The sequence below is a fragment of the Tiliqua scincoides genome, chromosome 2 (assembly GCF_035046505.1).
Source record: "Tiliqua scincoides isolate rTilSci1 chromosome 2, rTilSci1.hap2, whole genome shotgun sequence".
NCBI classification, from domain to species: Eukaryota; Metazoa; Chordata; class Lepidosauria; order Squamata; family Scincidae; genus Tiliqua; species Tiliqua scincoides.
The window spans coordinates 127,780,198-128,068,555 of NC_089822.1; the positions used below are offsets into that span (position 1 = coordinate 127,780,198).

The window sequence follows — 288,358 nt, forward strand, 5'->3', positions numbered from 1 at the left end:
AGCATGCATACCAGTATTTATTTGTTGACTGGATGTTGGTATGCTTAGAGAAAGGGTAGGCTAAGGCTACGAAGGGAGCTAAAGCCCATTCCTGGCTCTAGCTGCTCCACCAGAAGGGGAACCACAAGTGCTGGAAGAGCTCACAGTCTCAAAGACGAGAAAATGAATCTTGGATCAGGCAGGCTCACATTGTCTGGAAAAATTATGCTCATTTTCTCATCTGTGAGACCTGGTGGGGCATGCTATAGGGATTACTATCCATTGCTAGGGGCTCACTGGGGGGGGGGAGGAGGGCCGCTATAGTAGTACAGGAATACCTTGCACTTTCATCTGGTTAGGGACCAGAGCATGGATGAAAGTTAAAAAAAATGGATGAATGTTAAAGCATAGCCGTATTTAGCTTGCAAATTTATTTTGACCAGTAAAAAACATAACTAGCTATATAACACATGCAAATGCATGTGAAAAACAAATACAAGAAAAATAAACATAACATTAACATTGTGGAAGATTGGATGAAATTGAACAAACAAAATAGGAAAGCATGTGGACAAAAATTAAAATGTGGTTATAATTGAAAATGGTTGAAAGAGCAAAGCAGTGAAAGTCAAGCAGATGAAAGTCAGGGTATGCCTGCATTTATACAACGAATAGTTGTATAAATTGTATACAACTTATACAATAGTTTATACAATAGTTGTATAAACTACTATTGGTTGTTATACAACCAATAGTTGTATAACAGTACAACTACTGAGGGCCCATCCTCTTTAACTTTCCAGTGCTGATGCAGCCTCAGAGTAAGCCCCCTAGTGATGGAAAATGAGCATTATGTAATCTAAAAGAAGGGGTGGTGAGGGGCTACCAAACCATACCTAGGGAGGGTACTGGTTTAAAAAGAGAATTCCAAGATAACCAGCTGTAGAGATGCAAGGAAACATGATTTAGACCCACTCTTAGGCATGGCACAAATGGGATAAGTTCTCTTTTATTCCCACAGCACAAAGACTCTTACGCCACCCGCCTGCTAGAGCAGCAGTTTATCTTGCCAAGACAAGAACCAGAAAGAGCAAATCAATGATGGAATTTAATAAGATATTCCTACAGTGCAGTAGAAACATAAAGAGATTTCAGCAGATCTTCCAGGATCAGACAGACATACAGAAGCAAGAGAGAGAGACAGTACAAAGACAGACATCCAGAACCACTGAAGAAGCCAAAGTAGCTGCCAGGCTGATGCGAGAAGCATTTCTTACCCAGGCAGCAGCCACTAACAGAGTTGCAGATGCAATAAACAGGTATTGTGACCTGCTCGAATGCTTCAGTTTGCAGCTAAGCCCACAGAGGGGGAAAACCGAACTTCCATGATGACAGCAGTGTGGTGAACAGAGCAGCTGGACAAGAAGGAAGCTTGTTTGCCTGCTGACTAGTTTAGTTAGGTGGAAGATGAGTCCAGGATGTACCCCATGTGAAAATCCCCTTCATGGAATAGCAACATGATGATGGCACACAGATGATATGGTGGGGTTGGCCTGTTTCCACCCCAGTCCTTCTCTGCCCCTTTGGCAGGTGTTCAACAGGTGTGGCCTTGTGGGTGAATCTGCACTTGTTGAATTCCTGGCTGTTAAGGGCATGGAAGCATTGCCAGGTTTTTTAAAATGGCAAATTAGCAGCCCTAATGACAGGGAAGAAATATCTGCATCATCATACATGGCTGTGGATTAATACACAGCCAAAGCAAAATAAGTGGTTATGCCCAAGAAATACTTACTCTGGTTGAAAAGATTGGAGGTGTGTACACACACCCAAATGTATGAGTGCTGTCAAATGTTCTGTGAAGGGTCCTCCAAGAGTTTCTTTTGACTTCTCCCCACCCCTTTGGTAGCTCCAATCAGTGGCGATTTAACTGGGAATGTACTTTAGTTTTTTCTTAAATGACCTGGTTGGAGCTAAACAAATCAGCAATTGTGTCATGCACTGTTTGTGTATTATCTCTTTTTTCTTCTCTTGCTTACACATTCTTATATGGTTTAAATAAATTTGCTAAGTTTTACACAGTGCTGATTTAAAGTCGTACATGAAATGGTTGGGGAAGCTGGACTCGGAAACTACATCAAGGTCAAATGAGCCTTGTTCTCAGAAATACTCATTAAGTTTCAGTGTCCAGTATATAGTCTCTGAATTGCCACTCTTCTATATGGCCACATACCAGTATCATAATAGTAAGTACATCAGATGCAGCCACAGAACTGATAACATGCAATAGAATTCCACACTTGATGGAGTGAATGAGATTTCACAACTGACCTTTGCCAAAATCATGATGTAGCTGTTGGTGTCTAAGATGATCCCTGTTCAGATCTCCTTTTGGGCATGGAGCTTCCTAGGTGACCTTGGGACAGTTATTAATCTGCCCTCAAGCTAAATGTACCTCATAGGGTGAATTTTAAAGATAAAAATGCAGATGTGGAGAGGGCAACCATGAGGACCATGTGCACTGTTGTGGGCTCCTGTGGAGGAAGGCTGCGATAAAAATGTTACAGATAAATAACTGGAAAGAAAAGCAAAACTAGTGGTTTGCAGAAATGGAGAACCTATCATTTGAACTAAGGCAGGAAGACCTTAGCTTAGGGTGTGTGTGTGTAAATATATAAAAAAGGGAGGAAAAGGTTGTGAGCACCTGATCCAGGGGGCTATGGGAGCAACAGGTAGCAAATTACAAAATAGTTTTATCTGTGAGGATTTAGGCTGTGTCTATGCAAGCAGCAAAATGATGTGCAGCTAAAAGGGTAGAATGGGTGGCATAGTTTCAGAGGGGGAGGCCATGACACAGGTGTGGTGAGACATGGTTTAAATGTCTCATTCCCACACAAGGACCTGTCCAGGATAAATCTTGGCTTTGCAGGCATATAGAAATAGTAGTAAGAAAACAGTTGTTTATTTCTACATCAAATCATCATACATCAAATCTAATGGTATTTTTAAAGATGAACAGACTTCACCTATAAGTGTTTTTTGATTATAAAGTCCAGGGGTGTCCAAACCCTGCCCCTGGGGCCACTTGCAGTTTTAAGGTGCTCCTAGATGGGGTGTTATCACAAAGTAAACTGAGCAGTCACTTATATGGATGCAGTTAAATCTTAAACATACCGTGAGCTATGGAAACAGAATAAAGCACCTGCACTTCTGGACATCACCCAGGGCAGTATCAGTACCATGTTGCAGAGGACTATAAGGGGCAAAGCTCTGCACTTGATGCCAGGGGCACCCTACTTGCTCCCATTGCCCAATACTACTACTGTCTTTGTTGCTGAGTGTTCAGCCCACCTAAATGGGCCCTTCGATGGGGGTAGGCCCTTGGTCAGAACCCAATTTGGCTGACCCTAGGCGTCACCCTGAACTTGGCTGAGGTGCACTGAGTGGCAGAGGCATTTTTCTACAGAAAAGAATGCTCCCTGAAGGAAGATGCAATCTCCAAAATGACTGTACTCCACACACTGGCATCAATCACCATTTGGGCAGTGACAGAACTCAGAAGAAAGTTAGATAACAGCTCCATCAAAAAAGTTATGGTCTTGTATTTTGGTCAGTGTAAGACAGACAGGAAGAAAGGGTGACTAAGGACACAGTAGGTCTATGGGGCAGGACCATCTTTGCTTCTCATCGCAGTAGTGACCACTTGATCTGTTCTTTTGCTGACTGCAGCACCTACAAATAGAGGTTCAGGAAAAAATTGTCAGTCAACACTTTCCCATGGATACAACCCTCTTGTGGTTATTTGGAAAGCATTAGTGGATAGTGCCAGAAATTGCAGAAGAGGGATTTACAGTGATAATGCACACAGGCAAATTTAAAACTTCCAGGGCTAATAAGATTTCTATTCCATTTTTCACATTATGCTTACCACATGATAATCACTTTCAAATTCTGGGTGCTGCATAAAAACAAGTATCTTTTGCTGCTTCTGCTACCTTTGGGAAGGGACAAAAAGCTATGTGGAGCACTGAAGCCCTGCTCTTTGACCACTGCAAATCCTGCTTAGATTCCTTTTGTCTCTGTGTAATTTTATCATGTGCTGCCCACATGACTTCAAACTTATCTCAATAGCCTTAGGAACTAGTAGCCTGGAGATGTATTGTTTTAAATGAAAGCATTCACAGCATATTCAATTCTACATCAGATTCCAAAGTACTGTACCATCCTTGCATGGTACAATCACTGATGTGCACTATGGGGACAAACTTGAGAATATCTTCTCAGCACAGTTCCACCAATGCCTTCCGATGCAATATGCAAGGAAGGAGGAAAGCAGAGAAAACAAAGTACCAAGCAGGATTTAACAAAGGATACCTAATAGGACCAGGCTAGAAGACATACCTGTGAAACTGTCTGCTCTGTAAGAGGAACGTCCTCTCCCTGAAATAAGAAACAAAAGTTTGGAGCACGGACACTTACACAGACATTTCTGAAAATAAAACTTCTATTTCCTAAAGGAGATTTCACCCAACTCTCAACTACATTTAGGTCTACTCTAAATTTTCAGCTCGTATCCAATACTTTAATTTCAGAAAGGACATTTAATCTAACCATCCCCCAGGGCAAGGCACATTTATCTGCCCTCCACCCTCAACATATCCAATCTAAGGGAAGGTTCCTTAAGTGCACACAGAAGGTTCAATCTTGTGGCATTTCCAAGTAGGGCTGGGAAAGACCTGTATCTGAAACCCTGGAGAGCCATTGCCAAGTCAGCATAGACAGTACAGAGCTAGATGGGCCAGTGGTATGACTCAGAGAAAGCAATTCCATAAGCTCATATATACACCTGCAGCTAGGTTCCTTGCTGTTATGAAGATCCCTGTACATCTGAACTGAGGCCTGGTCCTGCCTGCTAGACAGAAATGCAAGAAAGAAAGGAGGTAGGACTCACCCGCACTGCAACTCTGTGTAGCACCTGCTGGGGATCACTCTCAAGAATCACACTGTAAGAGATGAAGAACAATCACTCCCTGAACTCTGCTAGACTCCAAGATGGCTCTTGGCAGCCCAGAAGCAGTGCTGGGGCATGCATGAAGCTGCACCATCCATTAGAAACATGCATATCTACCAGAGAAACACCCAGGTGGCACCAGGTAAGCTCACCATATGAGCTTATCACTGAGAGAACTTTGGCTTCAAATGGGAAACTAGATACAAAATTTCTGGCTCTTGCTATGTGCCATAGTAGCTGGACTCACCCCCCATCCACAATCTCGTCCACTGCCAGGAAAAGCCCCTCCATGTTCTCCAGCAATGCTCGTTTCTCCACGTTCTTCCTGCAAGAGGAGGCAAGAGATTCTGCTCACTGATGATTCTGCCCAGTTAAGTGTATGTATACTCCTAGCATCCAAAGCCCCTCAGACTTGGTTCATCACTGGAGTCCTAAGTACAGTCATAGGGCACAATGCTGCTGGGAACTAAAAGTCAATTTTGGCACTACAGTGTGAACACTTGTCTTCACAACCGTATCAATTTGCTCATTAGCTTGTCACACAGCTGAAAAGGAATGACACCTGCTTGCAAGAGCTCAGGTAGTTTGGACAATACCCAAATCCAATGCCTCTCTTCTGGTTCAGCCAAGAATACCTCTCTTCAGTCATCTCATATATGACTGTAAGCTAGAACTCCCCACCTGCCAAACTGACCCTCAAGGGCAGTGGTTCTCGAACTTTTCCAGCCTGCGGCTTCCCTGATCCTTGTGGCCATTGGCCACGGCTCCCCATTACATCACCTCACCTCAGTTACCCCCAAAATGGGGGTGAAGGTGTTATAACTATACACTGGAAACAAAAAAACAGCTGCCAGCACTCCGAGGCTGCAATCCTAACCACACTTACCTGAGAGTAAGCCCCATTGAACAAAATAGGACTTACTTCTGAGTAGAACTGGTTAGGATTGTGCCCTGAGTTTGTTAGCAGCACACCTGGAGGGGTTTGGAAGGGGGGGAAGTGATGAGGGGAAGACTTTGTGTGCATCTGCTAATTGCAAACGGATGCAAACTGAGACCCAGAGACTGTGGCTGCAGTCCTAACCTCACTTTCCTGGGAGTAAGTCCCACTGAACACAATAGGACTTACTTCTGAGTAGACCTCGCTAGGATTGTGCCTTTTGTCTTATAATAGCAGCTAACATGGGAAGTAACCCCCCCCCCCAAAAGGAGGCAGGAAGAAAAAGGGGGGTGGCTGAAAAGGAATGGTGTTTTTATTTATCAAGAGTGGCTTTTTTTCTTTTTTGAAGAAGGAGGAAAAAAAGAAAGGTGAAGATCCTTGGTTAACCAGAAACAGACTCCAAGCTTATGTAGGTCTATTCAGAAGTAAGTCCCATTTGAGTCAATGGGGCTTACTCCCAGGAAAGTGCAACTAGGACTGCAGCCACACAGAGCAAGATTACAACTCACCCCCGAAGTACATGCTCACACACATACACCCCAACATGCAGATGCCACCCCTATTCCCCCCAGGAAGGATGCAGGCTGGGCATTTGGACACCCCCCTAAGAGCAGGCTGGGCTACCTCCTTCCCAAGCAGAGGAAAGCACTTTGCTGCTCTTTCTAGGTCAGGCTTCCCTCCCAGTTTGAAGCCTGCCAGCAGTAAGCCCTGTGCTGATGAGATGCAGCACCTCCTCCAGCCAGCCAGCCCCCACCTCCCCCACCACATTTCACATGCCCTCCCCAACCCACGCTGCCCTGCCCACCTCATTCAAGCAGGAAGTCAGGAGGCAGCATATGCAGCTGAGCTGAGCAGAGCTCAGTAGCAGAGCAGCTGCTGGCCACCTCTCTCCCTGAGATGCCTGGTGATGCCCCTGGAGGCTAGCCACGCCTCACTAGGGAGGCAGGACGCACAGATTGAATACCTCAGCTCAAGGGAGTGAGATTTTATTTATTCTGATCCCAGCTACCAAACTGCATGCACCCATAAGGAGTTGCAATCCTAGTCACATTTACTAGAGAATAGATCTGACTGAATTCCATCAGTAAATATGTTTAAGTTTGGGCCACATGTCACTTAACCCAAATTTCTAAAAATGAAAATGATTTGGGCCTCTACCATTCATTTAGCTGTGTAAACTGCTTTGTGAACTATTTTTTTGTTGAGAAGAGATATGTATTGTTAATAATAAGTAGCTCATATTGCAACTCAGCACAACCTTGAGGAGGAACTTCAAAGAGTATGTTGAACCAGGTTTTGTCCATGTCGACATTTAAACATTTGCAAGACAGGTTCCATTCCCATAAATCAAGAAGCCTACTTATTTCAATCAAAATACATTTAACAAAAATGGGCAAATGGGTCTGTTCTCAATGGTGTACCAAACCAGAATCTGAAGATTTATGGCAAAAACACTCCTTGTAACCAATCCCAATTTTCAACATGCTCTGAACAATGGATTTAAGTAAAAAGGGATTCCTACCTTAGCATTTGGCTGAGTGAGTCAAAGAGGCAGTTGAGCACAGCCATTAGCATTAACTGGAAAGGAAGAGAGGACAACATTACAGGGGAAAAGAAAACACACATTAACACAAACACCCCTAGGTACAGCTAGCTCAGCAGCAGTTGGGGACTGTTCCTAGAGGGGTAACAGGATCATACTAACAGGCCACAAACAAGGGCATGGTAAGCTAGGCTCTTTTTTGCCCAGTTGACATCCTGCCCTTTCAAGTGGCACAAGGGCCATCAGTTCCTCCTTTTTCTGGAGGGCAGGGTCCAATGAATCCTTCTTACCAAAGTATTACAGTGACAATCAGCATCACAAGAAAGCTTTGCACACAGGAAAGGCCAAAGATCTCAAGCAAGGAGTGTGGACAACACAGTCTTCAACAGAACAGGCAGGATGGTTAGAAAAAGAACTACCTCCACCCATGTGTGTCTGTCCACCAATTCAGATCATCAACAGAAGCCTTCCTTTATATCCTGCCATTGTCCACAGGGACAAAGTCTTCTCAACAGAGGATGTGAGGGCAGGAGGTCTGGTCTAGAGGGTAGAGCCTCCCTTTGCCTGAAGATAACATCTGAAGGTCGCCAGTTTGAGGCCACTGGCACCATGAACTGCAAGACCTTGAAGCAGCTGACAAGCCTAGCCGAGTTATTCCACCTGCTCTTTGGCCGCTGTCAGCCTGTGTGGGAGGAAAATGGAGGCCAGAATGTGATACCAGATCATTAAAGATCCATCTGAAATGTTGTAGTTCTTGAAAGACAGAACTTTCTTCAATTGTAAAAATCCCTATTGGGATTTAGTATTGCCTGCCTATGTAAACCGCCTTGAATTAAAGTCTGAGGAGAAATCTGACGACCAAGAAAGGCGGTATATAAATACCTGTATTATTATTATTATGTAACTCCCAGTTCAAGGCCCACTTGGCTCCCACACTATTGGTTCTGTGACCTGAAGAACCATCAGGTGTTGTCCTAGGCTGAATTACGTATCTGGCTAGTTGTATGCTCTCACACAGTGTCTGCTGCTACTGCTAGACTAAGGTTTATATTTTCATCTTGTTTTATTGATCTTGTTTAACCATAAGCACCTTCGAAGGTTTTTTTAAGTGAAAAAGCAATCCACAAATATTAAAACTATGACAAACAACAATGTTTCTGCAAAAGTAATGCAGACAGTTTTTTTGCCATCTTAGAACAGATGAGAAAACGTACCTCATTCTCATGGGAGCTGCCGATAACATAGAAATACAAGTCGATACTGCTCTTATACACAACTGTCAGTCCCTCTAGGAGGGCAATCTCACCTGAGAAGAAAGGGGAAAAATAAAATTAAGAAGAACTAGAAGACAAACATTCCTAATTTTGGAGAAAGGCAAACTTTTATTACTTCTACTACAATGGGACACTGCTTTTCTAGCCAAAAAGATTTCCAGGTGGCTTACAACAGCACTACTCAAAGGGTCCACTGCTGCAGACTGGCTTTTTTTCCTTTCTGATGTGTTGCAGACCAGAAGAAGCCAGAAGGAAGCAGGAAAGACCAGGTAAGCCTATGGGCTGCAGACCAGCGCTATATACATGGTGGTGTCAAAAAAAATGTACCCACATTTTAATGAGCCCTAATTCATACATACTTCATTGTTGAAATCTGCAACACTTGAACATCTACAGCAAGCAATTGAAGAGATGTGTGAAACCATCCCAGCACACATCTTGGTAGATCCCTTAGTCAACAACACAGAGACACCAATGGGGAGCATTTCAAGCACTTGTTGTTGGCAACCTTCAGTCTTGAAAGACTCTGGTATCGCGCTCTGAATGGAGGTTCTGGAACAGCATCTAGTGTGGCTGAAAAGGCCAATTCGGAAGTGACAATCCCTTCCACACTGGGAGCAAGTGCAGTCTGTCCCTGGTCTGTCTCCCTGGCTATGGGCCTTCCTTCTTTGCCTCTTAGCCTCAGACTGTTGGCCAAGTGTCTCTTCAAACTGGGAAAGGCCATGCTGCACAGCCTGCCTCCAAGCGGGCCGCTCAGAGGCCAGGGTTTCCCACTTGTTGAGGTCCACTCCTAAGGCCTTCAGATCCCTCTTGCAGATGTCCTTGTATCGCAGCTGTGGTCTCCCTGTAGGGCGCTTTCCTTGCACGAGTTTTCCATAGAGGAGATCTGTCAAGCACTTGATCTAGTTAATTAACTTCGTCAAGCAATGGCTTCTGTGTACAACACGATACGTAGTGTAGGTGTGAATTATAGCATAATAAATTTGACACTATAAAGCTTGTGTACATTTTCTGAGACACCCTGCATGTGTGTGTTGGTCAACGGCACATAGGCTTAACTGGTCTTCCCTGATTCCTTCAAAAAAACCTGAATCCCAAGACATATCAAACCCAGCACAGGTAAATCTTCCTGGGACAGCCAGGAAACAATGAATTAAAAGGCCCTCTCTCTCCATTCACCACTTGTCTCACCTCTGATGGCAACATGGAATCCTGAGTAGGGCCTCAGGGGAAGATCCTAATAAACAGGCAGGTTTACATGGGAGGTGGTTCATAAGGCACCGAGACTCCCCATTTATGGCTTCAAATGTTAACACAGAACTTTGGATTCTGCCCAGAAACAGACTGGGAAGCAAGCCTGCAGTGACATGTTCCATATGCCCAGTCCTAAATGACTAGTCGGTTATTTAGTTGCTCTGTTTTCTGTGAGCTGCTGTTTCAAAGTGTCCAAAGGCAGCCACATATACTTGGCTCCATGGCTGGCACATCAGCCTCAACTGATGTTTGCAAACCCCTCCCCCCAAAAACAAAAAGCAGGGGAAACTAATTATGAGGGTTGCAGAACCCCTATTAATTTCTTTTGTATATTATTCATAGCCTGCCATTAACGGGGAGAGTGCTGCCCAAGGGAAATGAGAAGATATTTCAGATCCAGAGATCCAGGATGGTGTAGTGATTCTGGGCTTGGATTTGGACACAGAAGATCCAGGTTGTTTCCTGCTCACCCATGAAGCTTCCTGGGTGATCTTGGGCCAGTCACCATCTCTCAGCCTCACCAACTTGTTGTGAGGACAAAAGGAGGGAAGGAATCAAGTACACTACCCTGAGCTCCTTGGAGAAAGGGCAGTATAAAAATGTGGTAAAGAAATAAAACTGGTGAAAGGTGCTTTGTACCATGGAAGGTACTTGGGCCTTCAAAGACAAGTCTACATTTAATACTACTTTCAGGGAACATAAGAACAGCCCCACTGGATCAGGCCATAGGCCCATCTAGTCCAGCTTCCTGTATCTCACAGCAGCCCCACCAAATGCCCCAGGGAGCACACCTGATAGCAGACCTGCATCCTGATGCCCTCCCCTGCATCTCACATAGCCCATTTCTAAAATCAGGATGAGGCACATACACATCATGGCTTGTAACCCGTAATGGATTTTTCCTCCAGAAACTTGTCCAATCCCCTTTTAAAGGCATCCAGGCCAGATGCCGTCACCACCTGCTGTGGCAAGGAGTTCCACAGACCAACCACATGCTGAGTAAATAAATATTTTCTTTTGTCTGTCCTAACTCTCCCAACACTCAATTTTAGTGGATGCCCCCTGGTTCCGGTGTTATGTGAGAGTATAAAGAGCATCTCTCTATCCACTTTATCCTTCCCATGCATAATTTGTATGTCTCAATCATGTCCCCCCTCAGGTGTCTCTTTTCTAGGCTGAAGAGGCCCAAACACCGTAAAGCAAACCCCATCCAGATTAGAATGACAACTGCTTCTCAAGACAGATGAACCACCCACCAATAGTACCTCAGTCTTGGCTGGGTTGAGTTTCAGTTGCCCTTATCCAATCCATTGCTGCCCTTATCCAATCCATTGCTGATTCAGCACCCCCAAAGCTTCACACAATCCAATGGAAAGGAGAAACAGAGTTGGGTGTCATCAACATATTGATGACAGATCTCTCCAAATCCCAAGTTGACCTCATAAAGTAATATATTGATGTTAGAGAACATGGGAACATAATAGAGTTCCTTAAGTCCCCAGGTCATTTCTCTCATCAGTTGCTATCTGGCAAGAAGACAAGATCCTATGCTGTCACAAACCTGAGAATGAGTTTAAGCTGTTGTAGGAAGAACTGCCTCATGGAAGCATTTTGTCTGTTTAAAACTGAATGCTACGGTGCACTAAAACACAAGTGCTGCAGTGTGGACACTGCCTTCACAACATTAGCAATTGTGCCCATTAATGATGCATATTGCACAAGTCATTTGCACACTACTGCACATCCAAATGTAGAATCTATGCACTGCAGTGCATCAGCTCTGAAATGTAAACAATGCAGCTTCTTTAGGAGCAGTAGATTTAAAACGCAATGTCTTACAACTGTTGAATAAGTTGTTTTATTCAGGAGTAAGACAGAGGAGACGGAGTACAATCAAAATAGCATTTCTTAATTTAGATGTTGAGCGGTTCCACTGAAGATCAACAGTGATATGCAAAATGCACTGGGAAATTTCAAAATCAATTTCTTAACAAATTTCTCTTGCATCCATTAGTTTCAACTTCTCATCCCACTAGTGCAGATCTGGTCATAAAAATGGAGTAAGGCCATACTACTCACAGTGATACTCCCAATTGCAAAAAGATTTAGCCTTGTGCAATCCACAGTTGCAAAACTAACTTCTGCGGCCAGCATTATGAAATGAGTACAAACCCAGATAAAGGGTGGGATTCAGACAGAGTGTGGTTTGAAAGGGAGACAGATGGCCAGTGCGTTCCCAATGCCTGCAAACCACATGCAGCCCCAAATGGCCACCCAACCCAGGCACATCACAAGTGACTCTCGTGGAGGGACAAACATAGCTGTGAAGTCCTAGGTGACAAAAACTGCCACTTCAGCCCCCCCAAAGAGATACATCTTGGTTTTGTTTAGCTTTAAGGTAGCTACTTTGAAACACTACTTTTATTGTCTCCCTTGCTCCCAGGCACCCCAAGAGAGTGTAGGGCCTGGTGTACACAGGTAGCAGAGTAAAGTGGTAAGGAGATGAAAGCGTTCTGAGCTGGCAAAATGGACTGCATCACTTCAGACTGCAGGGGGTGAGTGATAACATTTTTGAAAGCTGTACAGCATAAAACAAAACAGAAAACTCTGTAGAAGCAAAAGGTGAGCAGAGTATGGAGAGGGCTGGGATGGAACTTGACTCCCTGATATTCTAGTTCTTTTCTTGCTGGGAACTTGGGCACGGGAAAGCAATCTAAAATGGCATATCTCACTACAGTCTGAAGTGGTACAGCTCACTCGACAACCTCACAATTCGACCACCTCATTCTCCTGCCTATGTAGATCTTGTGATGAAAAATGGAGAAGAGGTGGGCACAGAACACACCAGATACTACTTTGCAAAGTCAGGTTTTCAAAACTCCACAGAATTCCAGGTCTATTCTTTCTACCACAGAAACCAAATGATTTCCCCTCCTCCCGCATCATGCTTCCCAGTCGAAACGTACTGTCTGTCCGATGGGTCTTGTTAAAAATGTTTTTCTCAAATGCCTTCTGTTCTTTGACAGTGGGGTAGGTGTCGTCATAATACTGTTGGAGAAAAGAAAAGTTTGTAACTACTTGTCAGCTGAAAGAGTCACAAGTGTTTCAGCAATAACAACATATTTATTCATGATTATGGATTAAGGTCTGCCAAACTCCTTTGGTTTGGGATGCTTTTCTATTACACTGCACCTCATAGTCATCATGAGATATAGGTAATTCTACATGAATTGAAGGAGAGAGATAGGCACTTAGTCTCTGCTAACTAGGTAAGAAGCACTTTTTCTAGTGGGTGCTCCTCTTTTATTCAGCATGGGGAGAGCAACTGGCCCTTCTCACCCCAGCAGTGTCTTTTCAAGTGGCTGCCTGCTGGTATTCTTCTGCATCTTTTAAATTGTGAGTCCTTTAAAGACAGGGAGACAATCGTTATTTGATTTTTTTTCTGTTAACCACTTTGTGAATTTTTAGTTGAAAAGCGGTATATAAATACTGTTAATAATAATAATGTTAATAATAATGTTTATCATCATGGCATGGCCCAACCAGTACTTGAGACCATATCTCATACACTACCCTGTGTGTGCTGGCTTTGCTATGGGAAATGGGCAAGGCAACATCCTTCCCGAAGCTCAGGGAGCAGGTGATGAACTGGGAGTGGTAGCACAGTGAAGCAAAAGGAAAAACTCTGCATTGGAATTCCTCAGTAGACACTAATTTGGTGAGTGGGGCAGGCCAACAATCCTGCGGCTCAGTAGCTACCAAGGAAGGCGTGGAAAAATCTGACAGCAGTCACTCTTACAAAGGCTCCGGGTGAATGAATGCAACCCAAGAGACAATGTGGAGAGCTCCTGGTGGAATAGGTATCAGACACTGGAGAGGTATCTTCTAGCAGAAGGACTCTTATGGCCTCAGTGGACACAAACTGGCAGGGCACTGCCCTTCTTGCTCAAAGAGCAGCAGCCTAGTTCACTGTCCACAAAAGTGTTCTAGGACACTAAGATGCAGCTCTGCCAAACCCCTTGGCCCTTTCTTGATGCCAAGGTGGCTTACCTTGGCAAACAGACGGTCTCCATCATTGTCCAAAATAAGGATGACTTTTACCGTATAGAGAGATGGCTCCTGCAAAAGAAGGCCCAAAATCAAGTTTCATTCCAACGATACAACACACTGCACCCTCCACTCACAACCTGAATCTAGGCATCTAGGATATTCTATTAGCCAGAGAGAGGGTCAAGATATGCAGGCTACTGAAATTCCACCTGCTAACCACTGCACAACCCACTCCAGCTTCCACATTTCCATGTTGCTACCTACATGTTTTCAAGCTAATTTCTGCAGTCACAAGGGCTAGAAGCTTGCTTCCCCCCCCCACTTCAAGATGAAAGCTGTGATTCTCAAGAAGTTGAGTTCCAGTTCAGATATTCAAATGCCATGCTTGCTTAGCAGAATTTCAAAAGTACACAGTCTTACATATGAAACACTGAGAGGAACAGCTCAGATTGCATACTAAAACAAAAGAAAAACAACCCCACAGCCTCTGTACCAATTATTCCTGACCCATACAATCTGAAACCACTGAGCCCTATGTCATTCACCAGCCACATAGGGCTGCTCGATACAACTCTTGGAACTGCAGAAATTTCAGGAACTGCACAAATGGGATAAGGCTGTCAGGCACCTGGAAGGTCATGTATGATTGGTGGGCTGCTTTCTGCTTCGCTATTAATGTGACTGGCCTGAATTACTGAACGTAAGGGGAAAGGTGGGATATGAATGTTTTAAAATAAATATTGCAGGTCTGATTACACAGGTCTTTCCCACTCAATTGTCACCCAGTGGGATAGTAAACGCATGGTGCAGACCATGGGGAAACACCCATCATGTTATGTATCACTCATAGTTCTGTTCCACCTTTCCTCCAAGAAGTATGGGGTGGCATATATGGAGGGAGCTACCATCCCTGTGAAGTAGGGTAGGCTGAGAGATAGTGACTAAGCCAAGGTCACCCAATCAGCTTCATAGGCCTTGGTGAAGTATGAAGTTAGGCCTCCCCAGTTCAAATCCAACACTCTGATCACTAAACCTCACTGGCTCAGTATGCATGTGCACTTCTGCAACATTGCATCACACTACTGGAAGCATGTGCAATGACAACCCACATCCAAGAGAGAATAAGCCACCTATGAGAATGAGATCTCAGTATAATGTCCTCCACAGAAGAACTCATTTCCATGCCTCCTCTGTTGCATCTGAGACTATGCCAGCACCATCAGAGGAAGACTTGCTCAGTCTTCCTTAATTTAAGAATGCACCTGTTTTAAAATAACAGAGCAGTACAGCAAGGCACTCGCTGCACACTCAGCATAGTCTGCAGGGCAGGAAGAGCCCAGAGATGTGCAAGCATAAGGTATATTACACCTGTGCAAGTTTACTGGGACAAGTGACCAAAGCAACTGAAAGACAAAGTATTACCCAAGAGGTAGCTGTCACTAATCTAGGGTGTCCTGAACATTTTTCTGTACCAAGAAGAAAGATTCAACAAGTCATACAAGTATACCAATGGCACAATACTAATACAGATTGTGTGACTGCTCTAACCAACCCCTTCAGCATTTAAACCAGTGGTTCCTAATCTGTGGTCCGGGGTGGTCCCTCAGACCCTGAGGTGGTCCACAAGGGCTCAGGGGAAAAAAACGATCACCTTTGATCACTACCAGTATCTCGCCAAGTGAGCGCTCTCCCAAGGACCACTGAAGTGTAGGCTGTGGCTGTAGGTAGTCCATTCTCTCCCCTCTCTGGTGGTCCAGTGCTTGCTGGGGTGCCAGCTGTCAAAGGGTCCATTCTCCACCCGTTCTGGTGGTCTGTGGAGGAGCGCTCACTTGGCAAGATGCTGGAATGGTCAGGGGCTGGGCCCTCCCGCAGCTGGCATTTCCAATATCCAGCACTCCTCTATGGGCTACAAAATTGAATTGTATTTTTTTGTGTGGTGGGGATAGAGGGGTTTGCATATGGTCCATGACAATTCCAATGTTTGGCTCAGTAGTCCGCAGACTCCTAAAGGTTGGGAACCACTGATCTAAACTCTGACCTTGTCCACTTCTAGCCCTTCACCACAAGGGGGACCCCCAGGATCATGGTGGCTAAGCAGTAAGGCTGCTTAATACAATAGCAGGTACCCTCTATTTAAAAGAGAGAGAGAGAGAATACAGTATAACAGACATAACCTCTACCTCACCATACTACTGTCATCCTCTAAGCCACTGGTCTTTAATGGATGGGCTGGGATGTCCATATAGATTGCAGCAGTGGTGCAACTACCATTCATTCATTCATTCTCTCTCTCAAAACACAGAGAGAGTGGAAGACAAAAGGATGACGAGATGTCATGGGATGGTTCCTTTATCTTTAACTGTTGTGATGAAGAATGAGTTTTGGCAAGTGTAGCAATTCTCAGTGTTGCATGACAAGCTTCACCTACCAACATTTCACTTTTCTATACAACTACTAAGTGCACAGGAGCCCTGCCTTCCTTTCTACCTGGCCACCCTAGCCAGGAAGGAGAAAGCTAGATGTATGCAGTAAAAGATAAAGAATGGGTCCAGGGAGGTCCCATTTCCAAATGGCTACTGTTCTACACCCCACAGCAGCACACAATGCGATCCAGCCACAGCATGTATTGGAATTGCGGAAGATATTACCGAGGAGATAGGGTGTGGTGTCCACAGTGCCCCTTGCTCTGAGTAAATGCAGGATTAAAGCCCAGGTGGTAGCTGGAGGTGTGCTGCACAGCTGCAGCCACTAGAGGCTAAAGGAGATCCCTCAGGATATAAGGAGCACCTGAGATAGAAAGGATGGTGGGTGATAGGAGTGCAGGTTGGAGGTAGGAGAGGAGACTGACTGGGTTTATGGAATTGGGAATCGGATTGTGACTGGACTTTGGCTTTGAACTTTGATTTGGATACCCTGACGGATTGGACTGACCTACCTGGAACCTGACCATTGGACTGGAACTTGGCTTATTGGCAACTCTGATTGGACTGGCTTGCAAGGCCCAGTGGATTGGGATTTGGCAAAACAATTGGTACCAGGAGTGGGGTACAAGCCCAAGGCAAGTAGTATCCCCTTGTGTAACAAGAGAGCAAGCAAATGGATCTCTGGCAGATCTGGGAGGCCCTGGACCTTGCTGTATGGAAAGCAAATGCTCCTGCCCTATTATGGAATGTCTGGGCTACTTTGAGCATTCTTTGGACCATTTTCCAGCTGGTGCAGTATATGGGTGGACTCATTAAATATGGCATCCTTTCCCTGAAAAGGCTCAGGGGGTCAGGTGGGGAGGATGTGGAAAAGAGAATTCTGAGGGAGGAAGTTGCCAAGTTAAAAGGGCTAATTTGCATTGAAAGAGAGAAGAATCTCACATATGTGAAGGCCTTTGCAAATGCCCAGAAAGATATAAAGGCTGCAGAGAGCCTGTATAAGGCACAGGCAGGACGCCTGGTTGAACTGAAGTGCCGGTCTGGACTAGAGATAAAGGGGTGGGGCTGCAGGAGCAGCAAAGAGGGCCTCTTTGACTCTTTTCAGGCTGGCAGATTGGGAAGCACTGTGTTTGTTGCCAATTTGAAGTACAAAGTTGGCTGGAAGAAACTGAAGGATGTGTTCAGCATGGCCGGTGTGGTTGTCCGTGCAGACATTTTTAAAGACAAAGATGGCAGAAGTCGAGGGATTGGCACTGTGACTTTTGAGCAAGTAATTGAAGCTGTCCAGGCCATCTCCATGTTCAATGGACAGTTGCTGTTTGGTAGACAGATGCACGTGAAGATGGATGAACGAGCCTTACCAAACAGAGACTGCTCTCCTCCAGAGCAACCCCAGCAGCTTCCTCATGGACTTGGGGGCATTGGTATGGGGCTGGGACCAGGAGGGAGACCTATTAATGCAAACCACTTGACCAAGGGCCTGGAGATAGGCAACTTGGGACCTGGAACAACGGGTATGGAAGGCTTGAATTTTAGGATGAACAAAATGGGAGGAATGGAAGGCCCTTTCCATGGCATGGAGAGTTTGGGCCATTATCCTCCTAGAATGGGGCTTGGCAGGATGAATAAAATGGGCTTTGCTGCTGGAGGGGGGTTTGAAAGAGATTCTCCAAGAAATGGAATGGGAATGCCTCATAGTATTGGGGATGCCCTAGAGAGGGGAACTGATGGAAGTGGAGGAGCCAGCATGCCTGCAATTAATAGGATGGCCTCTGGACTTAATTGCAGGACCACTGGGATTGATAGGCTGCCCTCTGGGATGGGGCATGATATAGACCAAATGGGCACCAGAATGGATTGGACTGTATGGGAGCTTCAGCAACCGATATGGAAAAGATGAAACAGACCAAGGGGTGGATGGTCCAAGAAAAAAGAGCAATTGATCAAGGGAACCACTGTGACACCAAGGGGTGGATTGTATTGGAATTGCGGAAGATATTACCGAGGAGATAGGGTGTGGTGTCCACAGTGCCCCTTGCTCTGAGTAAATGCAGGATTAAAGCCCAGGTGGTAGCTGGAGGTGTGCTGCACAGCTGCAGCCACTAGAGGCTAAAGGAGATCCCTCAGGATATAAGGAGCACCTGAGATAGAAAGGATGGTGGGTGATAGGAGTGCAGGTTGGAGGTAGGAGAGGAGACTGACTGGGTTTATGGAATTGGGAATCGGATTGTGACTGGACTTTGGCTTTGAACTTTGATTTGGATACCCTGACGGATTGGACTGACCTACCTGGAACCTGACCATTGGACTGGAACTTGGCTTATTGGCAACTCTGATTGGACTGGCTTGCAAGGCCCAGTGGATTGGGATTTGGCAAAACACAGCATCAGCCTGCCTGAACAACATATGGCGTCTGCCATTGGGTCAAAATGCAGTGCAAATGTTCCTACTGCAATGCACAAAAGATTAGCACTTGCACACAGGGTCAAACTGCAGGGACATATAGGTACCACTTCCATGGCATATTGATAGCTCAATCTCAATAATCAAATCAGGTGATGTGGATTAGTGCTTCTGGTGTATATGTGTTGGTGTGGAGGGTAATTCAATAGCCCCCTCAGATCAAGAAAGAAAAGGGACCAGAAGAAATGCAGCTTCCCCCTGCCAGATGCTGGAAAACTCTTGAGACAAAGTTCTGTGATGCACTGACTTCCACGTAGCCACAGTCGGAGTGTATAACAGAACTTCACCTCAAGCGCTGCAACAGCCCCTCTCCAGGAGCAGCAGGCGCATCTATGGAGTAGGTTGGCAGGCGGATCCACTATTCCACAGAGACTCAGTTTGATCCTCACTCCCCCCAAGTCACTATCACACCAAAGCAGACCTAGTCCAAGTCAGCATGGTATATGCTTTCTCTCTGTTTGGAACATGGATGGAAATGGCAGGCATTCTCTCCTTCTCCAGAGCTCTCATAACCCAAGGCCTAGCATCCAAATTTTAAGATGTTCGATAGCAGCAGAGGAACCTGCCTCTGTTCAAGGCAGTCTTTTAGCACCACAACAAAAGAGAAATTACTATTGGCCATTGCAGCCTCCCATGGTCCTGTGCTTGAAAAGGACCCAGCATGACAGCAACAAGGTTAACAGAGACTGGATAGTGGGAACTGGATATTGGGAGCATATCTCACTAGTGTCACAATTAGAGGAGAGGTTGAAGGCCAGGAAACAGAGAGTGAGTGTCAATGGGCAATTTTCACAATGGAGAGAAGTGAAAAGCGGTGTGCCCCAAGGATCTGTCCTGAGACCGGTGCTTTTCAACCTCTTCATAAATGACCTGGAGACAGGGTTGAGCAGAGAGGTTGCAAAGTTTGCAGATGACACCAAACTTTTCCGAGGGGTGAAGACCAGGAGTGATTGTGAGGAGCTCCAGAAGGATCTCTCCAGACTGGCAGAATAGGCAACAAAATGGCAGATGCGCTTCAGTGTCAGTAAGTGTAAAGTCATGCACATTGGGGCAAAAAAAATCAAAACTTTAGATATAGGCTGATGGGTTCTGAGCTGTCTGTTACAGATCAGGAGAGAGATCTTGGGGTGGTGGTGGACAGGTCGATGAAAGTGTCGACCCAATGTGCGGCGGCAGTGAAGAAGGCCAATTCTATGCTTGGGATCATTAGGAAAAGTATTGAGAATAAAATGGCTAATATTATAATGCCGTTGTACAAAACTGTGGTAAGGCCACACCTGAAGTATTGTGTCCAGTTCTGGTCGCCGCATCTCAAAAAAGACATAGTGGAAATGGAAAAGGTGCAAAAGAAAGCGACTAAGATGATTAGTGGGCTGGGGCACCTTCCTTATGAGGAAAGGCTGCAGTGTTTGGGCCTCTTCAGCCTAGAAAAGAGACACCTGAAGGGGGACATGATTGAGACATACAAAATTATGCAGGGGATGGACAGAGTTGATAGGGAGATGCTCTACACTCTCACATAACACCAGAACCAGGGGACATCCACTAAAATTGAGTGTTGGGAGAGTTAGAACAGACAAAAGAAAATATTTCTTTACTCAGCGTGTGGTTGGTCTGTGGAACTCCTTGCCATAGGATGTGGTGATGGCAACTGGCCTGGACGCCTTTAAAAGGGGATTGGACAAGTTTCTGGAGGAAAAATCCATTATGGGTTACAAGCCATGATGTGTGTGCGCAACCTCCTGATTTTGGAGGTGGGCTATGTCAGAATGCCAGATGTAAGGGAGGGCACCAGGATGAGGTCTCTTGTTATCTGGTGTGCTCCCTGGGGCATTTGGTGGGCCGCTGTGAGATACAGGAAGCTGGACTAGATGGGCCTACGGCCTGATCCAGTGGGGCGGTTCTTATGTATGTTATGTTCTTATGTAGTGTTCAAAGAGCTACACTGGCTGCCAATCTATTTCTGGGAGGCTCATCTGGCACCATTACTGATGTCCTTTCAGCCCCTGGCAAAGAATGTTTTATCCTCAGAGGCAATAAAAGTTGGCTTTACTGCTGCTTCATCATTGTTTTACAGGGTTGTTTTTGCTTTTTATTTGCTTGTATGGTTCATGGTGCTTTCTTAACCACACTGGGAACACTACTGAAGGGCAATATAGAAATCTAATAATTAAAACAAACAAACAAAAAAAACCTCTTGCCAGAACCTTTTGCAAGAAGTAGATCCATGGCAGAAGTTGCTAAGGTTCCAAAGCAGACAAGACAATTTGGATAGAAATATCCATAAAACTAGGAAGTTTGAAACTTGACTGCTTTAAAGAAGGTTCAGATGGATTCATCAGAAACTGTGCATTCCTCTGGAAAGAGGGGGGGAGAAAATCAATCTGAGGACTCCCGTGGCTCATCTATTTTCAGCCCTACCCAGGGCTCATGCATTTTCAGGTGAATGAGTGACAGCATAGAAAAATTTAGATGCTCCTTCTGTTACCTTCATCCTCATTCAAACATACACAAACATAATTTTGCCTGCCAAACCTGGTAGGCAGGCAGATGTGCAATGGGAATTTCCCTTCCCTGGCTGTAATATTTCATCTGCCCCCTGGGCAATACCCACAGGTCTCACTTTGAGAATCCTGATTTTCCAGCAAGATAGGTAGTTAAGACTTCCCCCTAGAGCCATCAAACTGCAAGAGCAACAATGGAATATTCTAACACTAACTGGCTTATCCCCCCCCCCCCAAAGACCATCAAAGAAATATTCAGTTCCCTGGTCAGGATCAAAAGACTGCATTTTCCTCCTGCCTTGCTTTGAGAGAGTTAGAAGAGATGCTTACCATATAAGCAACACAGGAGGATTTATACATCCTTTTGCCAGAGAAACAAGCTTCCACTGGAGAGACAGCAAATAAACACACATTTTAAATCTATAATGAGTGCTGACTGGAGGGCTAGAAGCAGCATAAATTTCTCTCCGGAGGTTTCCAGTTCAAGCTAAGGGCTGCCTCGAGCAATCAACCATTAAAACAAGACGTTAAGAGTTACTGCACAGTTTATTCTGATCATTTAGTTCTGAAGTTTCAATAAATTAAACTTCAATCAATTAAACTAGGTGTGCAATGTCCCAGATGGTCAGCATGATAGCAGGAGCATTGCCATAAAGATTTTATGGCTGCCAGGACCCTGTAGAAGGGGTGGGGAGGGGGGCTCAGCAAGAGAGGCAAGAAACATGTCAGTGCCTGTATTATCTGCAAGGCAATTGGACAACCACATGGCTGTCAGGCCGCATGGGGATAGCACAGCTCACACATAAGGCAGACTTTCCTGGAAAGAGAGGAAGTACATCACTTGGATACAGATACCCCAGTCATACATTCCTCTAGACCTGCCTGTGAGAAGAGACACATGCTGCAAAGCAAAATGGCTCCCTGCATTTTTTTTGACCTGCATTTCTAGTATCAGTTGTAGCTCATTGGTTTTAGAAAGGGCCTTTTGGGCTCTTCCCACTACCCTAGAGCAGGGGTGCCCAAACCCCAGCCCGGGGGCCACTTGCGGCCCTCAGGGGCTCCCAATCAGACCCGTGGGGAGCCCCAGTCCCCAATGAGCCTCCGCTATTCCAGATTATTAGTTCCAGATAATTAGTCCAGATAATAATTCCAGATTATTAGTTCTCCCTGAGGTGGTCAGCCTGCTTTTGGGTTGCATAGATTAAAATTTGCAACTCAAATTAGCCAGGTCAAATAAAACACATTCACACCACGATGAAATCAGATTCCTTCTCTGCAAAATTGCTTTTGGATTAATTCTTAATAACATCTTTCTCACAAATTGGTCCGTCCCCCCACCCAGCCATGGAAAGCCATGAGTTTCTGGATCACGAAGACCACACTTTCAATGCCAATGGCATCAAGGCAGAAAAATGGGATGATAGCTGCTAGGTGATATCATAAGCACAGCGAAGATAGAAGTTAAAGGGAGTTGGTGCAAAAATTATAATAAAGAGGTAAAATCTTAAAGCTGATCAGAAAAGATGTGGGCAGATTGGTGGTGCCAATAAAGGGCAGCAAATCACAACGTTTTCTACTTATTATTATAGATTTTACCATAAGAATTAATTACAAAGATTAATTACTAATTACTATGAAGGATATGAGGATATCATTTGGATTTTCCTCCTCAGGCTTCATAGTATCTTGTGCTTGCCCTATAGCAGACTTTAGAAATCCTTCCTGGCATCCACAAGATGGTTAAGGCATTTCATTGACACTGTAGAAGCAACTGGCATTTATGATAATAGCATGGCATATATTTTAAACAGACTTGATTGATAAGCAGATGAATCCTTATAGCTGGTTCTTCAATGGTCAGAACTGGTCAGAACAGAACAAGCCAAGAATCTATGGCTTGGAGGCCATATCAGATGCTTCAGGGTTTCCAGCCCAGCCTGCAAAGCAACTTATAAGGCAAAGGAATACCAAAATGAAAATTGGACTCATTCACAAGATATCAGGAGAATATTCTTCAAAGTCTCCCAACAGGTAAAATTGTTTAAAAGGATTCTAAAACATGACAGATATAAAGGTATTAAACTTTCAAGCAAGATTAACTAGTTGCATAATGCCACTGTACATTACACGCTGGCACATCCTGGACCTAGGTGCACACATTCACCTAAATCCATAGCTAGTGAAAGTTTACCTTCCCCAATTCATGAGCTATGAGAGAATCACAGCAAATCAAGAGTTTTGCAAAGAAATTTCTTGACAATCTTGAAAGACTTGTTCCACATTCGAATGACAGATTCAGTGTCAAAAGGTCTATTGGTGCAAATTTCCAGTACAGGCCATCAGTGACAGTGTTTATCAAAGTCTATTTGCCATGAGGACTATATGTCACCTATATGTCATTCAAGGATAGTGTTCCACCAAATACTTGTTGCTAGAAAGAGGACAAGTAAAAGATGACTATTGCCTTCAAGACCTGCTTGGGGGCTTCCTCAAAGCACCTTGTTGGCAACCAGGATGCTGGATGCTTTGCTCTGTTCCAGTAGGGTTATGGTCTTACCTGACAACTAAAGTTGCCAGCTTTTTTTTCTTCCTTCCCCGACTGGTTCCTTTAAAACCTACATACAGAAAAAACTTAAAGCTTTTCCCATTAGTTCATCTGCATTCCTGTCTGTCCTGCAGCTGTTAATGGTACAGACCTGTCAGGAAGAAGAAAAATGCAGCAACCCTGGTTTGGGTTTGTAGGAACCTAAAATTACAAGTAGGGGAAACTGTATTTATAGTGGTCAAGTAAGTTTTTGATCATGGAACCTCTTTCACAAACTCATTCTTCAGTTATTTTCAGGCCTTCTACCTCCAGGGAATCTTTTTCATATGGACCTCAAAGGAGCCTCTATATTTTGCAAGGGATTCTGGGAGCATGCCATTGTGCAGTCCTATGCATGCCTACTCAGAAGCCCCATGGGGCTTACTCCCAAGAATGTGGGTACAGGATTGCAGCTCCAGAGTGCACTATCATTCGTGCAGGACCCTGATCAATCTTATTGAGCCTCACTACAGCTGGGAGAGAACAAAGAGGGCAGCCTAACACAGAGAACTCTCCAGCAACTGTACACTGCACATAAAATTGAAAAGCCATGGACAAGACCGCTTATTAGGAAATGTACGCACCACAATCTTCTCATTGAAACACTAGCTGAAAACCACCCTGTATAAGGGGGCAGCCCTGTGTGCAAATGTATTTATATTCATGGTTACCAGATACAAAGGGGGACAGAGTACCTATCCCTTTAACCATTGTACAGAAGAGGGAATTTGAGCAGGTGCCGCTCAACATGGAAGGGTTTGAAAAGTTGCACCTGCCAACATTCCCTCTTCTATACAATGGTTAAAGGGAAAGGCATACTCTGTCCCCCTTTGTATCTGGTCACCCTATTTATATTAACCCATTTCTGCCCAGCCCACAGGTGTACATATTTGATCCCTGTTACATATATGCACCTTGTATTGTATTGGCAACCTTCAGTCTCGAAAGACTATGGTATCGCGCTCTGAAAGGTGGTTCTGGCACAGCGTCTAGTGTGGCTGAAAAGGCCAATCTGGGAGTGACAATCCCTTCCACACCGGGAGCAAGTGCAGTCTGTCCCTGGTCTGTCACCCTAAACCCCACGCACCCCATGAGGTTAACGGACCGTGGCGAGGCAACACCTTACTGGCTGGGGACTGCCCAGCTTAAGGCGGGCGGTAGCTGCCCAATGAGATGCAATGATCTCTCCCACCGTCGGAAGCAGCCCCTGGCGTCATGCTCTACGCCAATCGAGCAAAGACTTATAACCGGTAAACTGCTGCTTCCCGTGTTGTGCCGACGCCGTATGGCGAAGTTGGAGTGTCCTCTCCAGTGCGCGAAGCCTGGGTAAAGAAGGTATGGAGGATAGGCTGTTACCCATGCAGCAAATCCCCCCTCTCTACGTCACTGGAATGGTCCAATGGAAAGGCAGAAGCCAATACGGTTGGTTCCAGCGGCGTTGGAATATATGCACCATTGGGCAGAAATGGGCAGAGAGAGTCTATGGAACATCTCTGTAGGTACCCAATCAGCAGCAGGTTAAGTATTCTTCTTATCCTGTGTTTTCAAGTAAGGCTGAATATTATATATTACATTACAGCAGTTAAGAACATAAGCCCTGCTGGATCAGGGCAAAGGTCCACCTAGTCCAGCTTCTTGCATCTCACAGTGGGCCCCACACACAAGAGAACGTTGGCATTGTCATAATTCTTCAGCTACAATTAAATTTCTAGAAGCATCTCTGCACCTAAAGGTTTGATTCTTGGTGGGGATGTGGCTCACTGGAGGGGATGTGGCTCAACCATCTTTTGGGGTTGCCAACCCAAAGGTTTGCCTGCCTGCGCATGCCTATATGTCCTGCCTATGGTTGGCTGACTTAAGAACAGCCCTGCTGGATCAGGCCCAGGGCCCATCTAGTCCAGCTTCCTGTATCTCACAGTGGCCCACCAGTTGCCTCCAGAAGCACACAAGACAGCAAGACACAACCTGCGTCCTGGTGCCCTGTCCTTAGAGCTTACTTGGGAGTAGATCCACATAGGATAGGCCTAAAAGGCTCATCCCAGCCATTTCACAGGCTGCAATCCTATCCAGTCTTACCTGGGAGTAAGCCCCATTGACTACAATGGGCTTTACTACTGAATAGACAATCCTAGGATTGGGCTGTCAGCTGATGCCACACAGACTAGAGAGGCGAGGGAGGGAGACTCAGAGGCAGCCCTGGGCTCCTCTGTCAGGCCCCAAGTGAGGGAGGCGCCCCCCGCCCCACGAAGGGAGCAGGCCCGAGGAGCCTCCAAGGGCCGCCTGGAGCTCTTCCCCGCCTCCCACCAGGCGCCGAGGCCCAGCCCAGGCCCAAGAAGGTCACCTACAGGAACCTGCCCGTCTCCATGGCAACGGCGCGCGCCCCTACAGTTCTCCCTCGCCCCTCCAGCTCCTACCAGGATCACCGCCTCCATCTTGGTCGCCCCGATGCCGACGTGGAGCAGCAGCAGCGGCGGCTTCACAGCATTGGCTGACCCCACGCCAATCCTTTCCGTAGGTCCCGCCTCCGCCCCTCCAGGAGACTGCTCATTGGCCGACTCCTCACTTCCTCGTCTGACCTGCCCGTCCCGCCTTCGTGCCTCTTGTCAGCTAGGCTACCGCCTCTCCCCGCCCCGCCCCCGAGAAGGCCGCGAGCTTCCAGCGAGAGGGCGTGGCTTACCTGGAAACCCCGCCTCTGTCCGTGATTCGAGAACAAGGCTGTCCGTCACTTGTTTCCTAGGAAGGCAGTTAACGGAAAAATTCGAGCGGTTTCCATGGTGACTAGGGAAGCGCTCAGGCCGTTCTGTTTCTGGCTAACGATTGGGCGAGCCGTAGGCACGTGATCGGAAAAGCAAGTCCGTTTCCTGCAGACGTGGAGCAAGCGTGGGGGCGGGGCTATAAAAGATGGGGGGGTGAACTCTGCCCCTGGGGGTTACCCTGGCCTTCAGTGTCTCTGTTTCCAGAGTTAACAGTTCCTAACAGGAAACTAAGGCCACAATCCTATCCACACTTGCCTGGGAGTAAGCCCCATTGACTGTAAAAGAACTTACTTCTGAGTAGACATGCATAGGGTTGGGCCCTGAGGCTGCAGTCCTATCCACACTTTCCTGGGAGTAAGCCCCACTGACTATAATGGGATTTCCTTCTGAGTAGACATGGATAGGATTGGGTTCTGACAGCCCAATCCTAGCCATATCTACTAAGTAGGAAGTCCCACTGTAGTCAATGGAGCTTACTCCCAGGTAAGTGTGGATAGGACTGCAGCCCCAGCAGATGGGGGCCTCCCAGTTAGAACCTGAACCACAGCTACCCGTAATATAGATCAGGGATGCCCAAACCCTGGCCCTGGGGCCACTTGCGGCCCTTGAGGCCTCTCAATGCGGCCCTCAGGGAGCCTCCAGTCTCCAATGAACTTCTGGCCCTCCAGAGATTTGTTGGAGCCCTCATTGGCCCGACGCGACTGCTCTCAGCCTGAGGGCAACTGTTTGACCTCTTCTGTGAGCTGTGGGATGAGGGCTCCCTCCACTGCTTGCTGTTTCATGTCTGTGATGCAGTAGCAGCAGCAAAGGAAAGGCCAGCCTTGCTTTGTGCAAGGCCTTTTATAGGCCTTGAGCTATTGCAAGACCTTCATTCATTCATCGGGTAGATGGGACTCGTTAGCCTGGGAAGGCAGCTCATCTGAGAGAAGGAAAACTCTGATCCCAAACCTCCACTGCCTTGTGGCTACATCCAGTAATGGAAAAGGCTTCAGGAGTCAACCTTGAGGCAAAATCCAGAGGCAGTTCATGGCTGAACACAGTCACATTCTGGCAACTCCTGCGACGCCACTGGAACCAACTGTATTGGCTTCTGCCTTTCCATTGGACACCCCTGATATAGAGTACCACTATATTATTACTGTTGCAGTCAGAACTGTTTGGGCTTAATGTCCATGGTCTGTGACAGTGTTTCTCAACCAGTGGTTCTGGTTCCACTGGTGGTACTGGAGGTGGTGTCTGGTGGTACATCTGGGACCCCCAGATCCCTGCTGCCCAGCAGCGAGACTAGCATCAGTAGGAAGCTCAGCTCAGCAGGCAAGAGCTCCAGCGTGCTCTTTTTGCGTGCTCAACAAAGCCCTCCTATCTACCCTCATCTTCTTACCAGTGTTTGTCACATTGTGTCTGACCTCCCAATCTAAAAGTAACTGGTGATGACATTGTTGCCAGTTACTTGTAGTTGTACTTCCCATAGGTGGACCATGTGAAGTGGTGTAGTGGGGGACAAATGTTGAGAAGCGCAGGTCTATGAAGATTTTCATTTTCCTAATATTTTGCTCGCAACTATGGTGGGCATTTTCAAAGGACTAGAGGTGAGAATCAGTCTGTTTGTCTCACCCCAGAGCAACTGACAATAATTGTCCACTTATCTTGTTCACCAGGTGTTCCTTAAAGGACTATGATCCTTTATGATTTATTTATTACTGATCAAGAGATCAATGCAATTCCACTGGCAGAATGTTTCACAGGCAACAGAACAGTTTGATTCAAGGATAAAAGTATTCCCCCCAATAGATAAGGAATGTAATGGACCACATAGGTAGGATTCTGCAGAAGGCAAATTTGAGACCAATCTTTAAGCCCAATTAGAAAATATGGCAGAAATTACAATCAGCAAAAGACTCAACGGACCCCCTCTCCTTGGCAGGGGTTTATAGAATCCCATGTGGTTGTGGTCAAGTATACATAGGCACCACAAGAAGGAGCGCAAACACCAGGGTAAAAGAACATGAGAGGCACTGTTGGTTGCTACAGGTTGATAAATCAGCAGTGGCTGAACACGTGGCAGAGACAGGCCACAGGATGGATTTTCAACATACACAAATATTGACTACAACTACGCAATACCACTCAAATTTACAGGGAAGTGAAAGAGATACAAAACACCATAACAGAAAGGAGAAGACTTTGAGCAACTTTGAACAGTTATTGTCAGTTGCTCTGGAGTGAGATGAAAGGTCTGTGATTCTCATCTCTAGTCCTTTGAAAATGCCCATCATAGGTGTGGATGAAACATTAGGAAATGAAAATCTTCATAGACCATGCCCAATAAGCCCAAACTCTTCTTACTACAACACTAATAGTACCAGCCATGAAAGGCTTAGCTCAGGGGTGTCAAACCTGTTTCATATAGAGGGCCGAATAGCATTCATCATGCCTGCTGAGGGCTAGAAGTGATGTCATTAGGTCAAACATAAGCACTTTTTCTCACTTAGGAACTCATTAGCTGCAAGTAACAGAAGAGAAAATATGAAAATCTTGATCATATTCCAAGATATGGGAGAACCTAATTTTCATGTACCTGTAACACCTCAGCACTGCTCAGCAGCCGAGAGAGCCAGATAAAAAACTTCCATGGGCCGCATCCGGCTCCCGGGCCTTATGTTTGACACCCCTGCCTTAGATTATAGTGGTTTCTGTCTACTGGGGGACTTCTTCCTAGGTTCACAGGAGTACATACTTGGTAAATTAAAAAGAAGTTCAGAAATAAAGGTCCTGTCAATTTGCAGGACTTTACCAAATGCTGAGTGCATACAGTAGTTGACACACAAAATTTTTGAGTGTCAGCTGCTTAAAAGAGCAAAAACAATGAGGCAAATGGAAGACAGGGAGAGAAACAGCATTTTCAAATCCTTAACAGTTTATAGTTTGGGGTGGTGGTGTTGTGAGGTTAACCTCCCCCTGCGCTATGGTTCATTATGGAGCAAAATATCACCTTTTTCCTTTTCAAGAAACTTCTTGGCACTGCTGCAGTCCAGTTCAAAGCTGACTACACCTCTAAGCAGGAGAACTCTTCTTAAATGTTGGGATAAATAAACAGAGTTGTTGCAGTTCCCTTTAATCAGAAATGCTGGTGATCTCATTCCTGTGGGTTTGGAGGCACAACAGGGCTTTATGAAAATCACAGAGTTTCTGTATCTTTATTTATTTAAAGATTTATATGCTTTCCCCTCTTAGCAGGGAGGTGCTCAGGGTGGCCAACATAAACTAAAAGGAAATACTAAATGCTAGAAACAAAAAAATGCAAAAACATTTAAGCAGCATAAAAACAAAGCAGCTTACTCAAAAAATATTGTTACTGCAGGAACTCCTCCCTAGGCACCCAAGTATAGAAGTTAATAAACTTTAGAAAATTAACTAAGCTTCTAGGACCTATGGAATGTTGGGGGGTGTCACCAGGGAGGCAGAGAAAATTGATCTGCTTGAACCACTAATAGTAGTTTGGGGCAAGCGGCACAGTGAGATGTGATATGTTCCAGAAGTTAGAACACTCTCCTTCCTAATTGTATAAGTATAGAGCACTCAGGCTCAAGGCAGGCAGCAAGCTCTAATGCTGAGGTGCACTATAAGACAAGTAGAAGAAGGGTGGGAAATGAAAGAGGTGTTCTTTCACCCTTCCTGAAACCTTGCTGCCTCTATGAGTCTCAAACAGTGCTGTGTGTCCAATTTCATACTGACTAGAATTGTTCACGATACAATTGCAGATTCTTCTTTGAATAATTTTATTAGGGCTGATTACAAAGTCAGAGTAAGGAGCAAATTGTGGAGTTCACCACAACACAGCTTCAGTCTGAATGCTGAATTAAAAAAAAATAACAGAACAAAACATGAGGAAAAAAATGTTTCAAGAATGATGTATCGTGTTGCAGCAGTATTGAAGTGGGATGAGGGACTTGTTTGTGCAGACATGCAGTACAATCTTATGCATGTTTTTGGAAGTTCCAGGTTCAATGGGGTTTCCTCATAAGTAAACATATATAGGATTGCAGCCTGAATTGAGTGAGGCTGTGTCTGCTTCAAAAAGATATTCAATAGCTGTATTTGCAAACATGAGACTAAAACTATATTTGGTATTTCTGTTATTCTGTAATGCAATTGTAAAGCCACCTGCAGATTGTGTGTGTGTCTGTGTTTTAAATATGGCTCCATTCTGGTTTATATCCAGCACTAACATTTACCCAAGAGTACAAGTAGTGGAAAAGAAGCTCTTATAGTACCACATGTGAAAATGCTCTTAAATGTCATCATGTTGTTTTTTAAGGTCTCCTATGCTGGTACCAAGCGACAAAGCCCTCCTTATTCTAAGAGACTACTAGACCAAAACAAAGTCTCTGACAATGGCACAGATGTCTCCCCAAGAACCATCATGAGAGCCTTCCACCAGGGGGCAGATGACTGACTCCAAATGGAGAGCCCCTAGAAATACTTCTAATATCCTTGGTTTATTGGAAGTGATGTGATTTTTGGCAGCTGCCAGAAACATTGGAGACATTTCTAAAACTCACTTTTTTCACCACAAGAGTTTGTGCTAGTGGTATCTGGGAGTAAGTCCCATTGAAGTTAATGGGCTTACTTCTGAGTAGACAAGCCCAATTGTGCAGTAAGACTGCAGTCTTACAGCCCAATCCAAACTAATTTTCCAGCACTGATGCAGCCACAGTGCAACCCTGAGGTAAGGAAACAAGTGTTCCCTTTCCTTGAAGAGACCTCTATGACTGCTCTCCTGCTGGTATGGCTGCATTGGTACTGGAAAGTTAGTTAGGATTGGGCTGTCATACACCTACCTGAGAATAAGGTCCATTGAATACAATGGCACTTCTGAGTAACGTGTATAGTATTGTGGAGCAAAACTTATTGGGTGGTAAAATTTATGGACCAGGGCCCCGGTCATCATTTGGGCTCTAATCCACAGAGGTTTATGCTCCAATAAATCTGTTAGTCTTCAAGGTGCCACAAAACTCTGTAACTTCTGAACAGGTGGCAAAGTAGATCTACATCAGTTCATGCCTGAAAAGATTGAATTACAGTTGCTTTGGAAGCCCTAACAATGGCTCCAAGCCAGCACTTTAAACCAAAACAGAAAAATGAGATTGCAGTGGTTTTAGCGAACTTCACCTGGACTCTCAGAAATTGTATTCGCAGAAATATGTGAATGAGAACAGTACTGGAGAAAAGGGCTTGTGGGGGAGAAACATGCTGGGTATGGTATCATAGCTAAAAGAGGATGTTGTTGCGCGGAGGGGGTTGTCACTGGTCCAAGTGCATGGCAGGACATGTGGTTTTGTCAACAGTATTACTGGATTGCAAAATGGAAGAAGAAGTACAGTGGATTCAATTGCACAATGCAGTAGAAAAATAAAGACTGTTGCTTCCACTTATAAACAGCCACAATTTGGTTGCTGTGCTTCCCACATTTTCAACAGAGAGGGAAGTCCCAAGTTTTGGAGCAGTATAACTTTCCGTGTCAAGTGTTATAAAGACCTTTGCTTGAAGGTGTCTTCAAGCAAACTGCCTCAAGCAAATTCAGTGAAACTGCCTCAGTCCTCCTTGACAGAAATAGTGGCACAGAATGCTCTTCCATGCTCCTGTCACATGCGCCTGATCCACACTTGAGGCTCACTGACCGATCTTACCTACCCTTCGTCTGCTGCTTCAATGCTAGTGAGTTAGGGATGCACATTTCCAATTAGTTCCTATGTATACTGTCCTCTTGAAGGTCTTAATACACAACTCAAGAGACTAGGCTACTGTACTTAGTTGTTCTAGTACATCCAACACACAAGGGTCTGAATAAACACCAGGAGTGGCCAACACAGTTGTTAACAAACCAAGCAGGATTTCTCAAACTGTGGGTCAAAACCCACTTGGTGGGTTGTAACCTAATGTCCAGTGGGTCCTCCCATCTACCCACTCTTGTGTACAGTTGGCTGTAGCCCTCTGGATGCAATTGGAGGCTGTTCCAGGCTTCCAGAAGCAACTAGAAAGTCACTTCTAGTTTACTTTCGGGTTTGTGAAAGTGACTTTTGGTCACTTTGGCCCAGCACTGGAGAAGGAGATGGATCACAGCATGGGTAAGTCTGAGAACCCCTGAAATAAACCAAAAGCAGAGTACTGGTCCAGCCTATTTATACAGGGATTTGACTCAACAGGAATGGCCCCTGCAAATGAGAAGGAATGTGCTGATCCCTGGAGAAGGGGAAAAATGCACCCCTTTAAAACAAGTTTAAAAAACTGAGCAGTCCTTTAACAATAGCCTCCTTAATGAGAGAGAGAGGGCAGCTGGCTGACAATCCATCAACCCTTCTCTCTCCAGCGGCCCCTCCCTTCCCCCTGAGCACCTTTTGCATTGGTGAAGGGAGGGGCTGAGTGAAGCTGATTGATGGATTGTCTTCTTAATGACTCTTATCTTACATCACAAAGGTCAGCAAGGCTGTTTTTAAATCACTGGAACAAAGAAACTTTGTTTTTTAAATTGATTTGCTATAGTGCCTTTTTTGCCATCCACTTAAGAACAGCCCCACTGGATCAGGCCATAGGCCCATCTAGTCCAGCTTCCTGTATCTCACAGGGCCCACCAAATGCCCCAGGGAGCACACCAGATAACAAGAGATCTCATTCTGGTGCCCTCCCTTGCATCTGGCATTCTGACATAGCCCATTTCTAAAATCAGGAGGTTGCACATGCACGTCATGGCTTGTAAACCGTAATGGATTTTTCCTCCAGAAACTTGTCCAATTCCCTTTTAAAGGTGCCCTGGCCAGACTTCTGAGTGCTTGGAACCCACAGGAATAATTAGTCTCAGCCTGTACAAGTTTCTAGTGGATATCACCTGATGAGCTCAAACACATATAGGGAGATTATCTGAAACCAGATAGGGATGATTTTGTTTAGATCAATTTCCCCCCCCCCCCATGTCAGTATACTGCCACTGCTCTTTTGAATTAATAGCCAATCCTTTAGCCCCAGGAAAGACTGAAGCCTTACAGGCTTCCCCCCCCCCCCCCAAGTTCTTGCAGATTCTGGGCTCCCTCCAGTCTCAGAGACCCAAGCCTCCTCCCCCTCCCCCAGACACAAAATCAGGATGGCCCAGGGCTGGGGGGCGGGGAGTGGAGCCATGATCCAGCACTTAGGCCAGACCCTACACAGCGCCTGGCTGCTTGAATCTGCACCACCTCTTTAGGTGGCTCAGGTCTGAGTAGCCCTATTGGGGCTGCTGTGGTGTTCCCCAAGGTAAGGGGAATCAATTCCTCTTGCCCTGTGTTGAGCTGCAACCAGTCCCAACCCCAGGCTGGATTTGGGGCCGGCCAGCCGACCTGCCCATTCCAGTGCTGGTTAGGATTGGGCTGCCCAGTTATCAGTAGTTCAAAATCAGTCTTGACAACCATAATGCATGAAACATGGTTCTCTGAGTGCATATTGGCATGCCCTAGGCAAGAAGCATCTGTCCTGTGCTCAAATATTTAACTACTAGAGATATAGTAAGGGTGGGCTAAAACAATATGGAACAACTCCAGCTGCCCTCACTGTCAATATTTGAAGAAGCCAACTCTCAAATCGTACCCAAGTAGGGGCCAGATATAGTCAACAGCAGGGTCTCTGAGAGGAATTTTATCAGGGGGTACAAAGTTTCTTTTGGGCCCCTTTGCAAAGGGGGAGGGGTGAAACAGAGTGGGGGAGAATGGTGACTGGTGAGCAGAACAGGAGCAGGGAGGGATGAAGCAAGGTGAGGGGAAGGTAGAGATAACTGGAAAAGTCTTTGGAGCCCAGGTCTACCCACCCATATGGCATCAGTAGTGTCCCCAGCATCCCGTACATGCAACAAGTCTGAGTAGATAGGAAAATGGCAGATCCAAGGAAATTTCTGGGGCCCCTCCTTTGGCTCCTGGACCCCCCTTTGGACCCTGGGCCTGGGTACAAATTACCCCCTTTACCCCCCTCTCCTAGGCTCTGGTCAACAGCATATAGGGACTGCCACTGATCCTCACAGTCCATCTGAAACTGAATCACATGTCAATACCCGTTGTACACTGTGGTGTGAACAACGTGCTGTGGTTTACTGATTAAGGTAATGTGGAAGCAATATGGTGCATAATACAAATCCCAACTATTACAAGGAGACAGGGTCTATACATTTAATGCTTCAAGGTGCAGCCAACCCAGCCATGGCCAACCTTTAACTTTAGGGTTTCTGGACTTTTAACAATTGTGTAGAGGAGGGAATTTCAGCTGGTGGCTTGCCATGACCACCTCTAGAGCAGAGCAACACCTCCGCTCTAACCTCTGTCCCTGGTCTCACTTATTTTTTTCAACTGCTGTGAGACAAAATGGAGTCATCCTTGCCACAACTTGGGAAGAGAGTCACAGCCCAATTCGGAGCTGCCTGGCACCCAAGGCTGCTGCTGTACCGAAATGGTTGCCGCTGCATCCTGTGGATGTTGGGCAGTCACCGGAGGACCCCAACACCTCCTCGGGGAAAAGGGACATTTGTCCCCTTCTTCTGAGTAAGGGCAGTGGCCTCACAATGGGGCTATTCAACTCTGTGCTGGCTAAATAGCCAGCACAGGGCAAAGAAGCCCCATGTCGGGCCAGGAGGCTGGATGTGGGGCTTTGGATCCAGTGGAGCTGAGCACTGCTGGTTCTGCCCCCTTCCACCCTTCCTGCCATGCCTTCCTTCCCCTGCCACAGAACACCTCTCCCCATGCCCCACTCACCACCTCTTGGCCCTCTCCTGGAGCTGGAGCTGGGGGGGGGGGTTGTTGCCCATTCTCCACCTGGTGCTGACTCAGCATGGGCTCACACTGAGCCAGTGCCACACTGGCCGGGCAGTAAGTGTCATAGGTGTGCCTTATGGCACATGTGCACACTGCGTGCCGGCAGTGAGCTGGTGCACAATGTTCAGGATTGGGCCCTTAGTTCCTGCTCAAATAGCCTTAAATGAAGCCAGATTTTGATAAATTCTATTCCTAACAACCTAGAAAATATTATATTTTCTATTCCTAACATCCATGCCAGGAAAACCTTCACTTATTTAAGTTCTGAACAGCAAAGTGATAGTTCAAAGTGCAGGGCCACTAAACGTAAAAATAATGGCAACACTAGGTGGCACCCCTATTCCCAATGCAGCAAGTTAGATTTTTTATATGATTTGATTATATAGTGTCTATCACTCAGAATAAAAAGTCCAGAGGAGTAGCTGTGTCAGACTGTTGTAGCATAAGCAAGAAAGAGATTATCTGGAAATGAAAATCAAAAGCAGGACAGTCTTATTCAGAACCCTCCCTAACAGTAAAAGGCAGAGCTTATCTTGGAAACCAGAAGGAAAATAACAAGGACCAATGCTTCCTGGCAAACTTGGAAAGTATTTGTGCCAACTAGGGAACCTCATAGTCCAGAATGGAAAAATATCTCAGATAAATGTGAAATTTATCCAGTTGTTAGACACTGTGAGCCAAGGGGAAAATAAGTGTCCTCCATCAAAGGACAACTAGCACTGTTGCTAAAAATCCCACTTTCTATTCCAGTTTAAAAACAGACATCGCAGTATAAATGAGTAAGCTATAATAAACAATATCATTAAACTAATATAAAAGAAGCAGTCTAAAAATATATAAATATGAAAGCAGTAGTCTAAAATCCTAACAGTGATACCAATACTGACTATCCGTACTGTCTAAAAGATACTGTATACTGTGTATTTTTTTAAAGTGTATTTACATACAGTGTATTTACAAAAAGTGTATTTAAATACATACAATGTATTTAGAAAAAGTATTTAAATGCATACAGTGTGTTTTTTTAAAGTGTATTTAAATACATAGTGCAGTGTTTCTCAAACTGTGGGTCGCGAGCCAATTTCAGGTGGGTCCTGAAATATTCATTTCAATATTTTATTTTTAATATATTAGACTTGATGCTACCATGGTATGTGAGTGCAGTTGGGGAAATGTTACAGACCTGTACTTTTTACAAGCTACTGTGTATATTATTTTAACAATGATACTAAATGGGACGTACTCCTGGGTAAGAGTGGGTAGGATTGTTAAAAAATTTCCTGCTTGATGTCACTTCTGGTCATGACATCACTTCCGGTGGGCCCTTACAGATTCTCATTCCAAAAAGTGGGTGCCGGTGCTAAATGTGTGAGAACCACTGACATAGTGTATTTACCAAAAAAATGTATTTAAATGCACACAGTGTATTTTTTAAAAGCATATTTAAATACATGCAGTGTATTTACAAAAAAGTGTATTTAAATACATAGAGTGTATTTTTAAAAGTTTATTTAAATACTTAGTGTATTTACAAAAAAGTGTATGTAAATGCATACAGTGTATTTTTTTAACAGTATATTTAAATTTATTTATTTATTTATTAGATTTGTATTCTGCCTTTCTCCCGGAAGGGCACCCAAGGCGGCTACAATGTATTTACAAAAAGTGTATTTAAATACATACACTGTATTTACAAAAAAAACCACCACTCATCTGCTAAATCTCTGTTAACTCACAGCCCAATCCTATCCACACTTTCCTGGGAGTAAGCCCCATTGACTCTAATGGGACTTACTTCTGAGTAGACATGCACAGGATTGGGCTGTCACATGGGAAAAAAAGCACAGGAACAGGAGAGCAAAGAGGCAGCGCCCTAAATGAAACAGAAAGCAAGCTGCCCTAGTCAATGCAAGGAAAACATTAAAAGCGAAACTAAAACTAAATCTGCAAAGGAGCACAGCTTGATGGGGTCCTGGGATGCCTCTAAACAATGCAAAACAGGTCAGAAGATTGGCAGAGCCTGGGGTCTATCATGAAGATAGGAAATCGTTTCAGTGGCCTGGCCAGCTCTAAGCACCCTTTGCAGCCCAGCCCAGCCCTGGATTGTGGCTCTGCAGTTTGCCCGAGATGGCAGAGAAGCCAGACTGCAGAGAGCAAAGTCCCAACTCCTTGCAGGACGTGTTGCTGGGGGTTCCAATCCTGCAGCCGCCTATGGCAGAAGACACCCCTGCATACCACGTGCATCAGAAGGATAGAGTGCTGATCTGTGACCACTTCCTACTAGGGCATTGCCCATTGCAGGAGCAGTGTCCATGCCATCACACCCCTTTCCCCTACCACTGGCAGTGGCAGCGTCTGAAAGACCACGTGTGGCTCAGTTTCAGCTTCTCAACTCAACACCACTTGGAGAGACTCTACTGCAGCAAGAGATTCACCCAAGTGCGTCTGCAGAGTAGGTGAGGACTTTACATCTTGCTTCTTCCAGCTTTGACTAGCAAAGGGTTTGGGGGCCAGGCTTCACCCTGGACCATGATTTGAACCCCACGGTCTCCCTCTTGAAATCGGTGAAGCAATAATACAAGTGAATAAGTTCATGCCTCTCACCACTCCCTGAGCCATCAGAGACTCAACACATCTGAGACTGCAGAGGCAAGAGAGTGCAGTGTGAAGCCTTCCTCAACACCTCCTTTTTTAGAAATAACTTGTAGTTTAAGGATTTTCAGATTGTGCTCAAGGAATGCTTGGAGTTCCTCAAATGCTCATCAGTGGTTCTTTGAGAGGTCACTTGGCCACTACTGCCAATTTTCTTTGGTAGTGTGCAACTGCAGGAGAGGGGCAAGGTAGGCTGATTTCAGTCCAGCGTTTGTGTGTATGTATTAGAATCCTCATGACCCACCCATGTAATTTTAATTTACAAAGCAAGCCTGCATACTGGATCGCATTGAGGCTGCAACCCTAACCACTCTTTCCTGAGAGTAAGCCCCATTGAACAAAATAGGACTTACTTCTGAGTAGACCTGGTTAAGATTGTGCCTTAGCTAAGCACCTCTGTGTTAAATGATTCTGAGTATGCATTCTTACTTAAGTGTAACAAGGGTCTTGCTGATTCAGACCAACATCTCCCTACTTGGGAAGTCTTTGCAAGAATCCCAGCAATCAGTAAGCCCAAGGTGCCCTGCCCTAGCCCAAGGCAGGGTTCCTACAAGCAACAACTTGACCCCACAGAGCTCCAGCTGAGGCTTTTTAAAAATCTCTTCTGCCCTCTTGGGATCCACCCCCACTGTCACAGAATGAGGACTCTGTTGGAGGGTAGCTTCAGGGCTCAAAGCCAAGCACTCCACTACTCACTCACTTAGTCCAAACTCCAAACTCACTTAAGAACATAAGAACAGCCCCATTGGATCAGGCCATAGGCCCATCTAGTCCAGCTTCCTGTATCTCACAGCAGCCCACCAAATGCCCCAGGGAGCACACCAGATAACAAGAGACCTCATCCTGGTGCCCTCCCTTGCATCTGGCATTCTGACATAGCCCATTTCTAAAATCAGGAGGTTGCGCATACACATCATGGCTTGTACCCCATAATGGATTTTTCCTCCAGAAACTTGTCCAATCCCCTTTTAAAGGCGTCTAGGCTAGATGCCAGCACCACATCCTGTGGCAAGGAGTTCCACAGACCGACCCCACGCTGAGTAAAGAAATATTTTCTTTTGTCTGTCCTAACCCGCCCAACACTCAATTTTAGTGGATGTCCCCTGGTTCTGGTATTATGTGAGAGTGTAAAGAGCATCTCCCTATCCACTCTGTCCATTCCCTGCATAATTTTGTATGTCTCAATCATGTCCCCCCTCAGGCGTCTCTTTTCTAGACTGAAGAGGCCCAAACGCTGTAGCCTTTCCTCATAAGGAAGGTGCCCCAGCCCCGTAATCATCTTAGTCACTCTCTTTTGCACCTTTTCCATTTCCACTATGTCTTTTTTGAGATGCGGCGACCAGAACTGGACACAATACTCCAGGTGTGGCCTTACCATAGATTTGTACAACGGCATTATAATACTAGCCGTGTTGTTCTCAATACCCTTCCTAATGATCCCAAGCATTGAATTGGCCTTCTTCACTGCCGCCGCACATTGGGTCGACACTTTCATCGACCTGTCCACCACCACCCCAAGATCTCTCTCCTGATCTGTCACAGACAGCTCAGAACCCATCAGCCTATATCTAAAGTTTTGATTTTTTGCCCCAATGTGCATGATTTTGCACTTACTGACATTGAAGCGCATCTGCCATTTTGCTGCCCATTCTGCCAGTCTGGAGAGATCCTTCTGGAGCTCCTCACAATCACTTCTCGTCTTTACCACTCGGAAAAGTTTGGTGTCGTCTGCAAACTTAGCCACTTCACTGCTCAACCCTGTCTCCAGGTCATTTATGAAGAGGTTGAAAAGCACCGGTCCCAGGACAGATCCTTGGGGCACACCACTTTTCACCTCTCTCCATTGTGAAAATTGCCCATTTACACCCACTCTCTGCTTCCTGGCCTCCAACCAGTTCTCAATCCACGAGAGGACCTGTCCTCTAATTCCCTGACTGTGGAGTTTTTTCAGTAGCCTTTGGTGAGGGACCGTGTCAAACGCCTTCTAAAAGTCCAGATATATAATGTCCACAGGTTCTCCCGCATCCACATGCCTGTTGACCTTTTCAAAGAATTCTATAAGGTTCGTGAGGCAAGACTTACCCTTACAGAAGCCATGCTGACTCTCCCTCAGCAAGGCCTGTTTGTCTATGTGTTTTGAGATCCTATCTTTGATGAGGCATTCCACCATCTTACCCGGTATGGATGTTAGGCTGACCGGCCTATAGTTTCCCGGGTCCCCCCTCTTTCCCTTTTTAAAAATAGGTGTGACATTTGCTATCCTCCAATCTTCTGGCACCATGGCCGTTTTGAGGGACAAGTTGCATACCTTAGTCAAGAGGTCTGCAACTTCATTCTTCAATTCCTTAATAACTCTAGGGTGGATGCCATCAGGGCCCGGTGACTTATTGATCTTTAATTTATCAATGAGGTCTGAAATATCTTCTCTCCAAACTTTCTCCAAACTGGAAGAGTGGGCAGCAAAATGGTGGATGCATTTCAATGTAAGTAAGTATAAAGTAATGCACATTAGGGCAAAAAAAAATCAAAACTTCACATTTAGGCTAATGCAGTTGCTCTCACACTTTTAGAATTAGGACCCACATTTTAGAATGAGAATCTTTCAGGACCAGTTGGAATTGATGTCATGACCAGAAATGACATCACCAAGCAGGAAATTTTTTTGCAATCCTACCAACACATACCCAGGACTATGCCCCACTGACAATCATTGTTAAAAGCATATAATAATAATGATAAATAATAATAAACTTTATTTGTATCCCGCCCTTCTCCCTGAAAGGGACCCATATACAGAGTAGTCTGTTAAAAGTACAGATCTGTAACATTTCCCCAAATGCAGTTACATACCATGATAGCATCAAGTCTAATATATTAAAAATAAAATATTGAAATGAATGGTGACCCACCTGAAATTGACTTGCGACCCACCTAGTGGGTCCGGACCCACAGTTTGAGAAACACTGGGCTAATGGGTTCTGAGCTGTCTGACCGATCAGAAGAGGGATCCTGGGGTGATGGTGGACAGCTCTATGAAAGTGTGGACCCAATGTGCAGTGGTGGTGAAGAAGGCCAATTCTATGCTTGGGATCATTAGAAAAGATATTGAGAATAAAATGGCTAATATTATAATGCCATTATACAAATCGATGGTAAGGTTGCCACATCTCAAAAGGGATATAGTGGAATCGGAAAAGGTGCAAAAGAGAGTGACTTTTGCACAATCCTAACCAGGTCTATGCAGAAGTCCTATTTTGTTCAATGGGGCTTACTCTCAGGAAAGTGTGGTTAGGATTGCAGCCTCAATAGATACTGGGCTGGGGCAACTCCCTTATGAGGAAAGCCTGCAGCATTTGGGGCTCTTCCCTTGAGAAAAAGGCACCTGAGGGGAAACATGATTGAGACATACAAAATTATGCAGGGAGTGGGTAGAGGGATAGTCTTTTCATTCTCACACAACACCAGAACTAGGGGACATCCTCTGAAATTGAGTGTCAGGAGAGTTAGAACAGACAAAAGAAATATTTCTTTACCCAGTGTGTAATCAGTCTGTGGAATTCCTTGCTGCAGGATGTGGTGATGGCATCTGGCCTAGATGCCTTGGGGATTACACACATTTGTGGATAAAAACTTCTTCACAGGTTATAAGCCATGATGGGTATGTACAGTCTGAAATTAGCTGGTCACTCATAATGAGGGCTGGGTAGGAATTTTTTTCTGTCATCCAAATTGGCCATGGATAGCAGTTTTTTTCACTTACCCCGGACTGGCAAGGGAGGGAAAGTATGTTCAATAGGTTTCATGCATTAAAAATTGGTCACTGTGGTGTCTTCTTTGGGTGATGTGAGGGTAAACAGAATGCCAGATGTTCGGGAGTGGCAGCAAGATGCAGGTATTTTGTTGTCTTGTGTGCTCCCTGAGGCATCTGGAGAGCCACTGTGAGATACAGGAAGTTTGACTAGATGGCCCTGGGCCTGATCCAGCAGGGCTCTTCTTATGTTCTTATATCATGTGGACCACCAATAGTAGCATTTCCAGGTTACATGCATCCAAAAATCTGAGATTCCTGAAGCAGAGTCTGATGATGGGCATTGCCATACCAGCAGTATCTCAGAAGCATCTTAGAGCCCAATCCTGTCGCAAACGTACCATAAGGCGTTTGCGAGGCTCACTGCCGGGCTCTCGCCCATGCTAGCCCAGCGCCAGCAGCTTCTGCGGCTTGGCGGTCTCCCGGACCACCGAGCCTCTGTACGGTAGGTGGAGCGGGGGCAGGGAGGAGGCGTTCCGGGGAGGGGGGAGGCCAGCGGGGAGTGGAGAGAGGGCAGGGAGGTGGTGTGACAGGAAGGTGTGACGTGGGGAGGGGGCAGGCTGGAGGCGTGCCTGTTGGGAGGGAGGGAAGCGGGTCCATGGAGCTCTGCTCTGCAGGATCCAAGGCGCTCATGTAGGGCTCCGCACCCTACATGAGTGCCTTTACCTTACGGTAAAGTGAGTAGCCCCATTGTGGGGCTGCTTACCTTACTCGGGGGAAGGGGCAAAAGTCCCCTTCTCCCAAGGTGCCTCTTGCAGCAGCCCGGGAGGCACAGGATCCGGCGGCAACCCTTCTTGGTGCCACGGAGCCTGGGCTCAGGATTGGGCTGCCCTTGACTGCATTCTGCACCAGATAAAATTTACAAAGCCATCTTCAAACACATCCCCATGTAGAGCATAGTTAGTAGTTCTAAGAAAAACAAGCACAGGAGAAAATGATTCTTCCTGATTTCAGAAAAAGCTGGTTTATAGAGTGCTAATTGGGGTGTGTGTCTGTGTGTGCGCATGAACGAAAGGAATTCACTTTTTCTTAAGAGTACCAAATGCATGTTTAACTCACAATGCTTCTGCTACTTACCTTACAGAACACACCTTTTTCAAGTCTTAGACTTGGACACCATGAAGCTCTCAGGTATTCCATTATGTCGTCAAATACGGCGCCTGTCTAATAGCAGCAACCCTGCACTCAACCCTTACTTTCCTGTACACTGGAAGGTTTATAAGAAGATTTTAGGTGAGCCTGATGAGATAGATGAGTGGGAAGAATACTGTCAGGTAAGAGAGTTCAAAGCTATAAAGCTTTTGGATAAATCACACGATGTATTTTGGATACAGTCTTGGGGGGGGAGGAAATGGGATTTAGGCGCATTTAATTTTCTCTGGATTGCATTTGTTATACTGTATACCTGAGGTTCTCAAACTGGGGTGTCGCAATGTCACTTCCTGAGCGCCTCAGCCCTGGCCCCTTAAGGGGTGGGGGAAGGGGAGAGGCAACAACAGGATCCCCAGGATCATGTAGGTGAAGGGGAGCATTTTTACTTAGTGAGGGCTGCTTGCAGGAGTTGCGGGGAGCCCCACCCAGCCCTCCACAGGGCTCCCTGAATCTTAGAACACTGAAAAAGTGCGATTGCAAACCACTTCCAGTTTGCGATAGCTTATTTTCAATATTTTAAGAGTTTTGGAGCCCTGAGGAGGGTGGGGTGGGGCTCCCTTCAACTCCTATGGCTTGCAGCAGCCCTCAGTAAGTAAAAATGCCCCCCTTCGCCCCCCCCCGTTAGTGATACGATCCTGGGGGATCGGATTGCGTCGCTGCCCTCACCCTTTCTCCCGCAAAGACTTACCTCAGGAGTTTTACTCCCAAGAAGTTTGAGAACCCCTGCTGTATACTATGCAGCACTGTGTGTTGCATCGGCTGTAGCCAGTTAGTGTGCCTATGTTCAATAATGGAGGGTTGTACAGTTATGGAACAATGGCTGAACCTGAGTCCTGGATTGCACGGTTAATTGTGATGGCTTCTTTTCCCTTGAGGATGGTGGAAATTGTAGTTTATTACTTCTTGCACTTTTAGGTTAGCACTGAAGTGCAGAACCAGGACTGTGGGAAGCTCTCATGTAAGTCTTATACCTTTACAGAACAAAGAGCCTTCCCTTTGACACTTCAGCTACTTTCTGAGCCCCATCCATTTCATGGGTAAGCGCATGACAATCTGTGCACACAGTGACATGCATATTTCTGAATTTAGGTATCTTTCCCCCCCTCCCATCTTACCTGGTGTTGTCTTATCTCTTTATTGGACTAAGAAAACTCAGCCTCCTTCAAGATTCTTTTCCTTCCTGCTGCCAACTACGCCACAATAAGTGGGTAGGACCCAAGCCTTATGCAGATGTTATCCATCATGTTTAGGCAAATAAGTGGAAGCCCTCAAGGACCATGCTGCACTAACCCCATCTGTGTGGATGACATGTACTTCACCCATTGTCCACATATTCAGCATTTGTTTGCAGTAACACATTGTGCAAAGTGAGGTTGGAGAGCAGAGGTGATAGAATCCTGAACTGTTTCACAAGTATCGGAAAGGTGTCAAATTTTAGAACGCTCCCTTATGTGTAAGGTGGTCTGTATAGTAATTAAGCGCATTGGATAAAAGGGTTATTTTGTTTCAGCAGATGCAATGCTGTGACCCCTCTTTAGTTCTTCTTCCCTGGGACACAGTGGTGCCTCAGTGGGTCACAATTTTGAATTTTAGACATTAAGGTAATGTGAGAGTCAAATCAGATATGACATATGTATTTGCTTTTCAGTCTCCCTTTTTTTTTTTTTTTTTACACTCACACACACTCAGACACAGTGCAAGCTTTTGGATAAATCTGTCCCTTACATCTCTCTTACATCTCTCCCTCACATCTGTCATCTGACGAATCAGCCACACTGCAGTCAGTATTGTATTGAGTTCCCTGCTGACTTTCCAATCACAGCTCTCAGTTAAATAACTTTTAACTACAGAGACTACTGAAGTGCATATAGAGATGCTCAGGAATGCTACAGTTCAAACATACATGAGAATACAAACATGGGGCAAACATAACAGGATGGCTGTTCATTCAAGTGGGATCCCAACGTCATGGCCTGTGTGGTTTGGGCTCCGGAGTGAAAGATTACCTCCAGGTCTGATAAAGTCACAGACAGAAGTGATACGACCACTGTGTCCTAGTCCTTGGCATCCTTGGAAAATTGCGCCCATTTTTAAAATTGCAACCTGGACATTTATGTTCTATTGCATGCATATTTATTTAAAATATACTTTTTATTTTTGAAAGACAAAGGTAGGGTTAGGGCTGGAATAAGGGGTGTAGCATACATAACATTGGGTTTGTTTGGGACACAAATAACTAAGATGCAAAAGAAACCGGACACAAATGTCCAAGGACACATTTAACTGGACACAATTGTCTAGAATGCAAATACTCTAGTAACAGTGACAGAGAGCAAGGAAATAAGAGTTTGGAAATGTTTGTGTCTCTGAAAGATGGAAGAACTTGTGTTGTTCTCTCCCCACAGCCTGTTGCTGACGAGCTTGCCGCTGCTTTGGAGAAGGGCAAGTGGAACCATGCTTTTTATGTGCATGATTGCCTCTACAATGTGGATTTCAAATGCTTGACCCAGTACTGCCTAAAGACAGGTGTCACCATCCCTATCAAATACCGACCATTCCTTTATACATATGATTCTCTTGCGCCCTATTTACGGTGAGTCTGAGTCTCCAATTCTGCTTGTGCTGCACTAGCCCCTCTGTCGCGGACAATACATGCATTTAATCCCACTTCCACCTTTCCAGCATTTGTCAGAACCTCTGAGGTGAGTTTTTAATCCTTCAGTTTGTGCATTACAGAACTGTTTATTCTGCATGACAACTTTGGCATTCACTTAACAACACACAAGTTGAGACTTATTCCCGTGGGTTCCCTTCCAAGCACTCACCTGGATGGCAAAAAACACTATAGCAAATCAATTTAAAAAACAAAGTTTCTTTGCCCCAGTGATTTAAAAACAGCCTTGCTGACCTTTGTGATGTAAGATAAGAGTCATTAAGAAGACAATCCATCAATCAGTCCTCCTCTAAGCACTTCACTCAGCCCCTCCCTTCACCAATGCAAAGTGATCATCTTTCTTTCACATGCTCAGGGGGGGATTGTCAGCCAGCTGCATGTGTGTGCTTGTTCTCTCTCTCTCTCTCTCTCTCTCTCTCTCTCTCTCTCTCTCTCTCTCTCTCATTAAGGAGGCTATTGTTAAAGGACTGTTCAGTCTTTTAAAGTGATTTTAAAGGGATGCATTTTTCCCCTTCTCCAGGGATCAGCACATTCCTTCTCATTTGCAGGGGCCATTCCTGTTGAGTCAAATCCATGCATAAAAAAAGCCATGTATAAATAGGCTGGACCTGTATCTTGGTTACAGCTAGGAAAGCTTGAAAACTTCCATCACCCTCCCCATTTCTCTTTGAAACCCATTTCATAGTTTATCAGTGCAGAATTAGGGGATGTCCAGGTGACAACTTCCTTATCTTCTCAGTTCTGGACTTACACACTCCACCAGAAGAATGAGAAAATAGTGCAGTGAGTAGTGCACAGTACTTTAAACACAGGCATTGTTTCAACAGTTGTTTGGGGGTGGGGCAGCACTGTGCAATGTTTACTATTTGGGCAGCCAGGCTATGTCAGCTGTGCAGCTCAACCACACTCATTGATCCTGCTGATGTGGACAGGCACGAAAGCAATGTGGGATTCAGTTACTGCCATGTGCTGTGGACTATGATTGTGTACTGGATAGATTATACAAAAATTAAGTAATATGCAAATCTGTATGAAACACACTGTAGGATTTGATGGTGGTGGCAGTGATCCCTGTAGCATTTTTCAGCAGAATTGCCCCAATAAAACAGAGGGGTGGAGCAGGCAGCTTGGCTGAGGTCCTTAGATGCTAGAGGAATGGAGGACTGGGACAATGGCCTAGCTAGGGAATGATTAGGAAGGGGGTAAAGAACATAAAATAATCATATAGCCTTTCTTTGTTTTCCCTGCCTCTCTTTCCATCCTGTCCTTCTGTTATTGTCTCTCTTCTGTCTTTTATTAGATTGTGAGCCCCCTAAGATAGGAAACTGTCTCCTAAACTGCCATACACACAGACTGCTACATCAATAATAAAGAAGAGGAAAAGGCAGCCAGCTAGGTGGGACTAGTAAAGCAGGCTTGGAACAGAGGAATGAGGACTGGAGGAGATTATCAGAAAGCATAGGATAGGAAAGGATAGATTATCAGAAACGAGCTGGGAGAGAGAATGGGTAGAGAGGAGAGTTGCACACAGACAAGACCAAGCACTCAGGAGTAAGGAAGGCTGAGCTTCAGATATCCTTCTCATTTATTTGTTTGCAGGATTGTAGTAAGCTTACAGCACAATCCTATGCATTTTTATTCTGAATTCCTACTTTCTTCAGTGGGATTGACTAACAGGAATGGGTGCATAGGAGTGGAGCATACATATGTGTTAGTGGTGCTTTCCATTCTGTTTGGAGGCATTTCTTTTATTTTAACATCCATTACCCATAACCATGATGATGATGAACTGGAGCTCACCAGGCCTCATGGCCTGGCACCAGGTGTATCTACCAAAAAGGCTGAGCTCTTCTTGTCTCCTTTCCTTCCCAGGTCAATTCCTCGACCCCGTCACACTGCAGTCATCCGTGGGGAACACCCTCTGGATTTGTACTGTGGGCCTTATCCAGCTGCGTGGGTCCCATCTCCACAAGGGGATGCTGCCTTTACAATGACAGAGGTGGCTGTGGCAGAGATGGCCTATTACGTGGTGAGCAAGCGCTTCTACGCCACATTCTCTGTACATGAGGTTTTAATACTGGCCATCTACCGTGTACGCAATGACCATCTCTGGCAAGCATATGTGAGGTGAGAAGTGTGGCATAGTATGTGTAGTTTGCTGTAGCACGTTGAAGGTGACAATTGCAGTGTCTCTGATTTTTTCAGTTCTCTTCAGTGTGACTGTTCATCTAGTCTTGCCTGAAATCGCTTTCAAGGGCATGGAAATGCTACAGGCTGGTTGAACAGTCATTGCCTCTGCCAGGGAAATATGGGAACTGTAGTTCTGTGGGAAAGGAGCTATGGCTCTCAAACAGGATATTCAGTAAAAGGAATTGAGAGATATGATATAAACAACCCAGTCCAAACTGTCACTTGAGCCAGAGCAGACCTTCCTATGCTGACTTCAAGTGTTGCAAATTTGTCATAAGGCATGTTTGTGCTGACTCAAGAGCCAGCCAGGCCAGTGCAGAGGCCTGCACCAGCTTGGCTGGGCCGGATCATGACCCTGTGCTGGCCGGAGCAGATAAAATTATACCAGACAGTGCAGGTGATGAGAGAGGGTGTTGGGAGGGCGGTTTGGAGGTGGGGAGGGGCATTTTTGGACATGGAGAGGGTGGAACAGGGGGAAAATCAAATGGGGTGGATCAGGCCCAGGAGCAGAGTGGGATTGGCCGTGGCAGCCCACGCCGTATCCTAACGACCCTCTGGGCTGGCCCAGTGTTGCACTAGGCTTCTTGGATTTCAGAAGCTAAATAGCTGGCGCAAATTCAAGAAGCCCCATAGGGACAGATGGAGTATTACAAAGGGTAAGGGGATATACCCTTAACACAGTGGTTCTCAAACTCTCTGGGAGAGTTTGAGAGCCACTAAGTTCTTGTGTGGGTGGGAGGGGGGAGGCAGCAGGGGTGGGGGAAGGCAGGATCGCGCCGCTCAGGGGGACTGCAGGGACTTGGGTACACATTCCCAAGCCCCTGCAGCCTCCTGGGGGTGCGGGGAGCCCGGCGCAACCTGTAGCTGGGCTCTCCGCAGCAGTGAAAGTAGATGTGGAGCGATTGCACCCCGCCTCTGCTAAAGCAGAAGTGGAGCGCGATCGCTCCGCATCTACTTTCACTGCTGCGGAGAGCCCTGCTGCAGATCGCGCCGGGCTCCCTGTACCCCCAGGAGGCTGCAGGGGCTTGGGTACGTGTACCCAAGAGCCCCCCTGAGTGGTGCAATCTGGGGGATCGTGCCACTGCCTCCTCCCTGCCTCCAGGCTGCCCCCACCTCTTAAGGGGGCAGGGGCCAGGGCCCGCAGGCTAGGGTGTCGTGACGCCCCAGTTTGAAAAGCCCTACCTTACCCTGTGGGGTATACAAAGGGTAAGGGGATATATTTCCCCTTAACCTGATGTGACCTCCAGCCACCTCCTAACCTGTGCAGGATACAGTGCAGGCCAAACAGCCTGGCTGCACCAGCACAGGGTTAGGTTTGTGTTGTAACTGCTTTACTTACTATATAAGGCAGCCATTTTCAACCACTGTGCTGTGGTTGTGCCGCAAATGGTTGTGCCACACTCTGTTGTGCCGCAAATGGTCCCAAGGTGTGATGCGGAATTTTGAGAGAGGGTCCTTTATCAATAGGACCATTGGGGGATGTGAGCCCCCATTGACAGCACAGTGTGCCTTGCCAATTGTCAAAAAGCTGATGGTGTGCCTTGACCATTTTAGTGCCTTCCCAGTGTGCCGCAGGATGCAAAAGGTTGAAAATCACTGATATAAGGACTCAAAAACACGGCTGTAATATTTCTGTGATCTGGACAGATTTAGAGTGCAATCCTGAGCTCGGTGCGCCAGCTGACCACCTGCACAGACTGTCAAACATGCCATAAGGCACATTTGCAGGCCCCAGCACCAGGTAAGCGCCGGTGGTAGCCCAGGGCTGACCAGCGCTGGGCTACTGCCGGACAGGTACCTGACCTCTGCCACTTGGCAGTCACACAGACCGCCAAGCAGCAGAGAGGTAAGTGGGGGCATGGGGGGAGGCGGGGAGGAGACATTCCGAGGAGGTGGGAGGGAGCGGGGAGGGACCAGTGGAGCAACACGCCACCAGATCCAAAGCCTCCGTGTTGGGCTCACCACAGGACACGGAGGCTTTTGATTTATTGCTGACCTTTCCGTTGGCGGTGAATCGAGTAGCCCCATTGTGGGGCTACTCTCATACATTCATACATACATAAATACATACATAAACCTTTATTGGCATTAAAAAAAACAATATAACAGCAATAGCCAGCACAGTAGCCACATTACCAAGAGACCAAAAAACAAAACAAAACACAACAAGGGATTGGTAAAGGGAAGAAAACAAGAGGGGGATATAAGATCAGGGTGGGGGTTTTAACTTAGAAACTGCGGAAAGAAATTCTGCTACTGCAATGGTAACATCCGCCGAGTTATCACTCAAAAGGGCATGTAAGGGATCGACAAAAATACCAGAGAGAGAAAACAACAAAGGTTTCAGATGTTGATCATGGAGAGATTGGTGGGCCAGGCAACAAAATAATATGTGGATCACTGTATCCGGTTCAAGAGAACAAAAGGGACATAATATGCGGTCACGCGAAATATTAAGGAATCTGCTAAAGTGAACAGCTGATGGAAAGATATTAAATCTCGCAAGCATAAACGCTATCCTCTTGCTAGGGTTAGTTAACGTACTGAAAGGACGCCCAAGTGAAGGGAGAAGACCAAAAAACCAGGGAGAACAGGTGGGGTTGAGATTAGAAGAGAGTTGGTTAAATTCAGATTCCCAAAGTTTGGATTTGATAATTGAATGGGCCCTATGAAGATTAATGTCTGCAAGGAATTCAGGGGACAAGTCTAATGATAGAAGTTTAGAATCAATAAGTTTAAACCATTTGGAAAGATAAGAGTCTTTTAATAGATCTTGTAAAAGGGACTCAGAATGTGAACAAGTGCAAGTGGAGCCAGAACTTGAAGGTAAGGGACCACAAGATGGTAGAGGGGAGGTGGAGCCCTAGTTCAAGCATGAGGGTAGATAGTCTAATTATATTGGGAACCCCCAGAATTCGTCTAAGGAAGGAGGCTGCCACTTGATCCAGATCTTGATTCGCAGCCTCTATCCAAGTAGGGGCACCATACAACTGTTGAGAGAGAATTTTGGTTTTGAATATATGAAGGGCAGCAGGGACATACCGATTGCCACTAGAATAATGGAAACGGGCAATCACATTTAAGTGGAGTGAAGATAAAGAAATAGCAGATTTTCTATGAGGAAGCCAACTGTGACGAAAATGAAAAGTGATCCCCAAATATTTAAAGGTTTTGTTGAAAAGAAAGATTACCTATCTTCCAGGGGTGCGGGGCCCAGGATTTAGCGAAAACTAAGATTTTAGTTTTCTCAGAGTTAATTATTAAATCGTTGGATAGACAGTAATCTTGGAAGGAGAACAATGAGTGGCGTAGGCCCAGTCTTGTGACAGACAGAAGAACTGCATCATCTGCATAAAGAAGAATAGAAAGCGGGACACCATTGAGGAAGGGAGGGGAATTCTGACGGCTAGATAAATGCGGGGGTAAATCAGCCAGAAATAAATTGAAGAGGAGAGGAGCGAGTATACAACCTTGGCAAACTCCTTTATTGATGGGAATTTTATCAGAAGTGGTACCCAGGCCATCAAGACGAACCCTATGAGAATTAGATGAGTGAAGGCGGCCAATTAGAAAAAGGAGACGGGGATCAATCCCACAGCTGACCAATTTATTCCACAACGTGGCCCTGTTAATAGAATCAAACGCTCCGCGGAGATCTATAAAGGCCGCAAAGAGTTTGGCACCATGAAGGACCACCATGGGGCTACTCTCTTTATTTGGTGGAAGGGAAGTCCCCTTCTCATGAGTAGCCAGCGACAACTGCCCAAAGTGCTCAGGATGTGGTGTAAGCCACTTTTTGTGCCACTGCAGCCCTGCGCCCCGGGCAGCTCAGGATTGGGCTAGTCATGTTCACACACCTTCGGTTTTGGAGCAGAAATGGCAGTTGCAGTTCTCAAACACTGTGTTTAGTATCTGTCCCACAGAAGAATTTCAAGACACTTTGAAAATCATATTATTTTGTATTAATAACCCATTTATTTTAGCTTTGTGTTTTTTCCCAGTGATAGTTATTGGTGTTTCCTTTGACTTTTTAAAAAGATTGTGAGCCCTTTTCAGAAGGGGAACCACTTTCCTTTTCCATTTCTCAGTTGTGTAAACCATTTCGTGAACCTTTTCTTTTAAAGTGGTGTATAAATAAGTTCAGAACATTGGTGTGGGAATGCAGTCCCTGCCTGGACCCTGCCAAGCAGTAAACTGGGCGTAGCCAATTCCCTTTACGTGCAATCACAAATGCAAATAATAATGAACAGTAATAAATGGTCAGTTTATTATAATGCTTTTTTGCAGCATTGAAGATGTTTCACATATATTGTCTCCATAATTTCTGTAGCAACCTTCTAATAGCCCTTAAAGGAAAGGTTGTGATTTGGTAGCAGACCACGTGCTTTTATGCAGAAGGTTCCAGGTTTGACCCCTGGAATCTCCAGGCAGGACAGAGAAACACCCCTGGAGGGTTGCTGCCCATCTTTGTTGACAATGCTGCTCTAGGTGAACTAATAGCCTGACTCAATAGGAAGTGACCTCCTACAATAGTGGGTCAGTATTTTTTATCCCCAAATGGTGAGCTAAGGCTGAGAAGTAGTGGTTTACCTAAATTATTGACCTTCCAGCTCATGCTCTCAACCTCTACATTACACCGGCTCCAAAATGTTTCTTCCTCAGCCTTGCTGCCCCAAAAGCAGTGCCTGTCACCATACCTTTGCTAAAGTCCTGCTTACCAATGGTGCCTTGCCAAATTTTCTGGGAATGACAACCATTTTCTGGGAATGGTTGTTTCCATTCCTTGTCCTTCTACTTGACTCTTTTTCTATACTGTTTAGGACTTCATGTCTGTTCACACAGTGTACTGCGATGTGATTAATGTTCAGATATTGTGGGGTTAGGGGTCTGCTGTCCAGGCTCATAGAAATCTAGTCTCATCATTCTCTTTCCCACCAGACAGAAGGAAATTATGTCTCGGGGTCGCATGCTAAAGGACCAACGCACCTTGGAGCGGCATCTTTTCCATGGCACGGGAGCTGCTGAGATAAAGTCTATCTGCACTATGAACTTTGACCCCCACTTGGCAGGGAAGCATGCTGCAATTTATGGCAAAGGCATTTATTTCGCTAAGAATGCAGCCTTCTCGGATTGCTATGCCAGGCCAACAGACGATAACGTGTGTCACATGTTCCTGGCCAAGGTGTTGACAGGGTACTCGAAGCGAGGTGCAGAGAGTCTGAAGAAGGTTCCCAGGAGGTATGACTCCTGCACAGACCGCTTTCACCACCCCAGCATATATGTTGTCTTCAGGAGCTGCCAGTGTTACCCCTACTTTGTGATTCGCTATAAGAAAGTGGACACACCTGTAGCTATTGACCTGTAAGTGAGGAGGCACCTCCTCTATATCCTCCATGTCTACACATGATGCTCAGTTACCTGTAGGAAAAAAATAATAATAAAGTCATGCTTCCTTATCCATGGGGGTTCTGTTTTGGAACCACTACCACCTCCCTGCCCCAAATAGCTAAAACCATGGATATGGGCGAATGCCCATCCCCACGGTTGTGGGGGGCTGCCCCCCAGAGGCAAGGGGAGTTCTGCTCCCCTCACCTCTGGAGGGGCCTCTGAGCTCAGCAGGGGCTGAGGATGTCCGTCCCTAGCCTCTGCAAAGCTCAGACTGAGCTCTGAGACTAAAAAAAATGGGACTTCTGCTTTCACAGAGAAACCGGAAATGATGTTTTTAATACCTGGTAAAGCTTTAGGAGGCCTGGGGAACTCCTCCCTGTTAAGTCATTTAAAATGTCACTTCCGGTTTCTCTGTGAAACTGAAGTTGCTTTTTTTTTTTTTTTAAAGTCTTAGAGCTCAATCAAAGCTCAGCAGAGGCCGGGACTCAGAACTCAGAGGCTAAGCTCAGAGACCCCTTGCCTCTGGAGAGGGTGTGTGTGCTGTGGAGGCCCATATCCAATCCACCGATAAGTGAATCCACTGATACGAGATCTGCAGATATGGGGACCCACTGTAATAAGATATACCCATGAAGGCTGCCATCTGTGCAGAAGACCTGAGGGGTGGGGAAGCTTCTTAACCCTTTTGCCTCCAGGGTTTATTCTGCTAAACATCATGTCCTACCCACTCCCAGGCAGTTTTACTCCCCATGGGGGAAAAGATGCAAGTAATACAGGCAACAGAGCATCATGTGTAATTTGTCCCTGAGGAAACCTCATAATCTATAACTACCTTGCTCATGTTTGCACATCCAACTCCATGCAGTGGCAGAGCCATGTGGAGCTGGTCCCTGCTTGGTTTCTGCCTCCATCCATGACAAGGGAAAAAGAGGCCTGACCATGTCTAAAACAGCTGGCAGACAAGCCAGCAGTCTTGCTATCTTTCTTCTCAACTCTGGCATCCCCTATGACATGGAAGATCTAAGGAGCTCTGCCTGATACACCTTCCTTTGATCTTTCATCCAGCATGGGATTGGTCTCCACCCAGAGGATACAACCATTAACATTTGGAGTTTGGACAATGAAGATAGATTTGTTTGTTTTATTAAAATTCATTTTCTCAGTACCATCTGTTTCTCCCATCTGTGTTCTTGAGATTCCCTCTATTCCACTCCATTTGCAGTCATGCTGCAGATTCCCCCAACCCACTTCTCATGTACAATTTCTGTCTTATGTCATCTTTGTAGTCCTTCAAATGTCTAATGGTCATTTTGAATTTCTAATGAGGCCCCCCCCCCGAAATATTTTGGGATCTAAGCAAACTATCAGTATATGGGCTTCTACACCCTTCCTCTCTTACCATTTCTAGGAGTCAGTACATAAGAACATAAGAACAGTCCCACTGGATCAGGCCATAGGCCCATCTAATCCAGCTTCCTGTATCTCACAGTGGCCCCACCAGATTCCCCAGGGAGCACACCTGATAACAACAGACCTGCATCCTGGTGCCCTCCCTTGCATCTGACATAGCCCATTTCTAAAATCAGGAGGCTGCACATACACATCATGGCTTGTAACTCGTAATGGATTTTTCCTCCAGAAACTTGTCCAATCCCTTTAAAGGCATCCAGCCCAGATGCCATCACGCATTGAGACCCCTGATCTCCGCCTGCCTAGCTGGCCCTGTGCGTGGAACAGGTAGCACTTCAGAGAACGCTACCTTTGAGGTCCTGGCTTTCAGCTTCTACCTGTGCAATCCTTCATTAAACTACAATTCTAGTCATGCTTGGAGTGTCCTCTTAAATTCTGTGGCGTTTTCCTTTAAGCAGACCTGCAGACGATTGTACCATCTCTCTCCCACTATCCTCCAGTTTCTGTTCCTCTGAGTTATGGGATGAGCTTCAGATTGCCAGGTCACAACATGGAAATTTATCTGAGCCCTTCAACAGCCCCATAGCTGCAAAAGATACATTTGTAGCTTCTTTTGTCCCATTGCTCCTCACTGGACCAACTGCCCCATTTTCCCCTCCCCCTTAGAACAAGAGTACTCTCATTTTGTTCAAGAGCAGGTGGGAAGGTTGTGTGGCAAGGAACAATGAAACCAAACCAGGAGTGAGAAGGGAAGAACTGCAGATGCACCCTCCTTTGTAGCTGAGGGCCTACTGAAATACAAAGTAGAAGAGAGGTTTCAAAATCTGACTGTACTAGGAGAGGACACTACAGAAGTTCTGGCCACATACCCTCTTGAGTTGGGGAAGAGGAAAGACAAGATAAAAATAAAATAACAATCATAAAAATGTGGATTTTCCCAGGTATGTATATGTGTGTATGTTCTCATGGTAAACTTTTATCTGTCAATGCAGCCTTTTAAGGTAAAAAGGATGTCTTCTCTCTCTGTTGAACTGCTCAGCAAGAAAAGAGGATAGGCGCTGCCAACTGACCCAAAAAAGCCTGACATATGCTTGTGCTTTAGCTTTAAGAAGAGCTTGATCTACAGAAATCTGTAAACAAAGCTTATCATGAAACATGGGTAAGCCTTCTCACCAGCTAATACCTACAGATCAAGTTAAAAGCACAAGAACAGGGATTAGTTTAAAAAGTTGACAGAAGGGAAATCTTGAAGCATGCAGTTAGACACCCCCACCCATTGAGGGGTCCTGAGGAATCTCTACTCTCTTAGAATCATTCTGTGGGGTGATGATCCAGAGAGGAAAAGATAATGAAGTGTAACATTTTTTGCAGATCAAAAGTAAGAGTGTTCATTCAGGCCCTAACAGTATTTGCGTACCTTTCAGAGTTTCATAGAAGGGCACATTTTACAGTGGCTTTTCCCATTGCACTGCTGCAGTGATGGGGAGAAGCCACACCTAGTGTAATGTTCCTTTGCTATTCAATTGTAAAAGGAAAAGGAACCATCTTGGGATCTGGAACCTTCCTTGGTACCAGGAAATTAGGATCATACGGACGACTCCTATCCATATTTACTGAGAAGTACGTTCCCATTCATTTTGAAGAGACTTACACCCCAGAGTTCCTAAGAATGTAGCTTTAAGAATTTTCCTTTATCTGTTGCAAGGACATGGGTAATGCAGAGCAAGCCCCCCCTTTTGTGTATGATGTGGGGAGGGTATTCAGATGGGTCTCTCGGGGATCCTGACTGTTGGTGGGGGGAAGTGTCTGGCTCAGGAATAACTGCCACAGAGGCCTGTCAACCAGTTACACAGGAAGTTAGGATGCATTGTGAGGAGCTGATAATTCAACACGAGGCTCCTTCCTGGCCCTGCCAGCTGTCTCCCCTCTGCTGGTTTCATAATATCCCGCAGACTGGGGAGTGGTCTCAGTGGATAGAGAGGGTTAGACTGGGCCCCTTCCAGCTGCCACACTGGCCTTGTGTGGCCTCTTCAGGCACTGTCTCCCATCATTGCTGCAAGAAGGGGTTGGTTTGGGTGGAGCAAAATTTGTTGGTGTGATAAAGTCAACACCTAAGGAGTGCCCCTGAGTAGGTGCAAAATGTTTTCCCCTTGTCACAGCTCACTTTGTGGCACCTGGGGCTGGAAGGAGGACATCCACACCAGAAGGCTGAGTACCTGCCTCTCCTCCAGCTGCTAAAGGGACAGAACCTTCCAGAAAAAAGCTGACGATGCTATATGTGAGGCAGCAGCTCAATGGCCATACAGCAGACTTCCAAATACTAACTCTTCTCCACCTTCACCATCCAACCCCTGCCAAAATCATTCTCACTCTGGACTTTTCCTATGGGCCGTTGCCCTAAGGTGAGGGAGTGAAACCCTTGACAGCAACACCCCTCTCTATCTGAATGACATCTGCCCCAAATTCCTTGGCTTCAGGAGAAGCCTGCAGGGAATATCCAGAAATAGATCCAGCCCCTGAGGGTTTTGAGGTGTCCATATGGCAGAGAGAGACAGGAGGAGCCACAGAAACCACAGTAACTGCCTTCCTGTGGTGGGCAGTGTTGAGAGATGTGACTGTGGTTGGTAGAGTAGGATGGGAATAGGAGAAATACATTCCAGGCTTTGTTTTCTCCTTCAGTTCTGTGTTCAGGGCAAGCTGCAGACATTTCTGATGCACTGCCTCTATCCAAATCCTATTGCCTTTTCATATTGTGACTGCATGCGGTTTCATGAATGTGTTGGCTGCTAAGGGAGACAGCCTAAAATATGGATGTCATATGAAAGCTGCCATTCAACTTTTCCTGTGCGAAGCATGTTGTAGGCATGCACTAGCATGTCATTAAATGGGGTGAGAGCAATGTTGTTGTACAATGGGTGCCGGTTTACAATGGGTTCACTTTACAGACAAATCACTTCACAATGGACTCTCCATAGTAAAGCAAGATTCATTATAAATATGTTATTCACTTTATGATGGGCTTGCAATTGCCACCAACAGGACCTTGTGGCTAAAAGGTAGGCCAAGATGTGAATGGAAACATTTGGTAGCATCTCAGCCAACAGCAGCGTTCTTAACATACATTGAATTTCATTAGCCATACTTTTGCCCAATAAACCAGTTTGGAGAGACCCGTGTGTCCTGGGTTTCACTGCTCTGAATAATTTGGTGCAATCTGCAAACCTGGCTGCATCACTGTTCACTTCTGGCATTGGATGGTTTATGAACATTAAACAGAATACAGAATAGAATTACTTTCCTCCAGTATGAAAACTGTCCATTTACTTACTCCTACCCCTTGCATCCTGTTCTTCAGCAAGTTACTGTTTCATAAGAGGACCCGCCTAATATCCCATGAGGAGGTGGGAGGCCATGCTGGTTCTTCCTCTACAAGTGTATTCTAGTTTGAGAATATCTTACACTTTACCTGAGATAGAAGTTACCCTGATGGGTCTCTAAATTTTTGGAATCAATGTTTGACTTGACCTGTCTTCTAAATGGGTCTTTTCAGTGGGACAAGGAGATGGCATCGTATTTCTCTGTGGCATTGCAGTTAACCATTAAAATATACTAGACTAGGTTGGGGGGGGGGGGGTACAGGTGAGCACACCCCTTTAGTACCTTTAGTTTTATATCACTGGAAGCATGACTTATGGGAATAAGTGATGTAGAATAAGCAAACATACACACATAATTTGCTTAATATAGTAGCCCTAGGGTGCATGACATCATTCTGTCTTGCTAGGACTCCTGGATGGGAGACTATATGGTAATCCTATTTTCTGCCAATGTCAAAGCCATCATGTGTTGCATTGCCCCACCAGAAATGAATAGCACCAGGAACAGCAGTATTTTAAACAGAAATCTACCTGCCCTCAACTCTTTTACAAGTTATATGGAAAAGGGACCATAGTTAGTTGGAGGGGTGTGAATGTTTAAACCAAAGATCCTGGCCATTCAAGCATCTTGCTCTCATCCACCTGCCATAGAAGCCCTCTTCCCCCCAGGGGCCATCCCACTAATGGAAACAAAGGCCTCTTTATCACCCCAGTAAATACTTGGGAAGTTTGCAGACACAAGCACCTCTCTTAAAGGCACAGACAGCTCAATATGTTTTGAAAGTATTTTCCAGTGGGCAGAAGAAAACCTCAAGTCAATTCTCAGTGCCTGCGCAGAGAAAGTTATATGTACAGGCAACAACTTATACAGTAAAATTCTGATAATTATTATAAAGTATTATGAAATCACAATATATGAAACCATGACTTAAGCTATAAAAATTACATAAGAGTAAATATTCACATCTGGATCTTTTTGCAGGATATTCTACTCATGTACATTCCTGAGCAGAACACATCAGAAATCACCAAGTAAGGCATGGAAGTCCCATACTTATCAATTAGATACCCTACTCATTCTCTGCTTTTGAAATGGTTGGCAACCTTCAGTCTCGAAAGGCTATGGTATAAGCCTACAGCACCCGGTATTCCCAAGTGGTCTCCCATCCAAGTACTAACCAGGCCTGACCCTGCTTAGCTTCCGAGATCAGACGAGATCGGGCATGTTGTCAGTTCTACCCTTAAGGACTAGAAACTTGCTTTAAACACAGCACAACACCATAACACACACAGAGAGAGAGCTGAAATTTACAGGAAGTTGAATTATGTGCTAGTTGAAATTTCTGCGCTGGAATGTTGTGATAAACACACAGCAGATAGGGCAGTGTCAAATGGGGGAAGGCGGGGGGGGGGGAGAGACCAGGGGAATGGTCATATGGGAACTATGGGGACAAGGTATGCGCAAACAACTTCCCCTCTTAAATTGCTGTACCAACACTTGGCACCAATTCCAGCTGTTTTGGAGGGTTACCTTAAAGCTATTTCCTCTTCTCAATAGGTCTGGTGCTCTTGCTACAATACAGTGATGCATTCCCAAGGAATGCAGACAGTGTATCTATATGCTGGGGGGGCTCTGCTATGTACTGAAATGGGCGGAAATATTCTTATCTCCTTTGCTTTTGTGTGCAGGAGGTGCAGCTATTCGCATGAGTATGCCCCTCATTAGAAAGGACATTCTTGCTTTTGACCTGCCTGAGATATGTAGGCAGGAAGGGCAACTGTAAACTATCATTGCTAGAAGCATTCTGCATTTGCAACACTTGAGGGAGATCTTTGTGAAAATGTATGACTTTGGGGGTTGACTTTGGGGGAGGCACTGTGAAAAAATTGAGAATGACATGGAACAAAGTGGATAGTATCTGTATGGCCAGGCTAGTGATGTAGGGCAAATGTCATGGCTTCCCCTGGAAATTGTCATTCATAGGATCATAGCCGCCTTATCCTGAACCAGACTGCTAGTTCATCAATACAGTATCATCAATACAGTCCAGCAGCTCTGACTCTCCAGGGTTTAATCCAGGAATTTCACTCTGCCCTACCTGGAAGTGCCAGAGATTGAATTTAGGACCATCTGCATTCAAAACATGTGTTCAGCCACTGCTTCTCTGTCTACGTTTTTGGCAGTGTCACAAAGCTTATCATTCCCAGAGGTCTCTGAGGGATACAGTGAGGACAGTGATTTAAACCAAAGATGGGCGGTGTGTTGTGTAGTTTATGCCCTCTGATTCTTCAGTACGTGTGACAGTGTTCTAGTAAGGATGGGCCATGTCTGTGAAATATCTTTTCCTTGGTGTGCTGCCCTGTGTCGTTGTGGGGCTCTTTGCTGTGAGCATATACCAACACTGAATTAGAATGAGCAGTGTGCTTGAGTTCTTTTGGGAGCCCATGAGTTGCATCCCAGTGTGGGTGTGCTGTGCGCATACCTGTCAGGTTGTAGCAGCAGTGAAGTCTAGTCTTGTGCATCTTTTTGTTCTTGCAATGTTGTTCCATTCTCAGGCTTCTTTGCATGTCTGGTGCTGTGCATTTTTGTCTAGTAGTGTCACTCGGGCAACTGTGGCTCTTTAGCTTTTTTCCTCTTTGACAGCTCTGCGTGCTGCCTTTCCTGGAGTGCTGTGGGTGTAGATAGGCCACAGAATGCTTGCTTTTCGTGGAAAGGCTGGGTGCAGTGTGAGACTTGTGGGAGGGAAGAGAACCCTTGGGCCATCTCCACCAACGCCATGTGGTTTCCCGGCCCCTTGCACAGGGGCGGCTCCCATTATGTAATATCAGCAGCCCCCAGTGAGGCGAGGCGGGGCACTAACTGTACAGCTCTTGGCCACCTGAAGTCTGAGAGACTGGAACAGAATGGAGACACCCTGAAGTTCCTTAGCAACCCAGCCCAGTGAGGGGAACAGCGCTCGCCTCTTGGAAAAAATTTGGGTCCTTTCTTCTACACATCCTGGAGGAAAGGCTTTTCTCCCCACCCCCACCTATACACCTGGCCAGGCGGCTAGGCATTCCAGCAGGTAAGGGACCATGCCACTGCCTCAAAGGACAGCATTGTTTCTGTTCCTCTTAGGGAAGGGGGGCATTTGCATCCTTGAATGTGTGGCTGGATAGAAAGGGGGGCTGAAGTCTGAGGTTGGATCAAGAGGGGCTCGTTTTCAGACTGAGCCGCTCTTTATTAAATTAGCTTTCCTTCCAAACATGTTATTGAGCTCCATGGCCATCCGGTTCTTTGGACCATAGGAGTACGCACCGTCCTCAGAGGTTCTCTGAAGAGAGTCCTGAGGGGCTGTCGCCCTGACCTTAGGCTTTTTCTCCATGTTTGTCCTTTTCTAACTATGAGTCAGTACGTTCAGAGGATTGGAATAATGCAACATGACTCCAGAGCCCTCCTAGGAGAGCTGAATATGAAGCAAAGGAGCTTCTTTTTCTCCTGCCAGTTCTGATCCAGTGCTGAGGTTGCAACTGTATTGTTTATGATCCTCAGTGTTAACAACTCAGTCTTTTTGAGTCTCACTTCCTAGGTTGCATACATTTAATGAGAAAAATGTAATGACCTCCTAGAGGGGTCTCACCTTCACTGGTGCAGGGGCAGATCACACATGTGGAACACGCAGGATGAGGCAAACACAACAGTCTTTTGTATGGGCAGAGGCACAACATATGCAGGTTCACAAGTCCACTTGCACACAACCCAGCACATAAGTGCTCTCATGGGTAAACACGACTCTGCAATATACAGATGCACAAGTGGAAAGAATCCTGCATGCCATTAAGCTTTTTGCACATATGCTTTTGTTGTGAGTGCATGCAAGAAGCCAGTGAAAGTGTAACAAAGCTGTTGCTGCAAAATAAATAAATGAATGAATGAATAAAAGAAAAATCAAATATTGGGATATTTGCAGCAACTTCCTTCCTCCTGCAGTTGTGGTTATAATTCCATTTACATGCATGTTTGTATCCTGGTTGTACACTGTTTTGAATATTGTTGGTTGGCAACCTTCAGTCTTGAAAGACTATGGTATAAGCCTACAGCACCCGGTATTCCCAGGCGGTCTCCCATCCAAGTACTAACCAGGCCTGGCCCTGCTTAGCTTCCGAGATGAGATCCGGCATGTGTAGGGTAACAGTTGCTGCCTGTTTTGAATATTAGAAAAGTGGTATATAAAACTTTTAGTTATGGGTCCAATCCTATCCAACTTTGGAGCACCAGTGCAGTGGCAATGCAGCCCCAAGGTAAGGGAAAAAATTTTTCCCATACCTTGAAGAGGCCTATGTGACTGCCTCCCCACAACAGAAATGTAGCACACACCCTATTGACACAGCTGCACCAGCACTGGAAAATTGGATAGGATTGGGCCCTAAGTTAGGGCCAATGGGAGATGTGAGCCCCGCACTAGCAGCATGGTGTGCCTTGTCATTTGTCCAAATACTGATGATTTTGAGCCTTGACAATTTTAGCGACTTTCCAGTATGCCGTGAGATTCATTGAAAATCTCTGGTCTATAGTATATATGGTATAGGATATGAACAGCTGATGGACTTCTCTTCAGCCAGCCACCCAGACTCAGAAATGGGTTTTGGATGTTATGGTTCAACCTGGAAAGATGTGAAGTACAGTATTTGAATTAAGTGTGATGCAGCAGCTACATTCTTTAGGTCAGGATGTTGGGAAGCTCTAGTTAAAATCCTTGCTCAGCTCTGCTGTTCTATAAAATGAGATGGGCATGAAACCACTTGGTTAAGTTGTCACCTGGGGCTAGTACAAGATGAAGGTGGTGGTGTTGTTTTTTTCCAAAGAAATGCTGGTTTGAAGGAGAGATTGATGCTTGTGTCATGTTTACGTATCCTATTTTTACCTCTGGTAAAGAGGTTTTGCAGGACTTTGTATTATTATAGAAACCTGCACAGCCTGTTTGACCAGAGGCAATTGAGGGGCAAAATAATTGTGTGGGAACATCCATGGGAAGTGAAACTCTCTCAAATCACTCTAATCTCTCTCTGAAAACTATTGCCTGTCTCCAGCTCATATCACCCTGAGAAGTGAGGAGTTTTTACCAGGACATTATTTCTCCAGACTTTTTTGATTGGCTGTGGATGTGTAGTATTGCTCGGCATAACCTATTCCATATGGATTTGGGAAAAGTTAAAAAGCCACTCTGAGCAATTTGGAGGCTGGGTGGGATACAAATGTTATAAAAACAAAAAGAGTACATTTGAGCATGTGCAAAGTTATCTTTCCTTCGCTTATCTGAAGTTCAGGGCAAGGGCTTCCCAGGTATGATTTTAAGCTCTGCCATCCTTCATTGTAGAAGCATGGTTGCGTGTGTGTGCAGGGGGAATGCATCTTGCTTATATCTCCTCTATGATATCTGGGACACGAATTTATGTTAGCCAAGCAATAGAATCTGTTATGAGCTGTTATGGGTGGGGATAGGAATTAGTATATAGAATGTATTGTATTAGAAAGGAGATTTTAAACAGGCAGTACATTTGGGGTTTTTTTTCTTTGAGCAGTTCCCTCTTGGTGATCTATGATTACTTTATAAGCCCTTTCTGCAATGCTGCTTCCTCCTGAATTTACTTGTGGTAAACTTATAGCACCACTCCTCTTCTAGCCCATGTTGCCCAAGAGGTTATGTAGTTGCTGGGGGTGGGGGAAAGAATGCAGCATAGACTGTGTAGTCCAGTAGTTCCCAACCTGTGGTCTGTGAGATCCTGAGAAGTGGTCTGCAAGGTTTCATGGAAAAAAAGATGATTGCCTTCTGTCACTTTCAGCATCTGCTGAAAGTGAGCACTGAAACTGAACACTGCTCCCCCATGGACCACTGAAGTGTTGGCTGTGAGTGGTCCATTCTACACCCTCTCTCATGGTTTGTGGGGGAGTGCTTTCCCATGGACACCAGAGAGGGTGGATAACGGACTGTCCACAGCCACAGCCAGCACTTTCAGTGTCTTGAGCTCCCCCATTATTATTAAGAATATTTATATACTGCTTTTCAACAGGAGTAGTTCACAAAGCGGTTTACATAGTAAAATAAATCAATAAATAGTTCTTTGTCCCCAAAGGGCTCACAGTATAAAAAATACAGAAGAGGCACCAGCAACAGTCACTGGAGAAGATGCCATGCTGGGGTGAAGAGGGATAGTTGCTCTCCCCCTGCTAAATATAAGAGGGTATCACTTTGAAAGGTGTCTCTTTGCCCATGGACTATCACATTTAGGGGCAATCCTAACCCACTTTCCAGCACCGACATAAGGGTAATGCAACATATGGGTAAGGGAACAAACATTGCCATACCTTGAGGAAGCCTCCGTGACTCCCCCCCCCCCAACTGCAGGATGCAGCACATGCCCCACTGGCACAGCAATGCCAGCGCTGGAAAGTGGGTTAGGATGCAGCACATGCCCCACTGGCACAGCAATGCCAGCGCTGGAAAGTGGGTTAGGATTGCGCCCTTAATTGCATTTTTTGTGTGCAGGGGTTGGGGGATTGCATGTGGTCCATGATGACTCCAGTTTTTGCCTCACTGGTCCAAGGGCTCTGAAAGGTCCAGAACCACTGGTATAGTTCAAGGCCATCCTGCGTAAGTGAGCAATAATATTGCAGCGCTACAGCAGAGTAGTTGATGGTCCATACAACATGGGCTGGATCTGCCAAGCTGCCCACTTTTCCCCTTCTTTATGGAATAACACCATTTCAACCTATATGAAATGTGTGTCAGGCTAAGAAACATAAACAGAGAACCATCCCACCCTTCTGAATATGTATCAATTGGAATTTGTATAGTGGCTCTTACACTGAGAGATTCTCAACAGGTATTATGTGTGCAGTGCAGAAGGGGATAGAGTTCTGGAAATTATTTTCAGTGCCAGGGCTCAGCCAGAGCCAGAGCCCTGGTTCATCGAAAAAAACAGGAGCAGCAGCAGCAGCAATACTAATAGAAAAACAAGAACTCTTGAGTGTGTGCAAAGTTCCTCATTTTTGTATTCCTCCCAAACAGTTCTACAGATCTAGGATTACTGCTGTGGGTTTCCAGGCAGTTTTGAATGCCCCTGCCCTCGCCTTCTAGAGGTCTGTGTATGAAGTGTACATGTTTTTCACAATGCTGCAACTTGTGTAATGCACTCTTTACTAAAATGGTATTGGCTCAAACCATCAGTTGGTGAATAACCGATGATGGGACTGGCCAGTATGGTGTATCATGCATTCTGCACTCCTTCTTTGGAGTATGAATCAGAAGAGAATTTGAGACATGGCTCTTCCAAGACTACACCCCAGACTTTGATGTGGAGATGAGAGTGGCTCTCTACACACACGCACATATATAAATATAGAATTATCACCCTTGGCCCCATTATCACTGTTGTCTGCTCTGCAACCACATATTTGGATTTAGAGAGCAGCACTGCTAGGTGTTTGCTGCAGTCAGGCAGAAGGAAATGGACAGAAAGTGGACTTGCCACCTTTACCACTATGAAATGGCTGCTATGAGAACATGGCAAATAGATTAGATTGGTTTTTTAATTTGTATGCTGCTTTCCCCACAGAGGATTACATTGAAAGAGGCCTGCAGTATCCAGAAGAGAAACAGTTAAAAAAAAAAAAAAGAGAGAGAGAAAATAGTAATAAAAATAAGTATACCCTTACTTTCAACATGTTGGTAACGCTATCTCAGTGAGATTTCAATATCATTGTATTTCTAAACAGAACCCCAACATTTCAGTATCTGTTCACAGAAAAATATAACATAAAAAAGTCAAAACCTTCACATGCATTTCAAAAGGCCAACATATAAGAATACAATCTGAAGTATAACAAATAAATACCACATAACAACCTGGTAATAGGAGTTTAAAACAAAAACAAAAATCAACCACAGACTGGTGTGGTTGCCCTTATCTCTTGAGGGGCAATCTTGCATTTCATGCCACCTCATCATACCATGGGCACATAAGAATGTGTGTATGTGCATATGTATGTGTGCGCACACATGAAGCATGGATGCACATGTGTTCTTTATTTCACTGCCCTCTCCAGAATAAATCCAGAAGTCTTTGCTTTGTGCCCTGGACTCTAGAATACAAAAGCTATCTGAAACAAACTTCCCATGCTGCCCTAGAGACAGAGATGGGAATATCTTCCTTCCTATTACTATAAATATGTAGAGACATGTGTCCCATGCATGCATTACTGAGACCCCACAAATTCACAAGGTGTCCCATATACGCACATGTCACTCAGACCTCACACCGAATTACCCAAATCCATAGGCACCATGTAAATACTATACACACTATACATGTGTGCCTATGAGATGTAACTTCCAGTGGGGTATGAAAAACATACTCTGCCTGCAGCTGCATTATTGTGGAGCAGTGTTTGCTTGCTTAAGTTGGGAGGTGGACCAGTTGGTGGATCTGTCTCCTGCTGCCCTCGGTGATTGCCAGCCCCCCCATCCCATCCTGGCTGCCACTTGCAAACACAACCACTGGCATCCTGGCAGCCACCACGGTTATGAAAGGTGCAACATTAGTAGCAGTGGGAATAGCTGGATTCAGAAGGAGGCAGAAGTTTGATAGATCTCAGCAGGAGTGGTGTGGCCCACTGAACCTCTGTAGAAAAATGAGTTGCAAATATTTATTGGGGAGGCTGCATATTCAATTGTCAGCACCTGTACCTCTTACATTTCATAGCCATTTGATTCCACTGCTTATAATTTTTCTCTTCCTCTATACTCAAGTGTGTGTGTGAATGCATGCATGTTTGTACATACGACCTGTAAGTTCAGGATAACATTTCATGCATCTGATGACATGGGCTGTAGGCCATTAATGTTTACACTGAAATAAATGTGTTATTCTTTAAGTTGCCACAAGACTTTTTGTTGTTCTTGCATATATATTGTGGTTGATGAACTTGCCCTATTTGGGGGAGAGTTGGTCCAAATTGGTCTGCTTATTATAACACATGACTGCTTCTGTGAGATCAGAACAATCACTTCCCGTGCCCTTCCCAACATGGCACAATCCCACGCTGTGGAGGGAGGGGGGCACTTATGAGAAAAACAGACACATTGACAGGGCCATTTGTGTGGGTGTGTCCCACAGAATTGGCACACATTTTGTAGGAAAGACCCACAAAATCTACCCCTCCCACATGGCGGTGTGATTCACACACAAATGTCTGGTTGTGTGGGTTTGCTGCAGCACATTGAACTGACTCCCATGTTGCTAAGCATGTGTGTGATCTTGGCCCTTCAGATCAAAGACCCATCTTAATTCAGCATTCTGCTAGCCAGATGCTTCTGGAAGCCTCTAAGCAGGTCATATAGGTGATGGGACCTTCTTTTGTCTGCCTCTGAAAATGGAGATTCATTTTAACTGTGGCTCACAGCCACCAACAGCCCTCACCTCAATGACTGTATCATGGATAATCCTTTTTGAAAGTCACTTAAGGTAGTGAATGTCTCCACAGCTTGTGGCAATGAGATTCACCCATTAATAAACATTGCCTTGCTGTAACTAGTCCCACAATCTATTTCCAGTGGAAGGTTTCCACAACTTGAGGCAATAAAATTCATCCATTAATACTGCCTTGCTGTATCAAGTCCCACATTCTGCTTCCAGCAACTGGAAGGTTATGCTGGTCATAAGCAGGGCATGATAGAAGCAGGGATTCTCTGTTGTTTGGCCATAGCAACTAGTATTCAGAGATAGACTCCATCTGCACATTGAGGTTCCATTTAGCTTTCATCATAAATAGTCAGGGCAAGCATTTTTCTCATCTGCCTGATAGTGTATCTCATGTGCCTGATGATTTGTTTTTGGGATGGGAGAAGTAAGCTATAGTTTTAAGGATTAGTAACTCTCCTAGAACACTGTACATATGAAAACATTTCCCCCCCACTGTTGGCTTCACTAAGCCAGAGGTGCACAAGAAGCTCTGGGTGTGGTTTTCCTCTTGTGCAACATGCCAGCAGAGGGGGAGGAAATTGCAGGGACAGTGTCTGTCGAAACATGGACGGGAAAAGCAAAGTGTGAGAGGCGATAACGGACCACAGAGAGAGTATGGGGAAGAAGGGCTGGGTACATTAGTTTTCAGATCCTTGAGACTACCAAGAATAGCCATGTTTTGTCTTCTAGAGTATAAAGCATCAGAATTGTACCAGGAGGAAGGAACATGCCACAATTACTCTGGAAAGCATGGCCAGCGGTGGAGGGAGCAGAAGAAAGGTGCCACAGTTCAGATATGCTTGGAGCCCAAATGCTGTGCCCTGAAATGTGTGAGAAGGAGCACCATGTTTATACATTTCTTCCAGGGAACTTCTCTCAGAGAACTTCAATAATCATAACCCATGAAAGCAAAATGACTGTGCTCCATGCAGAGGCACAGTATGCTGTTCTTCTGAATTGGAGATGCAGGGGCCCAACAATGGGATGGCTTTTCCCAGGGAATCCTGGGAATTGTAGTTCAGTGAGGGGGTGCCAGGGATCTCTTCCAACATAAGAAGAGCCCTGGTGGAATCCACCAGGGCTCTTCTTATGTAGGCCCCCTCTAGCTAGCTCATTATCCTGTTTCTCACAGTGACCCAAAAGCGGCCTTTGAGAAGCCCACAAGCAGGAGTGAAAGGCAGACTGCTCTCCTTCCATTGCTCCCCTGCAACTGCATACTGCCACCGAACCTGGAGGCAATCCATAACCATCATGACTAGTAGCCAATGATAAATCTGTCCTCCATGAATTTGTCCATGGACACTCTGCACACTTATGAAGTACAATTCCTAAGCTTCTTTGAAAGAGTCCATGATAGTTAACCTAAGTGGTATAAAGCCAATATAAATTGCAGTGCCGTGTCAATATGCCTAAGCCAATCTGAACTGTTCACAGAAAGAGCAAGATACAGCTGATAAATCCTTACTGGGCCCTTAAGCTTATTTCATGGGCTAGTAACTTGTCTCTCAGCTGGACCTACCTCACAGAATGGTTGTGAACATACAATGAGAGTAGAACCTGAGCTCCTTGAAGGAAGGGTGGGAGGAAAATGAAACAATAAAGCAAACCTTCAGCTCTTTTAAGAGCCCGACTTGCACGGACCAGTTAGAACAATGTTTTACACTCTTAGCCAGTATCACCAGGTATCTAGATGCCCAGGTGTTTGGGTACTTGAGATATTCAGTAGCTTAGCTAGGGGGTGGCAAAACGGTAAGTACTGCAGGTGCCAAAACATGCCATGTAAATGGCCCCTCCACTCACCATTGGAGCCATTCTGGGCAGTGACAGCAATGTGCAGGCACTTGCTGAACCAAATAGCGTCTTCTGAGCATTGCTATCCTTACTCAGAATGGCTCTGACAGTGAGTGGGAGGGGCCGCTTACACAGCATGTTGCGGCACCTGCAGTACTTACTGTTTTGCTCCCCTAGCTATGCTAATGGATATATTATTAGCGCTGCTAAGTGCGTTGACGTGCCCTTCCTCTCCATGACTCCCTGCACACTGTATTAAAAGCTAATACAGTATGCACATCTTGTGCCCTGACAGTTCATCCAGTTCTTGCAGCACATGCTTCCCCAGGTCTACCCGTGGTGCTGGTTGGTGAGATGAAGCCCAACATCTTCTCTGACTCCATCACCTCGCATGGGGAAGTGAGCAAGACTTGTGGCTGTGCAGAGGTTTCTGATCTCACGGTTTGTGCACTTCTCACTAGGCAGATTGGTGTGCCTGGAAGAACAGAAGCAACCAACAGGGAGGCAATGGACATTTTACAGTTATCAGAATACATTTCCCTTTCCAGCTTCATCCAAAAAGAGAAACAAATGCTTAACATTGCCCAAGCCTCTGGAGTCGGTAAAGATTCAAACCAGCTGGCACAATCTAGCAAAAGCTCCTTGTAACCAAATTCAGGGGTGTTGCCAGGCTAAGGTCCCATGTCCATCAAAGAGCCCACCTGAGGCTTCAGTATTATTTATCAAAGTGCCAACAGGGGCGGTCATTGACAGGGGCCCAGTGCATGGGGCCTTCAGCTCCAACAATGCGCCATCAATGCTCCATCAAACCATTGGTCCTGTTGGCCAGCGTTGTCCACTCTGATTGGCAGCAGCTCCCTAGCTTTTCCTCATTGCCTGCTACCTGAGTGGAGATGTCCGGCACTGAAGATGGCAAACAAGATGACTCATAAGATCCCTTGTGTTTTCAAACAAGTGTAATGCATAAATCTAATATGAAGCAAGTCTTCGAAACAGGGATCAATCTGTGAATAGGCTCCCCTTTTAATGTGGGTCTGGACTGAAGAGTGACACTTTTGTGCTGAGCTTGATCGTCTGAAAAGTTTCACATCTGAACTGCTGAGCTGCTGGGACGAGAACCTGATCACAGCCCTTTTCACAGAACAAGACCAAAGAAAAAGGATCCAAACAGAGCATGTATTTGTGATAGTGCTGGGTTCAGAGACTGTGTGTTTGCCCATGTTTGTGTGCCACCATGAAAGTTAAAAGTTTGAGTTGGATCATGCAAGGAGATGGAAAAACAATTTGGATGTTGAACAAGGGAGAAGTGACTGTCCTCCCTGGTTACTTTCCTGTTGGGCAGGGGTCTCCAAACCCCAGCCAGATGTGACCCAAGGTGAGCCTCTATTAGGTCTCTGGTCCGCTAGAGCCTCTGGCCCACCTGACTGGACATGAATGGAGTTGTGCTTCTGTTGAGTCCAGAAGAGAGTGTTCTGAGGGCCGGTAAGGCTGTGCATAGCCTCACCCGACCTCAGAAAGCCTTCTAAAGGCCTAAAACATCACTTCCAGATTTTCCTGAAAAACCCAAAGTAACTTTTTGGGTTCCCTGAAGTCCAGCCTTCTAAAAGTGAAAGCGTGGTCAAAATTTGCAATGCAAATGCAAACATTAATTTCTTTAGAATGCATTCTCATATTTAAATCTGGGTTCTCACAGCATGGATGAATGTCAGCTTCAGCTTGCATATTTCATGTTGCTGGCAGGCAGAGCCAACTATCAGAGAGCCAGGTGGTGTAGTGGTTAGAGTGTTGGACTGTTGACAGTCTTGCTAGACTCTATGTCTGGCAAGATAAATTTGATTTCCAATCACTGCTTGGCCACACTCTTGAGCGATTGTGCTCCGCCTCCACAAAACTGGAAGTGGACCACAATCCGCAATGAACTTGAGCCCATCACTATTCTTATAATTAGGAGACGGAGAGCAAATTTCCCTCTTCACTACAGTGCAGCCTTTCTCCTAGTGGCTGTTTGCAGGCCTCTTTGGGACAGGGGACTGTCAAACTACTTTATGGTCTTTGTTGTTTAAAGAAGATCATATGATTTAGGGTGCAATCCTGAGGCACCCATGGGCCAGCGCAAGTCCCGTAAGTCATGTTTGCACCTCCTCGGGAGGAAGCCGGGCCAGTGCATGGAGGTGCGCCGGCTTGCGGAGGCTGACACAAGCCTCCGCGCCGGCTTCCTCAGCGAGGCTTACGTCTGGGGTGGGCGGGGAGGAGGCGGGAGGGAGGCATTCCGGGGGGGGAGGCTGGGCAGTGGGCCGCCCTGGGGGTGGGTGGGTGGGTGGGTAGTGGGAGGTGGGGCTGGGATCCAGCTTTTATACTGGATCCCAACCCTTGTACCTGGGGAGTTTGGAGAGGCGTGAAGCTGCTCCGCTCTCCTTGGATTTGTGCCACCTCAGGAGGTGGTGCAAGTCTGAGGAGACCCATAGGGGAAAGGGTGCCTTACCTGGAGGGTAGAAGTTTCCCCTTGCCTCTGGCCAAGCCACCTTGGGCCCCTATCCTGCGCTGGATACAGCGCAAGCCTCTTGGCTTGCCTGTTCCAGAACAGGGTAGGATTGCGCCCTAAGATGTATATGAGATATACATATAAGATGTATATGTATATGCGCTCTCAATAATAATGTGCCAGGTATGGCACCTTGAACTGCGAAAGAAGGGTGTGATAAAAATGTAATTATTACTAAAGAATATTAGTGGATGACATACTCCCCAAACATGCATGTCTATATGAGTATTGTAGAAGCATTTACTTCTGCTGAAGAATGTACCTAATTTCTCTCACACTGACTATTTACATCAGCGTGAGTATTTTGCACTCTCTTCTTCAGGTTGTAGAAAATGGCACCTTCACTAGGTCATTTTCCTGTGGAGATGAGAACCCTGGTTGAAGACTAAGTAGGTGGAGAAGACATTTTGGGAGGGGTGCAGCAGCAAGCACACAGTCAGCACATGGAGCTCCTCACTGCTATGCACAATACACAATTTGAGGCAAGCAGTACAGCTGCTAAGTGGGCTGTTATCTTTGCCTTGCAGGAGCAACGCGGGCACCCTCGTGGCTTCATGAATGTCTGATCCAGGCAGCTGCACGCTGCAGATTCACAGAGCCAGCTCTGAGGTGAGAAGCGGGAGACGGGACAGGCGGGTCGCTTATCAAGAGCCAGATGGGCAGTCCCACCCATGCCATGCTGGGACTGAGAACCAGAGTGCAAAAAATGGGCATTCTTGGAAACCAACCTGAAGGGAAGGCTGCTGGCTGCCATTCAGCCCCACTTGTTGCTTTGCTGCAAGTGTGGGGTCCTCAGAGTTTTAGAAGTGTGTTCACACCTGCACCTATAATTCTTTTTCTTTCTCTTGCCATTCACTGCATGGTGCTCACTGCATGTTCCCCATATGCATGCACTTCTCTGTTTTAATGATGTTTCTCCAGAGTAATTGTGGAATTTCCCACAATTCTATCTATGTGCTGCTCTGTATTTTTGATGCAGCAAACCAGGAGTTCTTCCTGCATCAATATCCCCACGCATTGGCTAGGGAATGTTATATAATGCACACACTCAGTTCACACAGCGCTCTTGCTGGGCCTATTACACCTTGCTGTGGTGTTGCCCTGGACCTTCATCTTGTAAGTGAAGACTGGCATTGATGGTCTCCGAGGGAGAAAATGAGCATAAGAAGATGCCTTACACTCAGTCAGACCATTGGTCAATCTAGACAATTGCTGTCCACTCCAACTGCCAGGACCATTCCATGGTCTCTGGCAAGGTCTTTCCCAGTCCTGCTTACCTGCCGAGATCATTTAACTAGATATGCCAGGAGCTGAACTTGGGGTCCTTCTGCATGCAACGCATATGCATTGTCATTGAGTAACAATGCCTTTCCCCCGAAAAATGTTGCATGCTTCCAAGTGCAACATTGAGGGCACAAGCCTAACCAGGTCTACTCAGAAGTAAGTTCTATTTTGTTCAATAGGGCTTACTCTCAGGAAAGTATGGTTAGGATTGCAGCCTCAGTTTGGCCCCAAGCAGAGCATTTTAGGTGCTGCTGCTGGATTGTTTTGTGTTGTTTCAGAAAGGTGTAAAGAAAGATTGATTTCAGCTACAATCCTATCCACACTTTCCTGGGAGTAAGCCCCACTGACTATAATGGGACTTACCTCCAAGTAGACACACATAGGATTAGGCTCTTAATGGGGAACTTGTTTTCCTGTAATCGTTCATGAGTTTTAACCCATTTTCTTTTTTGACTGAGTTTTTATTTTTATTTTTTGTAGGCATGCTAAGCCATGTGGCAGCATATAAAATAGATTAAATAAATTGCATTTAAATATATGCAATTTTAAAATTGCAAATTGACAGACCAAATCTCAACGGAAAGTTTCAAAAACCAAACCACGTGGGAAGTCTGCCAGACTGAAATGCTAGATGAAATCAGTTAGAATGGTTTGCTAGACCAAGCAAAGCAGAGATACATAGTTGGCTAATAGGGCATCTTCCTCCCTGCAAAGCAAGTGCCTGGTTTCTGAAATCTTCACAAGTAGTAGCTGCCAAAATCTGAACCTGAGAATTGAACTCAGAACCCTAGGATTCTTAGGAAAGAGGAAATATTCACAATACAGAGTGGTAATATCAGCTCAGTCCCATTCTTTTCTTTTTCACATTGCAGAACTTTGCTGTCACGGCTGATTTTGGGGGGACTCTGCTGGAGCAAACGCTGGGCAGGGTCCGGCTTGACAAAATGCCACCCTGCCCACCCCAGCAAGGATGGACTCGGGGTACCTTCCTCCCCTTGTACAATCCTCTGGCAGGGGGAGAATCTGGGTCACAGGGGGAGATGGAGCTCACCTGGCAAGAGATCCTGTCCATCTCAGAATTACAGGTAAGCGTGGGACTGCCACGAAGTCAAAGGGTTAAGAGCAAGTAATAGGGACAACTTTGTGGAAGGAATGACGTGCAGTCACTGCCATTAACTAGGATCTGAAGCTAAAAGGAGAGTTTTTTTTTTTCTCTGCATGTACCACAAGCATAGGAGCAGAGGTGGTGAGGAAGGATGAGCAGAAGTGTTTTTTATTGCACTCCTCCCTTTATAGGCTAACAAAACACTTCTTTCCCAGAGATCCTGGTTCTTTCTTTCCCAGAGGTTCTCTTTCCCTGATCCATGTCTCTCCACTTCAAGGACCACTGTTGAATCTGAACCCCAGTATCTCCATGAAATAATTATGACATGTGTCAGATGATAGGTTATTGTGGGTGTTTTTCCTGAGTGTTGAAGACAACTTGATAGAGGGATTCAACTGGTTATTTTTGTTGTTTTCAATAACACAATTGCTTATAGAAGTTTTGTAATGAATGTTAATTGAACCCCCAAAATACAATAATTGATATGCATTTATGAAATGAAAGAGGGATTGCTACTCACTGTACACCCAGTTCTTACTTTACATGGGGAAGGGGATGTTACATTTTTGAAAAGCACCAAAATATTTTGACCATAAGATGTGTCTATGCTGCCAACTGAACATGCAGGAACACATAGGAAGTTTGACCATGTTATTCCAAAAATGTGCAAGAATAAGTTAGGTTTTGGTATTTATTTATACAGGTTTAATCCAAGGCGGTTTACATAGGCAGGCTGTTCTAAAACCCCGTAGAGATTTTTACAATTGAATAGTTCTAGTCTTTCATAGAACTCCTCCTTCCAGGTGGATTCCTTCCTGGTCTGGCCTCTCTCTGGCCCTTCGCCTCCCACGCTCCACTTGATGGCAACTCCTCTCTGCCACCTAGGGTCAGCTCATCAGTATATCAGTGTGTGGTCAGTTCTCCGGTACTTCTGGTTATTTCGAACTGGCAGCCTCAGATCTTCAGGCATACAAGGCAGCAGGTCTACCAGCTGAGCCAGACCTCCTGCCCTCCTGGTATTAAACAAGCATGGTCTTTAAAAAAAAGTCTGAATCAGACAAGAGCACACGGAGAGATGGGTGTATATCCTTTCATCTCATTTTCTCCTCTGGTAAACAGGTTTTGAAGGTTTTTGTTTTAGAAACCTGCAAAAACTGTTTGACCAGAGACAACAGTGAGACAAATGTACAAGTACTGCATAACATGATAAATGATGCCCCTCTCAGATCACTTTCAACTTTCTTTAAGTCATTGTTCATTTCCACCCTAAGGTTACTCATACAATTTCAGAGTGCCAAGAGTAGAAAATGTAAAATCACCCCACTAAAGCAAGTACTATATAGAAAAATATCAGGATAGTCTAGCATTTACCAAATTTGGAGAGGAAGAGAATGAAGTATTTGCAGTATTTCCTTGCCTAATTATACCTAACTTGCATTGCAATCCTATCCATGTCTACTTAGAAGCATGACCGTTTGAGTTAATGGGACTTTTTCCCAGGGAATTGTGCTTAGAATTTCAACCTTAAAAATGCAGCATGAGGTAAGACTTGGTCTGACAATATTATATAGATGTGTACTGTAAGAGTATTTCTCCCATTTTTCCCCCCAAACAGAACAAACTTTTATTTATTTAATCATAAGGCAAAATGTAGCACCATTATATAAAATTCACAGTATAATATAAACAAGCAATAAATTATTAAAACATAGTGGATAAAATCATAAATAATATTACATTATATGAGCAGTTACTAAGTGACTAGACCTATGGCCGAATATCTAAATCATTTAACCATTGGACAGCCTGGTATAGTTCTTGCACAGAGCCAGAATACCTTCTAAGGGGGCATTCCATTGCAATGTGATGTAAAGTTTATTGGACATTGCTGCAGTAACAATTAGGATTATCAAGCAACTCTCATTTGAATTTCCAATATTGGCACCTGCCATGGTTAGTACAAATCCAGTTAAGTGTTGAAAGTTCCTCCTTGGAAGATCAAAGCCATAGGGACATTGCACTGGATCAGGCACTATATTAAACAGATCTGGGTTGGAAGTTGCCCACTCCCAATATCATGCTGTCTCAATATCAAAGTCTTCTCTGACTAATTGCTGTCCAAATTTCCAGGAGGGATTCTGGGATTTAAGTCTGATTATTTGATCATTACAAGCCTCATGTATAGGTATGGTTTGCCTTACATTTCTGCCACTCCCTTTTTAAGGCTAGTTGTTTTCTAAGATGTGGAGGTGGTATATTAGATACTGGTACTTTCCAACTGTTGATTTGATGGTTTCTAATTTTAACCTCATAGTGTGATTAAGGGACTCTGTGTCCCTTAGGACTGCACCCTAGAAGGCAATCTTGTCTAGGAGTTTAAGTCAAGTGTTTATTCATAGTCAACAGCTGCTGTTTGAGTTAGGTTAGGGCAGTGTTCCTCAAACTGTGGGTCGGGACCCACTAGGTGGTTCACAAGCCAATTTCAGGTGGGTCCCCATCCATTTCAATATTTTTTTTAACTTATTAGACTTGATGCTACCATGGTAGGTGACTGCATCTGGGGAAGTGTTACAGCTCTGTATTTTTAACAGGCTACTATGTATCTGCTTTTAACAATGATAGTCAATGGGACTCACTCCTGGGTAAGTGTGGGCAGGATTGCAGCCTAGGATTATTAAAAATTTTCCTGCTTGATGATGTCACTTCAGGTCATAAGATCATTTCCGGTGGGTCCTGACAGATTCTCATTCTAAAAAAGTGGGTCCCAGTGCTAAGCATCTGAGAACCACTGGGTTAGGGGATAAAGGTGAAGCCAGGAAGACCTCAGTTAAAACCTTTCCTCTACCATGAACCCTCACTGTCCTGCTGTCATCTCCATGGCTGGGGCCCACCCCTCCTCCCAGGAGGCAGGGCTCCCTCTCACAAGTTGAGGGCCCTCTCAAACTTACTGCGTGGAGGAAGATGATGTTGAGTCCAGAATAGAGGCTGAGTTAGTCCATTTATTGCAGTTAAGGATTTTACATCCACAAGGGGGGCTTTGTTACATCACAAGGCCTCCCCTGGCTCACAGTCTTCAGGTTGTGCAACAGCAATGTCGCTCGCAGCAGAGGGGTGATGCAGGAGTTGTCTGCATGCCAGCCCACAGCTTGGGGGCTGCAATGGTTGGCCTAAAGCAGCTGGCAGCCTCTCGGCCCAGCTGGAGGACTCCCCAACCCAGGGGGCACAGAGGTCTGAGGCTCCTGCACCCTCCAAGACTACCAGGAGTCTTCCCCTCCTCAAGCTAGGGTACAGGCACCCCTCGTTGAGGCTTCTCAGCCCTTCAGGGCTGGGTAAAGGCAGCTTGACAGGCCAGGGACCACTCTCCCCTCCCTGAGCCACCCTCCCTAAGCAGGATCCCAAAGAGGAGCAACCTCTTCCTATGCCTGCCGAGCTCCTTATGAAGCCAGTAGCTGGCCCAGCCAGCCAGCCAGCCAGCCCCACCCTTTCCAGCCATGTGACTGGTCAGGTCCTACTCCTGGGAAACTTCCTGCCTGGGAGCTGGATCCAGGCTATACTTGCTCCACTCCCCTACTCCTGAGGACCCCTTACTCCCAAGGAGGCCCCGGTCATGGAACCGGGGCTGGGCCCGGGCGACACCTGCCTAAGCAACCATCTCAGCCTCACTTACATACCCCCCATACACAATGAGAGGATCATAGTGGCTTACCTTACAGGGTTGTTGTAAGGGTAATTTCTACACTCTGCAAGTGCTGTAGAAATAATGGGTCTTATTTATTGCTAGCTAGGTTGCCACCTAAAGGTGAGTGCTTGAACCATAGTCCCTGCTTCCATTGTGAGCTCAGAATTTTCAAACATGCAAATATTGGGCAGAGGGGAGGAAGAGGATTGGTTGTCTTTGTTGCTGATGTCACAGTATCCTTACACTGCACATTGGGAGAGGCTTCTTGTTATTGGGGGAGCTGACATTTGGGGGTCTGTCTTCCGGGTGAAAAAGCTATGTGGGGAGACCTTTGATCTATCAGCTTCTTGCATCTCAATTTTGATGGTTGTTTCTCTCTTCTCCCTCCCTTCCTCCTGCCTATGCCAAAGAGGTTCAGGAAGTGGTAGACAGAGCCACTTAGGGACATCTGCAACAGACAATGTAAACAAATTCAGTTCAGTTCCCAGAAAGACCTGGAGGCAGACCTAGAAAGCATTTCCTGCTCCCTTCTTTCATGCCTTCCAGAGACATACAGTTCTGCCTCTGTGCCTTTGACATGGGGCCCCTACACTGCACCCAGGGACAAAGCACTAAGAGAATCTACCACTTCTTAGTTCTTTTTCTGCTAGTATTAAGCAAGCTTGCTGCTGGATTTCAATCACCAGATGGAGAAATAACACAAATGGAGGTCTGGCTAAGGCAGCAGCTCATGACATGCATGGGGGTTTAGTCCTTCCATGGAGGTGTGGACCAAGTTCCACTTGAAGGGTGGCAGGTATCCATTACACACAGCTGCCTCTTTAATCTCCACTCCTCCAATACACTGCCCCATTCAGCACCTGACCCTGGAGAAGTGAGGTGGGGGGAACATGGTGCACAATGGAGGATCTGTCTGATGAGATGAATTGCCCTTTTGTTCAGAGGGGGAATGCTATCAACCCATCCATCTCCGCCAGGCAGGCACCTGTGCAGTCCTCTACAACTCCCCTCCTATCCCGCTACTCTTGCAGTCTTCAGCTGAGAGCTAAGTGCCAACAGGAGGCACTGCAACAAGCAGGAGAGGCCTTGGGACTGAGTACTGGAATGGGGGGGGGGGAGCTGCTGAGTGACAAGCTGGGCAAATGATGAGCTGGGCAAATAACATATATGGAGGGGACAGCATGTTGGATAGAACACTCAACTAATGAGATTCTTATTGTATATAGGAAAAAGCAAGAGGGGCACACAACCTGCCATTGGCTGAGTTAGAGATGGAACTGGGGGAAGCATTGGGGTTCAGGGACTTGGTAGCTAGGGAACAGCCTGGTCTAGGAGCCAGAACTCTGGAGTTGTATTCCAATTCTGCCATAGAGGAAGCTGCCACAGATTGAGACTACAAGGCCATCTAGCTCAGTATTGTCTACACTGGAGGGCAACAGCACTGGCTCATCCTTGAAGCAAATTGTATGTGTGGCAGATGGAGGGAGCGGTGAATAGATATTACTTCTCCACTCCACCCTGTAGACCACTGCAGATTGAGCCAGGATCCTTCCCTGCCCCTTTCTCTATGCAGGCCCTTTAATCAAAGCAGAAAATGCAGAGGGCACTAGGATCACTCCCAGCATGCTCAGCATTCCTGCTTCATTTAAAGAGCTTGCATAGAGGGAAGAGTGAGCCCTGTGATGGAAGGATCAATGTGAGGGAGCCAGTTGCACTGGGAGGATTGGAACAGAGCAACCCTGCCTCCTTAACCTTCTCCTGTGGCTCTAAAGCAGGAAATGCAGAGCATGCCAGGATTGTCCCTACCATGCTCCACATTTCCCCTTGTTTGAAGAGCTGGTAGAGGAAGGCACACAATCACTTGTTCCGCAAGTGTTATTTAAACAACACAGGAGATGCCAGAAGCAATCCTGGTTTACTTCAAGAGCCTGTACAGAATAGGCAGCAACTGTGACCCTGCACATGCCCGATCTCGTCTGATCTTGGAAGCTAAGCAGGATCAGGCCTGGTTAGTACTTGGATGGGAGACCGCCTGGGAATACCGGGTGCTGTAGGCTTATACCATAGTCTTTCGAGACTGAAGGTTGCCAACCAACCATTTGTACAGAATAGTGCACTGACTGGGGACTGGCACTGGTGGAGCAGCAGGTGGCGCTTTTGGGCTGCCTCAAGTCAGCCAGCTCTGACTGGCAGTGGCTCTTCAGGATTCCAGACACAGTGGGGCTTCCCAGGCCCTACCTGAAGACCTGATTCATTAGGGAATGAACCTGGGAGTTTCTGCATGCACGCACAACATCTCTACCATTGATCCTCCTCAAAGGAGATATCGGCCTTTGAGCCATCCCTGTTTAGGGAACACCTGCTATCTCCACTCAACCTGCTTCTCTCATCCCTGCAGGGCCTTGATATGTCAAGTGAGAGCTGCTATGACTCTGCAGTGTGTGGCCACGCACAACAGATGGTACCGGCTCCTGCTTACGGACCATGCACAATGATGGGCAGCAGTGCCGTTTCCAGCTACAGCCATCCTACTCCAGCATATGAGCATCCCTACCAAGAAACTCTGCCAGCTCCTTGTGCTGTCTACAGCTATACTGGCATGCTCATTTCTTCTTCACTGGAGTCTCCAGGAACTGCCACCCTGGGTGGATGTAAAGGGCTACCAGGGGACTTGACCAATGGTTATGTACCACAGGGGCCTTGCAAGACCCAGGAGGACTTGGAGTCAGACTCTGGCTTGTCTCTCAATTACAGTGATGCAGAGTCCCTGGAAGCAGAGGGGCTGGAGCGACCCGAGTATACCCCTCTGTACCCCATGGACCATGCACAAGCCTACCCAATGTTGCCTCCTATGCCAGAGATGCCTTTCCCCAACCCACATCCAGATCCTTTAGAGAAGGGCAGGGGCCCACGTGGGGAGTTGGCTGGCAGTAGGGATGAGCGTCGAGCCCTGGCTATGAAAATTCCTTTCCCTGTGGATAAGATCATCAACCTGCCTGTGGATGACTTCAATGAGCTGGTGTCACGCTTTCCACTGAACGAGCCCCAGCTGGCTCTGATCCGTGACATCCGCCGCCGTGGCAAGAACAAAGTTGCAGCCCAAAATTGTCGCAAGCGCAAATTAGAGACACTGGTACACCTGGAGCGGGAGTTGGCTGAGCTGAGCCGGGAGCGGCAGCGCCTGTTAAGGGACCGTGGCGAGTTTGACAGGACTCTGACACTCACCAAGCAGAAGCTGGGGGCGCTGTACCATCAAGTTTTTTGTATGCTGCGCGATGAAGCTGGGAATACTTTCTCCCCTGAGGAGTATGCACTACAGCTCACTGTGGATGGTGGTGTCTTCCTTGTGCAACGCACAAAGCAGCCAGATAACACCACCGAGTGATCACAGAGTGGTGGGAACAAGGAGAACAACCAGAGCCAACTGAACCAAAAGGCACTGTTTAGATCCGTGCAGAGTCCTGTATCTGCATAAGAGCCAGAACCTATCTAAGACCTCACATTTAAATCTGCATTAAGACCCAGACTGAAGACTTCACATTTAAATTACAAGCCCAAGGCTTGCAGAAACTTGAAATTCAGTTTTTTTTATTCCTTGGAATACATAGCATTTAAAGGTAGACCTAGGCCCGTTGTGAGAACACACATAAAACAATTTTTATAAGGGGGAGAACACAGCATGAAAGTTGGGTAGTTACTTTCAAACATCTTTTAATCTACACTGCAGTCCTCAAAGTCAAAATGAGGGAAGAGTTGGGCAAGATTGAAATTATATACACTGTGCCACACTTGAGTTGTCTTTTCCAGGAAGAGAGTGGGTGAGTATGGTCAAGCCCAGAGGAAGAGCACCAAGGTTTACCTGTAAACCTTTGATTACTGCTGCTTATATTTTGGTGCTGTCTTCTTTACAGTGCAAAGCAGCTAAGGGCAGGTTTTGTTTTTTAAAAAAATCAAGTTAACTTGCCCCTTAATTCCCATTGCAGCTGCATTTTTATAGTGGCAGAAGGAACTCAGTCCATGCTCAGAGATCTCTTTCATATCTGTTTAAAGGGTACAGTTAAAGGGGTGAGGGGATGGTACTAAACAGAATAAATTTGTGCTGTTTCTCTCTTCCACAGTGCATACTAGGCAGAGGTATATAGCACCCAGCAGCAAAAAGTTTTGAATTTGGTAAATCAAAACTAAAACGTGACATGCACTTTTCTCACTGCCCACACCAAAACTGCATCAAATGTTGGCTGCAAAAGCAAGCTCTGGAGATCACGATTTTTATTAGGAATTGTACACAAGGTTAGAATTCCATACCTGAGTCCAGCAGATTAAACTAATCTCAATTTGACAAGAGGAAGAATTCCAGAAGCTGTATAAATTATGCTAACCAAACAAACTGTAAAGTTTTATTTTGTCTGCCTCCTATGCTATGTGTGCTTTCACCCACTCAAAATCTTCATGATTGCATCAAATTGGTTTGGTGTAGACTGCTTGCAGCAGCATACGTTTGGGTTTTCTAAAAGCAAACTAGATTGCAGCCAAAACCCACTTTTGATGCATGACTGAATCTGCTCCCATTATATGAACAAGTCTCCATTGGTAGAAGCACATCTAGTGAAACATCAGTTTATTAAATTGAGTCTTGTGATGTAACCAGGGCTCATTTATGCATGTGCTTTATGAAGAGCATTTTTAATGTATAAACTAAGTTTCTTAAAAACACATGCTGGATTTGATACATAACTAACCAGTGGAAACTTAAGGACTGTTAAGTAGCTAACTGCTTGCAGTGCACTACAAAACAGTTTGCATAAGAGATGAAGATGCTGTGGGTGCTATTGCTAAAGTCTGCCTTACTAACACAACTGTATATTCAACATGGACGGCAGCATATAGGCAAGCCAGCTCCCCCACTGTATTTGTAAATAGCTGCACTTATTCTTTATATCAAATAAACTCATCTCACTGGTTCATTCATGTCTCAGCAGTTTCTCACACCAATCTGATAGTTTTTATTTAGCACTGGTTTTTTTGGGGAGGGGGGGGGGAAGACATCCAATAGATCCAGACAGTTACAGGTTTGAGAAACATTTGCTTCATGTATTTTTCCTGCTAAAGTAAGAGTCCTCAGCAATTTTCAAAAACAGGGCAACAAATGGTCTGCAGGTGAGCCATGTAAGTTTGGGGGAAGGTCATAGTTGGGCCATTGCCCAACAGCAATGTGGGCCTCCCCAGCAATACAGTGTGTCCTGTCAACTGTTAAACCTGCTGGTGTGTCCTGACAAGTTTAGTGCCTTCTCAGGGTGGCATGAGATGAAAAAGATTGATCCTACATCTTCCAGCTACTAGGATAAAGTCTTAAACAGATTTAGAGACAGCACAGGATCAAAGAGAAAGGTAAGAGAAAGGTAGTAAGAAAGATGACAGCCTGTACCTACTCATTGGTATTTTTAATTAATGTGCTCTACAGATCTCTACATAGATGTGTTCTACAGATCTCTTTCCAATTGCTTGTACAGGAAAAGCCAAATGCCCCATCATGTGGCCACTTTCTTTTCAGGAAGTCACATTTCACTAACTCTTTACAGAATCTCTTGTGTGAGTGGCATAGCTAATGAACATGTAGCCCGGTGCAGAGCTCAAAATGATGCCCTGGAAGTGACGTCACACTCGGGCTTTTTAAAAAGTGCAAATTGGGGGAAAACCTGCCTCCCCCCCAGCAGTTCACCATACACTTGATCTGCCACCTCTCCCCAGCCAGTGGCATAGCTAAAATGTATATATGCTACCCAGTGGCATCACTAGGATTTGCGTCACCCAGTGTGGGAGGCCAGCGCGTCACCCCATGTAGTGGGCGGGACAACAGCCAGATGGGTGTGGTGATGTACCATCGCCCCACCACCACCAGTTTTTTGGCTGTACCTTTTATTAGAACACAGATATTTCAATGTGGATTGTTTCATTGCATTCTGCATGAAATTATGCATTGAGTGATATATAACATGATGGTATTATTTCTCCAAATTCTGATTTTAGTGATTTTGAAAACTTGTAGAGTCTCACACACACACACCCGTGTCAACTTACTAACAACTTATTGCAGTATTTCTCAAACTTTTAGCACTGGGACCCACTTTTTAGAATGAAAATCTGTCCAGGACCCATTGGAAGTGATGTCATGGCCAGAAGTGACATCATCAAGCAATTAAAATAAATAATTATAATTAAATTAAAATAAAGTAATTAAATAAGGGGGAGCCAGTCCTGTTCCACCAAGTGAATCTACTCTGAAGTAAGTCCTATTGTGGTCAATGGGGCTTACTCTCAGGAAAGTGTGGGTAGGATTGCAGCCTGTGAGCCCAATCTTATGCATATCTACTCTGAAGTAAGTCCCATAGTGGTCAATGGGGCTTACTCTGTAGTCTGCCTGCAATAACCCCCCCCCCAAAAAGAATCAGTGAGATTTCCAGCCCTCCCAGTGCCCCGTTTAAAGTTCTTCTATTACAAGCATATCAATACAAAGACCTACCTGGCTTTGCAAGTGCAAGACAGAAAACTTTCCCCTTACCAGCTCAAGCCTCTTTTTTGTTTTTCAAAGGGGGGGGGGGTAAGGCCACCTTCTGTTGCACTCCAGCTCCATTGGATCAGGACCCTTCCGGTGTTCTCACACGCCCCTTTGACTGGCCTGACCACCAGCCAAGGCATGCCTGCCTACTCCTGAGTAAATGCAACTGTGAGGCTGCTTTCCTTCCCATAGGGCTCTATAGACTGGGAGGGGGGCACCTCCTTCTCCGGGTGTTTCTGGGGGCTGCACTCATTGGATGAGGACCATTCTGACGTCCTTGGAGCCTCTCAGCCTGTCTTGACTAAGGCAAGTCCACCTGCTCACAAGTAAACACAGCCACCTGGCTTAGTTTTGTGCTCAGACGCTCAGCTGGAAGGAGCTTCTCGGGTGTTTTGGGGGGGCTGCATTCATTGGATTGGGACCATTCTGGTGTTGTTGTATTCCTCTCAGCCTGCCCTTGGACTCTCTTGGACAGCCTGCTCTGATGGACTATGGCAAATACACCTACGCACAAGTAACTTTCCATAGGGCTCCATGCATTTTTCCTTCCAGTTTTTTGGCCGTAACTTTTGAACAAAAGGAGTGATTTTAATTGTTTTTTGCACTGCACGCCGTTGGCCATTCTGCATGTGTACGCATGATGCGGTAGCCCCTAAGCCCACAGATGTTAGCACATTCTCCCCCAGGGCACGTCACCTAGCGCAGCCTGCACACCCCTAGCGATGCCAGTAATGCTACCTGGAATCAAAGATTGTGTAGCCCACACTCCAAGACAAAATCAAATTTAATTAAATAAAAAATGTGCCCCTTATTGGTTAGAGGCACTGTGCTGGGGTAAAGAGGGATGGTTATTCTCCCCCTGCTAACTATAAGAGGAGCACCACTTGAAAAAGTGCCTCTAACAGTTAGCAGAAGTAGCTGTGTTATGATACATGGAAAAGAGAGCTGACTAATATTTACACCTTAGTGGTTCCATGCTGTATCATAACATCTCAGTGGCTCTCAGAATAATCTCTCTCATGGGTCAGTTTTTTCCCCATAAGGCAGTTGCGTTTTCGTTTTCTGGTTTATTAGCCATAACTTTTGATAGAACACAGATATTCAAATGGGGTTTGTTTCATTGCATTCCGATTTAAATTGCCTTTCCAGTGATATGTAAGATGGTATTATTCGTACATACCAAATTCACAATTTTGGTGTCAAGCTCAGCTTGTTGCCCTCCTAAGGCTTGTTGCCCGGTGCAACTGCTACCCCCTTAGCTACCCCACTGCTCTTGACAGTGCTAAGCTAGGCCTAATTAAGTCCAAGCCCTTTACACACACATACACACACCCACAATGGCTTCTTCAAAAAGCAGCTTCCCCCACACCACTCCCTTCTTGCCAAAGAAATGCCTTCCAATATCTGCAGTTATTTTAAGCTAGTGTCAATTGTTAATCACGTTCAAGTATCAAAACACACAATAGTTACTAAAAATGTTTTATTAAATACATACAAAAGCAGGTTATTCATGTGAATTTCTCACACAATACAACTACTCAGTAGCCATTAAACTTTCACTGAAAGATTTATAGTAGGACAAGTTGAAGAGCCCTGCAAGAGAACAGACCAAAATTTGTTAAAACAAGACACTAAACTATTTAGACATTTCTCTGTAGCTCAAACAGCATTTTATTAGTCTATACAAGCTACATGTCTACCCCTACAATTGGCTGTGATGAACCTGGCTCATCCCATTTCATTTAGATCAGTGTTTCTTAAACTGTGGGTCAGGATAAGTCCCCATTCATTTCAATATTTCATTTTTAATATATTAGACTTGATGCTACGATGATGTGAGACTGCATTTGGAGAAATGTTACAGACCTGTACTTCTAACAAGCTACTATGTATATTTTAACAATTATAGTAAACGGGACTTTTGCAGCCTAGATTAAAAATGGTCCTGCTTGATGATGTCACTTCTGGTCATGACATCACTTCCAGTGGGTCCCACTAAATGTGTGAGAATGCTTTTGCCTCTCCCAACTTCTTTAGATTCGCTGGTTTTACCTTTTAAGGAAAAAAGGATGATCCACAGGTATCCATCAGAATGGAAGAAAGTCATTCAACGTTGGACAGCTCCTCTTCTCCTATAAGAAGGAAGACCTGTTAATATCACTCAGTATAAACACACTCCATTACTTTTAACAGATGCCTTACATAAAAAAATATTCCCACCCCCAGAAGCCAGCTGCTTTTACAGCAGCAGCCAGTGCATTGTGATACTATGCTCAGGTCTTTAAGCTGACAAAGCCACTCAAAACAGGAGAGGCAGTACTTCCATTAAAATACATTTCACTAGCCATGTTGTCAGGCCAATGACAAGTCTTTCTTAAAAAAAATATATAAATTAGCGTTATGTTCTACCCATCTAATCCTTGCATATTATAGCACTGGGCAAAAATTTTTTAAAGTAGCAGCTGAACACACAAAGTAAACTCAGCCTCTAAGTATATCAGGATAACAAAACTGTATAGGACATAAGTAAAATCTGTTCTTACCTACCAGTACAGTAATATAACCTTTCCTTCCTTCTGCGTCTGACTGCTAGTCCTAAGAGCAAGGATCCTTACTCTCGTCTGCCTCCTTCCGGTGGTCACTGAGCATTCCTTTCTAGTCAGCAGAAGCCTGCACCTGGCTTATCTGTCCACTCGACTCAACACACGTGTCTACTCTCAGCTGTGGTAGCGTCTGAGCTGGAAGCCATTCGGAGCTATGCTTGCTAGCCGTTCCTAGTAGCTGAATCATCTGCATGCCTCCTGGATTTGTAAAGCTACTTAGTTTTCGGATCCTGGCGTGCTCTCCTCTGTTGTGGTTATGCTATCATGCCAAAAACGAGTATGAATCCTGAGGTCTCGTCTCCCTCAAACAGAATAAGGATCCACCTGCCATTGCAAACTCAGCCACGTAAAACCCATCAGAGCTATTAAAATTTTTGCATTCTAATTAACGACCATTGACCAATTAGAAACAAAGTTTATACATACACATGAACTATAACTTTAAACAGGCTGGCAGCACAGATTAAGTTGGTTCTGGCCCGCAAGATGCTAGAAAGGCATCTTAGCATTTGGGTCTCAATGAAAACTGGGCCCAAAACAGTGTCTTCTACACCAGCATTTGTCCCCCACTGTACTTGGTCAATCTATTGGTAGTTCTACCAGAAGCAACATCACAATCACTGGTAAGAGACTCAGGAAGCCCAAGAAGGCTTTTCTTAGTGCATAAAAAGAGCATGCTGGAGCTCTGCCTACAGAGCTGAGCCTCCTACTGCTGCTTGTTACGTTGCATTGCTGGTCTCGCTGACAGGTGCAGTGGGTCTGGGGGGGTCCCATAAGTACTACGGGACACCACCTCATTTACCACCAGGAGTACTCGTACCACTGGCTGAGAAACACTGTTCTACACCAAACCCCTGCACTTTAAGTACAGTTATAGCTCCACCTCATGAAATGGTTAGAGAACCAGAAAAGCCTTAAGACAGCTCAGAGGGGAGGGATCCAGGGAGGTCCTGGACTGCTATAGACTGCACTGAGGGGAAATGCCCAAGGTTGTTGCATCATAGAAACAAAAAGGAACAGTTAAGTCCATAAAAACCTCTGGAGTTCCAAAATGCAACAGGATCAATATGATACTGCCTCCTCCTTGGATGAACAGTATTTTAGGAAGAATAATCAAATTCTTATCTTCAAAAATGACTTGCTATTAATCCAGTCAGAACAGTCTTTTATAATCTTATTCCCCAGTACAAACTAGATCTGAACCTGAAAGTGCATATTGTGTACGCTCAACCCAGGTTTTTCAAGACATATTGTGCATGCTCAACCCGGGATTTCCCCCAATCCCACACTAACATAACCCTGCAGCTCAGCCATTATAGTCAGTAGACAATTTGACTTCCTTCTGCCTTCAGTGGTATCTATTTTTAGGCGCTAATCCCAAGGATTCAAAAAGTGCCAAACTCTTCTGTAAAGATACCCATCTGTTCAATAGGGGAATACCACTTGCTCTACCAATATACTTGGGAGGTTTTAAAAACTAGCTCTTTGGACCTAGTATTAGCACCCCCCTCCCACTTTTCTCATGTACCAAAGATCCTATAGCAATGGGGGATCACAGCTCAGAGGTAGAGCACCTGCTCTGTTTTGCCACTCCCACCCCCCAGTTCGATCCTTAGCATCTCCAGGTAAGGGTCAGAAAAATTCGTCTGAAACTCTGGAGAGCCTATTCCACTAAGCATGAACACCGCTGAGCTAGATGAACAAATAGTCTGACTTGGTACAAGATAGCCACCAATGTTTCAACTCTCCATTTCTGTAACATCTTGACAGAGTAAGAACTTATCTAGCTATACCGTGAGATTCTGCAGCAGCTCCAAACCAAGTGAATTTAATCACCTAGAACAGGTCTCCAAACTGCAGACTGATGCATTAAGAAAGCTTTCCCTACATGGTGCTTACTATTCCATGTGGCAGCCTCTTATCTATCCAGCTGATCTGCTTACAACTTGCGCCAGGCAGCCACTTCTGCTGCCTTTTGCCCCAACAGGCTGCACTTGAAATTTCCAGGGGGAAGCAGCTGGGTAGTGTGTGATTATGAGCAGATCAGCTGTAAAGATAAGAGGCTGCACAGAAAGGCAAGTGCTGTACAGCACAGGGAAAGCCTTTTCTTAAGGCTGAATCCAGCCCACATGCTGCAGTTTGGAGCCTGCTGATCTAGAGCAGCAGACACTAGTAAGCAACACAGCAGCTATTTAACAACCAGGATTCCCCCGAACCAAAACAGCTTTTACATACACAGTTGACAGTGGCTGCTATGCCACTTGCAAGTGTGGACAGCCTTATCAGTGGTTTAATCTGTATGTGAAGGACACCACTGTACTTGGATGTCGATGTTCTTTTAAGCTAAGCCTGCAAAATCATGCAGCTAAAATCAGTACATGTAACTTACAGTAAACTAAGTTTTACACAGCACATTTTTTTAAAAAAAGAGACACATTTATTCAGCGTCATGATCAGTCTATTACAGTTTGCAATCAACAGCATGGGTGTGGAAAAAAATAATCTACATAAAAACCCTTGTTGGAATGCTTTGCACTTTCCACAAAACACAAAAACTAAAATATCCTGGTATACAGTTAGTCACGAATACAGTCCTGATGTTCGCAAACAAGCATTTGTCTAAACACATGTCTTCATGAGGCAGTTCTACCCTGCCACAACTGTGTTTGGCTGAGTTCACAACTGTGGTAACCTGTAGCTTCCCTGTCACTTCTCTGGCTCTCCTCTCCTGCTAAGCTTTGTTTCCTGTTGAATAATATGGAATAAAGTTGTTAATCTAAACATATTGAGACTCAAGGCTACAACCCAACAGCAAGTTTGTTCCCACCGATTGCCAATCCATATATTAGCTTTAACATCTGCATTTCAGTCCAAGTATGCTTAAGCTATTTGATAACTTGCTCAACTACATTAAGTTACTATTAAATATGCTGTACTAATGAATTATCTGAAGAGAACGAATAAAATTCTTACCTAGAAATTTAAAATCTCCTTCCACCACCATAGCTGCCACTGCTGCCAGAGCCACCATAGCCACCTAAAAAAGAAAAATGTTTCAGAGAGCTGTGAGGTAGAGATGGAAAACTGAAAGAGGGCAAAGCCCAGAAAAAGATAAATCCTGGCTTAAAGCAGAGGATCAAGCCAGAGACTGTGTGGCTTTCAGCTTCTCGACCACTAGTGCCTCATTTTATGCTTACCACCACTCCCGCCATATGGACCAGAGCTCCTGCCTCCAAAGTTGCCTCCTTTCATGGGCCCAAAGTTTGAAGACTGATTGTTGTAACTGCCAAAATCATTATAGTTTCCACCGCCTCCAAAGTTGCTTCCTGAATAAAATAAATAAATGTATAAAGAATTATCAAAGCAAGCTTCCTTCAAGGCTCATTATGCTGCCCAACAAAAGCAAGTTAACCTTTCCCCATTCTATCTTCTCGTTACGCATTCAGAGATGTACTGTCCCATTAATGCATGCCGCCCTCATCTCATCCATGCACTACTTGGAAAACACAGAATTCCTCCTACACTTGTTTTGTAATGGTCGTTACAGAGGCCATTCACCCTAACACTTATGGTTCAAATGAAACAGTTTGCTATCAAGCATGCAGCTAAAAATTTGATTTCATTTGCTATTTCACAGTGAAAATGAAATGCGCATGTAGCTAAACATCAATTTTTTTTTTTGCTGTTAGCAGTTCTTCGGATGCAGAAAGTGATTCCTGCATTGTCAAGTCGTTTCGTAAAAGAACACAAGCAGCAAGTCTTCCAGCTCCTTTATTACCTACAGCTGTGGTTCTCAAATTTTTTGGGAGCTTTACTCCCAAAGTCTTTGTGGGGGAGGATCAAGGACAGCAACGCAATCCCCATGATTGCATTGCTAAGGGGGGCAAGGGGGTGCCTTTACTCATTGTGTGTTCAGGCAAGCAGCAGGAGGTGTGGGGAGCCCTTCGCAGCCCTCCACAGGGTTCCCTGAGGCTTTAAATCTTCAGAAATAGCAAGTGCAAGTCACTTCTAGTATGTGAACACAGTTAGGAGGTGGCTTGCACTTGCCATTTTTGAAGATTCCAAGCCTCAGGGGGCCCTCAGATGGCTGCACGGGGCTCGCTGCACCTCCTACTGTTTGTCCTAACAGACAGTAATATAATATTTCAAATTGACTGCAGTAGGTTTTTGTTGAAGCCACATAAGTGGCAATGTCCTTCTAACTTATGAAGTTTGCTTGTGAAAGAATTCAGAGCTTAGAATCCAAAAAAACAGAAACATCTAGATCAATAAACGAGACAGTTAAGTTCCATTTGAGTACCAGCATATTCTTGGTGGTTATCCATTATGCTTACCGCCACTGCCGCCACCAAAGCCACCACCTCCATTGTTATAGCCATCATAACTGCCACTGCTGCCATAACCCCTGCTTCCTCCAGTGTATCCAGGGCCACTACCTCCATAACCTACAAGAAGGATGAGACAGATTCTTGTTAAGTTATTACAGCATAAAGTTCTCTGTGAGCAAGTTCATAATGGAGTATCTACTGTGGAAAAAATCCATGCAAGAACTAGGGCCTGCTTACTTCCTCCTTAAACAATATTGCTCACTACATATAAAGATAAGCCTACTGACACCTAGACAATAGGGCCTGCTTACTTTCTCCTTAAACAATATTGCTCACTACATATAAAGATAAGCCTACCGACACCTAGACAATAAATTTAAGCTTACCATCACTGCCAAATCCATTGTAGCCATCACCACTGCCTCCATAGCCACCTCCACCACCACCACCACTGCCGCCGCTGCCACTGCGACTGCCAAATCCTCCTATAAGACAGAAAAGTTGTTAGCTTATGTGCTAATTCCCAGTGATTTGTAGTCAGTTGCCTTATTTAAAACCTATGCAAGATGATGTCTGGGACCAGATATTTCTAACTCAGCTAGATTGAAAAAAGTAAACTTACCACGCCCACCAAAGCTGCTGCCACGGTTAAAGTTGTCACTGCCACCAAATCCACCTCCACGGCCACTCCCAAAACTGCCGGAGCTACTACGGCCTAACATGAGAAATGATCAGTAATACCGAATTATCACCACCGCTACCTCTCCCGGTTTGGTCTCAATGGGAAACTCACCTCTCTGGCTGGATGAGGCACTGGCCATTTCCTGTTTTGACAAAGCTTTTCTGACTTCACAGTTATGCCCATTCACAGTGTGGTATTTCTGAACTAAACACAACAGATGAAGAGTCAGCAATTTCTTTGCAGGCAATTAACCAGAAAACATCCAAATTAGAATGTATTGCAAGTAATATTACTTACTGACAATCTTGTCGACAGAGTCATGGTCATCAAAAGTAACAAAGGCAAACCCTCTCTTTTTGCCACTGCCACGGTCAGTCATTATCTCTATAACTTCAATTTTGCCATACTGTTCAAAGTAGTCCCTTAAGTGGTGCTCTTCTGTATCTTCCTTAATTCCTCCAACAAAGATTTTCTTCACTGTCAAGTGAGCTCCAGGCCTTTGAGAGTCCTACAATTAACATATGTCAAAGGCAATATTAGGCATTTACAGTTGTAAATAACTTGAAACATTACCCAATCAGCAGTTTAAGAAGTTCTAGTTAACTTTATACAGAGACACAATGTTTCAGGCCTTTAGGGAGGGACCAGTAATAGCATTGTGGGTCATGCCTATAAGTTTTAGTTGTGCAGATGACAGCAGTTCTTACCTCTCGAGATACCGCCCTCTTTGGTTCAACAACTCTACCATCAACTTTGTGCGGTCTGGCATTCATAGCAGCATCAACCTCTTCCACTGTTGAGTAAGTGACAAATCCAAAGCCCCTAGAACGCTTAGTATTTGGATCTCTCATCACCTAGGACAACAAAAAGCCTATAAGAGCTATAAGAGTACAAATGCACTATTACTAGATAGTTAATTTACAATAATCCTAATAACTTCATCACATTCAAGTTCATTATGCATTCCAGACTCATCACATCAAGCAGCATACTACTCTCCAACAGGTGTCTCTTCACACAGAGAGCCAGGATGGTGTAGTGGTTCTGGAGTTGGACTTAGATGTGGAAGATTCAGGTTCAAATCTCTGCCCAGCCAGGAAGTTTTCTGGATGACCTTGGACCAGTCACTATCTCTCAGCCTAACCTACCTCACCAGCTTATTGCGAGAACAGGAGGGAAGACAGGAGGGAAGGAAGCATGTACACCACCCTAAGCTCTTTAGAGAAGGGTGGCATAAGAATGCAAAAAAGACAATCATGTAAGGTCCAGAGTACCATGCTTCTTCCCAAAATTGAATGCACACTCACCACACAGTCTGTAAGCGTGCCCCATTGTTCAAAATGACTGCGAAGGCTCTCATCTGTCGTTTCAAAACTGAGGCCACCAATAAACAGTTTGCGCAGCTGTTCAGGCTCTTTGGGGGACTGTAAGAGAAAGAACAGGGTGAAATAAAAACAGGAAGATTGCCTGTATATTCAATTTGAATGAGTGGGGACTGTGTAAGACACACCCACCCAGGCCACAACATACAACTGAGGACACCTACACTTGCTGAGCAATAGAAAGCATTGGGGCACCTCTGCCCCCCAGGGGACAAGACCACATTACAAATTCAGGAGCAATGAATTCTTCCCAGATCATCACTCTAGCTCCAAGTACTTATTTATGTAGTACCATTCATGTAACCCAATTTGATGCTCATCTACTTATAAGCATATCTCACTATATTCAGTGGAACTTACTTCCAAGTAAAATGCTAATAGGATTGCAGTTTAGTCAACCACGTTCCTTTTCAATATGTACTAGACATATAGGTCAAATTTGCTTAAATCTTTGGCGCTAAAGACATCACATCAACTCCTTTCTTACAAAGATTGAAGGTAACAAAACACGGTGGGAAAGCTTGCCAACGATTTCCCAAAATAGTTATACTTCCCAACACCCAGGCCAGCCACTACAGAATTGTGTAAAAGGGGTCTACATGAATCATCCCCTGGGAGATAAAGAGACCTGGGGATGGGAAAAGAAAAACTAAAGAACTATAATCTATAATTGTAGAATTACAGCGTTTTAATAATTTTAGATGTGAGGCAGAGCAAGCTTTATACCCTACAGTCCCAATGTTTTTTCACTTACATACCCTTTGCAGCCCATTTCCATGTACTGTACCCCTCGTGGTAGGCCCGCAAGGCATTCTGATGCAGACCTCCCTTTTTTGGCCATTAGTAGATTCTTTTTCAAGTACATAAGAAGAGCCCCACTGGACAAGCCAAATACAACTAGTTCAGTTTCCTGTGTCTCACAGTGGCCCACCCAATGCCTTAGGGCCCAAATCTAACCAACTCACCAACACTGGTGCAGCCACAATGCAACCCTGAGGCAAGCGAACAAGCATTCCCTTGTCTTCAGGAGGCCCCGGCAACTGCCTTCCCACCCCAGGATGCAGCGCAAGCCCCACTGGCACGGCTGCACTGGAACATTGGTTAGGACTGGTCCCTCTGGCAGCACACAAGGCAACAAAACACTTGCATACTGGTCCCCTCCCTTAATTGCCCCTAAAGGTCCTGATGAGTACCCCCGGGGGTACACATGCGCGGGGGGGGGGGGGAACCACAGCCCTACAGAACAGATTAAGGCCGTGTGCTCCAAGGCAGTGCCTTTTAAGGCAGGCACTTAAGTCCTAATGCTCACTTACTTGGCAGTGATCTCATTGAACACAGTGGGCCTCGCTTCCGAGTAAACATGCACTATCTCGAGTCCAAAAAAGGGGGTGGGGGAGAGAAGCGTTAAGAGGGAAACCACAAAATGAGAAGGAACTTCCCCTTATTTGGAGGGGGGGGAGAACAGGCAGGTGATGCGCAGACAGAAAGCGAGCGAGCGGCCACGTGGCGCACAGAACCAGTTCACAAAGGCTTTCTTGAAACACACACCAGGAGGAGCAGAAGCGCGCATGCGCAAACGCAGCGCCCCAACCTCCAGCATCACCAGCAAAGATGCGCATGCGCAGTCGCTCAGCATTCCAACCTGCACTAACAGCGGGGTAGAAGCGCGCATGCGCACACGCGGCGTTCCAGCCCCCTGCATCAGCCGCATGCGCACGCGCGGTGTTCCAACCCCCTGTACCAGCAGCAGCGGCGCGCGACATTCTAGCCTATTGCGCAGGCGCAGAAGCTGGGGCGCCTCAGGAAGAAGCAGCCATGAACGCCACGCAGCGCCAAGATGGCGCCTGCGCCGTGGAACCCAGTGCGCAAGCGCAGTGCGAGAGAGGCGAAGAAAAACAGGCCCAACCAGCAAAGAAAGGGAGACCAACCGCACGGGGGGAGGGTGCCTGGAGAAGCGGGAACAGGGCGAGGAGGGAGAGAAGAATAATCGAACAAGATTCGATTGAAGACACAACTCGGGTCAAGAGACGCTTCGCACACTTACTTCGTGAGGAGACAAATCGCACCCGTAATCGGACGATCCCTAAAGGCAAAGGAAACATAATTCCACAAAAACCGGCCACAGGAGTGGGTGGAAAGGGGCTGCAGCGGCGCCGGCGCCCGGCCCTTACCTCCGACTTCGACATGGCGACAGCGACACGCAGACGAGGCCCAGCCAATCTCCCCCCACGACGCTACCTCTCCCAGTAGCCGAGACGGAAAGAGGCAGAGTCAGCAGTGCACCGCCGCCTCACTGGCAACGCCGGCCCCCCGCCCTCTCTCATAGGCCGCTTACTGAGCCTTCTTAGTCTCCCATTGGACGCTTCGCAGAATATCCGCTTCCCATTGGACGGCCAGCTGTGGGTCCGCCCCTTTCCGCCGGCTTTAGCCCCGCCTCGTTGACTATTGGTTGCTTCTTCTGTCACTCCCCTCTGCAAAACTTTCCCGCCCTGTACTCTTCAGGCACCCAATCGTAAGGTCCCTCAGTTCCCCTTCTTTTCATTCGGAACGCAGACGTCTTGCCATTGGTTGAAGCTACCGGATGCCTGCAGCGATTAGGTAGTGTACCCGCCGCTCAAGTCTAGTAGAGGCGGGAATTAAGTTGGAGAGTCTGCGCCTTTAGTATTAGCAGTCGGTGCTTTATAGATCTTGGAGGACCCGTGAGAGTAGAAAGGGAAAGCGACAGTGTAGGAGATAAAACTTGTTCCCTTCCAAGCAGGTGTGTCGCGTGCCCCAACACCTGCGCATGCGTCGTGAAGTGCTGCTTCTGAGGACGGAGCTGCGCGCGCCTCACGCCAGCGCAGAGAGGCGGAGGGGCTGGCGCCTGCGCACTAGAAGGCTGTTTTGGCGGGCGTTGCGCAGAAGCGGCGACTGTGTGGGGGTTACAGCCCAGGGAGGGGGAAGTTGGTTTCGTACCAAGCCCGTTACTTTCCCCAGGTGAGCGAGCGAGGGGAGACCGTCGGGGGTGGGCAGCGCGTTACCGGGAGCGCCGGGGACTCGGAATGAGGGGGCGTGGCCACCACATTGGAAACCCTGCCTGCCTTCAGCCGCGAGAGGTACCGTTGAAAAAGGGGCGGTGCCTGTCCGTTGGGGGCGGGGCCCTTGCTTGCGACTGACAGTTTAACGGTTCGAAGAGTCGGTGGGAGGGGCCGCGCCGGAGCGTCGAAGCCTCTGCTCTTGGAGCAGTCGGGCGTTCCAGCCAATGAGAACGCGGCGGCCGCAGGGGGGGCGGGCACTGCTAGTTTTGATTGACGTCGAGCGGGGCCAATGACCGGACGCGCGGCCAGCAAGTATTCCAGAACGCAGCCGTCCTCCAGGGGTGAGGAGGCGGCGTGCAGGACGCTGCGAGGGTTTCCCGCCGCCAGCGCCCGTGGAGGGTCCCTCAGCTTCAACGCTCACCACCTTTCTTCCCCATTCAGGAGGCTGAGCCCTGCCTCCGTGTAGCCGGTGGGTCTGGGCCCGGTGGGTCACGAAACTGGCAGGGCAGACTCTGTCACACCCCTTGGCATTTGTCAGGAGGCAGCAGCTTCTGCGGCAGGGGCATCAACCTCGGCTCATGCAGGAGGCCGAGGTCGGCATTCACTGTGCCTGCTGGGGGCTGGAAATGGTGACCAGAAGCAAGCACTTCGTCCTCATAGAGAAACTCATTGGCTGCAAACGACAAGAGAAGCTAAGCAAGTCAGAGCTGTCATCACGCTGGGAGACCCCAGTTATCACAGGGGCCACATCCGGCCTGTGGGCCTTCTGTTTGGCACTTCTGCTCCAGGTGGTGGTGTAGCTGGAGGGGGGTGGGCAAGCGGCCCCCCCTCGGAGCCGTTCCCAGCCCTATGGCTCCATTTTGTTCCCCCCACTGGGAATGGCTCCGAAGGGAGGGGCTGCTTGCCTGCCTCCGTGCCCTGCCCCCTCCAGCTACGCCACTGGCTCCAGGGCCTCTGAAAAGTTTGTGAACTGCCACCCTAGGTCTTTAAGAAGCAGTGCGTGGCTTGTCAGGGGTCTGGTTGAGGTCTGCTGACCTGAGAAAACCTTTAAGGGAGAGTTCCCATAGAAATCCAAGAAGTTGTCTGTTTGCAAAGAAGCCTTGTGAATTATTTTTTGGGATTAGGTGCGTTTAATCATATTTCCTGTATGGAAATTCAATGCTATCTTTCCAGAACAAGTGTGCTCACTAACAGGTGGTGTAACAAAAATACCTTTGCTAGCTGGGCAAAGAGGCTTCTTTAAAGTTTTGTCCTTGTATGTTCAGTGGGGGGAGAGCATTTGTCCCTCCACACCCCAGCCTGGCGTCTTTTCCACTGACTGGGGCCAATTTTTCCTCTTTTTCTTTTTAGTAAGATTGTGAACCATTTGGGGAAGGGGCACCATTTGTTTAGTTACACAAACTGTGAGCTATTTTTTGTTGGAAGTGATATGCTGTATAAATATTCTTCTTAATAGTAACTATAAATAGAGCACGTTGGTTTGGATTATGTTGTTAAGAGCATAATCCAAATCTTTGGTCATGCATCCACAGGACTTGTGCACTGTAGAATTATTTCTGTCTAGAGATGAGATACAGGTTTCTCTGACTGTTCCTAGACATATGTAAAAATTCTAAGCAAAATGATCGCTTTGACAGCCACCATGCTAATCTTATATACACTTCTTATTATTATTTAGAAGTAACTTCAAGTAAATAGAGTGTGATTTACTTCTGAGTAACCGTTACATACAATCAAGTTGCAAGTGTCCAAACGATTCCATAAGCATGGTCTGTTAGGTTCTGGACAAAATAATATTTCTCCATGAGATAGTGTTCTCTGCTGTTGATTGGTAGTCAGAAATTCAGTATTCAAAACTTGAAACTGAATATATTGCAGAGCTGAAGTAGTTGAAGGACATAAAATCAGAGTGCCCGAAAATCCATATGAGCTCAGATGTAATCCTCCTACAATACAGGATGGCATCTCTGGATCTTTGAGCCTCTGAATTGCTTGTTCCTAAATCTGCTAGGAAGTCCGCAGTAATAAATACACTGTATGATGTAATTTATCATGCTAAACCTTATATTTTTCTTCATAGTTCAATTTTTACTTAGCAGAGTAGCTGTTTGTGAGTTTTTTTAGTTTTTAAGAGGTTGTGTGTACATTCTAACATGTTTGTATTAAATTCTGATTTCCTTTTAAACAGTTATTTAAAATACACAATTTCTCTGAAGGATTAAACTCCTCCTTTTCTAATCCACCCTGCTAAGAGTATGTACATCTACCTTTCCAGTAACTTGAGATGGGAATACAGGGGATAGGCTCTGTTATCTTTAACAGAGGTGCAGCAGCAATGATCAGCAGTTCACCTTCATCTAATTCTCTGTGCCCCCAATATTTTTTTACAGGTTTCATTTCTGTGGGTCTTAATATTGATAAAAACAACAGAAGAGGAACCTCAAAGGTGCACTAGAAATAATTTTGAAATAACACAGAAGACCGCTTCACTTTATTAATGTTCTTGAAGAAAAGTATCCATTTAGCTTGGCCCTAATAATTAAAAAACCTTTCTAGTGTTTCTTTTGGGGGTTTCTTTCCTTGTGGTTCTATAGTGGTGCCTTCCCATCTTTCTTTTGTTCTGTTTGTTGTGTGGTTACTGCTAGGTACAAGTAATCTTCTATACATCATTTTTTCCTTATTTTTACCTCTGTGTTGCATAATCGTAATGACTATTTTGTTTTCAATGTTTATGAATTACATTACTATTAGTAGTTAGCTTTATACAATTGTTTCTTGGGGGGAAAAACAGCAAATTTAAAATACAGTACCTTAGAACTGTAACAAAACACTTGACCTATAACAGCACTGTTGGATTAATTCAGGGGTGTCCAATGTTTTTGGCAGGAGGGCCACATCAGCTCTCTGACACTGTGTCGGGGGCCGGGGAAAAAAAAGAATTAATTTACATTTAAAATTTGAATACATTTACATAAGTTTACATAAATGAATATATTAAAGATGAACTTATATGAATGAATGAAGGTCTTGCAATAGCTCAATGCCTATAAAAGGCCTTGTACAAAACAAGGCTGGCCTTTCCTTTGCTGCTGCTGCTGCATCACAGATGAGAAAGAGCAAGCAGTGGAGGGAGCTCTCATCCCAGAGCTCACAGGAGAGGTCAAACAGTCACGCTGAGAGAAGTTGCATTGGGCCAGTGTGGGCTTCAACAAATCTCCGGAGGGCCGGAGACTGGGGGCTCCCTGAGGGCCACATTGAGAGGCCTCGAGGGCCGCAAGTGGCCCCCGGGCCGGGGTTTGGGCACCCCTGGATTAATTGATTAGTTTGCAATTTCCATAATTATTTTGTTTGAATTTTTCTTAATTAAAAAAAAATACTACACCTAATGGGCAGAATTTGAGGATTAAAAATTCTTAGGAAGGTTTTCACTTAATTTTTAAATCTATGGCATGGAAGGTTGTTGAAAACCATTGTGCCTCTATGTGGGTCTAGTTGAGATGATTAAAAACCACCATATGTGCTTTTGATATTGTGGTTTGTAGGGATCACTTAAATCTAAGGATATAGATATTCTCTGTGTGCATGCACACACTATTAATGTACATGGTGCTTTTCACAAAGTAAAACTAAAAGCCCCTGCCCCAAGGGGCTTACAATCTGGACATTTTGTTGTTATGACAAAAGGAAATAGATAGGGAAACCATATGTAATTAATTCATTTATACATGCTTGAAACTTAGTTACAGTAAGCAGTGATTTTCAGCCTTTCTTATCTCAGGGCACACTGACAAGGTACTAAGATTGTCAAGGCCCACCATTAGTTTTTGGACACACCTTGCTAATGGTGGGGGGGGGGGCTCATATTCCCCCATTGACCCTACTAATAAATGACATTCCCACAAACTTCTGCAGCACACCTGCAAACCACTGATGGCACACCACTGTTTGAAAATGACTACAGTAGAGAAAGGAAACTGAGGTATTGTGCCAAACACTTTAGGAAGATGGTGGTCTTTCAGAAGGTCTGTGAAGCTTGTGAGCATGGAACAATTCTGCAGGTGTTTCAGCAAATGGTTTGAGGGTACATGCCTTCAGATGGTTGAGAGCTGTGGAGCTGGAAGAGTGAAGGTTATGGGCAGGAGTGTAGCAGGATATGAGTGCAGAGAATTGGGGAAAGACATCTGCACCTGTAGTCAAACAAGTGAAGACACCCCAACACTAGCAACTAGCAATAGGAAGTTTAGTGATCTGATTTTTTAGTTAAATATTGCATCTTCAGTGCTTATCAACACAGGGCCATATCCTATCCAATTTTCCAGTGCTGCTGCAGCTGTGCCAGTGGGGCATGCGCTGCATCCTACAGTAGAGGAAAAGTCATGGAGGCCTCCTCTAGGTAAGGGAACATTTGTTCCCTTTCCCCAGGGCTGCATTGTGGTTGCACCAGCACTGGAAAGTTGGATAGGATTGGGCCCACAACTGTTGTGAAAATGATAAAATGTTCCACTGCAACATAGAATTTATAACTTTGTGAAATTTTTTCTTGTACATTAAAATGGAAGCTAATTATGTTAGACCAGGCAAATTGGCAACTATCATTTATGCTTGTATTTTCTTTTGCAGTGTAACCTTTATCTAGTTAGTATATTGTCTTCCTCAGCATGTTGTCTGAGCACTTCCTGAGCAAATGTGCACATCTGCTTATTAACTGTCCAGAGGTAATTTGAAATATGCAACAAAACATTTGTATTCCTGATTTGCTGAACTAATAAAATCCTTTTCATATCCTAAACAGAAGTATTTTAGTCATTTTAAGTTGCTAAACTGCTAATGACTAGTGATATTTTTAATTTAAATTACGGTATCTGCCATAATAATGAATAAGTGCTTAAGAACTTAGTTCTTTTCTGTTTTGCAGACTATTTTACATTTTGCCTTTAAGCTAAATGTTTGACTCTTATCTGAGATTTGAACATCTGTGTTACTTCTCACCAAGATGGCTGCTATTGGTTTGAATATCAGAAATGACCTCTGTAGTGTAGTGAGTGGTAAGGGTTATGAGAGCACAAAAATGTAGAAGTGATGGTATGCTGGTGCACATCTATAATTGCAGCCAATCAAATTGAAAATTTTCCACATGATTTTCTTGTTGCTATTCTTCCATGGAAAATGTTCAATTTCTAAGAATGTATAATTTGATAAATTTAATTAGCAGCCTAATATTTGAATAGAATACCAGTCAAATTAGTTAATTACAGTGTTGTACAGTAATTGGCTTTTTCAAGTGACTGTTCCTATGAAACAGGAATATATAATACATGTAAACATGTATTTACAATGTATATATAATACTGTGTAAATTAGTCTTTGGGCATTCTAAAATTAGTATGTTCACGGTCTTCATTTTTTTTTAAATTTAAAAAAATATAAGGAAATGTTTGTTGAGTTTTCACGTCTAAAGATATTCACAGTTATTTCAACAAGAATTTTTATTTTTCCTAGTGAAATATTTCAGTTCAAATACTGTAGTAGAAAACAGCACACAAAATTAACACACTTGTTTAAAAAATGTAAACCAAATCAGGTTGCTACATTGGTTCTCAACCATTTCAGTCCATAGGCAAATGTTCTGCATCACTAGCTGCATCCAGGTAGTAAAAAGACCAATAAAACTCATTAATTCCTAAAGTGATCAAAAAGAGCCTGGCATCCTTTTTATGCAGTTAAGTTTTTCCCTTATTCTTTCTGAAAGGTATTCCAAATAATTTTTTATTCACCACCTAAAAATCAATTTTTAAAATTTTTTACATATATTGTCTCAATTTTTTTAAGACTTGAGATTTTAGCATTGTCAAAGCCTTTTTGAAACTTAAGTTTTCCTACTTTCAGTCTCTGGAAAGGATACTTAAATCAGTCCAGTCAACCTAGGTGCTCCTCTGCTAAAATTTGTTAAAATTTTCTCTGCTTTAAGTTACTGAAATGAAACAGAATGACTGGAATCCAAAATGACCAGAATCTAGGTAACCCTGTGCATGAGCAGAAAATTCTTCTGCTTATATGGGAAAGAATCATCTGTCTTCTTTTCCAACTTCATGTTGCATTGTTTCCTACTTAGGAGTAACTTTTTGGAATGTGGGTAGTTGAGGATCATGGGTGGGGAAGGCTTCAAAAAACCCAGGTCATACATGGAACACTTGGTCCTAGGTGTAAGATGAACCCCAAAACAATGTCTTCACCTTTCGAAAATAACTTCCACAGGCTAACCGTGTTGATCTATAGCAGGAAAAAAAGAGCCTTGAGGAACCTTAAAGACTAACAAGTTTATTGTAGCATAAGCGTTTGTAGATCATGGTCGTTCTATGAAAGCTTATTCTACAACTTCACAAAGGTATCAGATGAGGATAGGAATACAGTTCAAAGTGCATTCAGCATGTTTGGAATTTTAAGAAGGATTTTGGAATTGCTTCTATCAGTAAAGCTCCTAATCAGTCCCTGAATCAGTATTGGTTGTTGGGACTTTCTTCCATAGTCTGGCATCTGAACTGCAACATTTTACATTTTGTTATTGTATGACGTACAAAAATGTTCTTCAATTGTCTTTTCTCCTTGGGAGAATATTGGGGAAGCACAGTGAAGAGCTATGTATTGTGAACATTCAACTTAATTTGCATTTTTAATTTGAAGTAAATATAGAAAAAGTATTGGCATTACTTTTTCCACCCTTGCTGCATTTAAGACCGTCTGCACAGGATGTTTCTGAGACACAGGAAAGGGTATAAGGATAACCCAGACCTTGTTATCTGAAGTCCCAGTGCTGAAGGCAGAATTCCATAAAACGGCCATGTGCAATGCAGAAACCTTCACTCTGCTCACAGGGCTAAAAAGGTTGGCAGAAAGGATGAGACAGTGTACTGTTTTCTTTAAACGTAACATTGCATGCAGCCTGAGGAATAAGTGTTAGCTTGGTGCAATTCCTGGATTTGCAGGACATGAATTCTAATTGATTTTTTAAATTCCTGATAAGAGTGGTTTTGATTTAAGAGAATATATATTAAACAACTGCCTCTAGTACTGAAAGTAACTGATTATTAAGACCATGAAATATTTTATGAACCCAATAATCCTCATTTTAGACTTGAAGGTATAGTAGTAAGAATGATTTAAATATGATGCTCTAACCTGTGATAATCTTAGGGCACACTCCTAACCAGGTCTACTCAGAAGTAAGTCCTATTTTGTTCAATGGGGCTTATTCTGAGGAAAGTGTGGTTTAAACCCTGATAGCATTTTCATAATGCTGTGGCACCTTCTTAAAAGCCACCTTGAGTATCTCCCTTGCATGAGGGGAAAGAGTGGGGTATACTTTTAAATAAATAGATCCATAAAACAGGAAGGTTTTAATTCAAGTTTCATTCCAGTTTAACTGCTTTGTGTCTGTTGGATATAAGCCAACATGTTATGCTTAAAATCTGACTAGAAGAGTGGCATACTGATATATTTTATTTTAACCTTCTCTTTTTATTCCTACCGTATCTTGTATTTTTTTAAAAAGGTATTAAATTAGTCTACCAACCTTACCCCAGGGAGCTTGTGATGGCATACATGGAGTTACCCTCTTTCATTGTCAGAAAAACCCTGTGAAGTAGGTAAGGCTGAGAAAGGTATCTTATTCAAGGTCACCTAGTGAGCTTCAGGGCTAGATTTGAATGTGGATGTCCTTGGTCCTCCTGCAGCCTGTGATTGTTTTGTAATCTATAGTGTGTTAACTTCCAGTGCCTTCTGATGGGAAACACTGGGGGAGTTGGCAACACTGATCTTGTACATTATATAACAAGTACTCTTGATTGTACTCTTTGTGGAAAAGTTACAATATTTTAGTTGTATATGGCTAGAGAAGAAGGTAACGCATGTACTTCAATGCCATCAGTGAAATGATTGCATGCTATTTTAGATCTGAAATAATTCTCAGTCTCATATGCTTGAGAAGATGGGAAACACGTCAAGGCACAATGCACACTTTGTAAGCTACTGAAGACTACAATATTCTCCAGTTTTTATGATACATCGAGAAACTTCAAAACCCATCTGAGGGTGAGTTTTTTTTCAATAAACAGTTTTGTTCTCTAGATAAGATTTTTTAAATATACACTATATAAAAAGCTTTGTAAATTTAAACTAAATATGCGCATGTGCTCATCTAATAATTTTGTCCTTGAATTCTGTTTTAGAGACTCCATGCCAACAGCTTAGCAGAATTTGTTGCTGTGAATTTCACTCATCTGGAAGTTACATGATAATCCATAAAAGAGGGAAGAGACACGTTATTGGTTCTAAATCTCCAATATCATTAAAATATGCTGCATTTCTTCTGGCATCTAAGGAGACCACTATTTTGACAAAAAGAAATTGAATCATTTGTAACAAAATAGTTTGTGATATGCTGCCTTTGAAAACTTTTGAGCAGCTATATTGTAGGGTAGTTAAAGGTATGTTGTTGATTTTAATGTGTTTTTTCAAACACACACAAAACACTATTATTGTTTTAACTTGCTTATTGTCTGAGTTCTCTTTTAAGTATTTAGAGAACTTGTGCACTTAGCTGGATAAGAGCAGAAGTGTGCGGAAGCAGGCTTCTGTATGCATATCCCTATTGGAGCAGGAACCTTAGGCACAAATGTGTACCCCAAATCAGCTAACTGTTGATGGTGCTGATTGAGGGATGAGAGACAAGGTGTCTTGACCATTAACTATACACTTCATTCCTTAAATGTTTAAAACATTTTAGGTGTATAGTTCTAAACAAAGCCAGGTTGTGTAAAATATATGTAACATTTATGAAATGTTTTGGACCGTGTTATGTTGTACTTTCAGTGGTGGACCTGCCATTAAGTGAAAGGGGCAAATGCCTTGCGCGCATTGGAGCCTTGCGTGCCTCTAGGACTACACCGGAAGCCTCACCGAGGCTCCTGACGTTGTCGGAAACTGTGCTTCCAGTTTGCAGGAATCACAGTTTAAGAATGCGGGGTAGCCTCAGAAGGCTTGCCTGGTGTGTCTTGAAGTCGTTCGAGGTTCTGGAATGTTGCAGTGAGTGTGTGTGTGGGGGGGAGGCACAGACATCCCACGGGGAGGGTTCCATTGCAGACCTTTGCCTCGGGTGCGGGGCTGGGGAGGTCCATCACTGTGTACTTTGTGTTTAACCTGCCACCAAATATTTTGCAATGGGAAACTTAAATTTGTAGTGTGTTAGCTGGTCTATCATTATTTAAACCTATGTTTCGATGAATTCGAACCAGGTGCATTAGTGACAACTATTCTGCCATGGCAAGCAACTTGAAGATACAGTTTCAAGAGAGTCAGTTTGGCGATTTGAAAGCTGGCATTTAGTCTGGGAAAACTCTGTTAAGAGTGTTACTGTACTGGGTTCCATTCCCAGAACCCCATGGCAAAAATCACATTAAAGCAATTTTTTTAAAAAAACAATGTTCCTTTGCTAGGCGATTTAAAAACAACCTTTGTGATGTAACACAGAGTCATTATGCAGACAATCCATCATTCAGTCTCTCTCCAGGTGCTTAGAAACACCTTACTCCCAGCCAACAACCCCTCCCTTCACCCAGAGCTGGAAAAGAATGCACAGTGATTATCTTTCCTCCTCAGGGGAAAGGGAGAGGTCACTGGCTCTGAGTGAGGAGTGAAGCCATTCTAAGTCCCTGGAGAAAGAATGATTGATGGATTGTCATCCAGCTGTCCTCTCTCACATTAACCAGGCTATTGTTAAACAGGTTTTTTTCATTTAAAGGGCCCTTCTCTTCTCGAGATGGAAAAATCCAGATCTGTGGATTTTTCCATTGATGAAAAATCTATGGATTATTAGGTTATATCTGTAATTGCTTGCATGACTATCTACAACAGTAAGAAAAGCAGTTTTTAAAACTGTGATTTTAAAGGGATGCGTTTTTCCCCTTTTCCAGGGATCAGCACACTCATTTGCAGTGGCTGTTCGTGTTGAGTGAAATCCCTGTATAACAAGGTTGGACCTGTACTGCATTACTGAGATTATGTGTTATGTCCTTGAAATGAAGATATTATAAACTTTTATTTGCAACCAATTTAAGAATTTTAAATATTTAACTAGCATTTAAGTTCATAATCTTTAGTGTTTATTTTGCTTGTTCCCACCATTTTTAATGTTAAATCTAGAGAGGTGTGCAACAGTCTTTGCTTATAAGATTCCTTAGAGTATATGCACTTGAAAATGTTGGCGATCTTCTGATTTGTTAGCCCATATTTGCTTGTAACGTTCAGAAGTTATTGAAAGTGTGTCCCATTTTGCTAAAGTATTTGAAGCCTTCAGAATAAACTGGCTGTAATGGAACAGAAACCTTTATTTGTTTAGTATATTAGGTTACAGTAAATGTCTGAAATTTAGTTAAAGCCAGCATTCGTATGTGAATATTGGCAATCCCAGTCTGTTTTGAATGTTCCTTGACACCAGTGAATGTGAATTGTCAGCAGTCCCCAGTGTCCAACATATCGCAATGAATGTTAGCATTCACCACAGACATTTACTGTAACGTATGCGCAAGCTGGTAACCAAACTCCTCCACTGTATTTTGATGTCTCTTCCAGTAAGATCGTAAAAGATTTTGCTGGAAGATTGCTATTTAGCAGCAGCTAACGTAAAAAGTTGATTCACGTGTACAGATAACACAGGTGAACACACATTTTGCTGTCTTAAATGTTACACCTATTCCTGGGTATATTTGGGGTGCGGATTCCAAAAACGGCATCAGATTTGCGTCTCATGTCTAGTTTTGGAAATGTGGCATAGCTTTGTTAGTGAATGGTTCAAGCAACTTCTTCGTAAGGAAGCCTATACCATGGCTTCATCACAAGGAAGCTGCTTGAACCATTCACTATACTGTATCTCTGAAATGAGACATGATAGGGCAAAACCGATACTATTTCTAGAATTGGCACTGCAAATTCATATAAACCCACCATAAATTTTGAAAAACATTTTTCTGATCCTCAGTTTTGCAAGGCTGTGTAACTGAACTTTTTCAATTTCAAAGATTCAATTTCAATTTCTGCTATAAAAGGCTGACGGAAAGTGATGTTTTGTTCATTTATTCACTTAGGTATGTGTGCTGGCATCTGTCTGCCATCCATGGGACCCTTCATGCATGCCTTGCCACTATAAAATATTTGGCTATAAATCTGAATATACTCAACACCTGTGACTTCTTTTTTTCTAAAAAGTATGATGTGGCACATTTACGTATTCAGTGGCTCTCTCTTTTACAGATGGTGATAGTGAGGAAATTGCTGTCATGTAGGAAGCAGAGGACCAACAGATATAGCTTCTATATCACTTGGTGTGCATACTTTAAGACTGACAGCTGAGAGGTGTGTGTTCAGTGGACTTAGGCTGTTGTCAACGATAAAACTTCATAAGGAAATGGAGCAGTGTATTTTTCTGTGGAATGTGTTGGTTATCCAGAGTCAATTGAAATTGAAGATTAAAAGATGCTTAGAATCAGTCAGTTAGAAGATGAAACTCTCTGTATATGATTCACCATTATGGCCTTTTAAAATATTCAAAACATTTCCAAAGCCATTTTGAAGCATTATGTATAAATACTTGCATTGAAGATGATGAATACCTGGTACAATCCTCTGCAATCCTGTGCTGTGACCATTGGACATTCTTTTACACTCTTCATAGGCTGAGAGATAACACCATAGTAGTAACCTATTATCAACATTTCTGACTTTTCTGATTTCTGATTTCAACATTTCTGATTTTTGACGCAAGTCTCAAAGCTTACAAAGCATCTTAATCTTGCCAAAGTCTAATAGCAGAGAATAAGCTTTGCATGCAGAAGGTGCCGGGGTCAATCCCTATCATTTCCAAGTGAGGTAGAGAAAAATTCCTGTCTGCAATCCTGAAGAGATAATGCCAGTCTTTATTGACAACATTAAGCTAAAGATGTTTCATTCATTGTGTTGGGTTCTCTGTTCAGTGCAATAGTAACCATAGCCATTCTGGCACTCTGCGTTTTAACTGTTTTGACTCCATCAGTTATGAAAAGGAGGCAGACTGCATTCAGAGTATTGCATTGAATGCTGCTGTAATGTTGGCCCTTCATTTCTAAGGAGTTAAATAAGCAAACATGTCTTTTAATGAAAAACTTCTTCCTTTTTGGAAATGACTGCGCTAAGTTAAAACAATTCTGAATCCAGCAACAAATGTCATTAAGAGTTGGATATTACATATGTAACAAAAAGCAAAATTTTGGAGAACTGAATGAATATCTGGAACTTAAGTTTTTCAATGTGTAAGATGCAACTTCATGCTCACTTGTACCATTGGCAAATCTCTTTTCATAGGCCATTATAAATAACAAGCCAGAGATAAGATTTCTCAATCACTGTCTAAGAAATTTGTTATAGTGAAGGCTAAGTTTAGCTCAAAAATTGTACAGACTTTTGTCTTTCAGGATGGATTAAATAGATTATTCCTTGACTATTTTTAAAAATACCACAGTTGTAGGAACTATGCCTTATTTCTGTTTTTTTTGAGTCCTTGTAAAACTAAGGGCGCCATCCTAACCCTTTCCAGCACTGACATAAGGACAATGCAGCTTATGGGTAAGGGAACAAAATTTCCATACCTTGAAGAGGCCTTTGTGACTGCCCCCCAACTGCAGGATGCAGCACATGCCCCACTGGCACAGCTGTGCCAGTGCTGGAAAGTGGGTTAGGATTGTGCCCTACATAAGGTTTAAATAACAAATGCATATTGTCTGAGTATTAATAAAATATGTTGAGTATGAGTGTTTTCAGAGTATTAATTTGGATACATTATGGACTCTCAGAACTTGATTTAGAGCAGTCTTCAATCTCTGGAGCCTTTTACACTCCTAAACAGAGTCTCGGGGAGCCCCAGAGTGTCAGCGTGTGCATGGAGTGATGTAGCTCTAAGCCATTGGTGGCTACATGGTATCCTCATGGAGCCCCTGAAGGATGTCTTGGGGACCCCCAGGGCTCTGAGGAGTACACTTTGAGAAATGCTCGTTTAAAGAGGCACAGCCTTGCTGAAACTAAACAAGACTGGGTCTGGTTACTGACTGGATATGGGAAGCCGCTTGAGAATGCCACATTTCTGCATTGAGTTCTATAATGAAAGAAAAGTATGGTAGAGATGTAATGAATCAATTTGTATAACTATTTTTAGAACTGAATAATCCCGGAACAAAATAAGCCAGTGCTTCCCAAAGCGTGGGTCATGACCCACCAGTAGATTGCAACCCACTGAGCTAGCAATCTACACCACCCTTGCGCTGGTTTGGCTCTAAATAGGCTTCCAGAATTGTTCCTATTTAGAACAATTTCATTTACTGGAGCTTCCACGGATTTCTCCCAGCCTAACAATGCACTCTACAGGCCTCTGGAGCCCTCAGAATGGCCCTCAGAAGTCTCCGTAAGCCATTTCCAGTTCTTGGGAGCTGTTGGAGTCTTGGAACTCTGGCAGGTCTACTATGCCAACACCTGCCCTTAGTAGCCCTTCCCTCAGAGGATTGGCTCAATCGGCTGCATTGTTTTTTAGAACTTTGTGGTGGGGGATTGGCGCATCTTTTTTCACGGTGCTCCAGAATTACCCAGTGTTGGGTAGCATGTTTTACCTAGCATGTTTCCTAGCTGCAGGTGCTCAGAGAGAAACTCTTTAGCTGCTGCCACTCCTGTCATAATTGTTTAAAAAAACCTGTGAAGGTAAACCCCATCATGACTTTAAGGGGAGCCTAAAGGTATTGGAAGGAGTGTGCTGGAAGCTGGTTCTGTCTGTCATAATTTTTGTTCCTTGTATTAGATGAATTGGGAGATTCCTGTTTCTGACTGTTCCTTGTTTTATCAATAAGATATTTATGAGGCTTTACTGTTTTGAATAAGTACAAATGTTACTTTGCATCCAAGGCCTACATTGCTGCTTGTTTTGCTTTTAAGAACCCAGATCAAAGAAGGATGTGTCAATTATAAGTAGGCCTTATCCAGAAATTTGTCCATGGGTTTATATTTCATTTAAACTAGGGGTTAAAGATTGTTATTATGAAGTTGTCTGATAACATTCTTTGAGCCTTATTAAAGCTCGAAAGTAGATGCTTTAAGAATTACATTTTGTTTGTAGCAAGTCAAAAATGCTGGAGTCTCTGCCAACTCCCCCTTAATGCTAAAGTAAAATAAATTAGTTAAAGTCTACCTTTCAGAAATCTGAGCACAACTGCTTCAATGGGAGTATAATGTCTTTGCCTCTTTCTTCTTTTTCATTATTTCCTTTTCAGATATGTGCTTACTATGGCATATATTCTTTTTTGACAATGTTGCTTATTTTTCCTTGCAGTGTATGTGAACAAATTCTTTGCATTATACAATTGTTGTGCTTTTTACAAACCTAGTGACGCACATGTATGTAGTACCAGTTCACCACATTTTAAGGCTATTTCACATATACTGTGTACCAGTTCAACCTTTCTCTCTTATATAGACCCACTATGTCAATATCCCATCCCCCACGATTTACATGGGAACATTAATTCAGAATAAAATACATTTGGCTACACCAGTGATTCCCAACCTTTTTTTTTTTAACTCACAAGCCCCTTGGCAGCTCTCTTCCATAAATTGTACCCCTCTTATTAGCCAAATGCTAGTTTTCTTAATTATAAGGGCTTTGTTCAGCAACTGGAAAGAGGAGGAACCTACCTGAGAGGGAGAAAGGTGTCACTGAGTTGCTGCTGCTTATCCAGTAGGACTAAAGGAGGTATTGTACTTTACTGAGGTAGTACAGTACTGTACAACAAGATTCATCACAAGGGGTAAATGACCCCACAAACAGATTTTACCAGGCAACCTACTTCTTGCAGTCTAGTTTCATTCTGTAGGACAACATGCAGGATAATTACTAGTGTACAGCACAGTCTGCTTCATTACAGATATGCAACTTTAACTTGATAAACTATGACTTTGAGCTCTTCAGAAACAATATAGCAAAGGAGAAAGCATAACAGTCTTATGAATTGGGAGTTTCTCTATTTAAGCATAGCCTTGAATTTTGAGGACTCCTAAGGGTCAACAAAAGTACTTTCACTGACCCATGGGCTGCATGCAGACGTAATATTGAAATTGGTGTTTTTCATCTGAATTTATGTCATCTCTCAAACCATAGTTTTAAGCTCTGCTGCAAACCACAGATTTGTCTGTGGTTAGCACAAACTATGGTTTGGTGTGAAATCTGGATTGAGCTTTGGTGTGACACTAGTTTATTGTGGCATGAGTTGCAGCAGAAAAAGAAAAATTCAGATGCAGTGCAAGAGGGGGATTCTTGCTTCTAAGTGATGTGTGCTGGTGAACAAGGAGCCCTCAGAACGGCTGGATAACTGGCCAGAAGCATGCGCGTCTCCTCCATTTTCAGAGGAGGTGTATGCTGTTTCAAGCTCCAGAGGAGCTTTCTGTGTCATTTTCATGCTGCTGCTAAGCGGCATGGAAGGCTCCATTGGAGCTTTTTTGCTCTGCTAGAAGGCACCCAGGAGAGGAGTGTTGCCCGTCTCCTGGAAGTGGCACGAAAAAGCTCTGATGGAGCCTTTTGCAACACTTAGCAGCAGCACATAAAGCTCTTTTGGAGCTTGAAGCACAGTGTGCCTCCTCCAAAATCGGAGGAGATATATGCTGCTTCTGGCCTGCTACCTGGCCATTCTGAGGGTCGTCCTCCTCTTTTTTTTTTTTAAAGGGGGAGAGAGGAGGGTGGCCCTCAGACGCAGTCCAGAACTCTAATTTTACCATGGAAAAATATGTTAGCTTTCTCCATATGTTAGCTTTATCTCCTGACTTGCCACAGAAAAGGAGGTTTGGTTTAGACCAGTACAAATGGCTTGCAGTTAAAATGGGCCACATAGAAAGTAAGTTAACAAGTAAGTGAAATCAGCATCTCTTAGTACTGTATTAATATTGTTGTGGTGGCTTGTAGTGACCCAAATGAGTCTGTAATCTCAGTGGCTGAGGGCCCAGTCCTATCTAACTTTCCAGCACCAGTGCAATCGCAGTGCAGCCCCAAGGTAAGGGAACTAATGTTCCCATACCTTGAGGAGGCTTCTGTGACTGCCTCTCCACAGTGAGTGGATGCAGTGCACACCCCATTGGCACAGCTGCACCAGCACTGGGAAATTGGATAGGATTGAGACAGTTAGCCTCCTGGTGTCCACAGCAGTGGGGCTCCTCATGAAGGGGCAGTATTCTGCATTTCAGTACCCTGGAGGGTCTCTTAAAATTATGACTATCTTGCTTAGTGTGCATTTTGGACATTCAAAGCACTTCACATACAATAGCTCTGATCCTAGACCAGTATTATCCTTATTATTATTAATACTGCTATTTATATACCGCCTTTGTGGTTATCGGATTACTCCTCTGACTTTATTCAAGGCAGTTCATATAGGCAGGCTATCTCTAAACCCCCCGAGGAGATTTTTACAATAACAGAAAGGTTCTGTCTTTCAAGAACTGTACAACATTTCAGATGGATCTTTCACAGTCTGGTATCACTTCTGACCTCCAGTTGCCTCCCGCAGAGGCTGACAAGCAGCTCCTTCATCTCTCACTTGAAGGGCAACCAAGATGCTGCTTCACCCACACCATAGAGCAGGTGGAAATAACTCAGCTCAGCTTGTCAGATGCTTCAAGGTCTTACCATTCACAGAGCTGCTGGTGGCCTCAAACTGGTGACCTTCAGATGTTATCTTTGGGCTAATGGAAGCTCTACCCTCTAGACCAGATCTCCTGCCCGATGTTATTGTTCAACAATATTATTGTTCCCATATCGCAAGCACAAAACCAAAGGATTATGACTTGACTAAGACAGTCTAGTATGAGTTTATGTCTGGAGCAAGATTTGAACTGAGAACTTGCTCTTTCACTCATCCAGTACATTACCCTTGATCAGTGGTTCCCAACTTGGGGTACATGTACCCCAAGGGGCACTCAACAAGACCTTTAGGGGAAAAAGAATTGAGTAATGGCAGAAAAAGGCAGGTAGTGCTCCAGAATGCCTTGCAGGGCCAGCAAGGCAGGAAGGGAGGTAGATAGTTGACTGTGAAAGCCCCACCATTAGCTAGTTTGTGGTCATCAATTCATGTATGAAAAAGTGACTGAAAACCAGCATAGTAAAGAAACTGGCAGAGTTGAAAAAAAACTGCACAGTAAAAAGCAAAGTAAAAAAGAAACATAATATGGAAAGTGATCAATCACCAAGAATTTCTCAGGACACTTCTGGTGCAAAACAGTGCAAAGACATAGTGCCCAATCCTATCCAACTTTCCAACATCGATGCAGCCATTCAAACAGGGTATGCGCAGTATATAGTACTGTGGTCACAGGGAGGCGGTCACAGGGGCCTCCTCAAGGTAAGGGAATATTTGTTTCCTTACCTATGGGCTGCATTGCGGCTGCACCAGCACTGGAAAGATGGATAGGATTGGTCCCATCGTCTTCAGTTTTTCAAACATAGAGAAAATACTGTGATTAATAAATGAAGTATGGGTTTTCATATAGAGGAGATGAGGGCTTTTATTATTTGTATTGATTATAAACATTAGGCTAATATGAGGAGTACAATTTATGGAATGGGTTGCCAAGGGGTATGCAAGTGAAAAAAGGTTGGGAACCACTGCCCTAGATGTTTGCTTTCTCCTTTTTTCACCAGCATCTCGCCATACTCTTTCTCACTGTACTCTTTCTCCCTCTTCCCAGCTCATTTTTACAGTCCCTCTGGGAATATTGCCTAAAAGTTCTGTTGAGTTTTTAGGCAGTCACCTGTCTCACAACCTGTCCCTAGATCCATTGGCTCACTTGGTTTTATAAGTACTACTTGAGATGTAGTGCCCACTTACTTGTCCAGCTGCATAAGGAGCATATCAACAGTGCAGACACATAACACATAATTCTTGTTTTTATATGGATGCAGGTGAGAACTCCAAAATTTCCAGTGGCCACCCTTTTGGGGCCAGCTCTTGTCAACCTCCTTCTGGTTTGTGCAAAGAAAAATGTAAAATATAGGGAATGGTGTGGCATAGAGAAAGGACTGGTTTAGAGCTTCTGGGCAAAAAGATCACCTTTTGTGTCTGGTATTTATAGCCATAGGCATGGAAATTGCATCAAAACGAGGTATAAATTTTCCTTATTTATCTCAATAGAGTGTTAATGGGAAGGCCTAGTTGCCACAATTTAAATGCTAATGCTCCTAAGACCATGGCCCATCTTGAGTCACTAGAATGTAGCCATAAATCATCTAATGCAGACTTTGCTGTGAACTTTTAAAACTGATAGATGTAAGAGCTAAGGGGGTGCATGAAGGTGATGTTCTGCAGAACAAAGGCCTGTCTAGGTTTGCACTTCTCTCAGTCCCCCCTTCCCCAGTTTAAGTCTGGGATATTTTTCACCCTTTGAGTTAAGGAGGGGCTGTACACATCCCAGCTTTGAGTAGTCTCCTTGTAAAGCAAAGTTGTCCAGACAAAATTTAACCTTAGAGGAGTTTTTCTGCATTGCTGGTCAACTTGCAGAAGGCCTGTTTGGTAGAATGTTCAAACTTTCTGGATCATATCCTAAGTGTTGATGCAGGGGCATTCTGTGGCCACAGGTGCCTTTCATGAGAGTTGGGCTTGGAGTTAATGATTGCAGAGCACCCCCTCTATGAATGTGTAGGGTACAGCCCTATATTTATATCTATTTCTAAGCTTGCCTGTGACTTTGGTTTGTCTGTATAGATATATCTAAGAATGTTTATTAAAGTTTTGATTAGGGGTTTGGGGGGTTTGTCCCCCCCCAGTGACCTTTTCCCAACTATCAATCCTCGTTTGGGCTCGGGGATGGGAGAAAATTGAGGGTTTGTCAAGAGTTGGTTCATATTGTCCAGAAGCAATTAAAGTTGCAAGTGGAGTTCTGACTATGACATTAGGCTGTGTTTGGAATTAGAAGGGAAAGAGCGATGTTTGCGATAGAAAGAAATCCTACAAGGTGCATGGAGTGAGTTGGTGTTCAGAAGTGCCAAGATGATGTAGTGGAATAGTTCAGTGCTGTATTGTGCCTTAGGTAACCATAGTCAAAGATTTTCCAGCTGTTTCAGTAGTGGTTTGGGAATTGGATTTAGACCTAGAAGATCCAGGTTCAAGTCCCCATTCAGCCACAAAGCTTTCTGGGTGACCTTGGGCCAGTCACAATCTCAAAGCCTCACCTACTACCTCACAGGGTTGTTGTGAGGACAAAGGGAGGGAGGAACTATGTACACTACCCTGAGCTCCTTGGAGGAAGGGCGGTATAAAAATGCGAAAAATTAAATAAAATAATTTTGGGCACTGGATTCCATATAATTTATTGGCAAACACCACAGGGGGAAGAGAAAATATATGATAGTTCAGCAGGGAACACAAGCATCCAATGAGTACTTCTATACATAATTTTTAAAATCTCTATTACCTTATGGAGTATAATTCTGAAATTGGTGTCTGTCTGAATGTTTTTAATCTGTGAGTCACAATGTGAATGGGGGAGGGGGGAAGAAAATCCTATTTGTATAAATTCTCTAAAAAATTAACTGTAATTCCTATTCCAGAGCTACAAGGTTATAAGAGAGCTTTTTCTATCTGCTAAAAGTAGCTGCCTCTTCTTTGGAGTGGATTTTTTTTCTTCTTTGGGTGCCATTTAAATAACAATATATCTGCAACACTGAGCACATTTTATGATATTGTGGCACAATAACTCACACTTAAATGTCAATAGAGACACTTGAGAGAACCTGCAAGGTTCAATAACTTCTGGTGTGGTTTGTTTCTCCTGTCATCGGCCATTATATTTTTTACAGCTTTTAAATTGCTACAGAGAGAAATTGCTTTGGATTATAATGGATGGTTAAGAGGCTGCCAAGGGTACCCTTGAATGGGGTGGATGAAAGTTCAATACTATTTTGGTTTTATGTGTCTAAGTTCTAGGCTATATAGCTTAAATATAATTTGTTTGACAAATGCATTGAAGTGATACCGGAGTACAGAACTACACTGCACACTGAAAGAAGTGGTGCCAAAACCTTTCATACAATTTTTGGGTGAAGATTAAACTTCAGCCATTGTCTTGATTCTGTGAAAATATGCTTGGAACTTCTCCAGGCCTTGGCATGCATGTGAACGTTTTTGTTGGCTTCAATAGGAGAGCAGGCCCAGGTGTGGCACTCAGGGTAGTCTTTGCCTTACTTCAAAAGAGCCTGGTTGGATCAGGGCAAGGACCCATCTAGTCTCACTTCCTGTGTCTCATAGTGGTCCTGATGTCTCTGGGAGCATACAAGACAATACCTATATCCTGTTGTCACTCCCTTGCACCTGGCTTTCAGAGATAGACTACTTCTAAATCCCAGAGGTTGCATATAGTCATCATGTAACCATGCGGTGGCCCGTGTAGTTACTGGAGGTAGAGTTACTGGAGGTACTGTCAGCCCGCTTCTCTAGGGGCTACATTGGCTGCCCATTAGTTTCCGGGCCCAATTCAAGGTGCTGGTTTTGACCTTTAAAGCCCTTTACTGCTCTGGGCCAGGGTATCTTAGGGACCGCCTACTTCCGTACAGTCCAGCTCATCCTCTTAGGTCATCACAGAAGGCCTTTTTACAAGTGCTGCCACTCAAGGAGGTCCGGGGGGCGGCTGCAAGAAATAGGGCCTTCTCAGTAGTGGCACCAACGTTATGGAACTCCCTTCCCCTTGACTTAAGAATGGCTCCCTCTCTTGAGACTTTTTGGCGGGACCTGAAGACCTTTCTGTTTAAATAAGCCTTCTGAGTTCATGGCCTTTCTAACATCTTTTTTAACATCTTTTCTACATCTCTTAGTATTTTTTACAGGCCTGATTCCTATGATCTGCTGCTCTTTGCTCCTTTTACCTGATTTTTTTATTTGACTACTGCTTTTATGATATTTGTTAATATGTTAATGTTTTTATCTGTTTTTTAATATTATGTTTTAATCTGTTTTTAACCTGTTGTAAGCCGCCCTGGGTCCCTTTGGGGAGAAGGGCGGGGTATAAATAAAGTTTATTATTGCTATTATTATTATTATTAACCTGTGATGGACTTTTCAGAAATCTGTCTAGCTCTCTTTTAAAGGCATCTAGACCAGGTTCCATCACAACATCCTGTGGCAAGGAGTTCCACAGATTAATTACCTGCCAGGTAAAGAAATGCTTCCTTTTGTATGTTCTTACCAGCCAATTTTAGTGGATTTCCTCTGGTTCTGGTATTGAGTGAAAGAGAAAAGAACTTTGCTCTATCCATCCCATATCTCAGTCATGTCCCCTCTTAGATGCCTTCTTTCTGAAGAGCTTCAAACACTGTAGCCTTTCCTCATAAGGGAAGCATCATTTTGTCATTCATTCACTAATCATTTGGGTGCTCTCTTCTGCATCTTTTCTGTGCCTATATCCTTTTTGAGATGGGGCAACCAGAACCGACTATGGATGCAGCTTTACCATCAATTTGTCTAGTGGCACAATAATATTGGCAGTTTTATTCTCAATCCTTTTAAAATTATATTGAATACGGAATTGGCCTTCTTCTTGGCTGCCGCACACATTCACCACCACCTGAAGATCTGTCTCCTGATTTGTCACAGACAGTTCAGAATCTATCAGTGTATATATGAAATGTTGACTTTTTGCCCCAGTGGGCATCGCTTTACACTTACTTACATTGAAGCACATCTGCCATTTTGCCACCCATTGCCCCAGTTTGGAGAGATCCTTCTCGAGCTCCTCACAATCCTTTCTAGACCAGCACCCAGAAAAATTTACTGTCATCTGCAAACTTGGTCACTTTGCTGCTTATCCCCAATTCTGGAAATTTTGTTACTGTAAACTCATCATTGGCATCCTTCAGTCTCGGAAGACTATGGTATCGCGCCCTGAAAAGTGGTTCTGGATCAGCATCTAGTGTGACTGAAGAGACCAATTTGGGAGTGACAATCCCTTCCACACTGAGAGCAAATGTAGTCTGTCCCTGGTGTGTCTCCCTGGCTATGGGCCTTCCTTCTTTGCCTCCGGCAAGTGACTCTTCAAACTGGGAGAGGCCATGCTATAAACTGGGGTACACTGATTTACTTCATAGCCTTACTTTCACTGCAGTGAAAGTCCACAGAATTAATTAAAAAGCAGATTATTAGGCTAGTAATAACAGTTGTGTAATTTTATTGCCTTTCTGCATTTACTCAAGGGGATTAGGCCGTTTCAGATACCCCTTTTTAAAATTCTCACAGCAGTATTGTATTCTTCAAGGCCTTGCAATGAATCTCATGAGCAGGCATTTGACCCTGGTTGCCTGTTGCCAAACTGTATTTGTCCACTGAATCATCTGTGAAATCTATATGAGTTTGTTTACAGATACATTGCAGAACACAGGTTGTCTCATTATTCATGAGGGTTCTGTTCCCAGAACTCACTTGGATGCTAAAGCAATTTAAAAAATAAAGTCCTTTTGCTCAGTTGTTTAAAAACAGCCTTGCTGACTTGTGATTTTGCAGCCTTGTGATTTTAAGATAGAGTCATTAGGCAGACAATCCATCTACCAGTCTCTCTCCCTTCACCCAGAGCAAAGGGATTATCTTTATTCCCCCTTAATTGCTCAGAGGGAAGGGAGGGGTCCCTTACCTTAGAGTGAAGCTAAGTCCCTGGAGAGAGAATGACTGATGTGTTGTTAGCCAGCTGCCCTCGTTAATGAGGCTATTGTTACTGTTTTCCTTTTAAATTTAATTAATTAATTTAAAGGGCCCTTCTCATTGCATTGAGATAGAAAAATCCATGGATTTTTCCACATTTGAAAAAAAAATTTGTGGATAATTAGGTAATACCTGTAATAGCTTGCATGGCTGTCTGTCCACAACAGTAAGAAAAGCAGTTTTTTAAACTGTGATTTTAAATGGATGCATTTTTCCCCTTCTCCAGGGATCAGCACGTTCCTTCTCATTTGCAATGGCCAGTCTTGTTGAGTCAAATTCATATATAAAAAATATGTGTATAGCAAGGTTGGACCTGTATAGCTTGGAGTCACAAGCAAAAGGCGCTTCTTTTAGGAGAAGGGGTTGCCAGTTTTTGCTTAGTCTGCAGTCTTTTATATCCCTCCAAAAAATCCACAAATGGTTATGAAAGCACCTGCAATCTTCTGGACCTGATCTTTTGTGGGTTAGGGTTATAGTAGGGTTGCCAGACTCCCCCTCTCTTGAGAGTACATAGCAGCATATGAAGCTGCCTGTTCTAAGACCATATTGATCCATGTATCCTTTTCAATCTGGTTTCAGGCCGGGCTTTGGAACGGAAACTGCCTTGGTCGCCTTGGTGGATGACCTACGCCGGGGACTGGACAGGGGGAGTGTGTCCCTGTTGGTCCTGCTGGACCTCTCGGTGGCTTTCGATACCATCGACCATGGTATCCTTCTGGGCCAAATGGCCGAGTTGGGAGTTGGAGGCACTGTTTTGCGGTGGTTCCGCTCCTACTTGGAGGGTCGGTCCCAGATGGTGGTGTTGGGGGATGCCTGTTCGACACCCTGGCCTTTGAGGTGCGGGGTGCTGCAGGGTTCAATTCTGTCCCCTATGCTATTTAATATCTACATGAAACTGCTGGGAGAGGTCATCCGGGGGTTTGGAGTGAGGTGCAATCAATATGCTGATGACACCCAGCTCTGTCTCTCCTCCAGATTCCAGGGTGGCGGTTGAGGGCCTGGAGCGCTGTCTGGAAGCAGTAAGGATCTGGATGGGGGCTAACAAGCTGAAATTAAATCCGGATAAGACAGAGGCTCTCCTGGTTCGGAAATCCTCGATGCAGGTGCTGGATTATCGGCTTGCTCTGAATGGGGTTGCACTCCCTCTGAAGGAGCAGGTTCGCAGCTTGGGGGTCCTCCTGGACTCGCAGCTGCTCCTGGATTCCCAGGTGGCGGCTGTGGCTAGGGGGGCCTTCGCTCAGCTTCGGCTGGTGCGCCAGCTGCGGCCGTACTTGGATCGTGCAGACCTGGCCACGGTGATCCATGCCACGGTGACATCGAGGTTAGATTATTGTAACGCGCTCTATGTGGGGCTACCCTTGAAGACGGTTCGGAAACTGCAATTAGTGCAGAATGCAGCAGCCCGTGTGGTCACTGGAGCTAGGCGGTTTGACTCTGTCAGTCCGCTTCTCCGGGGGCTACATTGGCTGCCCATTAGTTTCCGGGCCCAATTCAAGGTGCTGGTTTTGACCTTTAAAGCCCTATACTGCTCTGGGCCAGGATATCTTAGGGACCGCCTACTCCCGTACAAATCAGCTCGCCCTTTCAGGTCATCAGAGAAGGCCTTTTTACAAGTGCCGCCACTCAAGGAGGTCCGGGGGGCGGCTGCAAGAAATAGGGCCTTCTCGGTAGCGGCACCAACATTATGGAACTCCCTTCCCCTTGACTTGAGAATGGCTCCCTCTCTTGAGAGTTTCCGGCGAGGCCTGAAGACTGCTGTTTACACAAGCCTTCTGATTCTTTGGCCTTTTTAACATTTTTTACACATTTTGTAGTTTTTACAGGCCTGATTCCTCTGTAACTTGCTCTTTTGTACTCTTTTTATTCTGTCTTTTAATCTGACTACTGTTTTTTAAGGTCGCTGTTAATGTGTTTTTAATGTTTTTATCTGCTATTTGTCTTAATTTATTTTTTTAAATGTGTTTTTTATATGTTGTTAGCCACCCTGGGTCCCTTTAGGGAGAAGGGCGGGATATAAATAAAGTTTATTATTATTATTATTATTATGTAGCCCAATGTATTGTTGAACTGGAGTGGCTCCAGTATTGTGGTTGAACTGGAGTGGATCTCCTGGATTTCAGAGTTGGTTTTGTGTGCAGCATGTATACTGTACGCTGAACTGTGGCCCCATGCACCCAAAAAGTGGGCAGACAACACCAGCCAAGAGATTCATGATCTCATGATGATCACCACATCATGAGATTGATACCACAGGTACCATGCAAGTGGAAGGTACCACATCTGTACCACAGAATCATGGGTGCAGAGTGGAAATGCCTTCCACTTGTTCGGTAACATCATTGGATCTAAGCTTTTGACTGGTTGTGGAATTTAGACTCGATTTGTATTAAATCTGTTTCCTTTGATTATGGATAAGCTCCTGTTTCAAAATATCCCAGAGGGCTTAAGGAACTCACATTAAAGTCATTTAAAAATAACAGATTGGCCATCTATGCACGTAATGGTGAATGATTGTTGTGAATTTTTAAAAAGTTAACTATCATCTAGAAGCAAAATGTCCAGTCTGGTTTGGGTTATGTGGCTTTTTACAATGACTTTGATGACCCAATGTCTGAATAACAAAAGTTCCAGTTTTTGTATTGGGCAATTTTTCTGATTGTGACAAAAAACTGGAATTTTAACCAATAATCAAATGCAGCTTCCATAAGTGGAATGCCCAGAATGTTTATGTGCATATTTAGACAGATTGTCCATGCTTTGATTTCACAGCTTGAAGAAATGATGACACTAGCCCTTGCAGCAATCATACCACATTGTGGATTAGTTCAGATGTAGTTTATAAACACAATTTAGGGATTGGGAGTAAGTTGTAGGATCATGTATCAGTCATCCTCTCCCTTCCCTCCTTTTCTGAGCGTGAATATCCCTATCCCCTCTACTCTGGCTCAGAATTTAAATATAACTGGTAAGTGTAATGGTTGATGCATGCCCTAAACTCCAGTTCTGGTGCATCAGCCTTAGTGGTGCTCATGTATAATGTCAGTCTAAAGAACAGCAGGACAAGGATCAATTTGTGTGTTAGAAAGGAGGGATACATGATCTTGCAGCCCAAATCCCTAAACCATGGTTCAGTGTTACATATGCACTGATCTAGTATGATTGATTTGTAAATATAATCCCCTTTCAATCTCAGTTTTATTGGGAACAAATTTATATCTTTTGATGTTTTGATCTTGATTTTAAAATGAAAATATTTCAGACTGTTTCTTGCTGTGTATGGAGTCGTTTAAATCGATATTTCCTCCAAGTCAGATGTATGAATTTTTATGACCAATCTGAGATCTGTTCTTTCATTCTGTTGGTGGAGGCCATATTCACAATTTAAATAACTTTAGAAAACTTGGAGGTCGTCTCAAGGATTGTGTTTGTATCACATGTGAGTGTTGCTAGAACCATAACAAAACAAGACACCGTATAATTACCATATAAAATACAAAATCAAGATACGTAACCAAGGGCGCAGTCTATTCCAGCGCGGGGGGAGGGAGAGTGGAAGGCGGTCCGGGGGTGAGTGGGTGGGGCGGGGAGTGGGAGACGGGGCTGGGACCCGGCTCTTATTCGGGATCCCAACACCCGTTCCTGAGCAGCGTGGAGTGGCTTCAAGCTGCTGCACTCTCCTCAGACTTATGCCACCTCCAGAGGTGGCACAAGCCCACTGGGGCTGCAGTGGCTTACCTGGAGATAAGAGGAAGAATTTCCCCTTACTGCTGTCTGAGCTACTTTGGGGCCCTATCTTATGTTGGATAAGAACATAAGAACAGCCCCACTGGATCAGGCCATAGGCCCATCTAGTCCAGCTTCCTGTATCTCACAGCAGCCCCACCAAATGCCACAGGGAGCATTTATACCTGATAACAAGAGACCTGCATCCTGGTGCCCTTCCTTGCATTGGCATTTTGACATAGCCCATTTCTAAAATCAGGAGGTTGCACATACACATCATGGCTTGTAACCCATAATGGATTTTTCCTCCAGAAACTTGTCCAATCCCCTTTTAAAGGCATCCAGGCCAGATGCCATCAACACATCCTGCGGCAAGGAGTTCCACAGACTGCACGCTGAGTAAAGAAATATTTTCTTTTGTCTGTCCTAACCCTCCCAACACTCAATTTTAGTGGATGTCCCCTGGTTCTGGTGTTATGTGAGAGTGTAAAGAGCATCTCTCTATCCACTTTATCCTTCCCCTGCATAATTTTGTATGTCTCAATCATGTCCCCCCTCAGGCGTCTCTTTTCTAGGCTGAAGAGGCCCAAACGCCATAACCTTTCCTCATAAGGAAGGTGCTCCAGCCCAGTAATCATCTTAGTTGCTCTCTTTTGCACTTTTCCTTTTCCACTATGTCTTTTTTGAGATGTGGCGACCAGAACTGGACACAGTACTCTAGGTGTGGCCTTACCATCGATTTGTACAATCGATGCTGTGTATAATATTAGCCGTTTTGTTCTCAATATCTTTTCTAATGATTCCAAGCATAGAATTGACCTTCTTCACTGCCGCCGCACATTGGGTCGACACTTTCATCGACCTGTCCACCACCACCCCAAGATCTCTCTCCTGATCTGTCACAGACAGCTCAGAACCCATCAGCCTATATGTGAAGTTTTGATTTTTTGCCCCAGTGTGCATGACTGTGCACTTACTTACATTGAAACGCATCTGCCATTTTGCTGCCCATTCTGCCAGTTTGGAGCGATCCTTCTGGAGCTCCTCACAATCACTTCTGGTCTTCACTACTCGGAAAAGTTTGGTGTCATCTGCAAACTTAGCCACCTCACTGTTCACCCCTGTCTCCAGGTCATTTATGAAGAGGTTGAAAAGCACCGGTCCCAGGACAGATCCTTGGGGCACACCGCTTTTCACCTCTCTCCATTGTGAAAATTGCCCATTGACACCCACTCTCTGTTTCCTGGTCTTCGACCAGGTCTCAATCCAGGAGAGGACCTGCCCTCTAATTCCCTGACTGTGGAGTTTTTTCAGTAGCCTTTGGTGAGGGACCGCGTCAAATGCCTTGTGAAAGTCCATATATATAATGTCCACAGGTTCTCCCGCATCCACATGCCTGTTGACTTTTTCAAAGGATTCTAAAAGGTTTGTGAGGCAAGACTTACCCTTACAGAAGCCATGCTGATTCTCCCTCAGCAGGGCTTGTTCATCTGTGTGTTTTGAGATTCTATCTTTGATGAGGCATTCCACCATCTTACCCGGTATAGGCGTTAGGCTGACCGGCCTATAGTTTCCCAAGTTCCCCTCTTTCCCCTTTTAAAGATTGGTATGACATTTGCTATCTTCCAGTCTTCTGGCACTGTGGCCGTTTTGAGGGACAAGTTGCATATTTTAGTCAAGAGATCAGCAACTTCATTCTTCAATTCCTTAATAACTCTAGGGTGGATGCCATCCGGGCCTGGTGACATTGATCTTTAATTTATCAATGAGGTCTGAAACCTCTTTCAACCTCTATCTGACTTAATTCCTTGGTCAGGAGGGGCTGTTTGGGCAGCAGTATTTGCCTGAGGTCTCTTGCTGTGAAGACAGATGCAAAGAACTCATTCAATTTCTCTGCCATCTCTAAGTCTCCTTTTATCTCCCCTTTCCCTCCCTCACCATCCAGAGGGCCAACCGCTTCTCTTGCGGGTTTCCTGCTTCTAACATATTTCAAAAAGCTTATTCCCCTTAATGTTAATGGATACCCCTTAACGGTTACAGCGCAGGCTCCTGGTCTGCCAGTTTCAGTGCGAGATAGGATTGCACGTCAAGCGTTTCAAGTGTTACATACTATAAAGCAGTCTGTATAACAGAGTATTACTAGAATAGTGTAAATACCAGCTCTGTATGGCTTGCAAATAACAAATGGTACTCAGCACATATTAAATGCACAGATTTCTAATTTTCCCCCTCTTCTCGTATTATCACTTTCTATGAACACAAGAGACTTGGTAATAGTTGGATTGGGGAATAAAAGCCTAAGGTTTATGGCCTGGTCTTTCTGCTGCAAGTAGAAATCCTGCTTGTAAAATGACGTTATTTTTATTTATCTGGGCCTCCAGGTTGAATTTGTTGTGTGAGCTTGCCTCCAGCTAAGCTGTGGTAAAGCTACATTCCTGGACTTTGGGTTTAAACTCAACATATATTAATGCACTGTTTTAATTAATTTTTTTAACCTGTTCCAGAGGTCCAGGGTGGTTAACATTACTTCTAAACCACATAAAATAGCAACATCAAAATTCTTATAAGAATATTCTGAAATTGTAATAAGAGTATTTATGTTCTATTTGTTAACAAGAAAGTTTACAAGGCAGCTTACATAACTAAAAGGTTCCCTGTCCCAAAAGGGCACAAGTCTAAATAAAATAACACAGGTCTGTGAAATCGAGGGTTAGATAAACTTAACCCATCTGGTTGAGTGTGTCTGAAAATAGACGTGATAGGGCAAAACCCATGCCCTTTTTGGAATTAGCATCCCAAATATACTCAGGCATGGGTCTAACTTTTAAGACAGCAAAATGTATGTTTGCCTTTGTGTGATCCGCCGAGCCCTCCCTCCACCCAGTAAAGCAAAATGTGAGAATAGGAAATAAAACCCCTTTTCCATTGGTATTCATCCTTGCCCCAAACAGATTGAATTGCTTCTGCAGTATGTGAATTACAAGGACTAAAATCTGGCAAAGCCCAATGGGAACAACATATTGCTTCCTCTAAATCTGTGTAAGAAAACACTAGTTAGTCTTCATGCAAAAACACAGTTAACCTATTTCCACAAATTGAGCATCAGCCTGCACTTTCTGCATGCATTTACAAGATCATGTTCAGTATATTGACCCTTGTGTGATAGTAGCCCAACTTTCAGAATCACAGTTGTCAGCCTGGGAAGCTTACTGGAAGCTTCATTCCAGTTAGCTGCTGCAATTCCACTACTGAGGTCACAAACCTGGGGTCACGACCACAACATTGAAGAACACTGTTTTAAGGCATTCAGCAACTCTGGGCAACATGTCTACAAACCAACATGATTGCAACCAAAGCTCTGTCTGTCCTTCATGTTACTTATGCTTGTTTATGGACTGCAGAAGAGAAAGTGATCTGGTGCCAGGTGGTTACTATCTGAAGACTGTCCGTAGTGAATCCATGTTTGGGTGATCCCATTCTCAAAGGCAAAGTTAATTTGAAGAGTTAGGGCCTAATCCTATCCCTCCCTGTCACTGCAAGGAACATGGCCGCTTCTATATCCTGTGGGGCCAAGGAAGGTGCTGCAGATCTCATTAGGGTAAGGGAACGAGGTTCCCTAACCCCATTTTGAGTGTGGCTGGCCCTGATAGGTCAACTAAGATCTGCACCAGGCCTTGAGCTGGTGCAAAACAAAGGAGACCTGAGTTGGGCAACTTAGCTCGGGATAGGGCATAGGGTCCAGCGGCAGTCTTTGCTGCTATCCCTGACATGACCCCTCCTGGGCCTGATCCACCCACCAGCCCCCCCCTGCCCAGTTCTGCCCCTCCCTGCCTTCCTCTACCCTCTCCTGCCTCCAAAAGCCACCCTGCTGAGACACGCTCACTACTGGGTGGTTGTCATCAGCTTTCTTCTGGTACTGTGGACTCATCATCGGTGCTAGAGTCCATTACTGCACTTTTACAATGTCTAATAATAATAATACTGGTATTTATATACCGCCTTTTTGGTCATCGAATTACTCCTCTGACTTTATTCAAGGTGGTTCACATAGGCAGGCTATCTCTAAACCCCCCAAGGGGATTTTTACACTAACAGAAAGGTTCTATCATTCAAGAACTGCACAACATTTCAGATGGTTCTTTCACAGTCTGGTATCACTTTTGGCCCCCAGTTACCACCCACACAGGCTGACAAGCAGCTCCTTCATCTCTCACTTGAAGGGCAGCCAAGACGCTTCTTCGCTCACACCAAAGAGCAGGTGGAATAACTCAGCTTGTCAGATGCTTCAAGGTCTCACCATTCAAGGAGCTGTCAATGGCCTCGAACTGGTGACCTTCAGATGTTATCTTTGGGCTAATGGAGGCTCTATCCTCTAGACCAGACCTCCTGCCTAGCACTGATGATGAGGCAGGACAGGATTGGGCTGCCCAACACACTAACTTAGAGCTACTCAAATGCCCAAAATAAAATCTGAAATTTGAAAATGTTGCTGTAAGCACAGTAACCTTAACCCTGCAACACAAGGTAGCAAGACAATCCAAGACCTCTGTGATCTGTTCCTTGCTGTCATTAGTTGGAGCATTATGTTTCAAGTTCACAAATGATTAAATAAGAATCATAGTTTAAACTTATGTGATTTGTTTCCAATTTTCCCCTGCAGTACTGAATGGATTTTAGCCGTTTAGAGGTATGCTAATGGGCTGTTAAATCCTTGGGGTCTGCAAGAAGATATGGATTTAAAATGGGATGTAAAGCACTACCCTGGTTGTGTAGAGCATTAACTCAGTTGGTTTTAACATGGTCTTTACCACTGCTAAGTGCAAATGCTTCCATCATAGAGGCACAAAGTGGCTAACAGCATGTTGTTAACTTTGCTGTAAAATGCCAGCGTGATTCCAGCCATTGTTGGCAGTTCCATTGATGTGTCAGATGGCGCAGAACCCCATCCATTCATTTATTCACTCATCTAAGTTCCATCTCTTATTTATTTAAATTTTATATTTAAATTTTTTTCCGACCCTCGACACCTTGCTAGATATTTGATGCGGCCCTCTGGCCAAAAAGCTTGGAGACCCCTGCTCTAGAGCAGTGATTTTCAACCTTTTCCATCTCACGGCACACTGACACTAAAATGGTCAAGGCACGCCACCAGGTTTTTGACAATTGACAAGGCACACCATGCTGCCAGTGGGGGCTCACATCTCCCATTTGCCCTATTAATAAATGACATTCCCCCAAATTCCTGTGGCACATCTATGGACCATTTGCGGCACACCAGTATGCCGGCACAGTGGTTGAAAATGGCTGCTCTAGAGCTTTAGTACCTCAGAAGTACCAGCAGGGATAAAGTGTATTATTCTGCCTGATGTAGTAGCAGCTTGCTTCCTTTAGGCAGCAGCTTTTGACAGAAGAGCATAAAATAAAAACTGTCAGTTGCATTTTATACACAGGTAAAAAAACCTAATCTTTATAAAATTAGGCTCCTCCAAAATAATTACGGAGCTGCTCTGAGCTCTGCACCTTAGTCGGCTGCCTAGTTGGTCTAATGATAGCACCCGCTCTGTCTGTATTATATACCAGCGCTGCATAATCTGTAAATAACATCATGCCCACTGGACACAATCTTTTTCAGGGCTATGCATGCCCAAAAATGGCACAATGGGCCTCTTCTTGCTGGTAAATTGGCTGTGCTGTTGCCTCTGTTGTTTTTGCCGTAGGACAGGCTCCCAGGCACCTATAGGCAAAGAATGTGTTATAATAACTGTTTTAAAGAATGTTAATTGTCTGACCTAGGCTGACATAAGTCAGGAAATTCTAGTTAAGAAATGGGAGTCTGCTCAAATACAGAATTTCCTGATATCTGTTCAAATAAGTCTCCTTGTTATGTTTTAATTTCTTATAAAAACACAGTTAATAGATATATAAAAATATACATTTTCCAGGGAAGTTGTAATGTCTCCACTTGGAAAATTATTAACTCCCATTTATAAGCCTCATACTGTTTTCTGTTCAAGATGGCAACACCTAATTTTGCGTGTACATATGGAATATGTAATGAACTGCGATAGGGTGTGCATGTTCCACAGTGGCAAAGGTTTGTGGTCAGTGTGGCGGGAATGCATAAGTAAAAATTTAAATAAAATTTCTGTACCAAGAGCAGCTGGACCACACAATGTTTATGGACTAATCATCTGCTAAATTCAAACTTGTTAAAATTGGAAGCTGTGTAATTTATAAGAGCACAAAGCAACTATAACTACTTTTTCAGTCTTGTAACTCAAATGGTGTAATTGATTTCTCTTCCACAGACACACAGCTTTGGGGGGGGGGTATTAAACTTCACTCAGGGTCTGAGACCTCATAAGCCCATATTTCAAGCTGCAGTGAATTTTTATAGCTAAGTTATAAATCCCTGGAAAAATATGCCTTTTTATAACTAGCTGTGACAGAACTTTAACTACTGATCCATGAATACCAGCATGGCTATAGTCCAGTTTATTGAAGCCATAGCAGTGAGGCTACAGTGAGACTGTAGTCTGCTGACAGAATTGGTCAATTTCAGATTTTAGCTTTGTGTTTGAATCAAACCTTCACTTGTTGTGTGGGTTTTATTTTATTTTTGAATAATTTATCAGCTAATATTTGCATTGCACTTTCCATTTAATGATTGCATTCTTCTGAAATGCTGAGTGTATGCTGCTGTCCTATTGTGAAGGGATAGGTCTCTTGATTTTATGATGTGAAGATATAGAATCAGTATTATGGTCAACTAATTGCAATTTGGAAGTGGGACTGCATTTGAACAGATCATTTATACAGAATAAAAATTAAGAATATGTATTTTTGTTGTGTAATTGGAAGAGTCATCTTACCTTTTTTTCCTAGCTATTAAGAGCCACAACTAGTATTTATGCTAGTATTTAAGGAATTTATATAGTATCCTGAGGACAATATAAAAAATCATATTGGGGACCTAAGTGTCTTTGGCAAATGTTTAATTTTAAGGGAATCTGAGTGACTAGGAATTTCACAATTGCAGGGGAGCCAAAATCAGATGTCATCCTTTTTCATTTTTCCCTCTTTTCCTCCCTCTAAGTTTGGGGTCATTCTTTTTAATAGATGTTTGGAAAAAGAAAAAAAAATCAAAACCGTCCTTATCTTTCTGATAGGCCATCAGCATTACCAAATAAAAAACCCAAACAAACAATCTATGCAACCACCAAACACCTCAGTTTTTTTTCCATTTTGGAGCTAGCATGTAGGAGGTATTTAGAAATATAGGCTAATAGTATTTTGCACTGATAATGATTTGGTTTAGGTTACACAGATTCTAATTTCTTTGATCACAAGCAAAATTTTTAATTAGCTTATGAACGCCAGCCTTCCTAATTTTCTGTGCCTTTCTTCCCTTCACATCCTGCCACTGAAACTTGGCCTAGTGGCCTCTTTTGAGCAGATTCATAACCATCTGATCTGGAGTTAGAACACAGCTGCCCATTGGCTCAAAGGAAATCCAATAGCATGATGCTAAGCATGTATGTTCAGAGTTCAAAGGGCTTACTTGCTAGTATGTCTGTTCAAGATTGCAGCTTAATTTGCTACAGTAGTTTATGCAGAGCAACTTTAAACAATGGGGTGTCTGCTCAAATCAGAGTTCAGCTTAGGACCCTACTTCTGCTGAAGTTTTGAACTATTGTGTTAGTGTTTTAAAAACACCAAGTGTTATTGATTAATTTATTTAAATGATTTATATTTTATCTTTCCCTCTGAATAAACAGAGTGAAGAGATGAGTTGTGTTTTCCAGTTTTGGGTGGGTTCAGAATAGTCCTGGGTCCAATCAGAATTGAAGCCAATGTGGTTCAGTTCCTGTGAACTCAAACCCTGTTAGTGGGCTCCCCTTTTAAATGTCCATGCACCAGCTCCATCTCTGCTAGGGAGAAAATTGAAGAGAGTTCCCCTTCATGCCGTGGTTTATAGCAGTGGTGCAAATTTTCCTCAGCTGTAGTAGCTGCTTCTCCCTACATTGCCTACTGAGCCCTGTGCCTTAACAGGTAATGCGGAGCAGCCTCTTCCTTTCCTGGGCCAGGTGTTTTAAAATTTCTAGATGACCTGGCCACTGACAGTAAGTTTGGGATGGGACACATGGGGAATTTTAAAGAGGCTTACACCAGTAATTAGGGGGATCCTGCTCCCTTCCCCATTGTCTGGAAAGCCATAGGACACTTAGGGCCCAATCCTATCTAATTTTCCAGTGCCGCTGCTACTGTGCCAATGGGGCATGCACTGCTTCCTGTATTGGGGAGGCAGTCACAGAGGTCTCCTCAAGGTTAGGGAACATTTGTTCCCTTACCTCAGGGCTGCATTGTTGCTGCACTGATGCTGGAAAGTTGGATAGGATTGGGCCCTTAGTGAGCAATAGGTGTGAAGTAGAATCCAGGTGGGACAGGGCCAGGCATGGACATGATGCTGGCTGGTGGGCCCTGAGCATGTACCTGACCAGGTCCAACCTGTGATGCCAGTTCTGGTTCAGATGTTCACAAGTTCATCTTCTACACTTGCTGCATAGCCATGGCCTTACATCCAGATCTCTGATAAGGAGCATATTAAACAACCTTGCAGGTCTTGTAAAGACCACACAAGATAAAAGGCTGCAGAAGATAAAGCCTGTCAATTGTTTTACTTCTCAAAAGTGCTATATAAATGATGATTTTTCTTTTAAAATATAAGCAAAACTTGCAATGGACATTCTGCTTCTTTATAAGGGTGACTGCAGGAGTGATAAGGAGAGATGAGTAATGCTGCAGAGTGTCTTTGGCTTTAAAGTATGAAGTTCTCCTTACCACCCCATGCCCAATCAGAGGAATTCCATATTCATAATAAGCACCAAGGCAATTCTCCCACTTCAATCAAACCTGCTATGCTAATTCAATTGGTCAAATGCAACATGCTGTGAATAACCTAATCTTACTCAGTTTTTTCTGAGATAAATGTAGCTGTCTTTGTTGTGATGCTTTGGAATTTTTTTCAGATGGCACAGTGCTTAATAGCTGGTACTGTATAAGTACAATTCATATTTCAGCAGAATGTAGGTAGGTTTGGCACAGTTCATGTGGCTCCATGGAATGCCAAATTTATATTAAGAACCTTAAAAATTCATTCTTTGAAGCTGAAATAAAAGGACTTGGAATTTATTTGTTCATCATAGTTCCCTTCCTCCTACTATCATATTTGGCTTCCTATGCCTTCAGACCTCCATGAAGGCGAACAGACAGTGCAACCTTTAAGAGGTACCACATGGATGGGTGATAACAGCACTGAAATTCTGGAAACAGAAGCCTGCCTTGGTTGATCGCCAATTAACGTTTCCCTTCCGATTTGCAGGAATTGGGTAGCCTTGGTGCATTAGTGCAACCTCCACGCTATGGGCAAGAGAAACAAGAGGACAGCAGATAGTTCGTCCTCTGAAGATGAGGAGGAATATGTTGTGGAGAAGGTTCTAGACAGGCGTGTTGTGAAGGGTCAAGTGGAGTATCTTCTCAAGTGGAAAGGATTCTCTGAGTAAGTCCAACTTTCCTTCTGACCTAGACTTTGAACTTTCTTGTTAGCACGCCAGGCAGTGCTTCAAATTTAACCTCCAGTGCCCTCCAAGCTTTCCTAAAAACCTTCATGGGTAGGAGCTTGCTTTCCTTACTCCAGGGAGAGTTTGCAAAAGCCTTTGGCTAAAAGCAATAAAGAATTGATATGGACCACTTCAGGCAGAGTGGTGTGCATCCATTTAAATGAGTTGGTCAGAGGCAAGGGCCTGGGACCTTTTAATGTGCATTTTGGAAGTACTGGCATCTGCGTTCCCTCTCTCACTTCACAGAGTTGGTAGTTCCACTTGAGTTATTCACCAGCACTATCGTCTACATAGTCATCCTCATTTGGGTTATCTGATTTATTTTGGGGGGGGGGGGCACTGTAGGCATTTTGGTCAAATAGCTTGGTGGCCCTTCTGTGGATTGCTGTCAACTACTGCCTAGGAAAAGGAATCTTTATCCTGTCCCCCTCTATGACAGGACCATGTGAATTCTTCAGTTGTATTGTGCAAGCAGAGAGCTTGGTACTGAGTGCTAAATTAAGCACCCCGAGGATCTCCACTTGCCTTATTTATGAAAAAGTAACTTTATAGCCCTTAAGGCTGTTAAAATAAGCTAGAAAGTTGTAGGCCATGCTTGGTGAAGTCTCCAAAGCCAAGATGGGGCAACAGAATTTCCAGGGTAAAGAGACAGTGCTTCAATGGTTAGCATCATCTGCCCCTCTCCATAGCAAAAGCTATACAAAATAAGATTATACATATTTATATAATTTTATACATGGTAAAGAATTTGAATGAATTTGCATTTTGAATTTTGTTGGCACAGAATATATACAACCCTTTTCACTTGTCCAAGTATGAAAGCTGTTCTCAAAGGGAGGTAGGTGCTTTTGGCAGAGTACATGCCTTGCATGCAGAAGATCCTAGGTTCAGTTCCCAGCATCTTCACAGGGCTGACCCAAACCCTGAGGAGCTATTGCCAACTAGGCTACTTAGGGCACCATCCTAATTCCTTATGTCAGTGCCTTCCAGCACTGTCATAAGGGCAGTGTAACTCTGAGATAAGGGAACAAACATTCCCTTACTTTGAGGAGGCTTCTGTGAGTGACAACCAACTGCAGGATGCAGCACATGCCCCATTAGCACCGCTATGCCAGTGCTTTCCAACACTGACATAAGGGGTTAGGATTGCGCCCTTAGATGGACCAATATTTATTTTAAAAATGTATATCCTGCCTTTAAAAAAAAAATCAAAGCAGTTAACAGTTAAAGCAGTTAAAAGTATTAAAATATGTAAAACATTGCATAAAAATATCAATTAACAAGCATAGTGCATAAGTAAGTAGATAACAGCAGCCATCATATTTAATATATATTAATATTCTGGCTCTGCATAGGCAGGCAGCTTCCTATGTGTGTTTGGGCTTGTATTCTGAGTTCTAAGAAATTGTTTTACAAGCTAATGAAGTCCATCCATGATTCATTATCTACAAGACTCAAAGGTGAGGCTGAAGTATTTAAATGGATGCACGCTACCTGATTCTGAGAAAGCAAGTGACCAAGCAGAGGGTGAGATTCTGCTCTACTGTGCAGCAATCGAGACAGCGCTTTAGCATAACCTTTATCAGCACAACAGCAAAAAGGTGGAGCTCTCTATATACTTCACAGGTTTGCTGTGATTCAGTAAACAAATGCATTCTATGGGCCTGATCCTATCCAATTTTCCAATGCTGGTGCAACTGTGCCAGTGGGGCATGCACTGCATCTTGTGGTGGGGCAGCAGTCACAGAAGCCTCTTTAAGGTATGGGAACACTTGTTCCCTTACCTTGGGAGTGCATTGTGGCTGCACCAGTGCTGGAAAATTGGATAGGATTGGGCCCTAAGTCTTCTACTAATCTGAAACCATGCCTCATTAGAAACGATGTACTTACTATGGCTTTTGGAGAAATACCTTTATTAGGACCAACTAAAATGTACAGTGCCTCTTAAACATTGAAAGAGAGAGCAGTCTTTCCTGCGTTGTCCCAGAATGATTTGGCACAATCTCAAATCTTTATGTTGGACACAAACTAATCTAATTAAGCAACAAACGTGGTGGTGGTGGTTGGACATCAATCCCGAGAGGGGGTTGTAAGAAACTCAAAAGCTAGCTCCCTGCCTTGTGATTTTAATTGGCCCTAATAAAGGTATTGTGATACTGTTTCTGCTTAGCATTTGGTACTATTTTCAGAACAGCTTGTATATTTGAGAGTATATTCTCAGAAATAAATATCATGCCTTTCAAATATTTGTGCAACTATGGAACACAAAACATTCCCCTAAACAAAGTGATGTATGTGGTAATTTCTTTATTACTACCTACCTAATATAATTTCTACAATATAATGCCTTACTTGGGAAAATCACTTTGGAGTATGATCAGAAATCCATCCTTGAAATAGAGAAATGTTTCAAATAACAAGATGCTAGAATTTGATTTATGAGTACCAGACCTACAGGAATGGGGTTGGGGAGGAAATAAACTTCTTAATTGTGACAATATCAGATTTTTGACGTCAGGGTACCCTTGTTCTTGGCATTCTTCCAGACATGATTGAATTGTTCCTCATTGTTGCTATTGAACTATGTTTAGCATTATGTGGCTAAAGCATATCTTGCTTTGAGTAAACTATCTTGAGAATTAAACCAACTGATTTTGGGTTTGTAAGAGAATAGAAACTGTAAGACTTCTTCCCATATGACAGTTCACTCAGTTCTCAGTTGATGTGTAGGATCCCTGGATGGGAACTTTTAAACTTTTCTACTGTTTGTTATCTCCCTTCCCATTGTTGCCCTTCTCTTACTGCGTCAGAGAGCACAATACTTGGGAACCTGAGAAGAACCTTGACTGTCCTGAATTGATTTCTGAGTTTATGAAAAAATACAAAAAAATGAAGGAAGGTGAAAACAAGCCCCGGGAGAAATCAGAGAGTACTAAGCGGAAATCAAACCTTGCCAACAATTCTGAGGACATCAAAGCCAAAAAGAAGAGGGAGGTAAGCTTTTAATCTTTCTGTTTTACTCTGTCCAAGGTCTTTGTCCACCCTGCTTATAAGCTACTTTCAGCCCTGGATGTGTGGGCATACAGCTGCAGTTGTTTTGCTACTTTTAAAATTGCAGAGAGAACTTTTCAGGACTTAAAGTAAAAATGCCAAGAATTGAGTCGGAGGCATCTCAGAGCAAAACCTCAGCTTGGCTATGTTTCATTGCGCCACTTTTCACACCACACTCGGGGAAAACTACCCAGTAAAATGGAATGAGCTAATTGCCACCACTCATTGTAAAGAAAAGAATCACTAAAATAATTATGGCCTTTAAAATATAATAAAGATTAACCATCAAGCAGGGAGCTTCTCAGTACTATCTAGAGTTCCAGCAATGCAATTTACTGTTTGAAAGCCTGGCTAAAGCAGAATTTCTTTTACAGTGCTCCTATAATTGTGACAATAAACAAGCTTGTATCAGAGGAGAATTTTCTATACATATATATGGGAACCACTCTTACCCTTGTTTTGATTGTGTTTGTTTGGATTCCCTGTTGTGCTTTTCCTTTTTGTTTGTTTTTGTCTTGGTAGAAATATAAAGCAGTGACAAGACACTGTAGGTTAGGAATCTTTTTCTAAGTATGTACTTCCCAAATGCGCTGGCACATTTGCTGCAGAGATGCTCAGAGCAGGTGTACTGCTTTGGGGGGGGGAGCAGGTTCTGAAACTGCAGGTGACTTAGTAGGGGTTCTGAAGACAGTACTTTCATTTCTGTGTACTGAAGACATACTCTGTACTGAATGGGGTAGATTATGTCTTGCACAACTGCTGTGGCCTTATGGGGTAAAACTGTTGCCTGCTATTTATGAGAGTTTTGGAAGAACAGCATGGAAGTTCTTTTTCAGCACATTAAACAGGTAAATTGAACTCTGTGTGCCTCACATATCAAGCACACATACTAGATAGTATTGGTGACTGGAACCAGATTGGCAAAGAGATTGGGTAAAGGCCAGTGTTTCTCCCTTACTTTTCATGCTGCTGCATGGAGCCCTTCCATAATGGTATGGTGGCACACAGCATCTTTTGACAGTCAGCAATTATGTCATTGCTGACTTCCAGATTTCCAAGCTCTGAGCTGCACAAAGTTTGGTTTCAAGTTGTGCAACTTAGGGGGGATTTTGGTAAAGACTGTGGATGAACTGTGTGGCCAGATAGTGGTTTAAAATGAGGACAGATGTGTGTTGAAGGCATGTCAATTAATTCACACATGCTAATGCTTCTTGCTTATGCTGGTCCCTTCCCTGTCTTTTGTCCGCAGCACTTGCTGTAATTTCCACAAGACCAAAGTGGGACTGATAGTCCAGTTTAACATTATACTAGTGAAAGATAAGAGCCTGTGTTTGACTTCTCTAGCCTCCATAATTTTAGTTTAGTGCATGCTAGCCAAAGGGAACGTGTAGCTGCTAGCTGGATGAGCCTTTAAGGGGTGTTATAAAGTTCTGTTCAGGCAGCCATGGGAGAAACCTCTCTTGGGATAGAAATCCAGCCATACTATTTCTACAAGTCATTACTCAATGTTTCAAAGTCTCTTATGCTCAATTTCACTTGTCCTTGTGAGTCACTTTGAAAGTGTAAGTTACATCAGGTCTGCATGTATTTTGCTGAGAAAAATCAAGCTGTGTGCAGGCACAGAGCTATCTTCAGAAGCCTTTCCTCATAAAGGAGGTGCCCCAGCCCAATAATCATTTTGGTTGCCCTCCTGTACATTTTCCATTTTCTCTTCAGGCAGCCCGATCCTGAGCTGTCTGGGGTGTGGGGCTGTGGCTGTGCCAGAAATGGCTGCCGCCGTATCATGCAAGCTCTGAGCAGCCACCAGTGGCTCCTTGGGAGAAGGGAACTTTCGTCCCCTTCCCCCGGGTAAAAAGAGTAACCCTGCAATGGGGCTGCTCAATTCACCGCCAACGAAAAGGTCGGCATTGAATCAAAAACCTCTGTGTTGGGCGGTGAGCCCCCTCCCTCCCTGTTCCCTCCCCCTGGCATGCCTCCCCCCGCCCTCTGCCCACCTCCCCCCTTCCCGGGACACTTTCTCCCCGCCTTCTCCCATGCCCCCACTTACCTCTCCGCTGCTTGGCGGTTTGCGTGACTGCCCAGTGGCGGAGGTGGGACACCCACCTGGCGGTAGCCTAGCAGTGGGCTACCACCAGTGCTTGGCTGGTGCTAGGGCCCGCAAACATGCCTTACGACACTTTTGCGACAGTGCATGCCGGTGGTGAGCCGGCATGCCGAGCTCAGGATTGGGCTCTGAGTGTGCACAATTTGGAAGTGGTGAGTTAAACACTAAATCACCTCTACTGCTGTTGCATCTAGTTTGTGTATCCAACATCTTGTCAGACTCTCTTAACAGAGTGGAAAACAAAGTAGTTGCCCGTGATTAGAGCCTCAGTGCTGAAGTCTTCTGATGTACAGTTCATCACTGGGGTCCCCCTGCAGTGGACGTATTTGCCATCGGTAACAACACCAAGTGTTGGGAATTTTGCAACTGTGCCTAACATGATTCCCACTCCAGGGGATGTGTTTCAAGTTCCATGGGAAGAATTCTGTTTTTTGCATTTCTCTCCCTGCTAATTGGAAGGATCATTATCAGGACATGCAAGCTCATCGCTGGCTGCATCCCAATGTCCTGGTGGTTGAAGCAAATCTGGGTTGCATCTCTGCTCAACATAGCATGGGGTGAGAACCTTAATCTATCCTCCTGCCTGAATCACCTTTCTCATAATTGAGATTGCTTTCTACATTGTGACATGGAACTACTGAAACTGGCACCATGGAAGATTCAACTTTAGTTCTTATTGACCAGGTGTTAAAGGATATCTTAGTTAACTTGAGGAAGTTCTCCTTAAGACTCATTCAGCTAAATGGGAATGTTTCTGTGTCTATGCAACATATAACAACTCAACCAAGGGATGCCTCTATCCAGGATATCATAGCATGATATCTAACTTAAATCTCCCATTTTCTTTTTTTTTTTTTATTACTTAAAAAAACTGTTTAGCTCTAAAGATTAAGAATTAAGAGTTTCTCTACTCTTAGAGTTCATTTTGCTATCAGCTCTGCCTTCTTTTTGACAATAGATAATGCATCTCTTTTCTCATACCCTAGAAAGCTTTTCAAGGGCATAGTTACCCTATATCCATCTGTTAAGCCTCTTGCCCCAGTCTTGTACAAGCTTAAAGGCCAACCTTTTGAGGAAATGGCTATGGCAAACTTACACCTGTTGACCCTCAAGACTGTGTTTCTAGTGGCCATTACTTCAACACGGAGACCAATGAACTGTGTTCTGACCCTCCCTCAGTTTCTAGCCAGACAAAGTGATGTTGAGACTAGACATTGCCTTTTTGCTTAAAGTGGTCTCAGCGTTCCACATTAATCAAACTTGACATTGCTTGAATCCTTTCAAAACCCAACTTCAGAAGGCAAAAGTGCTTTGTACACACTGGATGTTAAATGAGCCCTTTTCTTCTGTGCTGATAGAACTGCATCATCATTCTAGGAAGACAACAGGCTATTAATCTGCTACCAGAGGCCTGGGAAAAAATGTTTCTACCCAGCATCTTGCTTAACTTAGTCTATCCTTCAGCTTACTAGTTGACTAAGAAAGAGCCCCCAGCTTCCTTAAAAGTAGACTCCACCACGGTGTTTTTGTCCTCCACCATGAGCTGGTGTTCCACAGAGCAGCAACATAGTCTGCCATCAGCTTTTTTCAAATATTGCACCCTGGACATGAGGGTGAGAGCTGATGCCTCGTTTGGGCATGTTGTTAAGCAGAGCATCTTCTGATCAACTTGTGCTCACCTCTAAGGGGAGAACTAGTTAGTCTCCATCATGTGTCACTGCACAGAGACTATGAAGGAGGACAAGTTGCTTCATTGTAACTATAGATCTTCAAGTGGTCATCTAAGCCAGCCATTTTCATCTACCGTGCCGTGGCACACTGGTGTGCCATGAACAGTCTGCAGGTGTGCCGTGGGAATTTGGGGGAGTGTCATTTCTTAGTAGGGCTATTGGAAGATGTGAGCTCCCTACCAACAGCATGGTGTGCCTTGCCAATTATAAAAAAACTGATGGTGTGCCTTGACAATTTTAGTACCTTGTCTGTGTGCTGTGAAATGAAAAAGGTTGAAAATCACTGATCTGAGCAGACACATGGCCTGCCCACTTGTCCCCTTAGCTGACCTGGCTCCAGCTGTTGGATCTGTCTTCAATTACTGGATCAGTGGTTCCAGTTGTGTGCCTACCCTTCAGTTTGGTGGGGCAAATGCTCCAGGCGCCGGCCACAAGGACCCTGCGGAAGCCTCTCTGAGGCTCCCGACGGGGGTGGAAACTGTGCTTCCAGAGGTTTCTCTGGCATGCGCTGTGGTCAAGCGAGGCACCATGAGCCTCTTGTGAGTGGGGGGGCGGATATCTGCACAGGGGGGGCGGTGATAGCCCGTGGGGGGGCGCCATCACAAAGCTTTGCCCCAGGCGTGGGGCTGCAGTGGTCTGCGGCTGAGTGGTTCTCAAACTTTTTACAGGCCCTAGAAGTTGCTGCTTGATTTATAAATGCCAAGGAGTGTGGCTATAATGGTGATAGGATAGCAGTGCTTCCCCCCCCCTGCTAAGTAGCAGCTTGTTTAACATTTGATGCACACAACCCAGTGGTTCTCAAACTTTGAGGGAGCTGTACTCCCTCAGTAAGTTCTTGTGGGGGAGGGGCTAGGGCAGCAATATGATCCCCAGGATTGCATTGCTAAGGGGGTGTGCTTGTGACTTACTAATGTAAGCAGGGCTGCAGCAGGCTGCAGGAGCTCTGCGCAGCCTGCCACAGTGCTCCCCAAGTCTTGCAACGTTTGGAAATAGCAGGAGCAAAGCACCTCCTGCAAAATGGAAGTGCTTTGCGCCCGCTTTTTCCGAATGTTCCAAGTCTCGGGGAGCGCCGCACAGGGCTCCCCACACCTCCTGCAGCCTGCTGCAGCCCTGCCTACATAAGTCACAAGCAACCCCCCTAGCCCCCCATAAGGACGCAATCCTGGGTATAGCTTTTCTGCCTCTCCCTTTCCCCTGCCCCTTAAAGGGACAGGGGAACCTTTACACAAACTGGTGGGTTGTAACCCATCAGTTTGAGAACCACTGAGATAACCTAATTGAATCTGTCATGAGGTTGGGCAAGTGGCTTTTTCCTTTAAGAGAGATTTTAAGCTGGCTGCTAAGTTGAAGAAGACATGAGGTTCTTCAGGTGTGGTTAATTTGTAATTTGTAATATAAAATCTGGCTGTGGGTTCACAGAGAGGAAAGGAAAGCTTGCTTAGCCTTCCTTATGCTGGAGCTTGTTAGAAGGCAGCTTATGGAGAATTATGTTGCTGACTGTCCTGCAATGCTGGTAATTCAGTAACCTTACTATCCTGTAGATAAGTTAGCTAACTTGTTCTTTGTATTCTACTGTAATGCATGATTCTAATGTTTATGGAGCAACATGGTCACCCTTAAGAACTAACTTTTTTTTGTAATAAAGTTCTTCTATTTTGAAAATTAAGTGTAATTTTATTGACCAGGGGAATGTACTTCAAAAGAACCTGGGTGCTTATGGTATTATAAGCAGACCACATTCTCTTCAAGGGTTAGGTGGATTAGGCTGGTGAAAGAGGGTGTGGGATGCATCCTGTCAGGGTTTGAAATTTCCCCTAATTTTGCTTTGGATGATAATCATGACACACTCTGTCAGTTTTGTGAACCACCAACAACTAGCCCATGACCTACTGTTGGGTCCTGGACCCACACTGTACTAGATTTTGAGCTTAACAGGCAGTCAGACCTTCTGAGGTCAGCTCTGCCCATTTGCAGAACTCTGCTGTGTGTGTGTCTGAATCATTGGAAGAACAATGGTTGCAAGTAAGAAAACCTTCCCCTTTGTGCCACAGAAAGCTGAATTCTGTGATGTGTAGAGATGAAGTTAATTAAAATTTTTAAACAAAATTTGTATAACAGTTTCTGGTAGTGATGTGGATGCTCAATTTGATATGCAAGCCACTGAAATGTTGCTTGTTTTCACCTTTTGATACTCTTTCTGTTCTCCCTGCTTCTGAGATTTCATTAAGGATTTCCCACATTCTTATTTCAGACCCTCCTTTACAGTTATAAGAATTAAGAACATTTTAAAAGGAATAATCTGATATTCCCAGGATGCTGAATTCTGTGCCCTTTTCCATGCTTGCTTATTGTGATCTCAAAATGTCAGAATACACACTGCTCTGTGTATGATGTTGTAAAGACACTGACTGACTTAAAGGTATTGCAAAAAGGTCAAATGTACCACTTTGATTAAAGTTCAGTAGCATCCCCCACCCCTTATTTTAAAATTTACCATATTCACTAGCCAATGCATGAGGAGACATGAGTTATTAAAACACATCTTTATCGAAGAATGTGAACATATGAAATTCTGTATAAATGAGTTTCTGTTGAGTGGCATTTTATGTCTTGTCTTTCCCTTCCTGGAGGAGAAAAATCTCCTGCAATTCTATGTGTTCGTTATTTTTTTATAACCTTATTTGAAGAAATGCCCTGCCCTTTACAGCTGTGTCTGTACAAAATTACGGCTAAATCGCTAGAGATTCAAACCTGCACAGCTGCTATTGGCCCTTAATGAAATCATAAGGGGTAATAAGGTCATATATTTCATATCCAGCAGGTTATCCTTGGTGCGTTTGGATTACAGTTTTATAACCCATTATGTATTCTCCTTAAAGTTTGGGAAGTAAAACTGTCCACTGTGAAAATGAGTGACTTCCTTTCTGCCAAAGAGTTCTTTTGCCTCGTCCAGCAGTTTAACTTGCTATGATTCCCTTTGAAGATGATGCCTCGGATCTTTCAGAGCTTGTCCATGAGGGACAGGTGCCAACGTAAGGCTTAACTGTAGTTAACAATAACCAGGGTTTTGAATCCTAATCATGATTAGGATTCAAAATTTTGAAACAGTCTACAATCTAGACTCCTGAGCAGACTTGGAATGAGTGCTCAGCATGGTCTTGTACAGGAGTGGGCAAACATTTTGGCAGGAAGGCCACATCATCTCTCTGACTCTGTATCTGGGGTCAGGAAAAAAGAATGAATTTACATTTCAAATTTGAATAAATTTACATAAATACCCCGGGTAGATGGGACTCGTCAGCCTAGGAAGGCAGCTCATCTAAGAGAAGGAAACTCTGACCTCAAACCTCCACTGCCTTGTGGCTACATCCAGTTGTGGAAAAGGCTTCAGGAGTCAACCTCGAGGCAAAATCAGGAGCCGGAGTCCCTTAGGCAGTTCATGGCTGAACACAGTCACGTTCTGGCAACTCCTGCGACGCCGCTGGAACCAACCGTATTGGCTTCTGCCTTTCCATTGGACCATTCCAGCGACGTGGAGAGGGGGGATTTGCTGCATGGGTAACAGCCTATCCTCCATACCTTCTTTACCCAGGCTTCGCGCACTGGAGAGGACACTCCAACTTCGCCATACGGCGTCGGCACAACACGGGAAGCAGCAGTTTACCGGTTATAAGTCTTTGCTCGATTGGCGTAGAGCATGACGCCAGGGGCTGCTTCCGACGGTGGGAGAGATCATTGCATCTCATTGGGCAGCTACCGCCCGCCTTAAGCTGGGCAGTCCCCAGCCAGTAAGGTGTTGCCTCGCCACGGTCCGTTAACCTCATGGGGTGCGTGGGGTTTAGGGTGAAAACCGACAAGCGGATCGACAACTCTGCACCATGCAACAGAAAACAGAAAACTACTGCCCTAAAGCTGGGCACCTGGAACGTTAGGACAATGACACCTGGCTTCTCTGATGACCTGCAAGAAATAGACGACGCACGCAAAACAGCTGTCATCGACATGGAGCTGAGCAGACTGCAGATGGACATCGTCGCCCTTCAAGAGACTAGGCTGCCAGATTCCGGATCTGTCAAGGAGAGAAATTTCTCATTTTTCTGGCAGGGAAAACCACCAAACGAAACCAGGGAACATGGCGTTGGCTTTGCAGTCAGAAATACCCTGCTGAAATCCATCATCCCACCTACTGTGGGAAGTGAAAGAATTTTGTCCCTGCAGCTCCAGTCATCAGCAGGACCTGTCACTCTCATCAGTGCTTATGCACCGACTCTGTCGTCTCCAGCAGAAGCCAAAGACAAATTCTATGATGACCTGGCCACCACTGTCAAGAAAATCCCTGTAAAAGAGCCATTGTTCATCCTCGGCGATTTCAATGCTAGAGTTGGTGCTGATAACAGTTCATGGCCCACTTGCTTAGGTCAGTTTGGCACTGGGAGGATGAACGAAAATGGCCAACGCCTGCTAGAGTTTTGCTGTCATCACGGTCTCTGTGTCAGCAACACGTTCTTCAACACAAAGCCCCAACATAGAGTCTCTTGGAGACATCCAAGATGAAAGCACTGGCACCAGCTCGACCTGGTCCTCACCAGACGCTCCAGCCTTCCCAGCATCAAGATCACATGCAGTTATCATGGTGCTGCCTGCGACACTGACCACTCCCTGGTGTGCAGCAGAGTGAAACTGCAAACAAAGCGACTGTATCACACAAAAAAGGAAGGAAGACATCGCATTGATACCAGCAAGACCCGGGATCAGAGAAAAGTGGAGGAATTTGCACAAGCGCTTGAGGAATCTCTTCCAGGCCCGGCCGACGCAAACGCATCCAACAGATGGGAACATTTCAAGAATACCGTTTACAACACCGCCTTGTCTATATTCGGCAAGAAGGCCAACAAGATGGCAGACTGGTTTGAAGCCCACTCTGAGGAGTTGACACCGGTCATTGAGGAAAAGAGGAGAGCTCAAGCAGCATACAAGGCCTGTCCCAGTGAGCGCAACCTGCAGGTCCTCCGAACTGCTCGCAGCAAAGTCCAACAGACTGCCAGGAGATGTGCTAACGACTACTGGCTCCAGCTCTGTTCCGAGATACAGATAGCAGCTGACACGGGCAACATCAAGGGGATGTATGATGGTATCAAGCAGGCCCTAGGTCCAACACAGAGGAAAATTGCCCCTCTGAAGTCTGCCACAGGTGAGGTCATCCAGGATCGGGCACAGCAGATGGAACGCTGGGTGCAGCACTACTCTGAGCTATATTCCAGAGAAAATGTAGTCACCGAAGAAGCACTGAACAACATTGAGTGCCTGCCTGTGCTGGAAGAGCTTGACAGTGAACCAACCCTAGAAGAACTTCACGTGGCCCTGGACTCCCTTGCCTTTGGCAAGGCACCTGGAAAAGACAGCATCCCTGCTGAAGTCCTAAAATGCTGCAAAGAGATCATCGTCACTGAGCTGCATGAAATCCTCTGTCTCTGCTGGAGAGAAGGTGGAGTACCTCAAGACATGAGGGATGCAAACATCATCACGCTGTACAAGAACAAAGGTGACAGGGGTGACTGCAACAACTACCGCGGCATCTCTCTCCTTAGCGTTGTAGGAAAGCTGTTTGCCCGAGTTGTACTAAAGAGGCTCCAGGTACTTGCAGAGAGCGTCTATCCAGAATCGCAGTGTGGATTCCGAGCCAACAGGTCCACCACTGATATGGTATTCTCCCTTAGACAACTGCAGGAGAAATGCAGGGAACAACGACAGCCACTCTTTATAGCCTTCATAGATCTCACAAAGGCTTTCGACCTGGTCAGCAGAGACGGCCTCTTCAAGATTCTCCCCAAGATTGGATGTCCACCCAGGCTCCTCAGCATCATCAGATCTTTCCACAAGGACATGAAGGGCACTGTTGTCTTCGATGGCTCCACATCAGACCCTTTTGCCATCCGAAGCGGAGTGAAGCAGGGCTGTGTTCTTGCACCAACCTTGTTTGGGATTTTCTTCGCTGTCCTGCTGAAGCATGCCTTTGGAACTGCAACAGAAGGCATCTATCTCCGGACCAGATCAGACGGAAAGCTCTTCAACCTCTCCAGACTGAGAGCAAAATCCAAAGTCCAGCTGAAATGTCTGCGTGACTTCCTCTTTGCCGACGATGCAGCTGTCACTACCCACTCTGCCAAAGATCTCCAGCAGCTCATGGATCGTTTTAGCAAGGCCTGCCAAGATTTTGGACTGACAATCAGCCTGAAGAAAACACAGGTCATGGTTCAGGATGTGGACTCACCTCCCTGCATTACAATCTCTGAGCATGAACTGGAGGTTGTCCATGACTTTGTGTACCTTGGCTCAACGATCTCCGACACTCATTCTCTCGATACCGAGCTAAACAAGCGCATCGGTAAAGCAGCTACCACGTTTTCCAGACTCACAAAGAGAGTCTGGTCCAACAAGAAGCTGACGGAACATACCAAGATCCAGGTCTACAGAGCTTGCGTCCTGAGTACACTTCTGTACTGCAGCGAGTCATGGACTCTTCGCTCACAACAGGAGAGGAAACCGAGCGCTTTCCACATGCGCTGCCTCCGACGCATCCTCGGCATCACCTGGCAGGACAAAGTTCCAAACAACACAGTCCTGGAACGTGCTGGAATCCCTAGCATGTATTCACTGCTGAAACAGAGACGCCTGCGTTGGCTCGGTCATGTTGTGAGAATGGATGATGGCCGGATCCCAAAGGATCTCCTCTATGGAGAACTCGTGCAAGGAAAGCGCCCTACAGGTAGACCACAGCTGCGATACAAGGACATCTGCAAGAGGGATCTGAAGGCCTTAGGGATGGACCTCAACAAGTGGGAAACCCTGGCCTCTGAGCGGCCCGCTTGGAGGCAGGCTGTGCAGCATGGCCTTTCCCAGTTTGAAGAGACACTTTGCCAACAGTCTGAGGCTAAGAGGCAAAGAAGGAAGGCCCATAGCTAGGGAGACAGACCAGGGACAGACTGCACTTGCTCCCGGTGTGGAAGGGATTGTCACTCCCGGATTGGCCTTTTCAGCCACACTAGACGCTGTGCCAGAACCACCTTTCAGAGCGCGATACCATAGTCTTTCGAGACTGAAGGTTGCCAGTATACATATATATACAATATATACATAAATACATAAGAGACAGAACTGATATGAATGAATGAATTTTACTGAGCTTATTTATAATACACGAGAACTATAATACAGGCATGTAGAACCACATGAGAACAATGAACTGTTTGCCACACATCTTTTGCACGGTGAAAACATACGGACTAAGCCAGTAATACATGGAGACATCAGTCATTCATAGGCAATGGGGGGGGGGGTTAAATAATGCCCAGGGGAAAGCAGAGAACACATGGAGATTATAAAAGGCATTGCTCTAACTTGGCCTGCAGCTTGTGTCTGGTGGTCGCAACTGGCAGTCATGGGCCAGCACAGGCTCCAACAGTCTATGACAGGCTAGAGGCTCATTGGAGATTGGGGGCTCCCTGTGGGACAGATTGGGGGATGCTGAAAGCTGCAAATGGTCCCCAGGCTGGGTTTTGCCTACCTCTGGTCTAGTAGCTGTTAGGAACTTGCAGACTAACAAGTTACTCTGCCTGGAGAAGTCAGTCACTGTCACTATTTTTGCTGGTATTGTGCATTTGTATACAGTAATGTGGAGACTATGAAATACTGTTCCCCCGATAATGTTTATCAAAGTCACTAGAAAGAGGCCTGGTAAGATGATGGCGGCCTTCTTAAATGTTCAAGCCAGCTGTTTCTTACTGATCTTGTTCCTCTTGGAATCCTAGCCAGCCTGCTGTTGCATTTGTGTGAGCAGTGCAAGCTGCTGCTGTGATTGTGCCACCATCGGGAGAAGAGAGAGCTGTAAGCCCCAGGCCAGCTTGCTGGCCCAACTCTCTCTGAGCCTATGCCTTACTTACTGTTCACCAGCAAGCTCCAGATCCTGCAGTAGCACTGTGAGGCTCCTAGACCTACTGCACCTTTCCACATTAGTATAGCCAGCTATTTGTAGTCCAGACACATATCTTAGGTGGGCATGTGGTGGTTGACTGGAGAGGATTTAGTGATGGCAGGGAGGCATGCTGCTTTCTCCGCCATAGTCTTTGCCTGACCTAGAACTGGCTTGGGCTGCCTCTGCTACTGTCCTAACCATTTCAGTGTCATGGAATTGCAACACCAAGAAGGTGAGTTACAGAACACTGTAGGGCTAGCCCACTCACAAGGTGAAGTAAAGCGGTTGCTTTGAGTGGCGGATGGGCAGACTGCATCCTGTGTGCCTCTGGGCCACCACTGCAACTGTTTCACATTACCCCCGTTTGTCCCCACATCCCTCCCCTGTCCTTGCTCTGCCATTCCATTTTGAAATAGGACAGCAGAGCAGGGCTGGAACAACAATACCTGAAGAAGCATAACGAAGCATCTGAAAAAGAAAACGTTTCCTTTTTTTTTTTTAATTTGTTTTGTTTCTCATCCTAGCTTCTTTGTTTCAGCCCTGTTCTGCCATTTTACTTCAAACTCGAATGAGGTTGGAGGACCAAGCAAGCAAGACTGGGGGGCTTCAGTTCACTCCCAGTGGCAGCAGTGGAAAGAGGATGTCATTCCTATTGCTGTTGTCAGCTTTCAACATAATTTGTTGCTGTCATTATGTTCTTCACCACCACCATTTACTCTAGTCTAAACCAGTGGCATAGGAGTTGGTGATGTAGCAGGGGCAGACAGCCCATCTTTCTTGTTACCATGGAACTGTAACTGGTGCTGGGGTCCCTCCACCATGGTCCTGTGCTGCTATACAGTGCACAGCAAATGACCCTATATCCTTCTCCTATTACCTGAGAAGTCTTATGGATAACTTTACAGCACCTGGTATCAATCTTGCTTCTCCCTCACAGGCTCTCTATACTTCATCTTAATTCTTAATTTAGTAATCGTCAACCACAACTGCCCTTACCCTCAACCCCTGTTTGATCCTGGCACTATTTTTCCTTACACACCTCTCATTCAGTTTCCATTAAGTAATTAAGAGTACAATCCTAAGCCCCAGGTTAGGCTGGCACAAGTCAGTTGCACCAACCCAGGGGTGTCGTAAGGCATGTTTGCACCGACTCAAGAGTTGGGGAGGCCAGCACAAGTTGTGCTGACCTCCCTGTGCCGGATTCAGGCCCAGCGGGGTAAAGCATTTTGAGGTGGGGGGAGGGCAGGCGACGGGTGTTCCTGGGAGCTGGAGGCAGGACCGGGATTGGAGGTTATGCCGGATCCTGACCCCATTCCCAGGCAGCACAGAGCAACCCCTGGCTGCTCTGTCCTGCCTGAATCTGCCCCACCTCATGAGGTGGAGCAGATTTGAGTAGACCCATTGGGGCCAATGTAGCACGACACAGGGTAAGGGGAAAGTTTTGCCCTTGTCTCGGGTTGGGCTGCTTCTGACCCCAAATGTGCGCTGGATGCAGCACAGGCCCGCTGACCTGCCTGCTCCAGCGCAAGTTAGGATTGCACTGCAAATGCATAAGTACAACGCCTCTTTAAACTTATTAAGATGCCGCTGCCCGAACGGCCCCTCCTGACAGAGGAATTAAGTCAGATAGAGGTTGAAAGAGAAGATGTTTCAGACCTTGTTGATAAATTAAAGATCAATAAGTCACCGGACCCTGATGGCATCCACCCAAGAGTTATTAAGGAATTGAAGAATGAAGTTGCTGATCTCTTGACTAAGATATGCAACTTGTCCCTCAAAACGGCCACGGTGCCGGAGGATAGCAAATGTCATGCCTATCTTTAAAAAGGAAAAGAGGGGGGGACCAGGGAAACTATAGGCCAGTCAGCCTAACGTCTATAGCGGGTAAGATGGTGGAATGCCTCATCAAAGATAGAATCTCAAAACACATAGACGAACAGGCCTTGCTGAGGGAGAATCAGCATGGCTTCTGTAAGAGTAAGTCTTGCCTCACGAACCTTATAGAATTCTTTGAAAAGGTCAACAGGCATGTGGATGCGGGAGAACCCGTAGACATTATTGTGTCCAATTCTGGTCGCTGCATCTCAAAAAAGACATAGTGGAAATGGAAAAGGTGCAAAAGAGAGCGACTAAGATGATTACTGGGCTGGGGCACCTTCCTTATGAGGAAAGGCTACGGCGTTTGGGCCTCTTCAGCCTAGAAAAGAGGCGCCTGAGGGGGGACGTGATTGAGACATACAAAACTATGCAGGGGATGGACAGAGTGGATAGAGAGATGCTCTTTACACTTTCACGTAACACCAGAACCAGGGGACATCCACTAAAATTAAGTGTTGGGAGAGTTAGAACAGACAAAAGAAAATATTTCTTTACTCAGCATGTGGTTGGTCTGTAGAACTCCTTGCCACAGGATGTGGTGATGGCGTCTGGCCTGGATGCCTTTAAAAGGGAATTGGACAAGTTTCTGGAGGAAAAATCCATTACCGTTTGCAAGCTGTGATGTGCATGTGCAACCTCCTGATTTTAGAAATGGGCTATGTCAGAATGCCAGATTCAAGGGAGGACACCAGAATGAGGTCTCTTGTTATCTGGTGTGCTCCCTGGGGCATTTGGTAGGGCAGCTGTTCTAGATGGAAGCTGGACTAGATGGACTAGATGGGCCTAGAAGCTGGACTAGATGGAAGCTGGACTAGATGGGCCTATAGCCTGATCCAGTGGGGCTATTCTTATGTTTTTATGTTCATGGCTAACCAAATACACTGTGCCTGTTGAGGTGCAGGTGAACATTGGATTTTAGCTAATATTAGGATGGGGTGGACAGGTGTTTATGAGGGATGGAAGCTATTAGGTTTGAAAGACATGGCCCAGTTTTGCTGGAGGATGGCCTTCAGGATTGGCTTTAGCTTTCAGCTAGTGCTCATTATGGTTGGACTTAAGGAATGTTGCTTTGACTCTTCTGCAGGCCTGGCAGATAGTTCACCTCCTTAATCCACTACTGTGGAGGTGCTAAGATCCATAAGTTGAATCAGTGCTGACATGCCATTCCAGTGCACACATGGCTTCCTTTGCCCTGTTTGCATATAGAGGTGGGAAGGAGGGAAAATTAATAGCAGAGAGCAAATAGATAGGCTACAGTGGCCTCAGCAGGGGACAAAGGAATGCAAGGAGAGACTTAACTTGAATTGCTACAAGTGCTTTATCTTTTTGAAGCATCTATAGGCAAGTTGGTGAGTGAGGCCTGAGGGAATTAAAAATGTACTGAAGGAAATATTAGTAGGGGTGCAAGCTAAAAGGGAATCAAATGGAGTGGAAAATTTATTTTGCAGAATGTCCAGTACTCTGCCACTTATCACTTTTAGCTGTTGCCTACTCTGTGTCATTGACTGAGAAGTTCTCCTTGCTAGGGCAGGAGGAAATTCATCAAACCCTTTGCTATGTTGTTGCTCCTTCAGTAGTGGCCATGGGAGCATTCACCCCAAAGTGTGACTGCCTTTGGGAGTAGGAACATCACTTGTTACCATGTTCAAAAAAAGTCTGTTTAGCAAAAAAACAGTTTGTAGCATCCCCAACAAGGCACAGATATTATAGGAAATGGACAGGGATCTGGAGATAGAATAGCAGAGAAACACCTTCCCTTGAAGCAGGCGCTAAATGCGAATCTTCTGGATTTAAGATTATTATGGCTGTCAGAGCTTTGAAGAGATGGATTTTCATCCTTTGCGAGTTTGAGGCTTCATTGTCTTCCCTTTTCATCACTTCCTTCAGCAGCCAGGTACATATGGCTGTATTATAGAACTGGGGCTCCAACCCCTTCCTGCACCTGTTTGCTAACCCACGTATAGGCAAGATTCTCAGTTTCTTTTTCTGCCTGTGGCTTCACTAGTTTGACTTTGGTCTGCTTAGAGATGGCTGCAATCCCTGTGTTGCCATGGAGATTTGTTCAGCTGTGAACTGTGTCGGCTGATTTGAGTGGACATTTTCTGAGCTTTCTAGTGACTGCTGGAGCAGGTCAGTTAGAGCACCACAAGTGGTAGACACAGGTTGTTGATGGTCCAGTCTGGCCCAAAGCTCAAGTATGAGGAGCAGGTTGGGCTGTGGTCAGAGAAGGGTTATGAGGGGTGGTGGGTAGGTGGTGGCTGCTAGGGAATCCAGGCATAGGAACCCACCAATGAGATCTATTTTAGAGCTTGAATTGTGTCTGTTCAGCATTCCCATCATTGCAATTTGGTGGCTTGCGGGACCCAGCTGTAACCATGGTTTACCGTTACAATGGTTAGTAACCTGCTTCAAACCATAGTTTAATGTTTAATGTTCTGGTATTACCTCTGTACCAATCCTAGAAGAGGAACTTTCAGACTTCTTTAGTGAGTCTCCCTCAAATGGGCAATGAAAGTAAAGTGGAAAGCTCAACTGTCAGTGTGTTTCCTCAGGATCCCAGGCTTCAGGAAGCCAATATAGCAGGATGGATAAAGTGCTGGATTTGGACCAGGGATATCTTTCAAGTTTCTGTTCAGTCTTGAAGCTCATTGGGCAGGGTGGTTGTGGGAATAACAATATGTGTGCTGTGTTAAGCATCTTGGAAGAAGGGCAAAATACAGTGTGGTTGTACACAGCATAAAGTAGGCAACCTAAAATAAGGGAGAAGGAAAGTATGTATATCCAGCTTGCCCTCTCCTAGTGATTTAGAGTGTAGGATAACCAGCTAAATATATGTACATAAAATATTTTAAATAATCTAAAATGGGCATCAAACTTTTCAGCCAGAGGGCCGCATCAAGTATCTGGCATGGTATTGAGGGCCAGAAAAAAAATTTAAATATAAAATTTAAATACTTACTTTGGAACTTGGATGAATGAATGGGCTCAAATTTCCAGAATTTCTCCCAGCACCAACACACACCACAGAAATAAAGCATACACTTAAATGGACCCCAACTTCCCAAGCAGCTTACTTTAATATACAGGAGTAAATACCTCAGAACCAGAAAACACCCAGAGAGTGTTCTGGATAGGCCTCCCTGGCCCTCAGAAAACCTTATAAGGCTGCGGTTTTCAAACTCTCCAGGAGTTTGGAAACTGCAGTAAATCCTTGGAGGGGAGGGGAGGGGATGAGGGCAGCGGGAAGGCAGCAGGAATGCTCCCCAGGATTGCATTGCTAACGGGGCTGCAGGGACTGGGATGCACTCACCAGTCCTTGTAGCAGCCGTCCTGGGGTGCAGGGAGCCCTGTGTGAGCATCTGCACGGCTCCCCAGGCTTCTGAAAGTGAAAGTGGAGCAATCACGCTCCACTTCCAGTCTTGTAGAAGTGGAGCGCTGTCACTCCACTTTCACTTTTGGAAGGCTGGGGAGCCCTGCAGTTGCTCGCGCAGGGCTCCTTGCACCCTGGGAAGGCTGCTGCAGGGGCTGGTGAGTACATCCCAGTCCCTGCAGCCCCCTGAGCGATGCAATCCTGGGGATTGCGCCGCTGCCTTCCTCTTGCCCCTTAAGGGGGCAGAGGCCAGAGCCCTCAGGCTGGGGTGTCGCGACGCCCCAGTTTGAATACCACTCTGATTTCTTAGGAAAACTAAGAAATGATGTTTTTAGGCCTTTAGAAGGCGTTCTTAGGGTTGGGGAGGGTGCATGCAATCTCCCTAGCCCTTACAACACCATAGCTCCACACAACAGCAGAGCTCCAGTTGTGTTCAGTCAAATGGGGCAGAGGCTCTCAAGGGACCAGAGGCTAGCTGCAGGCTGTACCTGGCCCCTGATCTGGGGTTTTGAGACCCCTGATGCTAAACAGATTAAAAAAAAATCTCAGGCAAAAAATTCCATGCCAGCTGAACCCAGTGACTAAGATCACATCCCAACATGTCAGGGCCAGCCTTTGTGTGCATAAGACCAGAGTTTAGCAGCTGTATTATGCTTCTGCTTCTGTACATGTACTCATTGGCCAGACTTGCTGCACAAATGGTATTCTTTTATCTTAGTGATTACACATGAGGCTGTGATGCTCTTTTAAGGGAAAGGAACACAAGGAGACAGAAAGGTGTGTGTGGGCACAATCCTAACCAACTTTTCAGCACTGGCATAGCTGTACCATTGTGTTGTGCACTGCATCCTGCAGTGGGGTGGCAGTCAAGGGACATCCTCAAGGTAAGGGCATGTTTGCTACCTTACCTTGGGGCTGCATTGCAGCTAGGTCAGTGCTGGAAAGTTGGTTAGGATTGCGCCCTGCATCTTGTAAAAGGATTGAGCATCTTCGATCAAGGCAGCAACCGGTGTCGCTGGCAGAAAGGAACCTGCACTTCTGCTAAAACTGTTCCTTTTACACTAGACTTGTCTTACAATTTGAGAGACATGAGCTGCAATATTAATTTGTGTTTCAGTTGTTGAAGGCTATGTTTCAGGCTGTATAGGTAGTCTTGTATTTTGAGACATTCAGCTTAAGCCATAGGTTAAAGATGGCTGTGTTGTGCTTTCACACAGGTACAGCCTGTCTTTTCCAACATTTTTGTGCAGGCGAAATCACACTATGAGAGGGAAAGAGATGCTATGTGTTTGAGTGAGAGAGAGACAGACTGCATTTTAGAAATGGGGAAGTGGTGGGCAAAGGAGATCCAGTATGGTACTTAATAGAACAGTATTTATTTTTTTCTCCAGCTAATAAGCAGTGCAAATTGCAACTTGTTATAAATTGCAAATTGTAAAATACAACTAGTACAAATGCAACCCCCCACTTAAGTTGTTCTAATGCCCATTTTGTATATTACATAACTACAAAAAAGCAGAGATCACTTGTGGGTGAATTATTATCCATTTATAGATAACATTAATAGAAATACATATATCTATACCATTTTTCAACCACTACAGAAAGTTGTTCACCGTTACCACTACCACTGGTTGTTCACCATTTATTAACATCAAATAAATCTGTACAAAACCTAACCTGTACTTAAGTTGGGGACTTCCTATACCTTGCCATATTTTACAGGTGAGGAGGGGTCAAGGGCCCCAGTTCCATTCTTACTCTTTTCTTCTCCCTCCCCTGCCACACTAACATGATTCCAAATACTGTAACTGGGGAAGGGTTGCTGCCAGAATATGGGTTTGGCATGGATTACGATGGCGGTGTAAGGTGGGAGAGATGGACCAGGAGAAAATGAGTCTGTGCATGGATACACATTCTGCACAACTGTGCTGGTTTGCATCCAGCACAGGGACATGGAGCCTCTGGGGAAAACTATAGCAGCAGTTTTCATCAAGCACATGGTTATCTCTAGTCCATTGGTATTGCCACCCTAAATCTAAAATATGACCAAGAGATGAGAAACTGGATTTTTAAAATGCAATATGGACCCAAGTATCTGAAGGATAAGCTTTTTCCTTTATGATATTTGGATTCAGCCAAAGTTTGTTAACTTTTTTCTTTTTGTATGTGGTGAACTGGAGGGTTGATAAACTAAAAAAACAAAAGCAAAACCTTAATCAACAATCTCTGATGATAGAGGAAAGATTGACCTTCAGTATCAGTTCTAGCATAAACCGCTACTTAGTTCCTCCTGGTATATGTAGACCTTTTCTTATCAACCAAAGGCTCGGCTGCATGTGATGGTGGTGATTGCTTTTAAACATGGCTCTGCCCTGATCACATGTAAATAGGGTGAGGGGGTATAACTTGAAAGCACAAAAGAGCACATGGAGATACTGAGCCTGCTGCAAACTACTGCTTTCTTCCCTAGCCAGGCAGGCTTCCAGTATCAGAACTCTGATTGGGGACAAGATAAAGGGAATTCTGCACTCATGGGTCCCTTTTGCACTAAATTGCAGTCCCACCCTCTGCTTTACTTGTGATTGGAGTAGATTGACATTTAAAGACCCAGGTTTGCTGGTGATCACATGTAGCTTGGCCTTTAGTCTACTCTAAACCATTTGCTGGTGGCTGCTATCAGAGACAACGTCCTTAACTGGGGCTGTTCTAGAGATAGCAACAAATAACTACTGGCATAATATTTCAAAAAGATAACTTGTATAAATTTTACTAGTGCATCTTGCAATTACTGCTCTGCACAAAATGAAGTCTCAACATAGCATGCCTTTTCTTTGAAACCAAGCAATCCTTTTCCACCAGGCTGCAGGAAGATTTAAGAGCTTGGCCCCCAAAGATCTATAGCTATTTTCAATAGTGATCTTGGTCCTTTTAGGAGTGAGACAAGTTCTTAAAGAACTAGTGCCCCTGCTTAACATAGACCCATATTTCCAGCATTCAGTGTCCATGAACTAGGATGGCCAGTTTGAACTCCCCAGCCCACTTCCCTCTACCTGCATTGCACCAGCATGCTTTGGAAACTGAGGGATACCTCATGGTTAATGATTTCCCATACAGAGATGGTTTCTGTGTGAGAAATGGTTGCTTATGACATGAGCCTAAACATTCTGGTCTCTGTTAAGGAATTCATTTTAAAATATTTTGAGCACAACCCGGGGGTGAATATAAGCCCAAGTCATTGTAAACCAAGGTTGTAGGTCTGGACATCTAATGTGATATTAAGAAGCACAGAAATGAAATACTGTTGCAACTTTTTGGTATCATATTACATGATTTGTGAATTCATTAATTCCCTCAGGATCCCCCTAGTCACTAAGCAAGTTAGCTCAGTTCTGCCGCAGTCTGCGTTCTCCTGCTTACTCTCAGTTATAAATATATATGTTTTCACCACCACCACCCTCTTTTTCTTCACCGTCTACCTCTTTCATTTGGCGACCAGCTTTAGTGCCTCCAGAAAAGCCCAGCCGCCTGCCTCTTTTGTTAACTGCTTGGTCTGCATCTGCTAGACAGTATGTGTAAGCAACAAATGTGTGGATCTCCAGCAGCAGAATAGCGTGTGGTGGTGGTGCTGCTGCTGCCGCTCTGCTGCAGCATAGCAGGGAGGACATACTTGCTCCAGGCTTGCTGCGACTGAAAGCTGTTACCAGCCTTCAGATGGTATGTGCAGAGGGAGCTGACCAACCCTTGTCTGGGGCCCCGGCAGTTTAAGCTCCTCTCCTCCGTTGCCAAAAAAAAGGCACACGAATGGGACACACCCATTGACGGCACCGGCACAAAGACCTCAAGGACCGTGCAAGCCCGTAGAGGTGGTGCGCTCTGGAGCGGGGGAGGCGTAGCAGGGATGGGGAGCTGTGGAAATCACGAATGGCTGCTGCTGCCGCCGCCGCCGCTGCAGCTGCAAAGGCAAGATGACTTAATTCCCTTGGTCTGCCCATCGCGCCTCTAGCCCATTTTCATGGCGACTCAGTATTATTTTTCCCCCCTTTGGGTTTTTTCTCCTCTCCTTGCCGACTCCTCCTGCCAAACATTTTAATAAAGCAGGATCTTTAAAAAAAAAATGAATAAAGACAGAAAAGATATTAAGGCCCTCATCTGCTAATTGCCACCATTAAGCCATACACTGCATCTGTTTATCACCTGGTTTTCGATGCCCTCTGAAGCCTCTCTGCTTCATGGTTGAGGGAAACTAACAAATGGCCAAGGAACAGGAGGAGGAAAAGATTTCTTAACTCTTCTCTCTCTTTCTTTCTCTCTCCCTCTCCCAGAGCACCGATATTGCCAGGGGCTTTGAAAGAGGATTGGAGCCGGAAAAGATCATCGGAGCCACAGACTCCTGCGGCGATTTAATGTTCCTAATGAAATGGTGAGTGCACTTTTTTGTTTGATTTTTTTTTTGCAATGATTTTTATTTCATTTTTTCATAAACCCTGTTGTCTTATCCTCCCCCCCTGCTCTTTAGTTTTCTTCCTCCACCACAACCAGTAAATTAATAGTCTTGAGTGATATGCCATGGTGAAATGGCCCAAGGGCAGTTCATTCTTTGCTCTGCTGCAGCTTTGTTCTCCCTGGAGTCAGTGGCTAAGCTTCTGCTTAGTAAATTCAGTCCACCCCAAGCTTGCGCCTCTCACTCTGCAAAGAAGACGAGCCCCCATCTCCAGATCCCTTGCATACCCCCCAAATGTGGAGAGCACAGGAAATCCTTCTGGAAAGGTTTTGACTTGCCTCTTGTTTTTGCTCCTGGGCTTATCTCAGCTGGAAGCCTCTCTGTGGGCAGGGGGGGGAGAGGAACACACACAACATGATGACAGACAGAGCTAGCTAGCTGCGCTGCATATGCAGCAGCTGCCCCTCCCCCACCAGGAGCAGAGACAAAGAGCTACAAGTCTGGCTTATCTGCCTGGCAGAGTTTATAGCACAGCTGTATCCACGGGAACTGCCTTTTGCTCCCCAATCTTCCCCCTTCCTTCTCCACCTGGTTTTCAAACTGGGGGAACAGTCATGCAGCAGAAAATATCCCCCTCCCTCTTTTTTCTCTCTATCTCTTAAGAACTGTCTGGGTTGAGATGGATGATCTGCTCGCAAGGCAGAGTGGGGGTGGGGACCCAGCTGTGTACGGCTCTTTGGAAGAAGGGCTTTGGGGTGGAGGAAGAGGGGCTTTGGGGTGGAGAGAAACACAGGACACAAAGACCTGGTGGCTTCATGCTTCTGTTGCTCATTTATTATGTGAGCAAATGCTAAGGGTGGTGAATGAATGGCACTAGAAGTCTTTCCTGACATTTTTTGATCAAGGGAATACTCTGCCACACTCCACAGTGGTTGTAATTGCTGTTTGGAGCTATCTTCACTTGCAGTATTTCATCTGTGTAACAATTACTGTTAAAAATGGTTGTATATATGAGGCCCGAGTTTAAGCATAGCTTGTGACCAGTTGATATGCCCAAAGGGGCACATGGTGTCTGATAACCACTGAATATCCAGGCTTGTCATTTCCATCTGCTCTGAATTCTGAAGGGCAAAAAATCCAGTTATGAAATTTTGGATACTATTTTGAATTTGCAAGTTTCTTTTACAGTATTTATTACCAGTCATTATTACCAAACATTTCTGTGTGGTGCGTAGCTGCTGTAGTCATTTTATAAATGGGAATTGTGGCTTAGAGTACATGCCTTTTCCAAAGCCATTCATTGAATCCAGAGCTTTGATATAAATCTTGGGCTTGTAGGTCCATAACCATATTAACTCCTAGACCACACTGAGTGGTAAATTAACGATTTCGAAAGAATCTGGCCTATTTCTACACCACGGGCTGAGAGTAATCCCTTTCATGAACTGTTGCAGAAACAGATTGGCAAATTTAATTGCACTCATTTTAATTACTCTGTACTGTTCACTAGATGTTTTATCTTACCTTTGCAAGGGCACCCCTCAGTGCTCATTAGTAAAATGTATTAACTGCCTGGCCTTTAACTAATTTAGGGCACAATCCTGAGGGGCAGATGGGCCAGCACAGGTCCCTTGCGCTGGCCCATCATCATTGTGAAAGTGCCGTAAAGCACTTAGCGCCATAAAGTGCCAACATAAGGGGAGTTGGTTATATGCATGCGCCAGCCTCCCTGCACTGACATGGGCTCCAGAAATGGGTAAGTTGCGTTGGCCAAACTCAACTGGCGTGAAGGTCTGGGGGAGCGTGGGGAGGGTGGGTGGGAGGCGTTTTGGGATGGGTGGGGAGAGGGTGGCATGGCCAGGATCCATCACTTATTCCGGATCCTGACCCTGTTCTCAGGCAACCTGGAGCAGTCCTGGGTTTGCACCACCTCATTAGGCGGTGCAGATCTGAGTAGCCTCATTGGGGCTACTGTCGCTCTCAGGGTAAGGGAAAAGTTTCTCCTTGCCTCAGTCTGACCCACAAATTGCCCAAAACTTGTGATAGATGCACCATAGACACGCTGGAACAGGCAGTTCAGCAGAAGATAAGATTGGGCCCTACATTGGTTCAAATTTAAATGTTAGAAAGCCTCAGATGATTCTGTTTTGAAGATCATGAAGGAAGGACAGTTGTTTTTACTTCAATAAACACAAATTAAACTTATAAGAAAAGTCCATCTTTAAATATTTTCTTAGTCATAGTAATATGAAATATTCTGTGTTCAATAAATAAATAAATAATAAATTGCGTTCAATAAATAAATAAAGTCAAAATGGCTTAGGAAAACAAAAGGAAATCAAGGCCTATCAACTCAGTACTGAAGAATTCAGACATAAAGACTGGTTTCCCCTTAGATGAGATATTCTTTTTGGGAGGCATAGGGGCAACTTCCCAGGGGCACTTAATGCCATGGCTAATACCAGAAGATGCTTCCTTTCAGTTGGATTCAAACTTGGAAGTAGCTATCTTTCACTTATCGGATCTGGTGTTGGATGGAACCAGCACAGGTGTGAGGTCTGCACAATGGCAGGTTGTTGGAAAAGTTCTGGTTTCAGAGAATTTGCTTGTCATAGCCTTCGTGTGTGTGCACTCTTAGGAGGAAGGAATTAAATTAATTACCTCTGCTTGTATTATGGGATATGCTGCATTTGGCTGTAGATTTTGTTGGGTGTGTACCTTAGTAGCATGTAGCTGAAATACAGACACACTGAGCCCAATCCTATTCCCTGCCATGCTATAGCATGTAGCCATGCAAAAAAGGCATGTGCTGCACATTATGTTGGGGGGGGAGGACAATGTCAAGGCAAATGGGAAGTAAGAAAAACACTTTTTTACTTATCTCTACATAAGCCTACAGTTTATGGGTCTTCTCAGACATATGCCAGCAATTTTGGAGGTGTATGTTAAATTATGGAGGTGAAAAAAAGGAGAGGGAGGTTTTGAAAAGAGAGGCTAAGATCTGGTGTGTGTGACTGCTGATGGATCCACCCCTTCCCTCCCCTCACATGCCCCCCCCATTGGCACCCAGGAGATCTGAAAGGGCCCCTCTTGCACTGCCATTTCCACTTGCTGTTTCCAGCAGTTCCTGATAGCATGCTATAGACACCCTTTGGGGGCAATGCATTTCAACTGTTGGGTTCTGCTTATACTGCATCAGCAGTTTTCAAAAGTAGGCACTTAAATAGATTGTTCCATCCCTATGAAACCTGCACAGTGCAAATTGCTCTGCAGTAGGCTACAGCGTAGACAAGTATAGGAACCAAACTCTGCTATCAGAGATTCAGGAAATCTGAGCACCTTTTGCACCTCCCCTCACGCCACTATATGAGCTGGAGAAAATAGAGAGATGCCCCTCATTGTTCTTGAAATCTTGTGGCTCTTGGAAAGCTTAAGGATAGCCTTTCTGCGTTCCTTCTGCCTTTTCTGATCCTTTTTGTTAGAAGATGAAGTGCAGAGATGACCTCTTTTGCAGTCCAGTCTTAATCCTAAAGTCTGTTTTGTGGTGGTGGTGATGATGGGGACGACTGAAGGGGAGAATGCATCTATTCATTTGCAGGCTGGAATTGGGATGGGGAGGTACAGAGAGATTTCTTTTTGAGTGAATGGCAGTTCAGTTATGCTGCAAAAGTATAGGGGTTCAGCTATTGGAGGCCTATGAGCCAAACCAGATCTTCTGAAATATGCAAACCTGTGTCTCCAATTGCCAATCCAGAGGAGAAAGTGACTTTTCTGGTAACAGAACTCACTGGCAAGCCACATGCCAGTGTTAATGATATGAGTGTTAAAGCACTGACCCACTATCCCTTGCTCTCTTCTTAAAGGGGACCCTCCAAGAAAAATGAGTTGTTGACCATGGCACTAGTGTAATTCAGTAGGGCTGTTAATTCATGTTTTTTAAAGTTGATTAATAAACTCCCTTTTATTCAATTCATTATGACTTGGGGAAAAAATCAACACTTTATTAAACAAAAGCTACTGTTCAACATTGGAAGGAAATGTTTCACATTTTCTTTTCTATAATTTTATTCATTTATGTTTATATTTAGAGGTATTTGAAAATAGTTGTTTTTTTTAAAAAAAATCATTGAATTAAAATGCAAAATGTGATGTTTGTGTTTTTATTCACAACTGAATACATCAGTGGTTCTCACACATTTAGCACCGAAACCCACTTTTTAGAATGAGAATCTGTCAGGACCCACCAGAAGTGGTGTCATGACTGGAAGTGACATCATCAAGTAGGAAAAATTTTTAACAATCCTAGGCTACAGTCCTACCCTTACTTACCCAGGAGTAAGTCCCATTTACTATCATTGTTAAAAGAATGTACATAGTAACTTGTTAAAACTACAGGTCTGTAACATTTCCCCAAATGCAGTCACATTCCATGGTAGCAACAAGTCTAATATGTTAAATATAAAATATTTAATTTATAGGGATCGGATCCACCTGCAGTTGGCTCACGACCCACCTAGTGGGTCCCGACTCACAGTTTGAGAGACACTGGAATACACTATTTCAGTGTTCCTTACTCATTACCTATGGATAGAGCTGTTTCAAAAATGTGGTGGTTTGCATTTTTAATTAAAATGCGAAATGTGGTGTGTGTTATTTTTTTTTTTAGTTATCAACAGAAACAAACGCCTCTATTTATATTCCACCTTTCTTCCACCATGGGGTTCTATTTAAGTTCTCAAAGTCTTATTGCCTCAGTGGTCAAACACTGACTAGACCTCAACTGCTTAGCTTCAGGAAAATGGTTGTATAGTGTGCTTTCCTCCTCACTATTAAAAAAAAGCCTTACAGATAATCTACTGATTTACACTATTAAGGGCACAATCCTGAGAACTACTTTGCAAGTCCCTTGGAGGCTGTGAAGCACGTGCCACCTCAGGAAGTGGCTCAAGTCAGAGGAGACCCATTGGGGCCAGGGCTCCTTACCCGGGGTAAAGGAAAAAGTTTTGGGCCCCTATCCTAATCCTCTTGGCTTGCCTGTTCCAGCACAGGATAGGATTGCTCCCCAAAGTGTTCAACCCTAATTACAAGCATTCTGTGTATTTTTATTTTATATGCCTAAAATATTATAGATTGAGGGCCTAATCCCGAGCCCTGCTGCTGGCTTACTGCTGGTGTGCACTGTTGCAAATGAGCTGTAAGGTGTATTTGTGAGCTCTTTACCATTGGCCCAGTGCAAGTGTGCGCTGGGCCAGCTCCAATGCTAGGCCTGTGTTCTGCCACCTGGCAGTCGCCTGGACTACCAGGTGGTATAGAGGTTAATGGGGGTGGGGGAGGTGTTCTGGGGTGGGTGGAGGGCTGGAAGGGGGCAGGACTGGCAGAGCTCAGTTCCACTGAATCCTGAGCCCTGTGTTGGGCTGCGCAGCCCAACATGGGACTCTTCAATTCCAGCACCAGCTCAAGAGCCACCACAGAATCAAGTTGCACCATTTTGGGGCTTCTTCCTTACTTAGGGGACAAAAGTCCCTTTCTCCCGAGGAGCGGCAGTGGATGCCTGGGGCATGCAAGATGTCGTGGCAGCCATTTTTGGCGCCACAGCAGTCCTTTGCTCCAGGAAGCTCAGAATTGGGTTGTGAGATATCTCCCAGTAGGGTCCAAAAATACTGTTTGGAGGTGCTACCTACTTGTCTTGGGCTAATCAAGTGACTCAGTATATGCTTTTGCCATGCTTCGCTCTGAAGTTGGGTTACCTGAGCCCTGGGCTCCCTTTTTGTTTGTGTTCTAAGCCATCAGGTGCAGCATCACTGCTTGATCAACTAGTGATGGGTTCTCCTCCTGTTCTTGCTTCTTTTTTCAGGAAAGATACGGATGAGGCTGACCTGGTTCTAGCAAAAGAAGCCAATGTGAAGTGCCCTCAGATTGTGATAGCATTTTATGAAGAGAGACTGACCTGGCATGCATACCCAGAAGACGCCGAAAACAAAGAGCGGGAAGCAGTGAAAAGCTAAAGTGGCCAGGCTTATTTGTCCATCCATAATTGTACATATCCACCTTCCCTTCCCCTCTGCCCAAACACATCTATGAAAATGTGCTTATTACTGTGCTCCATGGGAGAAACATCGATCTTGGTTGGTTTTGTCATAACATAAATGGTGCGAGTCACGTTTTGGTTTCCCTTGGATTGACATACTGTGTGTGTTCCCCTGTTTCCCTGTCTCACAATCCAAAAAATGTTCCTCATTTTGAAAGCCCTCTCTGACCTTCTGGGACTTTTTTTAGCTCTACATCTTCATCCTGTGGTTTGTGGAGGATTATTTTATCCCATTCCTCTGAAATAGGGCTGTGAAAGTGACAGATGCTACCTGCATTGGGGGAAAACCCCATGTGACTCGGCACACTCTTTGGATTCTGAGATTACCCCAATAACTCTACTTTTCTCCCTCCCCCTGCCACTCAAGCCAGGACTACGTGAGGCTATTTTTTTTTTTTAGGACTACTGATGTTTTGCTGGAATTTTGAAATTATGTTCCAGATGTTGGAGAGCAGCGCTGCTCTTGACTCCCACTGCCAATCTAACTTGCATCAATGCCTCCATGTTCTAGCTGCAGGGCAGGAGCAGGAAATTTGGGACCATCAGAGACTGCTTAGCTTGAAAGGGCAACCTACCCTTTTTTTGGTATGTCCTTTCATGGAATCAAATCCAGGATCCTTGTTTTCTTTTCCTTTTCTTTCATTAGTTATGTGTTATAAGTAGGAATGTAGTAGCCCAGCCAGATTCTGTACCACTAGAGTCCCTTCTCTACCACTGGCTGTCCCCCTTTCCCAAAAAAGGTCAAAAATTCTGGTCTAAAAATTGAATTCATTTCTGGGCACAGTCATGATTATTTAGAATCCTTTAGATGCTCCATTTGCAATCACCTCACATAGTTTAGTCAATATAGCATGTTGGCCTAGAAAAAGCTCAGAAGGTGTAAAAGATGCTCCAGGCTGGCTTTTTCCCCCCTTCTCCCCCCCCCCCATGCTTGCCACACTTGAAATACACTGTTTTTTGCACCAGCAATGTGGCAGTTGAACAATTCCATGTTTAGGGTCTTGGAGCTGCTAACATTAAGTAATTTTAGCAGTTGGCTTTTCCTTGTGTTCTGTATGGTGAGGGGCTCGGGGGAACAGCAGGTCACAGAAAGCAGGTATAATACTTCCCTCTGTAGTGCCCTTTTTCCATGTCCATGCATGTTTGCCTGTTTCTTTCTTACATGGAATGTCTGTCTTGTGTAGTATAGGTGGGACTTCAGGATCCTTCAGAATTTTAGAAGGCCTCTAATATTTTCATCTTCACTCTCCCTCCTCACAGAGAGGTTTTGCTGTACCTCTTGACAATAAAAGGCAAAGCTTGACAGTATTAACATTGATCAGTGCTAGTCTCTTGCCAGCTGATTTTTGGATGCCTGAGGGCAGATAAGGGTCATGAATGCTGGTAATAGACTTGATGGGAGCCTGCAAAAGAATTAATCCAAGGTGAGGCTAGTCATCTTATACTGTAGAATTGAAATGTCACCAGTCCTTGCATTTCCTTCAAATCTCTTTCAGGGTCTGGGATTGTTTCATTCTTCCTCTCCTGCCCCTGCTTCTTCCAGTCACTTTTGAATCACTTTTTACAGGAGGAGGGGAGAGTGGGAGGACCACAGCAAATCCATGTTTGGTGTGACTGCTGAGCTCCCTTTGCATGGTGGAGTTTAATTTTTCCTGTATTCTTGCTGCAGACAATCGAAACAGTTCTCAGCCCTTCTGTTCCGTTCTTCTTCATTCTTTCAGCAACTGCTGCTTGTGGGCAGTTTGTATATGTGTGATAACATGAGTGGAGTGTGCAGTGCCAGGGACCACTCCTTTGTCACCAGCAAACTGTTTCGTTTCCAGCACATGTTCTCTGAAGGCTGCAGTTCACAGCACATTAACTTTCACTCTTGGAAGCCAAACGCCCAGTGCAAGAGTTGCTTTTCAGAATTTCTCCAGCTCAATTGCTAGATGTTGCTAGATGTAACCAACCATATGTGGCAGAAAACAGTCTCTAATTTGATGTGAGTTGTTTGGACAGGTCCCTCATGATGCCTGGCACATAGTTCAGGAGCCCATATTGCATCCAGTTCCATGTTCTTGAGATTTTAAGGATGCATATCTTGATTACTTGGAGCTTTATATCTGGCTATGACTGAATATTGAAGCTTTTACTGCCTGCCTCTCTGTCTTGAGAGTACACCAGGTCTGTTTTGTTCTTGTGAGGTTGGTAAGCTAAAGTTGGTGGTGATGTATTCAGAATTTTCTTTTCCCTCATGTTTGAAAGAGGTGAGTCAGTGAGAAAGAACATAAACAAGTAGAGATGTTTGTAATGTTTCTGTTTGAAGTCTTTACTGAATATGACTAGTTAACTGTTAAAGTGCTGAACTTGTTGAGTTGGCAAAGTCTGGACTTTCAGTCCTGCACTTCTGTTTCCTGACTGAAAGCTACTATGTGCAGGCAAAGAAACCACAAAGAATAAGTGGTCTGGGATCACACAGGCCTTTCATTTTTTAAAATTATTATTTGTATTTGTCTTCATCCAAGCAGCAGGAAAAAGTCCTGGATTCTTCCAGTCCTATTGGTGCACCTGAAGTCTTGGTGCTTCTTTTGTTTGGCTTTCTAGCAGAGGAGAAGCAAAAGAACTTGATTTCATTCTTTTTTTCTTTTTAACTTGTCTGCATCTTAGCTAGTGGGATGGGGATGAAAAGATTTGCAAGGTTTTGGTGTATGAAAAATAGCATGTGAAATCTGGAAAGGCAACATTAAAAACGGACTCCCTTGATCAGCCAACAAACTGCTCTTAGTCTCAGAATCCCAGAATCTTAGAAAGTGCTGCATTCCCCCTTCAGAGGCAGTGCAGGCCTTCTGTTGTTTTCCTTCTCTTAGATTCACACCAGATATGCAGTTGTTCCTTTTCAAAATGCATTAGTGATTGACATCCTTGAGAGTCACCCTTTGCAGAATGTGCGACCATACATTCACTGCATTCAGGGGGAGGTGTCTTCATAGCAGAAGCCGCACTAGTCCCTTCTGCCATGCTGCCAATCAGGAGACTTCCTGCTCCTAAAGGAGCAGTTAGGGTCTGGTTTAACCAGTGGTTCAAATAAAGAGATGTGATGGTATTTTGAGAAACAGGCAAAGGTTTATTTTCAAAACAGTTCACTGCCATGTTACCTGTTAGTAAACATTTCAGATTAAATTTTAAATAGTATGTTTACTGCATTCCAATGCAACAATAGGTGATTACAAATCCACACAAAACAAGTGCTGTGTTCCTCTGTAACAGCAGGAAATTACAACCACCGCTATTTACAAACGCGCACAAAAGAAGTGTGGGCAAAGGATTTGTAGAAGGTTCCACAGCCCCTTAATAATGCTTTCTCCTACACCTTCCCCCCCCCCCCAGCTTATGCAGGCTCATCCCTTGACAAATAAGCTTCCATCACAGTGGTCTGCCTCTCTATGAGTCATTCATCATGTACTATACCTATCCTTTCATCCTGGCCCTTTGCTGAGACAATGCCTTGAGCCTGCTGGTCATCTTGTCCAAGGCTAGCTCCCTGCTGACCACTGCCCTCCAAGCTTGCATCCCTTGCTGCAAGGTTCCCTATGAGTTTCAGCCAATCCTAACATGTCTGCACTGAAGTAAGTCCCATTGATTTTAATGGGACTTACTCTCACGCATGAATGTATAAGATTACAGCCTAAGTCACTCATTTCTTGGTTTTCCTGAAACAGCTTCTGGGAGTTCTTGAGATGCTGTTGCTTTTGCCTGTCCCTCGCATGCCACATTCTCTCCACTCATGAGGTCTCCGTGGCTAGGTTTCTGCAACAGGGAACCCGGTTTTAACTAATGTAGTATTTGCCTGATCCTCACTGCAATCATCTTTCCCCTCTCCCAGTGACTGACCCTTCTCCCCACTTCCCAGTGGTAGAAAGTGGGAAAGACATGATTTCTCATCTTTCCTGCTGATTGATTTCCCTGCCCCTATTTACATGCTATTCTCCACAGGGGATAAGGAGTTAATTACATGGTTCTGAAAACATCTGTTGTGACAGCTTTCTGCATCACCAATCTGCTAGTATAGGTTCCTTCTCATGCCCATGTATGTGGGAGATTCTTCCAGGTAAAGAAGACCGTTACAAAAACTAGGAAGTCTTTTCCCCTTCTTCCCTTTTTTTTTCCCTTGATGTATCATCAGTCTGAAGCAAAACCCTTTTTGGTTTGATGTAAGCCAGGAGACACTTGGAGTTTCTTGCCAAGCTAAATGCATCAACACAATGAGTCAGCTGGACACACAGAAGGGCTGCCTAGTCTACTAAGGTACAGAAACTGAAAATTTCTTTCAGCGTTCTTATTGGCAGAAGTTTGAGTAACTAAAGGCCTGTAATGGGTTTATTTACACACCCTCGGAATATTGTTTGCAAGGACCTCCTTCAATCTTGTTTGGAAAAACTTTTTCCTCTAGGAAAAAGAAGCTCTCTATAACTGTATCCCCTCTCCTCCCAAAAGAAGCATTGCCAGATGCCTGTGTACCATCATACAAAGGGGCAGTTTCTTTTCTCCCAATTTTCTCCCGTTAAAGTCATGTGTTTCTTAGTGTAGTAGAGCTACCCAGCTGATTCAAACATCCAGGATTACTAAGCCATTCATGCTGCATATAGGTGGCTTCTGAACTGATTTTGCCTCCCTACTTTTTGGTGCCTGTTCTCAGTGTTTCAGTGGCAAAACAGAACATTTTGATGTTAGCTTTTTGATGTCTTATATTTGGAGGTTGCAGGGCTGAGGTTTATGTGTGGGCTGGGGAGTGAGGTTTGAATATAACTTCTGGCCTTTCACCAGAGGTTTGTAACTGGTGTGCGCATGCAGGTGTGGGTTTGGGTTTTAGTTTGTATTTTCTTTTTGAAAAATATGTGGCTCCTATTTGGAAAGTGTTTCCTCTCTAAATTCATCTTGGATTAAATTCTTGGGGAGGCATTCAATTTGCAGGTGCAGTCTTCTGATGCAGCCCATTCTTAGCACACTGTCAAAAAATGAATTGTTATCCCCAGTCACCTAGGAGATTGAAATAAAATACAGAGAGGGAGAGAGAGAGAGAATTTTATTTTAATTAAACTCATTAATTTTTTGATTAATGTTCTAATTTTTACCTGGGGTGGCATCTAAATCTTTTCCTGGCTGAATGAACTGTAATGACACTCGGTCTCCTCCTCCCATCAGTGGGAAAAGAGTAAAAGGAGTAGGTGGGGGGAACCCCATCCACCCATCCAGAATTGAATTCCGCTAGGTCCCCTATATTGGAAATGCCTTTTGTTTGATATGGGATCCAGTGCATTACAGTTTACACTTAACCTTTGCCACAATTGTAGTGTCCACAGTTTGCTACCTAAGACTTGCTATCATCAGTCCTCTAATTTTTTTTACACAGTTAACCCTTTGGAGTTAGATCCTTAGTGTTGGAGGCTTCCATGCCGTGTCTTAGAGATTCTTGTTTCCAAGAGACAAAGAGGCATAATTCCTGGGAGTTTTTCTGTGCAGATGCTATAGAAATGAAGTTGAATTGCACAAGACCAGCTACCTGGAAAAGATACCTCACTTCCTTGCTTCAGAAGCAAACATCCAGATTCCCAATCTTTGGAGGGCTGGCTCACACAGTGGCACTGCTCACCGTCAAGTGCTTCCCCACCCTGTCCTATCCTGGATCCAGCCATACTTGGACAGACAAGGTTGCCCTAATTGTTTGTGACATGCCGAAGTGGCAGCTCCCCATGCAACATTTGAAAGGTTTGTGGAGGCACGTTAAATTTCTTTCGCTTGTGGCAAACAAATTGGATAACCGATTAGCACTTGGTAGAAGCCAGAAGCCAGGTAGGGGAAGAAAGAAACCAAACCACGCAGAGAGTGGTAGTGTGAAAGGGCCCTGAGGATTTGCTGCTAAGGATTTGGTGCTGGGCAGGGAACTGAAATGTATCGAGGAAAATCAGTGTTGGAACTCTAGTGAAAAAGGGGTAGGAGGCTTTCCTGGGGGCAATGTATTGGCATACCCCTCCCAACCGCCCATCACATGCCATCCACAGCAATGAACCTTTGGCTGCGTGTGTACATGTGTGCGTCTGATAGCCACCCTTTTTGGTGACATTTTGGCCAAGCCCTCTTACTCTAAGCTAACGTACGTTAATGCTGATTTTTAAAGTGTAAAATGGTTTTTAAAAAAGGAGCTATTTGTTGTACAAATTGACATGTTACAAACAAACCTCTCTCCTCTGTCTTGTATCCCTCACCCCACTCTTTCATACTTCTTGTATCGGTTCTAATAAATGGTTACTTTTCAGTACAGGCTGTTGTCTTTTTTTAAAAAAACCATCTCATGTTATGTTTATATGGATTTTGTTTATATATTGTCGTCCTATACATGGCATTTAAGAGAGGATTTGAGGAGAGGCACCTGTCTTGAGAGCCTAGGGTCCTAAATATCAACATGGGAGGACAAAGGGGGGAAGTAGAGAAAGGGGTAAATGGGAAGAATTTGCCATTTCAGCTACATATAATAGGGTTTGGGAATTAAAGGACCAAAGGCTTCAAAGAAAGGATGGGTTTTAAGGAGGCACTGAAAGCATTTCAAGACTGAAGGTGTCCCGCAAAACACCTTCATGCTGCCTCCTTGCTCCTCCCCCACCAGCATCTGTGAGTTGTCTGCATAGATCCCAAAGCAATGCTGGAGAGGAAATGCAGTCCCAAAATTTGCCAGCAGCAGGAGCAGCACTGAGATTGGCTGCTTCCTCCATTGCCTTTCCTTGTGATCACAGAATTATGACGTCAGCTGTTCCTGAACTGGAACAGTTTGCATCCCAAACTGCAGTTAATTCTCCTTTCCCTCTGTTTTGTGAGGTTCTGCTGCTTCCCTACTTCACAGCCTAGCTAGAACTTGACTGCTGAGAAAACAAGTGATGGGCATTTTAGATCCCACACAAAACTGCATGCGGCTCTTTCCCTGTCTGCCTCTTTTTACCTGATGGAATAAAAGCCTGGCAGCAGCCACACAAAAGCAACTTCTCTCCAAATTGTGACCCACCACTTGATGAATGCTATAGCTGGGGAGACTCAGGTCTTCTCTCCCTTTTCATCTTGCAACAACCACATAATCCCTATTTAATCCTAGATTGGTCCCCATAAGCCATGTCAACCAGGTGTGGGAGTTGTTTCTAAGAATCTCCCAATTAAGGCAAAAGTTGTCACAGGAAACCAGGAGAGAGATTCCAATTACCCATGGCAGCTTTTGCATTGCTGGGATGTTTGCAGCTTCATGCGCATAATGGCTGGTGCTCCTAGTGTGTAGAAGTCAAGGCTTTTTCCTGCATTTCTTGGTCCCCTGAGAATAGAAGGGTGGGTGGATAGGCTGAAGTGTGAAGGATAGGCAGTGCTAGGCTAGAGTGTCAGAGGTGCTTTAACACACCCTCTTATCCTCTACTCTTCAAATGCTCCATTCTCTTCTATGCTTCCCCTTCCTTTTCAGATCAAGGAAGGAGGCACAACTGGTGAGTGGCAGCAGATGGATGAAGACAGGATGCAAGCACCTCCTGTTCATTCACCATCAGAAGCAACTGCTTCACAGTCCAATCCTAAAGGTGTGCGATGCCAGCACTGAGCTCCAGTGCCAGTGCTGGGTGTCACAAATGTGCCATAAGGCATACCTGCAACACCCTGCATGGAGTCAGTACTGGCCCAGCACCAATTGCATGCCACCTGGAGCTAGATAAGAGTTCTGGGCAGCAGTGAGGGTTTTGCTCTGCCAGATCCTGAACTCTGGGGCTAGAAGGCCCAATGTGGAGCCTCTCAAGTTTGTGCTGGCAAAATAGCTGGCGCAGACTTGAGAAGCCCCATTGCAGGGCTTGGTGCTTTCCCTGGTGGCCTTGGCAATGCAACTGGATGCAGCGGTAGCCATTTTGGCACTACTGCACCCAGCAGAGCTGCCAGCTTTAGGATTGGTCTGTCCATCCCGGATGTGCCTGGCAGTTGCTGTACAAAGGCACAGAATTGACACAGATAACTTTTGTATATAAGGTGATGCTATATTAAGAACGATACTGTCCTTTTTTGTACTGAAGAGGATTGCTAAAGGAGTTAGGAGGATGACTAAGTGATGAGGGCAGATGCCTTGTTGGTTGCTTCTGTGTTGGCCATTTAATCCAGAATGATCATCTTTCAGCTTTTCTGGAGAATCCAGATAATGTTGTATTCCAGTCATTATCCTGTCTTTTTCAGACCTGATTTGTGACTAAGCCTCATCGCCAGTGGCAACCCCATTTTTTTGCCCCCCCCCCCCGCCCCTGATCCAGATGTAATTGCAGGGACGTTATCACCACAATTACTTCCGCGCAGCTACCTCTTCTGTTCCCCCTTTTTTCAAAGGGGAAATGGAGGAGGCAGCTGAGGCTTCTAAGCTGCACAGAGGTCTCTACTGGAGCGGTTTGGGGACGCTGGAAGCAGCCCCAGACCACTGCAATGGAGACCTCCATGTCACTTACAAGCAGCGCAGAGGGCTGCATCAGGGCCCAGGAAGTGGCACACATCTCTGAAATCGGAGGGGGCAGGTGCCACTTCCCCTCCGCCTGAGGGATGCCATCAGAGGCGGAGGAGGGGCACCCAGGAGCGCTGTGGAGAGACAATGAGAAGCTGCCTCTCTGTCAGCACCTCAGCACCGGACTGGGCGACCCCCTCTCCCCCCCTCCTTTATAGGAGGAGAGGAAAGGGGCGCCCCTAGAGAGGCAGTGCATCAGGAGATGTGACTCCCGGCACACGTCACTCTAGGGCACCTTCTATCCTCCAGAGGAGGGTAGGGGCACCCTAGAGTCGCAGTGTGCTATCCTCCAAAGGATAGGAGACAGGCGCCCTAGAGTGTCAACGCGAGAAGAGTCGCATATCCCAACACACTGCCTCTCTAGGGTGCCCCTTTCCTCTCCTATAAAGAAGGAGGGGAGAGGAGGTGGACCAGTCTGGCGCTGATGGAGAGGTAGCTTCTCACTGCTTCTTCACAGTGCTCCTGGGCACCCCTAATCCATCAGGTGGAGGCTTTTCTCCTTAAAGGGACAGAAGCCGGCAGAGCTGCTGGCTTCTCTTCCTTTAAGGAAGTAAGGTAAACAGGCAGCTGGGGGGGCCAGGCTTGAGGAGGCACTCTGGAGGGTTGAGGCCCGGGCTTTTGCCCCATTTGCCCCCTTCCAGGTTCGCCAGTGCTCATCCCTGCCACGCACCTCCCCCCCCCCAAACCCAACAGAATTGCAACACTATCCAGTTTATCCAGTATATTTTTCAATATATTATTGAAACTTTTCAGGGCTACTGCACTAAGTTAAAAGTTTCCTCCTTGTCCTTTCTTTTAAAGCAGTTAATTGGTTTCTTCCATTTTTACTAGCCCTTCCAGCTGTTCCTGCTCCAACTGATCCCAACCATCACATCTGCTCCTAGCTGCATAGCACCATCCTTGGTCACGCTTGAGACCTGTCACATGGTCACACTCGAGACAGTTCCACTGGAATGCTGGGAGAATGTTAAGAGTGTGAACTGCCCTTAATTTGTCAGTTCCTGCACTCTGCCACTGTGTACATGTGCATGTGCATGTATGCGTGCTTGAATGACAGATTTGCTCTTTGTAGTCTCAGCAATAGCCTTTTATCTCTTGAAATTGTATTTTTATGCACCCAATTTAGAAATTGAACTAATAAAATAAAATAATGAGCAACTACTGGGTACAAAGAGGAAACTAGTAATTAAAACCCCCAACTCCAGCAGAGAACAGGAATGAACTAATTACGAGCACTTCAAGATTGCTACAGCCATAGGAGTTGAAGAGGAAGCAACTATTTAGCTTTTTTTTTTTTTTATAACAAAGGACAAAGAGAGATCCTCTAATTTAGGGACACTTGTGGGCAGAGGCTGAACCTTTGCTGAGTAGAGTTTACTTCTGAGCAAATGTTACAGTAGGCTCTCAGCTGTGGAGACAGCAATTGCTGGCTAGTACAGTGCTGTATTGTGCTGAGGGGAACCACAGTAATAGGTCTTCCAGCTGTTTCATGCACCAGGATGGTGTGGTAGTTTGGGAGTTGGATTTAGACCAGGAAAATCCAGATTCAAATCCCTGATCAGCCATGAAGCATCCCAGTCACTGTCTCTCAGCCTCACCTATCTCACAAAGTTGTTGTGAGGACGAAAGGATGGAAAGAATTATCTACACTACCCTGAACTCCTTGGAGGAAGAGTGGTATATAAAATAAATTGTTAAAAAAAATCACTTGGCAATGTTAAAGGGCATTATCACAGAAGGAATCTATTTAAACAGGCCAGCATCTTATAATTTATAGGGCTACACAGATGAGTCACATTGGAAAAGTAGTCCTATGGGCAGTGGTGACATTAACAGCCTGACCCTATGCAACATACTGGGCTCCTGGCCATGACATCAAATGGTGAGGCCAGTGGAAAGCTGTGCTGAGTGGAACAAAGTAACAGAAGCTCTGGCAAGCCTGTGGATCATAGCTTTATTTTGTTTTTAAAATGTATGTGTTGCTGCCTTATACATCTCTTGGTGCAGTTGGCAACACAAGCACGTGTGAAACAGTAACACATCAAGAGTACCTGCTCTGCACAAAGACAACCAAGGCATGAAATTTGGGTGCAGAATTCCAAAACTGGGAAAGTCTCAGCTTTCATATTGGAAAAAAAAAATGTCACCCAGACACATGGGCTCATGCATGGATGTATGTATGGGCTTGATAGCATATGGGCAATGCTTGGTAAATCATTTGAAGCCAGGTTAAGATTTTCACTGGCCAGTGACACTGGGTTGCAGTGTCATGAGGCTAATTGTTACTTCCTGTTACAAACCAGAGGCAGAATATGTATGGGCAAAAGCCAGTGACCAACATTCCAGCACACTCCAGTGTGACAAAGGACGCAATCCTAACCCCTTATGTCAGTGCTTTCCAGCATTGGCATAGCGGTGCCAATGGGGTATGTGCCATATCCTAAAGCTGGGTGTCACTCAAGGAGGCCTCCTCAAAGTAAGGAAACAAACATTCCCTTACCTCAGAGCTGCATTACCCTTACGCCAGTGCTGGAAAGCACTGACATAAGGGGTTAGGATTGCGCCCAAAGTGACAGAACCAATTACACAGGCCTACAAAATTGAGGGTCAGAAAAGTTTTTCCCAAACTTTATGGTGGTTTGATATGAATTTGAGGTGCCGATTCCAAAAACGGCATCCGTTTTGCCCTATCACATCTAGTTTCAGAGATATAGTATAGCCTCATGAATGGTTCAAGCAGCTTCCTCATGAGGAAGCCATGGTGTAGTCTTTCCCATGAGGAAGCTGCTTGAACCATTCTCGAACAAGGCTGTGCCGTGTCTCCAAAACTAGACGTGATAGGGCAAAACAGACGCCATTTTTGGAATCAGCACCCCAAATATACCCAGGAATTGGTGTAATGTTTAAGGAAGCAAAATGTGTGTTGGCCTGTGTTATATATTCTAACAAAAACAACCACTAAGGATGGAGCTGTGTGGCGAGGAGCAGTCAGAATCGCTGGGGTCTGTTGGAGAAGGAAGTAGATAAGTGCTGTGTGCAGGGACATTAATGTGGAGGAGAAAACAGCTTCCCCCCATGACAGTGGCTGGGCTTTGCTATCAAAAATTCTGCAGTATGTCACTGTTCCTCCCTCCCCCACCTATGCATATATATGCCCTTCCTCTGAATGTTCCTTTATGTATAATGGATAAGTACAATAGCTAGCATTTGTGTTGAAATTTCGAGTTTCAAGCATCAGTGATGTCAATAGGGGCTGCAGGGGGTATGGGTTGCACAGGGGTGACACTACTACTGGCCAAAATTTTTAAGATCTTGGTATTTTTTATTAATACCATCATGCTATATATCATTCAATGCATGATTTCATGCAGAATGCAATGAAGCAAACCACATTGAAATATCTCTGTCAAAAGTTATAAAAGAAATGGTGTGGGGCAAAAAAGCAATGGTGTGGGGTGACGGTGCATCACCATGCCCACCGCCTGGCGTGTTGCCCTGTCCACTGCATGAGAGAAGGTCCATCATGGGGGTAATTCGCTGTCTTCCTGCACCTGGGTGCACCTCCTGCACCTGGGTGATGCAAACTCTAACCACTGTCAAGCATATCACGATATCTCCATAATCCTTCCTTCCTTCCTTCAAGTGCTGTAAAGTAGATCAATGCCAGATGAAAGGCAGGGGTTTGCCTGGAGGCATCTAGCAAGACTCAGGGTGTAGTCTGAAGACACACAAGCACCTTGATGCTAATCAGGCCAGGATCTGCTCAGTGTCTGAGAAGGACCCAGGAAATCCATATATGCAGCCTTGAGCTCCACAGAAGAAAGGCAAGATGCTGACATGCATCCCTGTAATTTCACATGTTGCAGCTGCTTCAGCCCTGGAGCACTGATGATGGCGCTCCTTGGCTCTCTCAGCACTGGTGCTCAGCTCAATCAATACACTCCTTATTTGGCTATGGGATAGTGAAAGTGTACTGTAAGGGCTTGCCTATGCTTCTGCCCTTTGTAGCAGGAATGGGCCTTGCTCTTTTCCTCTAGCGCCACCTGGTGATGAAAGTGCTCCTCTGCACTGCAGAGATGTAAGTAGCCATGGCAGTGACTAGTACTGTACATGAGCAGTAGGGATTGTGAGCAAAAGTGTGGTCCGGCAAGAGAGCCGCACCACTCCGGCACTAGAGGGAGAGCAAACTGATTCATAATGGATTATAATTTGGTGCATGATTAACAAGAACAGAGCACTGTTGTGGCACTCTAAAGGTTAACAAACTGCATTTCAAGGTGCATGAAGAAGAGTACAGTACTCTGTGGCATTTCAAGCTCTCTCTCATCTCAAGAAATTCTAGAAAATGAGCATGAGAAACATAGAGAGGAACCGTCTTCCTATGCAGTCTTCCTATGCATCCAAATTATTTATAGGTGGCCTTTCCTCTGCTCAAGGTGGCACACAACGGAATAAAAACAAAACAAGCTGAGCACAGGAAAGGCAGCTTATAAATGATTTGGATACATAAGAATAAAAATATAATAAGGGACTAATTGTGACATTTCCAGGCAGCTTGGATTGTGCATTTCCCATCACTCGAACCTTCAACTCATACACATTGAAAAAGAAATCTAGGAAAGATCTGTGCCTATGAGCTATGCTGGAAAGACTCAGATGTGCTTGTCCACCCTGGTGCATACTTTTGGCAAAACACCCAGGGAGAAGGATTCAAAGTAGCATCACTCTTGATATGAGTCCAGGAAATGGCTTTTTGGTGGCAAGTACAAATAGGTGAGCCTGAATTTCCCCAAAGTTTCTGCAGATATTCAGGGACTGTTCTAGTCATGTGGTGGCCGTGATGGACTGTGTTGTTGGCATCCTTCAGTCTTGGAAGACTATGGTATCGCGCTCTGAATAGTGGTTCTGGAACAGAGTGTCCTCTCCAGTGCACGAAGCCTGGGTAAAGTAGATATGGAGGATAGACTGTTACCCATGCAGCAAATCCCCCCTCTCCATGTCACTGAAATGGTCCAATGGAAAGGCAGAAGCCAATACGGTTGGTTCCAGCAGCATTGCAGGAGTGACGTGATGGGCTATGCTAGTCAAATATATATGCTGACCCAGGGTTGGCCCATCCGTGAGGCCAGCTAAAGCAATTGCCTCATGCATTAGATTGGTTAGATTAGAACCAACCATCTCCTTGGTTCTACTGTTCCTCCTCCTTCTCTTACTCCCTGGATGGGAAAAGGAAGAGGGGAGCAGAGAGGAAGAGGGTGGGGAGGGGAGGGCTGAGCTAGAACAGTGTCTAACCATGGGGTTGTGAACCCAGTGGTGTTGCAAAGCCTAGTTGTGAGGCTGTGGCAACTTCTGGGAATGAAAAGGTTTTAAAACCACTGGACTAGAGCACTACCAGAGAAAGGGGAGGCAACTGGATATCCCTTTAGGTACCAAGAGATTGTGTCCCAGTCCTATTCAGGTTCTTGGCAACTGTGCTAAAATAGCTTTCACTAGTGCCAGGCTTCTTGGTAATTTTTTTCTGCACTCTCTAATAAGAATAATTGGCTACAGTTAACAGTGCTGAGAGAGCATTGTGGGGTGGGGAGTGGGTGGCAATGAGGGTGAAGTGGGCAGATAGGGTTCTGGGGGGGACAGAATCGGCAGTGAGCCCAAGTTTCAAACTTTACACACTTATGGCCCAATCCTATCCAACTTTCCAACTCCGGTGCAGCTGCAATGCAGTCCTGAGAAACGGGAACAAAGATTTCCTTACTTTGAGGAGATCTCTGTGATTGCCTCCTCACCAAAGGATGCAGCGCATGCCCTATTGGCACAGCTGCACTGGCACTGGAAAATTGGATAGGATTGGGCCCCACTTATTTATTTGGGTTGTGGCATGAAAAAGGTTGAAGGCCACTGAGATTGAACATTGGAGACTGGCAGCCCAATCCTAACCTGCCCTGGAGCATCTGAGCATCTGCCCTGGGCCAAAAGCAGCTCAGCGTGGGGCAAGGAGAATTGAATCATATCCCCTTATCCCAGGTAAAGCCACAGCAGCCCCATTGGGGCAAACAGCCCAGAGCTGTCCTGAGCTGTGGCATAAGTACCGGATCCCAGCCTTGCTTCCCGCTCACCTGCCACCCTCTCTCCCCCCCCACCCCTAAAAGCCTCCTCCCCGCCTTCCCCACTCCTCCCCAGACTCCCACATGTGCTTATCCCTTATTCTGGCCGAGCAGGCCCTGCTTTGACCTCCAGAGGCTGGTGCACATCTGTGCGCTGACCTCCTTGCTCTCCTGGTGGCGCAAAAGTGCTTTATGGCACTTTTGCGACACTGGTGAACCGGCACAGAAGACTTGTGCCAGCCCATCCAGAAGTTGGGATTGCCCCCTGAGAAGAGGAGAGGCTGGCACATCATCGGGTGAGGGGCAGCATTTGGCATCCTGCCTCAAGGTCAGGAGGTCTTTGGCCAGCAGTGTGCTGACCCAATTCACAAAGCTGGATTCAACCTAGACTTCCACAAAACACTGATGTTCTCACAAATGTAAGTAGTAACACTACTTTGATGGCAGTGGCAGGATCACACAATAGAGTCTTCTTCCACCATAAAACACTCCCACCAATGGAAAGTTAGTGTGTCAGGGAGCCTAAGTTAGCAACCTTCTCCCAGACACCTATATGCACATTTTTTGGGGTGAGGTGTGGAGGAGCATTTGCTACAGCTCAGAAACAGGTTTACTGTTTTTGTGAGAAATAGGATCAGTCACCTCATGGCATGACAAGGGTTTTGGAGAACCAACTCTTAAAATAGTGTTCTTCCAACTTCTGATAGACAACTGAATAAAAATAATTAGGTTTGGAGGCACAGCCTTGTTTTTGCACTCCAAAAAGTTTATTATTTTTAGACTGCAAAAACATAGAGAATTCAGGAAGGGGCCAGAGTTCAGGGGTATGGAGCATGCTTTGAATATAGATGGTCGCTGGTTCAGCCTCTAGTATCAGGGCCCGCCAAAGCTGGACTAATGTCTGAGGCAATGTCCTGATCCCACTGAAGTTTTGAATGTGCATTGGTGCATGTGGATTGCGTTCCACTGTCCTGACACAGTAGTTAAGGGTGATGGAAGGAGACATAGCTCACAAAGCAGCCCTCCTAAGAAGGGCAGCCTGGTGGAGTGGTTAAAGCAGCGATGTTTAACCAGTGTGCCGTGAATGGTCTATAGGTGTGCCCCAGTAGTTTGGGAGAGGGTTATTTGTTAGTAGGACCTTTGGGTGTGTGTGAGCCTTGCCAGCATGGTGTCAATTGACAAAAAACAGATGGTGTGCCTTGACAATTTTAGCCCCTTGTTACTGTGTCATGAGATGTAAAAGACTGAAAATCGCTGGGTTAGAATGTTGGAGCAGAAGGGGGAAGATTTGGGTTCAGAGCACTGCTCCAATGCATATTCCCCATACCCTGTCGTAACTAAATCTATGAAATAATCACATATGCTTTCTTTGTTTTCCCTCTGACTTTGTGTCTTCTGTTTTCTTTCTTGTGTGAATAAGGTAAGCCTCTTAATGCAGGGACCTGTCCTCATTGCTCGTAAAGCACCATCTACATGGATGGCATAATAACAAGAACAGTGACACATATCTCCTCTTGCATGGCCCTTGGCTTCTCTTTTATTATAGTTTCTGGCCTGATGTGTTTTCACTGCCATTTGGGGGTTAAACTGAAAGGTTCCAATGAACAGTTGGGGAAAGCAGCCTTGCACTAGGGTAGCAGTAGTGTGCTCACTTACTCAGGAGTAAGCCTCACTGAAGTCGGTGGGGCTTACTCCCAAGGACATTGCGCATGATTAAGCTGCAAGTGTCATGCTTTTATTTATTTGCATTATGGTTGTGATATTAATAAAAGCAATAGCCAGCTTTCATATTAATTTTAAGAAATTGTCATTCAAAATGACTCAGGTCTCTGGGAAGCTGGACATATTTTACACCATTCAATGAAGCTGCACAACAGAATTAAAAAAAAATAATGTGATGAAAAAAGAAAGTAGGGAACACAATTAGGATATAACAAACTCTTTTACTATTGGTAATATTTTATATCTTTGGTATTTATATGCTGTTAATCTACACCATAGATGCCTGGAATTTATTGCTTTTTATAGTACATGGAAACTTTATTAATTTACGGTGCATATTTATTAATTGTCAGATATTAATCAATTTGACGTGGCTTTGTAAATAGGTTTTGCTTCCTGTTCTCCAAATGCCCACCAGGAGGCGTTCGTGCCTGGAGAAAACAGAGGATTCCCATGGTTGGGGTGTGAACTTGTACAGTACTGTACAAGTTTGCTTTGCAAGAGCTTTGCTCTCAAACCTTTGAAAATGGGTGATCCTAAACCATTTTTTACCCCAGCCTTTGTGAAAATGTCAGTCAAATGCTGCTCCTAGCTAACATGCTGTTTCTCCCTGTATTTTGCCCATGTGTGAATGAAGCAACCCAGTGTAACGCTAACATGGAAATTATGCAGACATCTATTGTCGTCCTTAATCTAGCACTGCAAGCCTATGAATGCCCATGCAGAAGTAAGCTCCAGTGAGTTCAATGAGACTTTTTGCAGGTAAGTGTGTATCAGATTGCAACCTAAAACAAAAAAAAAGCTGAACCTCAAGTCTTCCTGTGAAAAATGGAACTAATCTCATCTGCACGCTATTGTGTGAGTCCACAACTTCTGCTAGACTATAGCATCTTCCTGTAATGGGGCAGCTCACACCACTGACTCCTGAGAGTTCCAATGTAAGCTTTCTTCCTTGGTCAAATGGCAGCTCCAGTGCGGGACCGATTTGGATTAAAACCCACTAGGTGTAAAGGGTTAAAACCCCCTCCCTCGTGCCATGGTCCTGATTCCTGATTCCAACCACCCCCCACTGCCCCACCCCACAGCCACCAGTGTCTAAAGAAAAACTAAGCACATTGGGACTGCTCATTGAGGCCAACAAAGTTCATATGAGGCTGGCCTGTGATGCTCTGGTACATCTCTGAGCTAGGAGTCAGGAGGGAAGTTCCTTCTTGGCTCAAATGCCCTCAGTTTTAATTTTTGTATTTATACTGTGCCATCAATGTGCATGGCACTTTACATACAGTAAAAAGATGGGTCCCTGCCTCAAGGAGTTTATAATCAAGATAATGACCCAAGAGGGAGGGAAGGCAGAGGCAAACAATAGAAGCATCCTGGAGTTCACTGCATGGATAAATGGATAAGAATGAGCTTAACTCTATGATTGGTTGTGATGGCAATTACGGTACAGTATGTTCATATTGCCTGTTTAGGTTGAGCTCTGTGAAGGCTCAATCCAAACCCCTTATGTCAGTGTTTTCCAGCACTGACTTAAGGGCAATGCAGCTCTGAGGGAAGGGAACAAACATTCCCCTGCTTTGAGGAGGCCTCAATGGCTGATGCAGCATCAAGCATGCCCCAAGCAGTCGCCAATACCTCCTCAGAAGAAGGGGACAAAAGTCCCCTTCCCTCAGGTAAGGTGAATAGCCCTGAAATGGGACTACTCAATTCAAAGATCCAAGGGTTGGCATAGAATTTAGAGTCTTCAGGTGGACAGCCTGACATGGAGGCTCACCAGTCCCGCCTCCCTCCTGCCCTGCTCCCTCCCCCCAGAATGCCTCCTTCCCGCCTCTCCCCATGCCCCCACCTACCTCTCTGCTGCCTGGCGGTCTATGCAACCACTGAGCTGCGGAGCTCCGGTGCTCCACTAGTGTTAGCCCAATGCTGCCCAGCACTAAGCTAGCACCAGCACTACGGCCCACAAATATGCCTTACAGCATGATTGCCATAGTGTGTGCTGACTGGTGAGCCAGAGCGTGCTGAGTAGGATTGGGCCCTTAGTCTTTCAGGTGCCACAAGTCTCTTGAATGCTTTTACTGCAGCCCATTCCTATCCCCTCTTACCTGGGAGTTGACTCGAATGGGACTTGCTTCTGAGTAGACAGGCATAGGATTGGGCTGTAACTCAGTTGCTCCCTTGGAAGCTGTTAACTGAACATGTTTATTGGGTTTGGGATGAATTAGTTTGGAATGATTGTTGCTAGGCTTTATAGCTGCCTGCGTCCAGACTGTATTTAAATTGCTGGCTGAATTATTTATTGTGTTTGGATGCTGCATTGATATGCTATTATATATTGATAAGGTTCTATGGATTTGCATTTCTTGGTTGCTAGATTGATGGAAAGGCTCCTTCCATGTGGTTATTATGGTTTGATGCCCTGTTTTTTTTAATGGAGAGCTGCCCTGTTTTTTATGGAGGAAGCTCAATTGGGCTGTGGAGAAGCATCAGGATGCCTTCAGGAGTTGACCAGTCTGAGCACTGGCTCCCACAGTGATCAGAGGGCCCACCTGACTGAACCTACCCCTGAACCCACAGCATTAGAGGCAGAAGTTGTACCCAGTACACAATCAGGGGATGGGGAGGGGGGGGGAGGCAGTGAGGACTTTGCAGCAAGGTGCCCAGCAACCCAATTCTAGCACTGAATAATGCACTGAGAAGTGGCATACAAATATCAAATCCAAACTGAATGGGATGTGGAAAGCTGGGAGCAGGAAAACCGCACACTGGAGTATCTCACAACCACATAGTCACAGGATGTCAAAGGGGCCTTAATAGCCATCTACTTCAACCCCCTGGTCAAAGCAGGTGATGGCTACTTCCTGACAGGTGGCCATTAAGCCTCTGCTTGAAAATCTCCAGCAAGGGACAGCCAACTACCACAGGGGGCAAGCTGTTCCGGCGCCAGGCAGCTTTTACAGGTAGGAATGTGTCTTCTTCATGTCTTGTCTACATTTATACTCCTTATTTTCCCCACATCTTCGTCCTGCCCTCAGGAGCCACAGGGCCCAACCCCATCCAATTTTCCAGTGCCAGTGCAGTCATGCCAATGGGGTGTACACTGCATCCTTTGGTGCGGAGGCAGTCACGGAGGCCTCCTCAAGGTAAGGGAACAAATGTTCCCTTACCTTGGGGCTGCATGCACCTGCGCAGGTGCTGGAAATTTGGATAGGATTGGGCCCACAGCCTGTAAGCTTTCTGTCCCACTTTCTGCACAGCCAGATCTGCAGGAAAACACCAAAGGAAGGGTCACTGGAAGTGGCTTCTGAGGCAGAGTTTAGAGAAGGCTGTCCTGGAGCAAATGGTAAGACAAAGGACTTGAAGGATGTTTGGTAAGAAGCACTGAGGTGTCAGGAAGTGGAGCTTGGCAGCCTTTTCTCCGTCGTTGATGTCAAAGCCCCTCTGATCATTGTTGCCTTCTCCACTTCCAACCATAGGCTCCCTTCAAACTGATGCTTGTACTGTCCCCTTTTGCAAAGCTCTCTCACGCTCCCAGTTGAATTATGGGTAACGCTGCACACGGCCTCATAAAATATTATGAAGACATCTGTAGCACTGCCTGGGTTTATGATACGTGACCCTCGGTTGCTCGCTGTAAACGCACCGGCTGTGGTAGGGCGGCATCTGGGAGCTGTCAGCCGTGTGGCTTCAGGCGAATTCCTCAGGTGTTGGTCAGAGAGAGAGAGAGAGAGAGAGAGAGAGAGAGAGAGAGAGAGAGGTATTTCCCCCATGGATGGGGGAGGAGGGAGAGGGAACAAGAGGGAGTTGGCACCTGTCCCTGGGCCACATGTCTGTCATCCACTGTGGTTTGTTGTTTCACTGGCAGTCCTAACAGTACCTCAGAATGAGTGGGAGAGGTTTGCTCAGTTATGGCTTGACTGAAGAACGAGTAGGGGTTAGGCTGAGTGAGGCTCACCAGAAACCAACCACAGGACTTGTTTTCCTTGCCAACTAGAATGTTGAGACGAGTAGTAAAGTGCACCACTAAGCATGTACAGAGTGCTGTGTGTGTGTGTGTGTGTGTGTGTGTGTGTGTGTGTGAGAGAGAGAGAGAGAGAGAGAGAGAGAGAGAGAGAGAGAGAGAGAGAGAGGATGCAGTTCCTGAGGGTGGCCCATCACGAGACCACATGAAGTGGTTGGTGGTGGTGATGATGATGGGTGCACTCCAACCAGCCACTGTTGCATCCACTGTTCCCCCTTTTCCTCCCTGGGCTGGAAGAGGCAGAGGGGGACAGAGCAGAAGGGGAGTGCTGGGCTAGAGCAAGGCTGCCTTTAGGAGCTGCAGGGCCCAACTGGAAAATTTTTTGTAAGGCTCCAGATTCGTAGCCAATTTCAAAATATAAATAGCACAGACACTTTTATGAATTCAGAAAAACATTAAAATTGTTGCTGTTCTCTATAATACCTGCAGTGTGGTGTTGGGTGTCCATTGCATTGTGTTGTGCATGTTTGACAAGACTAGTTTACCCTAGCATGGGGGGCCAGTAGGCCCAAGGCCCGCTTGGGAGCAGTTGGTCCAATTGACTTAAAGTCGGCCCTGGGCTAGAGTGTGGGAGATGCTCCTCTGCTTCACACTTCTTATAAAGGAGTGGAAGGGTTTGGCACATCACCACGTAAAGGGGGCAGCATTTGGCACACTGCATCAGGCGCCACAAGGAATTGGGCTGACCCTGGCAATTCCCCTTTAGTTCTGGATTCGTTGTCAGTCACATGCTGCAGTACTGCAGATCTGATGAGTTGGCCTGTGTCATTGAGCATGCAAATGATTCACAGACTGACATGCCAGATTTGCAGATGCAACCCAAGCAGCGGCCAAGGAGAGCCTATAATAATGCTCATTTGGGTGAAGCAGCCTGCCCCACAGGCTTCCCCGTGACCACAAGGTGGTGCTGTTCTTAGCCAAAGGACAAAGGGATGTTTTCTGCCTCTGTATACTCTGTGTGTGTGTGTGTGTGTGTGTTGTGTGTGTGTGAGAGAGAGAGAGAGAGAGAGAGAGAGAGAGAGAAGGTTTCCAACTTGCAGTTCATGAAATGGAAGAACCAGTTAGAGGCACTTCAAGTGAGATGGCGTGGTGGCTAACAGGGGCTTCGTGCTAAAACCCATTTTCAGTGCAAGTGGACAATCCTTGAACTCATAAAGGAAAAATAGGTATATGGAGTAAAGAATGCATTCCCTGCACCACAGAAGAAGAACATAAGAATTGTTTTGGTGGATATCTGTAATTAGCATGTGGAACTCTTTGCCACAGGAAGTAGTGATGGCTTCTTGCCTGGATGCCTTTAAGAGGGGATTGGACAAATTTCTGGAGGAAAAGTTCATGATGGGTTATAAGTCATAGTAGGTATGTGCAAGCACTTGGGTTTTAGAGGCAGGCTGCCTCTGATTGCCAGATGCAGGGGAGGGCATCAGGACGCAGGTTGTGTCTGTTGTCTTGTGTGCTCCCTGGGGAATTTGGTGGGCCACCGTGAGATACAGGAAGCTGGACTAGATGGGTTTTGGCCTGATCCAGCAGGGTTCTTCTTATCTCTTTTTAAGGCCGAATCCTATCCAACTTTCCAGGACTGATAAAGCAGCAATGGAGGTCTGACATAAAGGAACGTTTGCCCCCACCACCACAGTATGTAGAGCACACCCCTTTGGCATGGACCCATCAGCACTGGAATGTTGGATAGGATCGGGACCTAATTAATGGCTGATTTTACCTATAGCGTACAAGATTCCACTGCTTCTGATTTATCTGCATGTCAACCCTGTGAAGTAGGTTATGCCTAAAGATGGTGCCAAGGTTCTTCATTGAGTTTCATGGATGCAGGGAGACTGGAGTTCTGGTTTCTGTGCTCCTAGTCTAATACCCTAACCACTAGACTACACTGATTTTGAGTGTGGCATCCTTCTTCCCAAGTTCCTCATTTGTACTTACTTCAGGCATCTGGGATACTTGCTGCTCTGCTTACCAGATGTAGAGAACTGTGCTGCAGGATCTATTGTCGTTCCTCCTTGTTTGATAGGATTCTGAGGATGTCCCAGCATTTCCCTGGGTGTGCAGCACAGCTGAGAGCCTCCTCTTCATTCCTGGGGCCTGGACCATGTCTCTGCAATCTGTCTCAGAAGCAGCCCTGAATGGCTCTGAATCCACACACCTTCCCGACCTGAGCTCCCTGCAGAGACATCCCTTCTTTCCAATCCACAGCCAAAAATGCATTTTGAAAGATTGCCCTGATCCTGACCCCACCTGAAAATCATTCAGATGTAGGGCAGCTCAAGGCCAGCCCCACAGTTCCTCGCTATAAATTGTTGCTGTGTGTGTTTAGACAAAAAATAAGTAACATCCCAAACAATCCCAGTAGAATAAAGTATATTTATTAACACTGAGGGACATTAATCAAAGGATATTTGTGAGGTTTTAGGGAGGACATTAATTTAACGGAGCTGCATAGACCAGACTGCACTCAAGCTTGCCCTGCCCTGTTGTTATTCGTTATTATTAATTATGAAACCTGGCTAATAGTGTCCACTCTAAGGTCTGACTCTTGGCAGGATGAGCTGGTACCTGCATCTTTCCATGTGCTTGAATATAAGGACCATACTAAATATTACAGTGGTAAGGGGTTGTCGCTAGCCCATATTCCCTACCCCATCTCCCTGGTAACTTTGAGAGAAAGAAATTGGGGCATCACATAAGCTTGCAAACATTTCCCACTTCTACTCCGTTTACTGCCATTTGCAGGAGACAGGGAAGACATGAATGAATTGGCCTTAAGCAGATCACCTAGCCCAGCACATTTACTCTGACTGGTTGGCAACCTTCAGTCTCGAAAGACTATAGTATAAGCCTACAGCACCCAGTATTCCCAGGTGGTCTCCCATCCAAGTACTAACCAGGCCTGAACCTGCTTAGCTTCCAAGATCAGACAAGATTGGGCATGTGCAGGGTAAGTGGCTCAAGCCATGGTGCCCTTCCCATCACCTGCTACCTGATTAACTGGATATATCAGGGATTGAACTTGGGCCCACTGCATGTGCAAAAGGGGTTCTATCACATCATAGCAGGCATTGCTTTTTCTAAATGTTGCAGGGGCAAGGGCTTAAGACATGGGTTGGAATATGTACTTCTCATATTCCGGGTGCAGTATCAGTCATATGTGTGTATGATGGCAGGAAATCAGCGTTTGCATGGCTGTCTTATATTACAGAGAAGTTGCTAAACTGCAACCTCCAGATCAGGGCCAGTCTATCTGAGAGGCCAACTGAAGCAGTCACCTCAGGCATCAGATTGGCAGAGGGAGGGGGCACTCAACATTGGTCCCTTTAAGCTGTGCAGCCAAAACCCAGTCAAGCCAAGCTCCGCACAGCTTGGAGCTCAGCATTTCCAGAAGTTTGGTGATTATGTATTATGCCACTGCTGCGCTGGAAATGCCAGTGAATGGGTCTCCACAACTGTTCCTTCCTTATGAGGAAAGGCTACGGCGTTTGGGACTCTTCAGCCTAGAAAAGAGACGCCTGAGGGGGGACGTGATTGAGGCATACAAAATTATGCAGGGGATGGACAGAGTGGATAGAGAGATGCTCTTTACACTCTCACATAACACCAGAACCAGGGGACATTCCCGAAAATTGAGTGTTGGGAGAGTTAGAACAGACAAAAGAAAATGTTTCTTTACTCAGCGTGTGGTTGGTCTGTAGAACTCCTTGCCACAGGATGTGGTGATGGCGTCTGGCCTGGATGCCTTTAAAAGGGAATTGGACAAGTTTCTGGAGGAAAAATCCATTATGGGTTACAAGTCATGATGTGTATGTGCAACCTCCTGATTTTAGAAATGGGCTATGCCAGATGCAAGGGACGCAGGTTGTGTCTGTTATCTGGTGTGCTCCCTGGAGCATTTGGTGGGCCGCTGTGAGATACAGGAAGCTGGACTAGATGGGCCTATGTCCTGATCCAGTGGGGCTGTTCTTATGTCCTTGGGAAGCTATTGGCACCCATCTCTGTCCACCTCCTTGTCTCCACTGCTCCTCCTTTTACTTTCTGGATTGAAAAAGGAAGAGGGAGTCAGAAAGGAAAACTTGAAACCAGGTATGAGCCATGCCCATGGTATATTTCTTTCCTGAAATGAAACACTGTCTGATTCTGTTGATCCAGGTCCAATCCACTTATCTAATAATTTGGGATGGGTTGATTTATGATTGCCAACATTTGATTTTAGAAACTATTCTTAATGGTAAGAGTAGTTTGACAATGAAGCTGACTGAGATCAGTGGGGTGTTCTCCTTGACAAGAGGTCTTCAAGCAGAGGCTTTTGGAAATGCTCTAAAGAAGATTTTCCTGCTTCAAGCAGGGGTTGGATCTGGTGGACTGGGAGGACCCAGAGATTATTGTGGCCACAGCCAGGATAGGATCTGGAGGGCTCAAGGATGAAGCCTGCATGAACTTGGTGTAGTATGAGCAAAGCTTGGCAGAATCTGGAATTGACCACCTTTTCAGGCTGCAATATTGGTTATTTAACAAAACACAGCTATGCTAGTTGTACTAGCAAATACTGGTGGGTTGGCAGCTTGTGTATGTGTATGAGTGTATGTTTTAAATGCCTCTGTATGTAGTGGTTCTTATTCCCGAGAGCTGGCAGTGAACAGGTGGCAGAGAGGTCAATCTGTCAGGCAAAGCCCTGGAATCTGTAGAATGCATGGAGTCACAGGGCACATTGGCTAGAAGCTGGCATAGTCCCAGCCTTGTTTATGATGTGCCACAGTTTAAAGTGCCTGTTTAAAGCACTGGGAATTATGAGCTCTCTGCACATGGAGCCGGCCAAAGGCACTTGAGGGCTTTAAAGAGCAAAGAGATCTGTCATGGGGAGAGCTGTGCCAGGGAGGCCGTTACACCAATCATTGCCTCCCTTGAACACTGCCACACAACATTCATTTCAATTAAAAGACAATGGGAGGCTTCCCTGTTTACACAGCAGCAGCTTCCTTTGGTGACTGCTATGTGGAAAGGGACTGGTTCAGATGGAGGGTGTAAACCAGGGTGTTGATAGACACATGGACAGAGTTAAATGCAGCCTGGACATTGGGTTGCCAGCTTTGTTTATTATCCTGGCTCCTCTGCCTTTAACAGCCTCGCAGAGAGAAAACAAGCAGGTGGCGGTTTCTGCACATGAAGATAATTGGTGGGAAAAGCTTCATCTGCTAAAAGTCCTTGTGGGCTCTTGTTCTGCCAAATTCCTAGTCCAAGCTCTGCCTGGAGAATTATGCCCACTTTAAGCAAATTAGCTCCCCTTCTTTCCCCCAACAAATGACCCTGGTTCTGTCCTGCAGGACCCCACCTCCAGGCTAGCTCGCCTGTTCAACCTGCAGAGGTCCTCTCTCCTGCCAACAGCCTCCCACCACCACAGCAGACCCTTGGTCCTCAACAGGTCTTGGGCACAGCAGCCACACACCAAACTCCAGTGTCTCCAGCAGTCTGTTCCAGCAGCCCCTTAGTCACAAAGTCAGTCACAGTATCCAGGGCAAAGTCCAAAGTCAATAAGCCAAGTCACAGTCCAAGGTCAGATTCCTCAGTCAGTCAGTCAAATCAATCAGAGTATCCAAGTCAAAGTCCAAAGTCAATAAGCCAAGTCACAGTCCAAGGTCAGATTCCAAAGTCAATAAGCCCAGTCAGTCTCCTCTTCTACCTCCAACCTGCACTCCTACAACCCACAAACCCTTCCTGCCTCAGGTGCTCCTTATATCCCCGAGGGCCCTATTGCCTTCAAGTGGCTGCAGCTGTGCAGCACACTTTGCTGGATACCCAGGCCTTACCCTTAAAGGGGCCATTGCTTACACCACACCCTACCTCCTTGCCAGATCTGTCGAGATTCCAATACAGCTCTTAAATGCAGCATCTTTAAACTAGAGTTGCCACCTTTTTTTCTTGACTTTTTTCCCCTGTGCCTTTGAATACTGGCATGATATGCAGACATTCATCAGGTGCAGCGTCACAACATGGAGCTGGGAAACGTTACATTTGGAGTCAATGCTCATGCCTAATATAGTGTTCATTAGGTGATCATGCATCAGAATAATTACTGAAACTTACACCATTCTGTTCAGGAGGTGCAGCTTTGGTTTTTGTTATTCACCCTGAGCCTTCTGGATGGGACAGCTGATAAATCTAAATGCATTTATGCACATACAAGGACCTGACTTACAGAAAGAAGAAGCTATAGTCTGAAAATCTCTTTGATGTCATCTCTGCTCTGGGTCATGTTTGCCTAACTTTGAAATGAGATTGAATCAATGAGGTTACCAAATGTATCTTCTGGCATTCTACTGGGAAAGCAGGATAATTCATACATATAGAAATCTGAACAGGTTTTTTGCGGGGGGGGGGGGGGGGCTTTCCATATTAATGTGAAGTTTTGCTTGGCCCAGCCGTGACAGCAGACTTGTTCGTTCCAATCTGGATCTGCCCCAACAGAGCGCATGTAAAGTCTTTTTAGATTGTGAGCTCTTTTGGGACAGGGAGCCATTAATTCTTTGATTTTTCTCTGTAAACCGTTTTGTGAACTTTTAGTTGAAAAGTGGTATATAAATACTGTTATTAATAAATAATAATAATAAAGTGAAGTGTGAAACATCACCCAATTTTTAGAGTAAAACAAATGTGTGGGTCAGGGGTGTTAATCTTTCCTCGTGACTACGGCTTACTTTCTGTGGCAGGTGCAGGGAGGCTTCAGCTCCTCTCACCCACATGCCCCTTTTGCTATAATAAAGATGAACAACAACACTAATAAATCAAGTACACACCCCAGGGTAGATTCAGGCTGATTGAGACCACTGCTTTCATGTGTCGTTTGAGCCTTGATCCAGTGAAGCTATTTATGCTACACATCCATTTCTACTTTCTACCTGTGGCATACAAGGATCTGATCTCTCAGGAGCCACTGCCTTTTGGGCGAGTGTGTCACTAGCCAGCTCACCATCTGACCTTTCCCAGTTCTATATGTATTTTGAAAGAAACAATATTGAAAATATTTTTTCCATATAATATTGTCTGAAAAGAAAGAATGCCACGCAAAACTCTAAGCATGGTAGGAAAGATAAAGATCAGTATATCACTATAATGAGACTTCTTTTAAAATTCCGTCATGTAACACTAACAAAGGAGACTACCTCATCAGTATATTTGACCATTTATCTGACCAGAGTGACATGCTTTCTAGGTAGCTTTTCTGAACATGAGGTTTGTACTTTAGAGCACATGTCATATTTGTAGAGATACAAATGAGGTGTTAAATGAAAGCTCAAGCATGTATATTTGCCAGAATGGGATTGCTTTGACAGCTTGCCAAAAAACTCAAAGCCACAGGAACTTAAAAATAAAAAGACAGAATGTGCAATAGCCGCAGGTTGGCAGTGGATGAAGAGGCTTGGTTTCAGTTTATTAAAGAGTCCCTTGCCTACCCCTTAACAAACAGTGATTGGCTGAGCTGTCACGATGTCATGGAGTGTTCACAAACATTCTAACTGCTTAGAGACAAATTGTCAGGGCAAAGAGCACAGGGACCAAAGCGGTTGTATGCTACTGGTAGTGAGGGAGATGAGGAGGACTCAGTTTTCAGCATACTTTCTCCTTCCCCAGAGGTATCAGTGGTCTTCTGGTGCTTGGCATCAATAAAGAAAAACTGAACAGTTCTTTGTTTGGAAGAGGGCTTTGACACAGATACATATGGTGGGCTGCTGTGAAATACAGGAAGCTGGACTAGATGGACCCTGGGCCTGATCCAGCAGGGCTCTTCTTATGTTCTTGTATATAGTTGGTGAAAAAGAGCTAGAAAGTCTAAACTGATTATAATAAGGCTTCTTACAAATTCTCTCTCCCCCCCCCCCCATTCTATAATGTCCTTAACAGGTAAACTTGCCTTTGTGGCTGTGAAGAGGTGCAAATGTGAACCTGTTTTGCAGCCCAGCTATATCTGCTCAGCATTTCTCTGTCTCCCCCTGATCCTCTGCCAGACTTCTTTCACACTAATAGCTTCCTGCTGCTGGGCCCACCACCATTGCTGACAATCAGGTTTGGCAAGGACAGGATGGAAAGCTTTGGTCAGTGGAGATGTAGGGGCAGGGGTTGTTCTGTCTCAAGGCTCCATTTACAGGGCTCGCTAACAGCAAATTCATGTGCTTTTAGGATGGGAACAAGTGTCGAAACAGCAATACCGTGAAGATGGCACTTTGGCACTGTGCCTGCAGATCCGAATGCTTGCATCATTAACTCTTAGCAATTTACATGTCCCAGAGCATATTGGGATGGGAAATCACTTCCAAAGGGAGCTATTCTCACTTTAAGTTGCACCCGGGACTGCTAACCTTTCTTAACCAGTTACACATCCTTTCTTCTTAGATTGACAAATAGTTCCCTGGCAAGACTCTTGGGATACCCTGTTGAGCACACAGTCTGGATGTTATGTAGGTGCCCTCCCATGTTTCACAGGTGGAAATCAGGACCTGTCACACAAAATAGTGCACTAATATTCCTTGTCTTCTCCTACCCAGCATTACTGCCTGAGCTCCAGCCCTTACAGTATTCCTTTACCACACTGTTGACTATTTTTCTCCATCTGCCATTCCTGTGCAGTAGTTCATCCCACCTGCAGTGGCCTGTCTGCTGGCATCTGAAGCAGGTATATTGGTCAAAAATTTCCTTTTCGTTCCTTTTTAATGTTATTAGATTATTTTAACTGCATATCTGGCTTTTTTGACCCTCTGAGAGTTCTGATTTGCTTTTTACATCTTAAGTGTTTAATATAAGGTGCTGTCTGTTTCATGATGGGTATCAATGCGGTTATGCTAACGGCTGCAGTTCCACTACATTTGGCAACACTGACTGTTAGAGTAATCCACATGATTATTGAGAAGTAAGTTTCACTGTGTTCAATGGAGTTGCAAGTACTTGCAGGATTGGAACCTGGGCCTGGATGGGTAGTTTTGGAAGAGGGCTGGGAAATGAGTGTAAGCACTTTAGGGCACTGGAGGGAGGGCACACTAATCACAATTTTGAAAAGAAAAAAAAAGCATCTCCCCAAATCTCCCCTAAAGTTAAAATGGGGGCAAAGATCCATTGTGGCAGACACCAGAAAACAGGAATAATCCTTGTAAATAGGGAGAGCTGGAGCATACATAGGAGAGATTGTTTTCCCCCATTGAGGCATGCTTATGAGCCCAGTGGTGAGTCCACTTTGTGTTAATGACTCTTTGAACCCAGGAATGACACTTTTTCTGGATGAATTCGTGTGAAATACTGGAGCAGTAGTCTTTATATTATGTCCCATCCTTCCTTCAAGGAATGTAGGACTGCACATATCTCCCCTTCCTATCCTCTCAACAACCCTGTGAGATAGGTAGGGCTGAGAGAATATGACTGATCCAAGATCACCCAGTGAGTTTTACAGCTGAGTGAGGATTTGAACCTGGCTTTAACTAACTTAAATCTAATTAACCTGGTGAGTCACAACAGGAGCAACTTTTGGAAAAGCAACCCATGGGTAGCAGAAAAAAACTGAGTAAGGCAGGACAGAATGATTTGCTGCCCAGCACCCTTCTTCATTAGAGAACTTATCTAACTAACCATTAAGCCAGACTGTCTTTCTCAGGCTTGGATCTGGTAATACCTTAATTAAAATTAATCCAAAGGAAACAAGGTATCAAATCATAAGTTTTCATATTCTATAGGATTCTTCATCAGGTTAGATCAGGGGTGGCCAACCTTTCGACTTTAGGGCTCCTGGACCTTTAACAATTGTGTAGAAGAGGGAATTTTAGCAGATTCAGCTTGTGACCTGTAAGATAACAGTAAGAAAAAACAGAGTGGGGACATGGTGTAGGCTCCCCAAGAGTCTGCATCTTGTAAAAGCAAAAGTTGGCATTTCAGAGGTTTTCCTGCAGACTTGAATCAGCCTCTAAAGATGTGTGACAGTTTCATGAACACACAGGGCTGCTTAAACAAAAGATGTGAACTAAAAAAAAATTGTTGAATTCCCAGGTTCTGGAAACAAAGTCTGGATGTTAACTCAGTCCAGTTTCCAGTGCTATGGTGGAATCCACAAGTTCCTTCCAAGGAAAAGATCAGAAACAAGCAACGTAATGAGGCAGACATTAGCAGGAGACAAATGTGAGATGTTTACACCAAGCTGAAAATCAGTTGAAACCAACAGGGCCAAGCAGAAAATAACCAGGCATCAAAGAGCAGGTTTTTAAAATCTGGATTCGTAATCGGAATAGTTGATAAGCTACACCATGCTTTTACAACATGCAGATGGTTAGGGAATCTATATATCCCAGTCCGTCCGTCCCCCCATTTGCTTACCATCTAGCTTGATGAAGAATCCTACAGAATTTGCAGGCTGGCAGTTTGATGCCTTTGTTAGGAACAACCTAAGGCTGCAATCCTAACCACACTTTCCTGAGAGTAAGCCCCATTGAACAAAATAGGACTTACTTCTAAGTAGACCTGGTTAGGAATGTGCCCAAAAGCTAAGAAGATATTTGCTTACTTTGGATATTTCTTCTAATGGGCTTATGATTTTGTATCTTGATAGTATGTGTCATTACAGTTTAATGTCCATTGAACTATGATGCAATCTTCCTTACTGGTTTGGAGATCTTCTTGTTCTTGCTGTTTCAGTGCCTCTTTTTCTTATTGTTGCATCAGCGTCATTTGCTCCCAGAGTGCCACTATTCCCGCTCCATTGCGGGTCAATCACACCAGCTTGCAGTTATTCTCCAAGGAAACTATATCTCACTGCTCACATCCATGTTACATACTTATGTTCTTCTCTAAGTGGTGAGAAGTTCTGGGACCTGAAGCACAACCTGTGTTTGGGCTTCCTTAGGAGGTGAAATCACTGGAAGCTTATGGTGTCTTTGGAATATTTGCTTTTGGAGTCTTGTGAACCCCCTGATGGAGACTCTCATTCAAGGAGTTTCTTGGACCCTTAAGATGGTTAACTCTCTTTTGTCCACTGCTTTTGCCTAAGCAGTGACTCAGGGCCTGGCTCTAAGACTGTGCTCATTTGCAACTTCCAATCCCAATCTTGCAACACTATTAATGGCTAGGAACTGGAAGCTCCATGCTGGCATGCTGCCAGCCGGTCGGAGCGGTTGGTGCCCACTTGCCTGTCTGCTTGCTAGCCATTCATCGCAGAAGGCACTAAACATCAGTGAGCAGTTTTTAATAAGCAATTGGTATTTAACTGGCTAAAAGGTACTAAATGTCAGATCGGGGAACTCCAAATCCATCACAAGTTTAATGGACTAGGAATGCAATCCATTAATTGCTTCTGCTTTATGTTAATTACACTGCGCCAGGATTGATCGCCCGCCTACTCTGCCAGCCCTAGCGCCATGCCGGCAAACTTTCCCATGCCAGTAAGTGAGGGATGGAACCCAGGCTGCTGGCTTGAGAAGATCTCCCATTTTGTCAGGATGCAAACATGTTGAGAGCTTGCTTATGTTGCATGGTGCTCCCACACCTCCCCCAAGCAGTAAGATGTTTCAGGGTCACCTTCACAGAGTTGGTTTCATGGTGAGGAGAGAGTGCTGGAGGTTTATGGCATATTTGCAATACATATCTGTAAATGTACATGTTGAGCATGAAGCAGCAGAGGCAAGGACTCAGACAGACAGTGCTTGTAGTGGTATTGTCTCTTGCTTGTATTGGTATTGGTATTGATATTGCTTGTATTGGTATTGTCTCTAAAGCAGTATCCAAAAGCCATGCAGATCCATGGAGTCTAGCAAGGCTGCTTCTTCCTAAATTTCTGCTTCCTCTGTTGACTACCTCTCAACTCACAAACTTTTCCTCTCCAGAGTCCCACCCACCCCAAAGACAGAACCTCCCACCAGCCATCAAAAACCAGGGATGCACACCAAAGCAAGAATCCCCTAGGTCAGCCATTATCAGCCTTTTTCATCTCACCACACACTGACAAGGCATTAAAATTATCAAGGCAAACCATCAGTTTTTTCAGCAACACTGTGCTGCTGGTAGGGGGCTCACATCCCCCCCAATGGCCCTACTAATATATGACTCTCTCCCAAACTTACATGGCACATCTGTAGACCATTCACAGCAGACCAATGTTCTGTGGCACACTGGTTGAAAATTGCTGCTCTAGGTTAAAGAGCATCTTCCGCCAAGCTGCTAACTCTCTAGAACCCTAGAAATGGGTTCTCTCTTCATGTGTCATACCATTGCATTGCTGTGACAGTATGAAATAAAGACTGTAACAGATAGCCCAGCTATTGGGATAACTTCATCCTGGAGGAGAGGGTATATTTCTTCTGGAACAGAGATTCTGCTCCTTTTAAAAATTCAGAGGAAGACAGTCTTTGCTAGGTTGAAGCTTCTCCTAACAGTGTTGCAGGGATGGGGAAAACAGCTTTGGGTGATGCTACAGAACAGAGATGCAGCTATATCTATACATCATAGATCCACCAGCTGCAGGATGGACTACTGAGCAACAAGTTCCTGGATATGGTTGAGATCTTTATTGTCATCATTATTATTGATTTTGGGCCTTTAACAGAAGTCTGGAGCACAGAATCTTAGCCAGGGAAACTTTTTTTAAAACATTTTTTCCTTTTAAATTTCTGTATACTGTACTATCCTTTGCCTAGATCTGCAAAATGTTTCTCAGCATGAATTTTGTACCTTTGACAGCCATTCAAACAGAAATTCAGCAAGTGAAACCTTTTGCATTACTGTCTCAACATGCCAGGAGACCTGGTAAAGGAACTTTTAAAATCACAGAAGGGCTGTGAAGGATAGTGCCTCTGAGCATATGCAGAGTGCCAATTGGCAGCACACCTGAAACTACTGAGGAAGGCACTAATTAAAAAGAAAACCTTGCTTATAACCTTATGATTCAAAGCAGGGGAAGGGACTGGGAAAAACTCCAGGAGAAGGAGCTCTGAAAAGCAGCAAAGTAACAATGAAGAGTACTGTTGTGCATGCTTATCACTGATTAATTAAGCCATTTCTGCCCAACATTGCATATACACAACAGGGATCAAATGTATATACCTGTGGGCTGGGCAGAAATGTTAACCACAACCAACCCTAAGAAAAGCCACAAAAACTGAGGCATTTAAAGAGCTATCAAGGCAAAAGAGCTGTAACTGCAGTGTTTCTCAAACTGTGGGTCAGGACCCAACAGTTGGGTCACGAGTCAATTTCAGGTGGGTCCTCATTCATTTCAATATTTTTTTTAATGATGCACCCATAGAATGTGACTGCATTTGTGGAACTGTTACATATCTGTACTTTTAACTATTTTATACTATGTATAAGCTTTTAGCAATGATAGTCAATGGAGCTTCCTTCTGAGTAAGCGTGGGTAGGACTGCAGCCTAGGATTGTTAAAAATGTTCTTGCTTGATGTCACTTCTGGTCACGACATCACTTCCGGTAGGCCCTGACAGCTTTTCATTCTAAAAAGTGGATCCTGGTGCTAAAAGTTTGAGAACCACTGCATAGGGAATGTTGCCAAGATTTCCCAGCTTTCCTTCCTCTTCTACAACTGCATTCCAGGCAGATGTTCACCAGCTAAATGTCTTCCTATTGCAGAGATGCAACGATGGGGAAAGCTTCCCTGTCAGTCAAACGTGCAGGAATCCTAATGGGGGGGGGTGCCACCTTCCAGGTAGGATTGCCAACCTGCGAGTTAAAAAAAACCAAAACAATACCTGATGGGTGGGCAGAGCTGGTGCAGATGTTGACTGGTCAGAGCTTGTGGTGTATGTATGTGGCAGCCCAAGGGTGGGGGTGTGATGGGTTTGGACCAGTCGGGGCTGAGCCTGGTGGCTTTTGGCACGCCAGGGGGCGGAGTCAGGGGATCAGGGCGGGGAATTAAGACCTTAAAAAAATAATAATAATTAATAGTCCGGCAGCTCAAAAGAGTTCACAAACATCCCGATGCCAGAGCAGAGTCCCAAATGCCGAGTGGCATTGCGGTGGCTGGCTCCGCTCTTTTTTGCAGGGACCTCTTGGTTCCGATGCTCCCCCTGCCGGCCGCACGCCTTGCTTGCTGCAGGTCTCCCTTTGTTCCATTCATCCGCTCCCCGCCAGCTGGGGCCCGGCCCGCTCCCCTCCCCTCCCCTCCCCTGCGGCGGCTGTTTGCAAGCGCGCTCCCCGCTTTTAATCGCGTCGCTGCCGAGCTCTACATATTTAACTCCCTTAATCTGCCTCCATAACTCAGTCCCACCAGCCTCCTTCATCATTTTTGTGGCCGTTCTCCCAACTGCTTCCAGTTTGTCAATATCTTTCGGGTAATGAGCCGCCTTTGCAGGCAGGAGGAGGAGGAAGAGGCCGCAGCAGCGTCTGTTGTGTCGGTGGCTTCCCAACGTGAACAATGCCGCTGGATTTTTCTGCTGGCCAAGGTTGTGGGTACCCCCTTTATCCGCAGAGATACCTGCCTTACAGCCCAATCCTATCCACGCTTTCCTGGGAGGAAGTCTAATTGGACTTGCTTCTGAGTAGACATGCATAGGATTGGGCTGATAGGCTGCGATCCTCTCCACACTTACCTAGGAGTAAACCCCATTGACGCTAACGGGACTTACTGTTGAGTAGAGAGGCACAGGATTGGGCTCTTAAGCCATTTCTGCTCAAAGTTGCATATACACAACAGCGATCAAATGGGTACGCTTAGGGACTGGGCAGGGCTGTTTTGTGTGCTAAAGATCAACCCTGAGATTGATGAATCTATCAAAGTACCCAAGAGCATGTGCAGAGTTTATTTTGCCACCACTCACTAGAGACACCCTGCTCCCAGATTAGGAGGATGGCTTTTCAAGCCCACCTGCCATGACCGATCAGAGTGCCAGCATATATATATTTTTCCTAGAGTTAATTACTGCTGCATCCCCTGACAAATTTTAAAGAATGCAGCAGTGGCCCTTGGGGAAAAAAAAAAAAGAAAACTTTGGGGAAAAAAATATGTGTGGGGGGTACAGAAGAGGGAAAATACATTTGGGGGTGAGCTTTGTCCCACATGTTAGATTTCTGAAAGACAACAAATATATATTTTGCATTAGCACTGCCACCCTAAAACATTTTTCTCTGAAGTAAATCCTGTTGGTTTTGATGGAGTCAAGTGTAAGCATGATTAAACAATTGTGGCAATGTTTTAATTTCCAGTTTATGATTCAGCAGTTGGGCCAGCTCTGTGTGTCTGTGTGTGTAAACAGTAATGGGACATATTATGCATTTTTGTCCACTATGTACTACTACGGAGACAGAAGTGGAGGAGAGATATTGGTGGGCAGTGCCCATGCATCTCCCTGCCCATAAAATGCTGAGTATGATCATCACCAATTTAGGCCTAGTTCTCAAAAAGTGATAAGCCGATTTCAGGACTGTACCACTTCAGAGTACATAGGGGCTCACATGGTTAAATGCTTCTCCTTCCAGAAAAAAACCGCCTTGCACATAGAGAATTAACCTGTTAGGAAGAAGGTTATCACCTAGAAAGTGTTTCTCAAGGTTTATCCTCCACTTTACCACTTCACATGGTCCACCCATTTGAAATACCACCAGAAGTAACAGCCAGTTACTTTTTGGTTGGGAGGCAAGATACAATACAACGAACACCAGCAAGAGACTCAGGGTGGACGGGAGGGCTTTTCTGAGTACGGAAAAGCATGCTTTGGAGCTCTGCCCAGTGAGTCGAGCCTCCTACAGCGTGCTGTTTGTTGTTTCATGTTCCTGGTCTTGCTGCTGGGTGACAGGTATGCAGGGGTCCTGCAAGTACCATCAAACACCACCTCAAGTACCACTGGTGATACTACTGGTGTACCACTGGTTGAGAAACACCATCTAGAACTGCACTGGGCCTCCTGTAGCATCTACTAACCCCCACCCCCAATGGTGCAATGGACACTAGTAATTGCGGGGGTTGGGGCCAGATGCATTCTTGACCAGTACCCCACCTGGTTGTTCTCTGGCACCACCCTGCCTGATATATTACATTTATATGTGCAAGCAGCATTTTTGTCAAAAGGATCATTTGGTCACGTGAGCCATCTGCAGTTGGTGAGAACTAGTTTATAATGGAGAACTGGACAAATGCAAACAAAATGAACTTCAACAGTTCTGTAAATGTTCTGCACTTGGGTAGAAAAAATCAAAACCATGTATATAAGATTGGAGATTCTTGCCTGGGCAATAATAGTATGTGTGAAAAAGATGTTGACATTTTAGTAGACAACAAACTAAACCATGCAGATTGCAGTATCCAGATTCCAAGAAGTAATGATAGTATTACTGTGTACTGCTTCAGGTCACACACCTCCTCCCCCCCCCCCCGGAATACTGTGGCTAGTTCCAGGCACTGCATTTTAAGAGAGAGATTGGAAAACAGGATTGGGTCTAGAGGAGGGCGACTAAGGGCCCAATTCTATCCAATTTTCCAGCACCAATGCAGGTGCAATCCCTTACATTCCCTTACCATGAGGAGGTTGCTGTGACTGCCCCTCCACTGTAGGATGTAGTGTGCACCCCATTGGCATGGCTGCACTGGCACTGGAAAGTTGGATGGGATTGGGCCCTAAAATGGTGAGGGGGCTAAAGACCATGTCCCATAAAGAAAGGCTGAAGGAGTTGATGAACTTGTAGGTCGCTGCCAACTCTATGATTCCATCAATATGTGGTTCTTTTCTTTGGCGTGGAGGGTTTCTGTACATAGTGCTGCCTGTTCCTAGCAGGAATTAGCACCAATGTGGAGTTCTCCGCACAGTGCTACAAGTGGCCTGGTCTTTGCTGTTTCCTGTTTCCTTCTCTCATCTGTACTTTAGTTCACGTGCCATTACAAGGCTCATGCGGGGCTATAGCTTGACTGACTTAGAATATTTGGGCTTCCCTTGTAACTTTGTTGTGGTGCAACGAACCATTGCCTGTGGTGCTCTAAGGCAGTGGTTGCCAACGTTTTTTCACTTGCATACCCCTTGGCAGCCCATGTCCGTAGATTGTGCCCCTTATATTAGCAAAATGTTTGTAATTAATATAGCTGCTGTTACTTCAAATTTATATGTTTTCAACTACAGGTCCATATTTGATAATACGGGAACTGGTGACCAAAAACTAGCGGTTGGTGGGGCTTTTGTAGCCAGCTATCTCTTGCCAGACCTGCAAGGCATTCTAATACAGACCTGTGATTTTCTGCCATTATTCAGTTTTTTTCCCCAAGTACCCCTAAAGGCCCTGGCAAGTACCTTTGTGTATACACATACCCCAGGTTAGGAACCACTGCTCTAAGGTGACAACTGCATAGGCTGAACTGGGTGAACCATTACAGGAGAATGGCTGTGGTTTGCGGCAGGGGATTGGATCAGATGGCCTTCTGCTCCCTTCTGATTATTTTCATTGACCAAGAGAAGCAAGGCCTCTGGTTGAACTTGCTCTTCAGCATCCTTGGTAAGATAATGTCTGTGTTGAACATTGAGATAGTCCCTATCAGCAGCTAATGACTTCACAAGTAGTTTAACTACAACTACTAATTACTGTCTGAAAACTATTTTTAACTATTGCTTGATAACATTTTAGTGAAAGTGACTACTTTGTTGTTAAATAGTTTCGACTTCCTTTTAATAACCTATACATTTATTTATTTACTTCCCTTAGCCCCAGGGTTGAAAATTAAAACATTAACAAAACTTTTAATAGGTCAATTCCAAGCAGTTTATTGGATGTTAAGACATTTGCTTTACTCAAATAGACATTACAGAAATAATTTGATGCACTCGAACAATCTTCTCTCCTAGAGAAACGTGGGTCCTGTAAGTAGGCAAGGCAGGCTAGAAAATGACAAACTCCGTGCTTGAAATCTTCCCCTCCCACTCATGAAACCGCTCTCTTCTTGGCCCAGGCTAGAATATTCTGAGATCAGGCAGCTGCCTTAGACATGTGAAGCATGATCAGAGCAACTACTTGTAGGAATGGAGAGTTGCCACCTATTGGTAATTGTACACATGGCTGTATTCTTTGGTTTCAATCCTATGCAAGTTTACCTGGAAGTCAGTTCCACTGAACTCGGCAGGGGTTGCTTCTGTGTAGACATGCGTAGGATTGACTGATTTGACATTTTTATTGCATTCATGCCGAGTTTTCAGTATGATAATAAAGAATTCTTTAAATCATTGGTGCTTTTTCCCCCCTAATGGATAAAATAGTCATTATTATTGTTGGCAGGTGAATTACCAACAAAGCCATACTTTTATAAAATAGATGTAATTGCCATTCAGTTATGTGAACATAAGAACAGCCCCACTGGATCAGGCCATAGGCCCATCTAGTCCAGCTTCCTGTATCTCACAGGGCCCACCAAATGCCACCAGGGAGCACACCAGATAACAAGAGACCTGCATCCTGGTGCCTTCCCTTACATCTGACATAACCCATTTCTAAAATCAGGAGGTGGCACATACACATCATGGCTTGTAACCCATAATGGATTTTTCCTCCAGAAACTTGTCCAATCCCCTTTGAAAGGCATCCAGGCCAGATGCCATCACCACATAACGTGAAAATAGTTTAACTACTGCTCATCACTGGAGGTATCAGAAAGAACACTGGTGTGCACATTTGAGGCTGGCCTGGTCAGCTATGTGCTCAGGTCCCATATCTGGCCACGCTTCACCTCGCTGCCCCTCATTTTTTCATGGGTTGCTGGACAATAGCTGCAGTGGCCCTCCTTTGTGGTGCTAGCCATTTCAGATTCCTGGGTGTCCCATCCCTGGCACAGCAGCAGGGGTTGGGACATCTGGAAATGCTTAAAAGGGTGGCGCAGGAAAGGAGGACTGTTGCAGAAGCTCCTTTCCTCCTCATAGCAGAGTAATTCACAGGACACCTATTGGGCAATGTGGAGGGGGGGAGGCAGTTGCCACAGCAGAGTTCTCCTTTGTGCTGTGGCTGTGAGCTCTGTTGTGGAGGAGAAAAGAGTCTTTGCTTTTCTGCCTGTTTGAGCAGGTGTGGGTGAGCATACCGGGGGGGGGGGTCCAACAGGCCCTGTGCCCAAGGTGGCACCGACCCTGAAGGACACAGGTGGGCCTGCTGTGGGCCGCTGTGAGATACAGGAAGCTGGACTAGATGGACCTATGGCCTGATCCAGTGGGGCTGTTCTTATGTTCTTATGACACCATTCTGCATCCCAAACTAAGACACCAGCTTGACACCCACAACCATTTCCCGGGAGTAAAGCTCAGCATAATCCAGAGTGGCATGTACATTTGTGGCACTGTTGTCCATTTGATGTTTGCACACCAGCATGCCCTCCCTGAACCTGTGCCAAAGGGGAGAGGCAAAAGGAAAGATGCAGACGACACTGTGATGCGATAGGTGAAGTGAGACTTTCTGAAGGTTGTGATTTATTGGCTTCATTTCCCAAGGGCTCAGTGTGGGTAATAGGGAGGTTGGAGCTCTGTTGTGGACCACATGCTTTGCTTGGGAAAGGTCTTGGGATTGGTCTCTGGCATCTTCAGTTAAAAAAAAAGATCTCAGGTTAAGGGCATGAAAAAGTGCCTTCCGCCACCATCAGTCCGCCTAGCTCAGTATTGTCCACAATGCCTAGCATTTCCATGTTTCCAGGGAAGGATAAAAAAGATAGCTGAAACTGCATTGAAATCACAACATATCTCTTTACCCTGCTGGCTCTTAGGTCCAGGGCTCTTAGATCCAATTTGGTCAAATTGGGCCCAGCGCTTGTAGGGGGTGCACACTGGGTGGTGTGTGGAGTGCCCGCAGCCACAGCTGGCACCTCATTCCGTAGCTGACACTCCAGCATGAAATCTTCCATGCTGAGGTGTTATGAGGAGAGCATGGCAAATGGAGCATTGCTGCTGGTTAGCCCTCTCTCTCGCCCACCCCTGGGTTGTTGTGGCTTGAAATTCCCCTCAGAAGCAGCTGGTGATGATGCAACTGCCAGTGCCTCTCTGCCGCCATGCATCCTGGTGGGAAGGGCCCCCTGCAGAGATGGTCCCCCCACCTGTAAAAGTGTATTGCATTGGGCCCCGCAGCTCTTAAGGCCAGCCCTGTTGAACCCCCACCCAAAGAGGAACGTTTTACATTTCTTCTGGGAAGTTTTGCAGCTTTGATTTTGACAGCCCTGGAAAGAAAGAGGGATCCCCAAGCCACGTGAGAACACTGCTGTATGTGCCCTGGCTGTGCAAAATTGGTGCGCAGGTGGTGCCCTCAGGAAGGTGGCCTTGGCTCCTCTTACCAAAGTGGCTGCAGAGGCATGTGGGGCCCAAGCAGTCGGTGAAGAAAGAAGAGCGAAGGAAGGAAGAAAGAGAGCCCAACATTCTGAGAGGTCACAGCACGGGGCATTCGACAGGAAGGAGTCACAGCCAGCTTTATAGCATGTTGCATCTCTGTGAGAAACTTCTCTCCCTGTAATCTCCTTGCCCTTCTTAATGTTTGCTTTGCCTTCACTCTCTTTAATAAATGGCTTTTCTGCCAGCACCCGAGCTGCAGTTTATGGCGCCTCACCTGCGCCTGAACTCGCTGCTGTAATAAAGCAGCATTAAAGGGGGAAGCGGATGGCACGAGGCCGTTTGTTATTCCCCCTCCTGCGCTGTGCCGCTCTCAGTAACTAATGCAGCCTGGTGTGGAAGGGAAGAAAGAAGGAAAGGGGTGGGTAGGCGAGTGCCTGCCTGCCCGCTGCTGCTGCAGCTGCTTGCGAATCCTGCCCTGCAACTGGGCAGCCTCTGGACTGGGATGGAAGCCTGGATTCTGGGGCTGAAACAAGCCACCCATTGGAGAGTCCTGTGTGTGTGTGTCTGTGCGCACATGGACGCATGTGCGCATGGACTCATGCAATGGTGTCATTGCAGTTGTGCTAGGGAGATCAGTGTGATTCAACTGCAGTGTTGCTGGGATGCTTCTGATAGGTATAATTTTTGTTGCATCTGGTTTTGAACATAAGAACATAAGAACAGCCCCACTGGATCAGGCCATAGGCCCATCTAGTCCAGCTTCCTGTATCTCACAGCGGCCCAACAAATGCCCCAGGGAGGCACATGACAGTGCTCAGCACATGACAGTGGGGAACGTTCTCTAGATGTGCAAATATATTCAGCTTCAGACATCCAGGAAGAGGACTTAACATTGACAGGATCTGACAGCAACTCCCAACATTTTGGAGCATCTGCTGCTTTAACAGTAGATATTTGACAGGATCTGAGAGTCTGCATGGTAGGTACCATCAACTTCAGCTGCAGCTGCAGCAGCCTTGTCAGGACTGGAGCATGTGCAGACACAAAAGGAGTAAGACCCACTACTATAAGTTGATGTGCTGGCCACTAAGTATACAAGTCTGAGCACAAGACTTGCTGCACTGAGAGCCTTGCTGGATCAGATCTAGCCCAGCTTCCTGTCTGCAAGAAGCTGGGCTGGATCTAATCCAGCAAGGCTCTCAGCTAAATGACTCTCAAAAAGGGCACCAAGGTATCAATTTTCCCTGCAGGCTCTGTTTAGTTATCATGCTAATAGCTGTTGATAGACCAATCTCCCATTGTTCCTTTTTATGGTAATATAAACCAGTAGCTATCACCATATCTTGTGGCAGCCAATTCCATAAGATCATTATACACTGTGTACTGCAGGTATTTCTCTCTGTCTGACCTAATGCTACTACCAATGAATTCATTTAGTGATATTTGGGAGCAAGAAAATGTCTTTCTCTCCTAACATTGATAATTTACATCCCCCCTTTGTCATCTTTCTTTTCTAAAATTAAAAGCCCCAAATGCTTTAACTTCTCCTTTCAGGAAAGTGCTTCACCCCCTTGATAATTCTGGTGGGTTTTTTCTGTTCTTTTTGAGATGGGACAACTGGAACGGTGCACAGCATTTCAAATGCAGCTGCACCACAGATTTATATGAAGCCATGACGACACTGGCTGTTTTATTTTCAATGCTTTTCCTAACAAACTCTAACACAGAGTTTGCCCTTTTCACTGCTACTGACTACTGAGTGGACATTTTCACTGAGCTGTCCACCTCCACACCAAGATCGCTTTCCTTAACAGCTAGTCCTTTAGATCCCATGCTGTCCATACGTTTTCCTCTGTGAGGCAAATCGCTTTAATGAGAGGAGCAGTTTTGATAGGAAAAATGACCTACATCAGCAGTTCTCAAACTCTCTGGCAGTTTGAGAACCACTGGTAAGTTTTGATGGGGGTAGGGACTGGGATGGGGGTGCCCCAATGGCCACGCAGTGATCATGGTGCTGGGGGCACCCAGGAGCATTTTAACATACCTGGGGGGATTGTGCTGCCTTCAGGAGGGTCTTGCCTTCCTCTCGGCAAACCTCTCGGCAAACCTCCCTTCCACAGCAGTGAGCTCTGACCTGCCATCGGAGCCCACTTCTGGTTTTGGAAGCTCCAAGCTTCCACGCTCCAATTAAAAACCAGAAGTGGGCTCCGATGGCAGATCAAAGCTCACTGCTGCAGAGTTCACTGTTGCAGAGGGGAGGGTCACCAAGGATGCTGTGAGCCTCCAGGACCCTCTGGGAGGCTGCATAATCTCCCCAGGTATGTTAAGCTATTTCTGCCTAATGTTGCATATATGCAATAGGGTCCAAATGTGGGCTGGGCAAAAATGAGTTGAAATGTTCCTGGGTGTCTGTGGTGCTGCAATTGCTGAAGTGCCGTTAGGGCACCCATTTCTGGGTAACTCCCCTCAAGGGGAAAGTGCCCCTTTTATGTTTCAATGGTGGGACATGACCTACCAGTTTGATCACCACTGGCCTAGATGAAACTGATGAACATTATCATCTATCTACCTACCTACCTACCTACCTACCTACCTACCTACCTACCTACCTACCCTACCTCCTGGCATCTTGTCTAATTTGGCTCTGAACTTAGTGCCTCTAGCACCAGCTCATCCACCAATTCCAGGGCTGCCCCAGCTGTTCAGAAAGCTGATGGACAAAGACCCTTTGTTATGATGCAGGCACATTTATGGCACAAGTTTAAGCTGGTTTGAAATCAACTTTCAAAGCCAAAGCACTTTGAAAAGTCTTGTTTGCAGAAGATGCTAAGAGGTTTTTAGACATACCTACACTGCATCTTGTTTATTTCTTAGGAAGAATCCTAGGAACTTCCTGGTTGGGAAGATTGTTAGCCCTATTCACAGAACAACAGTGTGAGCCCAGTCCTATGAGTATTGACTCAGAAGTAAATTCCATTAAAGTCAATGGAGCTTACTCCCAAGGAAGTGTGGAAAGGATTGCAGCCTGAGAATCAGTCTGTGACATACATGTGCCTTTTGTTAGAAAGCCCTCCTAGAAGCTTTTAACAGATCTTCAACTTCCAGCATTTGACTTGTAGCTCTCTATAGGTGAGAGCTCTCTCTCTATAGGTGAGAGCTACAAAAAGCTTGATATTTCCAAACCTTAGCACTCCAGAAATTAGATTTTAAGGTGAAGAACTGGGGTGGAGGGGGTACCCAAGGTACCATGTTTGTGCTCAATAAGAGGTCTTGCCAGAACATCATTTGATATGCTTATAACTTCATTGAAGGCTGGTTCACAAAGAGGCTGTGATCTCATTTCTCCCTACAGGGGGCACTGCAGCCCCTTCTTCTCAATCTGTGGGAGGGGTGAGGGCTGATTCTTTGTAGTCACATGTAGATTTCTGCTCTCATGGCACAAGATCATGGCCGATCCTCCCCACGCAGTGTGTTCAGCTGAAGTCTGCCCTGCAATCTGTGGCAAAATGAACACCATCAGCTCAGCTCAGCCATACAGAATGGTGACCTGCAGCATCCATGAATTGAGCCATGCCAGGACTCCCGCACCCCACCCGTGCTTTCCAGCCCCATAAGGATAGCAATGCCAGTGTCACAGGGATGATCCATCTAGTTCAGCATCCTGTTGCTCAGCTATGAGGCATATGAGGGCAGGAGGTCTGGTCTAGAGGGTAGAGCCTCCATTTGCCTGAAGATTAACATCCACAAGGTCGCCAGTTCGAGGCCACCGGCACTGTGCGACCTTGAAGCAGCTGGAAAGCTGCAGCTGAGCTGTTCCATCTGCTCGGAGTGTGGGAGGATGGAGGCCAGAATGTTAAACCAGATCGGAGTGTAACAGCTTGAATGTGGTGGTTCTTGAAAGAGAGAACCTTCTTTCAATTTGTAAAAATCCCTGCGTGGATTTAATAAGCCTGCCTGTGTAAACCGCCTTGAATAAAGTCTTGAATAAAGACCAAGAAAGGCGGTATATAAATACTGTATATTATTATATATTATTATTAGGATGCTGAACCAGAAGAAGCTTTGGTCCAGCAGGGCTGGTTTTATGCAAATAACCAAAAATGCATTGGGAAAGCAGAGCATGCTTGTAATCTCAGGTTAGCACTTCTTGCCTTGAACACTATGCATTGTTCTGTAGCTGAAGTAGCAGAATAGCATTTTCTGGCCCATTCCCTCCAAAGACCCTCTTGCTTCCCCACCAAATTCCCCTATGTAGCACAAAGGCCTTCTTGCAGGTTATTAGGAGTCATGCATAGACCAATGACATATGAGATGTTTGTCCCGTGCTTTGATTTCTAGGGAAAAACTAATAAGCTGGGTAGGGGGCCCGCCTACCTTTGCGCAAACAGGAAAAAATCATTGACGTCTTGGTATTGTAACAACTGCTTTCTGTTTTGAATGAGGACAGCAATGCAGAGCAGCACCTCAAACGTGATCTCATCTCGGTCCACAGATGTGAAAGGAGCTGGGGTGTCCTCACCTGTGGCAGAGAAAACAACACATTCCCCAGGCCTTTGTTTGGATTCTGGGTCGGATACCAAGATCAAGTAGTGTGGAAGGGGGGAGGGACAAGGTGGAGATGTGGTTGGGGAGAAAGTGACTTTTCTTTGGTAAAGTCCCTTTTACAGGAATTGCCAGCTTTCTGCAAAATGCAGAATGCTGGAAAATCTCAAAATTTGACTTTTCTTCCCCGGAACAAGTTTCAGATTTCACTGCTTAAATTTCAGGATGCTTCTTAAAACTACAGAGGCTCCCTAATGAAATCAGGTCTTGAAAAATTTTAATTAAGGAAGTAATGTTATATATCGTTTTGCTAAATGAATTATTTTTGCACAGAGATAGCCCAAGATATCTCTGCCTAGAACAGAACATCCAAATGGTACCAAACTGCTCATAAAATTACAATCAACTAAAGGTCCAATCCTACCCACTTTTCCAGTGCTGATGCAGCTATGCCAATGGGTTGTGCACTGCATTCTGTTGGGGGGGGGGGGCAGTCACTTAGAGCCACTACTCTAAGTGAACCTTGGACCAGGAATTTGGCGAAACAAATATAGCTCACAGGGTTGTTGAGAGAATAAAGGAAGGGGAGGAAATAACTTGTGTATGCTGCCCTCAACTCCTTGGAAGAAAGGTGGATAAAAATGTAACTAACATAAAACAAATGCAGTGTATTTTAAAGAGAATTGTATGTGATTTCTTCTTAATACCCTTAGGGTAAGGGAATATTTCTTCCCTATCTTGGGGCTGCATGGGTGCTGGAGTTGGATAGCATTGGGCCCTAAATCATTGGAAATTTGCTGCCTTTAATGGTAGCCCAAAACCTGTTGCCTTAGGGAAGTTGTCTCCCCCCTCCCACATGCTTTAATGGTATAACTAGCCCTGCTTATGCATCTAGGGGCCTGATCCTACTCCAGTGCAGGTGCAGCCACAATGCAGCCTTGAGGAAATTGAACAAATGTTCCCTTACCTGGAGGAGGCCTCCATGAGTGCTCCCCTGCTGCAAGATGCAGTGCATGCCTCATTGGCGCAGTGCTGGAAAACTGGATACGATTTGGCCCTAAACCCTGTATGGCCTGGTCTAGACATGTGGCAATGTGAGAGGACAGAATCCTGAAGTGGTAGAATGGATTGCACCAATTCAGACTGAAAGTTAGGGATCATGTTGTGGTGTGCACCTTTATGTAAGTTAACTACCACATCAGGAAAAAAAATTCGAATCCAGTCTCCTCGATGTGCTTAATTTTGATGCATGTCAAGTGCTTATTATTATAAGGGAGTATTTTAAAATGTGACTCCTCTCTCCCCTGACGTGGTGCAGTCTATTCTACCACTTTCTGCTGCAGGTATAAACCGGGCCCAAATATAACAGAATCTGTACTTCGAGGGGGGGGGGGGGAGAAAGAATACAATTCAAATTAAGAATATACTATACTGTACATTGCATTTTGACAAGCAAATTGACAGATGGAGAAATGGCTTTAAAACATTTCCCCCACACACACTTATTTCCAGATCTATCTGCTGTATTGGCTAGTTAAATCTGCTCTTCACCAGTTGCACCCTCAGGGCCCAATCCTATTCAATTTTCCAGTGCCAGTGCAACTGTACCAATGGGGCATGCACTGCATCCTGTGATGGGAAGGCAGTCACAGAGGCCTTACCCCCTTACCTAGGGGCTGCATTGCAACTGCACCCATGCTAGAAAGTTGGTTAGGACTGGGCCCACAGACTCTAACCCCAGATGTTGTGGCTGAGTTTATGGGCTATTTTTAAGGCCCATGGATCTCACTCATGGTAGTAAAGGGCTCACCTTCCCTGCGTGTCAGCCAAATCCAGGCTCCTAAATTAAACTTCTCAGATTCCAGGGCAGTGATCTCTAGAACCCGCACAGCATCCGGATGATCTAGGTCCCTTTGGAAGCGCAATAGAAGCCACCTGGCAAAGACAGCCAATACAAAAAGTTGATTGTCACCACTTCTCCTCCCCATACCAATATGGGTCCATCTTCTTGCAGAAGTCATCAAACCACTTGTAAGTGCTTTTGACAGCCACCATTGACAGCCCAATCATATGCATGTCTACTCAGAAGTAAGTCCCATTTGAGTCAATGGGGCTTACTCCCAGGAAAGTGTGGATAGGATTGGGCTGTAATTCTGCTACTGAAAGCACACTGGCCTTTCGGCCCTGGCACCTGCTTTGAAGGGCACCTTTTAAAAAATCAAGGCTTACAGATGGGCGAAGTCCTTCTGGAGTAATATTATCAACCCCCCAAACGTCTTCAGTACTTGCATCCATGACTCATTTATTTTAATTTCTTTAGCTCCCCTCCATTTCCCAACCTGAAATGGATAAATAAAAGACAGACAGAACCAACAATTTATCATACTAAGACTGCAATCCTATACAATGAGCACAAAGCCTTTGCATGTCTACTCAGAAGTAAATCCCATTGTGTTCAGTGGGGATTAGTCCCAGGAAAGCTTTCCAGGGGATTGCTGCCTCAGTCCCATTGAACTTAAAGGAACTTACTTCACAGTAGACATGCCTAGGCTTGCCCTCAAGGCATACCATCTACCTGCACCAACTCACCCATTTAAAGCTGAAAGAAGAAAGCCTTTGTCATATTTCTGGAAACTGTTCTGACCATTGCAGGGAAGGGAATTCCAAAGATGTGGCAACACTATCAGGGATACTCTCCATGTTTCCTCTTGATGAAACAAGAGAAAAATATGGTGCTGTCTTCTGCTGAACTGCTTGGTCTGTCCAGCTTAGTGGCTTTCACACTGATGGACAGGGGCTATCCATGGTTTCAGGCAAGGGCCTTTCTGGGACCTTCTGAATGCAAAGCAAGTACTCTACTATTGAGGTATGGCCCACCCCCCTAGACACTGACAGAAGGGTCAAGTTAAGATACAGCATCCATGTGCCAGTGTGGTATAGTGGGTAGAGTATTAGACTAAGAATAGAGGAACCTGGGTTCAGATCCCCACACTTCCCTGAAGCTTGGCATGTGACCTTGGGCTAGTCATTTTATCTCTGCAACCTTGTAATGGAAATGCGAAGGATCAATCAAGGAGATAGGATGCGGTGTCAACAGTAGCCCCTTGCTCTGGCAGGTAAGCAGGGGGTTAACACCAGGGCCTTGATTGCAGTTAGTGTGCTGCACAGCAGCAGCCACTTGGAAGCAAAAAGGCCCTCTGGGTTAAAAGCACCACCTGCAAGAAGGAAAGGGGGTGTGGGTAGTAGAAGGAGGAAAGCTTGGAGTAAGGAAGGAGACTGAACTGAAGACAACTAAACTGATGGATTAATGGTCTGAGGAACTAATGGACTACTGAATCTTCTGACTGACCAATGGACAGATGGGCTAATGGACTTCCAAGGACTACTGGAACAGAGACTGCTGGAGACACTGGAGATTGATGTGTGGCTGCCACTCCCAAGACCTGCTGAGGACCAAGTCATTGTTGTGGTGGCTGGAGAAGCTGCTGGCAGGAGGGGGGTGGAAGGAGGACCTCTGCAGGTTGAACAGGTGAGCTACCCTGGTGGTGGGATCCAGCAGTACAGAACTGGGACCATTGTTGGGGAACACAGAGAAGCTAATTTTCTTAAAGTGGGCACAGGTTTTCTAAGTCAGTGTTTCTCAAACTATGGGTTGAGACCTAGTAGGTGAGTCACAAATTCAACTTCAGGTGGGTCCCCATTCATTTAAATATTTTATGTTTGATATATTAGACTTGATGCTATCATGGTATGTGACTGCATTTGGGGAAATGTTACAGATCTGTACTTTTAACAGGCTACTTTGTATATACCTTTTACTCCTGGGTAAGTGTGGGTAGGCTTGCAGCCTAGGATTGTTAAATTTTCCTTCTAACTTCTGGTGAGAAATTCTCACTTCTGGTCATGATATCACTTCTGGTGGGTCCTGACAGATTCTCATTCTAAAAAGTGGATCCCAGTGCTAAAAGTTTAAGAATCACTGCTCCAAGTGAATCTTGAACTGGGAATTTGGCAAAACAAACCTAGCTCACAGGGTTGTTGAGAGAATAAATGAAGGGGAGGAAATAACTTGTGTATGCTGCCCCAACTCCTTGGAGGAAAGGTGGATAAAAATGTAACTAACATAAAAAACAAATGCAGTGTATTTTAAAGATACACTGTTTTACCTGAGGCAAAACAGCAGCTTTTCCTTGGAAACTCTTTCTATGTGGTTGTAGAGCTCTGGGTCCACATGTTTCAGGAGTTCTTCACAGATTTCTGTTTTGAATAGGAGAGAGAATGGGGCCTTAGACCACACACCCAACCACATCTGCTGCTGACCCCCTCAACAGTCTGCAGTTTTCTCTGGGTTGGAGCAAAACTGGAACAGGGCGTGACAGGGAACATGTGACCCTGATTAACCAAGATTGCCTATGTGTCAAAAGAGGCATGCACACCTGGGAGTGAGACTAATTTCACATGAAAAATGACACATGGGAGATGCTGGGGGACTCATTCAGTGGTCAGTGGGTGGATCTTCAGTTCATCACTCCTAGTCATGTGTAACAGAAGCCAAGACATTTAAGCAAATGTATGTAATTTGCCTGATTTTGTGTCTTCAGCATGCAACCTGCTGAATTTAGTTTTACTGCTGAGTTGCATATAGTCATACCTAGAGGATACCTATACAATCCTACCATCTCTCCTTCCAAGCCTAATACACAGGCGGAAGCTTGGCAACAGTAGTCCTATTCATCTACCAATTCAACATTCTCTTCTATTCTCTCCTCCTGCTTCTTAATCAATATTTACTCCTTTGCCTTCTTCCAGGTGAAGACAAATGTACTATTTAAAGAGAAGTCATAGCACATGCTTCACCCACACTGTGAGCATAGCTTCCCCTCAACTTTTCAGTTTGTGTGATAGGTGTACATTCTAGCAAGTTGGACACTGGATCAGCCATTAATCATGCCCCCTTCCCCCATTTTTTCAGGTACGCTACCTGCTTTTACAGTGTTGTTTTTGAAAATGCTGAATGTATGTGAACTTATTTTTATGATCGTTCATTAAAAAAACAAAGATGTTTTAAAATAGTTGCACAACTGATCTCTAAAGGGCAGGTGTGCGTGGGTTGATGACACCCAGGCATATGCCAATCTGCTGTCCACAGCTTGGTTTTGCTACATACTTGTAGAACAGTTTTTTTTTCTTCCCAGAAGCTGACCCTGGGGAGGGGAATGGTACATTTGGATTAACATGGTAGAGGTTCTTCCAAACTGGCCTCACTGCTTTTCAAATGTTACATCTATCTTCACCCTCCACTGCTCTCCCTCTCACGTGTCTTGCGGCGCACGCCCATGGTGGTGAAGCTCCATGCTGAACGTCGCATGTAGCCCACAAAGCACCAGAAGGCCTCAGTCTCATTATCCAAACTCTCCAAGAAACGACTGGCAAAGTCATTCATGCCCTGGCAGTATCCAATATCTGCAGAGGAGGAAAGAAATTGATAGCATGGCAAAAGAGCTAATGCTGTACTGTGAATGGCACTCCAGCCATTTGGGCAAAACTAATGTGCAGTATTGTTGATGCTCTTATAAATGGAGCTGCATGAAACATGCTGAAGGATCATAAGGACACAGAGCTTTAGGATGTGGGGTTTGGGTTTTGCACATTCCTTATTGTGTAAAAGTGCACACACCTCTACCACAGGACACTGGTGGTGTTTCTGATGGGGTTTTAATCTTGAGTATGTCCCTCCTGAGCTGCTACACAACCTCAGACAAATGAGTTTGCCTGAGATAGTGATATAAGAGACCAGAAGTAATGTACCTATTGTGCAAGAATGCTTTGTATCACTGAAAAATTTAATGGATTCAGTCCCTAAACCTCTTTTAGAAAAGTTCTTAACCTCTCTGAGACACGGTTTGGATTCAAAAGGACTTGGCAACATTAAAAATGCCGAATAACTGATGAATGGTAGAAACGTAAAGTGTCAAGAATCAAGAGGAGAGAGGTGAATGGGGCATGGGAACTGGCAGGCACAGAACTGATGGCATCGGCTGAGATTCCTGGAAGTAGGTACTGCTGTGTCCTTACCTTGGTGGAAGGCCACATATGTGATAAGAATGTTCCGGAGATAAAGCAGCTTCACCAGTCCCTCACGCCTGCAAGCAGAGAGGAAAGCCATAGTAATTCTTATGGTACTAGTAGGTGGGCACATTATGATTCACCTCTGAAAAATGTTCAGCTCAGTCAGGGTGGGGAGGGATGGATGCTCACTGGAAGAAGGTTCGGTGGCGGTCTGTTCGGGGTACATCTGCATCGATGTCTCGCAAAGCCTTTTGGAACTGTCGCTCATTAATGTATTGGAAGGGGATGCTATGCTGGTGAAAGACAGAATTGTGTTAAGGTGCGTGATGTTAAGGAAAGGTTGGAACAACAGGGCAGATGTTGGGTGAGACCTCACTTCTTGTGTTCTCTTCCCAGGCCCAGGATCCATTGGGGCCAGCATTCTGTCTCAACAGTTGTCAACAGATTTCTGGAAGCTCATAAGCTGTGGGTGAAGTAAGTGGCCATTTCCATGCTTTTGTGCTTAGCATGAAGAGCCTAAGAATATGGAGATTCCATGTGGCTATAATAGCTCTTGGGCACTGGTAGATTAACAGTGCAATCCTAGGCATGTTTGCTCAGAAGAAAGCCCCATCGAGTTCAATGGGACTTCCTTCCAAGTAAGTGTGTATAGGACTGCAGCCTTAGGGCCCAATCCTATCGAATTTTCAAGGGCCAGTGCAACTGCTACGCAGTCCTGAGGTAAGGGAACAAATGTTTCCATACCTTGAGGAGGCCTCTTCGATTGCCTCCCCACCACAGGATGCAGTGCACACCCCATTGGCATAGCTGCACTGACCCTTGACAATTTGATAGGATTGGGCCATTATTGTCCTATGCACAGTTATCTTGGGTGTACTCCGACCTTCATCTGAGCAGACATGCCTAGGATTGGGCTGTTAGTCAATTAACCAAACCCTTTGGGATATAGATGTTTACTGTGAACAATCTGTAGAAAATGAGCATATCCAGCAGAATATTTCTGAGTCCCTCTTTCCCCTAACGTATGACTTTTGAATGTATAGAGAGTATTTCCCATTGTCCATTCCTAAGAATTAGGGGACAGAGATCTCCACATCATTACAGCTTCTTTTCTTTTTTTAAAAGATAGGGCTCAGCTCTGCTTGGAAGATAGACATCTTCTAAACTGGTCTCTGATTTTCTACATGCTGGATGGTTAATAATAATAATAATAATAACAACAGTATTTATATACGGCTGTTCAACTAAATGTTCACAGATCATGGTTAAGATCATGTTCTGTCTGTAAGAGGAAATCGCTCTGCACACACTTGGCCTGACTTTTTCAAAACAGTTTTTCGAAGGCTTAGCCTAGTTTCCTTAACGGTATTAATTATTGTTTGCGTCAAGGAAATCAATTTCTACTCTGTCTCTCACCTTGATGTAGACGTCTGCTTCAGCTTGCCTCTGGTCAATGTTGTACTTCTCAATGGCCAAGGAAAGCTCCACTGCAGGATTAAGTGGAAATTAAGCATTACAACTGTGGTCATTACAACTGAAGTCAGCTGTGGTCCTCTTAAAAGGCAGAGTCCATTGCTTCATCCAGGTGACAGGGTTTAGGAGAACAGAGCTAGAAGGCAGAGGTAGCACTTACAGTCTGAGTTGACCTTCATTTTGGTGGCCCAGGGAAAGGATTGTTTCCATGAGTACTTCATCCATTGGTACTGTGAAGACATTTGCTGGTCCAGCTCCCGTCTCTCTTCAGTTGTGGATTTCTCAGGGTACACTCCGAAGAGGTATTTCCAGACAATCTTTCTCTCACTGGGATGCGTGCCTAAGACAAGGAATTAAATCCACACTCTGAAGCCCCAGTAACATTTTTCATCATATTGATCAGCTCCTCATCCTATTGAGAATTTTGCATGATGGGTGGAGTAGAATTGGGGTTGGGATGACGACGCCATTTAATTTTTCCATGCAAATATATGACTGGAACCCTGATTGGGGGAAGTAGCTGTGGGGAAGGGATGACTTGGAACAGAAAGTGATAGCAAGGAAAGAGGCACACTCACCCCTTTCCCACTCAGAACTGTCTCTTTTGAAGCTGTTTTTTTTCCCTTACAAAAAATGGAGTAGTTTCAATACAAAGCTGAATTCCATGCCCACTAACACATTCTGAGGTTTTGTTGTCTCTGCACTTGTGTCATAGAATATGGACAAACCTGGTCCTAGTACCCCAGCCTGGGTTTTAAATTATAAAGCAGGAATGGATACACAGGATCTCTTAGTGAAGACAGAAAGCAGTTGTGATGCTGAGTCTACATGGTTCTTAAATATATAAGAAGGGTCTTGCTGGTTCCAGCCAAAATCTACCTAGCCCAATATTCTTGGTAAGAATTTTTCCAATGATCAGTAAACATGAGCTGATTCATGAAAAACCAGCCAGTGACCACCTTTGGACTTGGGTCCACTTTCTGCCCAGTACCCACCCTTTAAAAATGCTTCTTAATTTTCTATTCACTGCGTCAGGTCCTTTGACAAAAAAGCAAAATACATGTCTTTTAACATAAAATCAGTTTAAACTTCTATGAGATTTGTGGCCCATAGTGGACTCTCTGCTACTTATTTCTTTCTTTGCCAATTTTTGGCCTGGAAAAGCAAACCGCTAGCCATGGGCACGTTGTCTTAGTCCATTCCCCCCCCCCCCAAAGCTGCCAATTTTGCTTACACATGGTTTGAAATACTAGCAGCTTGTGATAAACCTGTCAGATAAATGGCCTGCTCACTGAATGTTGGAAATTGCTGGAGGATGAGAGACGGCCAGCAGCCCTGACTCTTCTGGTTGTGAGAATCAGCCCAACATCTATAACAGCACTAGTGTATGCTCTCATAGTATGCTTCACTGCTATTTTGAAGCCTGGGGCAGCTCCCTTCTGCAGTTGTGGGAATCAGCCTAATTTTTCTGTGTGGTTCAGTCTGTCGGGGGGGGGGGGCAGGGGTGGGGAAGGATGCCGCAACCCAAGATCACCATCCCACATGCTTCTCAAATACGTAAATTGTGTTGCTACCTTTTTCATAGACCAGTTTGCGCATGCGGAAGACGTCAAGCCGCCCTGCAGCATCAAACAAGTTATAGAGGGATTCAGAGGGCAGTGATTTCTTTGTTTCAGTAGGGGTAGGAGCTGTGTCATCTTGCTGGTTCTTAGATGGATCCTGCTGGATTCTGTTTCCCTGGTCCTTTGTTGAGAGTTGAGCATTCATTCTGTGTTGGTCCCATGAAGCAGAACATGGTAGATTTTAGAATAAGTTCCATCCTCCATGCCAGAGGCACACAGTTATCCCTTAAGGATGAAGTAACATGTAGTACTGTACAATATTGTAGCAGAAACAAAGTGTCACCCACATTTGGAATGGAGCTGGATTCTCCCAGCTGAAATCTGACATTATAACTTTGCATTTGGAAAACCTTTAAATATCAACTTCAGAGCCTGGACAGGTGGCTTCTGAAGAGATGATCTTTTGGGAGTGGCATCCTGATTACAAAACTCTCTCCCCAGGCATAGTCACCCAAGCCCTGAACATATGGAACAGCCTGATCCTGAGTCAGACCATTGACCTAACTGGGTCATTATTGTCTCCACAGACAGGCAATGGCTTTCTGGGGTTTCAAACTTGGGAGCCTTTCCTAGCCCTTTGTGGAGATGCCAGCAGTTGGTGCTCTAACACTGTGGTACAGCCTCTTGTCACTGTTATCTTTTAGGCACCTGCTGAAGCCCATCCTATTTGCCTGAGCATTAATGATTCCAAACTCCTGTGCTCTGATTTTAATCTGCTGTCGATGTGTCTGTTTGCTCTTGAGGATTTTCAATTTGTTGGTCAATTTGTTAGATTGTCCTTATTGTTACATTTGTATGCTGCCTTCAGCATTGAACAGAAAGGTGGGATACACATTTCTCGATTTGATGATACATTTTAAGATGATAAACTTAAGTCATAATATTCCATATTCAGTACTTTGACAACTTGGGGGGTTGTCCTCAAAGGATATAATCCGATATAAGAGCCCTGCTGGATCATACCAAAGGCACAACTATTCCAGCTTCTCTCCTGTTTTCTACATTGGCTAACCTGGTGCCTGCATTTATGTGGCTTAAGGCCCCCTAGTGGCAGGTAGTAAAGCCAAGAATAGGGGAAGTCTTCATTCTTTTATTGGAATCATAACTTGGAAACAGCTCTCTGCCTCTATCTCATTACTTTTCTTATTTGTCAGCTGCCATTTGCATAGAAGACAAAAGTTTGATATCACATCCATGAGCAAGGGAAATGGCCCAAGTAACAACTTAAGGCCACCTTGGACTTGCTCTACAATATAGTCTGTTTTTGTAATTATTTCTCTTAAATATGAATGAAATGAGCAGCAGTCTTGACAACCCTGGATCAGATGGACTTTGAATCACCACATACCTTGATATGAGGTGGTGAAAAATTCATGAAACTTAGGCTACATTTTTTTAAAACTTATCTCCTTATGTCATATCCTTTCACATTGTGGCTAAATGCATATAGAATTTCTGTGACCTCCCCAAGGACTAGAAACGTACTTTAAAGAACTACACTAGTTTTCTCAGATCTGTGGCCAGCACAGATTTGAAAGTGTATCAGGATTGTTTCTCCCCTCCTTGTGTCCTAACAAATCCACATTCATTCATACAGTTGCACTTATGTGTCTTCCTCTCCCCCTCCCACCTTTATTTCTTATGGAAGTTCGAACCTGAAATAGAGTCTCAGGCATGGGAATAGCATCTGCAGCAGAGAAGAACTGGAAATCTGTTGGAATAACCACTGGACCTGGTGTTTTGAAAATTGCAACAGGAAGGCGATGGTTTCTCTGTGAAGCACACAGACACTTGATTAGCTCTGGCACAGAAAAAAATGGGGAACAATTCAGAAGGTAAAATGATTGGAATTAGCAGTAGTTCATGAGAGAAGCTAGATGTCAAGCAACAAATTTTGATGCCTGCACAGGTATTTGACACTTGGCAACAATTTGGTCAATGAGTTGCCCACAAGCTGGGCGTGGAGGCAATGCTCTTCCCATGTTGTTTACTCCCATGGGTATATAGTCATAGCTAATAGCCACTGATAGTTCTGCCCTCTGTGTGTTTCTAATCTCCTTCCAACCTATCTAAGCCAGTGGCTGTCACAAATCTTGTGTTACTGACTTCCATAATTATGTGCTGCAAGAAAGACTTACTTTTGTCTGTTCTGCAACTTACTTTTGTCTGTTGTGCAAGGCGATTTCATTGGTCACCATGTGTTCTAGTATTATGAACTTACTGTATTGCTTTTAACCAGCTCCACAGGAGCCGATATGCCAGGCTATTGAGTTCCACAGCCTTCATCCCCTGCCTCCTGGTGCCATAGGCATAGGGGCTATGCAAGGACACAGATGGACATGGCCCAGGGTCCTCTCCCATGTGCCTGCCTGCCTGGTTACTGTGGAACTTCTCTCTGCTGATGTCTGTGGAATCTTCAACTCCTATGACCTCATAATGGCCCCTTGTTCTGTAGGGGCTCATCAAAAAAAGGCAGGCTTACTAGGTTTTTAATTTGTCTTGATTTATATCAGGTTGATGTTTTTCTTATGTTTTTCCATAAGATATATGAAAAGAAAGCAGCAGGGGTTAGCATACCCTTGGACAAAATGGAGTAACTGATTGGAGATCCAGGAACTGCTTGGGAAAAGTTAGGGATGCATTTTAGTATTGCACCTGGGGGAAAGGTAGCCCTGATTCTTGTTGTGTTGCCTTAATGGGCTGAGTGAGCATTTTTATGAAGTAATTGGTACCAATTACTGACGGAACATACCAAGATCCAGGTCTACAGAGCTTGCGTCCTGAGTACACTTCTGTACTGCAGCGAGTCATGGACTCTTTGTTCACAACAGGAGAGGAAACCGAACACTTTCCACATGCGCTGCCTCCGATGCATTCTCGGCATCACCTGGCAGGACAAAGTTCCAAACAACACAGTCCTGGAACGTGCTGGAACCCCTAGCATGTATGCACTGCTGAAACAGAGACCCCTGCGTTGGCTCGGTCATGTCATGAGAATGGATGATGGCCGGATCCCAAAGGATCTCCTCTATGGAGAACTCGTGCAAGAAAAGCGCCCTACAGGTAGACCACAGCTGTGATACAAGGACATCTGCAAGAGGGATCTGAAGGCCTTAGGAGTGGACCTCAACAAGTGGGAAACCCTGGCCTCTGAGCGGCCCGCTTGGAGGCAGGCTGTGCAGCATGGCCTTTCCCAGTTTGAAGAGACACTTGGCCAACAGTCTGAGGCAAAGAGGCAAAGAAGGAAGGCCCATAGCCAGGGAGACAGACCAGGGACAGACTGCACTTGCTCCCAGTGTGGAAGGGATTGTCACTCCCGAATTGGCCTTTTCAGCCACACTAGACGCTGTTCCAGAACCACCATTCAGAGCGCAATACCAGAGTCTTTCGAGACTGAAGGCTGCCAACAACAAATTGGTACCTAGCAATAAAGAGAACAGACCTCTACTGCTGCTGCTATGTCGTTGTCATCCCTGACCTGGTAAGCCACAGCAGTGCTTACTGGGCAACACAGGGGCAAGCACTGGGGTAGCGGGGGTATGATTGACTGATGTGGGTATAGTTGGGGGCCTGGTCAGGCACATGGTGAGGGTCAACAGCTCTGAAGGGGCCCAGTGTTGGTGTCCAGCTTTACCAGCACCTTGGTACACAAGTTCTGGGCAAAAAAAAAAAAAAAAATGTAGAGGCTCTGGCATGAGGATGCCAAACTGATAATTGAGCAACACCTGTTGCTAACAGTCCTTCTTGCTTTTCAACAAGAATATGCTAGATATGTGGTGGGGACGTTTTTTAATGAGATCCACAAAACCAAGCCTCAACTCCCCCTGTTTTAGCCAAATCATGATTCCCCTGCAGTCTTTTCAAAACAATAGTGGGGGGGGCCTTCTGCTCTCTCCCCCCTCCTGTAATATGAGCGCTGGGACACACAAAGCACCATCCCTGATTGGGGCGACAACTGCACTGAAGGAGAGAAAACATGTCCTCTCTCCAGCCATCCGCCACACTCTCCCGCTCTGTTTTGTGTGAGATTTCTGGCCGTGCAAGGAGCTGCTTTCCTCTGCAGAACAGTTTGTATCCCAACTAGTGCTACATGAGAGCAGGCCTGACTTCTCATGCAGAATGTCATATACAGAGGTCCCTGAGGATTCTTAGACGTGTGCAAGAATGCTCATTGCACCTGGAAACCGAGCCTCATGTCTTCTGCTGCTTGCATGAAGGCCCCCCTTCAACACAATATCTCATTCACAAACCAAGAGGGCCAATTTGAAAGTGCACCCCCCCCCAGCTGACGCCGTCCACACCGGCTCCAGCACCAGCAGCTGCCTTGCAGGTTCATTTGGGGAGCCCAGAGGAACACTAATTGCACTAATTAATATGGAGCAGATGCAGCGGAAAGCAGGCGGAGGCGGAGGGAGAAGATTTCAGCCGGCAGAGGCGGCAGGATTTATGAGGGAGGTAATTCCCAGATTCCTTTGCTGTGCAGCCGCAGGGTAATGGAGCTGCCATGTGGAGAGCAATTTAAAGATGCTTTCTTAGGGTGGGCAGAAGGAGGGGGTGGGGGTGGCTGGCAGCAGGGCCACTGCTGCAGCTAGGTAGTCAGAGAGAGCAGCTTTCAAGCCGGGTGCCACAGACTCCTAGGGTTCCTCAGTAAGTAGCCTGTAATGGTGGATCAGCTCTCTTGATAGACTGCTTGCCCACCACTTCCAAACTACCTCTGAAACGTTCCATCGAGAGTGTGTTGGGTGTGAAGCGCTGCACGGCTCTGCAGGTGACAGTGAGGCTCAGCATACCTGGCCAGTGAATTGTGTATGTACCTTTACAATCAGCTCCTGGAATCCTGTGCAGCACACAAAGGTTCTGTGACGGACATGCGGATGTTTCTCAGAATCAGTATACACTGGCTCCCTGTAATATGGACATCCAAACTGCAGGCATCCGATTTACATGTTGTGTGTTGGTGCTTTGTTGTGAAAGCTGTGTTGGTGCTTTCATGGAGGTGCTTTTGCACAGGTTCGAAAGCACTGGGTCAGCAAGAACTGGCTGTTTCGCTCTACATAAATTCTGACTTTCAGACAGACCTCCAAAACGGAACCTGTACATAGTTGGGGACTTAGTGCCTATGGAAAGGGATCCCTCAATGCAGAAAGTTTATTTGAAACCACTGACCTAGGACTGTTGGTCTCTGAAACAAGGGAATTACAAGGCCTTTCAGAATGAAAATGGGTAAACTGCTTTGAAATATGGGTGGTCAAATTTAGGTACCAAAATGTAGAGATGCCCACCTAATCACTGTAGGTCCAGGCCTAGACATGGGGCAATGGGGGGACAACGACCCTCACCTGAAAGTCATTCCCTCCTAAAATGTGGAGAGTGACTGTCTTTTCTCTGACGGTGGCTCTGTGCTTTTAGCTCCTGCATTCATGACAAAAAAAATGCATGAAAAACCAATACAATTAAACAGATTTTAATTTCCCCTTTACTGCAAAAGCTGAAACTCTTGAATTCATAGAGCTGTTAGAGGCACAGAGCTTTTGTGCTAGACAGAAATCTGGCAACCCTGAGAGAGAGAGAGAGAGAGAGAGAGAGAACACGTAAAGGGAAAGCAGCTGGCTATAATTACCGAAGATTGAAAAAATGTACTCTGAGTATACTCACTTATTCTTATTACAGCATACGTTCCTAGCCCTAGTCCCTGTTGGGGGTCTTTGTTCTGGCACATAGAAATTCACCTCATGAATCTTTCTCCCACATGGAGCTACAGAATGACGGGCAGAAATTCCACTAGTGTCTGCTTTTGCCTGTCTGAATCTGCTTGATGGGACTTTATTGTTTAGTAGCCAGTAGTCCAAATTAGACCAGAGGGACCAGTGAGGATGAAGGGCTCTCAAGGATAATGAGAGCAGCTCACAACATTTGTATCAGGAACTGCCAAGATCCATCTCATTCTGTCCTATTGACAGTGACCTCTTACTAGCAAGAAGGATGGGATGTTTGAAGACAGAATAAGAGGCAAAATCTATTCCCTATGGTTTGTTCCTGCCACCTGATAGTCATGATGCATGCAGTCTCTGGGCATGGAAGCTGTGCTTCTGGGAATCATGACTTGCAACACTGATAGAACTGCCCTCCAAGTCATTGTACATTTCTTAAAACTAGTTATTGTTGTTATTTAGAATATTTATAGTCTTTTTAATCTTCATTGGGATCATCATTCCCTAATCTTCAATTATACTACGCAGAGTCATGAAATCCTGTGGCAAGGAGTGTCACAAGTTAATTACGTATTCTTTGCAGATGCTGCCTTATGTCTGCTGTTGTAGATTTCAGTCCATGTCTTGGAGGTTTTTTTGCATGGGGCACAAGGCGGCTAATGGTCTTTCTCAGCATACTTGCCACATGCCACTCAAAGGGTTGCCACTTTGTTTTACTGACTCTGTTCCTTTAAAAGTGGTATGAAACACAGATTTATCTCCACAGGAGAACTTTTACCTTCTAAATGCTATTAATGCAGGCTGTGGTAGCAACAGGAGCATGCCCAGTAGGAAAAAAAAGGTAGTGATCCCATCATTTCTTCTGTTCCAAAGGAAAAAAAAAGAGAAGATCCAATTGTCTAAGGCTTTCCTACATTAATGAAGAAATAATGATCATTGACATTTTCTGATTACCCCTTACAATGAGAAAATTGGGATGGGAACCACTTAAATTTCTCCAAGGATTCCCAAATGCCCAGGTACTTTACCTCATTGTACCTCTATCATGATCATATAATTGTGCCCGCCTCTGTCTTTTGAATCTTGGATTGAACTAAAGACTGGGGCCTTCACCAGCTGCTTTTCCCACCCCAGGGCACAAGCACTTTTATTGGACCCCCCACCCTGCTGGGAATATGAACCCAAGGGGTTTGTATTACAGCAGCTGGAGGCTCGTAAAGTCACAGCCCACCTGCCTCACTGATCCCTAGTCTGGAACATGGGGGGCTTGCTTTGGGGTGGGCAAAGCACAGCACCTGTCATGGCCCAGTGTGACTTCCCCCTTTGTGCTGAGATTTATATTACATGAACATTCACATGGTCTTGGGTTACTCTACAACTTCTCTTCCTACCTGGAAGTGTGGTCTAATAGATCAGAGCCACGAGTGGAGCTACTTTTATTCTTCTTGGATTTTCTTTCCATGTTCCCTACCCCAGACTTCAGGACTTCTGCTGTGCTGTTCTTACGCCTAGAACAATCTTTTTACATCCTGAATGCTTTGAATTAAAAACAAAACAAAACATATACATATTAGAGCCATATAAATGAAGCAGCATGTATGTAAATTTTTAAGAAATCTTCCATGTTATCTGTTGTCCATACTGACTTCCATGAAATTAGCTCTAATTTTGGCAGCTATTAGACTTATTTTGCAAGTAACTTCCTTGTCCTTACTATTAGTAAAAAAAATTGTTATAAGAAAAACAACAACTAATAAATAGTAAAATAAATGCTCTCTGACAGCCCAGATCTTCTGGGAAGACCACAAGCAGGAGAGGAACACATCCTTCTCTCTTGCTACTGCTCCCCAACAGAATCATACTGAACCCAGGGGTATACTGTTGCTGAACCTGGACATGATGAAGGCAGCTGAATGGTTGGCAACCTCCAGTCTCGAAAGACTATGGTATTAGCCTACAACACCCGATATTCCCAGGTGGTCTCCCATCCAAGTACTAACCAGGTTTGACCCTGCTTAGCTTCTGAGATCAGATGAGATCAGGCATGTGCAGGCAGTTGAGCATCCCAGTGTAACCTGCAAGCTTTGACACAGCCATGTCAGGTTTAAGATTTGAATTGCATGTTTCAGCATGGACATGAAATTTGGTGAGCTGAAACCTGACTTATAAACAAAGGGTGGATTTCGTATGCAAAACCTGAGATTTGCTGGATTTGAGGATTTCTCCCCCTTTGTATGTACTAATTAGTAAGTGTATTATCTCTCTCCCCCCTTTTAAGTTCATTCCATTGTCATTGGTAGCTTCTTGATTTTTACTGAGGCACTGACACAAAGAGCCTGCTTGCAATCCTTGTGTTGGTCACAAGGGGGCCTCTTTGGGTTACCAAATTTGTAAAGCTTTCCCATTACCTATACATGGGCATACTACTCACCTGAGATCTCTGAGTGATGAGGAAAGCATTGCTAGATATGGACAAAGACCAGATTTGCAGCTCATTCCTGCTTTTATCTCACCCATCTCTCACCCAGAAGGTTGCTGCCGTTTTCTTCTTTCTGTGAAAACAAAGATTTGCATGCAATATCTGATAGGGCACTGTCAAAATTCTTAAGCAGTGTGAATGACTGAGGGTCACTGCATGACGAATGCCACTGATACAGAATCGGGCAAAGAAAAACCCCAGAGTGTGTGTGGAATATGTACAGGTCTGAGGAGGGGGTGGGGGTGGGGCAAAATCCGCATGGCCCAGGCTTCTAGGGAGCTTGGGCCATGGCAAAACAAGCACTGTGTGAGTGCCGCACATATTATCTGGTGCATGTGCACTTCATGCTAATTCATGCATGGGAGTGCTTTCTGGGCAGGTAGTGTGTGATCTCTCTAGGTTGGCAACCTTCAGTCTCGAAAGACTATGATATAAGCCTACAGCACCTGGTGTTCCCAGGCGGTCTCCCATCCAAGTACTAACCAGTCCTGACCCTGCTTAGCTTCCGAGATCAGACGAGATTGGGCATGTGCAGGGTAAGAAACCTAGAATCACTTAGCATCCATCTAGTCATTTCTAGGGGATGACTTTCCATTTTCTTACCAGCTCTCCTTAGGAAATTCAAAATTCTGAGTGACAAAAGTTCCTACCAGCGAACTGATGACACTTAGTGATTTATAGATTGATAAGTCCAATTAGGGAAGAGCCTATGTAGTGTTTTGTCTCTTCAACAACAGCAGCCAAACAGGTTTGAATAAGCCAGGCTGTTGGAAGAGATGGGAAGAGGATAGGTACTTCGATGAGACCTTGCAATGGAAGGTCAGCTGTTTGCCAGCATGATGTGGAGACCCAGACTTAGGGCTGTCCTGCTGGCCTAGCCAACAGGCCCCCAAAGGATGAGGAGCACTGCAAACTTGATGCTGGACCCAAATCTACATGCTAGAGGACATCAGAGGAGAAGGATTTGAATGAATGCTGGACCGGTCATTTTGGGGTGGGGAAGGACAGGCAGATGGAAGGGAGCTGCAAAAACAGTACAGAAGAATTCCAGTTATCTCTGCAAATAGGAGATCTGAACCCAGAAGATGGGGAGGAATAGTTGGGCAGCAAGGAGAGGAGAGGCTGGAGCTTGGGTGGCAGAAGCCAACAGCATCGGTGGTCAGCTTCACAATGGTAGAAGAATTCATATTTGCTCTGTGGCTTATCAATCTACTAGTACCAATGAGGGCTTTCCCTTCTCAGGACAGTTAATAGTCATGCCCCTCCCAAACTGGCATCATGGCAGGAGCAAGGGCTTGAAGTCCCCCTTCCCTTCACATCAGAGTCCTGATTTGGCTCAGTCCTTCTCTAGGGTGCTATTGAGCAAAGAAAAACAGAGCATGCTAAAGCCACACGAGTCATTAAATACTATGTGTAGTTCTGCAGAAACTGTTTACTCACAATCAAGCATATTTTCAGTCATGAAGGTTAGAAGCTTGTTTTTCTTTTTATAAAATAGCCCTAAGATTTTTAGGAAGTGGGCTTCATGTTCATCTCATGCAGTTTTTTTTGTTGTCTGTGCTGATGTGGAGTCATGGTATATGTACAATTTTGACTGCCTACCTCCAGCACACCTAGTGATGCGAGCTCTCACAGTGGGCCCTCATGCCTACCTGTCTCTGACAGCAGCAGGTGCAGAGGAATTCCCCTGGCTGACAGTTGGAGAGAAACACCTCGGCAGGTGATTTCCCCTGGTTAATTTTATGGCATTTAATGAGCCTGGCATTAGATGCAGCTCATCCGTCGGGCACTGATTGCTCCCCAACTGCTAATGATGTGCTCTCATTCACTGGAAAATTTGCCAAGAGGAGGAGGGAGCAAGGAAACCTGCAAGGGAAGCCCTGTTTGTAATCGCTCACAACAGGAGGCTGCCACTAGTGCCAACAGCATTTGCCTGGGTACTGCTGCTGGGGCAGTGATCCTGCAGCTCCCATGCTGGGTGCAGAGCAAAAGTCAGGGTGACTGGGTTGAGGGGAGTAGGGCGGGGACTTTGGAAAAGAGATGGAGGAAGCAGCAGTAGGTTGCACGAGATTTCTTTCTTTCTTTCTTTCTTTCTTTCTTTCTTTCTTTCTTTCTTTCTTTCTTTCTTTCTTTCTTTCTTTCTTTCTTTCTTTCTTTCAGGAGGTTGCAAGGGACATACAAAGCTGCTGCCTTGTCAGACCCTCGCTCAGTGTTGTCCACAATGGCTGGTAGCAGTTCTCCAAGGTTTCAGGCTTAGAGGTCTTTCCTAGATTTACTGGGGGATACCAGGGACTGAACCTGGACCCAGCTGCATGCAAAATATGTGCTATACCACTGCAATACAGCCCTTTCCTCCAACTGTCAAAGAAGGATTAGATACTTGCATGGAGGATGGGTTATTTTAGTTATGAAAATGACAGGTGGAATCTGCGTTTCCAGGGGCAGTCTAGTCCCTCTGATAATCAATGTCAGCAATAATCAGAGGATGTGGCCGTACCTTTTGTGTCTCTCATGGCCATTGGGTTGGCCACCACTGGTAACAAACAGGATGTTGAGCAGATGATGAAGCAGCTTTGGCCTGATTCAGCACAACTGTTCTGGACCTCCTGCCTGTCTGGAAATGGTGCTTTCTTCCCTTTCAGGCCAGGTCTCTGTAACCTGGGACTGGGGGTGAGGTGAGTACAGAAGCACTTGTCTCTCATTACTACTCAGCTTTGTCATTGCCTACATAGACAGACCAGGAATGACATGTAACTGGAAAGTATCTGTTCAGTGCATCTCAGTCTCCTAAGCAACATTTATTTTGTTTATTTGAGAAATTTATATCTTGTCTTTCCTGTGCTAAAGCAAATGCCCAAGGCGGCTTACAATGTTCCATAATAAAGTACAAAGTATCATTAAAACATTAATTTTAACATTAAACAGTGAAACATAAAAACAAAAACAAAGTAAGACCTAACACATATTGCTGAGCCATTGGGGATCAAGTAAATCCAGAGAGGCAATCGGGACACAGCAGTATTTCAGACGTGCAGAGGGCTAATATGTACTGTGTTTATCTAAACCTAAGGCAATCAGTGGTCCCTTCTGATGTAAAGATCCTGGCTCAAAAAATGCGGTTTCTGTATGGAACAGCTTTGGGTCTTCCCTTTCAATGCATAAACTTCAGTTTCCTATTTGTGCCTGCACCTATGTATGTGTATGTTGGTAGATAGTGCATTTATACTTCCACACAGCCCTTTCTGTCTTCTGTAGTCTTTGAGATGATGGCCGGATCCCAAAGGATCTCTTCTATGGAGAACTCGTGCAAGAAAAGCGCCCTAGAGGTAGACCACAGCTGCGATACAAGGACATCTGCAAGAGGGATCTGAAGGCCTTAGGAATGGACCTCAACAGGTGGGAAACCCTGGCCTCTGAGCGGCCCGCTTGAAGGCAGGCTGTGCAGCATGGCCTTTCCCAGTTTGAAGAGACACTTGGCCAATAGTCTGAGGCAAAGAGGCAAAGAAGGAAGGCCCATAGCCAGGGAGACAGACCAGGGACAGACTGCACTTGCTCCCGGTGTGGAAGGGATTGTCACTCCCAGATTGGCCTTTTTAGCCACACTAGACGCTGTTCCAGAACCACCATTCAGAGCGCGATACCATAGTCTTTCAAGACTGAAGGTTGCCAACATATGATCTGATTCAAAGATGAAAGCTAGCACATGCTACAGCACTCTCCTCGGACTCTCCTGTATTAAAGGCACAAAAGCTTTGCAAGAAAAGGTAGCAGTCCTAGATTCTTTCCTACCTCTCTTCACATTCTTCAGACTTTGACAACTTCCCCCTACATAGTGTTTCTCGACCAGTGGTAGTGATACTTGGTGGTGTCTGGTGGTACTTGTGGGACCCCTGGACATCGGTCACCCAGCAGCGAGACCAGGAACATGACACAACAAACAGTGGGAGGAGGCTCGGCTCAGTGGGCACAGCTCCAAAGCATGTTGAAAAAGTCCTTCCATCTATCCTGAGCCTCTTATTGCTGTATGTTGCATTGCATCTGGCCTCCCAACCCAGATGTAATTGGTGATAATGTCATCACGAGCTACTTTTGGTGGTACTTCGAATAGATGGACCATGTAAAGTGGCACGGGTGGAAGATAAACGTTGAGAAACACTGCCCTGTAGTGGATCTGGGACTGAGCTTAAGAGGCTCTGGGCAAGGCAAGGAATTGTTCTGTTCAGTCCCTTGTGACAAAAAAAAATTCCCTTTTGAGTTTATTTTAAAAAGGGGGGAAATTGTCCCTGGTAGCACTATTTCTCCTGGGATCATATTGGGGGACCACAGGGTTCAGCAATCCTTCTGGGGAAAATGCAACCCCCTTCTCATTTCATCTTTGCAACACTGCCCCCTTGTGCTTTGGTTTGGAACTGAGATTTCAGGCTGGAGAAAGAAGAAAACCCTTTTAGGAGCCTCTCGCTCTCAGCAGGCTGCATGCTCGCTCAGGTATTCCCTGGAGGCCTTCTTTGGCTGACCGAGTTTAACCCCAGATCCTGGGTGAGATCTGAAGCATTCGGCGCCGGAGGTGCCATGGCCACTGGCCACAGCCTGTTCTTCCAGCAGCTGTTGTTCCAAGCCATTCCCAGGCCTGCAGGCGGCTCCACCCCACAGAGGCACCTTCCCCCGCATCACTGCTTGGGTCTGGCTCACCCCCCACCCGTAACTGCTGCCTCCCCCTCCTTTTGGAGCTTTATTGAGATGATTGCATGTCCTGTAAACACCAGGGAGACCCAGCTCTCATTCTGTGCATGGGGGAGTACAGTCAGCAGAAATCAGCACTGGTGCACGTAGGTTCCTCGGGCATGTAGCATAGCGGGAGCACCTCATTTATCATCATGCTGCCTGCCTATTCTGCTTTTCCTATGGGCACCGTTGTATTGCTATCCGGAAAGAGAGCTGCTAAGAAATAAAGGGCCACGCCTAGCCAAGCTAAGCCTGGTGTTGGTGTCTGTTGTTTAGTTCTTGCAAAACAGACACACAGAAAGCATCACACTCATTCACTCCATCGTTCTGCGCCATTAAGAACACAATATCAAGTTACAACATATCTAGAGTCATTGTGCACTTTATATAATCTCAATTCAGCTTCCCATGCTCCTGGTTGTGCATTATGGTGCACAACTAGACCTGTGGCTGGTGGCCCTGGAAAAGCAGTTTTTGTTTTTGTTTTAACCTGGAGGTAACCTGGCGTTCACTGCAAGAACTCATGGCTTTTGTTGCAGCAAAGGGCCCAATCCTATCCAAGTTTCCAGCACTGTTGCAACCATTCCATTGGGGCATGTGCAGCAGCCTGCGGTTGGGGCACAATCATGGAGGCCTCTGGGTTACATTGCGACAGCATGAATGCTGGAATGTTGGATAGGATTGGGCCCTAAGATGGCATTTCTAAGGTGGCTCCTCCAAATGCTGCCCTGCTACCTGCCTACTCCCTGAGAGTGCACTGCTGCCACTGGTCTTAAGAATTCAGGGATGAACATGGGGCCTTGACCACTGCCCTACCCAATGCAGCCCTGCTTGGCAATAAGTCCCATGGACTGACTCCTGGATTAATATGCATAGGATTGAACTCCTAAGACTGCAAGCCTATGAACTCTAAGTTAGGCATAAATGTCATTCAGCTCCATGACACCAAAGTTGCTGTTTAACCCTGAGCATGCTATTAGCTATAATGGCTCCTTTTGGGGTTAAGCAGCTTTGGGAAGGCATTGAATGGCCATGGTGGTAAAGGGTTAAATATCCCCCACCACCCTGCTAAGATCCCACTCTGAAATTCACTGAGTCTGAAATAGAGCTGTGCAGCCTCTTCTGTTACTTACTTACAAGTAAACTGGGGAGATTTGGATTTGGGCCATGGCATGGCGGGGGGGGGGGGGGATAATCAGACCATATTTCTGGCCCTGACCTGCTTAGGAGAAAGGTGGGATATAAATGTATGTAACAAATAAACAATCTGTAATTTGTCCCTTAAAGCTGCTGTTCAATCAGTTTGTAATGCAAACATCAAGTCCTAACAGGTACAAAGTGTTCGTTTGCATGACAAATGCCTCTCTGCTTTTTTCTTCTAATCTACAGTACAGCATTCATGTAAAAAGTGTGTGTGTGGGGGGACGGGACACTACTCAAAGCAAGATGAGTGGTGGTCCTCCTTTGGTGCTGGAAGAAGTGGGTTTGCCACTGCTCTGATCCTCCTCTCAAACTCTTTCCTCCCCCCTTCCTCCACTGGCGCAGCCATGCCAAAACGGGCACACTGTAACCTCTGGTTGGTGGGGATCAGAAGGCTTCAGAAATGAAAGGGGATTTAAATTCCCTTACACTTCTGTAAGCCTCTTCAACGGGTCTCCTTGGACCTGTGCCAGTGAAATCAGTAGTGCAAGTCCAAGGAGAGAAAGAGGGTGGGGAGGCTGCAGAAAAGGGGGATAGGAATTGTTGCGTGGAATTGCGGCCTAACCCCTCCCCCACCCTATTTTGCATCTCCCCACCCTGCCACGGCAGGTGGCTGGCAATCTTCTGGTGGACTGGGAGCACTGCTGCCTTTTTGTGGCAGTGGAACTCACTTGTGCTGTCTGAATCCTGAATAGGATTGGGCTGTCAGTTAATGAGAAGAGGACTGGAGCACAGAGCGGGCAGTGGGCTGGAGGGATTCAGTGGGCAGAATGGAAGGTGCAACTCCTGATCGGTTTGCTGCTTCCACCAGCTTAAAGAGGCTGCTTCATCTGCCCCATGGCTAGTCTAGCCCTGCACTGATGGGGTCTGAGCTATCAGTGATGAACCAGGAAAGAGATCTTCAGTTAGTGATGGATAGCTCAATGAAAATGTTAAACTCAGTGTGTGGCAGCTGTGAAGAAGGCAAATTACATGCTAGGGGTCATTAGGAAAGGGACTGAGAATGACAGCCCAATCCTATGCATGTCTACTCAGAAGTAAGTCTCATTAGAGTCAATGGGGCTTACTCCCAGGAAAGTGTGGATAGGATTGGGCTGTAAGTCTGCTAATATTATATTGCTGTTATGCAAATCTACAGTGCAACCACATGGAATATTGTGTACAGTTCTCATTGCTGCAGCTCAAGAAGGATATTGTAGATATGGGAATGGTGCAAAAAAGGGTAACCAAAATCATCACCAGGGTGATCATTTCTTTCAAAAGAAATTGATAAACATGGTTAAAAAAGTAGTATATAATTTTTTTAAATAAATAAATGTAAGCTTATTTTAAATGAATGAATGAATGAATGAATGAATAAGAGTAGGCTTCATTTGTCTAAATAGTGAATGGGAATGTATGTGCTTTATTGTTTGTTTTTTATGTGATGTTATAGAGAGACAGTATCGCCTTCTTTCAGGGTCCATGAAAAAAGCATCTTCACTGAAGTGTTGCAATATATACATTATGAAAATTTAAGCAATTAACTGATTATTCCATTAAAAGTTGGACTATTATTCAAAGAACTTGAGTTAGTTGGTATTTCTAGTATGGGCACAAGGATTCCATTCCAGACCCGACAAAGAAGCCTGTATACTGTACTGTATTAATTTTCCCAGCCGAGGTTGTGCAATGGCACCATCAGGACACTAGAGGGCAGTGAAGTGCTTCATCTGTGAACCGCTGACCCTTTGGTGTCAGTCTCCAAAATGACTAATAAATAAGCAAAGAATGGGACTTGGCGTATAATGTGCCCATTAATGAGGATAATTGGCAAAGTTTAAAGTGTGAATCCCTGCCTTCAGGGGGGCAAGCCAGCTGTCTGTCTGCTTTGTGACTACCCTGCATGTGTCAAAGGCCTGAATCAGTACAGTAAATCCATCCACGTGTTGAGGAATTCATCCTAATTTTAGCTACAGTTGTCATCATTTATCTTGATAAATTCCTGTGCTCTTAAATAGTCTCATGATAGGCAGAAATTTGGCCATCATGGAGACGTAGCAATAGGTGAAAAAACCTTCATAAGTTGAATATGAACAGGAGCCCTACTGAGGAAAAAAAGGATTGTGGCAACTTGAGCAGCATCCTGAAAAAAGTAGCATACAGAAGAGAGCTTCCTTCACTAGGGTTGCCAGCTTTTCCACCAGTTGCTGTAGCTGTGCCATAATTGCAGCTTACTATGCAAATATTAGCAAGTGGTGTTTATGTTCAGGTTGTAAAAAGCTGCATGTGCTGATTTCTGCGCTTCAGGCTGCTTTATAAGGCACAAGAACAGGCCAGACCACCTTTTTCCTGATCAGCTGGCAACCCTAGCTTTCATAGTAGGGCACATTTACATTTGGGTTTAAGGAAACATTCACACTTTTTAGAGGTGCCAACTTTCACCTCTAACAGTTCTTTAAAAAATATGGACCATGGCCTTAAGAAGTTTGAAGAAACTAGAGACATTAAAAAATGTTTCAGAATTTAATTTGTAGAAGTAGAAATTCTGACTCTGAAGCCACCTTTTCTTCATGCCATTAGTATGTGGCTTATTAGCAATGACACACGCACAGAGAGAGAGAGAACGCGAGCATAATTCTTAATCATTCCTTCACATGTTCTTAGGATGAGCTATGGTAGTGTCACATGCTTAGCACTTTTTAGAATGAGAATCTGTCAGGACCCACTGGAAGTGATGTCACGACCAGAAGTCACATCATCAAGCAGGAGCATTTTGAACAATCCTAGGCTGCAATCCTACCCACACTTACCCAGGAGTAAGTCCCATTTACCACCATTGTTAAAAGAATAAACACAGTAGCTTGTTAAAAGTACAGATCTGTCACATTTCCCCAAATGCAGTCACATACCATGGTAGTACTAAGTCTAATATATTAAAAATAAAATACTGAAATGAATCGGGACCCACCTGAAATGGGCTTGCAACCCACCTGGTGGGTCCCGACTCCCGACCTACAGTTTGAGAAACACTGAGCTATGGCATTTAGCACAGTTTCTGGAGTTTTCCCTGCCTCCTCTTCCTAGCACAGACCTTGATTGAGTTAAAAGAAAAGTGAAATGATTACTGTGCAGACATATGTTGCATGAGGGTAAGCAGTGAGCACTAGGCAATATCTCAGATCCACTTACAAACTGACCTTGAATGAGGGAGACCTAAATTCTCTCTCTCTTCAAAGTTCTTTTCAAAGCCCATTTTCCCCCATCAAGTCTTTGGCTCAACCCCTTTGTCCTCATTTCTAGCTGAAATGAAGCCGAAGGGTGTTTCACAGCATTGTCCCACATTCAGCCCTTCCTATGGTTGTGTCATATCCAGATTAGCTGATCACTCATTGTATTGCAAAGGGGTACATGTCATCCTGTCCAGAGGGCCCTTCCCACTATGAGATGGGAGTGACATCTAAATAGAAACAATAGTGGATAGAAAAACAAGTTTACTATTTTACAAAGAGGCTAGAGCAGGGGCAAATGTTGATTATAAGAATAGTGTCAGGTGCATTCATGTTCATCACCCTGAAGGGGAGGGGGCTGAGCATGTGATTTACATATAGAAAGGCCCAGGATCAATCCTGGCATTTCAAATAGCAGGGTTGGGAAAAAGCTCTTTCTGTTCCATACCCTGCGGATCCACTGTCAGCCAGAATATACAGTGCTGAGATTAACAGACCAATGAGCTGGGTTGGTATAGAAATTTGATTTCTCGGAACCTGAGCCCTGTCCAGAGAATGATTGGGTTTAGATCATACACTCTGGTAACAGTCACCTGAACTTCTCAGATCTTCTGTAAATACTGTCTGCATATATTCACAGTGTGAGCATGGGCTCTGTCCATGCAACCTGTCCCTTGCAAAAATGAGTGCAGTTGTTCTACTACAGTGTTCTTCAACCTTGGGGTTGGGACCTCAGTGGAGTCATGAAGTCTCAGTTGGGGGTTGCAGCAACTTATGGGGATGAAAAAGGTTTAAGGCCATTGGACTAGAGCACCACCAGGTAAAGGGGGAGATGTCTGGTATGTTCCTTCAGCTTATAGGAGATTGTGTCCCAGCCCTGCTCAGGTTCTTAGCAATTGTGATAAAATAGCTTTCACTAGTGCCAGGCTTCATTGTAACACTTTCTGCTCTCTCTAATACACTGGTTCCCAAACCTGTGGTCTGTGAACCACAGGTGGTCCATGAGACTTTGAGAAGTGGTCCACGAGGTCTCAGGAAAAAAAATCACCTGTGATAACTTCCAGCGTCTTGCCTCACAAGCAATCTCCCACAGACCACCAAAGAGGGTGGAGAATGGACTGCTCACAGCTACGAACATTGAAGTGACAGCTGTTGCTGTGGTCAGGCTATTCTCTGTGATAGTCTGTAGGAGAGCGCTTGGGAAACGGACCACCAGAGAGGCTGGAGACTGGACTCTCCACAGCCACATGTAGTCCATGACAATTCCAATTTTTGCCTCAGTGGTCCACGGGCTCCTAAAGGTTGGGAACCACTGCTCTAATAAGAATAGTAGGTTACAGTGAACAGTGTTGGGAGGGTGTAACAGGGGCGAGAAGTCGGCAGCAATGGGGGTGGGATGGGAGGATCCTGAGGGTCCTGAGAGGGGTTGGGGAATCGATAGTGGGGGCCCCAGTCTCATGCTTTGTTTATTTATATATTGGGGTCATGAAATGAAAAGGGTTGAAGACCACTGTTCTACTGTATACAGAGATCAAATCCCACACAGAGGTTATGGGCAGGGCCATTGATCCAGCAGATGCAAGCTCAAGCCAGCCTCCACATGATCTCTTTCCCTGATAGGTGGGCTTCACAGGTCTTTGATAACTCTTCACTTGTTAGCTTGCCATGTAATGTCTGAACTGTCTCAGCTGGAAACATGGTGTGAAATACAGTATTAAAGTACACTACAACTACAATGTGTTTATATAGCACTTCCTTAGTGTGCAAAGCACTTCATATGTCCTTAGAACAAGCCAGTAAGGTGAGTGTTCCCAGTAGAAGCAATGGCATTCCCACCATGGGGGGAGGGCACAGCACTGTGGAAAGGAACCATGGGTGGCACAGTGACATTCCCCGGGGGACACAGCACCATTGCTCTCACTGCCTGTAATGGCTGTAAGAACATAAGAACAGCCCCACTGGATCAGGCCATAGGCCCATCTAGTCCAGCTTCCTGTATCTCACAGTGGCCCACCAAATGCCCCAGGGAGCACACCAGATAACAAGAGACCTCATCCTGGTGCCCTCCCTTGGTGGTGTCTCTTGGCTCTGGTGGTGAGGGGGAAGGACTGCTTACATGGCGCTTTGTGGTGCCCTGCAAAACGTAGTGCTGTGCCCCCCCCAGGAATGCCACTGTAGTATTATATTGTCCCCCTCATTGCAGTTAGGGTTACCATCTCTGACTGAAGCTGTTTCTGGAGATTTTTTTTCCCCCAATCTGATATAATATTTGGATTCCTAGAGGCCTAGTTAAAATCTCCAAGGTTGCTTTCAGGAGCCACCTGGAGACGAGTGCAGATTCCTGTAGAGATCAGGCTAATCCTGGAGGGTTGGCAATCTAAAGGCAGCTGAGGGTGAGAGAATGGCTTGCCCAAAGCCACCTAATGAATCTGTGGCAGAGGCAAGATTCAAACTTGGAAAGCCCTGATTTGCAGTTCCATCTCTTAGCTGCAGATGCAGGTGCTCACAGATGGTATGAAGGATCTGTCTGTGGCTGATCTCTGATGGTTGCTTCATAAATGCAAGCCATCCTACCTTTACACAGGAATGTGTGTAATGGGCCTTAGAGCAGTAATAATAGCCAGAAAACTTTTCTTCAAAATGCAGGGTTGTGTTTGGGGATAAGCACCTCCAGACAAAACTTTTCAGTGAGGAGATCTTTATAGAATGCTGAAATGGGCTGTCTTTAATCTAGCATGCTGTAGTCTAGTCTCTCCCCCCCCCCCACAAGCATTTTCATGTTTTAAATTAACAAAGCAAGAAATGGCCTCAGGGCTTTTAAAACACACATTTGCTAATCTTAAACCATTAAGTGATCCTGAGTCTGCATTTTTGCTCCAGAAGATAACAATTGACTGCCTTGCTGGATCAGAGCAAACTCTACTTTGGTCCAGCATCCTTTGCCAGAATCCCAGAAATGAGCAGAGACTATGAAATGGCCCATCAGAGATGGCCACTGTTTCATGGGTGGACCAGGATCAAATTCCTCCCCCCACCCTCTGAAAAGAACAAAGGAGGTGTGTGTGTGTGTGTGTGTGTGTGTGTGTGTGGACCAGCCAACTGGCTCCAAGAAAAAGGGAGGGCTTGTCCTCCTGAACCCTTCATGGAGGAGAATAGGAGGTGTTTATCTTGGAGGGGAAACCAACTTGTCTGTCCTTTGGTGATCCTGCTGCATTCCATCATCATTTCTCCTCTCTCCCACATTGCCAGTTCCTGCTGTCCAGCTCTGCCTGTGTATTTCGCCTCTCTCCTAGAGAAGGCGGCTTTGCTAATTCCCTCCAGCCATAAATTAGGGGCTTTCTCTCTCCTGGTAGGTAGGATTAGGGAGGCCAGGCTGAGTTGCTGCAAGTACAGAGCTCCATCCTTGCTTTGGTGGTGCCACTGGACTGACTGCTAGAGGTCAAATGGCACGTCATGTGAAGCACACACTTAATACTACCTAGCTTTTAAAAGGAAAACTAAATAGAACCCAGATCTCTCTCTCTCTCTCTCTCTCTCTCTCTCTCTCACGCGCGCGCACACACACACACACACACACCCTCCCTTCTGCAGATCAGGAAAATGACATATGCAGAGGTGGACTTTAACTCTCTCAGTCCCTGCCTCAGTTGTGATCCAGATGCCCCACAGCTGTTGTTTACCTTGGTGCAATGTCACCCCTTCTCCTCCCCCCCCCCCCAAAAAAAAATTTCAGGTCACCTTGGACAAGTCTTAATCTTTTAGTCCATCAGGCCCTCTCTTCCTTCTCATTCCCCTATAGACATTTTAGGAGTCATTGTCTTTTTCTTTATCATTTATTTTTAAATTTTTATCCCAGTTTTCAACCCAAGCGGTTCACAATGATATGATGCAATATGATGCACAATGATACGATGCAAAAGAGAAAAACACAACGATTTCAATTAAAAATCAGTAGCATGTAAATATTGGCGGGACTCTGAACAGTCACCTGTTCAATGTACCAAAGTCCTGAAGAAAACATAACTTTCTTGAAGGTTCTCCTATTCTAAAGGGACCAACAGGGTGAACCTCTTTAGTGTGGAAATTCCACCATGCAGGAACCAATCCCAAGGAGGCCTTGAGTTCTATTAATTTTGACCAGAGCAGCAGTGATGGGGGAGAAGACATTTAATCCCACCATTTTCTCAGTTGAAATCCACCCTTCCCCCAAGCTTCACAGGAGGCTTCACAGGAGGAAAAAACTGACATATCTGAATTGGCACTGACCAGAAACAGGACCTTTTTGCAGTTGGCAGCCCACCTTTAAGCATTCTCTAAAACATACCTGGATTTTATTGTTGATCCTTCCTTGTTTTAGCTAAGGCATTAATTTTTGCTGGTATGATGTTGTATGCTGCTGGGTTTGTCTTTCTGTTGTTTTTTAAATTTCATTTTGTTTTATGATTTTTTTATTTTCAACTGCGTTATGTTCAGATTCAGGGGCTGAAAGGCAGGGAATAAATCCATAGATAGGTAGGTAGGTAGATAGAAAGAAGTATATATGTATATTAAATAAAAACTGTAAGCAATAATTGTGTGTGTCTTTTGTTCTCTGTTGTGGGTCTGTGTATCTTTAGGGGTAGTTTTGACTGTTTGAGAAAACAGCTGGGGAGTGGCCACTGATCCAGGGATGGACAAGCTCTGCCTTTAAAAAGGTTTCAATTATGCAGTTTGATGCTTGTTTGTTTAACACTAAATGAACTGGATAACTGGATCTCCCAGTCACATACAGTAACTGGCCCTCAACCAGTATTCAATCTATGCCAGGTGGGTGATATGAATTGCATTTGCCATTTTCATCCATGTCATAGACTCAGGTGTTTTGCTACTAGGTCTGGTTTTGGTTGTTATGGGAGTCCATATTTACCTTTTGATTGCTTAAAAAATTATTTTAAATACTGGAATGATAGCAGATAGTCACAGCAATTCATGAAAACTATGAAGCCAAGCCACTATGAATGGATAAATTCTCTCAGTTACTGTAAATTCAAGACGCTTTTCAGTTCTGTATTTTTTTTTTATTTGATTTTCTCTGCCTTAGGACAATTAAGCCAATTTGGTAGAATCAGGTCCCACGCTTTGGAGGGCCCTGTGCTGCTACCACTGCCATCCCGGCAGGGAATTGGCCATGCCAAGGTGTGGCAAGCAGAAAGCTGTGTCGTCCCTCCTGCCCGCCCTTACCTCTGTAACATAGGCCTCCAAAATAGGCCTCTGGCAAGCAGTTGGCAGTGAGATCATCATATCACCGGCAATTATTTCTGGGTGCCACGCTTTGCACGTGGCACCATCGGTGCTTGGCTGGCCTCAGTGACTAATGCAGCTACATGGTGAATGGGGGGTGGGGTGTGTGGGGACCCCTGCATAAGCATTCCACACTGGGCATCAGGTGGCCCTTTTTCTCTGGAAACCACTTTGTGAACTTGTTTCTGAAGAGCAGTATATAAATATTCTTATTAATAATAAGTTTAACTAAAGTTACCAACTTATTTTCAAATGAATGGGCTCTGCTTCTTTGCCTTAAAAGAAGCCGGATATACAGGTTTTCCACAAACATTTCCACACTGGAAGACAAGTGTATGTCAAGCGGCTTTGAAAGGCACAGGAGCAAAGACAGTGGAAGAAATTGACAACACAAGGACATCCTGTCCAGCCTAGTTTAGCTGCATCTTTCAAACAGTCTTCCAGCCCTAAAGAAAAGGGTTGCACCTCAAAACTGCCAGGAAGTTCCCCTGCCTAGTCTCAGAAGTTAGATTTCCTCAGTCTTCCCACTAGTTAGCTAGAATTTTATCCCATCTTTCCTCCAAGGAGTTCAAGGAAGTGTACAAGTTTTGCTCCCCTCCCCATTTTATCCTCACAGCATCCCTAAATGAAGACAATGACTGGTTCAAAGTAATCTTTTATGGTGAGTGGAGATTTGCACTTGGATCTCCTCACTCTACCGTCAGCATTCTAAGCACCATTCACATGGGCTCTCACGATGTCTGAAGATGTGAGGACGTGGCTCTCTGCACGTGATCAGAAGCTAACTTTGGTTTATTATCACTTCACTTAAGGTGAGCCCTGGCATTGATAAGAGGCTTGGGGCGGAGCTCCAGCAATCCCATTAAGCTCTGTTTCCTAATTAAGTAGTAGCCTCCACTTCAGTCTCCCCACCAGTGTAGGTGGCTGCCGTTGCCACCGGATCATTCAGCAGTGCCCATGGGTTTGTAAGGAAAATCAGGGCACCGCCCTGTCTGCCTGTTTCACTGTCCGGCCAGGTCAGTCCATGCTGACTGAGTGTTCGGAATCCAGAGAGGTTAGAGGTCAGCTGGTGAGAGCCATCTGTAGGGGATCAGTGACTGTGTTTACACAGGAGCTTTTGCTGAGAAGGTGTCTGGCCTGAGAGAGAGATTGGCGAGGGCAGACTCCCTCAGTCAACCATCCGGCCAAGGCGGGAATGCATTGCCACGTCTGTCTGTCTGCCTGTATTTGGGTGAGCCGTAAATCCCCAGCAAGTCATTGGGAGGGGGAGAGGCATCACAGAGTCTGGTTTTATGGTCATTCCTGCTGTGCTAAAGGAAACAGCATACTGCAGACTTCCCCAAAGGAACAACTTTTGCCGCCATCTTGGGTCTCCTCTTGAGCTGGACTGGGCAATTTCCCAGAAGCTTGACTGAATTCCTGTGTCCCATGCATTGTCTTTCTGCCACTTCACAGTTATTGGACGCCAAGGTTTTGCAAGCTCCAACCTCGCTTCTGTGCACAGTGCGATTCTGAGCTTGATGATGATGATGATGTAAAATAATAGTAATGTAGCATTATTGGAGAGCATGCTGTGTTACAAACAGTGAGAAGATATTTCCCTGTCCCAAGCAGCCCACAATCTAAATCTAATTTACTTCAAAATAAGTCCCATTGAAACTAGTGAGGCTTATGCCAAGGGATTGTAGTCTTAGATCATTCGTAACAAGAAGGGTGCCAGATGCCAATGATCACATATTTGCTGGATTAACTGCCTTGGTGAATTCTGAAAACCAGGCTGCATACAGACCAATGGCAATAAAATATGAATGGCTTGCTGCTGAGCCTGCCCTATGCTGTAAACACTCACCCAACTAGGTCTTAAAAATATTCACCTCCGTGAATATTTAGAATATGAATATTTTAAATATTCATTTAAATATGAATATTTTAAATATTCACCACTCAAGTTGATCAAGGGATATGTCGTGTATGCATTTGATGAAGAATGGAAGTCTTTAAAATATGTTGGGAAAGCTGAGTAGAAAATGCTGAGATTTTCACCCTTTTTCATCTCACAGCACACTGACAAGTTATTAAAATTTTCAAGGCACACCATCAGTTTTTTGGCAATGGACAAGGCACACTATGCTCTTGATTGGGGGCTCACATCCCCCAATGGCCCTATTAATAAAGGACTCTTCCCCCAAACTCCCACGGCACACTAGCAGACCATTCGCAGCACACCAGTGTACCATGGCACAGTGGTTGAAAATGGCTGCTGTAAGGGGTCAGTCATTGTTGTGGAATCACTTTGCAGCCTTGGCTGACATATTTCTGTATGTTATTTTGCAAATGATGTAATTCAATTGGAAACTAATTTTATTTGGATAAACTTGCAAACACACACATTTATAACAAGCTATTAGAATCGGTGGGTTATGTTTAACCTATTGTTGCCTGCCCAGAGTCCTTCGGCTAGGGTGGGCTAGAAATCAAATTAATAAACAAGCAAGAGATAATACTCATAGATAAAAATAAGAAGTAAGCGATAATTGTAGTGTCTCTTATGCAATATTTGAAAAGGGAAAAAAGACAACCCAGTATTTAAAAAAATCTAAATAACCTTTGCAATGGAAATAGATTATGAAAATGTATGAAAATGCTTATGAAAATGTCCTCCATGTTGTATTACTACTAATATGTTTCCTGAAATGCTGTTTAAAAACACGGATGACCAGCCGATCACCCACAGCCTGCATCTGATTCTCACCTAGAGTTGCTGGTCCTTTGGGAGGCTCCAGGAATCAGCATCAATGTCCAGATGACTATTGAAGCAATCCTGGAGAGGTTAACAGGGCCTCTTATCCTCACTTTGTTTTCTTTCCTTAGACCCTACACCCTTCCCTATGTTAGTCTGGGAGTGCAAGGCATGGCACAGCTCTCTGCCCCTGGTAGGGAAGGAACATCTGGGAGAGAAGTACTGGTGCAGCCATTCTTCAGGTCTGCTTAATTTACTTTGTAGTTTCTCCTTCCAGATTCCTTCAGTGCAGACATTCCCCAGCCTTGCTATAGGAGGGAGAGTGATAATGGGTGTGACTGATGATATTGTGGCTTGGCGGAACTTGACTCCTGAACAGCTTGGTCAGGGAGAATCTGGTCCTGCAGGCTCAAAAAAAATTGGCCTTCCCATTTTTTTCAGTATTTTTTGCACAGACTGTTGTGAACTAGGGTCTCTCGCCCATGAAGATGTGCTCTGTGTTTTTCCAGCACCTCCAACTATTAGTTGGAGGGTGATATTGCAAATTCTCACATAAAGGAGTTCTGCTGTCCCTATAACCCCCACTCTTATGTGGCCTCACACCTACCTGGCAGGAATATTGGCCTGAAGTTCACAAGTTGTTCCTTTATCATGTCTGCTTAGGATCTCAGACAAGATTCTGAGCCACTGCTTGCCTTCCAGCAAGAGCAGATCATTTCCAGAAGAATCCCAGTATTGGTGACTTGCAAGGGTTTCAGTGTGAATCCACCTATCCTTTCACCACTAGGGGCTATGACCCACATTGTGAGGGTCCAGGCAGTGATTCTCATATGTGTGCTGCACAAAGGGCTAAAGGGTGCCTTGAAAAATGAAGCTCCTCCTGTTGGATGCCTTCCCCACTCTGTGCCCCTCAGATTAGGAAGATTCCTGCAGCATTGATTTCCCCTGTTTGTTCCACTAATGGGCAGCCAAGTTGTTCTGATGGAGAGGAAGTAAGAGATCACATCAGGATTCCCTGATGCAGCCTGGTTACAACTGATGCATGTGGGGGAATGCTAGAAGCCTCACTGTAGCTTAGAAAGCACTGTCCCAATTCTCCTAATTTTTATTGCACTGACAAACAGGCTTTAGAATTTAGTACAAAGATGGTTGGCAGAGGATAGATTGGAGTCTATTTTGGTAGATCTCGGAGTGACTTGCATTAAGCAATGGTCAGCAATGGTATTTGCCTCTCCATTGTTCAAAAACAGCAGTGGACAACAAAAGGTTGCATTCTTATGCACACTTGCTTGCCTGATCCATGGGCAAGTTGTATGTCTCTGAGCCTCATGTTCCCCAATGGAATTTTCTGCCGAAGAGCACTAACACAACATGCTGATCCACAGCATTGCAAAAATTGGTTGTGCCTGAATGTATAAGCAGGTGCAACAAAAGGCACAACTGCACAGCGTCTCTCTCATGGATGCAAGCACACACATACGAATGCCCGCACCCCATAGAAGCACTTGCAGGAAGAACATGGAAAAGAGATACAAAAAACACTCTGCAGTGATGCATTTTATCAACTTATGTACCCATAATATAAATCAAAATTCAGCCCATTTGCCTGTGCGTTCTTAGCTTGCATCATTTTGTTTTCCTCTAAACAGTAACTTCGAGAACATTTTTGCAGACTGAGGCTGCAGGGAAAAGAAGGAAGAATGTAGAGATATATTGGTGAGATGGATAATAATAACAGGAAAATATATACTACTAGTTAAATTGGGTAGGAAAGATATGTAGGGTCTCCAGGACAGCCTGTTCTACATAGGCTATATGGGAAAGCTGTATTTGCAAGCTTTCCGCACATATTGGGTTATGCTTAAATGCATCGAGTCCATACTGTGTAACCCATGCGCAATTGTTCAGGTATGTCAGTGGCTGCGCACCATAGTGATTGGTGGCCCACATCAGTGGTAGTTCAAATGGGCCCCTGCACATGGTTGGTGCATAGATTCCTGGCTTTCAGTATAGGCTGGAATCTGGTAACAATCAATGGCTTTTCCCAAAGTGCTCTCTCATTTCTGAGACCCTGATCTGCACAGACAAAAACACACTGGCATGGATGCTCCTTCCAAATACACACTGGTAGCCTTACTACCATATTCAGTGGCATCATCTAGAAAGGATCAGTATGTAGACTCAGAGGTCACCTGGAGATGATCTTCACTGGACCATCCTCCTCCTCATCCTGAGGTAACATTATTGGCACATAAACCACCCTTGACAGATGTTTATCCAGCCTGTTTACAAAACTCCCAATCCTGGAGTCTTCTTAGCAGTCAGTCACCTTGTTTTTTGTTTTGTTTAATAGGCCCTTTGAATGTCTCCCGTCCCTTCTAAATCTTTTCTTACTGTCAGTAAACATACCTCGGCCCTTCCACTTGCCCTCCTCCTCCTCCTCAGCCCTCTTCCCCCAAACCCTTTATCACCGCCATTGCTGCCCTTTGAACCCTGTCCAGTTTTTCTACATTGTTTTTAAAGAACCAAGGACACAAGTGTATAACTAGCACTCCCACCAATGCCAGTTAGAGCAGAATTAGGATCCCCTTAGGGTAATCTCTTTGAAAACACTGGACATTGTTTAGCTGTGTCTGCCTCACTGCAGTCCCAATCCATGGAGGGTTCTGACCTGGATGTTATTATCCCAGGAGAAAATCTTCTATTGACTCCGCTGGAAGCTTTTTTTCCAGGTAAATAGCAGCTAGATTCCTCTTCCCCATTGGAAGGTGGAGTAGGGTTAACCACCCTATACTCTGCCATAGTTCCATTCCAATATGTTGTAATGCTGGAAATTCCTGAAGGCCCTGTTAAAATCTCTAGGATTGCTTTCAGTGGTCACCTCGAGATTAATGCTGATTTCTGGAGATTCCAGACCAGTCCTGGAGAGTTGGCAACCCTAGCTAGAAATTCTGTGTCCATGACTGCCGTGCATAATTTAGGAATGTTTTACAGTAGTTCTTCTAAGGGAAGTACTTTCTTGAATAACTAGTTTTCTGAAAGTTATATATTATTGAAACAGCATATATTTACACATGAATAAAAACGATAATGTTGAAGAGGACAGGTGCCTTGCAAACAGGCATCATCTTAGAAGAGACATTTTCTCCTGTATTAGAGAAAGGAGAATATCTCTTTTAAGCCAGGTCACATCTTCCATGGTTTTGATAAGGTCTTTGTATTGAAAAAAAACAAAGAAAACCTGCTGCACAGTTAATTGGGGGCAGTTTTTTTGTCAATCAAAATAATTTTAAGGAATTAATCTAACCAACTAAGTGCTGTAATATATAGCAGGTGTGCACAGACACACAGTTGGCCTGGCACATGAGATACCCCCAAATTGGCTGAGCTGCTGTGATGTCATGAAAATATTTACACAACCATTTAAATGGCTGAGAAGGCTGGTCTGTCATATAACACTGAGTGATGGTTCTGCTCCTGTGGGGGAACTGATGGCTCAAAATGCCAAAGAGTTTTCTTGCCATGAGCACTGAGAAGGTGAAGAGTTTAATTTTTCCCTTTTTCTGTAAAGATAATCTCCTTGCAACTGTTTTATGTATTTATTTATTCTCCACATTTTTGTACTGGCCTTCCTCCAAGGAGCTCAGGGTAGTGTAAATGGTTCCTGCCCTCCTTTTGTCTTCACAACAACCCTGTGAGGTAGGTGAGGCTGAGAGGTAGTGACTGGCCTGAGGTCACCCAGGAAGCTTTGTGGCTAAGTGGGGCTTTAAACCTGGATCTTCCAGGTCTAAGTCTGGCACCAGAACCACCACAGCAACGTTTCTCAAACTATGGGTCAGGACCCATTAGGTCTGCAGTTTTCAAACTCTCTAGGACAGTGTTTCTCAAACTGTGGGTCGGGACCCACTAGGTGGGTCGTGAGCCAATTTCAGATAGGTCCCTATGCATTTCAATATTTTTAATACATTAGACTTGATGCTACCATGGTATGTGACTGCATTTGGAGAAATGTGACAGATCTGTACTTTGAATGGGCTACTATGTTTATGCTTTTTACTCCTGGGTAAGTGTGAGTAGGATTACAGCCTAGGATTGTTAAAAATTTCCCTGTTTGATGATGTCACTTCTGGTCATGACATCACTTCTGGTGGGTCCCGACAGATTCCCATTCTAAAAAGTGGGTCCCGGTGCAAAAAGTGTGAGAACCACTGCTCTAGGATTTTGAAAACCGCAGGAAGTCCTTGTAGGGGAGGGGAGGAAGGCAGCGGGGGCAGGGGGGAAGGCAGTGACGTGTTCCCCAGGATCGTGCTGCTCAGGGGGCTGCAGGGACTGGAATGCATTCACCAGTCCCTGCAGAAGCCTTCCTGGGGCGTGGGGAGCCCTGCGCAAGTGTCTGCAGGTCTCCCCAGGCTCCTAAAAGTGAAAGTGGAGCGATAATGCTCCACTTCTGGTTTTGCGGAGGTGGAGTGCGATTACTCCACTTTCACTTTTGAAGACATGGGGAGCCCTGCAGACACTCACATGGGGCTCCCCGTACCCCAGGAAGTCTGCTGCAGGGACTGGTGAGTGCATCCCAGTCCCTGAAGCTCCCTTTAGCGATGCAATCCTGGGGATCGCATTGCTGCCTTCCCCCCTGCCCCAGGTTGAGGCGTCAAGATGCCCCAGTTTGAATACCACTGCATTAGGTGGATCGCGAGCCAATTTCAGGTGGGTCCCCATTCATTTCAATATTTTATTTTTATTGAATAAAAATTTAATACAATTTTTAACCTGTTGTAAGCCGCCTTGAGTCCCTTTGGGGAGAAAAGCAGGGTAAAAAATAAAGTTATTATTATTATTATTATATATTAGACTTGATGCTGCCATGGTTTGTGACTGCATTTGGGGAAATGTTACAGATCTGAGGCTACTATGTATATGCTTTTAACAATGATAGTCAATGGGACTTACTCCTGAGTAAGTGTGGGTAGGATTACAGCCTACGATTGTTAAAAATTTCCCTGCTTGATGATGTGACTTCTCGTTATGACATCACTTCTGCTGCGTCCTGACAGATTCTCATTCTAAAAAGTGGGTCCCAGTGCTAAAAGTGCAAGAACCGCTGCACTACAGCATCCTGGCTCTCACTCAAGAGATGTTTTCTTCCTATTATATTAAAATTATAAAATCTTAATAAAATTCTAAAATGAAAATTCTAAAATTTTAATTATATAAAGTATAACATAAAATTAAATTAAAATGAATATTTATATCTTAATATTTTTTAAAGTATTGCCAAATTGCATTGGCCCTTGCTGCTGTTGTTTTTCTGGCCTGTGGGCAGTCAGAAAGTTCAAGAATGGGAGAACGGAACATCTCATGCTGGTTTGAAATAACCAGGCAAACTCGGGGCTTGAGATCTCTAGCTGGTTCCCAACACAATAATGCTAAAGCAGAAAAATGTGCCAAACCCCATCTTGCATCTTTCACACAAGTGGATGTACAGAATTGCCACTCATGAAAAGGTTTGAGACTGGAAATTGAATAGATCAGTGGTAAAAAGGCCAGACCTTTCACTGGGCACTCTTCACTTCGTCCACTAGAGGGCACCATCTTTCAGGTTAGGTTTTAGAGTGCAGCAAGGTAGGACATTCCTTAGGTCTGCCTGGTGGGCATTCTTGCCTGTTTGCCTGGGCATTCCTTAGGTCTGCTTGTTGAGAATATGGACCTTTTCCTTTTAAAAAGACAACCTGTGTGTACCTCCCGTTTCAGGTAGATGAATCACTCCCAATGTCTGTTAATCCCTGTGAAATCAGAACCTGCTCCACAGAGACTGACTGTGGTCCACCCATCCCACAGTCTTGCTTGCTCTTGCATATTCATGACTTTGCTGGATCCAACCATTGTCTGCTGGAAGTCAACACTGGATCCTTTTCTGGGAGGGGGATTGTAAGGCTAGGATGGGTTGGGGGGGAAGAGACAAAGAAACACCCCTCTGTGGAAAGCAGATGTGATAATTGCCTTGGTTCAAAGGGGCTGCGGGTTGGGGGGGGTTCCTTCCAATGAGGCCTAGAAGGGACAATTTTGTGTGAACAGCACCGCTGCAGATGGGGTTGAACACAGCGAGACAACAGGCTCACAACCAAGTGCAATAAAAGGCCAGCAGCGGGCAGCCATAAATACCTTAGCATGAGGCCTGGCGGCGGAATGCAACCCCAGAGCAGGCTGTGTCTCGCGGCAGGTCTCAGCCGGCTGGCCAACATTTCCCTTCCATATCCTGGGCCTCTTAGCCCTAGCTTGGATGAGGTGGAGGGGATGGGGGGGAAGGCCAGACACTTTGTTACTCTTCAACAACAAAGCACAGGCAGGGAGATGTTTATCTGCTGTGACTAGGCTTTGGGGGCCTCTGGGGATCTTTGAGAATGAGGCAATTATGAGGCAGACTGTGATGGGTTTATGGCCTACTTGGGGAAGAGGCGGGTAGTGGGACCGAGGGAGGGCAGATGCCTCGCCACATCTCACACAGGGGAAAGGCAAGGCGCTGGGGAAAAAAAAGGGAACATTTTCTTCCACCTCCAGTCTCACTTCAGGTGTAGGACTTTACAGCTGCCGTCACTACTTCAAGGCAGCAAGGTGATCAAGGGCCAGAAGGAAAGAATCAGAGAAGTGACTTTGGCCTGAGATCCTATCTGGGTTCTCTTTGGGAACCGAGCTTCATACACAGCCAGCTTGACACTTGGCCCTCAGCTGTGGAATATACTCGGGAAAGGCTTGTCGTACCTGTGGTGCTCCTCCATGATTTAGCAGGGGCAGAGCAATTGTCTGTGATTCACCCCAGTGTACAGTGATCGCTTGCAGGTGTTTTTGCTGCATCTTGCAAGCTCTATGGGGACCAGGGGACCATTGATTTATTTGTTTTGCTCTGGAAGACACTTCTGAGATTCGTTGTGTTGAAAAGCAGCATATAAATATTAAAAATAATACCTCTTCTCTTTAGATCAGGAGTCACCAAACCCTGGCCTGGGGGCCAGATGCGGCCTGCAGCAAGCCTCTTTCTGGCCCACAGCCAACCTCTTGTTCCCTGAAAGCCTCTGGCCCACTCAACTGAACATGACCAGAACTGTGCTCTGATTGTGTCTGGAGGGTGTTCTGAGGGCCAGAGAGGTTGAATGAATGAGCCCATTCATTCATTTATTCACTCATCTAAGTTCCATCTCTAATTTATTTATTTAAATTTTATATTTAAATTTTTTTTCCGGCCCTTCAAACCACGTCAGATATTTGATGTGGTCCTCTGGTCAAAAAGGTTTGGTGACCCCTGCTTTAGATGCTCACACACTCATTGTGGGAAGCCATCTATGCCAAATGCACAGTCTAGGCAGTTTTCCATCCTGACACTGGTGCTCCTGTGAGCCGACTGGCACTGTGCCTATGAGTCACGTAGGAATCAGGTGCATTAAAACTTGACTCTAGGATGGCAAACCATTTTTGCCCAGCTCACAGGTTACACATTTGGTCCCTGTTGGCTTAATGGCTTAATGGAATTTTACTCACCTGCCCGGAATTCCATCTTAGAGAAGTTGGAATTTTAGAAATGAAAGAGAAAGTTAAAATGTTAGGGGGGAAAAATTGTATGCTCATTTTTTTTTCTGGTTATTTATTTTTGATTTAAACATTCTCATTCTCTCTCTCTCTCTCTCACACACACACACATGCGCGCGCGCACACACACAAACACACACACACACACACACACACACACACACACACACACACACACAAAATTGTATCCCTCGGGGCATTTTAATATGGTCAGAGTCACTGCATCTTTTGGTCCAGTTTATTAAAAACAGAAGCCTGTTGCCTTCACAAATGAAAGGCACTCTGCATATGCCCAGACACTTTGCCCTTACCTCTTTTTTTTTAATTTAAGCACTTGTTTTTCTCAGGTGAAGGTTGCCCTGCTCATCGAGGTCCTTAAGGTGCTGACTGTTTTTGGAAGCAAAAGTTGACAGTCCTAAAGGAGTCTATCTGATCCCTAAAATGGGGTTGTGTATGGTCTATGATGACACCTTACAAGGGCAGATATTTGCGTGACACTGCTCTGAATCTTGTCAGTTCGTGGAACGGGACCTGTTCAGAAATGGTGTGGGACTTTCTCAGAAGTGTGAAATTCCTTTCTGGAGGTGAAAACATCATTGTTTAAATAGGTATCTATGAATAAATGTTACAATGCATTGTTCTATGAGGGATTTTGATGACTGTTTAAATCTAATTGCTACTGTATACTCCAAAATGCCAATTGTTATGATGGGTTGGTGTGTAGCCATTCACTTCTGTGGGAAAAAGCAAAAGTGTGCGTTCAGTCACTTCATTGCAGTGGGGGCTGAACTTTCCTTGGCTGACATTGCTTTTTTGGTGTGGCAGGTAGTTTTCGCCCCTACCACAACAACATGGCTGACTGCAGGCTGTTTACTTTGTACCATGGAACTGAATGGCAGTCATTGGAAACAAAGCTCACTTAGTTTTCAATGACTGCCATTCGGTTCTATGGTACAAAGTAAACAAGCTCACTTGGGGCTGAGTTCCAGTGGTCAGAGGGTGGGTTTCCTCCAGTATTCCAAAGAGTTATTTGCTCTTACCTTATCTTCTCTCCCCCACTAGCAGCTATTAACCAATTGGGCAAAATATTTCAGAGTATGTAAACCTGTTTGTTTTTCATAAGGTTTGTTTATTATCAAATTCATTCTGTGCTTCTTTTTCGGGGTGCAGAATATGGATTAGATTGTGACCAAATTGGGGGGGGGGGAGTTAAGTCCAGAGAAAATACAACACTGATGCACCTGCATTATGTCTTGTGTTGCGTCCTTGAAGCTGGTGTCTCAATAGAAGTACAGGATTCAGCAGTGGGAAGCAGGGGTGAGGTGTCTCCAGCTGGACCACATTTTCTTTTTCTTGGTGGGAGGCAGGCAGAAGTCTCAGCTTGGAAGCTTCATTCTGAAGCTCAGCATGTCTGAGATTGAACAAGATCTTTCTCCCTGCCCAAGCCCTCCTTCCCATGCATTCTCTCCTTATCCACTGACAACGTTACCATCCATCCTTTAGATCTGATTTGCCTTTTGCCTCCTCTCTCATTTGCTCCCCATTTCACTCTGACGCAAAATCATATTATTTCTCCCTTCACAGTATTGCAAGAATCTGGCCCTTCCTGTCTGCCTTCTCGGCAAAAACTCTAGTTATGTCCTGGTCGCCTCTCACTTTGACTACTACAACCTCCCCCTTGTTGATCTTCTGTTGGCTGATCTTAGTACCCACTCCATCCAAATGTCCATCCCACTCTATCCAACACCCATCTGCTAAAGAAATTCATCCTAGTCCTTGCACCAATCATATCTCGACTCTCCTTTTAACTAACCATATCTAATTAAAACAATCTCAAATGGCAGGTTTAGGAATGTCTCTGAGGCTGTGCAGAGAGGATGCCTGGCAGTCTGAGTAGATACTGCTGGACTTGATGGACCAATGATCTGACCCAGTGAAAGGTGGCTGTATATGTTCAGATAACCTTTTGGCAAGTGTAGCTTGCCACCTGGGGTGAGAAAAGTGGGATCTACTGATAGTCCTGTGGAACTTTGCATCAGGTTGCCCTTGTTTCTGCACTGGGGAGAGCTGAAATCTCCCACATCACATTGCACCAGTTGCTTGAAGCTACAGCACACACAGAGGTACGTAGTCAGAGAATACTACCACAGGAGGGGTCTTGGCATGGCTGGGGGCCAAGTTTATAGAAAAAAAGAGAACATGACTTCAGGCTTCAGAACATACACAAACAGCAACTTCCTGGGCTCCCAGTTAGGTGCTGCAGTACACAGGGTATAGAGAGAGGAGTGGAAGTGGCCAGAGATGGGTGGGACCTTTCAAGAAAGGTGATGCATTTCATAGAGAGCCCTCTGATTGGCCATGCAGAAGTGGCCAGTAGGGGGTGATCAGGATTATGTCACACTTCCTGTCTTTTCGTCAGGCCAATAAAAACTTGATGTACGTTCCCTGCAGGTCATATATCTGTCAGGCAAAATGCACTGGATGTTTGCACCAGTCCCTTGGTTGCATTCAGTCTCGCCATTTCAAGGATTCTGAGCGCCACATTTTAACCTACAAAAGATGTGTGAGCATATGGTCAGTTTGGCAGCTGCTCAGAGTCACTTGGGCTCTGATGTGAATCTATGTTCATTGGCCCTTTTTGAACTGCCCTGGATTGGCAGAGAAAGGAGATGGAATCACCAATGTTTCTTTAAATAATCAATATTTTTTCCTCTCTTCAGTTAATTTATGTTCCCTTATTTATGTTGCCCTTGGTAGAAAAGGCTTTAAAGAAAAATTACAACTACAAAAGCTGAGCAAAATGTAGATTTACATACTGTATTGCATACTGTCATACTATACTGCAGTGGATCCCAAACCGTGGGTCGGAATGTGCTTTTTGGTGGGCCGCAACAGGCTGGGCAGAGCCTACAATGTAAACACAGCTAATGTGATCAAATAATAACTAAGGCTGCAATCCTAACCACACTTTCCTGAGAGTAAGACCCATTGAACAAAATAGGACTTACTTCTGAGTAGACCTGGTTAGGATTGTGCCCTAATTGCCTCGAGACCTGACTCAAAAAATCAGATGGCTGCTAATTGCCCTGCAAATGGCTCAGCTCCTGGAGTTTGCAAGATAGCGGCTAATTGCCTTGTAAAGTGCTCACCTCCTGGGGTTTGCAAGGAGTTGAGCTCCTTCAGTTTGCAAGCATGTGTAAATATAGAGAGATAAAGGTGCCTTCCTTGATAAAGAATTCCAAAAAATTCAGAAGATTTTGGTTTTTTTCTTTTTCTGGGGAGAAATGTGGGAAAGGAAGGAGAGCATTTATTAAAGTTCATTAGAGCTGTTTTTCATTATGTAAAATGGATCTAGTTTTTTTGTAAATAATTAAACAAATACTATTACTTGTAAGTAAATAAATAAAAATTTTATTTATTTATATTATGTTTTAATTTCTATCTTTTTTAAAGTCTCATAAACTTAGGTGGGTCCCACTGTCATTTTAAAAAGTGTCCCACTGTCATTTTAAAAAAATGGGTCTCATTTTAAAAGGTGGGTCCCACTGTCATTTTAAAAAAATACTAAAAAGTTTGGGAACCACTGCTTACTGTATATAGGAGACTAACTATTCAAAACAATGTATTCATCTCACAAACCTCACCGTGTGGATAGTTTGAGATCTGACCTTGGATCAGACTTGTTGAAAACACAGTGTTCTCTCAACACTGGGGATTTCAGTCAGACACCACACACATCTGGAAAGTCTGTGCAACAAAACATCTGGCCATGCTTCCAGGATTCCATCAACATCTGGTGACCCTCCATCCACAAAACATCTGGGGAATGGGAAGAAAACCTCAAACATATGGAACCCCTTGCAGATGACACCCCTTGGATCTGGTCACCTTGCCTCTGCCATATCTGTTCCCAGGATAAATCTGTGGAGCCAGTTTGTGGGTCTGAAAGATGAGCAAGCAGATTGTCATGTACCTGCCATCACTTTAAGGCAGTGTGAACTGGAGGTAGGCAGAAGCAACATACTCTTTCAAACTGGAGTTCAGGTATCACAAAAAGACAAATGAAAAGTACAGGAGTGCAATCTCTGGGTTCTCCTCAGCATTGGCACCTGGCTGGTTTTAAATAGGATGATGATGACGATGATACTACATTTCAACATTTATTGTCATTTAAACATTTATATCCCACCTCCAAGCAGCAGTAAGGTAACTCACATGAGTGCTTTTAAATGGGTAACAATTTATTACAATTATTGATTTCTACAGCTGCGGTGCTTTACAAATATATTCAAACCAGCATGAACAATTCAAAACAAATGGAAAGCTTAAATCCAGAAGCTGCTTCAGCTGCATTAATTGTGCTGGTTGGCACCTCCAAAAGCTTATTGGAATAAAAAGTCACTTTGGCCAGTCATATGATTAGGGACAAGACTACACAGATAGAAGTGCAGTATGCATCTTTGTCACAGTGTCACATTCAGTCCTATGGATCATCGTAAATTCAGCAACACTATCAAAAACCTGCTCTTCTCCTCCACAAGAGTCCCGGGGCCGTGAGGTAGGGGGCGAGTTTATCCTGGCTCTGATGATGGAACTGATAATGGAACTAAATGCATACTTTCTCTGAAAATGATTAATAAGCAAATGGTTACCATTCACTTCTATGGGAGAAAATATGATTACAATGCAGTCTGAAAAAGTGCTTCTGTTTACTGAGATGGAGGGGGGCAGGCAGCAGCACAGCACTGGTCTGGGAGGCAGGCCTGCTGTGACTTAGCCATGTGGCCTGCATGAGCGGAGGCTTTCCTGAGCCAATTCAGGCATGGCACAAGTCCTGGTGCCCTTTGGGATATCCTACTGACTGGCCACAACCTCATGTTTCCTGATAATCCAGCGGTTTTCAAACTCTCTCAGAGAGTTTGAACCGCTCTAAATCCTTGCGGGGGCAGGGGGCAGCGGGGGCGGGGGGAAGGCAGTGACGTGATCCCCAGGATCACATTGCTCAGGGGGCTGCAGGGGCTTGGCTGCACTTACCAGAGCTTCCTGCAGCCTCCCAGGGGTGCGGGGAGCCCTGTATGACCCTCTGCAGGGCTCCCAGAAGCTTCAAAAGTGAAAATGGAGCAATTGCACCCCGCCTCCATAAAACCAGAAGTGGAGTGCAATCGCTCCACTTTCACTTCTGAAGCTTTGGGGAGCCCTGCAGACGGTCGTGCACCCCTGGGAGACTTCAGGAGGCTCTGGTAAGTACAGGCAAGCCCCTGCAGCCCCGAGTGACATGATCCTGGGGATCGCGTCACTGCCTCCTTCCTGTCTCCTTGCTGCACCCGCCCCCTAAGGGGGCAGAGGCCAGGGACCTCAGGCTGGGGCGTCACAACGCCCCAGTTCAAAAACCCCTGCGATAATCTTTTCCAGGCAGCTGTTTTTTCTCCCTCCCCTCCCTCTTTTGTAGGGCATGCCTCTGCATACCCTAAGTGAAGTTCACTCCTAACATCTGTGCTCCTCCTTAATGACCATGTGGCATCATCAGATACAGTGGCATTACTGTGGCATTGGTGATGTCATCCACTACAACTGCACAGACTTGTTTGGTACAGAAGACACTAAGAGACTACACTATACGGCTGATGGGGGAAAAATACAGTACATGAAAGAAGCTGACCAAAAATGAAGGGTGGAAGGGCAGGGGCCACATTGAAAGGAACTCTGTCGTTCGAGATCCCTTCTCCAAAAACCACTCCTTAATCTAGATCCAAATTGCAAAGGTTAAGGACTATAATGGCATTGTGCTGTTTTTAAATGGAAGGGGGCATTTCCCCCATTTTCTCTCTGTTCCTAAAAGTGAAAATGACGATAGGAGGACACCCCCTTCCCTACCCAGCCTTTATAAATCAGATCATGCTTTTGCCTCCGCCCAGGGTGACCAGACGTCCTCTTTTTTCAGGACATGTCCTCTTTTTTAGCCTCATATCCTGGAAAAGAATTTAAATGTCCTCCTTTTCCCTGTGAGCGGGCCCCTGAAGGCAGCACATAGCATAATAAGTAGTATGGTGTTTAAATTAATGACATGAAATCAATATATGTGTGTGTGTTTAGCTTTTATTTTGTCATGTCCTATATTTTTCTTGGATTTCCTACATTTTGGGGTGCTTTGTCCTCTTTTGCGGTTATGACATCTGGTCACCCTGCCCCCGTCCGTCCCAGAATACGATCTGGGCAACAAGCAGGCTTCGTCTTGGACTGCCGAGCCTCCTCTGGCTCTTCTCCGTGTCCGCCCCCTTGATGCAGGGCCAAGAGTGGCTCTAATGGGAGCTGCTTAAATTTTACAGTCCCATAAACTGTAATGGAGAGACACTAAACACCCGTTTATGGGGCGGGAGCGAGGCCGGACAGGGAGAGCTTGGACTGCTGTGTGACTGTGTTGGAAGTTGCCTTTTAGGACTCAGTTGAGCTTGGGATAAAAGTTTCTCCTGGGAAGAAATTCCTCCAGTCGCAGTCGATCCAGTTCTTGGGGTGCATGTGGCTGGGAAAACATTTGGATAATCTTTTAATCCTTATAGTCTGGATCAGTCAGTGAATCTGTTCTCATGCCTGTGCTCCAGAGCATCAACTTGGTCAGATAACAGCTGGATTTGCCCCCCCCTTCCAGGGTGACCAGATGCAATGGAGGACAGAATGCCTATACCTTAAACTTTTGTAGAGGAATTTTGGCAGGTGCAGCTTTTCAAACCCTTCTGTGTTGAGCTGCACCTGCCAATTCCCTCTTCTCTAGAATGGTTAAAGGTATAGGCACTGTGTCCTCCATTGTATCTGGTCACCCTGCCCATTTTTTCCCAAGTGTACCTGCTTATGGGGCCAGACACACCCCACCTCGTTTCCAGTGCTGTATTTGGGCGAGGCTGAGTAAAAGCCAGACTGGTGTTGGCGCAGTTGCCCAGCAGGGGGCAGCAAACGCCTAGCGTGAAAGGGAAAGACTGTAATTGAGATAAGCTATTACAAGCCAGGACTTGGAGAGTCACCTGAGCTGGGTTGGGTAGGTTTGCCTGCGCATGTACAAGACATGCTCACCCACAAAATACTGTATGTGCGGTTCGTATTGGTGTAAGAGGGAGATTTTGAGAGTAGGGGCACAATCCTATGCAGGTCTACTCAGAAGTAAGTCCTATTGAGTTCAATGGAACTTACTCCCAGGAAAGTGTGGTTAGGATTGCAGCCTAGGTGATTTTAGGTTTCCTTCTTCTCCTCCAGTCTCTACTGCAGTGATTTTCAACCTTTTCCATCTCAGGGCACACTGACAAGGCACTAAAATGGTCAAGGCACACCACCAGGTTTTTGACCACTGACAAGGCACACCAGGCTGCCAGTGGGGGACTCACATCCCCATTGGCCCTATTAATAATTGACCTTCACCCAAATTCCAGTGGCACACCTGTGGACCACTCGCGGCACATCAGTGTGCCACGGCACAGTGGTTGAAAATGGCTGCTCTACTGTACCAAAGTAGAAAGGGGGAAGGGGATAAACCAAATCACTAGCGAGGTGTGCTTGGAGTCTGTATCTTTTTTATTAGGGACGATCTAGCCAAATTAACCCATTTCTGCTCAGCCCACAGGTATACACACTTGGTCCCTGTTGCATATATGCAACGTTGAGCAGAAATTGCTTAAATTAAGCTCTTTAACAGGCTGCTCGTTTCAAACAGGATTAGACACCTGCTTCAGGACATGCTCCATTTTCCACACTGAAATCAGTGGGGTTCAGGCTGCAGGTCTAAACACATTTACAAGGAAGACTCCATTGCACTCTGGAATTTGCTTTCTAGGAAACAGAATTGGGATTGCACTATAAATGCTTGATTTTTCATTAGCTCGTGTACATTGTTATTATCAAGCAAAAAGCTGCAAACATTCTGATTTTTTAAATTTGGGATCTGTTTCTCCCCTGCCATTCTCTCCATTTGAGCAATCCATAGCCCCCCAGACTTCTGCTAGGATGTAACTTGCTTGCAACTTGCTGTAAACTTGTGGCATGTTTCTGTATTGGGTGGCTAGGGTCACATTCTCAGCAAAATCCTGCGGTAGGGTAGTCTGCTTTTCAGCTGCTCTCTGTAGTGTTATTTCACCATTTGGAAATTTAACAGTCAAAATTGTTCTTCTTAGTTTCCTAAGAACATCCAAAGGCAGGGAAAGAAAAAAACTTAATGCAAAAGACCAATAAAAAATACCATTTGGTACAGAAAATAAACATCAGCAAAATTAATCAACCTTAATAGCTCTCTGGACAAGAAAGGTGTAAACCTGTCCTTGAAGAAAAAAAAACAAACCAGGGAAGGGATCATATAAACCTCTTGTTCATATGAGGTAGGGGATAAACCAAAGCCAAAAGCAGTGGAGCCACAACTGAAGAGATCTTGCTTCTTATAGAGGCCATTGCAGTCTCCACATGGGTTGAAATTCCAAGCAGGGCCTCATTTGCAGATCTCAATTACTATAATGGGAGGCATGTTATGGGAAGTGACACTGCCTGTGATAATCAAGATAAGACCATCAGGATGGTCTAAACCAGCACTTTAACACTGAGACTGCAAACCAATTAGTAATACTGTACCTAAGTATGCTGGCGTGAATCTGTCAGTAGATGAACAGCAGCCATTTTCAAAGGCATGTTGGATACATTACCATAATCCAACCTGCAACTGTGACCCTGCACATGCCCGATCTCGTCTGATCTCGGAAGCTAAGCAGGGTCAGTCTTGGTTAGTACTTGGATGGGAGACCGCCTGGGAATACCGGGTGCTGTAGGCTTATACCATAGTCTTTCGAGACTGAAGGCTGCCAACCAAGTCACCATATTATGAATGACAGTGACTGGTTCTCACCTTCCAGATTTGTCTCAGGGATAGTGCAGCATGGAGAGTAGCATAGCTGGGGGGGGCAAAATGGTAAATACTACAGGCACTGAAACACACTGTATAAGTAGCCCCTCCCACTTGCTGTCAGAGCCATTCTGGGCAGTGTGCAGGAGTTGCTATTTGGTTCAGTGAGCACCTGCACATTGCCGTTGCTGCCTGGAATGGTTCCAACAGCAAGTGGAAGAGGTTGCTTACACAGTGTGTTGTGGCACCTGCACTACTTACCATTTCCCCCCCAGCTATGCTACTGAGCCTGAAACACTGTCTGATGCTGACTCAGGGCTCCTGCCTGAGCACTACCAAACACACACACACACACACACACCAAAAAGCTTACTATGCTCGTTGTGCATTGCTCTGAATCCTGGAAGTGTGGGACTTCCAGTGCAAGGTTCCCCAAATCTGCCACCCCTTCAGACCCTTCGCAATCTGCTGTCAATGCAATGTGCATCAGGTGGCTGCATGGATGGGCCAGAACTGATATAACTGGTGGATCATTCAAAGGTGCAACAGCAACAACCGGGAAATCCAGGGGCAATGTTGGAACCAATAACCCCAAACTACAAACCAGATCCTTACAGGAGCATGCAATCACATCCAGATAAACATATCTCTCAGCTAGCAAATTACTGAGTTCTCCACTATCACCAGTTCCATCTTATCTAGACTGAGTTTACAGGTGAGAACATTTACTTCCATGCCAAGAACAGTTTCACCTGTTAATTCCTAAAGCTGCTGTGAAAAGTAGATAGTACTAGAGGTGGTTTCAAACAGTCATGTATTAGGGAGTGGGTTCATGGCACATAGTTAGCAGAGGCTGACTTTTCCAAGGGATCTAGGCATTCTAGCTGTAATACTAGTTATATTAGTATTTCTAAGTAATTGCTTTGTAACATATCTGACTTCCTGGATCCTCCCTCATTTTTTTTTTAATTAACCCATTTTTGCCCAGCCCACAGGCTTACGCATTTGGTCCCTGTTATGTATATGCAACAGAAATGGCTAAAAACATTTCTATCCCACTTACCGTAAAATGATTTGCATTGTTTTGGACTCAACCCAGGTTATTTCGGTCTTTGCAATACTCTTACTTTTAAGAATTTGTTGTTTTAGGCTTATAGATGTACCTAACTGCACAAAGGGCCGGTTCATGCAATCATTTTAAATCTGATAATTACAGGGTGAGTTTATCATGAGTTAGCTTGTCATAAATGAGAATTACTGATAACAGAACCAAAAAGCTGTCCTGTCAGGAATTTTCCTCTGCCAAATTTATGCTGCATTTTGACCGGGTATTTCTAGATATTCAAATGTTCACTGACTATTTGATCTCTGTTGACAAGTATATGCAAGTTCCTGACTTGCAGTGGGGGGAGGAGGTGTACTTTTGTATGTGCACATCACTTGCAGCCTTAAATATACTAGCATGTATATTTGTATGCGTTTTTGTGTTTTCCATGTTTGCATGTATGTGTGTGTACTTCTAGCAATACTAAAGCTTATGCCCATGTTAAAGAGGATTTATGCATATGAAATCTTGTTATGTGCCCATTCAAACCCACTTTTTTCTATGCAGCGGCATGTGTTTGTGACAAGGCATGTAAAATGCATGTGCGTGCAAACACACATTGATTCTGGAACCACAGAAGTTTTCTGGATTTGATGCTGAGTGTCCATACCTTTTGGAATGTTCTCACCAGAAAGTGTAGTAGTCTTCACTAGCTTCTGTGTTTGCAGAGCTTCAGGCATCCAATCTAGGAGCCAAAAAATTGCCATGCGATTTTGGTGATGGATTACTCCATACAGATCTTTGTGAGAAAGCCCAAGGCTTGAAAAATGAGCAGTGTTGAGTCAGGGAAGGGAGAATACCTCCGGTCACTGTGGGCCACATGAATGTGACTAGAGGCAGGGGTGTGCGGAACAATCTGTGCTGAGACTTGCCAAAAGAGAACATTGCTTTGGGGTATGAGTCTCCTACCCTTGTTCTCTGGCTCTGATGAATGACAGGGCACTTGCTCATGAAATGTACAAAGGAAGGACACCTGTTATCGTTAATGGCTGCCCAGGAATGTGGCTCACTGCCTGGGACTCCAGTGCTTTGACCAGAGAAAGAATGCCACCCATCTTCTTCCTCTCCACTCATGTTGACTCCAGGTGACTGTCACCTTTCAGCTGCCTTTCATTGTTATATCTGGAGTCAGACACGGGGGAATCCAGATTTCTAATAGAAACTCACCTGCCTAGAAATCTACACTTACATGGGCCATCCAAGAAGGCTGCCAGCGGAACCAAAAGGCAAAAGCAGTTTGCGGGGAGCTGACATTTGCCTTCTTTGCAAATAGCTGCACAGTGAGGTTGGAATTAGTGTTAGGGGTATTAGGGGTATCTCCTATGGCAGCTTGGAGCCTCTCCTTTCAAATACAACAAACAAATTATGACTCTGCAAGGAGAGAGGAAGCAGCCAGAGCTCAGTGGCACAGCCTATGCTTCCTGTGTCAGTGGTGTAGCTGGGTCGTTTGACACCCGGGGCTCATAAATTTTTGTCACCCCATACAACATAATTAATTTTTCATGCCATGGCAGGAAGTGACATCAGCAAGCAAATTAAAATAAATAATTATAAATAAGTAAATGAAAGAAAAACAAATAGTTAAATAAGGAGAAGCCAGCCTGATCCCTCAAGTTAATTTTCTCTAGCCTGTCGCAATAACACCCCCCCACACACACAAAAAAATCAGTGAGATTTTCAGCCCTACCCAGTGCCCAGTGCAATTTAAGTTTTATATTTCAAGCTTAGCACTATCAGGACCCACCTGGCTTTACAAGTCCAGAATAGAAAAAATTCACCTTACCAGCTCAAGCCTCTGTTTTATTCTTTTTTTGGGGGGGGGGGGGGCTGCCTTCTGGAGCATTTGTTGAGCTCTGGTTCCATCAGACTGGGACCATTCTGGTGGCCTCACATTCCCCTTTGCCTGGCCTGACCACAAGCCAAGGCATGTTTGCTTACTCGCAAATAAATGCTTAGTTTCACTTTCCATAGGGCTCAATACATTCGTCAGCTTGGAGGGAGGAACTTCCTTCTTAGGTATTTTTTGGGAGCTGTGTTCATCAGATCGGGCCCATTCTGGTGTCATTAGATTCCTCCCAGCCTGCTCTTTCTGATTGACTAAGGCAAGTTCGCCTACTCATGAGTAACGCATGATATGGCTCAGTTTCACTTTCCATAGGGCTCCATGCATTTTTTGTTTTCTAGTTTTTTGGCTGTACCTTTTGATAGAATGAAGATATTTCACTCCTGTTTTTTTCATTGCATTCTGCTGTAAATTCTGTATCCAGTGGTATATAGCATAACGGTATTATTCCTAACCACCACAATGTCAGCTATTTTGGTAACTTGTGGAGTCACCCCCCCCCCACGGCTGGCACCTAGGGCAGACTGCCCCCCTGCCCCTTGCTATCTACACCACTGTCCTGTGCAGAAGGTCCCAGATTTGTTCCTTGGTGTCTCCAGGTGAAGAGCTCTCAGATAAGAGGATGAGAAGTGAAAGTCCTCTGGCTGAGATACTAAAGAACTGGAAAAATACTGAGCAAGGGGGCTGAAGTCAGACTTGGTTTAAAAAAGATCTACATTCATCCAGAAACTTGATCCAGACAAGATTTAGATCCTCAGATTCCTCTAGTTATGGCCTATGCTTATCTGGGTAAGTGTGTTCAGTCTGTTCTGGTACGGGTTGCATTACCCCTGAAGGATCAGCTTTGCAGCTTGGGAATGCTCCTGAGAGCATAATCCTATGCTTGTCTACCCAGAACCAAGCTCCATTGACTTCAGTGGGGATTACACTGAGGAAAGTGTGCATAGGATTGCAGCCTGAGGATCCGATCCTACCCAACTTTGCAGTGCCAACAGAGCTACAATGCAGCCCCGAGGCAAAGGAACAAATATTCCCTTACCTTGAGGTGGCCTCCATGACTGCTCCCCCCACTGCAGGATGCAACAGATGCCCTTTGGCACAGCTGCATCAGCACTGGGAAATTAGATATGGCTGGGCCCTGAATCTAGTAACTGATGTCCAAGTGGTAGTTGTAGGCAGGTATGCTTCGAACAGCAGTCTAAAACAGGGGTGCCCAAACCCCGGCCATGGGGCCACTTGCAGCCCTTGAGGTCTCCCAATGTGGCCCTCAGGGAGCCCCCAGTCTCCAATGAGCCTCTGGCCCTCCAGAGACATGCTGGAGCCCGTGCTGGCCTATTGCAACTGCTCTCGGCGTGACAGCCAACTGTTCAACCTCTCGTGTGAGCTGTGGGTTGAGGGCTCACTCGACTGCTTGTCCTTTCACATCTGTGATGCAGCAGCAGCAGTAAAGGAAAGGCTGAACTTGCTTTGTGCAAGGCCTTTTATAGGCCTTGAGCTGTTGCAAGACCTTCATTCATTCATATAAGTTCCATCTCTAATATATACATTTATGCAAATTCATTCAAATTTGAAATGTAAATTAATTCTTTTTTTCCCCTGGCCCCCTACGCAGTGTCAGAGAGATGACATGGCCCTCCTGCCAAAAAGTTTGGACATCCCTGGTCTAAAGCCTAGAAAACAGGAAAAACAGCATTAAAAGGCTTGAAAGGTGTTGGTGTTGAAAAGAAGCCTGGTGGACTTTTGGTCTAAAGTGTATATAAAGGCAAAGTGGGGATCATTAGATTGAAAACTAGGGCATAAATTGTCACAGTAAAATAAGCAATGGTTTAACCTTTTCATTTTTGGAAATCTTGCAACAGTTTACATATATGATAGGAAAATAATGGGAAAGAAAGGGGCAAATAAACATAATTTCTGTAATTTTTGACAGCAATTTACAGTATATCCTATCTTTTTACAATAAAACCATTCTCAAGACAGTTTACAGAACATAAAACCAACACGAATGCAAAACATAACAAAAGTGGAGTACTGAAAATATTAAAAGAATCATCACCATCATAAAGGAGTAGCTCAAAACAATTAACCTGAGACAATAAGTTAAAAATAGGCACACTTTTTATTATTCTCATTTATTACCTAGTGAATCTCCCTGGAGAGGGAAAGTATGAATTACAGCATCATCTCTATTTTGTAAAGTGTCCAGGGTTTGTGTATTTACAGACCTAACTTGCAGGGAGAGCCAAACAGAGCCAAATCTTGCTTGGACCTGACATGGAGTGCCCATGGAAGGACTGACTACCATTTTGACGATGGCTGCCATTTTTGTACCCACACTGGTGTCAGCAAGCTGAAAAGAAGCCTGGTGAACTTCTGGGCATGTTTTTATATAACATTGTTCCAATGCTTTATTTGTGGGGGGAGGGGTGAAAATCATGGCAGCCATTAGTAGAGGCCATCATTCCCCTCCCCACAATGCTCTGGAGTGCTTATTTCAGGGGCATTGGGGGGCGGAATGGTTGGTGGCAACCACCAAGAGATGCAAGAAAGACTTTCTTTCTTGTAAGTGAGCTTCCTTCTGAACCTTAGTGGGTCCAAGAAGGAATGCCTGTACAGGTGGGCCTGTGTTATCGGTGGGTTCAGTAGCCATGAATTTCTTCATTCACGGGTTCCAAACCTGTGGGGGAGGGCCTTCTGGACCCTCCAAACTGCATCAGGCCTCGGAATGCCTTATAAGGGCATAAAAACAGCACTTTCAGTTTCCCAGGAAAAACGGAAGTTGCATCTTTTTGCTCGAAACAGGTATTCTGAGGGTTTCTGCCTGAAAAGCGCATGACATCCCTGGCCCTTAGAGTGTGGCCCAAATCTGCAGGTTTCCACATCTGCTGATTTCCATATCTGCAGGGGTTCTGGGAACAGAACACCCATGGATAAAGCACACACCCCTGTTGGCAGCTCATGTCCCTTAGTGCTGCGCTCCCTCGTTAGCTACACCATTGTGTATAACTGCTGGAAAGTTGGACAGGATTGGTACCTCCATGTATGCAAAACTTACTAAGGTCCAAGAACTGAGCTGTCCAGGGCAAAGCAAAATACTCTGCAGCACAGCTCACTACTGATCTGTGTTATAAAATGACTGTTTTGCTGTGATATTGCATGCTTTGCTCTAGGACAGTTTGATCGGCAACTGTGTAGGAAACTTCAGTGACATTTTGGAAATCCTGGGAATCTCCTTTGCAAAAAAGTTGGTTGGAACCCTATGTCAAAGCAAAAACACTCCCTCCCCCCCGCATTTTCAAAAAAGGTCTGCCCTTTACTCAACAAAGAGATTCACTGGATCACTGATAGAAACTTTTTTCAGTTAAATGTATTTATATTCACCCTTCCTCTAAGGAGCTCCCCATGGCACATATGGCTTTCCCCCACCCCATCTTTCCAACAGCTCTGTGAGATACATTACACTGAGAATGATGGTTCTAAGCTCATCCAGTCAGCCTTACACCTGAGTAGTGATTTGAAAACTGGTCTCTTCCATCCTAGTCAATCTAACCACTATACCACATTGTCTGTGTCAAATGAGGTCTTGGGCATGGTTGTATGGCTCTGCCTAAAGGATGAAACAGTGCTCATATACCCCCTCTACCTTTTGTTCAGCCTCCCCTTATTACTGCCCCTTATTACTGTTTTTAGAAGGCAGAGGAGGTATGATATAGCTAAATTGGGGGGCTTGTGGATTTCATTCAGGGCCTCCCTACCACCACTGAAAGGAAAATTATGCTAATCCCAGCTTTGTGCAGAAACTCAGATGGTGCCTTGAAGGAGTATTGTCATGACTTATAAAATCCCACGCCTGAGAATAAAGAGCGGGCCTAAACAGTTAATTCTCATTGTCATGAAAGGTTAGTAGCAGAAGCCCAAAGGTTTGGTGCGACAACTGCTGTTCAATATATTCATTAATGGTCTAGAACAGGGGTCTCTAAACTTTTTGACCGAAGGGCCGCATCAAATAGCAGGTACAGTGTTGAGGGCCGGAAAAAAATTAAATAATAAAATTTTAATAAATACATTAGAGATGGAACTTAGATGAATTGATAAATGAATAGGCTCAAATGCCCTAGATTTCTCCAAGCACCAACACAGGCCAAGAAATAAATCACACACTTAAATGGCCCCCATTCCCCCACCCCAGAAGCACAACTCCAGTTGTGTTTGGTCAATTGGGCCAGAGGCTCTCAGGGGATCAGAGGCTGGCCATGGGCCAGATAGGCTGCATCTGGCCCCCGGGCTGGGGTTTGGAGATCCCTGGTCTAGAAGAAATAGACAAGACAGAAGGAAGGGGCAATGTATCGGAGAAAGTCGAAGATCACCAAATTATTTAGAGCAGCAGCACTCAGGGAAGGTCCAGGGATGCTGGAGCTGCTTAGGAATTGTTGCACTGGGGAAGAAGAGTTGCAGTTCTGACTGTTACGGGCTGTAGAAACAATTCTGGGATGGGGTGTTAGATACTGTATATAAATATATTAGTCATGGGGCGGAGTTTACAGTAGTGGGAAACTTACATATGATTTTTTTTTTTTAATTCTATCCTGTATCTTTCCCAAAGACTCAGGGCAGCTTACTGGACAGAACTTTAAAAACAACATGACCCAAATATATAATTAAACTAAAACAGAAACAAATCAAAGCAAAAGGAATGCAGAGCTAGAGGTTGTTGTGTAGAGTGGGGCACAAGTAATATATTGCGCGCACACAAAATTGGGTCAGTGTGTGGGTCTAAAATACAGTAGTTGAAGATCACTGAACCCACTGGCTTTAACTAGAAGGCTTTGTGATTGTGTAGTCAAGTGTCTCTTCTCTGCTCGTGGCTGATGTGAGAATCACTTTGAATAAAAACAGAGAATCTTGCTGTGACACATTAAAGACCAACAGATTTATTGTGGCTGATGTTTTCATAGACTGCAGTCTATTTCAGCAGAAGCATCCAGTTTTCTTAGTTAGCGCTACAGGTGCGTGAGTGTGTGTATGTGTGAATACAACAAAGGAAAAATATAAATGGGGCTAAATTACCACAACATGCAAGAAGTTGGGTCTGTGGCAATTCTTTGTAATATTAAAATACATACAAGATAAACACAAGCACTGTTCACAAAGGCAAGAATAAGTGATAATCCAATCATCCTAGCTTGGCTAGGATGCCTGTAGTGGGACCGTAAAAAACCATAAATGCAAAAGCAGTAAAATTAAACAGCAGTCACTACCAGGCTCAGCAGCAAATTCACCAACAATCAAGTTACCTGGTCCTCCAAAACCCTCTTAAAGAGTCAGGTCCTGACCATTCAGTAGAAGCTCTTCGGTGATGGTGCTTGGAAGGCATTCCGCAACAATGGGGCTGTTACTGAGAAGGCCCTGTCTTTTGTACCCAACTGCCAGGCTTCTGATGGAGAAGGGGATATGAAGCAGGATCCTAAATGCTGGTCAGAGTGTGGCAGTGGGATGGGGTACATATGGGAGGAAGCAGTCCTTCATCCACCCTACTGACTTCAGAGCCTTAAGGAGATGCTCAGTTTTCTTGTGGAGGTTCAATTGCCAAGGCACCGTATTTATTTGTCTCCCAACTGGACAATCGGGACATTATAGGGACTGTGGGCCCAATCCTATCCAACTTACCAGCACTGGGATAGCCGGAATGCAGTGCCGAGGTAAAGGAACAAACATTCCCTTATTTTGAGGAGGCTTTCGTGACTGTCACTCCACTGCAGGATGCAGCACATGCCCCTTTGGTATGGCTGCAACAGCACTGGAAAATTGGATAGGATTGAACTCTGTGTCCATAATTGTTTCTGGCATGGCAGCCACAACATTAGTATTGATTTATAACCAGTATTGTTTCTGGTGAGTGAGATAGTACTACAGCCTAAGTCTTACTGAAGTCTTAGCCTAGTCTTAGCCTAAGTCTTACTGAACAAGTACGTACTGTTGCCAGATGCTAGGGAGCAGCAACAGGATGCAGGTATCTTAGTGTCTTGTGTGCTTCCTGAGACATCTGACTGGCCACTGTGAGATACAGGAAGCTGGACTAGATGGTCCTTTGGCCTAATCCAGGAAGGCTCTTCTTATGTCCTTAACACCATGGGCTGACTTCTGAGTAAAATAAATAATACCATTTCTAAACACCCCTACATAACTGTCATTCATGCTGATATCTGCACATGGCTACTCTGAAGATGGTAGTGCAATGGGCCCATAGCAATATTTGGTATGGTAACATCTCTTTCCACTCTTTCTTTAAGGATGGTGATGTCTATGCTGTCAAGGTTATTTTCAAGACCAGGTTTCCCTGACATTAAGGCAGTGAGCTCCATCCACAAGGAAGAGTTTAGTGTTCCAGTTGTGTGCTTTTTGAGAACTAAGGTGCAATACCCTTTTCTCTTTTGTTTTATAAAAGCACAGAATGTATCCTTACCTGAGCTACTATATAAGCCCCATTCTAGCAAGGATCAGATGAAAGGAAATGTCTGTCCTGTAGGTGAGAATGCATACAAGGCCATCTGTGCAAACTTGTAAGCTCCCAGAGCTCTATGTGCATAATGCTGCAGAAATTCACTGTGCTGCCTGTCTAGAAGGGGTGCTCCCAAGGCAGCACTTCAAAAATGCAGCTCTCAGCATGGCAGATGCAATGGTGTTTGTAGGGAATGTGGCTCTGCTGGGTTGCTGCCAAAGGCATGTAAAGCAGGAAGCCAATGAAAGCAGAGAGGTGGAAGGTAAGACAGGGTGTGGACCCCCACACCTGTGCTTTGCCTCCCCCCCTCACAAGGTCTTCCAACCATCTTTCTCCTGATAGAACTCCAGACCCACTAGAAGAAAACAACTGAAGGAGAGAAAAATTTGGCACTATCCCTCAGCTGTCATTTCTGCACTTAAAATGGTCCATGTGCTTTTTATGACTTTGGTGGCAATCTGCATTTTAACACAGGGGTCTGCTGCACGTCTAGTTAGTCCCTGTGTGCCTTTAAACCTGTATGCAGCTACAGTGAGTGTACAGCAGTTGCATGATAGGAAATTCCAGGCTACTCCACTAGATGGCACCTTGGACCATCATCCAAAGTAGCACCTACAGATACAGAAAATATATACTTAATACTGAAAGAGAGGCATGATTGGATCTTTGGGAATCTTTGGGAATAGATTCTACCTGCCTGCTGGCAACCAAAAAATGCTTCCTAGATGACATGGCCAACATGGACAAGAGGCACACTGACTATCAAAGCTATTCAAAATTCACAGATTAGACCTCCAGAAATCAACTATCAGTTTAGTCTTATCAGTTTACAAAATATTGTACAGGTCCAAACTGATTATCCACAGATTTGGGACTCACAGTTTTGTCTAACCATGGGTTCAACTGGACCTTGTCCTCCAAACAGTACCAGAGCTGTGTTTCAATCACATCCAGAGGGCCCTCTGAGGGCTGGGGAAGCCACGCACATGCCCCCTGACCCTCAGAAGGCCTCCTAAGAGCTGCAGAAGCCTGAAAATAGCAACTTCTGGTTTTTGACCAAACATCAGGCGATTTTTGGCCTTCTGGAGGCCTTAGAAAGCCTTCTGAGAGTTGGGGAGGCTTCCCTGGCTCTCAGAAGGACCGCAGAGATGACTGGAGTGCAACTCCAGTCACGTTCGGAGGATTACACATTCGAAGGATCTGCCTGACCCACAGATTTCTTTATTTGTGGGTTTTGGCATCTGCAGGGTTCAGGGAACAGAACCCTTGCAGATACTGAGGCACGATTGTACTGTATGATGTATTCAATTTCAAAATGATTTATCATCTGGCTTTAGATACTCATACCTTTCTCAGAAAGCAAACATAATTATGTTTATTACTAATATGATTATAAAGAGCGATCCTGGGATCTCAGAAATACTAAATAATGCAAAATAATAGAACAGGTAGTCTTTATTTAACTTAAGGGCAGCAGCCACCACTTTATAAAAGAAGGGCTAAGCCTGTAAAAGGGAGATATCATTAAAAAGGCCAGGAACTCAAAAGGCTTGTCTAAACAAAAATGTCTTCAGGCCTCTCAGGAAGATCTCCAAGGAGGGAGCAGATCAAGAGGGAGGAAATCTCATGAAAGTCTCTAAAATAGCAGCATAGAGCTGGTGCAAGAGCACTTTTCATTGAATCAACCAGTGCTTAAGCACTTGCAGGCTTCACCAGAGAAAAGATCTATGGTAGCAATCTCTCTTGCTATGTTCTCTTAATGTGCCTTCAGCAAGTAGCAGAAATGGTGAACAGCTCCTTGAATCTTGCTCAAGCCTTCCTCATCTTCTTCCCGATTGCCTCCATCTTTGGAACTCCTCTCTGCTTGGTTCCATTGCTCGTGCTCCAAATATGTGCAAGCATTCATCTTTTATTGATCAAGCAAGATGATGTACAAGGTCCACAATCAATGCTCTGAAACACAGTTAAAGGCCTGCTTCAGGAAGGCATTGGTGTGTTAGCATGAAGGTATACTGATTGGCCACTGTGGGAAGCCAGATCTCAAGCTGGTCACTGCAGACCACTCATCTGTCATATCCCTGGCTATATTCTCTTAAGTCTTGGTCCTTGATAGGCCACCACAACAGACCTACCGAACCTCTAAGTCTGCAGAGAGTTTCTCTTTTCCTTTTGCTGTGGCACAATCTTTCATCTTTGGTTCCTTTCCCCGTAGTTGCCTATCTTCCCCACGTACGGCCAAACATTCTGGGACCTATTTTCAAGAGATGTGTGAACATGCACATTGACACATTTTGATCACATTTACTTTTCTTCTTCAATATTTCTAATTGAGCTAATATATTGAATTTCCCCCTTTTGTTTTGTTTTCACAGTGGTTAAAAGAAAAAAAAATTAAATGATAACCAATAACCAAATTAGTGAAGCGTTGATATAGCAATGATCACGTAAAGATCTACACATTCAGTTTCCTTCCAGATTTGTCTGATGACAAATTTTTCATTCATTCATTCATTGCAGCGACAATCTTCAGTGTTGTGAAGGAAATGTTCAACTGGTGCTATGTGAACTTAACAATCACCTGGTTTTAGCAGAATGACCTTTTTTTTTCTTTTGCTGTGTGCTGGTTTAATGTTCATGACTTATTAATCTTTTATACTTAATTTGGTAGGGTGAGATTGTGAGCCAGGAGGGCACCTATCCTTCAGACTCTTGCTCATCCTGCATCTGTACTGGCTTCTGTTGCAGATGATGTTTCCTACAATTGGTCTTGCGTTTTTGTTGTTGACTTTTTATATCCTGCAATAACGATCATGCCTGAGCTGCTGAATTTGCTTAGCAAGCTCAGACATCTGTTTGTATTTCCATTTTTGTTAACAGAAGAGCCAAAAAACAAAAACAAAAAAAATCACAAACACACCGTGAACAATTATGGTAATAACAATCAGGTGTAAACCCAACATTAAAAAGTTACTGGCAGGTGGACTATAGCCTTTGGAAATATCCCACCAAGAAGAGAGCTCCTGTCCCTGCTGGCAGAAGTAGGAAATTTGTCCGTTTTGAAGTGCAATCTCCAGTGTAGCTAACTGTGCTCTATGCAGTGACTGAGAGTCCAATCCTAGCCACACTTTCCTGGGAGTAAGCCCTATTGAATGCAATGGGACTTACTTCTGAGTAGACAAGCTTAGGATTGTGCTCCCAGACATTTCTTGCTGCAAGAATGTGGAATTTTGGATCAAATGATCCCACTGGATACCCCAGTAAAATTAATGTACTGGGCTTGATAATACATTTTCACTTGGGTGTGCCAAGGAATGGTGTAGGTACAATTTCCCATTTTGCAGTAGGTGACTTTGCATTGACATTTGTGGACAGGAGGAACACTTACAGTGCCATCTGCCAATAAACGGTGCTGAATGAAAAGGCACATAGGCAATCTAATCTGTTATACCAGGCAATCTTGGGTCCCAATATGATCCCCAAAATACATGCTACTCAACAAACTGAGGTCACAAGCTTTGGCTGTTGAAATAAGATTAAAGCAAACCCACTATGTATAGGACCATTTTTCACAGTAGCTAGACTGGATTAACACAGTCCCATGGTTTCCAGCACACTTGCTATGAATTAGTGGTATCCAGAAAGCGTTTCCAATGACTGTTGGGAGGATTTGACTTTCATAGGCAGTTTGTTCCTCAGAGGCTGGTAGAACTACCTGTACTGATTTTAGAAGTGCTTTATCGGTCACAGTGGTCAAGTCTATATCTGAATATATTATTTTAGTCCATTTAGATTTTCTGTGATAGCCACTATTACTCTGCAGAGATGGACTCACTAACTCCGATGATCACATGTCTTGCCAGGGTTAACCCCTCCTGCTACCTAATATTTTCTTGCTTATAAAGATGCACTTCTGCATATTCCTCTACCAATTGCCTCTTTTCGGATGTATAAAGTGTGTGCTCATTTGTGCAATACTCTAATTGCTCTGTTACTTCTTCTGTGTTCATAGCTTTCTCTGCTATTTCAGCATCCTTCTAGCTGCAATTTATCAGATGTATTTCCTTATGCCTTTGGCACTCTGTGAACCACTTCTCCAAATTTACTCCCTTCCCATTCATGAATATCATTCCCCAAGAGATCTCTCGGCTCCTGACTTTCTCTATGCACTTTTCTCACGGCTGTCTGAAATGTTGGCAAACCATGCCACAAAGCACAACCAAATACAGTTATCAGGTTTCTTTGACTTAAACTCCTGAACACAATCCTGACACTGCTGTATTATTTTTGCAAAAAAAAAAAAAAAAAAAGCCACTCTCAAAATAACCTGCATCCCATGAATTTTTCCCTTTCTCCACCAACCATTTTTCCACACACTTTACTTCTGGCTCCTTATGCAAATACCCCTTTGTTTTCTGCTGTTTCTTTCCTTTTCTTTACTTCCAAGAAGATGTTGAGAGAGGGGAGTACTTATTTCTTAGAAAATGCTTACATGGGAGTATGTTCTATTGGATTGTACAGGATTTACAGGTACTTCAGAGTACACCTCTGATCTGTGCTGATGTATTTTCAGTTACTTTAAATTTCTATGCACACTTAACTTGATATATTCCCAAATGCTGTTACCAATGGCCAAACACTTTATCCTGGAAAAGGAGCTAGTTCAAAGTAGAAAGTAAACAAAACTAGTTTAAGTAATTGGCCGCAGTCAGACAATCTTCAGTAGTATATCAAATGTAGATTCACAAAATCAAAGAACAAACTGGTTTAGAAAGACTGGTTCCATGTAATGTGCTAGGAGCTCAGTAGATGCAATTTCCCCACTGGACAATGGTTACTGCTGTCCAGATGGTAAAAAAATGGAAGGTTTGCTTCTATGTCTCAAAACCAAACCATGAACTTTTCTCTGCTAAGGAATCTTTAACTGGTTGTAAGTTAGTTCTAGCAGAGAGGGAACACCCCTGTTTATAGAAGAGTCTGAGAGAGGAGATCTTCATATAAAACATTAGAGACCTATTGTACAGACATCAAAGAACCCATTTCACAAGTGGTTCAATAAAAATGCAGTATGAAATATCAATTAACTCTAACAAATATCCACTGGCTTATGATGGATGGATGTTGGCAATGTGTGATTTTGTGCACCAAGAGAGTAAGAGAAAGGAACAATGTTTCAGGAAGGAATCCAGGAGAGCCATATTCTTTTGATCCCAGTCCCAATGCTTGAGACTGGGAAGGAGGGCAGAAACAGAGGGGAGAATAGTTGGAGAAAATAGATTTTAAAGCACAGTTACAGTATAGCCACCTTCCTCAAGACAGCTTGGAAGGTCTTGGTGTTTGGTTTTGGAGACATAAAACATGGAAGAATTAAATAAACACTGTTTTTCCAACATGGGAAACACTTTACCTTTTGAATTTCTGCCAGCCATGGAGTTGTCAAAGCTTAGAAGCCCTGCTAGAAAAAAAAATGGCAACTTTATCTCACCTTTTGGTACTGGATCTGTAGCTCCCCCTTTCCCTTACCTGAACAGATGTACTCATGTCTTCTGCTGTCAATGTGCCCAGCCTTTAACTGGTTTCTAATTGGAATTGGGGGGCAGGAATGCAATTATAAATTGTTACTCACCCCAATCTTTTGGGTCCGGGCAGACTGAAAACAAACCATTCCTGATTTGTCAATCTTTCTTGATTGAGGAGAAAAGGAATGTTTGGTAGCTTGCTGACAAATCTATGCCTCTCTCCATTCTTTAGGGCTTATTGAAATGGCCTAGGCCGAGATGAAGGTGGTGCCTTTGTGCTTGGAAGAAGTGGCAGGAATGCTAGAAGAATGACCTTGCTGTGATTAGCCATGAGGGCTGCTGCAGCAGAATGGCTAGAAGACTGAGGGCCCAATCCTAACCAATTTTCCAGCACTGGTGCAACCACAATGCAGCCCCAAGGTAAGGAAACAAATGTTCCCATACCTTAACAGGGCTTCTGTGACTGCTGCCCCACCACAAGATGCAGTGCATGCCCCATTGGCGCAGCTGCACCGGTACTGGAAAATTGGATAGGATCGGGCCCTGAGTTGTGTCTCAAAAATACCCTGGTTTGAATTTTGCCTCTGCTATGAACTCACTAGGTGGGTAACAAATATTCACTTTACAGGGTTGATGTAAAGACTACATTAAGAGAATGCATATGAAGCATTTGGTAAACTCAGACACAGTGCTATACAAACCCCAGTGTTCCTTTAAGACCAAAGGCTCACTTCACAAGCAGGGCAACAACAGGTCTTCCCCTTTTGTTGGTTCACAGTACCTGGTAATTAATAGTATGCTACTCCTCCATAGATGGAATTTCCATTTAGGTCTATCAGTGGGTCTTAACTGTGATTGCTCTTTTCCATAAATCTCCCTAATATTTTCAAAAACCAGTAGCTTAGATATAGTAGCAGCAATGGGATTGTCTGCAAACAGTGGTGGGCTGTCCAGTTGACTTGGCAGCATTGGTAGGGTCCAAATGTGGATCTTAATAAAAATACAGGCAGGTGATTACCAGTAAAAGCAAAATAATTCCCCATCACATCAATGCAATCCTATTCATGTTTACTTAGAGGTAAGTTGAGCTTACTCCTAGGAAAGTGTGTATAGGATTGCAGCCTAAATCTCACTCTGCCTTAATTGTACTTACACCAAGGTCAGCTTGAAGACACCTCCATACATCTCTGATCCTCAAGGAGGCAAGTGAAAACTTCACTGCTCGTAGATGCTTTTCTCTGAGAGCCAAGCCAGAGCTCAGATACACATAAGCATCCTTAGGCTTGACCTTACAAAACCTGGGTTCAGTGATGTCATTGTCACATCCTATTGGATGTTTTACAACCACCTGGGCCTGCCTGCCTTCTGACTTGATTAGGTGGTCTTAGATATTCATTTGACTGGTGCATGCCAATCCCAATGGGTGGGCTGGCTAGGACTGAAACCAGGAAACAGCAACCTGTCTGCCTGCCCATGCCATCTTCCTTCCAATTCATGGTACTGATTTCATGTCTCAGGGAAGCCTCTTTCCTGTTGAACCTTACACTGTCAAGGTTCCTCACTGTTCCTTAAGGGAAGGATATGGGAGAGGGAAAATGAGGGAAGCACAGGGAATTCAATTATCACAATGTCACTATACATGAAAGGTAGCTGGGACTTGCAGTTTGCGTTCTTAATTTTGTGTTGCAATCTGTTCTCTTCTTGATGCAAAAGGTGGACAAAAGGTGGCCCTCCCTTTGATCTTTGGTACATAGCTTATTAGTTGAAGTTGATGGAGGACAACAGATGCTTGGATAACAGGGCATATGTGATGCCTTGAGACAGAGCTTTGGCCTCAGCAAATAGGAAACCAGACTGGAAGCTCAGGGAGGTGAGGACAAATACTGAAGACAAATACTATTGAAGATAAGTTGGGAAAAAGAGAAAATAAAAGGAAAAAAAATCTATGTAACAAACTTGAGTCAGTTTTATACCACTGTAACTACCATGTTTTCCACAAAAATAAATAAATAAATAAATAAATTCATGGAGACTACATTTTCCAGGTTTTCTAGGGAAAGAGAGTGACTATTAAACTATAGTACCCTTTCTGTAGTGTAGATAATTTAGGGAGGAAGGAAAGAGGAAGAAGCAAGCGGAGCCGAGTGTGGACAGAGCGAACAAGGCTTATCAGTGTACACAAAGCAGCAGAAGAAGGGAGACTGACTGGATCTGAGGTATCCAGACATACCAGCTGGGCCAGGCCAAGACCTCCTGGCACCTGAGGTGATGTGGCAAATGCTCTCTCCCCTTACCTGTTGAGGTGCCAGCCTCTGTTCCTCTTAGGATTAGAGAAGGAGACGCCCAAGCCCAGGGCCTAGGAGAGGGGGGTAAAGGGGGTAATTTGTACCTGGGCCCAGGGTCAGAGTTAACTGCTACTGCAGGCCATACACACTGGGCTCAGGAATGCATCCATGACCCTCCTGAACACAGAGTCAAAGCTGGGAGGAAACCAGCTTGCTACAGTAGCTCTTTGGCTTGTGGATCCCATAACCATGAAATTCAGGGACGCAGGTACAGGGCTAGTGCTGCTGCAAAAGTTCATTTTGCTCCATTCTAGTGTAAGCCAAAATACGATGATTTTCTGCTATCAATTTTCTGTATTTCAAAAATTTTAGAGAGACTTAAGAGTGTGTTTGGTTTTCCATATTTATCTAGCTGCCAATTCTGCATGTTCAGGTCGACCTGGGCTCTGCATCAGGAAGCCTAGTAGACCTGAACTCCAAAGACTATTGTGGCAAGGTAATTGAGCAGGTGGTGGCGTCCCAACTCCAGAGGGTCTTGGATGAAGCAGATTATCTGGATCCTTTTCAATCTGGCTTCAGGCCAGGCTTTGGGACAGAAACCGCCTTGGTCGCCTTGGTGGATGACCTACGCCGGGGACTGGACAGGGGGAGTGCGTCCCTGTTGGTCCTGCTGGACCTCTCAGCGGCTTTCGATACCATCGACCATGGTATCCTTCTGGGCTGATTGGCCGAGTTGGGAGTTGGAGGCACCGTTTTGCGGTGGTTCTGCTCCTACTTGGAGGATCGGTCCCAGATGGTGGTGCTGGGGGATGCCTGTTCGACACCCTGGCCCTTGAGGTGTGGGTGCTACAGGGCTCAATTTTGTCCCCCACGCTATTTAACATCTACATGAAACCGCTGGGAGAGGTCATCCGGGGGTTTGGAGTGGGGTGCCATCAATATGCCGATGACACCCAGCTCTATCTCTCCTTTTCTCCAGACTCCAGGGTGGCGGTTGAGGGCCTGGAGCGCTGTCTGGAGGCAGTGAGGATCTGAATGGGGGCTAAGAAGCTGAAATTAAATCCGGATAAGACAGAGGCTCTCCTGGTTCGGAAATCCTCGATGCAGGTGCCTGACTATCGGCTTGCGCTGAATGGGATTGCACTCCCCCTGAAGGAGCAGGTCCGCAGCTTGGGGGTCCACCTGGACTCGCAGCTGCTCCTGGATTCCCAGGTGGCGGCTGTGGCTAGGGGGGCCTTCGCTCCGCTTCGGCTGGTGCGCCAGCTGCTGCCGTACTTGGATCGTGCAGACCTGGCCACTGTGATCCATGCCTCGGTGACATTGAGGTTAGATTACTGTAACGCGCTCTATGTGGGGCTGCCCTTGAAGACGGTTTGGAAACTGCAACTAGTGCAGAATGCGGCGGCCTGTGTGGTTACTGGAGGTAGGCGGTTCGACCCTGTCGGTCCGCTTCTCCAGCGGCTGCATTGGCTGCCCATTAGTTTCCGGGCCCAATTCAAGCTGCTGGTTTTGACCTTTAAAGCCCTATACTGCTCTGGGCCAGGGTATCTTAGAGATCGTCTACTCCCATACAATCCAGCTTGTCCTCTTAGGTCATCAGAGAAGGCCTTTTTACAAGTGCCACCGCCTAGGGAGGTACATGCGGCGGTGGCAAGAAATAGGGCCTTCTCAGTAGTGGCACCAATGCTATGGAACTCCCTTCCCCTTGACTTAAGAATGGCTCCCTCTCTTGAGACCTTTCGGTGAGGCCTGAAGACCCTTCTGTTTAAACAAGTCTTCTGAGTTCTTGGCCTTTTTAAACATCTTTTTAACATCTTTTAATATTTTTTACAGGCCTGATTCTTTTATGATTTGCTGCTGCTCTATGCTCTTTTTACCTATTTTTTATCTGACTGCTGTTTTTATATGTGTTAATATGTTTTTATTTGTTTTAAATTATGTTTTTTAATCTGTTGTAAGCTGCCTTGAGTCCCTTCGAGGAGAATAAAGTTGTTGTTGTTGTTGTTGTTGTTGTTGTTGTTGTTGTTATTATTATTATTATTATTATTATTATTATTATTATTATTATTATTATTATTATTATTATTATTATTATTGTGGCTGTCAATCCCCTGCCCTATTTTACCCCCCCAATCTGCCTGCCCCCATTGGGAAGGGGCCCCGAAGAAACTTTGTACCCCCTGCCAAAAATCCTCTCATAGGTCCTGCCCTAGCCTATCATTCCCCTAGCCTCCGTACTTCCTCTTTCGCTCCATCTCCCCCCTCCTTTTCCAATCTAGGGAGTGGAGGAAGGACAAGGAGCAGTGGAGGTAAGAGGGTAGACAGAGGTTGGCGTCCTCCACCAATCTGCTTGCTGGCTTCCTCTGTGCTGCTTCCCGGGGCGGCACCAAGAACGGCAGCTGCTGGATCCAGTGCGCCCTGGGCTACCACGAGTGGCACCTTGGGAGAAGGGGACTTTCATCCCCTTCTCCTGGGTAAGATGGGCCAGCCCTGCAAACCCGGGTGTGCTCCAAATGTGCAAGGGAAGAAGGGTCATGCCAACCTTCCTGAGGGAAGGTTGAAATTTTGGTGGGAATTGAAACTGGCTTTGTCAGGTCTGAGTTATCACATGTTGCACGTGCCTGCATGTCACATAAGCCCTACAGACTTTTTTTTTTTCCTTAGAGAAAGGCAACTTGAGGATTTGAAATGGGGAAAGAGGATACAGCAACTTGGAAGTCAATCAAATGACTTGCAGTTGCATCCTCGCCATGCTTAGAAATAAATCCTATTGCGTTTAATGGGGTTTATTTCCATGTAAGTGCTCACAGGATTGCAGCCTGAGGAATGGTTGAGTTGTGTACATACTGAACCATTTATGCATTTATTTAGCTGTGCAAGCTGCTGTATCGACTACTTTTTTTGAAAAACAGTAATGTAATTGTCTGGAGTCTCGTGGCTTAACCGGGTCAGAGGGGATAGGCAGCAGGAAGCCCGTGTCGGGCAGCAGCAGTGGTCATAAAGGAGTGGTGGGCAGAGCAGGTTGCGGCTCCGCCCCTCCTGACATTGGGAGGAGCAAGGTTGGTGTTGCGCTGACTCGGGCCACTGATGGCTGCTGTGGTGGACCACGCCTTGGCACCTCCAATTTGTTGGCCCTCGTGCAAGCAGCTGGGTCACCACAGGCCAGGGCCCCCTGAGGACCCAGTGACGGGCAGGAGGCCTGAGCCAGGGAGAGCCAGGCAGGTGGCGTGCCAGTCAGGAGGGCCTCTGGCAGCCATCCTGAAACCCTGGATCCCCTGTCATCCCCCAGGAGACTGGCCCCTGGGGGGCAGCACCCACCAGGGGCTCGGCCCTTTTTCAGGGCAGCAGCCACAACCACAGCCACAACCACAGGAGCAGTCGGATAAGATGTGGGTAGATAGGAAGGGGTGAGGCTCCAGGGGCAGACCTTATGACACCCCTGAGGAGGAAGGGGTGTGGCCTGAGGGGGCTGACCTCTTGCATAAATCCAGCTCAGCCAAGAATGAGGGTCAGTGTTGGCTAGGAATGGAAGTTGACCAGCCCCTGAGCCAGGGCCACAGGGGTTAGTGACCCTGTGACCTTAGGGGAGAAGGAAATGGTGACTCAACCCCCTTCCCCCACAACCCTATTAAGGCCTTTTGGCTGGGTTGTCCATGCCAGGGCTGAACCCAGCGATGCCCCCCACTACCTATTGGACCCAGTGGGCCTCCATGGCCTGGAGCCCCAGGACAACAACAATAATTTTGAAAGTCAGTTCTTTGTTCTTGTTGAGCTGAGAGTTTATTTGGATTCTGTGATGCTGCTAATGTTGGTGCTGCCTGAATCTTTCTTTTTGGGTCACCAGCAAAAAAAGAAAAAGGTGCTACTTTCTCAACACATCTGGAGCACATGTGTAAAACTATCTTGACAGACAGATTTCACTGGTTAAAGTGCTTCTGAGGCTTATTCACCAATTTCCTCTCACTGGTGAAACTGACAAGGTGGAGGAAAAGTCTTGTGAATTTCACTGGCTGGCCTGCTTTTGTTCTTCCAAAAGGGAATGCAGGTTCACCAGTATGTAAACACCTACTCAACCAGCACCTTTATAAAGAAACTAATTACAAGCCCCCCATAAGCTTCTGATATTCTCCTTCCCAAAGAAAAGTGACCCTATTAAATCAGCCATGAACTTTGCACCACTTGGGGAGGAATCTGAAATCGTACTTTGGGAGGGCTCCCCATTCTTCTGAGCCAGTGGTTCTCAAACTTTTAGCACTGGGACTCACTTTTTAGAATGAGAATCTGTCAGGACCCACTGGAAGTGATGTCATGACCGGAAGTGACTGTTGGAGTTGGTGCAACTCCGTCTGCTGTCCAGAAGGGGTCAAGCTATGGCCAGTGACTCTGACCTTTCTACCTGTTCTCTCTGTGATCCTTGTGGGAGGTGGCCCTAACCCTTTATCCTTCCCTTCTCCTCTGAGCACTTCCTCTTGTCCTCTGACCACTGACCTGTTAAGATGGCACACACCAGGGCTCTGATGCCCAGGCCATCTTGAGCACAAGGCATGCAGGGCGAGGCAGCTCCAGGGCCTCGCTATCTCTAAGTGTTAGCTGAACCTCTGATCCTAATCAGATGCTGTAAATAGACACTCAATGGAACTGTAAGTAAATAACTTCTTTTTGCAACTTTAACAAGCCATTGCCTCTTTGTCTTTTTTATTGATTAGCAGTCAGCCGGGTGAGGGAGGTTCCCTGGGGTAATACCCAAAGGGGGGGTCTGCTTCCCCCCAAAGAGGAAACTATTTTTAATTTCCTCCAACAGTGACATAATCAAACAGGAAGAGTTTTAACATTCCTCGGCTGCCCTACTTACCCATACTTACCCAGGAGTAAGTTCCATTTACTATCATTGTTAAAAGCATTTACATAGTAGCCTGTTGTGTACAGATGTGTAATGTTTCCCCAAATGAAGTCACATACCATGGCAGCATCAAGTCTAATATATTAAAAGTAAAATATTGTAATGAATGGAGACCCACCTGAAATCAACAAACGACCCAGTGGGTCCTGACCTACAGTTTGAGAAACACTGTAAATCTGAGCAATAGAAAGAATCAGGGACACAGCTTTTTCTAGGGACCATGGAGACATATGATGGTGTTATAACAAACAAATATTACAGAAATGGCATATATTTACATGTGTATACCTTGAGCGCACAACAGGCAAACACCTGAAGTGATTGCATTAGTCTTTATACTTGCATTGATTCCACCCTCCCCCCAAAACTGCATGTTCTTGGAGCTTGCCAGTTACCTGCAGAACTTCAGCTACATCCCTCTTTCACTGGCTACACTTAGCCTGCTATCGACACGGTCCCTCACCAAAGGCTACTGAAAAAACTCCACAGTCAGGGAATTAGAGGACAGGTCCTCTCATGGATTGAGAACTGGTTGGAGGCCAGTAAGCAGAGAGTGGGTGTCAATGGGCAATTTTCACAATGGAGAGAGGTGAAAAGCGGTGTGCCCCAAGGATCTGTCCTGGGACCGGTGCTTTTCAACCTCTTCATAAATGACCTGGAGACAGGGGTGAGCAGTGAGGTGGCTAAGTTTGCAGATAATACCAAACTTTTCCGAGTGGTGAAGACCAGAAGTGATTGTGAGGAGCTCCAGAAGGATCTCTCCAGACTGGCAGAATGGGCAACAAAATGGCAGATGCGCTTCAATGTCAGAAAGTGTAAAGTCATGCACATTGGGGCAAAAAATCAAAACTTTAGATATAGGCTGATGGGTTCTGAGCTGTCTGTGACAGATCAGGAGAGAGATCTTGGGGTGGTGGTGGACAAGTCAATGAAAGTGTCGACCCAATGTGCGGCGGCAGTGAAGAAGACCAATTATATGCTTGGGATCATTAGGAAAGGTATTGAGAACAAAACAGCTAATATTATAATGCCGTTGTACAAATCTATGGTAAGGCCACACCTGGAGTATTGGATCCAGTTCTGGTCGCCGCATCTCAAAAAAGACATAGTGGAAATGGAAAAGGTGCAAAAGAGAGCAACTAATATGATTACTGGGCTGGGGCACCTTCCTTATGAGGAAAGGCTACGGCGTTTGGGCCTCTTCAGCCTAGAAAAGAGACGCCTGAGGGGGGACATGATTGAGACATACAAAATTATGCAGGGGATGGACAGAGTGGATAGAGAGATGCTCTTTACACTCTCACATAACACCAGAACCAGGGGACATCCAGTAAAATTGAGTGTTGGGAGAGTTAGAACAGACAAGAGAAAATACTTCTTTACTCAGCGTGTGGTTGGTCTGTGGTACTCCTTGCCACAGGATGTGGTGACGGCATCTGGCCTGGACGCCTTTAAAAGGGGATTGGACAAGTTTCTGGAGGAAAAATGCATAACAGGTTACAAGCCATGATGTGCATGTACAACCTCCTGATTTTAGAAATGGGCTATGTCAGAATGCCAGATGCAGGGGAAGGCACCAGGATGAGGTCTCTTGTTATCTGGTGTGCTCCCTGGGGCATTTGGTGGGCCGCTGTGAGATACAGGAAGCTGGACTAGATGGGCCTATGGCCTGATCCAGTGGGGCTGTTCTTATGTTTTTATGTTCTTATCATATTTTCCTGGGAGCAGTGGCATAACTAAGGGGTGCAGGGAGTACATGGCCCCAGGTACCATACCTTGAGGGGATATCTTAGAAGCCTCCAAAAGGCACATCTGGTTTTCACCGAAAAACAGAAGTGCTTTATGGAAGGCCTTTAAGATGTTTATGGGGGCTGTTTAAAGTTTGGGGGGGGGGGTGTTATGAGAGTAAGGGGTATAGGGGGGATGTAAAAAATTTTTGTGTTCCCAATTGCCAGGTGCCTAAGCTACTCTATTGCCTGGGAGTAGGCCCCATTGAATACAATGGGACTTACTTCTGAGTAGACATGCTTAGAATTGGACTGTTAAACTGCCAATCTATTTCTCTTCCACCCAAGCAGGTGCAATATGTGCAGTAGCTAGAAGGTACCAGTCATCAGAAAGCATCAACACTTCTTTATGTCTCTTTTTCTTGGCCACCAATTCCTATTCAAGCATCACCTGTACCTCTGAGCTATCAAAAAGATGAGGTACAGCTCTGTCTTCACACAGCCTGCCATAGTAGGTTGCTGTTGCAAGACATTCAGCCTACCAAGGTTGAGTTGGGCTCTTTGGGATGTAGAGTCCTGTTCTCCTCAACACTGGACTTGGGGCCGTGCCTGGCTCCTAATTAATGAGCCTGACACCTGCCTGTGAGAGCCTGCTTCCCCTTGAGCTGAGACTTGGTGTTTTATGACATTCTCGGTGTGCTTTATGGGTTTTCTGCCTCGCTCTTTGCAGCAAAAGCAGTAAAACACAGGAAGGAATCAGCCTTTGGGGGGTTGCCTTACATGGCTCCCATAATTAAACAAGCGCGCAAAGCAGAGAAGCACGCAGGCTGGGGGGAGCAGTGATATGCTCAGCCATATGGTTGACATGCCAGTTGTTGGAGAGGCGGGATGCAAGGGGGGAGGATATTTTGGATCCAGCTTGTGGTTAAGGCTGCTTGGCCTGATGATCGCGAGATGTAGCAAGATGGGGGGGGGGCTGTCTTTGCAAGCTCATATGTTAATGGGCTGGCAAAGCAATAATCCCAACAGAGGGATAATTGGATGGGAGAACTTGGCAGCTCAGCCTTCAATGGGACCCACTCAAGACTGTACCAATGATCTAGACTGAATGCCTGGGGAGAAGCGGACCTGACCACAAAACCTCCGCTCTTGAGGCACCCTCAGTGAATAGGGCAATTGCCATAGCAGGCAATGCGCTGTTATCCCAGATAGCTTCATGGTGACAATAGAAGTAGCAGCAGGCCAAGTGATAGATTCAGCCTCCTCCAACTATGTATCAAGGTAATTAGATTTAAAAATGTGCAAACTAAGAAACACCCTGGAGCCATGCTACCTGTTCTGTCAACACTGTGATTTTTTTTTTTAAATAAAGAACCACCTTTATTTTCTAGTAAGACCTGGTTTGAGCAGGCCCTGTGCAGATGGGTTTGGGCCCAACCTTCCAGCACTGTTGCAGCTGTAATGTGGCCCCGATGTAGGAGAACAAATGTTGAGGAGGGCTTTGTGACTGTCCCCCCACCAAAGGATGCAGCGCACGCCCCAACAGCACAGCTGCACCGGCACTGGAAAACAGGATTGGTCCTTAATGTGGTTTTTTTTTTTCCTTTCCACAACCCATGAGGACTAGAAACTTGCTCTTTTGAAAACAAATACCAAGTTTCTGTGAGACACCTTTCTTATTCTACATGGCTGTGTGCTTAGCTCCATGTTTCTGTGGAACTTAAGTGACGCTCCTTATTTTAGTTCTACAGTTTCACAAGAATACAGGCTAGACAGCCTGGCTCCAGGGTGTCTCTGAATTTTTTGCGTTTTTTGATCTAGGAAGCCCCTAAAGCATATACATGGGGGAAAAGAGATGGGGATATGCATCAGCCTGTTGTGCTGGCAACTCCCAGCTGCTGTTCGTCTCCTGGACACATTATTACTTGTAGTGGGAAGATGAGGGCAGAGAATGTGGGTCTGTCATCTGGGATTGATGTGTTGTTGGAGAGAAAATACCAGTTCCTCTGTAAAGTAGGGGGAGGGTCTCATGTGTCTCAAGTAGACCCTTCTCACCGAGAGGGGTAGGCAAAGAGAATCAAAATGGGCTGGTCCACATCTATAGCAAAGCAGACATTTGCTCGTAGCAATCTTGCTACATCTTTGCAAATCCTAATGCAATGTTGAGACCACAGTCTTCAGCACACTTACTTGAGCAAGTAAGGACTTCCCTGAAGTCCTGGGGAATTAACATGCTGAGGGTTAGGATGCCTTATCCACCATGCAAGGTGTGGAACAGGTGCATGGGTAGGGGAGGGAAAGGGAATGGGTACAATCCACTAGGGTTGCCCTGAACAAATCTACAGTGTTTGCAGCTCTTTGGTCAAGAAAGTGGGTGGCATGATTGAAACATATAAACTTATGCATGGGGTGGGGGTGGACAAAGTGGATAGAGGGAAGTTCTTTTTCCTCTTTAACAACGCCAGAACCAGCGTTAAAATTTAGTGGTGGGAGAGTCAGAACAGACAAAAGAAAATATTTCTTTACCCAGTGAGTAATTAATCTGTGGAACTCCTTGCCACAGGATGTGGTGATTACATCTGGCCTAGATGCCTTTAAAAGGAGATTGGGTCGATTTATGAAAGAAAAGTCTATCATAGATTACAAGCTACGATGACTGTATGCAGAATGATTAAAAGTATACAAACCCCGTGTGCCTACAAGACTGGTGGGAAGTTGTTTCAGAATGCTGCTTTCTTGAACATGCGAACGAGCTCAAGCTATAATAAAAATGTATACTCTATGTAAACACACAGTGATAGCGCTACATTATGATACTAGCACTACCAAGATAAATAATAATGTTCTCCCTTTCTTCCTTCTCTGCCTTCTTCCCTCTCTACCTTCCCCCAAATATTCCTGTCTGTCCCCTGTGATCACCAGATAGGGCCCTGCTTTGGATATCACCACCATCGGAAGCCAAGGGGGTGATGGCAAGATGGAGGGCATTTTCTGTTGTGGCACTATGGAACCAGTTTCCAGAATATTTGAGAACAGTCCTTTCTTTATAAGGTTTCTGAGGGAATTAAAAACTTATTTATTTTGCTTGCTTTTTAAGGATTCATGGAGGACCCTTTTTATATTTCATTGCTGCTTTTATGCCACTGTTTTTATGCTGTTGCTGTTTTGTATATTGTTGTCGACATCATTTAATCTTGTATTGCTTTTAATTGTTTTAAATGTTTTATTCATGTTTTTGTTGTATTATTTTTATTTTTTATTGTACAGGAAAGGAAGCATAGAAATATTCAAAATAAATAAATATATGATATTATGTCTAGTTATGAACAGTTTCTAAAATAGGAACAACCTAACCATTCTGAATAGATAGCAATCCCTTAGGGCACAATCCTGACCTGGGACTGGGCTAGCACAAGTCCCTTGCACCAGCCCAGGAGGGTTGCAAATGTGCCGTAAAGCATATTTATGCCTCCTCGAGAGGAAGGAGCCTCCTCACTGGCTTGCATCAGCCTGCAAGCAGAAAAGTTAGGCGGGGGGAGGCAGGAAGGAGGCATTCCTGGGTGGGGGGAGGGCGGGCGGTGGGAGGCCTGGGGGCAGGCGGGCGGGGAGCGGGAGGTGGGGCTGGGATCCGGCAGTTATGTCAGATCCCAACCCCCATTCCCAGGGAGAATGGAGCAGCTTCAAGTCGCTCTGCTCTCCTCAAACTTGTGCCACCTCAAGAGGTGGCGCAAGTCTGAGGAGAACCATAGGGGCCAGCAGCCCTTTTCCAGAGGTAAGGGGAAAGGTTTCCTCTTAATTCTGGCTGAGCTGCTTATGGCTACTATCCTGCTCTGTATACAGCACAAGCCTCCTGGGTTGCCTGTTCCAGCGCAGGATAGAATTGTGCCCTTAGTCTAATTCAGGGGTGCCCAAACCCTGGCCCTGGGGCCATTGCGGCCTTTGAGGACTCTCAATGCAACACTCAGGGAGCCCCCAGTCTCCAATGAGCCTCTGGCCCTCCAGAAATTTGTTGGAGCCCACTCTGGCCCAACGCAACTGATCTCAGCGTGAGGGTGACTGTTTGACCTCTTGTGTGAACTGTGGGATGAGGGCTCCCTCCACTGCTTGCTGTTTCGCGTCTGTGATGCAGTAGCAGCAGCAAAGGAAAGGCCAGCCTTGCTTTGTGCAAGGCCTTTTATAGGCCTAGAGCTATTGCAAGCCTTTCATTCGTTCATGTAAGTTCATCTTTAATATATTCATTTATGTTATGGGCAGGAGGTCTGGTCTAGAGGGTAGAGCCTCCGTCTGCCTGAAGATAACATCCACAAGGTCGCCAGTTCGAGGCCACCGGCACCGTGCGACCTTGAAGCAGCTGACAAGCTGAAGCCGAGCTATTCCATCTGCTCCGAGCGTGGGAGGATGGAGGCCAGAATGTGAAGCCAGATCGGAATGTAACACCTTGAATGTAGTGGTTCTTGAAAGAAAGAACCTTCTTTCAATTGTAAAAATCCCTATTTAATAAGGGATTTAAATAAAAGCCTGCCTATGTAAACCGCCTTGAATAAAGTCTTGAATAAAGACCAAGAAAGGCGGTATATAAATACCTGTTGTTGTTGTTGTTGTTGTTGTTGTTGTTGTTGTTGTTGTTATTAAACTTACATAAATTTATTCAAATTTTAAATGTAAATTAATTCTTTCCCCCCCCCGGCCCCCGACACAGTGTCAGAGAGATGATGTGGCCCTCCAGCCCAAAACTTTGGACACCCCTGGTCTAATTGGATGATATGACGTGATATCTTGGCACTCATGCAGTGGTGTAGCTAAAGCATCTGGCACCTGAGGGCACAAAATTTTTTAACACCCCTCAGG

The 288,358-nt window shown here is 45.0% G+C and overlaps 5 protein-coding genes and 2 pseudogenes across 10 annotated transcripts; 4 read left to right on the forward strand and 3 right to left on the reverse strand.

Moving 5' to 3' along the window:
* Positions 1-3,558: 3,558 nt before the first annotated feature.
* COPZ1 (COPI coat complex subunit zeta 1) lies at positions 3,559-26,567 on the reverse strand. The gene is made up of 9 exons (XM_066614341.1): positions 26,434-26,567; positions 14,046-14,114; positions 12,962-13,043; positions 8,682-8,773; positions 7,447-7,502; positions 5,235-5,312; positions 4,928-4,979; positions 4,378-4,416; positions 3,559-3,708 (listed from the first exon to the last, which is right to left on the reverse strand). The coding sequence occupies exons 1-9, from the start codon at positions 26,449-26,451 to the stop codon at positions 3,661-3,663; spliced, it is 534 nt and encodes a 177-aa protein (XP_066470438.1). The 5' UTR covers positions 26,452-26,567; the 3' UTR covers positions 3,559-3,660.
* An 11,163-nt stretch (positions 26,568-37,730) lies between these two features.
* LOC136638786 (protein mono-ADP-ribosyltransferase TIPARP-like) lies at positions 37,731-54,574 on the forward strand. The gene is made up of 5 exons (XM_066612815.1): positions 37,731-38,059; positions 43,148-43,337; positions 45,621-45,808; positions 47,762-48,016; positions 53,018-54,574. Exons 1-5 carry the CDS (start codon positions 37,731-37,733, stop codon positions 53,442-53,444), a joined length of 1,389 nt encoding a protein of 462 aa, XP_066468912.1. The 3' UTR covers positions 53,445-54,574.
* A 6,551-nt stretch (positions 54,575-61,125) lies between these two features.
* NFE2 (nuclear factor, erythroid 2) lies at positions 61,126-83,120 on the forward strand. Its single transcript, XM_066616344.1, has 4 exons — positions 61,126-61,319; positions 72,616-72,697; positions 74,245-74,457; positions 80,555-83,120. Exons 2-4 carry the CDS (start codon positions 72,647-72,649, stop codon positions 81,539-81,541), a joined length of 1,251 nt encoding a protein of 416 aa, XP_066472441.1. The 5' UTR covers positions 61,126-61,319; positions 72,616-72,646; the 3' UTR covers positions 81,542-83,120.
* A 3,055-nt stretch (positions 83,121-86,175) lies between these two features.
* HNRNPA1 (heterogeneous nuclear ribonucleoprotein A1) lies at positions 86,176-95,984 on the reverse strand. 3 transcript variants are annotated; one of them, XR_010793710.1, is made up of 13 exons: positions 95,879-95,984; positions 95,752-95,790; positions 93,633-93,749; positions 93,033-93,179; positions 92,623-92,833; positions 92,437-92,529; positions 92,266-92,358; positions 92,030-92,128; positions 91,650-91,760; positions 90,513-90,641; positions 90,289-90,352; positions 86,765-86,844; positions 86,176-86,305 (listed from the first exon to the last, which is right to left on the reverse strand). XR_010793710.1 is itself a non-coding variant. In XM_066614060.1 (12 exons), exons 1-11 carry the CDS (start codon positions 95,891-95,893, stop codon positions 90,297-90,299), a joined length of 1,110 nt encoding a protein of 369 aa, XP_066470157.1. In that variant the 5' UTR covers positions 95,894-95,984; the 3' UTR covers positions 89,904-90,060; positions 90,289-90,296. The 3 variants fall into 3 exon arrangements, 2 of the variants coding, with proteins under 2 accessions (XP_066470157.1, XP_066470158.1); XM_066614060.1 differs by lacking the exons at positions 86,176-86,305; positions 86,765-86,844 and adding an exon at positions 89,904-90,060; XM_066614061.1 differs by lacking the exons at positions 86,176-86,305; positions 86,765-86,844; positions 95,752-95,790 and adding an exon at positions 89,904-90,060 and having other exon boundaries at positions 95,879-95,983.
* Positions 95,985-96,594: 610 nt separating this feature from the next.
* CBX5 (chromobox 5) lies at positions 96,595-169,792 on the forward strand. 4 transcript variants are annotated; one of them, XM_066614620.1, is made up of 5 exons: positions 96,595-96,683; positions 132,623-132,799; positions 135,671-135,854; positions 157,291-157,388; positions 163,264-169,792. In XM_066614620.1, the coding sequence occupies exons 2-5, from the start codon at positions 132,663-132,665 to the stop codon at positions 163,412-163,414; spliced, it is 570 nt and encodes a 189-aa protein (XP_066470717.1). In that variant the 5' UTR covers positions 96,595-96,683; positions 132,623-132,662; the 3' UTR covers positions 163,415-169,792. The 4 variants fall into 4 exon arrangements, with proteins under 4 accessions (XP_066470717.1, XP_066470719.1, XP_066470718.1 ...); XM_066614622.1 differs by lacking the exon at positions 96,595-96,683 and adding an exon at positions 96,769-96,802; XM_066614621.1 differs by lacking the exon at positions 96,595-96,683 and adding an exon at positions 97,052-97,193.
* Positions 169,793-186,728: 16,936 nt separating this feature from the next.
* Positions 186,729-186,846, reverse strand: LOC136642576 (5S ribosomal RNA; annotated as a pseudogene).
* A 72,601-nt stretch (positions 186,847-259,447) lies between these two features.
* LOC136642337 (5S ribosomal RNA) lies at positions 259,448-259,564 on the forward strand (annotated as a pseudogene).
* Positions 259,565-288,358: the final 28,794 nt, after the last annotated feature.

Coding starts and splice junctions, on each gene's coding strand:
- COPZ1 (XM_066614341.1), bottom strand. Junction 7,503..8,681: donor GCAGCTCCCATGAGAATGAG/GTACGTTTTCTC, acceptor CTTCCTTTCCAG/TTAATGCTAATGGCTGTGCT. Junction 4,980..5,234: donor GACGAGATTGTGGATGGGGG/GTGAGTCCAGCT, acceptor CATCTCTTACAG/TGTGATTCTTGAGAGTGATC.
- NFE2 (XM_066616344.1), top strand. CDS start 72,647: ATGTCTGATCCAGGCAGCTGCACGCTGCAGATTCACAGAGCCAGCTCT. Junction 72,698..74,244: donor TTCACAGAGCCAGCTCTGAG/GTGAGAAGCGGG, acceptor TTCACATTGCAG/AACTTTGCTGTCACGGCTGA. Junction 74,458..80,554: donor TGTCCATCTCAGAATTACAG/GTAAGCGTGGGA, acceptor TCATCCCTGCAG/GGCCTTGATATGTCAAGTGA.
- HNRNPA1 (XM_066614060.1), bottom strand. Junction 93,750..95,751: donor GCGATTTGTCTCCTCACGAA/GTAAGTGTGCGA, acceptor TTTCTCTTACAG/TCCCCCAAAGAGCCTGAACA. Junction 90,353..90,512: donor TCCATATGGCGGGAGTGGTG/GTAAGCATAAAA, acceptor TTTCTTTTTTAG/GTGGCTATGGTGGCTCTGGC.
- LOC136638786 (XM_066612815.1), top strand. CDS start 37,731: ATGGCAGAGAAGCCAGACTGCAGAGAGCAAAGTCCCAACTCCTTGCAG. Junction 38,060..43,147: donor CAAGTGCGTCTGCAGAGTAG/GTGAGGACTTTA, acceptor CTTACCTTACAG/AACACACCTTTTTCAAGTCT. Junction 48,017..53,017: donor CTCTGGCAAGCATATGTGAG/GTGAGAAGTGTG, acceptor CTTTCCCACCAG/ACAGAAGGAAATTATGTCTC.
- CBX5 (XM_066614620.1), top strand. CDS start 132,663: ATGGGCAAGAGAAACAAGAGGACAGCAGATAGTTCGTCCTCTGAAGAT. Junction 132,800..135,670: donor AAGTGGAAAGGATTCTCTGA/GTAAGTCCAACT, acceptor TTACTGCGTCAG/AGAGCACAATACTTGGGAAC. Junction 157,389..163,263: donor TTAATGTTCCTAATGAAATG/GTGAGTGCACTT, acceptor TTCTTTTTTCAG/GAAAGATACGGATGAGGCTG.